At 46.4% G+C, this 241,124-nt stretch overlaps 9 protein-coding genes across 10 annotated transcripts in view; 4 read left to right on the top strand and 5 right to left on the bottom strand.

Annotated features, from left to right (window-relative positions):
• LOC115311852 (collagen alpha-1(I) chain) overlaps window positions 1-34,787 on the top strand; it is a 43,868-nt gene extending 9,081 nt beyond the window's left edge. Inside the window, 22 exon segments of the mRNA XM_042294139.1 lie at window positions 391-435; window positions 437-463; window positions 465-488; window positions 490-578; window positions 580-705; window positions 5,549-5,743; window positions 6,619-6,715; window positions 7,358-7,716; window positions 11,027-11,234; window positions 13,493-13,599; window positions 15,629-16,752; window positions 17,642-17,708; window positions 18,904-19,024; window positions 26,558-26,774; window positions 27,082-27,216; window positions 27,604-27,695; window positions 28,146-28,231; window positions 29,108-29,166; window positions 29,289-29,390; window positions 31,769-32,005; window positions 32,662-32,828; window positions 34,406-34,787. Of these exon segments, the coding sequence (XP_042150073.1) occupies window positions 391-435; window positions 437-463; window positions 465-488; window positions 490-578; window positions 580-705; window positions 5,549-5,743; window positions 6,619-6,715; window positions 7,358-7,716; window positions 11,027-11,234; window positions 13,493-13,599; window positions 15,629-16,752; window positions 17,642-17,708; window positions 18,904-19,024; window positions 26,558-26,774; window positions 27,082-27,216; window positions 27,604-27,695; window positions 28,146-28,231; window positions 29,108-29,166; window positions 29,289-29,390; window positions 31,769-32,005; window positions 32,662-32,828; window positions 34,406-34,537 (3,816 nt within the window). The 3' untranslated portion in view covers window positions 34,538-34,787.
• A 795-nt stretch (window positions 34,788-35,582) lies between these two features.
• Window positions 35,583-42,762, bottom strand: LOC8025286 (SPRY domain-containing protein 7). The gene is made up of 5 exons (XM_029981443.3): window positions 42,595-42,762; window positions 42,143-42,259; window positions 39,015-39,175; window positions 38,086-38,188; window positions 35,583-37,066 (listed from the first exon to the last, which is right to left on the bottom strand). The coding sequence occupies exons 1-5, from the start codon at window positions 42,704-42,706 to the stop codon at window positions 36,969-36,971; spliced, it is 591 nt and encodes a 196-aa protein (XP_029837303.1). The 5' UTR covers window positions 42,707-42,762; the 3' UTR covers window positions 35,583-36,968.
• Window positions 42,763-42,938: 176 nt separating this feature from the next.
• Window positions 42,939-44,700, top strand: LOC8025287 (RING-box protein 2). The gene is made up of 3 exons (XM_002408481.5): window positions 42,939-43,120; window positions 43,809-43,856; window positions 44,400-44,700. The coding sequence occupies exons 1-3, from the start codon at window positions 42,970-42,972 to the stop codon at window positions 44,516-44,518; spliced, it is 318 nt and encodes a 105-aa protein (XP_002408525.1). The 5' UTR covers window positions 42,939-42,969; the 3' UTR covers window positions 44,519-44,700.
• A 172-nt stretch (window positions 44,701-44,872) lies between these two features.
• LOC8025288 (sister chromatid cohesion protein DCC1) lies at window positions 44,873-58,990 on the bottom strand. The gene is made up of 12 exons (XM_029981444.3): window positions 58,888-58,990; window positions 58,545-58,706; window positions 57,411-57,582; window positions 56,282-56,410; window positions 55,305-55,395; window positions 53,961-54,099; window positions 52,049-52,095; window positions 51,899-51,975; window positions 49,978-50,055; window positions 49,766-49,851; window positions 48,567-48,629; window positions 44,873-46,596 (listed from the first exon to the last, which is right to left on the bottom strand). Exons 1-12 carry the CDS (start codon window positions 58,893-58,895, stop codon window positions 46,482-46,484), a joined length of 1,167 nt encoding a protein of 388 aa, XP_029837304.2. The 5' UTR covers window positions 58,896-58,990; the 3' UTR covers window positions 44,873-46,481.
• A 516-nt stretch (window positions 58,991-59,506) lies between these two features.
• On the bottom strand, window positions 59,507-60,753 carry LOC121045827. Its single transcript, XM_040499160.1, has 2 exons — window positions 60,527-60,753; window positions 59,507-59,635 (listed from the first exon to the last, which is right to left on the bottom strand). The coding sequence occupies exons 1-2, from the start codon at window positions 60,751-60,753 to the stop codon at window positions 59,521-59,523; spliced, it is 342 nt and encodes a 113-aa protein (XP_040355094.1). The 3' UTR covers window positions 59,507-59,520.
• A 5,847-nt stretch (window positions 60,754-66,600) lies between these two features.
• LOC8025290 (programmed cell death protein 10) lies at window positions 66,601-74,772 on the top strand. The gene is made up of 8 exons (XM_002408484.5): window positions 66,601-66,987; window positions 67,508-67,561; window positions 67,695-67,818; window positions 68,165-68,291; window positions 72,057-72,138; window positions 72,808-72,890; window positions 73,508-73,597; window positions 74,409-74,772. The coding sequence occupies exons 1-7, from the start codon at window positions 66,916-66,918 to the stop codon at window positions 73,590-73,592; spliced, it is 627 nt and encodes a 208-aa protein (XP_002408528.1). The 5' UTR covers window positions 66,601-66,915; the 3' UTR covers window positions 73,593-73,597; window positions 74,409-74,772.
• A 645-nt stretch (window positions 74,773-75,417) lies between these two features.
• LOC8025291 (dnaJ homolog subfamily C member 3) lies at window positions 75,418-87,559 on the bottom strand. Its single transcript, XM_029981908.3, has 9 exons — window positions 87,141-87,559; window positions 86,626-86,736; window positions 85,284-85,408; window positions 85,130-85,204; window positions 81,591-81,734; window positions 80,712-80,893; window positions 79,034-79,380; window positions 77,174-77,449; window positions 75,418-76,232 (listed from the first exon to the last, which is right to left on the bottom strand). The coding sequence occupies exons 1-9, from the start codon at window positions 87,214-87,216 to the stop codon at window positions 76,081-76,083; spliced, it is 1,488 nt and encodes a 495-aa protein (XP_029837768.2). The 5' UTR covers window positions 87,217-87,559; the 3' UTR covers window positions 75,418-76,080.
• LOC8025292 (ecto-NOX disulfide-thiol exchanger 2) lies at window positions 87,560-115,334 on the top strand. Of its 2 annotated transcripts, XM_029981909.3 has the most exons (12): window positions 87,560-87,762; window positions 87,911-88,037; window positions 89,897-90,087; window positions 90,740-90,875; window positions 92,517-92,723; window positions 94,906-95,139; window positions 96,759-96,971; window positions 98,812-98,918; window positions 101,904-102,024; window positions 104,766-104,968; window positions 106,479-106,614; window positions 109,485-115,334. In XM_029981909.3, exons 2-12 carry the CDS (start codon window positions 87,911-87,913, stop codon window positions 109,694-109,696), a joined length of 1,887 nt encoding a protein of 628 aa, XP_029837769.2. In that variant the 5' UTR covers window positions 87,560-87,762; the 3' UTR covers window positions 109,697-115,334. The 2 variants fall into 2 exon arrangements, with proteins under 2 accessions (XP_029837769.2, XP_029837770.2); XM_029981910.4 differs by lacking the exon at window positions 87,911-88,037 and having other exon boundaries at window positions 87,596-87,762.
• A 1,872-nt stretch (window positions 115,335-117,206) lies between these two features.
• On the bottom strand, window positions 117,207-235,521 carry LOC8025293. The gene is made up of 4 exons (XM_042293870.1): window positions 234,941-235,521; window positions 161,493-161,751; window positions 125,397-125,784; window positions 117,207-122,891 (listed from the first exon to the last, which is right to left on the bottom strand). The coding sequence occupies exons 1-3, from the start codon at window positions 235,292-235,294 to the stop codon at window positions 125,492-125,494; spliced, it is 906 nt and encodes a 301-aa protein (XP_042149804.1). The 5' UTR covers window positions 235,295-235,521; the 3' UTR covers window positions 117,207-122,891; window positions 125,397-125,491.
• Between the last annotated feature and the right edge of the window lie 5,603 nt (window positions 235,522-241,124).

Below are 241,124 nucleotides of genomic sequence, written 5' to 3'. Positions count from 1 at the left end.
AAAATGTCCGAAGAAGACCTGGAGGCCAAGCGTATCCCATGCCACGTCATACTCTACGGTAGGACGTAGTGGCAGACGCTTTCAAAACCCTGCTAAGCAACATCGGCGGTCGTCATTCCTCGGGCATGAAGGGCATGATTGAATCTGAGTCCTCGCCAAACGCTTGCAGGTCGCTCGTTCTTCTTACGAGCACCGCCGAGTTTGCGTCGATGCACGCTCCGAGCACGTGCCCAAACGACGGTATACTCAGATAATTAATGCGGAGGGCTAGTGGGGTGGTGCGCACTTTCGAAAAGGTTCTATTTGTGAAGGTGCCCACACCAGTTGTCGTAGCACTGCCCGTGCTGGGAATCTCTCCTCACTCGTCTCTCGTGGTTGCCACCGTCCCAGGCCCCCTTCAGCGGGAGCAGCGAGTCCTCGAGCGACTCAGACTCCCTCGTCCTCGGACTCCTCGAGCTCCAGTGTCGGACGACGACGACAGCGAGGAGCTCTTCGAGCTCGAGCTCGTCGGGGGCCAGGTCTCCCTCTTCGCACGCCACGCCCTCCACAGGCCACCCCGCGCAACCTGCGGAGACAACTGGCGGGTGGTGGGCGGCACCACCGCAGCCGGAGGGGCCCCGAGGAGCGGCCGGCGCAGGCCCCCAGGGCTAGGGAGCCCCCGCGGTCTGGGCCGCCCCCTCACGGGCACGGCAAGGACTCTTCCCGGTGAGGAGAGAAGACTGTGGCCGACAGATCGTTCCGGAAGCGCTTGGCGCCCCCGCCCCTCCTTTTTACGCGTTATTTTCGGCAATCCGATCTACTGTCTGGGAAGAGTTCGCAAGTACATTTCTGTTAAAGAAACAAGTTTATTTTATAGCCCAACCTCGGTGCATAGGTCGTACCTGGTGCCTAGTCCATAAGCAAAAAAAAAAAGCCTCGTACAGTATAGACCACTTACAACGTAACCGCTTATAGTGCAGGACCGGGTATAACGCGGCTTTTTTAAACCACCGGTGTGCCTCCCATAGAACTCCATGTAATTACATACCGCTTAAAATGCAGGCGCGCGAAGGGAAATACCGGTTATAGTGCGGTTTTCGGAACAGCCCGGCGACCGCGCCGACCGACCGACGCAGAGAGCACGCTTTCCTGTGCGACACTAGATAACGGAGCGTGCGGCACTCGCGGGGCAAGGAAGTTGCTCGATGAAGCGAAGAGAGAGGCTTCAGTTGCCATAGCGACGGAGGGACGCACACACGTGTCGTTCACGTGCGTGCGTCCCTCCGCTGCGTTAGAAAACAACCGCAACGACAGACCAATCGCAAGACGAGGAGAAGTGTTCGCGCGCGTCGCGGGGTCGGCTGCTTTTATCCGCGAACATGGCGTCGGTTGTGATCGTCGACGTAGACCTGCGTAGAAGCTCATCGTTCCGCGTAAAAGCGCTATCCTTGACTGTGAATTTTCGTTGTGTGTCGCTATGATAACCCAGCACGTTCTAGAAGGGAAGATTCACCTACTCGTGCGGCGATGTTGTGGCGCGGCACTCTCAAGACGGAAGAAACGCCCGTGTCGTCGTGTTTGTTTACTTCGACTACAGCGGTGCTTTCTAAGCATTTGTGTTTTCGAACATCGCCCGGATTTCTTATTTGGAGCATGGTTCATGCCTGTGCTCAAGTTATTGTATTACGGGCGCGTACCATATAAAGGATGCGAATTTTCACGCGTTTTCATTGCCGGAGAAAAGTGATTAGGGTTAACAATCCTGAACGCTCGCAACGTTCGTCCGCAACCCGCGACGCCGTCAAAAGGCTGCGCCAGGCAAAAGTCGCTCATTTCTTTCAAAATGCGTGACACACTTGAGAGAGAAGTGTACTAGCCTGGTGAAATAAAGACTTTCCTCAAACTAAAGCTTTATTTTTCATCTAACATAAAATAAATTCTTTTACAAAGTTAAGTTGTCTGATGGCATGCATTTTGGCTTGAAAAATTGATGTTTTGGTTATAGTGCGGTACCGCTTATAGTGCGGATTTTCGCGACTCCCGCGACATACGTTATATGCGGTCTGCACTGTACACGTCACACCTCGAAAAATGCTCGCTTTATTAGTGCACCAAACAGGGCTTGTATCATCGGGAATCTTCATTAACATATCAATCACAAAATCCGTCTTGTCTCATCATAATTAGCGACCTTTAAAAAAAAACAATCCTCGTATAGTGTGGGCAGTCGCGCCGCTTAAAATTTACACTTTTAATCGTGTAGTCCAGGAATTATGGGTACCCCATGAATGAATAGAAGGAGTTCCTGTTGGTCTAGCTTTTTGCAATTCCGAACCGCGAAGAAGACGCAACAGTAACGCAACAAGTATACATACCGGCTTTGTTACGCATTTCTTCTACTTTTCTTTGTGTTCTGAACTCGTGGTGATAAGAGAAGTGATTGTGTCGCTTCCGGTATGGATGAAGCGTACGTCCGAACGACCTCGCATTTCTCACGCAGTGTTGTGCAATATTGGGGTCGCTGAAACGCCTCGTGCGATCTTACCTGAAGGTCAATTGGTGCAGGACATTAGCAGGGCCTGACATATGAACGTGTGGCCCAAAAGAGCAAAACCCTCGTGTTGGTGCACATTTACTTGATGTAGCTCGTAGTGGGAGAACGGTCTAAACGTGAGCAGATAAGGAACTTGTTGAAGAAACAGGATTTTACGTGTAACTCGGGGCGAGACCTAAGACTTTTTAAAGAATATAATTGAAAAGGAAAACGTTTGATTTTAGTGACTCACAAGAAACAAGAATCTAACAATATTTTAATTTTTAGTGCTCAGGAAAAACGCCACTCTTTCATGAAGCATGAAACAGGAGTGAATCTGTTTTCTAAAAAAAGAATATTTTCTGTTTGTTTTTACGCAATAACAGGCTCTCTAAACGCTCATAATAACCAGAGTAAAACAAATATTGAGCCGCCATTTTGGCAATATTGATCCTGGGAGTTTCGGTACTTTGGGAACATTCAATGACTCTAGCCTGTCACTGAGTGTTCCCAGAGTACCGAATTCCATTCAGTCCGCTCACCGGAAGTCAATCCTGCAGAATCTAGTTTTGATTAGCTGTGGCGGGAAGTTATCAGTCTGCCATTTTGGGGATGGGCCCCAAAACAAGAAAAAACTTATATAAAATGTTTCTGCGTTACCAAGGTTACAGCGGGTGCGGGCGGGGTGGAAGCTCTGGGGCATAGGACAAGTTAAGACCGAACAGAAGGCGTGTTGATTTTCTGTAGATTTTTTTTTTATATAGAGTATCAGGTAATTTGGTTTGCCGAGGAAGAAATCCGGATCATTTGCTCCCTCCGGTCGTGCCGGTGCTGCATTTTTAAACTCTATGCTTCAGACTCTAAGCTTAACACTTGACTTCAATGTGTTTCGAGGCGAGACAGCGAGGAGAGAGTTGCACACCACTCGGAACAAAGAAAAGAACATAAAAACAAACCAGCATTGCAACAGACCAGTAAAGCGGATTGAAGAGCTTGCACGAGAACGAACGCTACACTCGCTTAGACCGCACTGGGCAGTGTGTATTGGGGTGGGTTGGAATGCGGCTGGCTCTGTCGCGACTCGGTTCTGGAACGAAGCTTGGGAGTTTCAGTACTCTTGGAACGTTCAGCGACTAGTTTGAACGAGAGACGAAACAAAGTTCTATCTTGCCCCCTCCCGCCATGCAGAACCCCCCAAAAAAAATGAATCGGAAAAATATTGATGTTTCTTGCGGTAGTCTGCGATTAATTGGTTACAGGGGTGGAACGGCTGCGCCATTTGCGCCATATTGCACCAGACGCATTTGTCTGCGCCATCCTGCGCCATGTTGCAGAAACTGCGCCAGAAGCAATACCTCGCGCCATTATGCGCTAAATCGCAAAGCGTGCGCCCCGAAAATTGTATTTTTTGTCCTGGTTTTGGTTTTTATCGACTCGATTGGCAACAATGAGCACGTTTAGCTTGGTCGGCCTTGTAATCCTCTGTTCTGTTTATTCTCCCTGTGTATCCCGAGTCGGAAGTTGCGCGAAAAAACTCGGATTCTAAGTGCTACACCACCTGCGACTGGATTGTTATTCTTCAACCATAAGCGGTTAAGCAAGTCGGCCGAGGTGAGGTCGAGTCGTTGAGCATCAGATTGCCTGAGGCTCTGCGGCTCGGGATCCGAACGTCAGCCAGTTGAAAACAAATGAGCAAAATATTCCTTTTAGTACTTCACCGTTGTTGGAACCGCATTCTCTCATAATAAATTGTGATTTGATAGAACTGAAACGCGGTCCGATCCGAAACCTTGCCGGCCAGCAGCCCTCACGCGAGCGGTAGATATGCCCGGCGTACTTTAACCTTGCTCCTGCTCATTGCTTCAATCAAATACGATAACACCGTTAATCGTAGTATGCTGCTTCGATACTGAGTTGCACAATAGGATAAACTCAAAATTTGTTTCCCTGTTCCTCCGTGCAACTGCACGTCCGTCGCTTAAGCGCGTCACGTGGTTCCCACATATAATTACTATGTCGAGCACGTGTCGGTTGTGCGATAAGCAGTGCTGGTTTGCATTTTGAGCAGCTGAAAGCCACGCAGAAAATATCAAGGAAGCTATCTTCAGAAACATATGGTACTTGCTTTTTGGTTCTCATTAAGGCTCACAAAGTTTCAAGTTTTCGCATTTGTTACACTGTTATCCCATCTACCTATAGGTCCCTAACCACGCATGTTCATCTGTGCTGTTAAGCACAATTGAAATTGCTCCCGTGCCTGTCTAAGGCACAAGCTGAAGCGGAATGAAACCTGAACTGAAGTGCTCCTAGTCTGCTCCAGAACGTAGTTTTAGCTGCTCCCAACCTGCTCCAAAACAGCTGTTTTAGCTGCTCCCGTGGCTGCTCCCAAGTACATTTCATGAGTTCCACCCCTGTGGTTAGGAAAAACTTGTGAGAGAACAACTTTGACGAAATTGGATTCTCTTCACTCACATTATGGGTGCATGCACTTGTATGTACAGATGGCTTACGCCTGCGAGGGTGTGCATTGTGCAGGTGCATATGTGTGCGTCCTTGGTGGGAAGAAGTGACTGTATAGCGATGAAAATGAACACTGCGTCACTGGTGCTCTGGAAGAGCAGTTTGTGCACTTGTTTAGCACCCTAAAATCGACCCATACACACACATGCTTTCAGCATTTGGGTTTCCCCCAGCCCCCTTAAAAAACTTCAAAAACACTTCCGCTAAAAGGAAAGAAAAAAAGTAGGCTTGGCTCGCATTTCACAAGAACACAGTTTATTCTTCTCACTGTTTCCTAGGAATTATTGTGAGAACTCGAGGTTTGGTGAAAACGACTAGTATTGAGCGATGTAATTGAATGTGTCGTGCTCGTACTTTGTGTCCTTCGGACGAGATGATTGCACGACGGCGAGAAGGGTCGTCGGGCTCCTTTTTGTAATCTTTGGTCTCGCGATCACTTTACGGTTTCGTTTGACGATGTTGCGTCTGCGTCTGCCCCGCCGCTCACTCTTCTTCCCACCTCTCCTCTCCGTCCAGGCACGGCCGGGACAGGCACGGGCGGGTGCGGGAGGCGGCGGAAGGGGGCCGCTCTCCCCCTCCCGCCTCGTCCGCTCCCCGCAGGGGGCAGGACGGGGACTACGGGGAGTACGGCGGTGGGGGCCGCTCCAGGGGACCGCGGACCCCGAGCCCCAGTGCTTTTGCCGAACCCAGGCGCAAGGCGGCGCCCGGAACGTGAGTTGTGGCGATCCTCGTGAGACTCGTTCCAAGAAAGGGAAGGAATGAAGTGCAATGCGGTCGTTGCGAACGAGCCGTTACAAATGTATCTCTTCACTTTTAAGTTGAATGGGCACTGAAAACTGGTTCTAGCGCTCGCATTCGGGTGTGACCGTGTGCGCTGCAACCGCGCGTTGAAACATTTTGTTTACGCGAAACTGAAACGAGCCGCTAGATCATTGGACTGCATCGTCTGAAATGGTGCCGTGGAGAGGGGGAGATAAGACAAAAAAGAAAGATCTTATAAAAAGGGACGGAGAGAGAGTTACGTGTGCAGGGGATGGCTTACCGCTCGTGCGAAGGCAAGCAGGGAGTCGAAAATGTGCTTCCGGTGGTTGGGCGACTTCGTGGGGTGTAGGGGTGTCCACTCTGCATAGCCTGTGGCTTACCTCGGCTTACGAGAGAATGCTCCAGCGCCATCTAAGGGGTAGCCCTCAAACTAGATACTTTTCCTAATTCTTTGAGCATCTTTTTCTTTTTCCTTTAATTCGAAATAAATTTGGCAATGTTATGAGCGATCATTCCTTGTGGACGGTGCATAGATTTGACCTCGCAAATGCTGCAAGACCTTCGGTCTAGTTATATGAGGATTGCAAGCATTCCGGGGCTACTCAATACATGGCGTCGTTTTGCAAGTGTGTTCTTTCCTAAGCAGCGACAAGCAGTCGCACTGCATTCGGTCAAGCTCACACACAAATGTGTGAACCCCTCATAACTTGGACGGTAAAGTTTTAAATTTATCCTTCCGTCTAAGTTTATAATCAATGCGTCCGACCCCCCCCCCCCCAACATGAAGAGACCCGCAGCACTCTTGTTTTCTTGTCCTTTTGCAGGGGCAAGATGGCAATGCCCTTCATGCCTCCTAAGGCGAGAAAGAAGAAGAAGTCGGGAAAGCGGCGTAGGGAGCGGGAGAAGCAGCTGAGGACAGAGGTGAGCCCTTCCGGGATGCAAGACACAGTCACACTCTGGCAGTCCCTAGGCTGGAAAGAGGGGCTGAACCCCCCCACAGGTCTTGTTGACAGATATTATTTATTTTTATGACCCAAACAAAGGTTCCTTGATGAGACAGCATGGCACACGCTACCCGAAGACATCCTGTCCATTTCTGTTTGATCCGCTGCCATCACAGCCTTCGTCTCTGCGGGCGCTGAATGAATTTTTAGTCGTACGGCATTGCTTTTATAAGCAGATGGCATGCTACCTGGAGGACTCTGGTAACTGATAAACCTTTGGTATGCAGAGGGAAGCTGGGGGGGGGGGGGGGGGGGGGGGGGGGGGGCTATGCGTCTTACGTAGCATGCACACCCTCACAGACTCCCCCTTCATATTGCAGTCTTGCCAGTTTCCAGGGGCCTTCACGTAGTACATGATGAATCAAACCCCCACACTGTTGTTCATGTTTTTTTCATTCTTGAAAGCTCAAATTGCCGCAGTGCACCTGAAAACAAAGGGTGTGGGGGGGTTGCTCCATATTTTTGGAGTGGTCTATTCATGGAATATGCAGACGTGAACATAGAAAGAGCATTAGCTTTCTGCGATATAGACCGATCATCTCTCTCCTTCTTTTTCCAGCACCGCGGCATGGGTGCTCGCGGCGCACCCGACCCTCCCCCTGGCTCGCTGGCCGACAGCCCGTCCCCCGAGCCGTCCCCCGTGCCGGGATCTTCCCGGGCGGGCCGCAGGGGCACCCGTGGCGGTGGGGACGGGGCCCCCCTGCCCCCCCGTGGTCCCCCAGTCCCGCCCCCTCCCGGTGGAAGGGTCCCTTCCGGCAGGTACGGGCGCTCGTCCCCTCCGCCGCCCCCCCACGAGGCATCGCGCCGGGGGTTGCCCCCGGCCCCCAAGAGGGCCCGCAGGGACTCCCCGCCAACCCCCATGGACCCCACACCCCCGCCACAGCCACCGCCCAGGGAATCTCGCAAGAAAGATACAGAGTGAGTTCTAATTGCTTCGCTATGCTCGATGGGCACCCTTTTTCTCAAAGGTCATTTATAGTTCATCTTATTTAATGGAAACTCAATCTATGCGTGGAAACTCAAAACTCCACCCAAAATTATTATCGTGTCACTTATTTCCTATTAAAAATGCAACCAAACATCCTCAAACGCCCCTTTTCTAAGATATATCTTGGGAGAGGGGCATGCCGCCATGTTTGGTCGTGTTTTATGAAGAAAAAGACCAGACACATTTGTATTTTTGGGGTACATAGATAGAGTTTACGCCATAAATAGACAAAAGATGGGTTGGCATCCTTTTCCCTAATTATCATTCCATGGTTGGCCCTCTTTTTCCTCATGAGGCTCAAAGGGTTAGCACCATTTTTCCTAATTATTATTCAAGGGTTGGCACCCTCTCTCCAGAGATGATTCAAGGGTTTACACCCTCTTTCTTTATTAGGTCTAAAGGGTTTACACCATTTTCACTTAGTATGATTCAAGAATTGGCACCCCCTTTCCTAACTAGGCCTCAAGGGTTCCTACCCTTTTTCCTCATTAGGTCCGAAGGGTTGGCATAATTTTTTTAATCATGATTCAAGGGTTGGCACCCTCTTTCCTAACTAGGATTCAAGGGTTCCCCACCTTTTTCCTCATTAGGTCCAAAAAGTAGGCACCCTCTTTCCTAGTTAGGTGTGAAGGGTTGGCATCTTTCTTTAAGCTCAATGTATTTGCCTACACCATCTGTGGTGACCTACACTCTGTGTACACTGTCTCATTCGGTTTACGAGCACAGCCTATCTTTGAAGACATAAATCGTCCTGCACTTTTCTGCACCAGGCAACAAGGGTAAATCCAACGAGCCTATTGTTTAACGCCACTGCAGGAGGCAAGCAAACTTTCCTGAACCTCCAGACGCTCTTGAGAGATTACGAGTTTTCCTGCAATTTTTATGGGTACCATCAAAATTACCTCGATTCTTCACATAAAGTTGGGAGACTCGGAATGTGTTGTGTGTGTCTCACCCTTGACTTATTTGGAGTTCTTAAAATTTGACGTGTGTAGTGCACTTTATTACTGCTTAGTGTTTTTGGGCCTCCTTGATGTGTATTTCTCTCCGACGTTTTGGGGCTTCTAGATTTGTTTCGGAGGCTAAGACACGCGCAACACATTCTGCCTCTCTTACCTTCGTGCAAACAATCAAGGTACTGTAAAGTTCCGTAAAAACGCTCATCCAAAATGAAGACATACTAAAGGTGAAAAACATCTTCAAGGATGTCACAGCAAACCTTGATCAAAAATTAATGATAAACACCCTGGCACCGGCTACAAAACCATATGACGCGGGAACTGATACTGCAGATCGCGGACACCGGAAATTCGCATTTCGAGATATGATAAACACGTGGGAATTGGCTGTGAACTCCTGTGTCATGGGAAAGGATACTGCAGGTTGCAGACGCAGCAGATTCGAGTTTCACGGTGCGAAGGACCCGCGGAAACCTGCCAAGAACTCGCATCTCACGAAAACGAATACCGCAAATCGTGGACGCAGCAGATTCAAGTTTTATGTTGCAATAAACATGCAGGAACCCGCTACAAACTTGCCTGTCACAAGAACCAATATCGTACCCGCAGATCACGGACAAAGACTCAGGAATTTGCTACAAACCCGTATTTTACGGGAACAAATACCGCAGATCACGAACGCAGCAGAATCGTATTTCACGATACAATATACACATGGGACCAACTCGCGTAAAATAGAAATCACGCGCGCAGATCGCAGACAAAAACGGGGAATCCGCTACAAACTTTATGTTATAGGAACGGATACCGCAGATTGCAGACGCAGTAGATTCACATTTCATGGTGCAACATACGCACGGTAACAACTCGCGTGTTACGGGAGCCGATATTGTGCGCGCAGATCGTGGACAAAAAGATCAGGAACCCGCTATGAACTCGGTTGTCAGACAGACGTGCTGGTACAGCAAATTGCTCAGTTGATGCGATTCCTGTTAGACATTGCATAACGTCTGACAGGAACCGGGCTGTGGACGATATTTTAGAATTTTTATGGTACAGATCTTTAGCCAGAAAAACGGGATGGGCGATCTGGAATACAGGCGTTCTCTCGGAACTTTACGGTAAGTCATCATCATCATCATTTATTTTCCTGAGGGCCCGTGGGGCATTATACAAGGGGGTGGCAATAGAACAAAAACAAATAGAACAGTAAACACAATTATAACACTGTAAGCTAGCCAGGTAGGTTAGATAAAGAGAGGGTAATGGCTTCAACAAATTTAGTAGTATCATTAATAGAAACAATGTTATGAGGTAGTGAATTCCAATCCTCGATGGCCAATGGTAGTGTGGAAGTCTGGTGAGAAACAGTTGATGATCGAATTGGACGTAATTTTAGGTAGGTTATCTAGACGGGGAAAATACGATTGGGAGGGGATATCAGTGATTCTTTGAGGTAGATATTGTGATAAAAAATTCTATGGAGGAGAGAAAGGCGTGATACTCGGCGGCGAAGAGAAAGTGAACGAAGGTTAGCTGATTGGCGTAATCCTGGTATGCTGGTATATGGTGAGTAGTTGTTATAAATAAAACGAAGGGCTCTGTTTTGGACGGATTCTAGATTATTTGCAAGGTAGGACTGCCATGGGGACCATATAGAGGAGGCGTATTCTAATTTCGATCTTATAAGAGTAGTATACGCTAGTCGTTTTACGGAGGGTGTAGCAAGTTTAAGGTTACGGCGCAAGTATCCGAGAGAATGGTTAGCACCAGAAATAACAGAAGTTATCTGAGTAGTAGGTAGGAAATATTTTCCATTAAATCACAATGTCACGCGAAGTCGTATGACATGATCACTTAACCTATCGTGACTATACATGATCACAAATTTGTTTTGCTCCAAGGGAGCTCAAAACACACCGCTCATTCTGCATCTCGCGGCTCATCCATAGAATTAAGATGGTACACATCAATTTTTGTACCGTTAAGTTTTCCAATTACAATCCAAACAAGTCGTAAGCTTAAAAAGTCCCAGTCCCAACGGTCGCCTCCGCGCACGTCCTGCCATCCAAACGCTCGCACCCCGCTCCCGTCCCGGTGCTTGCTTTACCCCCATTCCCCGTCTCCCTGGCCCCATTGTCCCTAGAATGTTTCCTAGTCTTCCATTATGCCCTCGCAGTACACTTTCTCTAAACCACTTTCCCGTGCATTCCTCCTGCAACAACATCTGGGGTTCGTTCGTCAGAAGATGCGTTTCTCCCGCACCCGTGCTCTTCCCCAGGGGTCGCCACGGCCGCCCGGAGGAGTATGGGTCCTTGGGTGCCAAGGCGGGCTATGAGGTGCGCTACGAAGGGGAGGGGCGCCACCCGGGCAGCCGCAAGAGGGAGGCCCCCCCCGGCTACCCGGACGGGCCCCCCCCACCCCCGCCACCCGTCCACCGCGGCGGCCGCCACGAGCCGCCCTCGGAAGGGGACTCCGACGTGCTTGAGGTGAGGGCACCCTCAGGCGGACCGGTACAAATGTATCGTGAATGGAACGCCGACGCTTCTGCGTCGGTTTTTAATGCATTAACGCAGGGTGTTATACGGCTGGCTCGTAGCAGTCTCTGAAAGTAGACCCTTTGCAAAGTTCAGTGCCATCCGGGGTCTCGAGGAGTAGTTTCGCTTTCGACAAACTAATGGCGGTCATGAAATTGCATCTCATCGGGCACTGTCACCTCCACACGTCGATGGCAGATGAGAATCAGTTCTTTGATCACTTCCTACAGTCAAACCCGCATATATCGAACTTGCAAAAAAAGGGGAATTGGTTCGATATATTGTATAATTCAATATTGCCGCGCGCAGGGTCACGGACTTGTAGAAAGTTCTCGTTCATTCTTGCTGCGGACATAACTATCGTTCATCCTTGTTTTTGTTGTTCTAGAAAGTGCTTGTTCATTCTCGCCCCGAGCGCGCTACGCTCGAACCTTCTCCGCCGAATCTTCGAGATAGTGACTCACTCTAGATAAGAGGCCGCCCGCGACCTTGTCGAGTCAGTTTCGCCCCAGCGCTCGACTCTGCTGTCTCGCCGACCTCGACGCTCGCGACGCTTTGTTATTATTTTCTATTCTCCTTTTGTTTTGGCGCAAGTTCGCCACATTAAACGTTTAGTTCTTCCTGTTTATTTATTGTTATTCTGGTCACCACCCATGACAATATAACAGTTTTAATGAATTTGACTCAAAAATCCACTTTCTGCTGATAGAGTACACAATGAAATAGTCTTATATCTTCTGCTGCTTTTTCTTTATCGCATTCGCAATAACAATATTTTTCTACGCTATCGACGGATTCCAAAATGCTGAGGCCGTTGCCTTCTATATTCGAGCATTACCGCCAAACTATGCCAAGAGCACGGAGCACGTCCGAGCAGGGGCGCCTTCTGCAGACCACCGTTTTTGCTTTGCAAGGTTGCTTTCCCCTAAGAAAGGCGGCTTCGTTGAGGGAAAGCCAGCCACTAGAGCAAGCTGGCTTTTTTTTCTTCCGGGCAGCCGTGTCAACGTCCCAGAAGAAAAAGTAATATTCTTTTTTACAAACGGAGTGGGGAGAAGGAGCACTGAGCACCCTCTCCCCACTCCCTCCGCAAACAAGTTTTTTTTTTCTCTTCCAAGCAATCAACGCAATTGCCCGAAAAAAAAAAAAAAAAAAGAAATTGCGGTGGTTTAGCTCGGCTATGCCAGGATATACGTAGCATGAGCTTACGTGCACAGAATGAGAGGCGCTATCAAGCGGCTCCGGTGCAGCGTCAGACTTGGCTACTGCGCAACGGAGGCGCACAGCTGGGCACGCAGCGGCGCCAGTGCGTCTGCCACGGCTGTGACGTCACTCTTCTGGAATGCGCAGACCGGCCAGGCGCGCGCGGCGGCGGCGGCTCCGGTGTGCCAGCTGTGCGCCGTGTGACGTCACTGCTTCTCGCGCTTGCACAGCACGGCTCTTTGGGAGCCACGCAAAACTGCTTAACCTCAGCCAGTGTAGCTCACGCTACAAAAAAAGCCAGCGTGTTTTGCAAGCTGGCTTTCCTCCAATGTGGCCTCTCGCGTTGGGGGAAAGCCAGCTTGCAGAGCAAAATGGCTCTCTTGGCAGTTCAATATGTCGGTAGCAGCTGGCAATTTTTGTTCGATGTAACCATAGTTTTTGCTATATATTATCACTGTAACATTACTGTGCACGAAAATTGTTCGATATAAGTTGTAATTCGATGTAAAAGGGATAATTCTATGTAAACGGGTTCAATAAAGTTAAGTTCTAGTGTATCATTCTTAATTTTTTTCAGCTTTGACAGTGTGAACGTAAGAACTGAATAATCCAAAAAGGCAACCCTTAAGCTCCTCAATCAAATTTCCGCCGTCAAATGGCCTTCAAGTAAACTTGTGCCAGGAGATTGATTGGACCACACTCCGGAATAAACGCTTGCGCAGCCGCTCTGTCCAATTTTTGCGTCTTGTCGTACCGACTTCTCGAATCTTCGGCCCTTCTCTGCTTGGTGGTATCTTCAGCTTCTTTCATCATCGGCCTCAAGAAGGCTGCCATTAGTTTGGCACAGATGCCATGCACTAATATAATGATAGTGATCAAAGTTGCCAGACTGAATTTTGAAAAGGGTTTACTATCCTTGGTCTGCGCCAGCTTCAACTTTGGCTTTGAATTGTACGTCTTCTCTGTTGGATGCTGCTCGCCCCGCAACGTCGGATGCGCCTCCATTGCAGCCCGGGGAAGTGATGCCAGAACACGGAGAGCGCTATGTGGGCGACCGGGGCCGCTACGACCAGGGCAGGGGACGGGACGGCCGCAGGGTGGACCACCACCGCTCCAGGTCAGACTCTCCGGCTGCGTCATTCTCAATTTCTTTGTACGGGGAACATTTATCACAAATGAGCGATCGCTGTTTTTTTTTTTTTTTTTTTTTTTTTTTTTTTTTTTTTTTCTCCTAGAATTGAATTGCTGTCGCAAAAACTTAGTGTAGGTGAATGTTTTTCTCTCGCGAGCGTGCTTGCCGAGCCGGCACACGATTTCCATAGCTGCAACAATCTCTACAGGAGTGTGTGAAAACATATTGGCAAAGCCACTGAGAATAACGCAAAGCAATGTCGGTAAGGCACCTTCGGAAACGCCGACGACTGCGGAGACACGTAACGTTGTACGGCTGCTTCGAAACAAAGTGGAGCGCAGCAGCGGAGACAGTGCTCTTGCGATGCTTGAAGTAGTTCGAGGAGATGATGCCCTTATAAAATTATTGGCAAACTCCACGTAATTATTTTTTTTACTTGGTAAATCTGAAGCAAGTCATTCATAACCGAGGTTTGTTTGATCAAATATACGGTCAGAGTGTTCCGCAGTGTTCTTGTCCACCTTCATGGCTGCTGGCACAGTTTTTTTTGTCTCCATCACTTTTATTGAATTACCGCTTATATCAAATTTGTTTGCCACCCCGTTGACTTAGTTCTAACGAGGGAACACTGTTATTGGCTCCAATAAGGTAATATTGGAGCACCGCAAGTGTGTTCATTCGGAACTGCAAAAATCGTGGGCTCGTCAGTGCCTTGTTTTCGTATAATGCGATAAAGCACCCATACCCAGTTGGTAGACGTAGTGATTAACAACTGCAAAAATCTTGATATATATTACAAATGGAAAATGGTAGACGAATGTGGAAATTAAAAGTCATTAAATGAGGCAAACTCGTCCCTACCGACCCTGCCAGCCCCCCAAATTTTTTTTTAATTTTTTGCCAGGCGATTTAACTCATTCACTACCAAAACCGGCGAATCGCCGGGTGTACCATCAGGGGCCATATTGCCAAAGCCGGCGATTCGCTGGTCTGCATGAATTTCTGTTTTAAAGAGCCATTCATAGATAGCGGGCTGTGTGGACTTGGGGCAGCGCAGTTAGATACATTGCCAACTGATGGCGAGGGTCGTTCTGTTCGCTGTGTTTGTTTGAGCTTGCTCTTTTGTGTGTCGTATATCCCGTTCGATCGCTGCCTGCTTTGAAAAGATGGCAGCGTCCAGTGTATGGTGTGGCCTTTCTGACGATGTAATCATAGATATCCTCTTCGACAGCGATGATGACACGACGTCTGGTGAGGATAGCGAGTTTTGGGAGCCTTCTGTCGATGACGGGAGCGATTCCAACAGCAGTTATGAGTCCGAATCACGACAAGAGCGCACTGGTTGTGCGACGATTAAGTGACCTAGGATTAAGGCCTTCGAGATCTTTCATACGAGGAAAATTCTGTGAGGGCCTGTTGATTTAAAAACTTGAACGAACCACTTAACTACGTAAATAAACATGTTTTCTTGTTTCCTGCATTAAGTTTTACTGTAAAAGCTTATTATACAAGCAAAACAGTCGGGCCTAGTGTGGCCGTTTCAGTGGAAAAACATGCAATACAGACGACACAGCAGCGCACGACGCACGTAATATACTAGATAGCTACAGAGTATCGACACACGTTACCATCATTGTACGATGCTGCAAATGCAGTTGTTTGTTCACATCGCAGGTCATTTGTTTATGTGCCAGTGACTTGTGGGCTCCTCCATTTTTGCGCTTAAAGCCGCATAGACGCCGTTTGCAACAGTTATCGTTGCGAAATGCGTTTTTTTGAGTAGTACATACAGTGTTGGGAGATCAGTTTGGTGCCTTTTTGCTCTGTCATTGAACTGTTCTAGCAAGCAGGATAACAAAAAGCACTTTTTGGACCTTTCATAAGACACATGGGCCCAAGCTGATCACAGATAGCAACACTGATTCTATATGACTGAAGTGTTGTTACTCTAAAGCGTAGCTTATTCAATGACTAGGCCCTACCTTAAGCATAAAAATCGACTCTGCGGCCGCAGGTCGACATCCCCCGCCATGGGCGCTCCCCAGCGCAGCCGCCTTGAGATGGAACTGCACCGCATGTCCGAGTACCCTCACTCGCCGCAGCCCGGCGGCCGGTCCCGCAATCCCGAGCCCAGGGGCAAGCCGGACCCCCGGAGCGCGGACGGAAGACGCGACCCCTATGCCCGCGGACCCGACCCTCGCGGACCAGACCCCCGTGGACCAGAACTCCGCGGACCGGACCCCCGTGGACCGGACCCCCGTGGACTGGACCCCCGCGGTCCCGACCCCCGTGGACCCGACCCCCGCGACAACCCCTACCGTCGCCCGGAACCCCGCTCCGACCCGCACAAGCTGGACATGCGGCCAGACATGCGCCCAGACATGCGGCCCGACATGAGACCAGACATGCGGCCGGACTACCACGGCGGGCGCGGCGGAGACTACCATGGCCGCGGAGACCCCAAGTCGGACTACCACGGGCGCGGAGATCCGTACGGCGGACGCGGAGACGGCAGGTCCGCGGACGCGTACCGGGGGCCAGACTATCGGGACGGGAGGGACCCCCACCCGCGGATGGACATGCGCAAGGAGCCGCGGATGGAGCGCGATCCGGGCTACGACCCCCGGCAGGACGAGTACGGACGTGGGGACGACTACTTCGGGCGCATGGACCGCAGGGGGGGAGACTACTACCCCGACGGATACGGCGGTGGAGGGCGCCCAATGGACCAGCGGGACCGTGGATCGCGGGACTCGCGACGGCCCCCTGAGCACATCAGCCGTCTGGAGGCGCGCGGAGACCCGCACCTGAAGCGCGGGATGGAAGGGGGCCGGGGTGGGGACCGTCGGAACGACTCGCGGGGACGCGGCGGGGACAGACCCCCTCGAGGGGACCCGGGGCCCTACGGGGGGTCGAAGGGGGACCGCTCGGACTCGAGGGGGCGGATGGACCCCCACCTGAGGGGGGAGGAGGGGGGCAAGGGAAGGGACTTCTACGACCGGGGCGAAGGCTACAGAGGGGGGGACAGGACGGAGCCCCACCGTGGCGGCGAGGGCCCCTCCGGCGGCCGCGGGTCGGACGCCAGGGGGGACTCCGGCAGGAGGGACTACAAGGGTCGCGGCGCCCCTCCCAAGATGGGTGAGTGACCCCTTTTTGCGCTGACACACATCCCATGCAACGGGAGTACAACGCGGTCGGTGTGGTTTCAACCTAATGCAGTTTTGCAGCCGTGCAAGCAGTATTCACATGCATGAGTTCTGCAGAGGGATGTACATGATGTCATCGGCGAGTGCGACTCCCTCTTCAGCTGCGTCGTTGACACGGGAAACATGTCAGTTAGAAATATATCAGCGGTAGAAACCGAATTAGTGGTTTCTACCCTTGACACCACCTAAGATGAATTTAGCAGTTTACATACTTGGCACCAAACCTTTTAACCACAAAATGCTGTTCAAAGCAAACTGATCTGCCACCACATAGAGATTGTTGGTACCACCTGAGCTTTCCCTCTGCCCTCTGCCACGAAGCTGAAGTTGCAGTGCCGCATCATAAAAGAATGTTTTCATTGCGTGGGGTAAATCCTTGGGATTTCTTCCTTGTGTGAATACCGTTTGACGTACAGAGCGATTAGATAGTTAACTAAAATGCATTCTGTTTGTCGTTTTTCTGCTGTACCATTGGCAGTTGTTGGTCAATAATGCCTGCAATATCATCAAACATTCCCTAAGTTTGATGTAAAAGAGCAGGATTCTAGTTCTTACAAGACTGCCTCCCTTAGGTGTACTTCTGGGAGCCTAAAAGAGTTTGATATCTGGTCACCTTGGTGAGTCAAGTCATTGCTGGACTAATGGATACCCTGGGGAGGTTTTATAAAGTTTTATTTCTTCAAAATCTTTACTAAGGCTGATTTGACTCGAAGGAGCTTTTACTGTGATCTGTACTAAGATCTGGAGAGCATGTCTTAAGAAAGGCAGCTTGTTGATAGGTCAGCGTGGTGTTCTCTCAGAAGTAATAAATTATTTTGCAGATGACACTGGATCAAGCCGCTACAGCCGACGAGAAATAGACAGCCTCCCTGATGTTCGAGACTCGAGGTATTTCTTTTTTTTTTTCTCATTCAATTTTCACTTTTTCTTGCGGGTTTTAAAAGAGAAACTGAAGTGGATGGTATTTGAAAAAAAAAAAAAACACTTAAATTGTGTTCATTTGGCCTTCAGGATCCTGAATATCAAAATTATATTTGAGATTGCCACAACGGCAGTTTAAAAATAGCCCTTAAACCCCTCCTTCTTGGCAATTTCGGCGGGAGGAGGGAATTGTGACGTGATATACAGAAACCTCACCATTTCTTCTTCCGCAAGCCTCGCCCGGGCAATCAAAGACGCCACATGCGTTCCCTCACAAACGGAAAGTCCTGCTAGTTGAAACCTTTTGGGTACGACGTCACATCTAGCGTTCAGGGTTTTCAGTTTTTTTTTGCGTCTATTTATTCAATCGGGTCAAATGCTTGTGAGATTCAAATTCACAGGACAAAAATATGCAAAAATTTACCTCTATCTCTTTTTTTTTTCAATAACCTCTTTAGCTTTTTTTTTAACGGCCTTAAGGGTATTTTGTTACAAATCTTGGGAGGATAATCTGAGAACATAGTTGTAAGACAATCTAGTTTTATTTCCTCATGTTTCCTTGCATATTGTACATAATGGACACATCTGTCATTCCTTTTTTGGCAGTCAAAGTAGAAAAATTTTTGCTTAAAATTAAGAAATTTCCAGCTTTTTGGTTCCTATATCTTTAATCATTGCTTACAAATCAGCAGCATTTGTTTTCATTCTGAAGCTTCGTCATTTTGCGTGAACTTTATGCAAGCAAGGAACAAACAACAAAGTAACAAAAGTGCAAGAGGACTGATTCAAACCAGTCTTGTCTTTTAGAATTGCAAATTAAGTTTGTGCATCAACTTTGGGGGGGGTGAATGTAAATTTCTTAAAGCGAATAAGAACTGTGCTAACATTTAAACACCAAAAAGACGGTCAGAGTGGCTCGTTTTGGAGTTGCGTGGAAAGCCCGAGATCTTCGACAAAGGATGGCTTCTCCCGTTTGGTCGATGGCACGATTGTAACAAAGGGCCTATTCAGTACGGTTCCTCCAACAAGCTCGGCGGTGTGAATTCTGAGCCGTCGATTGAGTGCTGTGGCTTGGATTTGCAGTAGGCTCGACGATCTCTGGCCATTCTCGGTGCTTACGCTTTGCATGTGCATTGAAGAGACTTTGTTTTCTGCCTCTCAGAATGAGCGGAGGCGGCGGCGGAGGAAGCAGGGACGGGCGTGGGGCCGGTCGTTCGCACTCTCCATCCCCGGATCGTGGCTACGACCGCAAGAGGCCTTCCGGGAGAGAGAGGGCGCCCAAGGTGGGGGAAGCTTTTTTCGAGCTCTTGTCGGCTTTCTTTTTCGGACAGCTCCGCAGCAAAAAGGAATACAAAATCTATCGCTAGCCAGCTCGTTTAGGGGATACTAAAGTGGTTTTTGAGATTTTGTTTTTTATGTCAGAAACTCTGTCTATGTATCGTGGAAAACCAAAAAATTACAATCGTGCATAGCGTTTTTCATTAATTATCGATGCAACTCTGCCTCACGACACGCCCCTTTTTCTGAGGTGTATCTCAGAAAAGGGGCGTTACGCCGTGGTGGACGTTGCTTTATTGGGAATAGAGGCCACGGAGGATTGTAAATCTGGATTTCTTTGGAAGCTTAGGGCACCTAGACTGAGTTATTGCCATAAATGTACGACGTCGAAATCTGATTTAGTGCCCCTTTAAAGTTTTTAAAGGGTCATTTCACTCCAAACGTCCCCAGACATTGCCCTCGACCATTTCCGATTTTAAAAAAAAAATTATGGCTTTTTACCCTATGGTTTTTAACCATTTCCTAAAATATTTTTGCCAAAAAATATTTGTTATGGCGTGAGCATGGTTTTAACTTTTAAAGTTGGTGTAAAACTAGACTCATTCAATAATTGAGCGAAAATTAAATTTTTTTCAAAACGCTTCACAGTTTATTTTATGAAGTTTGAACAGCTTTCAGCTTGCTATGTTGTGATGATTATGCAATTTTTATTGTTACAATATATTTTTTGTTAAATTCAACAAAATGCAAAAAATTAGCAGATTTCTCATTATTTTGTTTGATTATTGCTTTGCACCTGGCAATTATAATTTTTTTGATTGGAAGCACTGTAAATGTATTATAAATAAAAAAAAATGTTTGAAGCCATAAAGTAAAATACTTAACAAAAATTCTAAAGTTGTGAAAAAGTCAGTTTTACTGGCTAAACAGCCGTTCATTCTACCCTGAGGTGGTCTAAATAAAAATATAAAAATAAATAATTTAGAAGAAGAGTGTATTGCCTTTCATTTCTCGAAGTTTAATCAAAAACTTTTTTTTTCTTAAGCAAAAAAAAAAAGGTTGAGGTTGAGCTTCCGCATTGCAACCAGGCATTGTTTCTTAGCGCCTCTTCACCACACAACACGCCACCGACTCAAAAGCTCACACGAGAGCTGAGTGGCTTTGCACGCATGCAAGGCAATCGCTGGTCGGGATTGTGCTTTTCGCAGAGGGTTCTACGCATGTGCATTCTTGACTCGCAATTGCCTTGCGTATACAGTTGTCGTTCACAGCTAAAGACGCACCACAGTTTGCCATGGCCACTTCCATTCCTTATTCGTTTCGGCTGTAACACAAACAGCAGCATATTTGGTGTGATAATGGTAAGTGCCACCAGTGCATAGCAGGCTCGTTGCGCCCTTTGTTCCAATGTCAGCTTTCCTCACTTCGAAACATGATGCCTAACGGCGTCGGCATCACCTGACGGGGACTTCTGTTCAGGAAACGCGATAAGGATGGGGCGAGATTCCTACTTGCATTTTGAAAGAAGAGGACCGACGGTAAGAAAGGACAGAAGAACAAGAGGTATTGTTTTCGAAGGACCACTGACTAGTTGCAATTGGAAAGCTGCCCGAGAAAGTCTATCTTTTGTCAGAGTACGGTGCCATATCGATGGATGAAGCAGGTCAGTTGGCACAGGCAAGTCATTCTGTGGTTTGTGCAGATGCTGATTAGGGTAAGTAGGAAATTCTGATAGTTTTATTTTTCTAAATTGGGAGGATAGTCATGTTGTGTCACTCGTCGCTAATGTATCACCTGACTGACACAGATCGATGGCTCCTTTCACTTCGCTCATGGTCCCTGCGCGAAGAGAAAGGAGTCGTTGATCTGCGTCTGTCAGGTCTTGAGCCTCATTGAGGAACCACTTCTTGGCTTGTGTGATTTTGTGGCAATCACTTGTACCGAGAGACCATAGAGAAACTTCAGTTTCTGCAAACCAACCAGAAATTTTGATGGTTGGATGGCACATCAAAGAAAGGACTCCTACCTGCTCGCACGATGCGGGCACGTAAAAGTCCAGTCTTTCATGACAGAAGCCGGTATGGTATTCAAACCGGTATATTCAATTAAAAGGTTTTAGCACTGGTTTAGTGACAGGCAATAAGTGAACCAGGTCAATTTCAGGTAAATTTATGCACTATTATAACTTTCGCCCGGATAGGTCTTGCGTAAACATAACAGGACGAACGACATACAGCTTAAATCTTTTTACGGTCTATTTTGTTTGCAAAAGGCATGAATTGAACCGCTGCAAATAAACAGAGCCGGTGACACATTAGCGATGAGTGAACAGAACACAACTATTCTCCAGGTTAAGAAAATAAAACAATCAGAATTTCCTACTTACCCTCATTAGCATGCGCACAAACCGCAAAATGACCTGCCTGTGTCGAGTGACCTGCTTCATCCATCGATTTGTCCCCATACTCGGACAAAAAATAATCTTTCTTGGGCAGATTCTTCATTGCAACTAGCCAGTGATCATTTGAAACAATATTCCTCATTTTTCTGCCCTTTATTTTCTGTCCTTTGTTTTCAAAATGCTGGTAGGAATCTCGCTCGATCATTATGGCATATCCCGAATAGGAGAAGTTCCCCTCAGGTGATGCCAATGGCATTAGGCCTCAAGTTTTAGAGTGAGGAGACTTGACATCGGTACAAAGGGCGCAGCGAGCCTGCTATGCACTGGCGGCATATTTGATTATCAAACCATATACGCTGTTGTTTGCGTTACAGCCAAGGAGAAGGACGAGTACAAGCGGCCGCGGCAAACTGCAAGGCAATTGCGAGTAAAAAATGTGCATCTATAGAAACCTTTGTGAAAATCACATTACTGACCAGCAATTGCCTTGCGTGCGCGGAAAGCTTCTTAGCTCTCGTGTCAGGTGGCGTGTTGTGCAGTGAAGAGGGTGCTAAGAAACAATGTCGGGTTGCGACGCAGGTTCTCAGCTTCAATCTTTTTTTTCTCACTTTGAAAACAAATTATTTACTCTTTTAATGTGTTTCTTGTTCATTTTCTTACTTGGACTCTTTCATGGTAGAATAAATGGCTCTTTAGGCTGCAAAACAAACTTCTTCCCAGCTTTAGAATTTTTTTTTTCCACAAAGTATTTTGTTTTATTGTTTCAAACATTTTTTATTTGTAATACATCTTTAGGGCTTGCCATAGAAAAAGTTATTATTGCGAGGTGCAAAGTGATAATTAAACAAAAAATTCAGATAAATGCTGTTTCACTTTGCTAAATTAAAAAAAAGGACAATAAAAATTGCATAGTCATCGCAACATAGCAAACTAAAAGCCATTAGACTTGCACAAAATAAATTGTGAAGCCTTTTGAAAAACAATCTCAAACTATGGGGGACATAGCTTCATAAAAATCTCAATAACGCCTTCAATTAAAACATTCAAACTGGTGTGACAATGTGCCTGAGATATTCTTGAAGGTTCTCTAACTCTTGTTTTTTTTTTTGCGTTAATCCCGCAGTTATTAATATAAAAAAGATAAAAGTGCTGCTGGTCAGCCCATTCGTTTTCATGTGGTGGACACTTAATTTTTTTTAATATACTTGGACATAAAAATTTTTTAATTATTTATTTATTTATTCATACTGCTCGCTTTTTTCAAGGCTTTGGCAGAAGCTGTACCACATCAATTCAAAATACAATGCTCAGTTACATAAATTAGCTTTGTAAGAGGTTCTAGAAAAATTATTCTAGCATTTTTTGCTATTTTTTATTATGGGGTTAAATATCTTCACAATTGAGTCTCGTTAAAGTTTGGTGCATTGAATTTTAGTTCAGGATTCTCCACCGGATGGCGCAACGTGTCCAAGGTGGCTCAGAGCGACCTTCTTTTCCTCGTATGTTAAAGCGCAGAGCGCTTTTGGGTGGAGCCTCACTCTATAACGTTATAGCACGCTCGCTTTTTTATTTTTTTGTTTGGGGGCTCAGTGCCGGCGTGGCTGGCACTGCTGCTCTGCTGCATGCTCCGGACTCTGCGGTGGCTCAGCGGGTCCCTGGTGCTCAATTCCTGGTGTCGCCCTAGTGCGTGATATCTGACCCGCGGTTGTTGCAAAGCAAGTTCAGGAAGCGCGCTGATTGAGACTTGTGGCACAGCCCCCTCGTTCGCTATTTTAGCGTTTTGTGCCCTGCTTGCCTCGTTATTCCAACATATGACTCGGGCATCCGTTCTACATAACTTATCTCGTTTTAGCAGACATTTTTGCGTTACCGATGACGATACCCGATCCTCTGCCGGTACTTTTCTGCGTGCACCGCATCATTATTTGGTATTGTTATCGAATTATCGGATATGTGCGGGAAAATGTTTGCTGATCGAATTATCGGATATGTGCGGGAAAATGTTTGTGAAGTGGTCGCACTCGCGCGAGACTTTTTTTTTTGCGGCCTAGAACTTCCCTAATAGGCTGCCTCTTTTTTTTTATGTCTTGCAGCATGTAGCTTGACGTCTTGTAGTTGGGCAGCGTTCGTAAGATCCTGACTCCTCTTTCTGTGTCGCTGGCAGGTCTTATTCATTCTTCGTAGGTGCTAGGGGCGTCTTGGCCCAGCTGAGCCCAATTCTTGCACTCCCAAATTAGGCGGTAAAGTTTTGGGAGCATGTCGTCCCCTTTACATATTTGTCATCTGTGGTCCAGAGGTTCATAGTCTGGGTACAGCTTTATTTTCTTTATCGTTTCGAACTTCAGAGTCATCTATGGCATTGTTGTGCCACCCCTACGAATTCGTCGTAGGATCTCCATTTGCTCACATTTAGAGTGGCCCAACGGATTAGGATTTTGTTCGGGGTTCCACAAACTCTTGAGTCTGTGCTTCTCTTATTTTTTGTGCATCTGCAGGCTACCATCGAGTCATATATCAGTTCTGTTGTTAGACGATGAGGGTTCGGATTCTTGGACGGCATGCAAGCTGTGGGAACTGTTTAGTGCCCTCGCGGCCACGTCGTGCGCCGCCTCGTTGCCGTGGATGCCCGTGTGTCTCGGGATCCGTCGGATGCGAACCTTCGTCTCGTGTGCTCGCACTAGGTGCAGATCTGTGCGGAAAATGCGTTTCATGTATGGTATGTAACAAAACTTATTTGGTATATATACAAAAGGAGCTTGCTGCTCCTTTTTGCACATTTTGATGCAGGTGCGTAGCCAGGGGCATGGGGGGTAGGTGGATCTTCCTGACTATGGATCTGTGATATACAACTGGCATAATCGTGTAAAGGCAGAGGAGGACTATACGCATTCGTCCGCGTAGTGCCTAACGCGTTGAGCCTTAGATATATATTAAATCCGTGTTTGTAAACAAGCGCGCGTTTGCCCGCAGGAGCTGTGGGCGCTGCGCATGCACAAGAACCAGTTTTTCGAAGAGCGAAGTATCCGCGCATGCTCCGTTCAACTGCCAGTGCCACCGCCTCGGACAGACGTCATGACCTTGAGTTGGTGTACATAAAAAAGCAGATTATTGCGACTCTGGAGTTCAAGTGAAATGACCTGGATTAAATGTTAAAATTGAGAATCATGCCTTGGCAACAACACCGAGTTATTTCGCGAATTAAGAGTTCAAGGTTGACGACAGACCGAAATAAACTGACGGGACCGTTGGTCGAACGGTATGAATGTTCAGCAAGCTCTTGTAGCGCTTATTGTCCTGTCCACTTCTTCCTCTTGTCCGCGTCTGTTACGCTGTTTGTGTTTCTGTTGTTGGTACATTCAGCTCGGGAATGATGCAAGCTTTCGAAAGGGGCAGACAGGGTAGAAGACTCGGCCAAAGCGGGTTCGATTCTAAGTCTAACCAACTCTTCGTCTAAAGCTTGAGTCGCACTGCTTATACACCATTTGCAATCTGCAGACGTGTTTGTTCTCTCTTACCTGTATGATGGCCCTGTCATATCAGTCATACAAAATATGTATATGTCAAACGTGTCTGCCGACGGGCTGTCAGTTTGCTTTGGAGCTTCTGCTTCAAAAATGCGAGGGAACAGAGCAGACTCCGAGTGCTAAGGAAGAGTGAACAGCCAGCCTTCTTCTGTTCCCGTCTGACACGAAGAGCCTGCGCACGCTTCCCAAACTTGAGTTTTTTGCGTGTTCGCAAAAAGAAACTACGGCGACAAAAACTGCCTTCTCCTCCGCCACCACCAACCGCAACGCCACAACCTCCACCATGATGAGGGAGAGAGGACAAACAATGGCAGAGTTACGCCCAAGGCCACTGACTGGCTCCCTCAGAGAGAGTGGCAAGAGTCTCCGGAGAGAGGGAACACGTCGCGAAGGCTTTGATCTTGGCGCTGTTCCAGCGCCATCCAGGGGGAGAAGCGAACATGCAGGGTCGACCTGTCTCCTCCTGAGTGATGCCTAGTTTTAAGCCCATTTCAAAAGTTCAAACCATGCTCGCGCCATAAAAATATTTTTCGCCATACATTTTTAGGAAAAGTACTTGGGGGTAAAAGCCATGATTTTTCTTTTAACAATCGGAAGTGGCCGAGTGCAACGTTTGTGATGTTTCGCGTGGAATGACCCTAAAGGTTAAAGCAACTAAGTATGCTGCCGTCTGAAGGCACAAAACAGTCTGCATACACTTTGCCCCATAACTTAAGATCTGTAAAACATGAGTAGAATTGTCTATGCAAAACGAGACCTGCTAAAAGCTGCAATTGAATGTGTTATTCACAAATGTTGCTCGCAGGTTTCAATGGTAACTGAAATTTACCTCGGATTTGTGTGCCCTTGCGTGTGACAGCAGTGTCCGCGAAATATTGATACAGTTTGTCTCCGTGGATGACAGCTACTATGATTAATCGAAATATGTCGAAGAAATAATCTTCGAGAAGAAGTCTCCCGGGTTCAAACGCATCTGGAAATATCTCGACAACAGTAAGCAGTTCCTGGGAAAACTTTGTGATGGTTTCCGAGTGTACTACGTATATATACTATTTTTTCATGGTCAGTTTGAAGTAATACACACCCCATGTCTATGGTTGCTAACGTTACTGATATTGTTTCGTTTAAGGTTGCTCTCACTAGTATCTGCAGTTTGTAATTGTTTTTGTAAGCTCGCAGCCCTCGCAAATGTATGTTACCTTAAGGGTATTTTAAATAAATAAATAGACATGGGCTCAAATAATTTTAACCGATTTAACACATGCAACATGTTGCAGAATCGGTCTACCAAAGCACACATTTCCTCAAACACGTCTCTTACATCAATTATACTGAAAGCAAAGGACCCGTTGTAAACATTGTACAGCCCACTGGCTAAAGCCAAATCCCCTTCAACCTGCCTTTCCCCACAATGCAGCGGCTGCCGCTGTCAATCGCAGCGCACAATGTGTGGTCGTACACTTTTTTTTTAAATATTTTATTACGAGTAACTTTTTTAGCAGTGGCACTCTGTAGACTCTGGTTACGGTCATGCTGCCCTGTGGTGAATACCAAACTCTCCTCTCTTTTGCTAAGTCCGTGCGTAGTGGCTCTCATCCCTCACCGTTCCGCAGGACCCGTCCCTGAAGCGGGAGGAAGAGGTGGCAAGTCCGAAGGAGGGCGGCGGAGACTCCAGGGAAGGGCCATCCTCGGGGGGCAGCCGGGGCTCGTCCCCCCGGGGCCGTCCCAGGGGGGACAAGCCCCCGGGGGGCAGCAAGCGCAGCCGCAGCGGCAGCAGGGACCCCGCCCCGGAGAGGCACGACCAGTCCCCCGACACCAGCGTGCCCGAGGGTGCGTGCGTGCGTGGGAGGGCTGCACCTCGCTTGCGCGGGTCGCTGCAGTCCGGAGAGTTGACGCGTAATGCCAAATTGTGGCTATGGTAGAATACTACAGTCACTGACAGATTGAGAATGGCAGGGCATGTCTTCTGAACCCCCGGCCTCCATCCAGCCTATGATCGCGCGTGTGCACTTGAGGTGCATGACACACCTAAGCGTTCTCAATGCTACACATTTGGACAGAGTCGGGGGTAGACGGGTGGGTGCAAGTGTGATGAGACCTGCCAGGCCCTCTGAACAACTGTGCGTCTTCCACCCAGTGGTTGCGAGCAAGATGGAGGTGGCCTCCCCCCTGAGCGAGGACAGCGGGGAGGAGTCGCCCACCAAGGCGGAGGTGTCGGACAGCAAGCACATGGTGCTCGTCGAGGAGTGCAAGTCGGAGGACGATAACGAGGGTGGGCTCGTTTTCCTTTTTCCGGCTTGGTCTGGCTCTAGACGCGTCGGAGAAAGTGGCGGTGTGTATGTGCGACACTCGTGCGACACTTGTTTGACACTGACACACATGAGATGCTCGTGTGACACTCGTTTGACTCGTGGGACTGTGACATTTGTGCAACATTCATGTGCCACATGGTTGACAGATGTGTCACATTCATGGGATGCGTGTTTATGGACACACATGTGACAGTTGTTTGACACTGACGCCTGTGTGACACTTTAACACTTGCGTGACGCATGGCTCGGGATTCTTCGCTGCATGTTAACGGCCTCTCTATATGTTTACATTATTTTTAAACTGGCTTTAAAATTAATTTCTATTGCATTTGTGTTCTGTGTGACAGATGGGCAGGAGTTGAAGCCCGGTGCTGCCGAGACGTTCAGCGACTGGAGTGATGACGAGGATGACATCCTCACCCGAGATGACCCCACCCTGGTGAGTGGGACTAGATTTCCTTCTACTATTTGGCAGAACACACATTCTCCACCACTTGTGGTGCAACACGGCAGAGAGTTGGGCGAGTTGGTTAAGCATCTTAATAGGTGGGAACAGCGCAGGAAAAACCGACGAAGGACGAGTAGAAGAAGTGCACAGACACAGCGCTGTGTCTGTGCACTTCTTCTACTCGTCCTTCGTCGGTTTTTCCTGCGCTGTTCCCACCTATTAAGACACTTGTGGTGCCAACATAAATAATGTTCCAAATGCAAATTGCACTTTAACCTATTTTTTATTTATTTTTTTGGATTTAGAGGAAAAGATTGTGGAGTGCACCCTCGTGCCTTTCTGTAGCACGAGCAGGCTCTTCACAGACAAGTGGCGACTATACCTGTATTCTGATTTGCGGCTGAAATGGTATGAAAAGAACAAACAACAACTTCCTTGCAGGAGTTTGTCACCAAAGAACCATTGTCAGACCTCCGAAATGACACCACCAGCCAGGACAAGACGGAAGAGGCTGTAGAATCCACCCTGTAAGCTTTCTATTTTTGGCCTACGCATGCACACTGTCTGTAACATCATTTTTCGAGTGATCAACCCCAACACAGAATTCATACATTGTTCTACACAAATGCTTCACAGAAACATGATGGGCTTCTCTTAAAAGTAACGGGGCTTGGTGTCACTATATCGTTGCCTGTGCATACCTCATAGCATGGTTTTCAGCAGTAGCATGAGCCACCAGCAACAGTGGGTAGAGCTTCATAGTAAAGATCGATATTAGTAAATGTATGGGCGTAGTAAAGCAAAGCTAGTCAGGCATTTTATAAACATTAGGGAAGGTAGTGACATAGCAAGAAGTTGTTTTTTAAAAATAACTTTATTAAAAGGTACCAGGAGAGCAAGAACAATCTATAGCACATATCTAAAATTTCTCAAGTCGTACCTGAGAGATGCTCGCAAATCATGTGACGCGCACAAACATGAAGCTTTGGAAAGTGCATTCAGGAGGATGACTATGCACATGGGGCTCTCTTGAGCACAATGCTTGTACTCTGCACAACCTCGTTAGTGCAGACATGGCATTGACACTTTTTCGCATTTTATTTAGAAAGGATATTGACGGGCATGGAATTTCATCACCTAGGTTAGTACTCCGTATGAGCACTTTCTACACCTACAGCAGTTTTAATGACAATCATTGGATTCCCAAAGAAAAAGAGAAAAAACCGGCTATCGCCTGTTTTCTTTAACAGTGTCGCGCTGTGCACATCCCCACTTGCACACCGGGAACACAAGTGAATGTGCGCGTACCCTCGAACTTGACACACAAACTCTCCACTGCACTACACCGAGATCGCGAGAAATTATGGCTGCAAATGGTTATGAGCATCCTCTTCGCTTTCCAGGATCGAAGTGGATGCCGTGCCCATCAGTCCCGCAGACTCGCACCGATCGGCCGACGGAGGTTTGTGACGCTTGGATACAGCTGGCGTGACAGCCTTTGTCACGTCAGCAGCTCTCGTGACACGTAATGCGACATCCTTTTGGGGCACTAAACGACCGGCGGTTGCCCGTGGCTTCCTCCAGATGGTCTCGGAATGGCCGAGGACTTCGACCCCATAAGCGACGACGAACTCGAGGCACTGATCGACGAGTCCGAGGACAAGGAGGCTGCGCCCGAAACGACGGGTGAGTGCAGAAAGTTTACTAAAGGAAACGACGAGGCATCGAACAGTGGGCATCGATATGATGGAGCATTGAACGGAAGTTTGCTTCAATTTCAAATTTTGGCAAGGTGCCTGTCTCAAAGCGTTCTCGAAAACTCGACTCGAAGCAGAAGCAGGCATCCAAAGTCAATGGCTTCTTAGGTCTCTTCTCTGCAATTGGGAGACCTTTCTGCATTCTAGCTACGGTTTCATGTTTTTGGGGTTTCTTCTTCATTTCAACTCAATAGCGCTTTCTTTTTTGCATTAATTCTTTTCCCAGGTATTGGCGTCAATTTTTTTGTGTCGAATGAAACTGTTGGGGTCTATCGAGACTTAGGTCTGAAGAAAACGGGGCATGGCATTCCTCAACCTCCAGGGAACACGGATGTGACCAGAATGCCTGGGCCTTGGCCTGGCTATCGATTATGTAGAGGCGCGTTTAAAAGAAGATTGTAATTTGGAGAGTCGTACGTCCTTACTTGTGGAGGATATTATAATTTTGTTGCGGTTTTGCCTGAATCAAACGTACTTCAGTTTCGCCAACACGATTTACCATCAAATCGAAGGGTGCCCTATGGGAAGTCCTATTTCTGTTACCGTAGCAAACTTAATGATGGAGCACGTCGAAACACGGGTGCTAAGCTCAGTACCCTTTCCGGTGAAAATGTACTGTAGGTACGTAGATGACACTTTTGTAATTTTGAAAAGAATTAACCTAGATGCTTTCCACGTGGCGCTGAACAGCGTACACCACGCCATTCAGTTCACGTACGAAACAGAGACAGATAATGTGTTGCCTTTTTTGGATGTGTTGGTACGCCGGGCCAGTAATGGCAGTGTGGAAACGACGGTGTACCGCAAGCAGTGTGACACCGAAAAATTTTTTGTCCTTTGACTCGCATCACCCGACCGAACACAAACGGTCCGTTGTAAGAACCTTTTTATCACGTTGTGATGCAGTGTGCTCTAACAAGCAGCTACGGTTGCAAGAGGTAGAAAATGTGGTTGGTGCGTTAGAGCGGCGCCATTATCCGAGGACGTTTATTAACGATACGCAGAGGCGAATGCAGAGGGGAAGGGGGAGTGAGTCACGAGTGCGGGCAACGTCTATTGTATCTATTCCCTATGTCCAGGGCGTGTCAGATGCTGTTCGGAGAGCTTTGCGCCCGCTGGGCGTACAAACTGTTTTTAAACCACATTATACCTTAGCGAATGTGTTCCCGAAACCGAAGGACCGCACCTCTGCAGACGGTCAGAGGGGGGTCGTATACAAAGTGCAGTGCGGGGATTGTGACGCGACCTACATCGGCGAAACGGGCAGAAAGAGGGCAACGAGATTGAAAGAACACAAAAGGGACGTTGCCAAGGCCACCCATGCCACGCGGTCCAAGACGGAACTTGTCGAACACTGCTGGACGACAGGACACACTTCCGACCTGGACAATGCGACGACGCTGGCCCGAGAACAAAGGTGGGGGCAAAGAAAATTCGTCGAGTCCTGGTGCATTCGCCGCGACTCATCGGTGTGCAACACCAACCGTGGCCCCCTGCCGGACGTTTACGGAAACGTGTGTGATAAGTAGACTGGTCGACCTCACCTCATTTGTGTCAGTGTATACTGAAGATGCCACCTGCATAGGTGGCGAAACGTCTGTACCTTTTGTTATTAATTTGTTATGTTAAGTCGGAGTAAACCTTTTCAATCAAGAATGCTTTGGGAACGTTCCCCCATTGATAAGAGAAGACAACAAATTAGAGGTGTAGTTTCCAAAGAAACAAACTGCTCGATAGACAGTTCAGAGGGAGGTAGTGTTTTGAATCAACACAAGATAACGCCGTAGATCAGGGTTTCCTCAAACTTTTCGATCTCGAGGAACGCCCACCTCTCTTGATCGGCAACCGGGCAACCCCTCCCAAACTCCGAACTGATGCAATAAAACATTGCAGAAGCCTACAGACCTTGTAAGCAATAATGTACATGCAGTAGGGAGCATTTAGCTCATAATTATTCATCAGTGAGTGGCTTAGATCTACAAACACAGACTGAGGAAACACTTTAATTTGAGGAAGGGTAGTCGAGGAAATTTGGGAGCCCAAGGGGTGTGCTCTATGGGGAACCCAGATTGAGAGCTCGTGCTGGAGATGGAGAGGCTGTGTAGATCAAGACCAGTGAAGTGTAAGCTTCTTCAAGGTGTAATTTTTTTTCTTCTCAATTTTGATGAAACCGGAGGTACTTTTCAGGGTTTATCCGTATACCGATACCCAAACACCCAACCCTGCCCATGATCCGCTGGATCCCCACGTTGCGTATGAATTCAGTGGGCTGGGAAGTTGTCTTCAACTGGACATGGGTGTGTGCAGCGACGTCCATCTCTGACACCCTGGACATTGACTGGTCGAGCCTGGTGAAGGAGACGCGTCCCAAGGAGGAGGAGCAGGCGGCGTCCAGTGAGAAGCGCGTCTCGGCCCGGGCCCGTTACACGGGCGCCCGGGTGCTGGCCCGCATCGGCATCTCCAAGAACCTGGCCGGGGAAGAGCTCACCCAGCAGGTGGTGGAGTTCTGCCGCAAGCAGCTGGCCACGGAGGACGCGGGACAAGGTCGGGATTGAATTCTGTCGGCTTTCCACTTTGTGGTGGTTCATTGCTGAACTTGGGATTCTGGAAAAGGGGGGAAGGACCTTTTTTCAGGGTCCTTCCCTGGAAAAGGACCCACACATTTTGCTTCGAGAGGGTACCTTTTCCATCACCTCAGAGTTTGTGGTAACCACTGTGCAGCTCGTGGGTTTTCTTTTGCATTCTCTAACCACCCGTGCCATTTGCTGTATGGAATGGCATTGAGCCAGATTTTTGTAATCACTACTGTATGAAGCACTCCTCGTGGAGTTTTTGTGAACACTGAAAGACTTAAAACTTGTTGTCTCGAGACATATTTGCATCTCGACACAAGAGGCTTTGGGTCGTGACCACAGACCGGACTTGTATGTGAAGGCTCCAGGTTGGTGGTTGTAATTCACCGACCTAATTATCCCTCCACAGTGTGGACGAGAACCACCACGTTTGAAAGCAGCTTTTCACCTTATAAACGTGCACACAGTGAATCTTTGTTTGCTCTAGTACTAGTGAATGTTCGTAAAACAGGTGTCAACTGGAAAAAGATGCGGCTGCATACATGGTGGTGCACTCATTTGAATGTTGAATTGCGAGTTGGTAACAAACGGCTCGGCGGCCCTCACTCGCCCTGCCTGATTTCGCAGAGGGTGGCGGCGAGCCGGAGTTCAAGCTGGAGGACCTGACGGCAGGGTTCCACGTGGCGGCGGTGGCGGCTCGGCGCCAGCAGAGCCTGGTGCTCCAGTCGTGCGGCCGCTACTGCCGGGCCCTGTCGGCACGCAGGGACCTCATGCTGCGCAGGGCACTCTGCAAGGTAGGCCCCACTGCCACACCACCACATCGCATGATGCTTTTGCCACTTGAAACTTGTATGTCTCGATAAAACACATACAGGCAGCGCTCTGATCATGAAACGAGCACACACCACGCTTTTTCAAAACAACAAAAAAACGGAGAGGAGAAAAAAGAAAAAAAAAACGGATCCATTTGTTGCAACGGGTTGAGGTAGCTTTGGGTGTTTGGTTCTCTTTTGTCGCGAGCTAGTGCCAGTGCTCTCCTCGGTGCCGCCGCGTACCAGTTCTGTTTTCCGCACGGTCTGTCTACCACGTCTTACACTCCAACAGGCTACGAGAAAGTTGCACCTACGCTGCAGCCGCAGAAGATGGCAACCGCAAGTGAGACATCCACGGAGGTCTTGCACGCTTATCTCGCACAACACACCATGCAGTCTCCGCATGTGTACGCAGTTTCTCCACACTAAAGCATCACATTCTGTGTTACCACTGCATTTGCCACTTTAGTACGGCAAAGGGGAGACTTCTCTCTACTACGGTCCTTGAGGTGAACACGAGCATAGGAGAGGAGTGCGGCTCTTCGAGGCAGCATAGTGCGAGGCCATCAGGCCATCTTGCTGTGGCAGTGCTTTGTTTTGCACGGTATACAAGGTTCTCCCCAGGAATGTTTTAGGAGTGGACATAACCACGATGCAAGCAGAAGTGGGGGGGGGGGGGGGGGGGGGGGGAGTTTGCAATTCGGCCCAATCTGGCTTGTGAACAAGCCGGATTGGTCAGAGCGGTGGGCGGTCACTCGGAGTGGTGGGCTGATGGTATAGTGAAGAGTGCCCTAATGCGTATGTGCCTGTCCTAGAGTGATGACATTAAGCCACCCTATTGTGGTACAGTGCTTACTGCTATAAAGCACCAGAAAGACTACTGCCTGGCTCAAACTCTCAGGTTTGACTAGTGCTATGACACCACTCTAGTTTCCTCTATGCATTTCTTTGTATATTTCTGCAATTGTGTGCTGTCGGCGGCGAGTACTCAAAGTGTGACATCAACCCAAGAACAAGAACATTGGGGAACCTAGTATATACTAGTAGTATGGTAGAAACGTCTGCAAGTGTCGTGTTCCGCAACTCCAGAGCATCTTGTGTAGTGAATGCAAGGGTTAGTATTTTCTCTAACACAATTTTGTCGAGTTTTGACACTTTTAGATTTGTTACCTTGCATCAATTGAACTTCCTGGAGGCTTCAGAGTGGCAGCCCTCATTTCGCTAAGCGACGTAGCTTCTTTGTGCCTTGAAGGAACTCGGCAAAATGTTGACCGGCATACTGAATCTTTCTCGAGGATCTTTTTCGGGACCTTCCTATTATCTTCACTCCCTTTGTGTTTTTGTACCTCACATAAATGGGGAGTGGTACACTGTTTTACGCTCTGATAACTATATGAAAATGCATGTGCAAAGCCAATGCATCCGGTACCATTATCAGAATTCCATAGACAACATACTCAAAACTCCTCAATAAAGTATGTCGTTGAGTTAGTCTCTTGCAGAACTTGCAAGCTTCTGCACCCCGACGGTCGTAACATAGTGTGCTCCATCTGGCACAGGTGTACGAACCAAGCTCAACGGGACCGGCAGCCACCGTGGACCCCGAGCTGTACAAGCGCAGCCTGCAACTCTTCCAATCACGTGTCGCCTCCCAATCACGACCGGTCACGGAAGTGCCGCTCAAGTGCTAGAGACTGCCGCAGAAATCCAGTCACCCTCACGCTTTGTCCTTCGTTTACAACTTTTTTTTGTTTCTGGGTGGGGAGAGGGAATACCTCCAACTTGTTTTTGTTTTGCTACCTGGCATTTCCCATGGCTACCATTTTTGGTCGTACTTTCATTCCATCGGACAACAGGAAGACAAGTGTCACAACGTTCGAGGCAACACATTGTGGCGCGCGTTTGGCCAATTGGGGTTCCAAATAAACCTTCCCAAAAGATGTTCCAGTTGATTGTTGCATCCCGAATGAGCACCTTCATTTTTCTTTTCATGAGTGTCATTTGTGCAGCGTCGCATTTAATGAAAGCGTAGCTCCAAAGAGGATGAACGTGACTGGGGTCCAGCTGCAAACTTTTCTAGAGATGCATGTTTTCATCTTTAGTAACCTAAATAGAAAAATCATGTTAAATGATAAGTGTTGTCAGTGTAACTTTGTGAATGTGCAAATTTGAGTGGGCAAAAAATTGTCTTATTTTGGATACGCAAAAAAAGAAAAATGAAGTTGAGTTTCACTGGAAATTTCCTTTAGTGAAGAACTTGCTCGAGAGCTTATACTTGGCAGCTATTTTGTGCTACATTGTCAAGGCTAGCATAGACTGCCCAGTGCTGTAGGCCCAAACTGCTGCTAGAGCATGTGGCTTTGTCTTGAGTCGTTTGCATGCGCTTGCACAACTAGCGCTGACAGAGTTGGGGCACTACAGAAGGTGCACTAGCTTGACAACACAGCACAAAATAGTTGATATGAGTTATAGTAATCGACAGATGCACTGGAAGAAGTTTCTGCCAATCTCCCTTCCGCAGCTAACCGTGCTGGATGTAGGAGAGTGAACGTCGATGCTTATTTTAGCTTCCCTCACCCACTCCTGTGTCCCGTAAAATGTAGCAGACAGTGATATAGGTTCGTCGTCATCGGCAGCAGCTAGGAAGTCCTTGTTTGGTAGTGGAATACTGATCAAGTTCTTTAAAACTTCAACACAAAATGAAGTGGAACACCAAACAGTAAATAATGACAGTAGTTTTGAAATCATAACTTACTTTTAATGTACAGTGTTGCAATGCCAGACAAATCAATTCAGTGGACTTTGCTATCAACTGAGGCAAGTGCCCGGTAGTAGCGGCATGCACAAAATTATAACGGAGCTTTTCTCTCCCATTCGTGAGGCTACGAGCATGCTTCTCAGCAAGCTCAAAGCTTTACAAATTGTGCATATGCTACAAGCATATAGTTAAGGGGGAAAAAAAAAACAATAACATTGTTAGTTCAGCCTCTCTCTTAGTGGTTGAGTCCCCCCTTTTCAATCCCTATCCTAATAAATAATGTTTATACATATAAGTTAGTGAAAATGCAATTTTCCATAGTAATGGAAAATAATAGGTTCAGCTGAGAGCAGTGTAGGTTTAGCAATTGTTTCAATGCGTAGTTTTACTCCCATTTAACTGCCACCAAATCTGGACGGTTTATATAAAACTGTTCCAGAGTTTACCTTTGCCAAATAATACCTCACAAGCTCTGAGAGGAGTGCTCAAAGCAACTATTTAAAGTTGCTGTAGGTATAATAGATTCTCAATCTCTCTTCCCTGCCTTTCCATCTTGAACCCATTGCAAGGCTACAGATCAGGCAGTTCGATTGTTCCTTAAAAATAGTACATAATCCATTTTACATCATTCAGTTAAGAGTGTCGGCACATGTGCTGTATCATCTATGGAGCTGCCACATTTTCATTTTGCTTAGCTTGTTTAGCTGTCTTGGAAGCACCAACTTCCACATTGGCCTTCCAGATATTTCTGTGATAATGCCCGTTGAAGTTATTTGCACATTTTATGCTGCCTTTTTTTTTTTTCATTAGCTTTATCGACCCAAGAACATGTAACAATCCAGATTGGTGGGATACACCATCTAATTACTCCTCGCATTGAAACTCCGCTTCCTACTTGCCATGGGTAGAACGCTTCACCGCTACCACGATGCGAGCGAAACGCATGGCGCACTTCCACACAAAGAACACCGCACATTAGTACCCGCTCCACCATCAGTGACTTAACCCTGCTGCGAGCGCATTAACGTCGACAAAGTCTCTGAACATGAACAGCATTCTTTTGCACAAGGTGACACTAAGGAAAGGCGGCCCATAAAGAAAGCAGGGCATTTTGATAAGCCTCCTCACAAGCACAACCCGTTATCAGACGGTCGGGCTTCCGGAGAAGCTCGATTGATGCACACCGGTTTCGCAGCGCTGGCTCCAAAAACTGGATGTCTCCAACGCTGGGCTACATGCTTATAACTTAGGGGGCCACGAGAGCTTGCCGGGCACAGCCACAAGGAAGTGGTGCGACCGGCGGAGGCTTCCCGACAAGTACCACGTCGCGATTGCAGTGGGAATTTGGGGATGGGTTGCCGCGCTCAGAGGAGGGACTGCTCCACCATGATCTGCTCGAAGCCTGGAGGCGGGCTGTGGTAGAAGGACGTGAAGACTGCGTCCAGGATTGCTCCGTCGTCCACTGGAACGAACAGCGAGATATTGAGAAGGCTCTACCTGCCTGTATCTGTATACCATTCTAAAGTCCACTGTCGAGGCTAGTTCACACGTTTCCAACACTTACATTTACAACAATCGTAAGCGAGAGATATGACAAAACACCGGAACAATTGTGACTCGTCGTTGCTTCGCGAAGCTACCTTTTGCGTCGCTTGCCACACTTGTCCTGGTGTCTTTGTGCTATTGCAATCATTTCGGTTGCTGCAAAAGCAACCGACACAAATGTGTAAACCAGCCATTACACAGTACCGTCCAAACGTTTACAAATATGCAGTTCAGCACGCACACATTCATTGCTTTGGAAGGTTGGCAAAAGTGTGAGGCATAAGCTCTGAAAATGGCACCGGCCTATTTGAAGGATTAATGAACACCCACAAATAATGAGCAACTAGGTAATTTATGAAAATTTCTTGTTTCAGAACAAGGGAGTGTGGAGGAGGCGCTGGCAGAAAACGGCAATGAGTATCTGCGACAAACTAAGAAACCAATAATAACTGCCAGCCTAAAAACTAGAGCTTGTGACTGAAGGTAGAATGTATAAAACAAATCGCAAGGTGTTAGATTGTAGTAGTATTATTCATGGTGAAAACAGCACGATTATGAAGAAAGGGGGCAGGGCCCCTTTCATTCTCATTTCTATTTGCACCGTTTTTACCACGAAGTTGCCCAATATTTCACTCTCACAACAATGGTATATTTGATACTGTGATTTCCCTGCTCCCAAACAGTGACCAAAAATACCATAATCTTGACAAGCTTTCTTCAGCTGGCCCCTAAGAAAATGGCTGCTGGTTCAGACATTTATCTTTACAGTACGGCCAACTGTGCTGCGACCGCATGCGACGAAATGTTGCGATGCATCACCACGGCAGCAGCTGTCGTGACAAAGTCTGTCGCGCTCAAAACGCTGTGACATGCTTCGCGGGTTGAACTTGGTCTTAATATCCCGCAGCGATTGTGCCACAAGGACAGGCACCGTACCGTAAAGTACAGGGTAGACCTCGCCCTTGACACCAGTCACTGGAGCGTGGAGGTCAGCTCCGTTGAGGTAGAAGTTGAGTTCCAGGTGGTCGTACGAAACGCCCTGCCGGAGAAATGTGTACGGGCAGATATGTACGTATGCGGTGATGTGACTGTATATTTACTATGGTTTCTCTCGTGCTACGATAGAACTTCTAACGATACAACTGTTGTCCAAATAAACACGACAAAAGTGAAAGTTTCCTGAAACCTCCGAATTCACAACCATCGTGCATTAAATTTCACACCTTACCTTTATCACCTCTGCTACCGGCTGTGACACTCGTATGCATTTGAGCGACGTGAAAACCCAAGCAAGTTTTCCTCGGGAATGCCCAGTAGCCTGTACCCGTTTTCATCAACGGCGAGCTGACCCGCAAACCAAGCTGTCGCACAAATTTCAAGGCCCTCTCGAGACCCAAAAGGTTGAGCCTCGTACTGCGATAAGCCAAGGCCCTGGCTTTTGAATGTGCCACTCTTTCTGTTCGGCACGAGGCATGGCCTTTCCCTTCGCTTTTCTTTCTAATGTTTCCTCAACTATCGTCCAATAAAGAAAAGATTATCTTTGAAGGCTGGGTCTACCCGCCTTGTGCAAAGCCAAACCCGACGCTCTAATTAGTCGTTACACAGCTTCAAACTAGCGAAAGCCAACGTCTTGGAAAGCGGCAGAAATCACGAAATTCATTCTAACTAGGTGGTCCTCGTACGTCGCCCTTCGACTTACGAAGTAAATAGTGCTCGATTTAGCTGATCTTGTTCTCCTTTCGCCGCCATTAGTGCGGAAATATTGGAGATTCCGAGACTGCCACTAGATGACTCTTTTGAAAAGGGCCTATCGCAGGACTGCTTGCCACGATACATGGACAGTGAACGTTTTGGAGAGCACTCACTATGACGTCCCCCTCCTGGATGGTAGGTTGCAGCTTATGCAGCACCTCCCTGTTGCACAGCACGGTGGCGTCGCTCGTCAGCACGCAGCTGTCCAGGTCCTGGCCAAGGGGAACCCGGTTCAGGTCCGTCTTCTGGGTCGCCACCCCCAGGCCCCAGAGCCCTGGACCCGAGCGAGGAAAAGGAAATAATGCATCCTATGTATTCAGTTAAGACGGACAAAATGCACGGCATGTTTTGGGCTGCACCGGGTGTTTATAAGAAATTTTTCGAGCTTGTTCTACATACAATACGACCACGAGTGTTGTAGATATTGTGACCGCCATACGTACAAATGTTAGACGCTCGCATGGTCAATGCCACTAGGGATCTCCTGGTTGCATGACACTGTAACGTTGCGTGACGTAGCATGGTTGGTGTCACTGTCAGAAGGTAGGGGTCGTTCCGTTGGTGTCGCGTAACATCACCATGTCACGTGGCATCTATGACATCACGTGGTTGATGAGCGACCAATTCAATTCCCCCGCTAAAGTTGGTGAGAAAAATGCATGTTACATTTTTGGGACATATTTCTCTTGAACCTTGACCCTATACACATTTTGTATTAAAAAAAAAAAGGAAGGGCATAGCGAGGTAAAAAATTGCCGTAGGTGTGCAAACTGGATAGTGCTGCATCATTCGTAGCCCTCAAATTGCAAAGGAAAGTTGTGGTATATTGGTTTACTGGCTCTTGTCACAGTGTTCAAGCTAGGGACCACAATTTGAAGCAATAGAAGCAATATTTGCACAACCCCAAACAAAACCGATTGCATGGATGTGTAGTGGAAAGTCAGACTTGGAAAAGATCTGTCAATGGCAAGGATAGGTTAATGGTGTGGTTGACCCATCAAATATTTTGTAAGAATATTTATGCGGTAGAAAGGGGTTGGTTTAGAACACCACCCTGTACCCCCTTAGTGGGGTCTTTGTGGCCAGTCTGATACAACTGCTAACCTGGGGTTTCTAACACAAGGTCAGCTGATATTTGAGGTGCCTGTACACATTGAGGATATTTATTTTAAAAAAAAATCAAATAAAAACAACAAGTATAAAATAGTCTTATCAACCGGCTGATCTTTTCTAAACTAGAGCTTCTGCTGTCTAGAAATTTAAGAAAGATCCAGAAAGGTCTTGTCTCCTTTTTTAAATATGGCTTTTACACCAGATTCCAGATGCTAGAAAACAAATCAAGCACACCCTCAAAAGTTGGGAGAATGTGTGGTGTGTTTTGAGCCGCCGATTGTTGCCGAGAGTGAGGCATCTCACTCCTATTGGCCGGCACCATGGCTACATGACATCATCCTACTGGATGATGTCGCGTAACCGCGATCGCTCCGACGACCCTTACGTGACAGCACCTCAAAAGATTTGGCGGGGTTGTCTTGCCCACAAATTTAGCGGATCATTCTTTGCATGACAATGTTTCGTAACACTCTTTTGTAATGTTGCGCTTATCTAATGAAAAGCAGCCCCACATTTTGCGTCAAGAATTCTTGATGCAAGAAGGCACTTCTCAAGAATGGCTAGCATAGTTACAATGATAACGTAACTATGTTAGCCATATCTAAAAAGTTTTATAATTACTAACTATCATCGCACATCTAGTGTCTCAACTATGATAACTAATTTATCACTTCCTGCTCTTTCATTACGCCGGAAAATATCTCGTTTGTCTTTTTTATAAAATTTATCATTCCAATACTTCGCTAAATAACAAACTAATGTTAAATCCTGTTTTCATTTCGCCGCGCGTAGATCATCAATTTAAAGTCAAAATTCCTCATTGCATTAACTCAGCCTATTATAACTCTTTTATTCCAAGGACATCTTCAGAGTGGAATTGCCTTCCCGGGCAATTAGTAAACATACCGTCCTTCGACTTGTTTAAAAGTGTGTTGACTACTTACCTATGTTAATATTTTTCTTTGTTTGTTTGCCTTATTCTATACATTTCTTAATTTGTTTACACTTTTTTTTTAAACATTTTTAGTGCTTGGCTTTTAGTGTTTGTGTTCCAAATTTGTCTTGTACCACTCCCCTCTGTAATGCCCCAGGGCCTTGAGGGTACTTAAATAAATAAATAAATAAATCAAGTGCAAGTGAGCTGGACAAGAATGGCTATAAAAATCCCTGGAGAAAGGGGGACAAAGGACAAACACAAATCTCTAAACACAGCTAGGTGACTGGTGTGCGACCAAAAGCCATCCGCCTTGTCCTGGTATCGAACCAGGGACCTCTCCATTTCCAGTGGAGCACTGTACCAACTGAGCTAACCAGGAGTTAGACGTCAGTAGAGCAAACGGGTTTTATCAGCTGCCACCAGTCTAACACCAACAAGGGTAAACGGCCTGCATTTTTAAGGTTACGATGATAATGTAATTAATGCAAAGGTGCAAGAGAGTTGGACAAGAATGACGATAAAAATTCCTGGAGAAGGTAATTCTTATCATCCCCTTCTCCAGGGATGTTTATCGTCATTCTTCTCCAGCTCGCTTGCACCTTTGCATTAATTGCTTTATCATCCTAACCTTAAAATGCAGGCCGTTCACCCTTGTTGGTGTTAAACTGGTGGCAGCTGATAAAACCCGCTTGCTCTACTGACGTGTTACTCCTGGTTAGCTCAGTTGGTAGAGCGCTCAACTGAAGATGGAGAGGTCCCTGGTTCTATACCAGGACCAGGCGGATTTTTTTGGTCACGGACCAGTCACTTAGCTGTGTTTGGAGATTTGCGTTTGTCCTTTGTCCCCCTTGTTCCCCTTCTTGATTTGTTTCGTCAAGCATTCTTGTCTGTGCAAAGAACAGCTGTAAAAAATAATGTGATGGCCCACACACAAAATGTCCCTGGCCTTGGGCACCTGGTAGAAGTCAACAAAATTATAATAACTGATATAACAAAGAATAGAGGTGCACAGGATGTGCGCCGCATGGAGTGCTTCATAGGAGCGCGAATTGCACAAGCGCAACGCCTAACACAAACTTCTAGAGACTTGGGCACAGACCGCTGGCACGCACGTTCAAAGTTGCCGTGGTCACCAAAGGGGTCGTCAACAATGAACTCTGTCATGCCGAAGATTAGAAGTCCAATTCTCACCGTTCTGTTGCAGCTTCACCTCGAAGTAGGATTTATTCTGAACTAGAGGTGCATTGGCGAGCGCGGCACCGCTGCCACAAATCCTTTGCCCGTTCTTGACGATCACCACGTCTTGGCCTGAGGATGAAGCAGAGTGACTGAATATCACCCTCAACGCTCTATTTTGACAAACTCGTTTATTTATTTATTCGTTTCCTCTAGACCGTATGCCGCAAAATGTCGTTAGGTAAATAAGCAAGATTTTCTGTTTGCACAATCAGAGATTACGAACTTTGAATTTTAGTTGATTTAAAATGTATTATCAGTTATAATGCTCAAAAAGTGAAGTGTTGTTGAACATTTAAGGCGCATATTTGGACATGTTACCCGAATAACTGCAAACTCCTACACAGCTGTATCTGTTGACCCAACAGTAAAAAGTGAAGCCCGGGAGGGTGTTTACTGGTCCATACCCATGTGGAGCATGTCCAAGACGACCGTGGGTAGTCGGTTGACTTGGGCACCCGCATTATTAAATCCTCCGGCGTTGAAACATCGGCGAATACATCCAAAACAAGTTGCCATCTGATAGAGTACTCGCAGCACCGACTGCACCTCATCTGATGACGGCAGAGCGAAGTGGAGAGGAAGGGAATTGCGTATTTAAAACCGTTTAGAGTTTCAGCTTGTTCTTTGCTGTTTAATCTTAAAACATTCATATGTTTTATTAGGACAATATTATTATCATTTTTTTTTAATTTGTGATATTTGAATATTTGTGTTTTTTTTTCCTACGAAACTAGAAAGTTTATAGCCGCTTTGTCGGCTTTCTCCTTCAGACGCCAGAAATGGCAGACGAAGATGACTTTGAGAAAGATGGTGAGATCAACGGGCAGAAAGCGGATAAAATGTTTGTTCTCAAGAAGTGGAACGCTGTGGCGATGTGGAGCTGGGACGTTGAATGCGACACGTGCGCCATTTGCCGTGTTCAAGTGATGGGTAAGAGTGCACACCGCCCCGCTTGAGGGACGCTCCGAATGACAACAGCGCGTACTTCAAGTTGAACACCTCCACAACAAATCACCGACCTACGCGTGTGGTTTTTTTTTTTTTTTTTTTTAGGTTTAGGGGGGACAAAATACCGGCAACCGTAAACTGCACGAACCCTTTCTTATGCTCAGTGTAGTTTCTTTTCTAAGGTTCCACGGCGTCGCGCTTTCGAGGTGTCGAAACGTAGTACTCGGATCCTATCGCTGCGCGGTTCCATTACTTTTTTTTTTTTTTTTTCCTCAGAACTTCTTACTCAATTATTCATTTCGCGTCATGGCACTGCTTAGTAGGTGCGGTTGCAGCAAATAAATGTCTGGGGAAATGGCAATCGGAAGGCCAGCGCCAAAAGCAGACTACGCAGCCCCGACTGGCTTTGCGTGTCGTCTGCGCTATTTTGCATTAGCCAGAGGTAGTTTCATTTGAAAGTTTGTATATAATTAAAAAATTCGGTCGTGTGTTCAACAGACATATGCTGCTGCTGCTTTCCTGTATGTGACAGAGTGAAAATGTGATGAATTCCCAGTTTTCAAGAACAAATTTTGTGATAAGATTTTATGGACTTTAAGGTTTGAATTAAGACCACCTGACTGAAATCGTGCGCGTCCTGTGTCGCCGACTGATAACTCGTATATTTCAGATGCTTGCTTGAGGTGTCAAGCCGAGAACAAGCAAGACGACTGCGTTGGTATGTTCTGTGCGAAGTTGGGACGCATTCATTCATTCACCGCGGACCCGTATTCTTGTGTGCTCACTGTTCTATTGAAGGTGCATTGGGAACTGAACTGCTTAAAGTTGTTAAACTATTGCAGCGTCAACAGTTGCAAGGCAGTGTTCCATTCTATGGATCCTTTACAGGGGGGTTCACACTTGGACAAAGCAGTTACAGTTGGGCCAAGTATGATGGTGTTCAAACCTTATACCAAGCATTTGCTGAAATTAATCCATAAGATGACAGATAAAAAAGTGATGGGCCACAGAAAAAAGAGAAAAAAAGCTATCACTGGGGGCAGATTTAGAAACATATGCTTGCTTTGTTCGTACTAGTAAACAAAAATTTTCAGTACATAGTATGTGCTGTAAACGAAAGTTAACACATAAAAATTGTGAAATTGAGTTTGCTGGTAGTCTACAGAGGTGTTCGTTGCTGGTTTACTTAAAGAAACAGGCTGTGTATGATGCTGGGGGAGAGACAGAAAGAAAGTAACCGAGAGCACATTTGTTGTTCCAGTGGTGTGGGGAGAGTGCAACCACTCGTTCCACAACTGTTGCATGTCGCTGTGGGTGAAGCAGAACAACCGCTGCCCACTTTGCCAGCAGGACTGGATAGTGCAGCGCATTGGCAAGTGACGCCCCCAATCCAGCCACCGCCCAGGGCATTTCGAACCCCGTCACCACGGAAGTGCCACGGGACTGATTACACGAGCCTCGGCCATGTTCTGGAGACGTCCTTTCATCCGTGCGACCATCTAGCGCAGAGATTTGGAGGTCCCAATGTCGCCGTGAAGTTTAAAGATTGTGCCATCAATGCAGCCAGTTCGTGGTGCCTCTTGTATTTTTTTCCCTAATGTGTGGACAGATGTGTGCAACACATAAAACCGTCTCTCATCCATGTGACCATCTAGCACAGACACTGGGAGGTTGCAATGTCGCCATGTAGGGTTTAAAGATAGTGTGACCGATGCGGCCAATTCGTGGTGCTTCTTTCTTGCATACTTTGTCCCAGACGTGTAGCCGCATGCGCATGACGCGTGCCGTATGAGTATGGTTCTTCGTTTTTAGGTAGACCTGAATCCATTTTGCAGGAATTGGGTTAAACTGTTTCTTCACATAGACTCGGAGGTGACGGTCTTTTGCCCAAATCTCTCGGTACTACCCTAAAATACTGTGAAAGCACCCACTATTAACATTTTCCAAACCTTGGAATTCTGAAAATGATGCGCCCGATTTGAGAGGACTAGTGCCCATGCCTAGGTTAACCCAGTTTTCAGTGAAAGTGGGGTGAGCACTTCTTTGGTATCTTGCGGTAGTCTCTGTGGCGATAGAAAATGCGCTCCGTACAATCACTGTAGGTAATTGTGACAGGGACCACATAACACCAGTCAAAACTGCCGGCCATCTTTGTGAATTACCAGTGCCTAATTTTTATTGACCCACTTTCTTTGGTTGTGAAAAGAAGGACATTTTTGTTCCTTTGCGAAAAGGAGATGTCAACCAAAATCACACTCAAATTCCAAAATTGACAGTGAAGAACACGATTGTTTTCTGAATGCCAGTTTGATATTATTCTTGTTTATTACCACAGACAAAGGAAGCAATTAGGGGACTGCAAAAGTAGTCGACACAAATGAGTAGGTGTTTGATTACAGATAAGGAAAATATGATGGGCCCTCCTCTGGTGCAAGCTTCTCAGTGATGCTTTGGCTGTGTTTGTGCAACCAAAGCTCACTTGGCCTCAAAAGCCACCAAAGGAAACTAACTCGCACAAAAAAAACTTAAAAAAAAAATGCTGGAGTTGGGCACTTTCTTTTTTTTTTTTTCTCTCTCGATCTTGGGCTGTTTCCAGACAACAAACATTTTCACAAGCAGCAAGGCATACTAAACTTGGGCTAGTTGGTACATGTTAGGTACAACAAATGAAAAATATAAAAGTATAGGCACTTTGAAAGATTGAACATAACATTCAAATCTGGCACCTTGCAAGCGTGCAACACCATCGCCATTAACTAAATCGCAACACCACGCAGAAACCAGGTAGTCGTATCGTCGATACAACCACAACGGCATAAAAGAGACAAAGGCATGGGGACAGGTAAATTTTAAAAGCTGAATTCTGTAAAAGGAACATTCAACCAGTTCGGCTCACGCACTGTTTTGTTTGTTGGTGCATTTGTTGCTATACTTCACCTTACGTCAAGATGTAGCCAACGCTACGAGCTGATGGGACGAATCAAACAACGTCAAAAGCACAATTCACTCAGCCTTCCCTGTACATGATCGGTTCAGCAATGATAGAGCATGTATAGAAACAGGACGAACACCTCATTGGTGCACTTTTGACACTGTACGATTGGTTCCTTCAGTTTGTAGCGTTAGCTGCGTCTGGACTTGGAAGTGAAACAAAGTATAGTTCTTGACATGGAAGCATTGTGAGGTTGGCTCACATTTCTGTTAAAGCACACAATATTTGCGAACAAGGTGTGGAACGGTCCCTCGGCTTGACACCAGCTCAACACCGACCGAGAGCGATGCTTGTTCTTCAAACACGTCGATGATGGGAGGTGTAGCCGGGGCTTCTGTCGTAGCAGAACTTCTATCGGACAGGTCGCTTGGCAGTGTACGTCCGTGCCCCGCTCTGCATTGCGGCACGGACGTGCTTCATCAGCAGGGCATCCACGTCAGTTTTCTGGCCGCCAACACACAGGTCCCTTGGGAGTTGCAAAAACGAGGCCGATGTGATCTTGTCGAAGGAAACATTGCGACTGCCTACGTTCGTGCTTTGTCTGCATTCGCATAGGTCCATTCTTATAACACAACTGCAGTCGACTGGCTACCATGTATGGTGGATCTAGAAATGCCACACGCAACCGGAGCTTGTAGGTAGCGTACGGCGTCCTGTTGCCCAACTCTGTTGCAGGTTATGTCCGTGCTCGCACGGCCGTACTACCTCTGGAGGTCTCCCGAGTTGCGGAGGTTTTATTGTGCTTTTAATAGCGTCGAAAAATTTGACATTGGCATAGTATCGTGGCAGTATTGTGTCCTTGGCTGTAAGGTGAACACTGCATATAATATGATAATTCGAAGCCTAATAGTAGTAGTCTATGTAGTACTTGATAAGCGCCGAAAAGGTGTTCGTGCACTCTCTGTAAACCCAGAGGAACACGTTTTGCGATGCAACTGGAAGTATAAAGTAATGGAGCTCTGAGACTGAAGCAAATTTTCCGTTGTGTCCGTTTACTTACTCTTGTCATTCGTGGACTCCGCCATGAAAGTGCTATACTAATTTTGCGTTAAAACTGGGGATCGGCGGTAAGTGGTTAAGCGGAACGGGAGCAGGGCCAAAAGAAAAAGCAAGCTCTGCTGCAATTCAATTCAGTGTACAAATGGTCATTTTTTCCTTAGTTCTTTGTTTACTTGAGTACACAAGCACCTTTCTTCATTTTTACACAAAACAAAAGCATGCCAATATACCTTAATAGAAAGTTTTAGTAGATCGTTCCCATGGCTCCGATAACGATATCCCGATACTTCACCGCCGCCTCCCTTGTGCATGCATAGTATCGTTATCGGGGCTATCGGAGGTATCGGAACGATCTACTAAAACTCCCTAATATCTCGAGAGTTGGTCCACCTCCAAAAGATGACCCACCCGTGCATTTGGCACAATTTGCAATTTTTTCAAAATGCCGGAATATGGACCATTTCTAGTAATTGCAAGGCACTGGCCAATGGCAATCTCGGGAGAAATGGCATTACTTAGCCAAGATGGGAGATAAGCAACCATCGCTGCCTGTGAGGGACAGTCCTTTCTGGTTCAGCGCCCCTCCCCGCAATCGCAAGTTTTGCAGGTCACAGAATCTAAAACTAGTAGCTTTTTTTTTTCAACTTTCGATCACACACCGAAAGTTAGCCTACTTGTTTCGCCCTAGTTTACTCCTTATTTTAACCCGATTGGCATTTGATGATAGGTGGGCTATCTTGGGATATTACGGTAGTAATATAGAAAAGTAGCCCAAACAAACAACTGTGCCAACCAAACATATTGATATATGGAACCACAGAAAAAGCTCCAAGTTTTCTCTACGGGAGGAAACATTTTTATAGTATATGTTTATTTTTATAAAATGTATTATTTTAGATTTCTTTCATTCGCTTAGCACCAATTTCGCAACTATGCGCGCACATTCCCACGAAAATGGGACGCGGGGCTTCACTGGAGACCAAATGACGAGACAACAGAAATGCACCTCCAAAATGAGATGTCTTGTAGCCCTTGATTAGAACCCAACTGATATCTAGAGTCTCAAATGCTTGGGAGGGATTTGCTTGACGTATAAATCACCGTAACATTTGAGACAAGCGCACTTGCAAATGAAGATACACTGTTTTAAAATAATTTCTTATTGCCCTAGCTCCCAAACCCCACTGCGTTCAGGCAAGGAGGAGGAGCAGAGAAGAAGACGGGGAATCTCGGCCAAACTAAAAATTATTTTCTGTGTTGGATTTTGTACTTGCACGCAGTTTGCTACCAAAAGACCATGAAAACGTGCTAGCGGATGAATTCTTCATACCTTTTACTAGAGACGATCTATCATACTAGAAAATTGGGGGGAGAGCACGCGCAATCGAAAAAAATATGTCTCGCTACAACAGCAGCTCTCCTTAAATATCCACTCACGCTATGTATGGCCGTATTTCGTCGAACCCCCACGTCCTCTTGGCTCTAAACAGATGGTCGAACCTGCGTGAAAAGTACACATCGAAAAACCAGAATTTTTCAGCCCAACATCCGTAAATGTCGGTGATAATTGCAGAAGCATTTTGGCAGTCTTCGAGTATGATAATCAGCAATTCTTTGGGAAACAGCCATGGACTGTCACACTTCCTAGCCGTATATTTTCGTCCGAGTTGTCGAACGCCCAACTTTACGGACGAAGTTGGTGCCGCACTTGGGCAAGTCTGTGCCGATACTTTGATGGCAGCCCTTTGGTTTTAGAAGAGCGGATGTGACGTCGAAGATCGGGTGCTTGGGCTAGCCGAGTCGTGGTCTGCACATCACGGATGATAGTGCGGTGTTTGGAACCCGTTTCCGACCGGTGTTTTTAGTGTCCTATTCCTCCCATGCATCAAAAAGGTCCCGAAGGGGTAACAAATGATGTCAGAAAAGCCGGAGTGTTGCGTCGTCGGACGTCGCGATCCTACCAACTGTGCGTCAAAAGAAAAGCCGGAGTTGCGTTGTCGGGCGTCGCAATCCTAACAGCTGTGCGTCAAAAGAAAAGCCGGAGCGTTGCCTCGTCGGACGTCGCGATCCTAACAACTGTGCGTCAAAAGAAAAGCTGGAGTTTTGCATCGTCGGATGTCGCGATCCTAACTGTGCGTCAAAAGAAAAGCCGGAGTGTTGCGTCGTCAGATGTCGCGATCCTAACCAGTGTGCGTCAAAAGAAAAGCCGGAGTGTTGCATCGTCGGATGTCACGGTCCTTAGCAACTGCAATAAAAGAAAAGCCGGAGTGTTGCATCGTCGGACGTCGCGATCCTAACTGTGCGTCAAAGTTCTGAGACAAAAAAAAAAAGAAATACAGGAGAGAATGCGAGTGTTGCTGTCATCACGGCCTTCCGACTCCTGGCTGCCAAAGCTTCCGTGGGCTGTCAAGCTGGAGAGAGATCTACGGTGGAACGAACGTCAGACACATACACTTCAGCCGCTGCAACACCGCCAGGATCACGGCCGCCAACGATGCAACATTTCTACGATGACGTGGGGAGGAAGACTAGTTTTTAGTGGTCTTTCACCCGATCGAGAGACCACTTTTTAGGATGCGGTAAATGCGCCGGTCCAAGACACGTCCCAGGCACCGTAGCAATGGAGATGCGCGCACCTTTCCGTCGCGTCTTCCGGCAGGTCCCACTTGTCGAACAGGTAGATCGACTTGGGTATGGAACTGTTGTCCGTCAATGCAAGCCCCTGCGACACGTCGAGGTATTTACCGGTATCTTTCGAGCGAAACAAGAAAATGACAGGGTCGAAAGAGCTGGGGAGAGCGTCAGAGAGCAATGAAAACACCCGCGTCGTGATCAAAAGACGACTCACTTCCAACTGCCTCATGTCCGTGCGCAGTCCCTCGGGAACGCTGTTCTGCCAGACTTCGAGGAACTCGGACAGGTTGAACTGGAACAAGCGCGTCGCATGCACCGTTCAGTTTATTCCACATCTACTCGAGCGTAGTGAGAGTGAGAGTCGGTCATTGCAATCTTTGGAAGGAGGCCCAGGAACCTGCATCGGAATTCCAAGCACGACGTCGCACGCTCGGAATCCCGGCCACGATTGCGTCGCCGGGTCCGGGTGTGATCGGTGCGGCATCCTTGACTCGCAACGATTGGTTTTCCGCGAGCTATGTAGGAGCGGATTTTGTCTTCAAACATTTTGTACCTGCCTCGATTCACTGGCATTTACTACTGTAAACTTTTGGTAGCAACTTTTTGACTAACAGACACCAATCAGTTGTGATTGGCAAACGCCTCTCCTCCCCTCTCCCCATGATGTCAGGTGTCCCGCAGGGGTCTGTACTGAATCCTGTACTTTTGTTATGTACATCAATGATCTCCACTCTAACATCAACTCTTGCGCTCGTCTATTCGCGGACGATTGCGTCGTCTACCGTCCCGTTATGGACGCTCACGATTGTACAATTTTACAAGGTGGCTTAGACACAGTTTCAAACTGGTGTGACACGTGGCTTGATGAAAATAAATACACAGAAAAGAAAAGCTGTGACCTTCACCTCAAAACAACATCTCACCCTTCACACGTACTTCACTGATAGTGACGCCGTTGAAAATGTCTCATCCTTTAAATATCTTGGCATTCATCTCTCACCGAACTTAACAAGGATCCTTGACATTGAACACATTGCTAACAAGGCATCGCAAACTCTTGGCTTTCTCAAATGAACACTGTTCCAAGCAAACTCAGATACAAAACGTCTTGCCTACACTGCCCTTGTCAGATCTCAACTTGAGTATGCATCTATCATCTGACACCCTCATCAAACATATCTGGCAGATAAGATTGAATCTATTCAAAACAAAGCTGCTAGGTTTATAGCTTGCGACTACTCTCAATTCACAAGTGTAAGCACTTTAAAACTTTGACTTCACTTGTCCATTTATTCATAAACTTTCTTACAGTCCCTTGCCTTTTAGGGACTCTTTCCTACTACCGGCACACCGTATATTGTCCCGCTTAGATCACCCTTTCAAAATGAACCCCATATTTGCACGAACCAACATGTTTAAAAACTCTCCACTACTCCTCGCTATATCGGACTGGAACAGCCTCCCCAGAGAAATTGCCTCCATTAGTGACCATCAGTCCTTTGTCTTTGCACTAAACAGGTTAAACCTTGAATAGTCTCGTATCCCTGCAATATTTGTTGCTGTCAATGTCTTGTTTCTGATGTACATGTTTTTATTGTGCACCATCTTTTTTCTATCTTATGTTTCAAGGCCACAATCACGCCAAATTCTTTCTACCTTCAATTTATGCTTCATACCTTTATTTTTTCTCTTTTTCATTGCCACTTGGTTCAATTGCACGAATCTTTTTATCACATTCCCCTTATGTAATGCCCGAAAGGGCCTTCAGGGTTAAAATAAATAAATAAATATAAAAGAAACCAATCAAAATCCCGCCACCACCCCGGCTGGAGTACCATTGTTGTGCCTCCAGATGTGACCTAGTTTGCGGCAAGGAGCTGCGTACAACCCGAGGGTGACATCAATGGGCTGACACCGCATAAATTTCTCCTTAGTAGTTTCTTTCGTCATTCCAAATCGCGACTGACTGGGGCCTTGACTGCAATGCTAGACATTAGGACATTATCTGGGACAGCATTGAGAGGAAGCAGTGCCGAGGCAAGCGCACAAACGTGTGGAAGCTGCACTCTGCTTGTGTACGCTTCCTTTTAGTGCTCTGTAGGTCAAGTGTAAATACCAAATTGTTCGCAACTCACTTTGCCAACGGTGCGCAGGAGCGTCTCGGCCGTGGTCCTGCAGATGACGTCGTAGTTCAGGCTGTAGAACTCGTCACCTGCAATTGAAGCACGTGTGCTCGGTACGGCTGGAGGACTCAACCTTCGTAGCAATGTGTGCAGCTCAGTCACCTTCGTTTGGCGTCGTGCAGCGCCGAAATACTTCGGCCACAATTTCCCTGTAAACAAGATTGGTATTTAGTATGTCCCTCGAAATATAGCAGATAAAGGGACATGCAAGGCAGTTCCGCATTGTTTTGAAACATAATGACTGTCTATACTTTGTGGGGGCTGAACTGCTTTTTCCGAATATTTAGACTGTGGGTGCGTCACGCACATATTTGCCTCGTGTCCGAATAGATGCACGGCACCATCAGTAAAATCCTTCACCAACTGTTTAATCGACCGCGGACAATTACTTGTTTAGAATAGGAATATAACTTGGTTAGTAGGATCTGCTGTGTGCTACATTCACAAAATTAAAGTGTGAAACAAACAGCATGAGCATTGATTATAGGCTGCTTCTCAAGCTAAATTGGGATATGTAGGAACAAAATTGTTCTGATCATAATGATATTAAGTTGTATACCTAGTCTCGACGATTGGAAGAAAAGAAGTTGCCTCGAAAGCAGAAAGATATAAAAAGAATTGGAGCTCCCAGAATGTATCTCTTATACAGTAGGCTCGCGATAATTCGAACTCGGATATTTCAAACTTTTGGATAATTCAAACAAATTTCAATATTTGGGTTGTCCCGCTATGTTTTAAATGTATTCATAAGCCGATTAAATCGAGCAGTGTTTTCGTGTAATTTACACTTTTTGTTCTCGCGGCCCCATTGAGCACGCATCTTGCAGAGCACCGGTGCACTGCAGAGAAGCAACACTTGTGGAGGTTGCTTTCCTGCAGTGCACTGGTGCTAGGTAAGAATTGCGCTGAACGGGGCTAAAGCAGAGAAAAGCCGTATATGGAGAGAGTTTGGTCAATAGGAGGAGCGGGCAGAGCCAAGGCGCGCACCAGATGCAGGTAAAGGGAACATCTCTTGGCTAACCAGAAGCCGAAAGAAAGTAATCCCCTAGTGGTGGTAGCGAAAAACAGATTTAAAAAGCGCCTAAGAATAAAATGTAGTTACTCTTCATGGTTGAAAATATGGTGCACGTGATGTTTCAATTATGATCATGCAAAAAGATGTGAGAAACGAATGTGCCGCTCAAACTCTCTTTTGCTCGGACGGGTTCTGACCGCTCGGACGGCAGATTCCCGGCCCTCGGCGCCTGGCACACAGATTACGTCAATCGTTTTGCTAGTGCGCACACTTTTTATACCTTCTATATCTTTATAGATCTTCCACAATGATTTTGCATGACCGTGATCGAAACATCACGTGCACCATATTTTTAGTCACCGAGATTTACTCCCTTTCCCAATGAATGGCTAAACTCTCTCTATATACGACTCTGAAACAGAGGACACATGAGCAACAAAAATGGGCGCCGAGTGGCGGTTTTTCATAGCAACTTGCGCGGACACTGTGGCGTGGTGGCATGGCATAGGTCCACGTCACAGCGTCCGTGCAGGTTGCTATAGAAACTGCCGTGCGATGCCCGTTTCCATCGCTCATGTGTACTCTGCTTAATAGTTCACAATAGACAACTTTTTTGCAGGGTGAACAAACTTAATTTTGTTGTGAGGTGTCATGTCCTGTCTAAACAGTCCACGATAAACAATGTTTTTGAGGGATGAATAAACTCGTCATAAATTTAACTAATGTTTCATGAGTGGCACACGAGCTTATGATTAGTAGGTCTGTGTAGAAATAATCATCAAATATCTGTTTTGTATCTCTAGCCATCCATATAGCAATTCGTAAATTATCTCGTAACATATTTAGATGAACTTGTGATAATTCAAACTTTTAATAATTCAAACAGAATTCGTGGCTTCCTGGAGTTTGAATTAATGAGGGTACAATGTACTTGGAACACATCGCTAAGGTTCTTCCACTTGCACTGCAAGTGCAAGTGGAGGAAAACAAACAACTGACCTGGGTTCCAACTCCGAGACCTTGTCCACAACTTCCCCGGCCGGAATGCGGCTCATTGGAAGGGACTCCGCCTCGATGTAGTTGACGATGAAGTTCTGCACTCGGAAGTGGTACTCCAGCTCCAGGAGCCGGTAGAAGCCTGAGTGGCAGACGGCGGTGAAACCAGAAAGAGAAAAAGAAATGCTCAGGCAAAGCAGAATTTGTCAGGAACTGTACTTTGTTTCACAATATGATGGACCGCGGAAGATGCTATACGATCAATAAAGCTTGGACTAGTTGGTTGTACATAGCTAAATCTGCTGCACTGCAAAGTTCACGGGATTACGCACAAATTGAAAAAGATCGCCGCGAGGAATGAGATCCAAGTAGTATGCTCCGCGCCTAACAAAGCGTACTCCATGTGCAGACGAGTTAACAACAGAACAGGCAAAGAAAAAACGTGCGACATTGCCCACAGAACACAATATGTACCATGCATGACAGGAGTGGTTTAAAACATTCCCCTTTCATGCGGGAAGTGCTACATCGGCCAGACGGGCCGATGCATTAACGACAGAGCCCGCGAGCACGCAGCATCCCTTAAAGGAACGTCGGCAGGGCATCTTGCAGCTCATTGCAGGACTTGCCACTGCAGTGCAGCGTTCAAGGACATAACCATCCTAGCCAGTAATAACAATACTCATGCGCGCGAGATGCTCGAGGCGCTTGCTATCGAAGAACAAGCGAGTGGGTGCGTCAGCACCCCGTCCATCACTATTCACAAAAAGGAGAGACAATATCTACGGTGCGTCACGGTCCAGAAAATGGCAGTATGAGCTTGTGGCGGGTGAATTTAAAATATTAGTTTAGGTTTAGGTAATGTGAAAATTTTGTAAACATACACATGCATTATTATATTAGCATAATAGGTTTTAATATGTAATAATTTTTGTTGGTGTCTGTAAACACGCAAGGAAAAAGAAGTTCCCACTAAATAATCGTTGGTAGTCAGCTGTCTATTCTCTCCTGTCTCAATTTCTCTATATCTTCCCCTGGTTCAAGCTGTCAAATATATATACAAGTATGTACCAACAAGCTCCACTATCAACCGTTACTCAGGTTCTACAGAACTGTGCATTTGTTCTGTAGAACTTTGCAGCACATTTAGCTATGCTATACGAACCACTGAAGTCCATCCAATGCCACGTGAGTATCCCATAACCTTTGGGAGGGGCGCAACGACCCTTGAGGCACATAGTTGTGCGATACCTTCACGGCACTGGATTGGCTGGGACGACGCGCCGCTTCTGCTGCAGTCCATCTTACGGCGAAGAAAAATACAGAGATAATTCGGCGGTTTCTTACCGTCGATCTCCACGACGGGGAGTTCCTCGATGGCCTGTCTCAGCTCGGCCTCGCTCGCCTGTACTTCGTCCAGAATGTCGCCGAACGTGTACTGGAACGCAGGTTTGAGTTTTTACGAGCATGACAAAAGCGCCTCAAAATCCTGCTCGGATCGCAATTTTGAAAATCGACCCACACTGATGAAATCTTACTCCGAAGCTAGCTTGGGCCCAATTGACTGTCAAATCAGACTAGGATTGGATCAGATTGAATTGGATTGTGGCAGCTTAGTGCTTTGTATCGGGCGATCACAGTGTAAAAGACTGGATCTAGCCGTAGACGCAAGCACTACCTAAGTGTGGCCCAGCACAAAGTTCTATAAATCCGTCACGATGGAGCTAAACTTGACCTGAGAGGACCCTGGACGGTGTAGACCATTCTAAAGATCAGCTTTTGCAGAACACCGTCCTTGTCTACTGGGCTGGGGAGCGCATTCCAAGAAAGCTCAGGATCAGACATGCGTCTGTCCATAGCACAGCGACTACACATTTCGCACTCAGGCCGATAACGCTGGACAGGTGTATACCTAGAGGCCTAATATGCCGCGGGTTTGTCAATGCCCCGGTCTTTCAAAGAGTCGACCTTGTTGCGCGATCGAGGTACCCTGAAACTGTCCGTTCCCAAGGATGACGGGATTAAATCCCCCTATATATGTTTGATTTCGTCTTATAAGCAGCGAAAAATGCACCAATGCATGAAGTGCGTGAATCGGGCAGCCCTTGAAAGCAAATGAAGGCACAGCATTCGCTCGTTGCACATACCTTGCACGTTTCCACAGCAACGGGCGTCAGTACTTGTAAGTACCGTGAAATTTTATCGACGGGCTTTGAACTGGACGACTATGTTGTGGGTATGTCGAGGTATTGCGCAGAAGGGGTTCCAATTGCCAGACTTTGAATAAGTATAGATCTACAATTATGGGATGGGGAAAGGCGTACCTTCGAGCGGTTGTCGTTGTCTTCGTATTCCGAGCCCCTGTAAGGGCGTTCCCGCAAGAGCTGCACCAGCTTTCTCAGGCGTGGACAGCAGGGCCTCAGCTCCAGGTAATCGTGGAACGAACGAGAAACCTGCGGGTAAGAAAGATCCTTTAGTCCGGCGACTGAATGTAGCAGAGCTATCGCCACTGACAGAGTGGGAACGCCGAAAACACAAGCGGCACATCAAACCTTTTTGCCACCTTTTTTTAAGTACGGCAAAAAGATTCGATGTGCCGCTTGTGTTTTCGGCGCCACGCAAAGAAAAAAGAAACAATGCACACTTATGCACCTTCAATCATGACAAAAGATCCACGGTACGTAACGTGGCTGTGGTGTACATAATACCGCCGACATGCAGTCGGGTGTACGTCGGCCAGGCAGGACGGTGCGTAAATGAGAGGATGCACAAGCATGATCTTTCATTGCAGATATTTTTTGTGCCAAGCCAACTTTCAAGATACCACGATTGTGGGGAGGGCCCTTAAAAAAGTGAGGGAAGTGCTAGGAGTGCGTGCTAGAAAGAGGGTGCTGAAAGCTGCATCAGCTAGCCGTCAACTTTTCTGCATCAAAAAGAGGTTGATTTTATTGACACATGGTGGGTGACGTCATGAGGTGATTCCGTGTGTTTTTCATCGGTGGTTGTTTGCTTTAGCTATTTTTCAATAAATGTTCAGTTGAGAGCTCGTCCTGTTCGCCTTTTTTATTGTCCTTGTCTATCGTTGGCGCTTTTAATTTTACGAGTCATGAACCAACTTTTATGAATTATGAACCAACAGAAGCTTCGATATTAATAGCTTTTTCTTGTACGACTCTCTTTGTTTTTAAGTAACTAGAAAAAATGTAGCGCTTGCATGGGCAATAGCATTCTTCAACAAGCTTCCCTGGTATTTTGAAGAAAACAACTTGAAAATTTGGCTTTCCACACAAAGATCTCATGGTCACATACTGCAGTCGGACTATTCGAAAGACCTACTATAAGGGGTTCTGTGCAGGTGAGAGGCTGGGAGCACCGTACGGAAATATGAACAGTAAGCACCGGGGAGGACGTTTATAGGAGTGGCACAAACTTGCGAACAGTCTAAGCACCTACCTGACGAGAGCAAATTTGCCTGGTCCCATCATTGTTTGACGTGATGTCGGTCGGCAGGCCAAGGTCTGCTACCAGAAGCAGCGAGTTGGAGATGTCGGCTTCGCGTACCTCAAATGTATGTTCGCTCGTGCAAGCTACCACAGCGTCATCCTCTTGTCCTCTGAAAACAAGCCTGTTGGGCAGAGACAAAAAAAAAGAAAGCTTTTTGGAAAGATGCACGTCGCAGTAAAGTGGAAAAAACATACAACAACAGATAACATAAAAACAATTATGTGTGTTTGCAATGGACCTTTTCCACATACCGACGGCACCAGGCGGTGGCTGCACAAACTAAGGGTCGAGGAAGTGACCTACCTGCGCTACCAATCGATAATGGGAGCTACGCTACCAGTTTCTTCGCTCTCTGAGCAGTGGCGCCTGCCCCGCCTGCCCAACGCGACCTTAAAAAGGGGCATCCGTGGCGTCCACCCAAACGTCGTGTTTTCCTTTCCGTCGACGTTCTTTTTTTGTGTAACACAATTATATATATGCTGTAGTTACGTGTTCTACTCACTGATATCGACCAACACATTGTTTATAAACAAGCCCGCGATTGCCCACCAGGCGAGGACACTGCGCGCGCGCAGAAACCAGATTCGGCCTAGGCGAATAACCTGCGCATGCCTAGTGCCGACAGCAGCGCCACCGCAGCGGTGTAACGTCAGAGAGTTGAGTTGGTCTATACAGCCTCCTTCCGAATTTCCTCGATTTTTTTGTTCCGACAATTCCGCCGCTTGGCATCGGGCGCTCGCGCGTGCGCAGAACGCTTCTCGGAAAAGGTCCATTGTGTTCTGTGTATGTTTAGAGAGCAAGAGCTGGCCCCAATGGGCGTCTGCGGCATCTTACTGTAGAAAAATTTTGACAGCGCAGTACTTTTTACAAACAAATCCGCGTTTTCCCAAACAATGTATGGGCACTGCGCATGCGCAGAAACGAAGTTCCCGTGAAGTATCTGCTCATGCGCCGCCGTGTGACCAGGCATTTAATTATGAAGCATGACTGAGATCGAGGCGGTGTCAAAGCATATCCTTTGAGTTGAATCTTTGTGCGGCTCGTATACAACTTGATAAAGTTAAAAGTAAATCGAAAACTGACTTTTCACCATCCTTCAAGCTCCTCAGCATGTCGGTGCCGACTTCCATCAATATGAGGTCATCGCTGGAATCGTCCGAGAAGTAAAGTGATTGGGTAAGGGGCATCAAGTCATCTGCTTCCAGTTTTGCTCGCTCCAGGTACTTCTGGACGTCCTCTTCTGTTCTGCATTCAAAAAATAAAAACGATGGTACAAAATGTGAATTACACAAACAAAGCACGTCGGTCTCGAATGCGGGCTGCCGGCGGGGATCCTAGCAGACGACACTCGGCCTCGCCTGCGGTGGTGGACATTAAGGCTTTACCGAATTCCTACCGGCCTAAAAATATTTTTAAAATAGTAAACCTTGTCATTGTGAGAGAGATCTCGAAGGTCCAGCGAAGAAAGGTTGTTGTTTACACGGTTTGCACAAGCGCTGAAAGAAATCGCGCGGGAATATTTAAGTGCCAGACTGGGCTGTTTTGCCCGCTAAATTTAGCCAACAGCTTAATTTTTTTCATTCGTAAAAAAACTGCAAAATATAGACACATCACAAAACACAAGGCTGCTCGGCAGTTGTCTACACAAGACAAAACGTATTGTTTTATTTCAGTTCAAGCAGCATTTGTTTTGTAAACGTTCGCATGGACGAAATATTTTTGGGGGATTTTTGGTGTCGCGGTGGCCGCTTCAAATGCCACGTTGTCCGACACCGGCCGTATCAGGTTGATGGCGTGTACCCTCATTCACTTTTAATGCTTTTGGTCTCGGTTTATTGCAACGTTCGTCGATCCGACACGAATTAAATACAATAATAACTCATAAGAATTCTCTCATCATAGTCTACTCGACGAAATGAACAGTGTTCAGAGGAACTATTTCGCAGAAGGCGCCTTGATACAGCAAACAGACGTCAGAGCACTATATAAAGCGCCACTGCCACATACGTCATTCTTCCGCTGTTGATCTTGAGTGGCAAATTGTGGTTCGCCAACCCAATTAAACCACACAGGCTTTCACCATGGTCAACAGCCAAAGAATGCGGATGGCCAACGAGAAAGCCAGTAAAAACGTGGTACTACGAGGAAACGTTCCCAAGACCACCGTAAGTTCGCTCTCCATGTCCGTACCCTTCATGCCGAAGAGCTGGTGATACGGATGAGTACTACGTGAGCCATGTCCGATGTTTTCATGCCGTGTTGCGCACGTAGTTTTCTGCGCTATTTCCCGGTTCGTCGGGTCCTTTGCGGGAATCTAGGTCGATCTGTCACTAAGGTTTGTCGCGAACGTCGGCGTACTTGTCGCTGTTTCGAGCTTCGGCGACGTGCAGATGGTGCTTGCCCAACTTTTGGTATCTGTGCCCGATCCCAACTGATAACTTTCCTAAGCGTCGTTGCAGTGCTGTTTTTGTGGGGTTTTTTTTTTTTTTCTAGGCAGCCAATCAACGTTAAAACTAGCGTCTTGCATGTTGCATCGGAAGGTTCAAAAGGTGCCTAAATTTGTTAGACATGATCGTCGGTTGGTTGTTGAAGCGTAGTCCACAGTTTTTATTTTCAGTGTTTCTTTTTGTTTTTCTATAGTAGCCAGTTTTAATGACGCCGGTGTTGTAACGTTGGGCAAACTCGTGAGTCGCTTAAATTCGTCTCACTAAAGTGACGCGTGTCAGATCCTCGTAAGCGATAAACAAACAATAAGCTAGAAAAAGAAAAGAAAAAGTTATCAGTTATGTAAATTACAATTAAAGACCCCCGAACACGATCCGTCGTATTTCCAACAGGTGTACACGCATTCGCTGTTTCCGTTTCAGTCGTCGTGTCGCGCTCCCCCTCTCCCCGAGCGTTATTTCCGTGATGAGAACGAACAGCTGTCAGCTTCACGTCAAACTGCGGACTGTCGTGTTTTCCCCTCCAAGGTTCCCCGATTACCGCGTCGCGCGACGTTTTGTTCGCGAGCAAAGTGTGACTCCGCGACATTTTGTTCTGGCTTGTTGCAGAAACCTCAAGACGAAAAGTACCCCGTTGGACCATGGTTGCTCGCATTCTTCATCTTCGTTGTCTGTGGCTCTGGTAAGATTTCGTTGCACAGTGTTGCAGCGGATTCAATCTGGCAGCCCCATACTGTACGTCTGTGTGTTGCCGACTCTGACGTTTTAACGTTGACCTCTGCGGAGCTGGCGTTGAAAGTTCCGTAACAAATGCTGCTAAAGGGCGAACTGTCCTTTCCACGAGTCATCCTGCTCGTTATCCATAAGTCGCAACAAAGAAAAGGTGTTAGATGCGGACAGTGTACTCACACCTCTGCATATTTTTCGTTGTTGTTTTATGTGTGAAAGTGCACTGAATGTGATTTTAGTAGAATCGGCATGAGATAGATTGCTTATGTCAGGGATTAGTGTTTTCGGTTTCAGACAATAAAAAACGATAAATATAAGCCAAATTAACTTTCCAAAATAAGATTTTAATTGATAGTTTTTTTGTTTTTTTTATATACTGTAGACGACTTGATTTTTGTGGGCTCAAATTTTCGCGAATCAGGCCAAAGCTGAAAGTTTGAAATTATTTGCGGTTTACAGTTTTCGCGAATCGAGTGTAGCTTCCGTAGCGTTCGCATATTGCCCTAATTGTTCGGGGATGTATTTTTCGCGAATTGTAGGCGATTCGCGAAATCTGCGAAAATTAGGTTTTTGCGAAATTTTAGTTTACAGTATTTTTTTAGGCAAATGGCATAACTGAAGGACGTTTAGTTAGGGGGTGGAGGTTGTCATCGTCTGACCTTGCAACATATTTACTTATCGAGTTGTCAGCCATTTTTGGGATTGCCCTATGTTTTGCTGAGTGCTGACAGCTTAGGGAGTTCAACGCTCTTTAGAGAGATAAATTTTTGTTTTCCTTTGTAACTGGGTTTTGCATGCAAAGCTCACTGTCTTTTAAAGATGGGGATTTCATTAGTTGTCTGAAATATCCCACAACTTCTCAATGTATGAGGGCATTTCTTAAAGTTTTATCTGAGCCAGTGGCAATATTTCAGCTTTTCAACCAGAGTTTTGTGAGAACATGAAGCATGCAATGCTTTCAAACATTGTACCGGCTGTTGATTGGCATTTGCCTGAATGACCAGTTTTTGCAATAAGTACAAGGTAGCCCCCTAGAAATGACAAGTTTTTTCTTTTCACAACAAAAATTAAATATGAATTGCCGAATGCTCATTCTCCGCCCAGATGTTGCGCTTGCGGTCCCGAACCACATGCCAAAGTTCTAAAAGTTTCAATGGGAAAATGGTGACCGACGGTGCTTTCAAACACATGGAGTTGAATGGTGGCAGTTACCAAACACAGGCCCCATTTTCCCATTGAAATTTTCAGAAAATCGCTTATAACTTTTTTTGAGGTAGCGGTTCATTCTGAAACTTTGGCGTCTGGTTTGGGACTGCTAGCGCTATATTTGGGAGGACTATTGGATGTTCTGCGATGTATAGTTTATTTTTGTGGTGAAAAAAACCGTGTAAATATTTTGCGGGGACATTTTGTAGTTCTCCCCGGCAGGTCGCCAGTTTCATTTGTAAACTCACTGGTACGGATAAAAAGCATGGAACGGTCATGGTAAATAGTGAGAGGATGTTTCTGAAAGTGGCAGTTATAAACAGAAAAGAGCATTTTATATTATATGAAATAATTGCAATCCAAATTTTACACGCTACTGTAAAAAGTGCATTTCAGGCCCATTTGTATAGTTTCTGGGTTATCACCCTTTCATATTGGAGTTGCAAACTCCATATAACTGCAGTACAAACTGCTGCTCCTAAACGCAGCAGTTCGTTAATACTCGCCCAGTGCTTTTAAAGTGCAAGCCAAAGACCATATATAGTGTTGGGTTGAACGGAGATTCCCATATTACAGAAAGAAATGGAAATGGGGAACTTCAATATGTATAAATATTCACAAAAACGAAGACCAGAATTGACTTTTAGAGCGCAGCTCTTAGGCGCCCGTTTCCGGCTTGAGCGGCGTCGCCGTCGACGTAAACAAGTGTTGCATGCAACTCGGGTTGCATTTAGTCCAAGTTGCATGCAACCAACCGGAGTCGCCAGCTTGCATGCAACCCTGCGACACCCCCGAAATCATGTGACCCCCCCTCCCCGAGGTCACATGACCCCCCCTCAGTACCCTTTCCTCCTCCTCCTCAAGAGCTGCGCTCTAATTCGTCGTTACAGGGAGTTGTAAACGGTTTTCATTTTTTTTTAGATGAAAACTAAAAGAACTATGCCAAATTTCGAAAATATGAAAACCGAAAATGCCGGACTAATTTTACTTAGCTTACTTACAATGCAAGATCAAAGGCAACATATCTTCACATGCTGAATTTATTACACAACAAACTTTCTAAAGCAGTTTTCTTGCCATGATATATGGCTTGCATTGGTCATTGATGTCGCATCAATGACCATTACGGTGTCCTTGCTGCTGGGTCCAAACCATCTGCAGCATTCATTACGCACCACCAAATTTGTTTCTCTCAGCTGGAACAAGTTGGAATAGCCACCAGCATGTCATGTGCAAGCCATGACATATGAACCTTTTTTTTTTTAGGAACTGTGGTGTCTTCTGTTGAATTATAGATTCCGAAAATCAACTTTTGAATTTGATATCAGTTCTGATTGTTCAGGTTACGTTTTGTGGTCGCAGCCTTTGACAGCAATCGGACCCTTGAATGAGTGTTGGGGATGTTACAACACAAGTAAATAATACATTTTCAAGAATGCCACATACGCAGCTGTTACGTTGACCGTACTACATAAAACTTGGATACCAGTATTCTTTTCGATGTAGTAGTTATATGTTCAGGTTGCGAGCTTGACTTTTAAGTGGGCAATAAATTATTTCAGCAAGATTGATCTGCGATTTTCATTGTGCATTTAACGAGCGAAAGCAGCAAGAGGGGATCTCCAGATGTCATTTATATCTCGTTGGTCTCTCGTTGTTGAATTCATCGAGTGACTTTTCTTTTCACTTGAATGTTTTCCTTGGTCATTTGCCAATTTGTGTGTACACTTTTTGTGCAGGGTGTGTTTCAGCTCGCATTCTTGTTTCCTGTTTCAGCAATCTTCCAAATCATCCAGAGTATTCGGTTTGGCTGAAACCTTTTCAAGAATGACCACGAAGATGAGCCTGCTGCTTACCCGGAGCAGTAGGGACCCAAGGGATGTCCAATTTTGACATTAAAGGCTGGAAAATGTACACTTATATATATACACACCTCTGTTCACATGTTGCCACGTGTGCTGTATAAATTCTTGTGCTTTCTGGTGATACTTTTTTGAAAACTATTTTCCGAAATAAAAGCCTTTTTTTTTTTTTTCGTTTTCGAACAATGGTGACTATAGTTGTTGAGTGACTCGCATGTGGTGTGGGTTAAAGGGAAGCTAAGGAGGTTCTTGAAAAAAATGAGTTATAAATAGAAGTTAATTCTGATGCATTTTTAACCCGTGAACCCGAATACTCAAATCATTTGCTGCGCAAGTATTGTTAAACGCGAAAGACAGTCGCTGTATGTGACATCGACGGATTTTTTGGCTGCCCAAGGCTAGGGAGGCGGAGCTTCAGCCCTATTTTGAAGTTGCTCTGATGGCTCTCTGGCGCATCGCATTGAAACATAATTGTGATATCTGTTATTCTAAAGGCCGGATGAACACAATTCAAGTGTTTTTACTGGAATGCAGATGTGCCCCATCTTCCCTTTAAGAAGTAATGTGATGAACTGGCCATTAAATGTACAAGGAGTTTTCGAGAAAAGACATCAGTGTTTTGCGGCCCGGTTAAATAAACTGCATTGGAGAATGCTCAAGCTGAGAATATGATGCTTTTGGTTGGGATAGAAAGTTTGAGAACATGACATTGTCTGGATAAAAAGATAATTAGGAAAAAACTAACTTTTTGAGCTAATGTTTGTCAAATCAAAATATTACCTTATGACTATGACAATAACTTGGTGAACTGTGGAGGCTGCGGCCCCTGCAACCCAATTAAAGCGCCAAGGGAAGACACGTTGTAACACTCCATGTCTTTTTCTTTTAATGACAATTGAACTTGTGCGAGTCCATCTCTAACGAGAAGATAAAAATAATCACAAATTTATGAGTTTCAATTATATTTAAACCAAAAAACTGACACCACATCTGTATCTGCTGTCGCTTTTTTTCTCCTTGTAGCACTGTGGCCAGTGGTGATCGCAGCCATGTAATCGGCCGTTTCCACTCAAAACATTGCACTGTGCCCTGGCATTAGCAGCCGTCATAGATTCCTGGCTAAATTGAGTGTACGGTTGTTTCATGAACTGTTCCGTATTCTCGCTATTCTAGCAGACTGAAATGTTGCAGCGGTGGACGTTCATACGAGGTTGGTTGGTTTTGGAGCAGACGACTCTTGGCTAGCAGACGACAATCGGTTCCTCCGGGCATAGTGACAAGTGCTCCTGTGACGTCGGGTCATGTGCCTTCACTCCAACGCTCTTGTTGGGTAGCGGGGCCTTAGCCTCCACAGTTCGCCAAGTTATTGGGAAATGGAGTAAAGCATTTATTTTAGTGAAACAAACTGGTAAGCAAGAGAGAAAACAATATGCTCTTGCTGACAGGTGTTTTTCACTGCTATAAATCTGAGCGTCCACAATATTTCTTGTCTTAACAATGTTTGGCTGAAGTAAACGTCAACTCGTAAAAAAAAAATACATATATATATATATAATGGGAATAAATGAAGATTGACAAGTGCAGCCATAGTAATATTGTGAACGAAGAAGGGAGTAGGTGATTATTAAATTTATTGCATTAAAGTTAGGGAAAGGGAAAGAGAGCTGGCGAAAAATTGGGCCAGGAGCGGGGATTGCGGGTTCAATCCCCGCTCCTGGCCCCAATTTTTCGCCAGCTCTCTTTCCCTTTCCCTAACTTTAATGAAATAAATTTAATAATCACCTTCTCCCCTCTTCGTTCACTATATATATATATATATATATATATATATATATATATATATATATATATATATTTAATTTAGGCAATGTTGTCTCAAACTTTGTGTCCTACCTCAACCACTAGCTTTAGATTCTCACGAAGTTTGAGCTTTCTGCGATGCATAGTCTATTTATCTGGGCTGAAAAACATTTTTTTTTTTCTTGGGAACTCTCTAGATGTCCATATCAAATGAGCGAATGACGTTTTAGCGAATAGCGGTCCTTTGACCTAATTGATATTTTAGAGAATGGCGTATTCCTGGGGTGCGTGTTAACCCACCTGGCCCCCCTATGTTCACACCACAGATCAGTGGTTCACACCGCTTTGCAGCGACAGTCTGCGTCAGCTTTTTATAAAGATGTCACCTAGTCCAGTGACCTGGTTCACCCGTACGTGCCACTTTGCGGCGGCCGACCATAAGCTAAAGTGTCTTTCAATGAAAAGTCGGGGCGGGGAGGGACGGTTTGCAAAAAAGTCAACCGACCAACTGAGTGCCACTTATATTTAAGATAATGAAAACATTGGTTAGTAAGAGCTAGATAAATTAAATACGAATATATTTTTTTTCCCTTGAGTTTTTAGAAACTTCGCTTGCATATCAAAACGCTATAGTCGGTGACAGGTCAAGAACAAAGTAGAAGCTCCTCCCACCCCTTTCCACTTCAGCAGAGCGAACGGTGGAGAGGAGGTCGCCTCCTCTCCAGCGTTCGCTCTACTAAAGTGGAGAGGTGAGAGGAGCCTCCACTTAGTTCTTGACCTGTCACCCACTGTAGTATTCTTATTTTTTTATTAATTTTTTGCTTGTTCGTAAAATATTTTTATGGGAGTCACTTTTCCTTAATTAGTTTTCTTTTCAAACCTGCTGCAAAGTTGTCCGAAAAGAAGAGTTCAGAGTACTGATCTTCCGCGTTTCCCTGAAGACTGGGTGCAAGGAGTGCGATACACCCTGGAGGAAACCGCCCCTACGTGATCGCAAACCAAATGCATCGGCAGCCGTACGGGTCAAACAGGTCCTGCTGCCGTGGTATCCTCCCATCTACCCCTTATCGGCTGTGCGGACATCCTTGCAAAAGGGACAAGGAAGAGCTGTTTTCTTCGTAACCTAGCACGACAACTCTCTGCAACGATTTGTGTCTTCCGTAGAGAAGCCAAGGAGAAGCACTGAAGAACTCTGGCTTAAGCTGTATGCCAATAAAGTTTAAAGTCAGTAAAGAACAAAAAAGGGAAAAAAATGTAGTACCGACCGGTGCGACGTGCGGTGGCCGTCCGGGGAAAGTGCCAAGTGGCTGCCGATGTTCATCGCTGGGGCGGCAGTGGCGTAGCTCTTCAGCTGATTCTGATCGTCCTCGATTTCGCGTTGTCGGTCTCATATCCCCCCCAAACATTTGAAGCATGACAATGGGAGAAGAATCTCCCGTAACTTCGCTCGTGCTCCCAGTGTTAATTCGCCCCATATTGGATAAGGTGAGTGCATCGTTCTTGACATACGGTTGCGTAGGGCTCGAAGCTGTGGATGTGGGTAGAATTCCTGACCGATCGCGGTACTTTGTATTGCTGAGCAGTGTTTGATCACTGCTTTCGGTTTTGTTCGTACAATGCGAGAAATTTAACATTTTTCACGCGTTAGGTCGTTACGTGCTTCATTCATATCGTCGGCGCATAGCCTTCAGCGACAGCTAGTAAACACCACCTTAGTGACGTAGTTGTCACACCGAACAATCTTCAATTTGGTCTCCGAAAACCAGCATATGTGTCTTGTTTAGTGGTGTTTCACGCTCATTTCATATATGTGGGACGACGGGTTAAGTTTAGTTTCTCCGGTGGCAAAAAGCTACCGGAAATTTCCGTTTACCGTTCGATAAAACCGTTCCCCATGCAAGGATCTCTTATCGGGACTTCCCTCCTGTAAAGACGACTTGCTGAGAACCTGAGCACACATCCGACACGGGGCCAAGCGTTTGATTTCGACTCTCTTGTTTTGTAGATGGAGCGAAAAGATATGTGCGCTGCCCAGACACTAAAGGCGGCAGTGTCAAAGGTGAGGATGTGCGGACATTTTTTTTTTTCCGCCGCAGTTTCGCTGACCTAAATTCTGCGCGCTCCATCGGGGGCGACTTTTGCTGAGCCGCACCGCGATTCAGCGTTTTCCCCGTTACTTCTTTTCTCGGAAGATCGAGCTGTCCCACCCGGGTTTTCTGTACGACCTCGTCATGGGCCTCATCAAGGAAACAGATCTGTCGGTTAACGTCACCGAGAGCCTGCTCAAACTCCAGGGTTCCATCACTGATAATGAGGGTGAGTTGATCACCCCTTTTTTTCTACTCCTCACATATATTCTAAGAAATGAGAAGTTTTGGGGATTTACAGCATGTTTAACCCATTAGTTCTCAATCTAGCTGAAAGGCAACTTTTTTTCTTTTCTTTTTTGCATTGTTTTAAGCACAGCCGAGCTATGCATTGATCTACAACTATAAGCCAAATGCTTCCACCTATCTCCATCCTTTGTGCGTCATTGACAACCAAGTTTGCAAACTCCTTGGTTGTTTTAATTATGGGAAAAGTGTGAATTTACTTTGACAAATTAAAAATCAGTGTGGGTCATAACACTAAGAAATTTTAATTTTCTTGTGTTTTTGCTCAGACCTCAAGTGTGCCAGGACAGAGGATGCATTCCAGGAGTTCAACCGCAGGGCTTCATACCTAAAGAAAGTCCTTAGCCGCATTCCCGATGAGATCAATGATCGCAAGACGTTCCTGGACACAATCAAGTAAGGCTTGAATTATTTTTTCTTACCTGCAAATGCGATGTAGTAGTCTCGACATCCGTCTTGGGGTTGATGTGACTTTACTGAAGGCAAAACTAGAGCCGGTTCTTTATTTGAGGGAAAACTGGAGTCGTCTTCATTTGGTGTCCAGGATCAGGAATATCGAGATTGTTTTTAAATTTGGCGCACGGAGACTGCAGAAAATCATTGTAAAAATATCGCTGAAGCCTTTACTTCTCTGAGTGTGACGTCATATTAGGAGTTTTCGGGATCTCCGCTTTCGCCCATTTTCGGCGCATATCAAAGCTATGCACGCGCTCTTCATGGTACTTTCAAAAATGTTTAAAAAATAGACGTCACGATTGGTGTCATTGCAGAGGAATGTACCTGGCAAGTTTGCAATTGCACGCGCTGCCCACACAAGTGACATGCACCTGGCGGCCGAAAGATCCTAGTATGACGTAACGACTGGTCGGAGGTTCTTCGTGTTTTCTTGCATTTAGTTGCATCTCTGGGGAAAAGGAATGTGATATTCAGATTCACGTCATAAAACTACTTTACAATTCTCCTCTAACTCATTTTATTCAAGATGCTCTTCAGGTTCCCTTTGAAGGGAAGGTGAAGTGGCTTTAAATATGAGAAAAAACCACCCGAGCCTAGTTAATTAGACCTCAGCCATCACGAATGTCGTATTTATTTAATCGTTTTTCATGCGGATTAACCGGAAAGACGCCTTCAAAGTAGCGCTGAAACCACTCCCCTCCAAAGCAGAGAGAAAGGAGAGAGAGGAGGAAGCCCGTCCACTGACGTCGCAAAAAATCTGGTGCGGGACCCCGCACCAGATTTTTTGCGACGTCAGTGGACGGGCTTCCTCCTCTCTCCAAGCATGGCCAGTCGTGGACCCTGCCACGACTGGCCATGCTTTCATCGTAGGCTGCTCTACTGACTTTTCGGGCCGTCGTGCTTGGGATGGTGCTTGGTGATGATCTAATGCAGTCAACAAATCTTGAGAGAAGTATGTGAAGGCCCAGGAACCTTTCACGAATTTGACATCAAATTGAGGGCTGCCAGACACACATCTCCACTTTTTTTAAAGCTGTAATGGCATAATAAATAATGGCAAACAAACTAAACTCGGCAGAGGGATGGACGTTCTGCGCAGTTATTTGCGTAGTACGCGAGGACATGGCGGTGGCAGAACGGCGACCCTCTCTCATCACCCGCCTCATCTCGGGAGAAGCTCTCCTGTCGCCCGAAGCCAATTATACTATCCCTTCAAACCACTTCAGTCTTGGTGAACAATGCTGCCTGCATGCTCACGTGTCCAGCAGCTACCAAGCATGAAAGCCGATGTGTGCTGAATTCTTGTCCTCTGACGACCGTTTTGGGGTGGGTCACACTAATCTGGCCCGACGCATCTCGTCAATAGCACTCCATTTATTGTCAATGTTTTTTGTTACAATAAGTAGCAGTCAGTATGTTCCTGAATGTATGAAGCCAGTCATGTCGCATTGGCGCAAGCGGTTCTTCGTGTCTGCACTTATTACTGCGGGGGAGCGGGGGGGCGGGGGGCATTTTTCTGCTTTGCCAACGGCTGGAATGCATACTTTGTGACGTCAAGGATCCTCTGGACACATTTCTTTTTCGGATCCACCGAAAGATTTAGAAAAATGAGAAGCCTAACCCGACTTACAAGAGCAGAAGCCTCGGTGCCCGGCTACTTCCACAAGGGACTAAGCAAGCGAGAATCGAGATGGTCCTCTTGTGGACGTAGTGGCGCGTCACGCATGACTAGCCAATGGCGTGCTGCTGCAGAGATCGCTTGTGTTTTTCACGTTTAGTAATTATTTTGGGTCAGACGGTTGCGATATTTAGACTCCGCAGGCAGAAACACGTCAATATCAACCATTAACTCTTTTTCTTTTTTTCGAAAAGCTCTTTTGCTTTTTTTTAAAGTCCCCCTTTAAAAAAAAGCACCTTAAAATTGCAATGTTTTAGAGGAAAAAAAACGACTTCTCCTATTTTTATGTTAAGTGCTTTACAACTATATCTGACATATTTACGGAGAAAGAAAACATTTTTGGTAAGTCGACGATGCGAAATCATGTTTTTGAAATGTGAAACTTCTGTTTCCTATTGTCAAATTGCTGTAGCTTTGCACCAGTATGCCCTAGAATGATGATCATACTCCTGTTGGGAAGAGCATTTCTTCACAGTTTCAGTTCATTAAATATCTTTGTTTGAGAGTAAACTCTACTCGGGCAAGAACACCATAGAAGTCCAGCTTTCACGTAGTAGAGGCTATGCGTATGGCTAAAAATTGAAAAGCACGCCCTGACTGAACACAAAACTGACTAAAACCAGCATTCCTTTATAGAAAGTCGCGTGGGTTTGTCTGCTTTGTATTTCGACGATGCTTGCCCTGTCCCGATGTTGGTTCGTGTATTGCAAGCATACCGAATTCCTCACTCGTTTCACAATCAGTATCCACACGCCGACAACAAAATGACACTCGAAGAAAGCCCTTTAAGCTCGGACTCACTCAGCAAAGCCATGCGGAGGATTGGGTGTAAGCAGAAGGCACCACCAATGCTCTTGGTGCCTTTTGGTTGCCACCACCACCAGTAAAATCCAATGTAATAATGTGGAAACTTCAAACTGGTTTCTCAGTTTCACTTTTTTGCAGCAACTTTCGTTTTAGGAAATTTTGTCATTTCAATGAATCGCTGAATGTATTCTTCGCTGTGGGTGTTTCTGAGCAGAAATTTAATGAGGAATGTGGCTAGATATTGATTTTTCTATTTAAATAAAGTTCTTATTGCCAAAAAGTAGATTCCTGATGAGGAGAAAGTGCCCCATAAGTGGAATGCTTTTCAAATTGGATGTTTTGCATAGAACAAAAAACACGGATTTTAAGGTAAAACATAGATAGCCGCACCTGCCATACGTTCTAGTTGAGGCTGATGCTTAGAAATACTCAATATTCTGCAGGAATCTTATGCGATAGATTTCCTTGCCAGGTGAGACAACTCTCATCAATGGCTGTGTACCTCCCTTTGTAGCTTATCGGAAAATTGTCCTACGGAGATGAAATGTCATAGAGTGCATTTAGGCAACGAGATGAATAGACCCTCCAAATTTCATCATTACTGAGCGACTGGTTTACAAGTCAACATTTGAAGGTGGTGTCACCCCTTAATGGGTGGTTATTCCTCCTTAAAACTGTGTTTTGTATACTCAAAAATAGACAGTCGAATGTGCCATGACAGCAAGAAATTAACTATCCTAGCAGTTTCCAAAAGGCTAAGCAGATCATGTCAAATTAATGCAACATTCTCATGGCATTTGGAGCATGGCACTGCAGCTCTATAAAGTCTGCTTAGGCACTTATATAAAACAATACAATACAAAGTTGATTCTTCCAGCATGGGATGTACAATGGTGGTGAAGAGGAAGCCAAAGAAAAAGCTCTAGCTCGACAAATCTATGAAACAACATTACACCCTGATATCTCTTGTTTCTTGCAAATATACCGAGAGAAAAATAAAAAAAAAATTGATGGCTGTTTTTGGATTAGGCATGTATTAATAAGCTGTGGGAAGCATCACCTCTGTGCCACCTCGTTTGTATGCTGAGCATAAATTTGCGCACATGAGAATCTGTGTACTGCAGTCTACAACACACTTTTTGCCGTGCGTAACACATGCATGAAATCAGTGTTCTCTTTGCCATGCTTGTGACGATTGTATTGCAATCCACTTCCCACAGGGAGATCGCCAGTGCCATTAAGAAGCTGCTAGATGCCGTCAATGATGTGTCCACATACATTCCTTCGCCATACAGGAAACAGGTTGGTTTAATTTTTTTTATTCTTCCACACTTTTCTTTCTTGGCGTAGAAGGTTAACAGTATTTCTAGGGTACTGCTGAAATCCAAGAGCGAGAGTTCTTTTGAACCAAATTACCAGAAGCGATACTTTACGTGAAACTAAGACAGAGACAACTGCTGGCTGTATGTCCCGCAGTTGTGTTTGTCAGCAAAATCCATTTAATGATGTGCAGCACCTAAAATAGACTGCCAGTATCTCAGTCTATCAAATGTAATTTTCTATTCTATCTACATCCTCAGAAAGGACCTGTTAAAAAATCGATTTGCAGTGTGTAACCATTGCACATAATACATAGTGTGAATGACTTTATTTTATTTTTCTGAGCTCAATATTTTGAAACTTCTGCAAAGTGTTGGTTTGGGGAATATTTTGCAGGCACAGAATTTCACAATATAGAGTGGTATGATATGCTTTCTTTACCATGGGGCGATATATTTGTGTGATGTCACAACACTATTCGAGTCTCGAAATTTGCGAAAATTAGATCTTGGTGAAAATTATGTTCACAGTATTCGTAGCGCTTCAGAATGCATTGTTTGTTGTACTAGCTTTTTGGAAGTGGAGTTTTGCATACTGTATGTAGTCCGTGAATGGGCAGTGTTGAATGTGCATGTGTTTCTGTCTCCCCAGGCTTTGGAGCAGAGAAAGCGAGAGTTTGTCAAATACTCCAAGCGCTTCAGTAACACTCTGAAAGAGTTCTTCAAGGAAGGACAGTGAGTGGCTTGTTCCCTGTTGCTTGCTCACTCTTACACGTCTTGGACAGATTGCTCTGTGCGACAGCAAGCATCTCGCAGACAGTCCTCCTTGTTCCCCTTCTCCAGGGATTATTTTCGTTGTTCTTGTCCAGCTCGCTTGCATATTTGCATTGAATTGCATTATTAGTGTGGTTCGCATTTAGTTGTTCAAGAGGGATCAAAACGAACATGTGCTGCACGTCCTGGTACTATAATAAAACTTGGAGGTGATGGGGACAATAGTAAAATTTCAAGTACTAAGCAATATCAGGAAGCGGTAATGCTTGTGCAAAGAGCTATTTGTTCTGAATCTTCGCTTCGAAAAACGATTATGAGTGAGGCTAGAAAACAAAGTACTGCATATTTAACTATAATACAGGTATTTGCTTTGGGAGTTTCTTCTAAAGACACATGATGAACAGGTTGACTTTTGACATGTAACACTGTCTGAACATGCCTTGGACGTGCATTATATTTCTGCTTGGCTCACTCTCTCGCCCTCTGGTCTTTCAAGTAGGATTTGTGCACTTTGGCTTTGAACTGTTGCATTGAAAATGCTGCAAGTATGACATTTTTTTTTCTTTTCTGTTTGGCAGGGTTCAGGCAGTGTTTGTAAGTGCAGTCTACCTCATCTACCAGACGAATCACATCATGGTCACTGTCAAGAACGAGTGTGACTAAGAAAGGTGGGTGTAGTTTTTTCTTATACCACGTGATGAAGTGAGTACTAATGTTGCCATAATACCATCACATCACTAAAGGAATAGTCAAACAACTGGCACATTATTCGCATCCAGATGCGCAAATTCTTTGTTCAAAATGCGTCGGTTAGTTTCACCAGGTGTCACCAGTCTATACTTGCGTACGACTCTCTGTTGCTATGCAGTCCGAGCTATGGCCGCTCGTGCACTTCCACACCTTGAGCGCCCATCAAAGCAGTGCATGAGCACTTTTCACTTCTTGGGAGACGTCACAGAAAGTCGTCCGCGAGTATACAGCCTCACAAAAAAGAAATGTGCAACCCTGTGTTTGGGTTAGATGTGCCTGCAACTGCTCACTGTGTGAGACTGTTAGCATGAAAAAGCCATGTCCGGTTTTCTATTTTTCTCTGTATTGAAGGAATGTCATAGAAACTTTTATATTGGTGGAAAGTGCTCAGTTGGGGTACTGACCTAAGTGACATATTTTGATGCTCACCCTTTGGAAATAAAATGAGAGAAAGCGCCTAAGTTGCACCAAGTGTCGCACAGTGTGCACGGCGGCACCTCACTCAGATGGGAATGACATGCACAGCATTTCATGAACGAAGAAACGGCTGGATAGTGGTAGTTGGTGTAGTGCCTAATACGCAGTCCAGAACCTGGTTTTAGTAGGAAGGCAACAAACATGAGCACGCAGGGCTGTGGAGGTTGCACATTGGGTCGTGGATCTGTAAACATTGGAAGAGCGCATGACTAGGTTCCAATACATAAAAACCCTTCATTGTCCCATTTTCAGATGCGAAGACGTTGAGACGAACCAGATGCTGCCAACGACGAGGGACGCGCAACAGTGTAGCCGGGTGGAATCGGAACAACGGCAGCTCCTCCTGGTGGCAACCAAGATAAGCAGACGTGCCGGCTCTCCGTTTCGTCTGTTTAAAGTTGCTGCTTGTACCTCATGAGCTTTGTGGAGTACTAGGAAGCACAAGTCTCTCTTCTTTGTTTTCCAGGAGGGATGGGAACGGTGTGGTTGTGATTAGTCTGGTTGTGTACATAGCGCTGCCGCATACAATCTTTTCGGCTGTGACCTACGCGTAACCACAAGAACAGTTTTTTTTTTTTATAGTCGGGCATAACATTATTAAACAGAACAAAAATTAGATTTGCCTTGATGTGTTTTTTTCATCTTGTCGTTTAATTTGCTTTTTCACCTCAATATTTCTACAGCAAATGCAAAATGTGTGCCTATTACTTTACCAGTCAAACATTTTCAAACAACAAAATATATTGTCACAGTTTTTTATATATTTATTTTTGGGCTAGATCAAAGTTTGCAGACTGATCGCCCGATACGAAGGGCTTGCCACCATAATCCAATCCAATCCAAAACACAGAGCGCAGAGTTACTGGAGGCAACACGACACCACCAGAGGTGGAATTGGGGGAAACTTTTGGTTTGGAGAGACACGCTCCCAACGATGGCCCAAAACAAATGAAACCAAAAAAAACAACAAAAAACATTGGAATGGAAAGGACAGCCGATTTGGTCCCTGCCAACGGCTGTTTTGGTCATGCTTGGGTACCTTCGCACCAACTGCAACCTCTACTTTCGACTTTACTTGGGATTTTCTCTGAAAGGTCCGAACTTCCATTGCCTGAAAGATTTGACGAGCTAACCTAGTGACTGAAAGAAACACTAAATTTGCCCTCTGACGGGGTTATGACACGTGTTATGGATTGAGCTCCTGGTGGATGGCAGACAATTGATCGGAGGAGTCACCCAGAAAGAAAACGAGTCGAGCACCTTAAGACAAGGAAACAATGTTTATTTCCTAGTATGGCAACGAAAAAAAAACAGTTTTTGTCGAAAAAACGGCGCGTAACTGCACCACAGCTAGGTTTGTTTATACATTCTTAAAATCGTTTTCGCATGGCAGATGACGGACTAGACCCAAAAGAGTCGCTGGAACAACCCGTCGTTCTTACTTTGCGCAAAAAGGGCACCAAACTCTCTTTAAAAAAAAATAATAGAAACACTACCCTCCCCTTTTTCTCCAAGCCGGAGACGCGTCCTGCGCCATTTTGCACCGGCAGCGAAGACGAATGCGTCCAAAAATGCGTAAATTTGCTTTATTATAAAGCAAAGCTAACAAACGTTTTATGTACAAGTCACGCGGCCTCATTGCCGTGCAACCAACCATTCGGGAAAAAAAAAAAAAAGAATGTCGGAAAAGCTTTGTACAAGAGAAAGACGAGAGTCGAGCGTTTGTCGAAAAAAAGGGGCACCATGGCGCTGAGCGTCCCTGGCACCACCTGCGTGGACGACACCACACGCTTTCCTTTTCCTCGTTGGAGCCGTCTTTTTATGTGGCGAGGTCGGGGGGGGAGGCTCGTCGAAGGGACTGTGCGTGCCGTGCCGTTTTGGTATGGCAGTTTGTCCTTGCGGGGAGGGTGTTGCAAGGCGGAGATCAGTTGAAGACGAACTTGTAGGTGAAGCCGCCTCCAGACCCGCTGCCGAAGGGGTGGGAACCCTGGAACGGGTGGAACGGGTGGAAGCCCTGGCCCTGCTGAGATTCAGGGTCCAAGGGGTCCTCGCCGCTGTCGAAGCGCTTGCGTTTTTCTGCGAGAAAAGAAACGGGTTGTGGATTAGCGGTGTATAATTGTTCGGGTAACAAAAATGAAGCGAGCTTTCACGGCGCTACTGGGCAACCTTTTGTAAGTTCTAGCGCTTCCTAATTTACAAATGAAGCAATTTGGTATTCTGCCATAATCCAGTATGGTGAAATTTAACGTGGCAACTGCCACCACATGGCAATCTACAATAAGAGACTGAAAAAGTCGAGGTTGGGCACGATAAAGTTATGGCCAAATTTTTATGGTCAGAGAAGGTGTGGATGGCCGATGATTTTATTTGAAGAAGAATGAAGGCCAGGACATAAAAGACCAAGCACAATGAAAACTAAAAGTAGGTTGCAAAACAAACAACATGAGCAATTATTATGACCTCCGACATTTGCAAATTACCTTGTGTGGTGCGAGTGACGAACATAGGCTACATGAGTGCTCCGTGAGTTGGGCTACCTCAAGACCAAAGTTGCTTCACTGTTGTGTTATTTCTGAACTAGTTTTGGCGGGAGGCCTCACTTCAATATAGTAGTGGAATTATTGCATCACACTGCATACCTAAAGATTGTAACGAATTATGTTGCTCATTTTACACACATTATATTTACCCCAGCGATTTGCAAAAATCAAAAGCAACAAACTAGCCTCGATAGAAATAACAAAATGTGCAGGCGAGCTGGTGAACTTTCAACATAATAAAAACCCGCGACTTGGGAACAACAAAGTGTCACGTCATTCACTTTTTAAATCCTCAAGTTTTAGGTTTTCAAGATGTTGACACTGACCTCGCCTTCTAGGCTCAAGAGGGCAGACAATTAAGCGAGGTTCCGAGTGTGCCAAACCGCACAGCCTCGAAACAACAACGGCAACCATTCCGCCCCCAGAGGACACCCAAAAGAATCGGCATTTGGTGCCCGGCCATGTTGGTGCACCCACCGGGGTCTGTGAGCACCTCCTTGGCGGCGGCGATGTCAATAAACTTCTTCTCGGCGTCCTTCTTGGAGTCTCCCTGGTAGTTGTCCGGGTGCCACTTCTGGGCCAGCTTGCGGTACGCCTTCAGGATCTCCCGCTTGGCCGCCGTGCGCTTCACCCCAAGGATCTTGTAGTAGTCACGCTTCTTGCTCTGCCGCTCTAAGCGCTGGGCACGCTTCAGGCCCTCGGGCCCACACGAGTGCTCGTCAGCGTTGGCGGCCTGCTGGAAGTCGTGCATGGCTGCGGGGAAGCAAAGGGGTCATCCTATTTACTTCTACAAGCGTAGAAACCGTGTCAATTTCTACTACTACTGGCTTCCATTTCTGTCTAGCAGAAGTTGCTGCCACTTGCTAGCATTTTTTAATGTAATCAAGATCAGATTCAGCAATCTGCCGCGGCGGGTAAGAATCGACGTTGGTTGGATGCTCCCACAGCCAGACCACACATTTGCTAGGTTTTGACGATTGCCCCCTACTCGAGTGTCGTTCGTCAGAATCGGGGAAAGTGGGCATCGCGTGTTCTAATTTCCCGCAGAGCAGGGTCACTCAAACTTTTCAGCGCCGGCCAATTCGTCCTTGGACCCCAGGGTCTCATTCAAAGAAGACAAATTCACAGTGTCAAAATTATACGCTTTGTCAAGTCTAAAACCTGCACTCTTTCCGACGTACGTCTTGCACCCTTGGTGCCAGAGTTCTCCCATCAAAAATATAATGCGGTACTCGGCTCGACAAAACTATGACTTGAACGACACGGTCATTTCCCATAGACATTGCTTAAATTATATAAAGCAGGCCAGTCATAGTTTGGCACACACACCCTCCAACTGTGTCTTCACTGCTAAGCACTAAAAAGTGCATTCCACCAGCACTGCTTATGTCGGGGCGTGGCAATGAGGGCGGCAGGCCACCTGACTTCCAATTCAAACTCCTTCCTTTTCCCCCTCTCCTGGACGTTTCCTTTCCACTGTGCCACTCAGAATTCTGGGTCAGCAGAGGGGAGATTGTATCTTGGAATGCTCGACCACAAGGCGACACAAAATGCCCCACGAGCGTAACTCTGCTTCGCTTGTTCCACTTAACATTGAATCTTTAGTTTTTTTGCACTTCAGTGGGAGAAAACCTTTGAAAGACAAAAGTCTGGTCTATTTTGTTTCTTACGCCAAGTAAGTACAGTATGAAATCCTAGTCGTATAACTCGCTAAATGGCACCCCCACTATTGCTGCGAGTCGAGAAAGACTGATCTATTTTGCCAATTGCATTGTAGTGCCGAGCAAACACTGTACAAACCTGTTACACAGATTATGGCAGAGGATTTCGAAAAGGGCGCCTGCACTATTATACTACAAGTCAATGAGGCAGGCCCCTGCTCGACTACCTTCAATGGTCTTTTTCTGCCCGTTCACATTATTGCGTCGTGTAATCGCGGTACAAAACCTGTCGTACGGGTTGTGGCAGAGGGCTCCTGTACCGTTGCCATTCTGCCCGTCATTGAGATATGCCCCTGCACAGTTACCTTCAAAGGTGAAAGTCACATTCATTCTGCTAATCACATTCATTACTGTACTGCATAAACACTGTACAAAACCCATTGCACGGATTATGGCATAGGGCTCCAGCTGCGTGAACAAAACCCGTCGTGCAGATTGCGGCAAAGGGTTCCATAAAGGGGGGCACCGGTACTGCCGTTGTGAAGGCACACCCCTACCCGGTCATCCACGGAGCAGAAAGTCTTTTCTCTTCTGCTAACCATGTTACTGCACCGCAAGAGCACGGTGCAAACCCCACGGATCACGGCAGAGCGCCGCATAAAGGGGGTGCCCGTACCGTTGTCGTACTGCCCGTCGTTGAGGTACGCCTCTGCCCGGTCGCACAGGGCCCTCAGGTCGTTGGGGTCCAGCTTGAGGGCCTCGCTGCACGTCTCCAGGGCCTCCCGGACGTCCCCGGCCTTGCTGTGACAGTGGCACATGCGGCCCCGCACGTGCTGCACCAGCTGGGGCACGTCTGGTTCCGTACGCAGGGCCGCCCGGCACTTGTCTACGCACTCGGCGTACTGCGACTGGCCGATCAGGTCCTGGATGCTACGCAGCTGCCCTGCCAGCTTCTTGACCTTTTTGTAGTGGCTGAAGCAGTCCTTGTGGTCAGGGTCCAGCTTCAGGCACTCGCGGATCACGCTGCATTGTGGAAAGAGGGGCGCTATGTTCAGGAGGTGTTCTACAAACGGCCTTTACAGATGCGGTGATGCCTCTCTATGATGAAGCGAATCAGAGAAAGAGTTTTAGTGTATCTACACCTTCTCCCCTTTTCTATCGGGACAATAGGCCTGGAGCTCTTTCCAAGACTGAGGAAATACAAAAGTTGACACCGAGAGAAGAGAGAAAACTCATTCTTATCATTTAGGTAGGCCACTGAAAGCACAAGCTGCATATTTCCTTTTTTAATTTTTATTAAAATCTTTCAGACACACTGTTGCCATGCGTAGATGCTAACATGCTTGTAAACGACCCTGGCTTGTGTACGATCGAGTGCTGCAGTGTTGCTTTATGCAAGCATTACATGGTCATCTCTTACGGACGCACTTGCGTCCTCTGGCAAAACGAAACAGGTCTGTGGGCCCTCATTTCTGAAATATATTTTTTAATCTTTGCATCTACATATTGACCATATCAGCACTCAAGTACCAGTATCACAAGCTCGCACATTTACTGCTCAGGTGCCAAGCTCATGTTGCGTAGCGGTTGAGGCTAGCCTATTTGCAAAGCGCAGGTCACTATTTAAATTCGCAAGAGCCATTCAGACAGTCCGTAATATTGCAGCAGGCTGGCTTGAAAGCAAAACTGACCAATTTTTGCCGCATTATCTTATTCACTTCCAGTCCACAGTTGTCCACACTGGGCACTTTCGAGTTCCTCAAATCACAGAGGCCACAATTCAGTAATACAGTGCAATCCACTTATAACAATAATTCGAAAATTCAATCGTTATAACCGAGTACCGTTGTATCTGGACTAGAAACTGAGCGCTTCTAGTCTAAATTTTTAGAAACTGATTGTTATAGGTAGGACACTATTATATATTGCATCGTTATAAGTGGATTGTATAACTGCCTGCAATGCGCACACGGTCTTCAAGCAGAAATTCCGAGTAGACCGCTTTCAGCATTATTCAAGCACAAAGGAGGACCCTAGGACAGAGCTGAGTGTGCACTACATCATTCTTTCCAAATTAGAAGCTCAAAACAAAAAACTGATGTCAACATTGTATTGGGTTACGGTAGTGCGAGACTATCGGAAGAAGATGAAGCATTGCGGACACCGCTTACAATAACTGCAATGTGACGTTCCTGATACATGGTGTCAGAAGTGCAAAGAGCAAGTTGTTTTCGAAACCCTTTCTTTTCAGAACGTATTGTTAAAGAGGTCAGCATGAAGTAAGTCGATCCAGAGACCCAAGCCCGCTTCTCCGACGTGTGGGAAGGCCGGCAAGGCACGAAGCCCGTACTCACTTGAGGGACTCCTCGGCCTCTGCAAGCTTGTAGTAGAGCTTGCTGAGCTTGAGGTAGCCCACCGTGTTGTCCGGCACCATCTTGGTGGTGGGCCGGAGATCCATGATGGCGTTCATCACGTCCCCGAGGTTCTCGTAACACGAGGCACGCATCTCCCGCAGAGTCACGTCCCAGGGACACTCCTGCACAACGACCCACCTTCGGTTTTCGGCATGTCAGGACGCAAAAAATGTGACGCTCTTGCCCAAAATGGCAGGGCTTTCGACTATGTGAACCGTAGTGAAAGTTGGTTTCTCCGTTGCCGTCGCGAAAACTATCCAGGTGGCTGTTTTGCGTAATGTCGGCACGTAATTCGGTTTGACGCTCTTTACTTCCCATAAAATTTCTTTAGTTTGGCCGCATTTGCAAGGCTTGCGTTTGCTACGGTCACCGGCAGGACGAGAAGGGTAGGGAGGAGTTTTAGTTGTCCCGCCTCCATCGCAAGCTTTCTATCTTCAATAACGCTTAAACGTCTCCCGAGCCTCGGGCGTGCGTGCGTGCATAGCCAAAGCACGGCAAAAGGCAATGAGTGCGTTCCGGAGGCCGGGCATTCGAAAGAGACGTCGTTCTTAACCAGCCAGCAACTGTAGCCTTCAGAAGCCGTGTGTGCACCCCAGATTGAAAAGTAAGGAGAGCAGCGGGTGCTCCGATCCACGGATGCTTTGGAAAGACGATGTCCGAAGAAACAAAGAATCGTCCCAAAACGTCGGTGAAATAAAGCTTCTCCTGCTGCTCATTTTTCTGTTTCCGACTTCCTCGGTGAAAAACATCTGCATGTGAACACATTGTTCTCTGGAAAAGCTAGAAACAATAACGCAGGTGTGAGGGAGCAACACATACCGTAATGACTCTGGTGAGCACTTCGATGGCACCGACGTAGTTGCGGTCGGCGATCATGTCCTGAGCCATCTGAATGTCCCGCTTCAGGGGCTCGATGGACGTGTAGGCGCGGTGCGCGTCGGGGTTGTTGGGGTCCAGCCGCAACTGTAAGGCAAAATGCGAGCCATTGTCCTTTGGTGCTGCTACGACGGCGGCCCAACGCACGACCGAAATACTTCTCGGGCAAAATTTTCCAACCAAGCAGCTTAAAGTTGAGAACCCTAGTTCCTGCCCCTCGTCTTGTGAGCATCAACACCCCATATATCTTGGATATTGTGTTGACAGTAAAAGTGTTTCAGCACTAACCACTATGTTAATAGTGTCAGAAAATACATTTGCTGAATGCCCAACTAGATCTTACCATCAAAGTGAAAAACTATTCAATAGGCATTAATAGAGTTGTCGATGATACACATGATTGAGTGCTGAGCGAATATTCGAAATTTAGAATAGTAGTTTTGAGTAATGCATTCAATATTCGCTTTAAAAAACTGCAATATTCTAATTTTTCGAAGCGTCGATCGCGGAGGGCTAGCCCCGTTGAGTGCTCATTCTTACCGAGCACAGGTGCACTGGGGAGAAGCAACACCCGCGGAAGCATGCTTCGTGTTGCTTCTCTGCAGTGCACCGGGGCTCGGTATGAAGCGCACTCAACGGGGTAACCCGTCGCCATCAAAGCTTTGAAAAAAACTACTATGAATACCTCAATGGCGTGCTTGGGTGTAAAGCACACTTTCAAAATAGGATGGCATGTGTGCCCCCGGTATATTTGGAAAAAAACGGAACGTTTGTGAATGTTGATATTTTCGTTGCTGTAAAATTTTCAAAATTGAACTGTGGCGGTTTATGTTAGGCAGAGATGTCCTAAAAACCTGGTTCATCATTTGTGATATATATATATATATATATATATATATATATATATATATATATATATATATATATATATATATATATATATATATATATATATATATATATATATATATATATATATATATATATCTTTTCTTTTTTTGAATTTGATATTGAAGAAAGAATAGGTGCATATAGCAAGACTTGCAAGTTCGCTAGATTTTGTATAGCTGGGTATCCCTATAGGATTAATTTTATGTCAAATCCTTCGTTTACTTGCCATCCCAAGACGTCAGACTTCCTAAGCTAATAATTCATAAATATAGTTAGGTTAAGATTAGCTTATAAATGGACAAGTGGAAGCTTATGAACGACGTTCACGAGTTTAGCTGGGTTTTCGTTTAAGCGGGGTGCAACAGTAGTCAAAGACTTAGAAAAACAATCGGATATTCAATTTGAAAATATTAGGCCAAAACCACTATTCACTTTGAAATCACTACAAACTCAAAATTCACTCTTCGAACATCACCAATTTTGGTGACATCACTTTAGAGATGCTGTCGCTGAGACTAGTCTGTATGGACCTGACGACTTGACTTTGAGATATGCTATTATACCTACTTCCAATACAATATATGGATTTTGTGCACACACATAAAAGTTGCCTAACCAACAAAAACACATATTCAGATATATTTATCAATAGCCATCAACTAGCCAAATACATCACTTTTATTTTTAAGCTAATTAAGCATTGATATGAATGTTGCTACAAGATACGTGAATCAAACTCGCTTGAAAAATCCTGAATTAGCTTCCTGCCATTGAGTGTGCTGAAACCTTACTATTCTCATGGGTTCATTGCATTGTAGTCTATTACATTATTGCAGTTGCCATTATGCATTGATATTTGTACGCAGTACCCACACATCAGCTTGAGGTAGCTTACACAAACGGCCGCACCCGTTGGAATGAAGGAACAATTGCCATCATAATGCTGACGTTGCTTAAAGGGGTACTCCACAGGTTTTTTGAGCTACCACAACTAACTACATTTGCTGACTCCCCTGCCTTTACCCTTTCTGGTATGCTTTTTAGTATCACGAAATTCATAATAGTTATTGTGAAATTGGCAAATGAAAATGATGCAAAAACCAACATTTCAATATACCCACACTTTTCAGTGCCTTGATGTCAGTGGCAGGCAGGCTTGCCAGTCGAGCAAGCAGTCAAAAAATAGAATATGCCAATCATTTGTGCCATGCTGGAGCGCGGGTACTGGAGCGAGCTTCCAGAACATTCATTTGACACCATGAAACTGCTTCAAATCAGTTGGGAACAAATTCTATAATCCAAAGAGTAAACCCCTGCCTTCCACTGACGTCACTTTTTCATTGATGCCAGTAGAGACTTTCAGTTTTGAAAACACGGTGAGGACCAAAACTGTAAATTCAATAACTTTGCAAAAAAAAAAATCTTTTGACCTAATATTTGGAATTCTATTTTAGCTATGTTTTTTGGCGAGTTTAGCGAAATTTCAAGCAAATCGGAGACAATGAAAAAACCTGCGGAGTACCCCTTTAAGGGTTTCTCCATGCCTTATTATCGACACAAAGTATCTATTTTGTCCATCGCCGAATCTCCCCAACTGCTTTTCTATTAACCTTTCCTCTTCTGTGCCTTCACATACAAGTACTTCTGCACTAAGCTTCTACATGCTAACTGGGCCAGTTTTTCCGTCATTTATAAAATGACCCGCTACAGCTAGGCAAAAAGGATAACACAAAGAGCAATGCATTCCTTCCCGTTAGCTGTTAAAAGCTGAAGTAATGAATTCATGCACGATGCTGATTAGGCCCAACATGTTGTACAATCATCCGTTTCAAATCAAGATGCGTTGTCACCCACAACTAACAATTTCGATGGTGCGAAACAACAATGCAAAGGGAGCTTGCTGGCAATATGCGTCTGACAGCAATGGCCGTAACGATGGCAGCCAGCAACGTTACTAGAACCACTCAGTTGGGACTGCCATAGAGACTGATCCATACTCGAGAACCGAGCAAATGGCGATTACAACGCCGCCATTTCTCCCGCAGAGGCCACTCGGGGAACTGCACGTGACTTCTATTTTGGCTTTAATCGGCCATTTTGACGCCGAAACAGATACGGAGGGAAGGGTTTCAGGGGTGCCACCCCCGTCGCCCAAGCGGGAGCGCCGCGGTCTACTACCGAAGTTAGGATGTGCCTAGGTTGGGACGCGCTACCTGAAATCACCGCTGAGGCATGGTTGTATAAAAACAATATTAATTGTGCCACAAAAACCTTGCAAACTAAAGATTATAGAAAACATCACGCGCTCTTCATTTTGTACTAAACTCCAATAGAAGTTACAACAAAAAGAGTTTTTTTCCATTGGTTTTTACGGAAAAACATGTTTTCTAAAAGCTCGAGGTGACCACAGTAAAGACAAATGATGAAAAGTGGTGCTGTTGTCGTATTTAGCTCGGTCTCGGTGGACGCCAGCGGCCCAGGTTTCAACGGTGAGTTTCCCAACTGAGGGTTCTAGTAACGGCAGCCAGTGAACAGCCCTCCCCGCTGTGGTGGCGCTCAATATTAAAGAACCAATAGAGGGCATTACTTACCACCCATTCAAAGTCTATGTGAGCTTCGTCGAGGTTCCCCTGCTTAAGCAGCACTGTGCCTCGTTGATGCCTTGCCTGAAACGTTGCGAAACACAAATCAGTCGCATTGAATGATTCATCTAAAGGCAGAAAAGGGAGCATGAGCTGCACTTACGGCCAAGAAGTCTGGCTTGAGGGCTATGACCTCATGAAGGTCTTCCAGTGCAGGCTTGGACTTGCCCAGCGCCAGGAACACTGTGGCACGCTTGTAATAATTTAGGTAGTTCTCTGGGTCCCCCTCTGTGATGGCGAAGAAAACAGGATCAAGAGTTTAGCATTTGGACAGTCTACCAGACTGTGCATTTGAAAGACAACATTTAGCAAGCTGAACAGCATGGTTATAAGATGCAAGCATATGCATAATTTTAAAGATAGTTAGTACAACAAAATTACAATAGACTCGAGTGCTGCGACCTGTGACCTACTCAACTTCGCTCTGCTCAACAGACAAAGCTGTAGAGGAAGAAAAAAATAAATGCTCATGGCACACATATATTTTTATATATTTTTGACGTGACAATGTCTCTCCCAAAGGCGTGCACATACAAAAACTTGCGCAACGGAAAGAGACCCCACAATAGGTTGGTTCCATGCGACACACCTCCGGCTCGGAATTTCGAACCCCTTCTGAACGACTCACCCATAAATTGCGGTGATGTGCCATTGCACTGACTGTGTTTCTTGTTAATGTAAGCATGTTTAGCTATGTGCACTCAATCGACCACTCAAACGTCTATCTGCAACAATCTCCAAGATAATATAATTTTCAGTCCTTTTTCTTCCGTCGTCTTCTGTCCCAATTGTGAACCGTCTTGAACTGTGTAACCGCTCGCGCTGGCGCGAGATCACATCACCACTGATACGCTACGATACATTTTGTATTTTCCCTACCGTCGTTTTATAATCAACTCTGTGTGACCATCGATGAGTTTAGACTCCGATATCAAATGCAACTAGCGTTTCGATCTCCACTTGTTTCGATTGCCTGTGTGACTTCCAATTGAAGACGCTTATTGTGTTGTACCTTGAGATTTGTTTCGTTCAGTAGTATAAGTTTACCTAATGTTTAAATATGTTTTATATCAATTGATTCTATGATTAACAAATAAATGTTTCATTTCATACTTGTGTTATTTCATTCATTCCGTTACATCAAAATGAATCTGATGCAATCCATACATGCGTTTAATTTCACTTGACTCGGCACGTAGACGTTGCCACGCTTCCTGATTAAGTTTTGATTGCCATATGGTAATATTTTTATCAGTTTTTAGAGGCTAATTAGGTTCAGGGATGAACAGGATCCACATTCCAGGCAATCACTGCTCCGGAGACAAGTGCCGCGATTTTGGAACCGCTTCTCCGGCGGGCGCCCCTTATCAGTTGCGACGAAGACCTCTCCTCGGCGCTATAAGAAAGATAAAGAAGATGAAACGGACGAGAAGAGATCCACTCACCAACAGCTGCATGGTAATGCGAAAGCGCATCCGCATACTGTCCTTTGGACAGCAACTGCCGTCCCAATTCTAGGTGCCCCTCGACCTCGGCTTGGTTGACGCCGGCCACTCCTGCAGAGAAACAAAAGTTCCGACCCGTCAAAACTCTACGCCCGGAACCAAATTAACTGCTACCGCAATCCTACGTCGCTTCACGGTAGCCCAAACACAAGAATACATTAGCATTAAGTAACAACGTCCTACTTTTCATTGAGATCGCTCGCAAAGTGTGATGCAATCGTCCAAGTGCCTCGGCCCACGTCGTGCATTGTGCAGCCTTTTCCGATCGCGCGTTGCAATGCATGCTGCGTTTGTATTGTTATTCAGTTAAGGTATGACCCACGAGATGTCAAGAATCTGAGGTTGTTGAAGCACGGCGAGAAATTTCTTTCGGGAGTCTAAGAAAATGCGGCGATAAGAATGTCGGCAGAGACAGAGACGATATGCGATGAATATAGCGTGTATCGAAAACTCACCGATCAACTTTCTCGTAGCGCAGATGAGAATATACAGGGATGAAATTAGCTGGTACACCGAAGGAGAGCCAGTCATCTTGGCGATTAAGTTACACGGAGGAAGAGAGATTTAAAATAAATACTAGCGCATGATTCTCACTCAGCTGTCTGAGCTCGCAAGTACAGCTCATCCTAAAGTCGATGTCGACTGCTCTCACGCAAAAATATCGTGGGCTTAGCTGATTGGTCGTTTACCGTTTGACATCTCTCAACCTCTCATCCAAACTTTCGATCTTCGAACTTTAAAAATAAATTCACACCTTTTTGAATGTTAGTGTCGCTAATTTTTCGAAGAATTTGTTTTAAAACTTGACTAAAGTAGGTTTCTTTTCTCTTAATTTTTTTGTAAGCTACCGGAGCGCTAAAATTAGCATAAAAACAGAAACGTGTGGCTGCCCTAACGGCTATAAATCGCACCACGGTATCAAATGTTTCTTTTCTGCTACAGCATCGTCTGCTGGCAAAGCTATCGATTTGGTTGTTTGCTGTTGCTTTCCTTGCGTGTTGTGTCGTAAATTTAGCTAACCAGATGAATGCGGACACCTCACAGCGGCCGACAGCTGCGCCCCATTAACAACCCGAGGTGAGTGCGTTCGTTTCCGCGCTAACGGTTCCGAGCTGCGAGCGTAGGCCTACAATTTGGCAGCGAGCGTCGACTCGCATGTCCCGCGACCACGACTGCTGCGTTGGGGGGAATCTTCTTAATTTAGCGCCCTCGAATCCGTTTATAGATGATCCAGGCTGCGGTGTGCGGAGGATCGCCGGTTCTCCCGTCGAGTACGGTGGACCCGGCCAACAACGATGCGCCGCTGGAGTTCGCGAACCGCTTAAAAGCGGCCGTCGCTTCCGACGGAATCGGTGAGATCAAACCGCCCTAACGAACTGCTCTTGGACAGATGTAATTTAGATCCTCCTCCCGCTGTGTTTTACACGGAGGACGATAAAATATAGGGTCTTCAAAAAAAAGTCTGAGAGTAAGACGTCCTGAAAGGGGTCGCATGGAGACAGAGGTGTCGCCGCGACGATTGACAGCGACACGCGTGTTCTTTCGGTAACTTTGTTTATTCCGGTATGTTGCTGCTGTTTAGTTGCCCGTTGACAGCAATCAGAGCCGCTCAAGGTGTGTCTGCGTGTGCGTGTGCGTGTGCGTGCGTGCGTGCGTGCGTGCGTGCGTGCGATCTCGTAAGCCCATTATTTCACAGTAGTACACACTTGGAGCACAGCTTTTCATAGACTTTCGTCCTGAAGGTAGTATATTTATCATGACATGTTTCAGCCCTATATATCGAACTGGCATCGATATACATTTTTCTCAATTTTGGAACGATAAATATCCCTCCCTTTCTCTTCCCTTCCCTCGTGAGTGTACATGTGTGTGTATGTGTATGTTTCATGTGAAAATCCTCTTTTGTTTTGTTTTGTCTGTAGTAATGCGGCACTGCAGGCCTCAGGTATGGGCTAATGGCCTTTCTGTGGTGTCGCAGCCCTTTAGGCTGAATAAAAATTATTATTATATATACTTCTTAAAAAAAATTTTTTTCCATATTTCGAAGGCAGAAAAGCACGCTTGTTTTCTCTGGCAAATCTTATGAGAACTACTTTTTTATGAATCTCTGCAAAACTTTTCTTGTTCGTTAGGTGACGAATACTGTATGGTGAAAAAAATGTTCATTTGGAACTTGTTGCTACCCTGTCCGAGCAGAATGCAAAAAGCGCCAACATTATCACTGTGTCACACAGTGCACATTATTACAGTAACTCAAAGGTATGCCAGAGCATTCCTTGACCAACTTTTTATATGGCTCAAACATGATGTACCCGCCTCAGGAAGTTCAGAAATCCATAAATTATTTGCCTAAGAGAATAAATTTCTTTTCTCCAACTAGGAGCAGAAGAAAAAGAGTGCAACTTTGCTCCTCGATCGCACTCTTCCCTTTCTCGTTGTAAAGAAAAAAAAGTGTGACTTTGATCTCACATTTTATATGTGACTCGAGACGGGCATCATTAAAGTACATTTTTATTCTTCAAAGAAAAATCCTCGACTATCGTGGGGAGGAAAGCTCCAGAGGGACCCCGTTTGAGAGGGCTCCCAAAGAAGCGCTAACATCAACATCCGGTTTCTCTGTAGTGACTTTTTAGCTCTCGTGGAGACAGAACTGCCGGGGGAGCGGTTAAACGCAACCTACAGTAACTAAATGGAGGAGCCAGAGTCTCGCCTTGCATTTCTTTTCGCCGCCAACTCCTCATTTGCGGAGAAGGGCTCATGTGCGGCAAATTTGACTTTCGCGCTTGAAGGGAAACAGCCTTCAGGAGCGCCGGGTTTGGGGCGGGACATATGTTTCGCTTTGCGCTTGCGAAATGTAGATCTTTCACTGAAGTATGACGAGCAGAAAGCTTCTCAAACTATTGGACATTGTGTGTGCCATGCCAGGTAGGTACGTGTAATTGAATGATTTTTATAATGCAAGCGCAGTTTCATGGCGGCCGTGAGCAAGCAGACGACACGACAGCAAAGTCGCGCACATGCTTCCGAGGGATTCGAGAGATGCACGACGGCACACGCACAGTGAATCCGGCGCTCCTGTCGCATCTCCTGCAAAAGCAACACTTGCTTTTCCCGCGATACTTAAAGTAAAAGATTTGAGACCATCGCGACACACTGCTCTGCAAGTGGAGCATACGCAGTTACTCAACGAAGCCCGTGCCGCGCCCTCCAGGTCCCGGCGTGGGCGGTTCTTTCGGAGGCTTCCCGACGGGCATGGGAGCCGAGGGGGCGGGCCTGCCCTCCCTGGCCACGGGGATGCTGGCAAGCCCCGGCCCCTGGGCAGTGCCCCCCTTCATCAGCTTGCCGGGCGACCCTACCCTCATGGGTGTCATGGCCGCCGCCGCCGCTTCGGGTTACAGCCAGGTGGGGCTGGGCAACAATATAATTTAAATTATGACCTTTTTAATTATCACCGTGTTCTCAAAACAAAAAATATTATAGTGTTTTTTTTACAGCAAATGTAAAGCATGCATTGCCGAACGCTTATTCTCCGCCCAATTATACCACTGACTGTCCAGACCAGATGCTAAAGTTTCAAAGCCTGCCTCTACCTTATTCAAAAGTTACCAGCGATTTCCAAGCCCTGAAACCTTAGCATCTGGTCCTGCCCATTAGTGCCACCTTTGGGAGGAGAATTGAACATTCAACAAAACATAGTTTATTTTTGTGTAAAAAAAAAAAAAAAAAAAAAGGCGTACATTTTTTTGGGGGACGCACTGTTTAATGGGCAAAGGCAACCTCATTGTGTAGACATTACGTGTTATTAAAACACTGGCTTGGTGGTGCAAGCTGTCACCCTTTTCGATTCTAAAGGAATCCCTCTCTTTTTTCTTCCCTCGAAATGCCAATATTCGAGACATACGTGAAGTGGTTGTCAGACTCAACCTAGGGGAGTCGAGGAGTAGGGAGGTATTTGGGGGTGTATAAACCATTAACCCCGACCGCTTGCCAGTGCGGGTGTGCACGGGGGGACGCTGGCGCTTTCCTTCCATCGGAGCCTGGTGTCCCAACGCAGTGTCCCCAGTTTGGGTTTCTGGGTCCTCCTCCGGAGTTGGGACCAGGCATACTGCAGTCGTCTGTCCTGCAGACCAATGGGCCGGTGAAAGAGCTGCTTCATTTCCCAAACTCGGTGCTCTGCCCTCCGAACCCTGGTGAGTGCAGCCGTGCACATACCAAACAAGCCTGAACGCTGGTTTACACACTGACACTTTGGTGCCTTCTGTGAGGTGGCCCTGGAGCCGCATTTCTCTGGGCCGAAGGTTTTGCGGTACTTGCAAGACCAAATGTGCACACTCTCTATGTGAAATGGTCATTTAGAACATTGTTGAAAGGTTTTAACTCTTTCCTGACTGTGGAAAAAGTAGCAATATTGAAAATATCCGTGCTAACGCTTTTAGTTTCCTAACTAATTTGCATAGGGAGCAGTATGACACATAAAAATGTGGCCAATTAGTTGTCTTCGAAAAGAAACTGAGGTTATTATAATGTGTGAAAAAGATTTCATATTTTTATTTCTTGAAAATAAAATGTATGTGCAGAAGACATATAAACGCTGACACTTTTACAGCTATTCAAATTAAATGACAAAGAAAAGAAAAATTTAGAATATACAAAATGTGGCCCACACACACGGTGATTACTTCTGAAAGTTAGTTAGTGTACAAAAAAAAAAGATCTTTTTTCTTGGTTTGTTGAAAAGTTAGCCTCCGTAACACGTGCACTTTTCAACGAAGGAAAGCTTATATTGGCGGAACACAGGTAGTACACCTCGCATCCCCAGCAGAATGCTTTCTTTGTGTTCCACCTTGGTTTCATCATAGCCTTGATTGCAGTTCCTTCATATTTAGCATTTTTGACCGCCTTGTTGGAAACATTAATTGTGCACGCCAGCTCAGGACAGCATTGCAAATTATAGTGATGCTTACCGACAACCTTCTGTTAAGCGATGCCTATAACATCATTTAAAGTGTTCCTGGGGCTCTTTAGGTAAAAAAAACTATGCTACAATACAGTTGAATTATGTAAATAACGCCATCATTGTTATGAAGATTGATGTAAGCACTCAACCATGTTAGACGAGTGCAACCACCGTTCCCAAGGCTATTTTTGACATGCCACCAGCCTGTGAGCAGGCTCAAGCCTACGTTGAAACTGATACCACAGTTCTTTGGCTATTCAGGAGATTGTGGAACAGGTAATTCACAGCACTAAATTTAATTTCTTTATGGTGCTTGGAAGCCATCAATCACCAGTGACCGATGGCCTATGGGCACAGTCGGAAAAGAGTTAAGCCGACAAAGAATGATGCACGAAGCAACTTATGGCATTCCACGGCTACCCGACCAGTGGTGCCAGTGTTTTCTCTTGTCCTAAGATATTGCGAGAAATTCTAAGGCACTTGTACGTAAGTAGCCGTAAGCGTGTAAACCAGCCTCGATGTTGCCACTTTAGGCAGAGCTTAAGAACTTTCTTTCGCGCGAATGATTCTCGTCTCTTCCGACCTCGATGGGTCCGACAGTACTCCTCACGATCGGGCGCAGTCGCAAGGTCTCCATTGTTTGTGGATGCACCCAAATAATTGGTTAACCGATCGAGAGAATCGTTTCCTGCCCCGGTGCAGGCATGCTTGTGGATTGAACGGGCCAAACATATGTAGAGAAAGACGAGGAAATTGAGAAAAATGGGCAATCGCTGGACTAACGTACGTAATACTAGTAAAGACTCTACTATGTCCACAAGCGGTTCGTCCATGAGCGCGACCCAACTCGCTCGGCGTCGACCCGTCGTTGCAGGCATGCCCCTGCCTCCGACCCGGGAGCGTCCACCCGGCTGCCGCACCGTGTTTGTGGGGGGCCTCCCCGAGAACGCGACGGAGGAGCTGGTGCGGGAGGTGTTCCAGCACTGCGGCACCATCACGGCCCTGCGCATGAGCAAGAAGAACTACTGCCACATTCGTTTCGACACGGAAGAAGCCGTCGACAACGCCATCGCCTTTTCCGGTGAGGGCGCTGTCGAATCTCATTGGGTCGTAGCACCCTTTGTGTCGGGCAATCGCAGTTTGAAAAAAAAAAAGTCGCGCCCCTCAGCTTATTGGCGTGGCACAGGCAGTGGTGACGCAGAATGTGGCGTGTTAGTATGGAGAAACCGTGTACACGTGCGGAGACGCGATGGCATGAAGCGGCCCTGTGTCGTGCAAGGTGAGCGCAGTGTAGGTGCGACTTCCTCAGCGCCCGTTAGAGTGCAAAGTGACGCAGTAGGCGGAACGGGCAGAAAACGGAACGATTGGAACGTGGCAGCGCCGAGTAGGGCCATGGCGCCGGCTCGCAGCAGAAGAGAACCGAACACTGCTCAACCCGTTGAGGCAAAGTGAGCGTCTCCCTTCTTTTCTGCCGCACTCTCTCGCACTCTTCCTCTGGGGAAGCCGGCAGCGCGTTAGTTTTACGAAGAAGAGCACCGTTACGTCTGAACAGGTGATTTTTTCCTCCGCCGGGAGGAAAATAATAAAAGAAAAATGAAAGAAAACGGAAAAGCGAGAAGCATAAAAAAGCCTTCATCCATAGAAAAAAGTTAATCAAGCAACAAAAAAGAAAACTCACTAAATTCAGGCAGCAAAAAATGTGAGGCCCCCCCAAAAAAAAAGAACGGGCAAAGCTATACACACAGAAAAAAAGGTAAACAAAGTTAAGGCGTTCAAAGTGCTATTGCACAACCGTTGTCGTGGACACACTCGACTTGCCGGAGGCTTTTTTTGCTTGTTTTATTTTGGGGTTAGAAGGTCGCGCAGCACCAGCAGTGTTCGGGGAAGGGGCGCAGGCTACCGTTCCGACAGCAGGCTCTCCCTGCTCTCCCTATGCATTCGCATGTGCCTTTCCCCTTGCCTTTGCCATCCTCCACTTTTTTATTTACGGTTCATTGTCTCTCCTTTCCCACAACTGCTCTTTCGCTGCGTATCTCCTTGCGTGTATGCTGGCTTGGCAGTCTGCCAACCACGCAACGCAAGCGATGTGCTCGCCACCAGCGCAATCGGTTCGCGGGAAAAGCCATGGGCCGCCCGGCTTCGTTTGCTATATCGAGTGTCCCAGCCATGGGAGTTGGATATAAAAAGACAACGCTCCTATACTATGACATGTGATTTTCAAGGGGATGTTTGGACTGTTTGATATAAAAAATAATTCGAAATACCCGAGTGTGATATAACCTGGCTCGACCGTAACACATTCTGCATTAAAAACTGAATCTAGCCAAAAAAAACACGAAAGAATTCAAAAGCCTAAGTGCAATATTTTTGGCACCCCTCCCTTTTCAGTTACATGTAGTAAAAGGTTTTAGAACGCACCTCTGGGGCGCCCGTTTCTGGCTTGTGCGTGGTCGGCGTAACCGCGCGTCGCCATAATGGGACGTCTCCCATAATGACGTCACGTGTGTCGTCATTATGGCTTTATTAAAGATGGGCTAAAACCTGCTCCGGAACTGCCTGACTGTGACTGCGAGAAGGACACTGAGGAACTCTTTGTTGAATCTAAAATGATTCACCTTTTTTGGTCAGACAGTGAAGGCGGCGACTATGATGGATTTTGTGAATGTCAAGTCGGAAGGCACTTTGTAAATGACGGATCATAGGAGTCATAATTTCGTATCATGCAAGCATTTTTCTTCGTGCAAATAAAATACCTGAGATATTTTCAAGATTTGTTCTTTACCAAATGTATTTTTACGTACGACACCAAGAGCAGGGTACCTAAAAAAAAATGTCAGCCAAAACTGGCGCCTTTGGAGTATATACGCCGGGTGCGGACTATCTAAGACAACTCCTTTCTTTTCAGCTGAAATTAGCCCCTGCGGACTATACACCGGGCGCAGACTATAGTCCGGAAAATATGGTACAAACCATGCCTGGAAAAAGTGATTTTTCTTTATGAGAACCGGTGCACCGCAGAGAAACTGCACTCGCAAAATTGCCACTTCAGGAATCACTTCCCTGTATTGCATCGTGTCATGAGGGCACTTACTCGAGTTCTCTCGAGTACTTGATGTGACATTCAACAATGAAGTAGAATCCAGAGCACTTTAGCATTCGTCACCTCTGGATGTTGGCACTAGGTGAAACACTTGTCATCATTCTAAGCGGACATCCTCTCGAGGGTCAGTCTGGGAACGCGCCCCCCTGCCGTTTGCTCCCAGGGTACCGCATGAAGATCCGCGACCAGGAGGAGCCCAGCAACACTGGGCGCCTGCACGTGGACTTTGCCAAGGCACGGGATGACCAGTACGAGTGGGAGTGCCGCCAGCGTGCCCTGCAGCGGGAGATGCGCCACCGGGAACGCCTGGACCGGGAACGGCTTAGGCCGCCGTCCCCTCCTCCTGTCGTCCACTACTCGGATCACGAGGCGCAGCAGCTCACCGACCGACTCAAAGGTGGGGACCTCCGGTCATCTCGTCTGTTGTCCCCCGTCTGGGACTGCGCCGGAAGGTTGGCTGGCCTCCCTAAGGAACACATGGTATCTACCTTCGAGTAGTTTCATTCTGTTGAAGTGTGATGCGGTTATGGGGCACTCTTGCCTTCAGCAGGTGTGGTTAATGCACTATTTGCTTGTAGAGGTGAAAGATGACACTGTGCCGAGATGTGCCTCTTCTTGCAGCATCTCCAGCAGACAAGACCTTCGAGCTTGCCATCTGACTTAGGGTTGTGCTTGCAGAGGGGAATAGTTTTCCTTTTGTTCCTTTGTATGTATTCTCGTGGCCTCTATCCATTTGCAACAGGTCGAGGAGAAAGAGTGACGAGATCTTCGAATCTGGGATCTGTCGAGGACGTTTTAACAGAATGTGTTATAGGGCTGGGTTTCACGAGAAAAGGAACACACTTGACCCACAAATCATATAACCTTATGATGTCACCTGACTTGATGTTATGTGAAGTCATGGTGTCATATGACGTCATGTGACACCGTGACGTCACAGACGCCTGCGTCGTGACGGTGTCTCATGATGTCACACTTATACATGATGTGCCCAGCACATTCACAATGCGTGTCATTTATATCAGAGTTTATCAGATATGATTGAGTTCTCGAGTTTGGCCCAATGAGTGTTTGTAGAGGGTGTACTCATCTATTTGTGTTTGCTCCAGAATTCTTAAATATTTATATCGTGCATCCTAGCTCTGAATTCCGTCTCTGATTTAGCGCTTGGTCACAATGGCCACAACTTGGTGACAGTACGGCGTTTGGAACGCATCTCCAACTGATGTGTTTACCATAACATCCCCTGAGATGGCCCACCTAAAATCAAGAGCCCATCGGGTGAAAATAGAGTGGGCTAACCTTCGGTGTACGATCGAGAAAAGTTGAAAATATGCTATTTTTAGGTCATGTGTCCCTTTTAAGCTTGTGATCGGCGAGAGGGGCAACGAAGCAAAGATGACTCTACTTCCCAGTCAGCAACGTCCACTCATATCCCGCCGTAGCTAACTAGCCGTATCTATGCCGAGGCCGTCATTGATCCCAACACTACAATCACTAGGGGTACGCTATCTTTCGGTGTTTAAAGAAATGTCGGAAATCGAACCAAAAATAGGGGGCGGGCCATCTTTTGGGGTTGCAGTACCTCCCAGGGTATTATGGTAGTGCCTATTCCACCTAAACTGGTTCCAAAGTGGCAGCAATAGACGTCACAAAAAGCAGGAGTGTCACACTGTCAGACGTCGCGATCCTGGCAGTTGGGCATAGAAGCCCCCGTAAAAAGCAGGAGAGAATGGGAGCATCACCGTCGTCGCGGCATTCCAACTCTTGACGGCCGAAGCTTTTGTGGTCTGTCAAGCTAGACAGTGACCTGTAGCAGAACAGGCGTCTGCTACACCGCTGCTGGGACGCTACCAAGGTCACTGCTGACGACAACGTGACACTTCCGTGACGTCGTTGGGCTGAGATCGGGGGACCACTTTTTAAGGCGTGGTGAACAGACCAGTTGGAGAACCATTCCAGGTGCTGGCGGCCAATTCGGGTCTGAGGTGCACCGTCCCCTCGTGCGATGCGCAGGGGAGGAGTCGTTCCAGAAGGCGGTGCAGGTGCTGACGGTGTGGCTGGACCGGGGGGAGTGCAGCAAGCGCAATGCGGGCCACTTCTACTCGATGCTTCAGACGGCCAACGGCCACATACGCCGCCTGCTCCAGGAGAAGAAGGACCACCAGGCCGAGATGGACCGTGCCAGGGCGCTGTTCGCCCAGAGGCTGCAGGGCATTCTCGTGCAGCGTGAGCACTCCAGACTCTTTCTCGACCTTCTTTTTCTACTTTGGAATGCGTCGTTTGGGGCAGTATGTGCGTAGTCTCATGGTCGTTTCATTCCTGGTGGCCATGACGGGTTCGTTTGGGACTTAGGCTTGCTACTTTGGGGATGGCTTGGATAGTGGAAACTGCTAATAGTAGTACTTTCTGAAGCAATGCATTATAGTGGTTACAAGGTAGTTGGTACAAGGCGTTAGGTGATGTTTTGTAAGGTGAAATGTTGCAGAGATCTGTGCTGAATTATTCAAGAGTCTGCAAACAATGAATTTTAGGATGGCAAATTGGTGTTATCAACCTTGCAGGTATTGGTTCTTATTGAAGTTATACCTTATATAGGTTACAAGGTTGACGAATGAAGACATTAAGGGATGGTTCTGAGATAAGATGCAGTGTAGATAGTATGTGGAAAAAACCTTCGAGAGCCAGCAAATAATAAATTCTAGCATGGCCCATTGGTGTTATCAACCTGCTCTGTTCCGATATAGGAGCCTTTTTGCTTCGGCCATTATGACATTCTCTGAAGTCGCTACCCGGCCTGTACAGGCGGTACTACATGATTATGGGAGGAACTGATCAAGTGGTGGGACTTACAACCATGTCTGAATCTTATACATAGATATGTAGTATATACATATCAACCATCAAAAACTGGTTGCTTGGTGCACATTTTTGAGCTGCCTATAATAAAATGCCAACCAACTCGTATCAAGTGAGTACTTAAATTCCTTTATCCCCAGTTATCTCAAGTGCAGTGGGCAGTCGATTTCCTTGGCCCAATTTCTAATAGTACCAGAAAGAGGTGGCATCCTTTTGCATATACTTTATAATAGCTAGAGATGTTGTCAAGTGGTATGGGAGTTATTGTAGCTGTCTTATCTATAGAATGTGCTTGCCGTTTGAGTTGTTCCGTCCCACTCAAGCCGCTGTTGAGGTAAGTGCAGACTTTTATTATTTTCTGCGAGATCAAGAAACCTTTCGAACCAGCCTTTTGTTGTTTAAGTTTGGTAATTGGTTACGTGATTAGAAGGGTGAGTAATTCACGAGGTGTCCCCACTTTTAAGTTGTAACAGAACTTAGCTGGTGGAGGATCGAGTAATGCCTTCAACGTTACTATAATTTATTTATATAATTATACATCTATTCTTTTAACACCAAATAAAAATAATCTTGTAGAGAATGCATCGCCTCATGTAAATATGTAATCTCATACAGCAGGAGAGTGAATGTTATTCTAAAGCGAGTACAGAGGTATGCTGCTCAATGACATGTGGCGGAAAAGCTTGCACTCCAGACTAAAAGAAGACCAGCACAGTTTGAACTTCTGCCGATTTCAATGTAGCAGGTGCATGGACATTGTACTGGTGTCACACTCACTACTGTGTAGTGCGTGCTAATTAAAAACATTAAGGTTAGGAGCTAAACTGCACCAGTCTCTACCTTGGAGACATAAGATGCTATTTCAAGGCAGACTGACACGTTCCTGTATGAAAATTCATACTTGAGAGTTGATGCAGTTTAAAAGTGAGCGCTACTGTCTTAGGCACACACACAAAAGGAAAAGATTTTGTTCTGTTCTTCTCTGCAAGACTTCTGCACTCTCAGCCATTCTCATTGCACCCTGCACTGTTGCTCGAGGTGGACAAAAGTGAAGCCGCATATATAGCTCTCATATGGCAGTTTGTGGGTGGTAAGTGCAATGGCCCTTTTTTTTTCTTCTCTTGTTTCTTTCATGTCCCATCTGGGTCTTGTTCTCCCTTTCTCCTCCCCTCGCTCTCTGTCCTGGTGGCATCTCCTCTCCTTCCGGAAGTGGGCCAAATTGAGAAGGTATTTGCGGTGGCGAGCCACCAAAAGGTCTGGGACCATTTCACCAAGGCGCAGCGGAAAAACATCGACGCCTGGCGCAAGCAGTCCGAGGTGAGTGGTGCCGAGCTCTCTGCCGTTTTTCGGTCTGCTTGGGACGCTTGGATAGCTGACGTTTGGAAAGATGAACCTCCCAACACGGACAATTTTGTTTTCCGACAGAAGTGTTCCAAAAGGACGGTGCTTACACCAGGTGCCCTAGTGCTGCACAGTGAAATACCATTTGAACAAATTGAATAACAGAAAATTTGCTTAACTGAAGGCATCGAATACAATAAAATTTTGCTGCGGACTTTTCCGGAAGTTTATTTATCATAAAGTTTGTTCAACGGTAGTTTGTTCAAGTGGTACTTCATTGTAGCTACATCTGCTTGCTTGTCATGTGCCGGTAAAAGGTTAATGTGCTAGCATATTCAGTTGCTTCTACGGCGTACTTCATTTGAGGGCGAGAAACTCGGTTGAATCAGGATTTGGAGGCTCAGACGCAACTCAGCACGGCCAATGTGTGCTCAGCATAAAAATCTTGTGTTGGCCAAGAAAAATATGAAGGAAGAAAATCTAGTAGGGAGTGATGAGGTGAGGGTGAGTTGTCATACCGTAAAGTCCTGACCAAGCGTTCACCCGAAATTTGGAGTTCATCTCAAAACTCCGGAAGATGGGTGTCGGTTAGGTCAGAGAGCAGAAGTTCAGAAGGGGCGCGAAGTAGGTTGGCTTCACTGCTTTGTACCGATGTGCATGGGTTAAGCTTCGCGGCTTTGCACTGTTGCACGTGGGTTGGTTTAACTTCACCGCTTTTGCCGGCGCTCGCTGGTTAAGCTTGACCGCTTTGCACTGGCCTGCTCGGAGAAGCAACCGGCCTGCTCGGAGAAGCAACCGAAGTAGAGTTTAGCCAGGTTGGCTCAAAAGTCTGGGGTGGGCACTTGATACGTCCTTTGCTTTCTTTTTTTCTCAAACGCTTTATAAAGTGGCGGGTGGGTGCTTATTGAGACGTGCATTCTTGGTATTTTACGGTGAATGCTCAAACCTGCGTTTTGAGAACTGAGGCCTTAGCTACATATCTTCTTCTTGGGGGCACATGTGTTATGAAAGACATTTGAGTTCCTCAATGGAGAGTGGTAAGTCCCTTTGGTCGGTGCACCGACACCACGGGCGACTCGAAGGTGGTGTGGCATGCGAATGCATTTCCTCATCATTGTTTGGGGCTTGTATCAGGTAAGCTTGTCCTAATGCCCCATGCTTGGCTGCCTGCGAGAGATTTGTTCCTGTTTCCATACCGCGGCATGTTTACGGGCAAATTATGTTGGCCAATCTGCAGGCTTCAGTGTGGTTTGTGACTATGTACTCCGAGGGAAAAGGGGCAGCTGCTAGAAGTCTTTCGTTGCTTCTTCATCGTGGCTGATGTCTTCCATTGTAGCTTTCTCGACAGAACCTGAGGGCAGTTGAGGTCTGTTGATCAGCTCATGGGGACAATTGTGTTTGCATTTCTACTTTTAAATCCACATTTGTAATGTATTATTGAAAAGATTGCAGCTGTATCTTGGGCAGCATTGGTGCGGTACAAGAGTAGGTAGACTAGTTCTATGCGGTAACAACTTTGTCACGGACGAAGTGGCTTCATGATTGTAGCAATGCACGCAGTGAACTCTGCAGCTAGTTTCGGTTGAAAATGTGCTGCAGAGCTGGTATGCAATTTTTCTAACATGCATATTGCGTTGCAACTGCTCTCTAACGGGTAGGCAACCAAGACGTGTTAATTACGACTGGGCTCGCATTTCAACGGCACGGCGGAGGAGGAGGGGTTTAAAAGATCGGCCCTTTTTTTGGTACATCTCAAAAGGCACCCTAAGGGCGTACCATTTATAGGTCCTCCGCGACACGCTGTCACGTAGAAAGTGACGACCCCAGAGTTTCTTCTCTTAGGACTCATCTTTGTTCTGGTGCAACGGCCAGATGCCAATTGCAATGAACGCCGTGATGTCATCAACATGACATCACCATCGAGACACAACATCCCAGACAGGGACACAAAGACTTTAGAGGGGCACCGACACCCCAAGGGTCATATTTTTTTTTATTTTCTAAAACGATGCAGATTGTAATCATAACCACACAAAAAAACGCATCGCGAAAAAAAAATTTCTTTTGTGCGCGCTCTTTTTTATTTTTGTTGCTTTCCTCTCCTGCTCCTCACCTCTTCGCTTCTTTTGATTCGTGACGTCAAAAATCATGAAATTTAGAAATTTTGTAGGCGACATTTCTATAACATTTAATAACAGCAATCTTAAAACATGTTTTTTAATGCAATTGTGGACGCACTACGCCCCTTCTTTTTGAAATATCAAAAATCTGAGTCCGGTGTAATGTCGCCTTCTGGAATTGTATCCTCCCTCAGAAAACATGCCGCCTGGGCAGGCGGCACCGCTTGCACGGAATAAAACCGGTTTTTCTCGATCCGCCGGCGCCCTCATCTCTCGCTCCTTTCCTCCTCGCTTCGGGTCGCGGTGGCGACAGCACGGAGTCATGAAAGAAAGTCGACTCTCAGGACTCCGCAATATTTGACGTCAACACACCGGCGCGGATCACGCGGGAACTTCGAATTCGGCATTTGGAAATGTTTTTTTATTTCACAAATACTGAATTTCCAAATTATGAATTTTGAAGGTTATGTCCCGGTATCATTTTCAATCGTTTCGGATAATAAAAAAAATATGATTTTGATTTGTCAGAGCTCCTATAAACGCTATACATCTAAAAGGAACGAAACACGGACCATCCTTTTTTGGCAGATCAAGCTTTACGTTGCATTATTTTGTTGCGCTTTTTCTCCCACTCCGCAAAAAATATTTAGGGCGTACTATTGCATCCCCGTAGGTATTAAGTACCGTTCCTCTCAACGAGTGGTACGTAGTGAATGTCGTAATACACGTGCGTGAATTGCGGGTCCCCTTCAATTTCGTTTACGACCGTCGTCTGCTATCCTCTATTGTTCCCGCGCCGTTTCCAAGCGCCGGCAGTAGCGAGCTCGGTTGGTCCTTCCAGGAGATCAAGTCTGCCCACCTGGCGGACGTGCTGGACAAGCGGCAGGAGGATGAGATGGACCTTAGTGATGAGGACGACAGCCCTCCCCCCAAGACGTCCAAGCCATCAGAGAGCAGCTCAGGTGGAGAGCCCCCGCAAACTTCTTCCCACCTGTCTTGATATGAATGAGCATCTTATCATATATGATATATGATCATATATGTAGGGTTGTTCGCTTTCGGGTAAAACCCGATTTTACCCGATTTTTACACCCCGAACATGTTTCAGGACAATTGGGTTAAACCCGATTTCTCCCCGAATTCCAAAACCACGTAACCAACCTATTCATTTTTACGCCTTAGGGATTTGCACACACGCTAGCTACCCTACCTGGGGACAACGGTAACCTATAGTTTATTTGGCAAGCTGCATGCACCACTGTGGACGCCACACGACTCTCAACTACCCGCCCTACGAGCGCGCCTAACTCACCATGATATTCTACGGAGGCCGGCTGAGGAAAAGCGACAATAGGCATTGGGGCCTCGGAGGGTCATTTTTGTCCCCCCGCTGTGCAGGTGGAACCACCTCGGACTGCCACTAATCTTCGGCCCTGCTGCACGCGGCTTGTGAAATGCACTATCAATCCCTTTTCGACCGCTGAGGTGTCGACGCCCAGCCTGGTCTCTCGGGTAGCATGGCCATCTCGCTGGCGTCCAACGCTTCTCACGAACAACGTCCGAGTCAGTCAGTCGCGTAATTGGACCGGGAAACTTAACAGGTTTATTCCATGGCGAAATATCTGATCTGAAGACGACCGTCCCTCGAATGGTCGGGGTTTTTGTTGACACCTGAGGGAGAGGAGGATTCCGTGGGCGGTGTTTCCTTTGAAGCGACTACAATCGCAGCTGGAAAACCCTGTTGTTCTCCCGATTACCAGCTTGAAACAGACCCCTAAATTTAACGCGTTAGCATTAAAAACCTCGTAATACGCCCAGACTAAAAAAAAAAAAAGAAAAAGATTGTATTACTGAGTATTTTTGTAAATTAAACCTGAATTTCGGAATGTTTCCACAAAAAATTTTATTTCTCCCCGATTATCAGCTTGAAAAATAGCACCCGATTTTTACCCCCCGAATTTAAAAAAATATAAAACCCGAAATCGAACAACCCTACATATATGATATGAATAAGCATATAAACTGCTTCTCTAGAGTGTCGAATCAGTGTCGCTGCGTCTTATTTGCAGACCGGCCTCTCGCCGTATAAATGTTTGCAATGTCCGTTTTACTCTTTCTTTTTTGCTGCGATAGGTTTCATTGTCAAGGTTTCCTTGCAGTTCTCTGTGCGTGTTTCGTGCGAGTCGTCGCACGACGTCGCAGTGTCCCGTGACATTGCGTAAAATTGCTCCGCTGAATTTAGAGGGAAAATTTCTCCATTATGTTTAGCGGAGAGAGATAAAGACATATGAAGATGGGAATATTGTTAGGATAATCTTTATTTGCTCAAGCAGATTGGGAAAAAGGGGTAGTATGAAGCGCCACCTCAGAACGGTGGCTATCATGCCACAGAGGGCGGCCTGGAGGAAGAGCGGTCTGTGTGCCGTTTGCAGGGGGAGGGGGATACCTTTAGGATAAGCTGTATTTGATAAGGGGGGAGGGGTGGTATGAAGCGCCACCTGAGAACGGTGGCCGTTGTGTTGAAGAGGGTAACCTAGAGCAGTAGTTCTCAACTAATGATGTTTCGCGGATCCCTTGTGGATCGGCGGATATGATGGAGGACCCCGTTTGTGGTGAGGGGAAGGGAAAGGTATAGGTTATTTATGATAATGATATAACTAAGGTCTAGTTGGAAGTATACATTCCTCATTGACATACACGCGAGAAAACTCACCCAAACATTGGAGAATTTCTTCTCAATCTGAACAAAAGACGGCTTTTGTTGCTGGGTTGACTGATGAAGCGGGGCTTCACGGACCCCTTGATAGCCTTCGCAGACCCCAAAGGGTCCCTGGACCCCTATTTGAAAACCACTGACCTAAAAAAAAAAAAAATTGGGTTGTGTGTATGTTTATACAGCCTAGAACTTGGTCTGCCTCACAGGGGCGACGAGTCTCCCAGCTGTAGATCAGAAATTTAGCCAGTGCGGTACAACCGCTAGCCTGGGGTCTTTAACGTGCATCACGCAGTAGTGATACACGACCGCACGCCGGTATGATGCTCATCCAGATCGAAACGGGCAGGGTTGGGGCTCGAACCCAGGATCCCTGGGTTCTGCAGTGCGAGCTTTCACTCCACGTGCTCCGAGCTGGTGTGCGCTAGACCACTCAGCCACCGATCCCCCCAACCACTGACCTAGAGGAAGCGTGGTGCATGTGCCGTCTGCAGGAGGGGGATATCTTTAAGATAAGCTTTATTTGATGAGAGGGGGGGTGGGGGTGGTATGAAGCGCCACCTGAGAATGGTGGTCGTCGTGACGCAGAGGGTGACCTAGAGGAAGAGGAATGCGTGTGCCGTCTGCAGGAGGGAGATACCTTTAGGATAAGCTTTTTTGGTAAGAGGGTGGGGGTGGTATGAAGCGCCACCTGAGAACGGTGGTCGTTGTGTCGCAGAGGGTGACCTAGAGGAAGAGGAATGCGTGTGCCGTCTGCAGGAGGGAGATGCCTTTAGGATAAGCTTTTTTGGTAAGAGGGTGGAAGTGGTATGAGGTGCCACCTGAGAATGGTGGTCGTCGTGAAGCAGAGGGTGGCATAGAGGAAGAGGAATGCATGTGCTGTTTTCAGGAGGGAGATATCTTTAGGATAAGTTTTATTTGATAAGGGGGTGGGGGTGGTATGAAGCACCATTTGAGAGAATGGCGGCCGTCCTTTTCCCCGTGTCGCAGAGGGCGGCCTGGAGGAAGAGGAGTGCGTGCGTCGGCTGCAGGAGGAGGGGGACTCCCTGCGCTGCCAGCTGGAGGCGTACCGCAACGAGGCCCAGGTGCTCAAGGTGGAGCAGGAGCACCGTGAGCAGCAGCTGCACTTGCTCCAGCAGGCCCTGCAGGGGCTGCAGCAGCAGAGGGCCAGGGACTGCCAGGAGCTGGCCAGGGTGGGTCGAAAAGGGCTGAGGGGTCACCCGGAGTCACTCTGCCACGCAGCTCCGGGGAGGGAGGTCATAAATGAGACTCGAAACCTAAACTTTTCAACAACCGACGAATTTTGAAAGTTTAGATGGCCCTCTCGGAGATTGCAAACATTTTTAACGAGTAAACAACTTCATGTTCACGGGCTGAATGTTTCGCAAGTTTTGTCAAGTGTGGGTTTTTGGGAACATCTTGTAGGCACAAAAGTTTCCAATTGGGAATGGTACACAACATATTCGTTACCATAGGAACATATTTGTGTGATCTATTGTTCGCAATATTTTTTGTAAGTTGTTAGATCCCTGAAAACTAGGTCCTCGCAAAAATTAAATCATATACAGTGATCCCCGCTTTAATGTGGAAAGACCTCAATGTACGGAATTTCATTCCCGCACACACGAAGCCTTATGCTATGTTTGCAAGCTTAAACCGGTGGTTTGAAACAACTAACCTTTCTTTGATACAGGTTTTTTTTAGACTAGGCTAATAACATCCCAGTCACATTGCAAAGGTTCTCTATAGACCATTCCATTAGGGTCATAGCAGAGAAAGTAATAGAGAGAAAACAATGCTCCCCCCTCTCACCCTCATGTCGTCTGCTCCGCCGAGTGGGCAGTACCTAGTATCCGGCTAGCGTGCAAACTTTGTTTAAAATCGCTTCATTTTGGAAATTTCAAGCGCAGATGCGCAGATTTTGGTATGCCAGTAATTGTGTAATACTATGCTAGATAAAAATACTAACAGGGTCCAATTGCGCTGTTACCTGCGTGCAAATTTAAAAAAAATAGGGAAACTGTGCCATATTGGCCGGTCTCTCCAGCAAAAAGTAAATCTGGTTGCTGTACCTTTTTTTACTATACAAAGTTCGTACTGATATATTCCTTTAGCGACCATGAGTGGAAGTCTGAAATAATAAATAAAAACGTGCTCTCCTGCCGCAATACACGCAGTAGTTGAGGGTTGTAATGCCGGCTGACTCAACTGCTATTTAAGTAATGGAAAAAAGATATGCTAGTTGATCATTTACCGAAATAGAACAACAGAGAGCTCTAGGCTGATTTTGGAGTAGCCACAACTATTCCAAGAACGCAAACCACTTCGCAACGGCAGCCACGAGCGAGAGTTCAATGTTCCGTACAGCCCGCCACTACAGCCCTAAGATGGAGAATGGCAACCTCCCGCTTTGTCGTCTGCTAGCGGAGTCGTGCGCGTGCCCTCTCTCTCGTTTTACCCTGCCGTACCCGCTGAAGTTCCCGGATGTGTGGAGAGGGCGCTGCTGTTGAACAAAATGGTGCCGCCCAGAGAGCGCTAAATAAAATGGTCTATAGTCGGTGACAGGTTAAGAATTTGTCGCATGCTCCGCCTCCATCTCGAGCTTTCTGCCTTATGCCAGCTTGCGTGTACTGCACAAAAGTAGTGAAAGTTTTGTTGTTGGGTTTGGCTGTGGCAGAAGTTCTGATCTACTTTGCTCCACAGCTGAGGGCCGCCAAAAGCACGTCGGAGGCCTCTTCCGAAAGGGAGGCATCTTCGGCGTCTGGCTCCAGGAACGAAGTGTCGTCGTCCACTCAGGTGGCAGGCATCAGGATCACGGAGAAGGACGCCAAGCTTATTGGTGAGTCCTTACGACTGGAAGCCGACACTCGGTCGCGGGCCAGGAAGTTCTCGGGGGTTTTATGCTCGCAGAAGCGGTTACTTCTTGTGGGTGCTCTGGATGCGTAATTATGATGCGATTCTTTTAGATACTGGGTATTCCCAGGGCCTGAAAGGGGCCCTGGGTGTTTCAAATGAATAAAAATTTTTGTTTTACATGTGCCAAGCACCAAATTTGCACCATGATCTGCGAAAGGTATCGTGAATCGTAAGCGAGCATGTTACACGGCATGCACCCGTCTGCCCTGGTTGTGAAAATCGAAAGCGAAGTTTATTTTGGGGTAGTTTCAGTTCAAAGTATGATGCCCGAATGTTCTTTTTGGGGTTGTGCCACTCTGTGTATCTGTACACACCCGATGCCTGCAGCATGCAGTCGCAGAAACTAATGCAAACAAATAGCTCTAACCAAAATGGTTTCGTATGACCAGTCGAAGTTAAGAGCTCGAGCCAAGAAACACTCCTTGTGCTCCAAAGCAAGCAAGAGGAAGAGTACTCTAGTTTTGAGAATTCATGGGTGCTTCGAGGAATCCACGATTCGCAAAATAATGTGTACCACCTATCACGTGGTGTCCAGCCTCACACCTCAGGTGTGAGGCTGGAAAACTATGGGGCGGAGGTGGCTTCGTGGCGCACGGAAAACTCGTCTGAAGCTTACAAAATCGACATACCCGTGACAAAATGTGCATTGCAGATTTCGCGATGCTTGTTCGGCTGCCATTTTGAACCGTCTAGCTTCTTTCTGCTCATGGCTGCTACCCAACCTTCTCTGTTTGCAGGATACGGCTTGGCCAACAGAAATCTAAAAAGCCTCGCCGTTTTATGGATTGGAAAAGCAATTCATGCAACTGCATGCGACACAATGTGCTGACATTACGACGAGCAAAAATACCCACAATGCACTTCTCGCTTTCGCCGCAGCCTGGAAATGGCGGGCATGCTTATTTGCTTCCCTTTCAAACAGTGGACGATAGCAATGCTATCTTTTCCATAGAGGTAATAGGTATGGCAATCTAGAGCAGTGGTTCTCAAATGGGGTTCCGCAGACCCGCTGGGCTCTGAATAGCCCTCGACTCCTCTTTTCTTGAAATAAAAAGTGTTTTTTGTTGTACTGGCTAGGTGGCACAACCTACTGCCCGTTATAAAGGGCACAACCATTACCATCTATCCGTCCATTCATCGTTTTACTTGATGCTTCTCACTTCTGCCACTTCTCTCGCCTCACACGGGAGCAGAGGAGGGAAGATTTTTTTTACTTAATCCACACATCAAAATCTGTCACTCCTCCTGTAAGGGATGCCATTTTCACACTGCAATTAGACGTCTTATTTTATACCCTACCCCTCTTCCCATCACTGTGGCGGGTGCCCAAGGAGTTCCTGACACATCCATGCTTGAGAACCACTGATCTAGAGAAAAAGGTCCCATGCATTTCGACTACTTTGAAACGTTGCGGTAATGTCAGGGGGCGGTCCCAAAAAGTGCATATCGCTGGCGGCACCTCGATAAACACAAAGAACTGGCAAAACATCACGTGTGAGGTCTGTGCCTAGTTCTTTTCTAGCTTACTTTGCAGAAAAACACCGGCATTGCGCACTGCATACAGAATGTTAGCGCCACTTCCAGCCGCTATGACGGGGGAAAAAATGCTTCCGGTTCTCCTACGCTTACTTTGTGTTTAAGTGGGTGTGCAACGACTTTCGGTTCCCTGTCGAGAAAATTGCATGGGAGCTAAGCTCTGTAAATGCCCCAGTGTCATACTTTTAAGCTGCTGATAGGTACGAGCACGAACAAAATGTCGTAAGTGAAGTTATTTCGATTATCACGAGACGAGGAATGCCGCCGAGCTTGGGCGATTGCATGACGACAGCATTGGCAGAAGGTGTTAGCCTACTTCAGTGTGATGCCGACAGATGACGCAATGCTGCAAACACAAGGATGCGGCATCTTGACCGACCATCTCCGTACAACGATGGGCCATTACGGCACATACAAATGCAACGTGCACGGTGCTCTGGGAAAGAATCCTCGAGTACTGAAGCAAGTGAATCAAAACATGAGAAAATTGTGCATTGGAGAGATTCGCGTCGAGGGGAGCATAATTAAAACTTTCGGAAGATTGTCCGCTAAAACAAAGACCCGGCTCGGTGACCCCTGCAAAGAAGGTCTGTGCATATCTTCGGTGCTTGGGGAAGGTAGGTGCCTATCGCCGATGCCTGGCCATTCATGAAGTAATTGAACATTCTTAGGTATTTGTGGCTTTTAAGTTGTTCTCGGTTATATGGACCAGGCTAGTCTAACTTCTTTGAGGAACAAGTGCTCTTACTTTACGCTCGGGCAAAGAGGAATGGATGTTGGTCCCATATAAGTAAATTTAGGGAGGTGCCGCGGTTAGTCCTTGGCGGTGAGACTTTTAAAGTGTGCGCTACTCATTGAAGGTCCTCAAAAACAAGGAAAAACAACAGCCGACCAGAAGTAGCATAAGTACTCCCTCCGGAAGTTCGGTCATTATTTGTTTTTGTTTACCTCCACACGCCCCGTATAAGAGTATAAATAAATTTGATAAATACTCGAACAACTTCAACTCATTGCAGCAGAACGAACATGCCTAGCCTATTGCCCGCTTTCTTTTTCCGCTTTGTTGTCGCTCTCTTAATTCCTTTTCTCGGGACGACCGACCTCGGAACTTGGGACTTACCGCATTCTGCTTCCGTCTTTACGCCCCGTGGTCTTCAAGGAAATGGCGCGGCTTTTTTGCGAGTCGTGGATTCTCCACGCTTCCACGCGTGCTAGAAGTACGAAGCAGGTGTCCTAATGCCACCGTGGGATGTGCAGGCCTGATGTCAATGTTTCTTCACCTGCACCCGGCCGGGGCGAGCCTGGACTACCTGTGGTCGTACGTGCACACCCAGGAGCCCTCCCTGCAGCCTTGCGACGTGGAGGTGCTCCTCTCCAAGTTCCCCAGCCTCTTCCTGCTCGAGGTGAACGGCGTCGGCCCCACCCTCGAGAGGCGCTGGAAGTTCGGGGGCTTCGGTGCCCCCGCCTGAGGGCCGCCCGTCCCACCCACTGTGTTTTCTAGTCTCGATTCTCTTCGAAACACTCGTCGGTTAGAGCACACGTCGCAGTCTTGTTGACTGCGTGTAGAGCCACGGTGTATAACTTCAGCTGCTAGGCACCGGAAGCTGCCAGACACCAATGGCAGGATTCACGAAACTGACTTGCAGCCAAAAACGTGCGTAGGACGCAGCCTGAGAACACATCTGTATTCGTGGAACCAAATGATTGCGAGACTTGTACGCCTTACAATGTGCATAACTAGAAATGTTTTAGCTAAGTTGTCGTAGCCTAAGATTTTTGTGAATCTGGGTTTAGAAACTGCGCTGGTAATCTCGATTTCGGTCTCGAAAATTGCCGCTGCGACAGAACGGTTGTCGGCTGTTTTATTGCCGATTTGGTGCATTTGTTTGAGCTTCTCGATTTAGTTTTTGGGGACCCAGTTTTGTGATGCGAATGTAGGCGTACACTATTAAACTTCAACGCTCGTGGCAGACCTTGTGCGTCGGAAAAGCGTCGGTGCGGTATCATTGGGAAGGACAAGCAATGCTTGGTGCAGTCACTTGTCGTAGAAACTGAGCCAGCTTGAACTGTCTCCGTGTCAACGCACGTGATCCTTTCTGACCAATTGTGACGAGGCAACGCAGGGAAAAGAACTGCATTATGCTGGCAGCTAAAGCTGCCTCGTTCAGAAAGGGCCGTATCCCCGTGGTAGAAAAGTCACATTTTGTTCCGTTTATTTGTCCTTACTTCACGTGGAAGTGTGTGCGTCTCGAGAATCGCGGTCGGCCGTGCTTTGAAATCATCCTCACAGTTTTGTCGCCAGAAGCAGTCACTTTGTTCAGAATTCCATGAATGGAGTGTGACAACATTTTAGCAAATGTAGCATTGCTTTGCGTCAATGTGTTTCTCGTTGTACATGTGTCCATTTCATGACAAAATGATAGACACAATTTTTTTACACGTTGCTGTTTCATTAGAGCAAGGAGGATTGTTGTACCTTAGATATGACATAATACTGGTACTGCACCAGCGTATGGTAAGAGACGAACTGGCGGTCTCAAGAACTTTTAAAGAATTATTTTAAAATTTCCCTAATCTTTTTTTCAAGTTTTTCTGGACACGAGTGGAGAAAAACAGTGCTACATGCAGTCTAGAACACTCTGAAAGTGTAGACATGTCACAAGGCAGTCCTAACATTTTCTGAAGCTCTTGGCTTCAAGGGTTAGCCCCGGTGGCATCAAGGGTCAGTGGCACCCAGGACAGTGGCCTGCAACGACATCCCCCCCCTCCCCTCCGCTCTCGTGGGCTGCTGTGCTACACCCCCCCCCCCCCCCCCCCGGTGGCTCCTAGCCCGCTGCACCCGCCCGAGTGCTGCACGCAGAGTGGTCCACCCCCCTCCCTCCCTAATAACGCCACTGGTTAGTGCCATTGTTATTTACTGGTTTAACCAGCCAAGAAGAAGTCTCTGGGAAAATCCGAGAATGTAGAATGTAGGGAAAAGTGATAGTTGAACGTAGCCTGTGATACCAAGAATAGCTTGCTAGGAGAGTAATTAAAGCAAGCATCTCAATGTCAATGTCATGCTCATGGGAACCTGGTTTTATTGATCGAAAGTAGGTGATATTGGTGGCAGTGTAATGCAATCTTAATATTCACACGTATTCTTTTTCCTTTCCAAGATTTTGTTTTTAGTTTATTGTGGAGCTTTTGATATTGCATGCCCATAACATTTTTGGCTCAATGCATACTTTAATTTCACCTCACTCAAAAAATCTCTTGAGCATTGATTTGAATCACCTTCAAGTCTGGGAAACATTTAGTCTTCATCGTGCAGATACATGCCTAGTCCACACATCCGCGCTAGACTTCACTAGGTATGTACTACCAAGGAAGTTTACTCTGTCACTAACGGTTTCGTGGACACATTTTTGATTCTCCCCGTCTCATATTATTGGCAAATTTTGCTTAGATTTTGAAAAATGAATGTGTTTGTGCAGCTCGTAAGAGATACAAATGTCACAAAGCATTTAGAGTGAATCTACAAGGTTAATAGTGGAAGAACAATTAAAGCAAAAATTAATTTAGTACCAGTGGTTACAGTGGCTGGTTTAGATTTGTACAAAAAGTTTGACTTTTGAGTCGCAGGGAACTGAAGTGCTGACAGAACTAAGGGCCCACTGTTGCTGTGTTTCTAGAAGGGAGAGTTCAAGGTGGAACATGACCAATACATACTAGTATATGTGGCCTAGCCCAATAGGCGTCACAATGAGTGTTGCTATGTTTTACTTGTGTCTAACTGTTGCACACATCTTGATAGACGTGAGCATTAGAAATAAGTAGGGGAATCGTCGGAATCGCTGCGGGGGCATCTTTTTGAAAATGTGCCCTGAACTTTTACAAAAGTTACGTGCAGCGTTTTCCGAGACATCCCTTTCGATGCAGCTGTAATTGAAATTGTTTCAAAAGGAAGGCGAGTTCCATGGATAAATAAGGACACTACTAGAGTGGCTGTAGTATTAGAAATACATAATTTTATGCAGCTAATTCTAGGTTTTGTACTGTCCACCAAAGGATGACAGCAGAGAAAAGCGTTTTAAGAACATTTTACCCTCCTTTTTTGGTCTTATGCCGCAATGCTTATGTTCTTAGGCCTTTTTTCTATATATGTTATCGTGAGTGTCCAGCTGTTGCTCTACTTTTTTTTGTGTGCCTTTTGGATAAGTCGCTCACATTCAAGGTTTAGACTTTTCAGCTCCGAAAGAATTCGGTAGCGGGTACAATGTTATAGCAGCATAATTACTCAGAGATTTTGGACAAGTTTTGAGTCACGACAAATACTAAGTCATTTTTTATTTAATTTTACACGCTACGCTTTTTGTTGGGGCCGCATGTTGCCCTAAAGTGCTCCGGTCTGGTGCAATACTCGTGCGCTTCCTCACATTATCTCATTTTTATCCAGGTGCGTTTTCTAGATATGTTGGCAGTGTATGACTCTGTTATTTATTATCTGCATCAGTTATTGTTTGTTGCGTAGCTTGCGTGATTTTGTTAGCTTCTTTTAGGGTAGATTTTATAGCATTTCTGCACCATGCTTTTATGGAGCAGAAGCCACCACGAAGCTTGGGAATTTTCACTTCATCACTGGCGCATGGTCTGCAGGGGTGTGTTTGTTTAAACAACGTAATTCCTAAAACTAAATGTCATTGATAAGCCTACATATTTTTGGCACCAGTTATCTACACAAAATATAAATGTGCCCTCTTCCCGCTTTGCAAAAATTTAGTTGTTTTGTGGAACTTGTTGTCTAGTGTGACGTTTATTTTGTGTTAAATAGTAGTGTGCTGAAGCGTACTGACTGAAAATTGATGGTTGTGATCTTTGCTCGTTGTACGATGGGAACAACTGGCCTGGTGCAGGGGACCTGGATTTGCTTCACCCTCATGCATTTGTGGCATTTAGCGAACCTTGCATGCAAGCGTTCGGCTGATGTTTGCGAAGAATACTCACATTTAGCCCCTTCGATTTGACAATGCTCTTGGTGCTTTTTGTCGCGAGTGTTCACCCGATGTTCTGCGGTCTTTCCAAAAGCTTGCGTAGTCAATTACAACTAAAGAAACACAAGGCGGGGCAATTACTGTACTCGCGCTTTTTGCTTCAGGATTCGGCCTGTGTTCTTATCGGATAATGCAGCAACGTCATTGGCTGCAGGGGTTTAATTGGACGCTTGAAAGTCACCACGCTCTGCATTTCATAAACTGCCGGCGACTATAACATTCGTTACTCGTTATTTAATAAGTGACATATCAGGGGTTCCAAAGAGCTACCAAATTATGAGCCAGGGGTCGAAGAATGATGAAGGGCTGGAAGAACACTGTGCCACTGTGATTGCTGTCAGCCAGCATGCTAGACACAAAATGGTAGCGTCACATTAAGCGGGCTCGATCGTACGATTGTACAGTTGGCTTTGCTCTGTCACATGGCGCTGACCCGCAAACTGTTATCGTACGAAATGGCTCGTTCAAAAATCCGTATTACCATATAAATGCCAATATGAAGCCGTACTGACTGCTACGAATATACTAGTATAATAGTCCCTGCAGTTCTGTTATGTTGATATGGGGATTTCAAAACCTGCCTAAATTCTCAAAACGTAGATTCCCGACAGACCCGTCTCTCGTTCTGAATGAAAGCAACATTCCAAAGAAAGTTTCATATTTGTTTGTTCTCACGTTAGAGCATAAACATCAGTCCTAACTTTCGAGGTCACTGGACGCAGGCAATTATGCCTGGGTCGCTGGAAAGACGTGCCGTGCCTAGTTACTAAAATGGGCAAAATGGTAGCACCTTTCGTGGCAGATTCAGTCGGAGTAAGTTTTTGGCAGGAAAGATCGATCGGATCAAAAATATCATTTCGTTAATCACATTGCACCTCCATGCAACAACCGTACCTTGTACATGCGGTTGACCTCCGTCTATCTTGACACGACCACTCTGGTCTATGCAGCCATGTTTACATTTTTGCTGTATTTCGTTTTCACCTCAAGAACCATAGTAAAAAAAAAAAAAAAAGGTTTTGCTCGTCACAGAGGGTTACTAATTTCCCCCTTTATGCGGTGAATTAAGAGGCTGGTATGCTCGTTAAGGTTTGTTATTTTATCAGAACGCAGACATCCCAAACACAGAAAGCATTCTGTTTTCTTTTTTTTCTGACAACCAAATTTTGTAAGAACTACTTTGTGCAGCCTGTGAGTAGGGTTCTGTGCTTTCAATAAATACCGATAAACTTCTCGAATTAACCCCCGAGCCGGTTTTATTGACACCAGGGAAAACCATAAAACCCCAAATAAAAAATGCCCTCGAATGAGAAAAACAAAGAAAAAAACAAAACAAGGTTGACGTCAAGAAAATCTTTGCCTACAGCTTCATTTGGTGTTGACTGGGGACACAGCTCCCAACAAACTGTCCAGGGGGCGGCTTCTTTCTTCCAAACCACGCGTCTTATCTCCTTCTTGTTCTTTATCGTTACGGGGACGTTTTCTTAGTATTGTGGCCACGCGTATGTTCCCTGGAAGTTTGAGAATCCTACGCCTGTTTTTTTTCAACATAATCCCCGATAAACTCCTATTTTTTGTCCAAAAATTTACACCAAAAATCAGCGAATCTTTGGGGAAAAATAAACGCCTAAAACATGCCCCCGGGATTTGAAGAAAAATAAACCTTGAAGGACACCCTACCTATGAGCTATGCTCAAAACTTGCTTTTTCTTGAGGTGACTACGAATATAGTTCATATCACTTGAGATGGCTCAACGTTTGGAAGCGTGAATGGGGTCAAGCTCAGAAACACCCCTGCACAGAAAGTCTACGGATGGTGGAATATCTGTGAATTCCTCACCTCTTGCGGTCATTTGTCCGGCGAGGTACGATGATTCTACGCAGATCATGTGTTGGGAGAATTCTGGAGATGAGCACGTAACAGTGCCGCATGCACAAGTGTTTACAATGCACTTTTTGTGGGCTTTGCAAACTATGTGCAGCAAAGATATGCGTTACAGAATTTTTTTGTGTTTGTGTGAACACTCCTGTTTGTCAAAGATGTGCTTGTGATTAAACTGAAGCCAATTACTGCACTCGTGTTTATCATACTTGAGTCATCCGTTCCTGGAGTGTGTAAGATACCGGCAAAAGAGTTGCCTGAGGAAATTTCACGAAGCAGCTATTGTGGGATTGGACTGACCGTGGCACGCTCTCACAACTCTTAAGGGGCTTCGGTCGAAAACGAAACCAAAATAAATGACCAATATTGCTTTAGCGGCATGAACTATGATCACAGCCAAAATATTACGTCAAAGTGAAGCCGCATACTGCACTAAAGCCGACTTTAAAGATGCGACCAGGAAGATCTCTCTTTTCTCATTGCACTGTTTCACTGTTGTAAAGCTGCAAAGAAGGGATCTTGGAAACATGGGTCTGCAATGTTGCGAGGCAAAAGTTGAAACATGCCTTATGTTGCTTTGAAATTTGTGTACTGCTCAAATTCATACTTCCAGTTACTTTCACATTAATTTCACTTTGTATTGGATTGTGTTTTTTACATTTTTAAGAAACAGATTTACTATAACTTTCTTGAGAAGCATACCAATCAATGTTACAACAGTTACGCGTGCAGCAACGCAAGCTTCACAACATTGCAGGGGAGTGCAGCTAGGGCGCATCACATCTCGCGTCAAGACACACTGCATTACTGATATTCCTTCCATCACCTTAACAACAGCACTGGTCGACATCTGCGGCGTGCTTGACCGGTGTATCGCACGGCATTGCATGATGTCCACTTGTAAGGCCTCCTTACCTGAGTAACCACCCTGCACAAGGTAAGCTCTGGCGTCAATTTGAACGTTTTCAACTCCACATATTTTCTGAAAGAGCACAAGAAACTGAGCCTAGAGCAGAAAATAAATTTTCCCTAAATATTTGAAATAATCTTTAATCGTAGAAATACGATATAACCAAAACTAACCTGCAACTTTACTGATCTGCCATCTTGTTCTGACATCTGATGTTGCATAAACATCGGCACGTGGGCAGCTTAGGCCCATTTCGCCCGGCGTCGCAAGCAGTAAATAATGAACTACAATTCGTCGGGCTTGTCTTAGTCGAGCAATGACCAGCAAACGTTTTTTCAGCGCGAGGTCTCGGACGATTCGTTGTTTGCATACAGACCACCGGCATTGACCTCCTATGGCTGCATTTGCAATCTGCCGATACATGGACCCAGATGCCGCTTCAAGGGAGAAAGGCATGGAAGGTTTTATTTGCTAGCAAGGTGTAAACTGTTCCCGAGCACGACGCAAACGCTGGGAGCCAGTGTTCGCGTCAGACTGCTTGAACCCACTTTCGTTGCAGAGACTTCTCGGTCAGAAACCAACAAGATGTCACTCTGCTGCATTTCTTCGTGGTGTCATTGCACCCCATATCAAATCACCGATTCCCCCCATTCCTCATTGCATGCTGGGAACAGCCTAAACCAGATGCAGTTTGCAAAACCACAAACGCTCGCTGTCGCTACAATGCACATCGCCGTGGAGTAGGGAGAGTCGTCTGCTCTTGGATACAACATTTGACGTTGCGAGTGCCCGTGCTCCTTGTTGCCAGTTAAGCGGCAGCCAGTGATTCGGAGGTGTATGCGCAAACTTCAAAATTCATCCTCTTGAAAGAAAATTAATAGTATTCTGATTAACATTTCACAGATATACTGTGCAGCCTATCCACACTTGTTTGGTAGTAAAGGTTTAAAGCAAAAAGGCTTGCATGGTGTGCAGACAATTGTATGAGTTGCTAAAGAAAAGGCGAGCACATACTACCAACCCAGCTGCTCTGTGGTCTATCAAAGATGGGAATCGTCTCATCTAGAAATACGATGCTAACGGAGTTGCGGCAGATGGGAGTTGGGAAAGAGGGTGCTCAGAAAAAGAAGGGAGAGGGGCAGCCATAGTTGCCAACATTGGGGCAATTCTTTAATGTACCAACTGTATTACAGATCAACAATGGTTGTATCTATGTACAATTCTACACTTGGGGAGCCAGATTATAAAAGTTTATTATAAACCTTTTTATTTTTCTTCTCCTATATATATTGTCCGGGGTCCTGCGTTTGCCGAGTCCCCGATGGAGGAATTCCGTCGCACGCTTCGAGAGGGGGGGGGAAGGGGGGGGGGGGCACCGGGAAGAGGTGGGGGGGAAGAGACCCTCCTTTGTCCCCTCCCCTCCGTTATTACGAGAGGATGCGCATTAACGCCTCCATCATCAACAGGTTCGTAGAATTTTGTCAGACGCCCAAAGTGTGCCCATGCGCCCCTCCTTGGCATTTCATTTCTCTTTAAATGCATTTCTAAAAATGAAGCGACCCTTCCATGGCCATGCCCAGACCCGGGCAGGTTGGCCTGGACCCCTGTAAAGTGCCTGCAAGGTTGTCTTCCGTCCGACGCCTCCATTCCTTTTTCCCGCATACTATTCGACGGGCAGTAGAAAATGCTGTGTGTTTAGTATGCGGACAGAAAACGACTCTGTACAAAGTTGTTTTGTTGTGGCTCCACGTGGCTTTTTTTTCCTCGCGTCGTAATTGTATAGTGCTAGGTGTGCATTTCATACACTAGGGGCAGCAGGCTGATTTCCGCGAATATGTCCGCCCACTTTTTACGAAGTGCCCGCGTTTCTGTTTTCCTCCTCTTCCGCCAGGGCGCGCATTGTCCGCGAGAAAGGAAGGGTCTGGAGAAAATTGGCTAGTTTGTTCGCCTTTCTCAAAATGTTTATTTTTTGTAATTTGTTAAGAGCTTTCTACGCAACAATGAGAGGTGCTTCTCCCAATCGAGGACTACACGTGTCTGTCAACCCTGGCATCTCATGCCCTAGAAAACGAGTGTGTAGAAGGAAAGCGGCGGGGAATTGGTGCGCCAATAACCGTGCATGTTTGTTTGTACCTTGGCACTCTCGGTTGGTGCCACGACACTGGTGGCTTTACCTCGCTACGAGGGGAGGTCGTCGCTCCGCTGCGTACTCCGCGGCACCCTGCGCTGCTGCAAATATAGCCATTTTCGTGCGGCACTTTTCTTTTTTTGCTTCATTGCCTCGCCTTTTTAAAACCAACCTTCTACTTGGTTCTGAAACAAGGAAAGAAGGTCCAACAATTTATATATATATATATATGTATGTGTGAATGTGTGTACAACATACAAAATCTAAATTTGAAATGCAATCCTCATTTTCTCAATATGCTAGTAGTCTTAAAAAAACAAAAAGGTTCAGACTTTTTTTTTTTTTGTTCTCCTGGCCACTTGATGTCGAAAGCTTTCTGGACAGTGGATCACCGTAGGTCAGTTAGCATTGTCTCTGTTTTATTACCTTCCGTTCCAAAACATTATACATAACAGGCATCTTTTTTTTTTCTTTTTTTTTAACTTTCGTACGTTTGCATATGATTGCTGCAGACCTATGTCATATATGGGTGTTCACACACACGATGATGTGTATGCATTTGTGCGAGCCGGCACAACTAACTCTGAATGCAAACGCTAAGTGTGAAAGCAGTGAGGGAACTGCAACACAGGAGCTTGCGCTGTCTGGTTTTTGGTTTGCAGTCGTCACATTGAACCCAGTATATTACAAACATACTTACATACACAAGCATGTGTGTGTGTATACCACTATATATCTCCCTTTTTTTTGCAAACTCATTGGGCATCGCCGTTCTATTCATAAACATTGGTTCTAAAGCCCTGCATTTGTCAATAGATACTCTAGAACAGCGGAGCAGTCAACATTTAAACAGAACGCGGCGGCTGCACGCAGTGGCCCAAACTACAGCAAACGTATCCCCCGCGCAACTAACCACCAGGGGGCGGAATGTAACACCTGCAGAAACGTGTAAGCATAGACATTCCCTTCTCGTCGAGCCTCCTGAAATACCGTCTGCTAAAGTGTGGGCAATCACGTGCAGCGGCAGATTCAACAGCTGTCAGAACAGAAACTTGCGGAACAAGCCAAGTACAAAAACAAAAAAGGCAGTTTTTTTTTTCCCCCGACAGCCTAAAAACACAAAAACATGCCCACATATACTTTTTGTTATAGTTATTTCAGTCCTTGTATTTTTCTTTCTTTTTTTTTTGTTTTGTTTACCCTCCACTGGCTTCAGCCACCGAGGGGCAACTCATTTGCATTTCTGCACATGCTCGCGCGCACACACACACACACCAGAATTTGTTGCCACACACACCACCACAGGGAAATCAGGTACTCATAAATGGACGTATGGCTAACAAATCTCACAAGCAGATGATGAAACTTTTTTGCGTGTATCGAAGAATTCCGCTACCGGCACCGACGATGCAGACGACGCGCAGCCACGCCGCTTCATGCCGCTGTCTGAGCGCGTTGCAGCCGGTCACTGGCTGTCTTCGGCCGTGGCATTTGTCCCCGTTTCTTCGGCAACCTGGCGTCTTGTCCGGTGACACGTTTCACACATCTCGTTGCTGTGCTTCAATGTCGTGCGTAGTTATTGTCGTTAAAAGGTTTTACTATTCTGCGCAAGTTTGTCCACCTTTACGGTCCCTGGCCATCAACACAGAGCGACCCTCCAACAATGTAAGAAGAGTGGTGCAAACTCATTGGGGGACGTAAAACAAAGCGCTAATAGGACGCAACAAGCACCGTTCAACGTTAGGATGGGTCGCCCGTCCTAAGTTGATGCATCGCCCGTCCCAAGTTGACGGGTGACCCGTCAACTTGGGACTCGTAACTCGTCAACTTGAGACGAGCAACCCGTCAAATTGGGACTGGTGACCCGTCAACATGGGTCGGGTGACTCACCAACTTTGGTTTAACTTGGTCACCTGTTCTCTAGACCCATCCACTGGGTGACTTGGCTAAAGAAGCAACGAGTACATCCTCCATTGATCCAGACCACCTCGACTGCGCTCGCCTTGCCTATCCCATGGCGCGGTACAAGAGAGGTGACGGAATGGAAAATTCATTCTCAGCATTGGCTATTTCCCCACCTGTGGCTGCTGACATCAATGCTTTCACAAAGTTTTAGTTCCTCCTTTCGTTGCATTCAATGCATTATTAGTCTGCTGGCTGACTAAACATGTATGGGTGGTCCCTTTCGTCGCATTTAAGGGAGGCAATTGCTGTACAGCTTGTAATTCCCCTTGTTTTTACTCTTTGCACATTTTATACTGCCTCAACAACTCGGCGGCCTTGGGGAAGTTCAGAATACCGCTCCTATCATTCCCGACTGGAAATGTGTAGCGCTTACAATGTTGCTCAGTGAAAGCTAGTTGAGACACCGCTCCCGATAACTATTATTCCTCGTGCCATTTATCAGGTACAAAGAACTTAACTGGAAGAAAGAAATGTGCCTTCATAGAACGTACGGTTGCAATTTCGCTCGTTATAATGTCAAGTATGTGTACTAATTTGTGTGACTGGACAAGTGCCATAATTAGTCTTGTTCACTCCATGCTCTCCCTGTGCTGCTTTTTTTTAACTGGGTCACATTCCAAGCAAGTTATCAAAGCATACATACTATATGCTTTCTCTGCAGCTCATCTAGTGAGTCTACCTTTCATTTGCTTAAGTGTCATGTTCACTGCCAATTAGTTGTGAACAGCTGAAAGGTGAGCATGTTGGGATTTCACGTCATTCGAAGCGACATGATTCCTGGGTAGTGGAAGTTCTCTTGTTGATGCCGTGGTAGTCTGTCGACAGTCGTTTTGTCATAGCCAATGCTAAAGTGACTTCTCATTGACAGGCATTCCAAATGTGATTCGGATCTTCACGATACAAAACAGAACTTTTATCGGAGGAGACATGGGACGTATGTTAATCACTGATAGTTTATGCAATAATTCCCCTTTTGAGGAAGTGCCCACCAAGTTGTAACTAAACATTACCAGTATTGCCCCCAGGATATTCTTGAAAGAATGTCTGTAAAGTATGTACCGGGTGACAAAATACTTAAACTATTCGCTGGCACTGTTGTTACGACAAAAAGCAAAAGCTGCATGGTCACCTTTAATTTGTCAATCGTAAGCCTATAAATTGGAGATGCACCTCGTGTCAATGCAATGGTGCCTGCATTAGGTGTAGAAATCCAATTGCCCGATTTGGTAGACGGGAAGCAGCTTCTGGGATCGAGGACTCTACCGTAAAATAGCGCGGAAGCGCCCATTTCGTTCAAGCATCCTCTATGAACATTTCCCAAATTGTTTGCTAAGCGCTTGATTTGACCGGACATGCACTAATGTCAGTGAGAGTGGCGCGGGTGCTTCCCACGGTATTTTATGGTAAGCACACCTGCGGGCAGAGGCTTTCATAGTCGCCTGCTTGCTAACTGACACCGTTGGAACTTCCTGTGACCTGAACTAGCTATAGCTGAGAGTCCTCATTGATTGTTCTATTGGCATAGGATGCTATCTTGGGACAGCTAGCTTGCCAAATGTTGATGCAGTGCATAGGGACCAGCATATGGGCTATTCATCCTACATATGCAGCACAAACCCTTCTCTCGGAGGGACTCGCAGCGGATCACAGTGAGGTCACGGTGCAGGGCTTTGATTAGAGGATTGCTCCGGGTGGGCGCTGGCGGGCTGCCGTGCCGCATCAGATAAACAAAGGCGGTGTCGTCTGCTTGTTGCAGTGATGGCTGCCTTGCCTTTTCTGTGGCTGTCGGAAACGCACCACCGCTCTTTTTGAATGAAAACTTGGTCTTCGAGAAAAGGGAGTCGAAAGTCCTCTAGGGGTGTGTTGCTTTTGTTGACAAACAACTACCAGAGGTGCTATAGTAAATGAGTAATTGGCGGTCAAGATGTTGCTTGTTCACTAAGTAGAATGCCGTCTGCTGGGGAGCAGCTTGGTTGCACACAAACAACGTGTTTTGGTTGACTTGCTTGCCGTATTGCGTCCTCGAGACAAAATAAAAGGCAGAAAAATCTTAGCTCTGTTACACACTGCCTTCCTCGTGATGCTGATTCCCGCAGTAAAGAGGATATGGGGCAGCTTCGACAGAAACCTCCGCCGATGAAAACGGTTCCGAGAGCAATTTCTAGGGGACGTTTCTCCACCCAATGCAGGCTTCACTGCTTTTTTCCTCTGTGGACGTAAGCTAGACTTCCCCGCGAGTCGAATCGCATCCCTCCCTCGACGCAAAAGGACCGAGGGCAACCCACGAACTGGTCGCTGGTGCCGGCAAAGGGCCGGGGGCGGGGGTGGCACAAACCGAGCAGACGACGGCTGGCTGCACGCAGAGAGAGCGGTGAATGGCGAGAGTGACCTAGCTTGGAGTGGAAAGAGTGGTTCTGTCTCCCGTGGGGCACACACGCACGCCGGCGGCGGATGGTGGAGGCACGGGGCGACGAGGTTTGCGCCCGTCCCGGCCGGGCTTCCGGCCCAGGTGGCGGCATCGTGAAGGAAGCACTGGGATTGGCCCACCTCGGAAAACGCGAAGGGTGGTTCCTCCGTCGTTGTAGTAGAATCTTTCTCCCCTATACTTTAGCGGTGGCGGCCACTGCGTCGCCGGTGGCCGTCTCGTGGCGGGGCCGGAAGCCCAGGCGGGGGGCGCTGGACCCCGCCGCTGGTGGGGCCCCTTGGCGAGGGGCCCGTCCGGGCATGGGGCGCTCTGCTGCTGCTCCTGCAATGCCAAGCGAACGAGGGGTCGTGTCACATTTGCATGGCACCGGATTGGCTTCTACGGCTCGTAGCATCCTCTGTGATGTACGAGAATTTCCAGCACGATTTGCACGTCTGCAACATTGGGTATAGCATAATTGCTAAAATTGCATTCGTTACTATTGTGGCAATAATAAAACATGTTCAAGCACAAAGCTTTGTAGTAAATGTATTGCTTGTTTCACATTTGCAGACACTGTACACCTTCACAGAGACGGATCAGAAACCAAGTACCATGTACCCGTAATAGAGAGGTGGTAGAAATGACTTTTATCCCTGTGGCCCCTTCGGTAACTAACTCTCCACATAATTTATGGGCACATCTTATTCACAAGCAAGTGCGTTATTTGCACTTCTCTATGACAACAGCCTCAGTGGGATCATCTTTCAGAGCTATCTGATTGTGTTTAGAGCTTTTGGTGCGTTCACCACAACTCTTTGTTGGTTACGAACATTGGCAAAGGATGTCGTAGCAATGCCCTTTTTGGTGAAATCACTAGCCTATAAAACATGGTTCACTTTTTATACATTTAGGTCAGTGTTGGGAAGTATTTTAAGTACATGGTGCTTAGTGACTGCTTCAAGTAGATTTTTAAAACTTGTACTTTACTTGAAGTACATTCTCTTAGTACATACTTGTACTTTACTTTGAAGTATTTTTTTTTTTTGGGTACTTTCCGAGGAAGGTGCGACTCCCTACTTCAAAGCACATTCCCCAAATTTGGTTTTGTTAAATTTGTTTTACAAAATGATGCTTTGTCAACCCTGAAGAAATTCTACGAGGGATATTCTACTCTCACCAGAAACAGGAGGTGGCTTTCCCGTTGCATTTCAAACTCGCTACTTCTCATTCGGTCAGTGCAAAAGTAAGAGAGGACACTCCTCCACGAGAGGATTGCTTGCGGAAGTTACGGGGCTGGCATCATGATCTCCCTAGTCCGTTTAATCCCCTTGGGTGCGAGCCAGTGCAAGTGGCACCAAAGTCAGGAGTCGGAGGGGCGTCTGAATTTGGCACCATTTTGAAAAAACACAGATGGCACTCCCGATTACGCCTGGGGCAATGCGCACCAGTTTAAAGAGACACTGCTGTACAGAATGAAAGGGCTCCGTGAAAGATTCTGGAAAAAACATACTTCAAGAACATTGCACCCGCTGTACTTACTAATTAACTTGAAGTACATAACCTCTAATTTATTTTGTACTTTCAAGTACTTTTTAGATTAACCCTGCATGGGAATATTGCAAATCCATTGCTTTTGTATACATGCCTACTATGTACAGAATGTACATCTAGTAAATATTTTTCATGTATCATCCCTTATTCGATGGAGTTGTGATCATCATTTATTAAACCTTGATGGCGCATACGGGCATTACACAATTTATACAAGCTGTGTGACAGACATAAGAAATGTCCACAGCACTGCCATGGACTAACTCTTGAAATGACTTTAGCTCTTTCATTCTGGATTTCCAAACAGTGAATTGACCAACACCCTTTATAGTTAGGGTGACCAGACGTCCCCTTTTGGGCAGGAGAGTCCCGTTTTAAAACAATAAAACAGTGTGTAAAACTGACGAAGAAAGTCACTTGTCCGACTCCAAAACAATGTGCTCATATAGTAACACAATTTCACTTTTGTATCTCCCTCCCCCGTTTTCTACCCTGAGGTAGAAAACGGGTGACCATGGGGTTCTCTACCCTATGGTCACCCTACTTTTAGTTGCTATGAACTACCTAATCTATAATGGCACTCTTACTACCGATTCGAGCAAGGTAAGAAAGAGTAGCTGAATATTTTTAGTGCTGTTTGTTATCCTTTGATACTGTGTGGTTTTTATGGTCTGTAAGCGTGTGCAGTGGTTGGTGGTGTCATGTAGTACTGAGGAAGCTCTAAACAAAAAGGGGCTCAGAAGCAACCATGTACCCACGTTTTAGGCACTCTGTCTTCGAGCACTATCAGAGCCAAAGGGAAACTACAAATAAAATACTTTCGTGGCAAATTTCCGCGTTCCGCATGTTCCTAAAAGTGGGCAGGCTCAGCAAGCTTGCTGAGCCTGCCAACCGTTAGGAACATGCAGACCGCGGAACTTTGGCACGAAAGTATTTTATTTGTAGTTCATACTCATCCACAAAAAACGCAGCGAGTGGATTCATTTTTGGAGCTTGATTGATCTCTACATGACCTTGCGTACGCGTTTGCACGAGAGCGGTCTTTAATGTTTTTTTCATCTGATTAGCTGAAATGCATTCGTCATAACAAGGCGTAAGCGTGAACTCGTCTCTTGCGCTTACCTGCCTGACAAGTGGACTTCCCCAGTCACACATCCGTGTGCTGCGGCGAAGGTACTAGCTATGAAAAGGGAACACGACCACGCGCCTGTGCTCGGACATCCCATGTGGCCGCATGTGATAAAGCGAAGGCATGCTCCAGACGCGGGATGGGCGAATGGAGCGCACTCTTACCCTGGGAGCGCAGAGGCCCTTGTTTCGGCTAAACCCTTGAGGCTACGAGGCGCCAAGGGGGCGGAGGGAGGCGTCGCTGGAGCGTCCCGCCGCTGCTATGAAAGTCTGTGTCGGCCTCGGGTCCGTATGGCGAGCACGAGCCACCACACTGCTGTCACCACAAGCACTGGGCCCCCCGGGGGGGCCGACGTCCGACCCCCGGCGCGGCCCGCACTGTTCGCCGCGCCCATCGGCACTGGGCTGGGCCCCAGCAGGGCCGTGCTCAGGGTCGCCGCCGGACACTGGTCGCTGGGGCCCAGCGACGCGTTCACGTGGCACGGCCGGTAGCAGTTGCCCGGCGGCCCGTACGATGAGTTGCTGATTGACGGCAGGTCTGGGATGTTGGGGTCTGCGACGCCACGGGAAAAAAAGTAGAAAACGCGCGTTAGCTCTTCGGATATACTCGGTTCGTTGCGGGGAAGAGCCCACTGAATTCACAAAGACGTCCTGTGATCATCTTGGCAAGACGTGCGGGAGACATCTTGCCAAGATGTGCAAGGCGCCCTTAATTGGACATCTTGTCAAGATGTGCGAGGCATCGTTAGACATCTTGGCAAGATGTGCGAGGCATCGTTAGACATCTTGGCAAGATGAGCAAGGTATCCTGTAGACGTATCGCCAAGATGTGCAGAACATTCTGCACACATCTTGTCAAGAGTAACGTGCAAGGCAACTGTAGACATCTTGTCAAGCTATATCCGTAGATATATATTGTCAAGATATATCCGTAGATATCTCGGAAAGATAATGAAAGCGTCCTGACATCCTGGGAAAACATTATATACCGTTAAGGCCTCGACGTTTTAAAACGTCTTCTGAACACCGACATGTGCTTGGTCTACAATACGTCTTGAGAGATGTCTTGTATATAGATGTCTCGAAGAACGTTAGAACTGATACTGGATATTTGAAATCTCAACTAGAATCATACGCCTCACAGACGTCTACTCCTCAGCTAGTGCATCTGTACTCCTTGTGGTCTTTCAGATGTTTTAGAAGGGCTGTATCATCAGGCCAGTCAGGCTCTGTGTCATCGAGGTATTGCGCAGAAAGAAAACGTTCAACTTAAATACCTAAAAAAAAAAAAATCAAATTTGTTTTTTCGAACGTCTAAACAGCGAGAGATCGGGTCTGCGTTTTTCAGGTATGGCGACACTGGCGCATGATAGCGAGTGCTCTAGATAGGACATTTGTCTAGTGCAATTTTATTTTTGTCAAATTAGGATTAAAGCAACAAAATTGTGCCCCGTTTTCGTCCTCTTGGTTCCTTTTTGTTTACAGTTGTCGAATTTCATGTAGAGTATATCACAGTCTTGGGAAGTACTTTAAGTACGTTGTACTCAAAGTACTACTTCAAGTATGTTTAGAAAACTTGTACTTTACTTGAAGTACATTCTCTAAGTATGAACTTGTACTTAAAATTGTTTGTTTGTTTGTTTTCTGGCAATTTTCGAGGAAAGTAGAACTCTCGACTTCAAAGCACATTCCCCAAATTTGGTCTCGGTGAAATTCAGCTCTTTCAAGAACCACGCGCTCGCGTCCTTGACTTTCCCAGTACTGTACACGACTTCTGAGGTTGAATATAAAAATTCACCAAGCTTTAATAAAAAAAAAAAAAGCGTACACAGTGGGAAGTTATTCTGCCTTGCGATGGCGTTTGTCCTTCTGCATTTGCCCGTCTACAACGGAGACCCCTACGGTTTACCCTACGGCCAAAGCACAGATACTGGAAGGTAGTTGCCACAACAGAACAACAGTAAAGGTTGCATCACCAGACTGTTTCTTCACAAAATCGGCCAACAGATGTCGCCACAAGTCTCACGCGCGCTGCTGATGCCTTCACCCCACTGGAAAATGGCTGGTGTCGACGGGATCTCGGACGGAAATGAAGGAGGAAGGATCGGTCGGCACAAAAATGAACGGAATTTCAGGTATTGCGAGATCACGCCGTCGAACGTAGACAAAGGAAACAGCGGGGCCGCTTTAAGGAGCACGCTCGCCTCCCGCGCGCTCACGCCCCCAAAAAAAAAATACAAAGCAGAAGAAAAACAGTCTGCGGGGAATGGCGGCGCCGGCACATCGCGGCACATTCTTGAGATCTCCGGTCAACGGCGCTGCAAGAATTGCGGATGTTTTCTGTAAGCACGAGGGCGCCTATTTTAGCTCGAAACGTTCTTTCTTCCCGCTAGGAGGATACACCGAGGAATCCTGCAAGAAATAATGGCTGGTGAGACGCGCCGAGAAAGCCCTTCATAATTTCTCTTAAATGAGATTGCGTAGACTGCAAAACAATGGAAACATGCAATGAAAAAAAAAAATATATATATATATATTTAAAAAAAAATAACACGATTGTCACTGAAAGTTTGATTAAATCCAGTGACAAACGGTGTTAATAGGGAGTTTTAGTAGGTAGTTTTCAAAGGCACGCTACCGCTACGGGCGCGCGCGCTTCAGAGCATGCATCATTGAAGGGGCAGCGCGAGCTCCCGCTACAAAAAGCGTGGCTTGAAAACACGACCTACAGTAGTAGAGCTTTCTAATAAACACTTATGTTGGCGGCACTCCGACAAAACCAACTTCCATAATTATACTCACGCGTTTAAACAAGAAAAAAAAAAAAAAAAAACACGGTTGTATTGGGGTTTTAGAGCCACTTTACACTTGTAGACTTGTACACCCTTTCAGTATACCCAACCAAACTAGACGTTCGTGTTTAGACATCATAAGCTCGGTCTGCCTTTAAGGTGCGGCGACGCTGGTTTACGCTGTCCACCTGGGGTCTTTCACATGCATCCCGCAGGAGTGATACACGACCCCACGCCGGTATACGATGCTCATCCAAATCGAAACGGCCAGGATCCCTGGGTTCTGCAGCGCGAGCTTTCGCTCCACGTGCTCCCTGCTGTGGTGCGCTAACACACTTACTTGGCCACCGATCCCCCTATTTCGCGTAATACACCATTTGTAAACCCTTCATTCATTGAGCGGGTCTAAAAGGGTACGTTAATGGTGCACTGCGGGGAAGAGACAGCCTGCCCCCTTGGAAGCGGTTTAGCTGTTTCAGTTACTACGTAGAATAATATTTGCCGGTACCAATGCGTTTTAGGAGAAGAAACAGGACATGAACTTAGGCAAATTATACTTCGCGTGAAATAGCGCCAAGAAAAGAGCAACCTACGAAAGCAGTTTTTTTTTTTACTTTTTGTTTTAGAGCGCAACTTTTAGGCACCCGTTTCCGGCTTGAGCGGCGTCACCGTCGGCGTAACCGCGCGTTGCATTATGGGACGCTTCCCATAATGACGTCACACGTGACGTCACGATGGTCACGAGGGACGTCACGTAGGTCACGACCTTCACGAGGGAGGGGGGAGGGACGGCGAGGAGAAGGGCCAGAAGAGGGTATGGAAGAGGGGGAGGGTTATATCCTCCTCTCCGTACCCTCCCCTCACCCTCCTCAAGAGCTGCGCTCTAATTCGGTATAACAAGGAATTGTAAACGTCTTTCATTTTTTTATTTTATTGTTCAACCTCCGATAAATTGGGTAATGAAAACAAGATTGATGGAACATTTTTTTCAATATATCCACCAAATTTACGTACCTACTGCAGCTGCTCTTCGACGAAACCACCCAGCAGTTGTACGCAGTTGCCATGGAGTGGCACGAACTTTTGGGCGTCCTCCTCAATATGGGTTGCCGCCTGAGTTCTGGGCCATTCCATCACGCGTCAACGGAGGTGTCAGTCGCCACAGACGTGTAATGAGCATGGAGGAAACTGCATCGAGTTTTTGGAGAGAACGAACGGACGTCCATGATGATGGGGTTCAGGGACGATGGCCCGTGACGACTGATGGTCTTGCAGAACGCGTGATTCAATGACTGAAGACCCAGACGGTATAAGCTTCTTCGAGGAGGGCATCCAAAAGCTCCTGTCACGTCACGATAATTTCCTTAGTCTGTGCGGTGATTATGTGGAGAAGCAGCAATACTCCGTTTCACTCTGTCCGATCTCAGCCCACGAACCGAGAGAGGCGGTCAAACAACGCCAAAAATCATCGTCAAGGCGGTCGTCGTCTTTGTGCGCACGCAAGTATATTGTGTGTATGCAGAAAGCACAGATAGGAAAGTTACAAAAAATGTTTTATAGAACTTTATTCTTAGCAGCATTCTTATAGGAATAGCACCGGAAGGGTGCCGCTGGAACACCCTCGGGGGAGTTAGCCTCATTAGCTCCTTTACAGGTGTATCGATATAACACTGGAGCGATGGTACTGGAACACCCTTTGCACGTAGTTGCGAGCAAAAAACACAAGGACAAAGGGAGCAATGCACAAGACGAGCGCATTTCTCTCTTTTTCCTTGTGTTTTTTGCGCGCTGCTACCAGTTGTAATCATGAACCAACTCACCTGCATCGCCACATTGGACGTAGTCCTTGAGATATACTTATTAGCGCCTTTATGGGTGTATAGGGACAACACGGAAGGGTGCTGATGAAACACCTTTAGGGTGTTAGTCTTGACGCATACTTATGAGCACCTTTAGGTGTATACACATTATAGTTTTAACGTACAAGAGTTTTTTTTTTCTTTGTTTTCCCCGACGCTTTTACATTTTGTGTTACACTAGGGACTTTTAGCAGATTGTATGCTTGAGCTTCGATTTTCTAGCGGGAGCTCGCGCCGTCACTTCGAAGCATGAATTGAGCACGCACACTGTGGCAGAGTGTCGAACTGGAACCCAAAACCGAAACAGAACCGGTATTTTCAGCCGAACCGAAACCTTCGCCGCCATCTTGGAACTAAACTGGAAAAAAATATAACGGTAACCGATTCAATCAAAACGGTTCACCGTCAATTTTTGTTTTTGTTTTTGGTAACCCAAAATTAATATTTGAGAATAACAAAAAAATTGGCCGCTGTATTTTCATGTATGGATCAAATCGTAATATACAGAATTGCAGTGTATGAGGAATTGCGGGTTTTCGTGGAGCTTTGATATTGGCACTTTGTTTAATCGTGTGCCACGTGGTCACGTGACATCATGGTGTCAAGACATGCTGCCTAGTAATGTCGCGTCACGCGACCCCGTGACGTCACGTAGCTCACTGCGTCAAGTCTATTTAAATTGAGAAAGTCCCTAGATTTATTAGCGTCGTTGAAACCGTGATGACATATGTCACCTACTCGATTGTCATGAGCGCGAGTGCCCGTGTTCATGACAATCAGCATCGCCAAACACTCGGATGATGGCTCGTGTTCAATCAAATACGAGAATGTCTAAAACTCAGCCCATGTTCTATGCTTTGCCATCCCCAGCACATGGCTATGAGGAACACTGACGGTATAAACTTAGCATATGATCATGAGGCCGCTTGCTCGAATTGCGAGTTGAGGAGGGGAGGGCCTTTCCATTATTTTTTTCTGCGTCTGCGAGAGGAAAACTAATGGGCGTTTTTACAAGTTATAACGACAGGGATTAGTTCTTAGCGGTGCTATTTACGGAAAGTATAAAAATTGCTGCACGACCCCTTTTAATGTACACATAACTGATGTGCATATGTAAAATGTCTTAGAGAAGTGTCATTCTCAAGTTCTTCCCCATTCGAAGAAGACGACGTGTGCTGAATCGGAACGATTTCTGTTTGGCTCCTCTTGAAATACCTTTAGGCAAGACTTGGCGGCTATATCCAGACCACATCTGTGTTCATCGTGATACTCGCCGTCGACTGCTTGACCTGCACCCAACGGTGAGCTACCGGGGGCGGTGCCCATCCCTAGGATATGTACCATCGACTCTGCATGAAACAACTGGGTTCATAGTTGGTGGTCAGGAGACCCGAAACATGGCTCAACCTTCTCCAAGACACTCCGAGGACGGATCTCAAGGTCTGTCAAAGTCCACAGCTCCCATTAAAAGTACTACTGCAGCGGGAACCCAAGCGATTACTCCCGGCGCACAGACTCCATGCCCCGCTAAAAGACCGCGGACTGATCATGAAGATGAGTTATCTGACGACGATAAAACTACATGCTACTCAGTAGACGACGCCATTGAAGTGGATGAAGACAAAACTCCATTCACTCTGGTATCGTACAAGAAAGATCGCCCTGCTGGAATACCGGTGGTGTTCAAACCAATCACAAGTGAGCAGTCATTCTGGAGAGTGAATCCTAACACAATAGCCAACGAGATCCTTAACATCACAAAGGAAAAACTTCTCTCCCATCGAATCAACAAGGATGGCAGCATGACTGTTTCCGTCGCTTCACTTCAATCGGCAAACAGGCTCCTTGCTGTGACATCCCTTTCCGCCATTGAAGTGACAACGAGTGTGCCTAACTCGTACTCCAGGAACCTTGGCAAGATCAAGGGAGTACCTCTGGAGTATTCTGACGATGAATTACTGGAATATCTAAAAGATTTCGGAGTCATCTCCGTTCAACGCCAAGTGTCTTACCGAAGACAAGACGACGGTAACACTGTTTCACGGAAAACAGAGAGCGTCCTCCTGCACTTTCGTCCAGATCGTGCAATGCCCCAAAGAATTCTGCTGGGGTTCACAAGCCACCCGGTAGACGAGTACTTTGGACCTCCAGTGCAATGCTTTAAGTGTCAAAGGTACGGTCATATAGCAAATTTTTGTCGTGGCCCAACCCGTTGTAAGGTGTGTGCAGGTGCCCACAACCACAAGGAATGCACCTCCAAACAAGAGCCGAAATGTGCAAATTGTGGCGGAGGACACTCTGCCGCATTTGCTGGTTGTCCAATCAAGAAGGCTGCCTCAACCACACGTAAAAGAGAGCTTCTGAACGGTAGAGAAGTCCGCACTAAAGCGCCGATATTGAACCCAGAAGTTGTGCGTCCCCCGCCGTGCTTGAAAAGCTTGAACGACACGGCAGCCAAAAAGGTCACATACCGCGATGCTGTGAAGGACACATCGAAAACAAACAAGGAAAAAATTAGTGATGGCAAATCGCAACTTCACGGCTTGTGCAGCTGCGCCCACCGAACTGCTTTATCTAGCACAGCGGAAATGTCTACCAAAGAAAATGTCCCAGGAACGTCAATCACAAGAACAAACTGCAGTCAACCAGTATCCGCTTCATCTGCTCCGCGGAGAAATAGACAAGAACAACGTGTAGACATTGGCCAACTTGTGCTTCCAATGCTTTTTGCTGCAATCAAGGCAATCATTAACGCGCTGCCTAACGCCAATGATCTACCAGAAGTTCGAGCCTTGCTAACGATGGAACCGCTTATTAAGTCTACATGCCTAACGGTGAGTGGGCATTTTGATGACTGACGTATATAAACGCACATCAATATTTCAATGGAACGCGAACGGACTACGAACCAAAAGCGGGGACTTTAGACAATTCGTTGCTCAGTTTTGTTTCCCAATACTTGCAATATCTGAGGCCCGTGTGGATAGTTCTTTTCGACTGGCAAACTATGTATTATACAAATCTACGCGACCAGGAGGTCTTAGTCGCTGTTTACTCGGAATACGAAAAGATTTAGCCTCAACACTTCTTTTTTCCTCGACTTCGGATGTGCCAGAGTATGTTGCCTGTCAAGTACGCGTAGGACGGATGACACTTACTGTTGTGAGCATCTACATAGAGCCACAAATTTCGATGACAAGCGCTGAATTTAACTCGTTCTTCAAACGACTTACTGCTCCCTACGTTATGTGTGGAGATTTTAATGCCCACCACACACTACGGGGTAGCTCTCATTGTGACCAAAGAGGAAACCTCATTGAAAATATTATCGATCAATATGACATAAGTATATTGAATGATGGTTCACCAACATACATAAAAGGAGCCAAATACTCCAGCTGCCTTGATCTTACGCTGTGTACTCCAGTCATCTCGTACGACATGGATTGGCGCACAGATATAGACACCCGTGGCAGCGACCACTACCCGATACTCATTCACCACCCGCGGCTAACTTCAAAACAACCAAATCATTGCGTAGCTTTTACGAACTGGAAGATTTTTCGTTTTCTGAACACCAGACAACTCGAAGAAATTCAGACAGTCGAGGACTTTGAGCGAGTGATCAGTGCTAACTTAACAAAATCCACAAAAAAGATAGCAGTTCCAAGAGAGACTGCCGGAGTAAACGGCGACTATGAGAAGCTTCGAGCTATTCGCCGGAGATCAGAAAGACGATATAGGAGATCGGGACGAACAGAGGATTTTTATGAAGCCCAACGTATCCACACTAAAATGAAACGGCTTTTGCAAAAACTTTCTAAACGCCGATGGAGAAAGCTTTGTGGAAAATTTTCACCTTTCACCCAGATCAAAATGGTGTGGAATATAGTACGCTCCTTGAAATCACCAGTAACTCAGAAAAGACAGTTCAGAGCTTTGGCCCTGTCACAAGGTACTTCGGAATTGACAGTGGCAAATCAATTTTGCGCTCTACTTACAAAGCAGGGAGACGCGATGACCTCCCCTGAATACTACGCATCATACGAAGCCGCAATTAAAAGTATAGGTGAAGAAATTAACTCAAGTAACTCACACCTAGATCGTGATTTCAGTATTCGTGAACTGGAAGGTGCACTGGCGACGATTAGTAAACGCACAACTCCGGGTCATGACCAAATAACATATCAAGCACTTGCAAACCTTGGTCCGGGAACTAAAACAAATCTTCTTGAGATCTTTAATGATGTCTGGAAAAAAGAAACTCTCCCGGACTCATGGAAACTGGCAAAGGTTCTTCCTTTACTAAAGTGTGGGAAAAGCCCAGCAGCCCTAGAATCGTTTCGTCCAGTAAGTCTCACTAGCTGTGTTGCGAAACTTCTGGAAAAGATGATACATCTGCGCCTTCAATGGTGGTTAGAATCCAATCACGTATTACCTGAACAAATGACTGGATTTCGTCCTAGGAGGTGCACTATTGACTCTGTGCTTGACCTTGTTACCACAGTGGAACACGAGCGCGCATCTGGGAACATAACCATAGCAGTCTTCTTGGATATTCATCGCGCCTTTGATACCGTGAGCCACACACATGTTCTGCACGGACTCATTCAACTGAAAGTGCGAGGACGGGTTGTACGTTGGATAAAAAACTTCCTGCTCCATCGCAAAATATTTGTAGCCACAAACGAAGGCAACAGCGCGGAACATGAGTTAAAACATGGGGTTCCACAAGGTAGCGTACTTAGCCCTACTTTATTCAACGTTGTCATGGCTGAATTACCCCAGCGACTCCCTCCAACGCTCCAAATCTCGATGTATGCAGATGATATTTGCATATGGGCATCTGGTTCTTCTTCAGAAACTTTACAATTGCAGTTGCAGTCTGGCCTCGATGAGACATACAAATACCTTCGTGAGAGAGGCATGGACATCTCAGCTAAAAAATCGGCAGTTCTACCCTTCACTAGAAAACACCTCAAAGGGTTTAAGCTCCATCTACGAGGACAAAACATCGAGCGAGTCAAGTGGCACAGATTCCTTGGTGTCGTGCTAGACTGTTCTCTGACATGGTCGAGGCATATTGATATGCTCGAAAAAAAAGTGAATGCTATTGTTAACGTACTTCGGTGCATCGCGGGTGCGAGATGGGGAGGGTCAACGGACGGTCTTCTTCTTCTCCATACAGCTCTTGTACGACAAACAATCGCATATTCAATACCAGTTCTGCAAGGAATTTCACCAACATCAGAAAAGCGATTAAATTATATGATTGCACGAAGTCTGCGCATATGCTTAGGTGTTCCACGGGCTACTTCTACTGAACTCGTATTCGCGGAGGCCCGAGAACCTCCAGTGGTTGTCCTCCGTACTCAAGAAGTATGTCGACACTACTTTCGTCTAGCCACACACGACGGTGGCCGTCCCTTGTGTCAAGACATTCTTCGTCAACGAATTCAATGCCAGTTTCGCAAACTTCTTATTACATTGCCAATTTGCGTACCAAATCATGTGCATTGGCTTCCTAACTTACAACGCCCCCCATGGACGATACCGCCACTGAAGATACAAACAGACATATCTGAAATTGATTCTAAATCATCTGTAGACTCTACTGTGGCAAAAATTCTCTCCCTGGATCATATACAACTTCACTACGACACTGCTGTTCATGTTTATACAGACGGATCGACATCAAATCGAGGCTCAACCTCTGCTTTTACTATTCCCAAGTTTAATGTAAACAAATGCTTTCGGCTTTCGCACCATGTCTGTTCAACAACGGCCGAGCTCCATGCGATATTTTCAGCGTCGACATTTATTGACACTTTTAATAAGCCAGACAATTGGGTCATACTGACAGATTCTAAGAACGCACTAGAACTATTGAAGGGTATAAATATGCGGTCCTCTTTGGGACCTTTACTGTATCAAATTCAAATGACACTAGTCCATGCAGAGAGCCTTGGACACTCGATAAGTCTCCAATGGATCCCAGGGCATTGCGGAATTGCTGGAAACGTTGAAGCTGATCAATTGGCTACAGAGGCCTATATATATGACGCAATAGAACTAACCATCTTCACACCCACAGATGCCAAACTACTACTTCGGCATTACCGAGAGGAATATTCACGACGACACTGGTTCACTGAGAAATCTGTCGACTCTCTCCTTCCGCATATTGACCCGGACCTTAAATTTCCACCATACTCCGGAACAAAAAGGAAATACGACACTCTCCTGCACCGATTAAGACTCGAAGTGGCTTTTACTGGAAGTTTCTTGCATCGAATTAGACATCGTGGGACACCAGTATGCAAATGTGGTGATCCTTTTGAGGACGTTAGTCACATCCTCTTAGAATGTCAGTGCTACGCCAGTGAAAGGAATCGAATGAAAACTAGACTTCAACTATTGGACAGTCGTCCCTTATCTTTGGCAAAGATTTTGGGCCCTTGGGCGAACCGACAAACACTCAAAAGAGCACTAAACATTATTTGTGACTTTTTAAAAGATAGTGGACTTTTATACGAATATTAAGTACAGACATATGCCGTACGCCTATGGTGGTATATATCTGTAACTATGTGCACAAGTGAGTGAGCGTGACAGTATGTAGCGAGAGTGTAAGTGATATGCTCTATCCCAGCTGAAAATGAGACAAGCAACACTCTGACAAGAAATGCATCAACAGCATCAACTGTTTTGTGCTGTGTTTTGAAGCAAGTGTTCCGTAACGCTCCGTTTTTTTTTTTTTTTTTTTTTTTTTTCTGTGCGCGTGTTTGTGTGTGTGTGCTGGTGTGGTCGTGTCAGGCCTGTGCTCTTACTTCGTACTCATTTCTTTTCTTCTTTATTCATTACGTTTTTAGGTCTTAGTTCATATCACCTTCAAGTTTTGGAGTAGCCGGCGCCATTTCAAGGCTGCCAAATTCTCCATAGCACCATTTATTTTCTTCTTCTTCTTCCCCATTCTTCGATCCCCTCCATCTTTGTTTAAACTTCACAGTTTTTTTGGATGCAAAACAAAAGCAATGGAGGATTTAACGAGTGAGACAAATATAATTGTCGAATTAACATCCTCAAAAGGGGAAGAGAGTACTTCAGGAATAAAACGAAAGGGGGAGGGGGTAGTTTTAAAAGCATACTGCGTGTACAAAGGGTCCTCGGCCCCGCATCCCTACGGCACACGCTATAGAAAGCGTGGCCCCGGAAACTACTTTGTTTGCAAAAACATTCTTGCCAGAAAGCGAATTTTCTCGGTGACAGACGCGTGCGCCGTTTCTCACGTTGTTGCATCAAATGAGAATAATTTGTGTACCTCAATTATGCATAGCTTTCTGCGTGATTCTTTGCCTCCATCACGGTGCTGAGTGAAAAAAAGTGTTGGTTAGGAAAACAAGCGTTGTGACTGCCGTTCAGTGTCTCTATAAAAGGTAGACTGAAAGGGCCTATCCTAAAACTTTCGTGACAATTTCAAAATATTATTGCTTTCAGCTAACGAGGGTGCAGTGTTGGGCGAGTTGGTGATTCATAACCGCTCTGTCTGTGTCTTCCTTTCTGTCCGATGTCCTGTTGCGCTTTTAGCTCAGTTGCGTCGTCACCATATCTATTATAAAACGTATTTCGTAAAATATATTTCACGATATATATATGACGACAATATGTCCACTTCATGATTTGACGCACTGTAATTAATTCCTTAGTTCAAGAGCACAACTACGATTCAACTTTTAATACCGCGACGCAAAGTTGTATCAATCACGGGTACATATTAGGCGACCTACCACACTTCGTGACGACCTCTCGATTCAGGCAAAATATATCTGTCTGAGGTAAACAAATGCACGTTGAGTAGTACAAACACGACGTTTTGTATGTTAAAGTAGATTTTTTTTTTTTTTTACTGCTTTGTCGAAATTAGATAACGCAATTTCTTATTCTTGGCACCTGAAAACAAAAGTGGATTGTACGAACGATTCGAACCGGTTTGAACCGTTATTTTAGCTCACCGGAACTGAACCGAAAGCCGTGAACCCGAACCCGAACCGAACCGAAACTCTTCCCGCTGGGCCAGCTTTCCGCAGCGTACGATCTGCTACAACTCTCTCTCTCTCTCTCTCTCTTGTTCGCTGAATCACCTATCCACGTGAAAACCTCGCATCTCAAATCCAACTAGTAAATGTATTACATCAATTAAGAAATCGTAATATCAATCGTGTTTTATTACAGCGGAGCTGTTAAGGGCTAGATTCGCCAGAATCCTGTCCGTGTATGTCGACACAAACCTACCTGGGCAGCTACCGCCATCTATGAGCGACGGCGGCAAGCACACAACCAGTATGGTTTCCGCCGTCGCTCTTAGATGGCGGCAACCTTTCCAGCTATAATATAAGAATGGATAGTTGGGCGCGTTGGTGGGAATTCATCGAAGGAAACAGCGCGAAAAACAGACGACGACGAAGAAGAAGCACACAGTGTATCGAGTACATCTCCGCTGGTCTTCCTTCTTCACGAGAGTGGAAAGGCAGAACGATTTTTTTTTTATTAAATATTTGCTTAGTCAAGGTACTAAAGGTGAAAATACCACAAACATATATACTGCACATCCACCACATCATGGTCGGATGAAAACCCGCTCAAAAGCAATGAAGATTTTCATCACTTTTTAACCTGCTTTCGCGGCTTCGTATTTAGACAGCGAGGCGCCGTGAAAATCTGCTTCACTGAAGAACGCTTGCGAACGAACCTGCCGTGAACGCTTTATGTCCTAGCCGCTAGGTACCGTCGATTTCTCAGAACTTCGCCAATATATGCGCGTCAGAGCAGGATATGGCCTAACAAGAAACCACGACCCGTCTCTTCAGCAAACCATATAAATAGTCACTCCAAACTAGCAGTCGGTAGCTCGCAACCTTCCGGAAAGGACTCTTTTCACTCCGACAAAAAATGTAAAACCCTCAAAAAGGTTCTACATACGGACTCAAAAGCGAGAGTAGTACTCGATGGGTTCTTCCTGCACCAATCTGTTCGTCCGAAAAAAAAAAAAAAAAGAGTGGGAAAAAGTAAACAAAGAGAAAACAACTAGAGAAAGAGGGCTGATGAAATTCTCGCGGATGGATCCTCCTCCCTTCACATATGGTGACGATGAGAAAAGGGGCAATTCATCACCGTTTACGTGGTCCAATGTATATATTGTTTCATCTATAGGCTTCGAGGGTGAAAAAGAAAAGAGGGAGAGGGGGAGGAGAGGGTGCTATTGGGTCGGTCATTCATTCTGGTCTGGTCATGACATCCCGACTTTCCCATCGTCCTTCCCACTTTGCATGCCTGGGGAAAAGTACTCCCCCCGCCGCAGACCCGGGAGAAGCGTCATAAACCTTCTTTCCCCCAACCAAAATCGTCGAGAGCCCACCTTTTTTTTTATTATTTATATCTTACCGTTATTATTATTATTATTACCTTCTTTAACAACGTACCGAGATGTGTTCCTTGCATCAGCCACCGCAAAAGAGGGAGTCGGGAAAACAAAATCGAGAAAAGGAAGTAGGTGCGTGAAAAGAACGACCGAAAGGGGAAAAGGTGAAAAATAAGTGAGACTGAACCAGAGAAGGAAGGAAAGAGAAGGGTTCCGAGCCTTGTCGATCCCAATATTCTTCATTGCCTCGTGTTATTCTTTTTTTTTTCTTCCCTCTTCGCGCGAATCTTGCAGGCGCCTTCTACAGAGACCGCGACCACCGTCCTCGCACAAACGCACAATCACAGAGGGCCGACCGATGTTTGCGTTTGCGATGTGCATCGATTGCGTAGACCCGATGCACCGGGGTGGAAGTAAATAACTCGGAGAAGGAGGAAAGAGAAGGGAGAGAGACCGGGGAGGAGAGCGGAACGTGATTTTCTTTGATTTCCACGATATTCCCCAAAAGGGGAAAAGAACAAAAGGGGGCAATCATAACGGGACAAAATGAGGAAAAATAAAGAAAGAAAAAAGAAAAACGAGCCGCGAAATGACAAAGAAGAAAGAGGGGGAGGGAATGAAAAAAAAAAAAGAGGGCGCGCGGGAAGATATGGGGAAAGACGAAAGATTCCAAAATCTCCACTCCACTCCCAAACCACCGTTGTTGTCGCGTGAGAAAGATCAGTCGTTACGCAGGCAAATAGGAATACGAGGAGGAGGGAAAAGAAAAGATGTAGGGGAAAACGCTCTCCCCTTCCCCACCCACCCTTCCCCAATCTTCCTCAGTTCGCGTGCGACAACAGTCAGATCGGCCATAGAATTTCGGGTTGGGAATGCGGAGCAATTCTATTTCCCTCTTTTTGTTCGGGGGTTTTACCTTATTTCTTTTTATGAACGCATGATTTCCGAACTGGTTCGATTCGAATCAATGACGGCTGGGGAGTCGGGTGTTGCTCAGGCAGCCCTAACCTTGTATTCCTTCCCCACCCATTTTCTTTTCTTCCTCTCTCTCAACCTTTGTGTGCGTACGTGTTTCACGTATAGTGCGGCACAGTTAGCGAGCAGCTGCGAACACCATTTTCGATGGTAGTACAACAGCACGCACTCACGGACCGATGGCCAACCGGCAGATCGGGAGTTAACCCGCCGGCCGGAGTTTCCCCGAAATCCCGAGGTGCCCGCGGCGAATCGGGGGTCTGTAGGGAAGGGTGGGGAGAGTGGGGGCGGGTGTTTGGGGAAGAAGCTTTGTTTGTGGGACGCCGCGCTCCCGCTTTTAATGCTCTTCAAACTAATTGATGGGTCGCGGGGTCAACAGTAGCGCGTGTCGCTTGTCGCTGCCGCTTTCTGTAATACCCGCGTGCACTAAAAGCGCTCCCTCTCCCCTTTTAATGGCAAAGTGGGGATGGGGCGGGCTGGGGTGGCCACCCCCAGCGCCGGAACTCGCTAAATGAATGGGGCCTTTGGGTTGGCCGAGGCAATTTGCGCATTCGAGATAAGCTGTATACCCCCTCCCCTTTTTCCTTTTTTTCATTTTGTCTACCTTTTTCGTTTGTTTGTTAGACTTTTCCTTTGGCTTTCACGTGATTTTCCTGGTTCCTGGTTCTGTTTCTCGTCCACCAAAGATTCTGCGTTTGCTTCTTTCTTTTTTACGTTTGGGTGTTGTTTTTGCGTGTTTTAGGGCGAGTTAGATCTATTTCAAGTGTCATGTCATCGGAGATGTTAGGGCCAATTCATCGCAAATATTTATATATATAAATCCATCTTCCGGTTCATTCGATTTATTTAACGAGTGTTAGTGGCGCAAGAGTCACATTTGACCAAAGAATTCGTTTCACTCGTAAGTCTTCGACAAAAAATGTGGTAATTTTATCGTTGTTGGTCGAGTCAAAACTACCACTCCGTTGAACGCGGAAGAAACCAAACACATACGGAGGTTTCGTTCTGGAAAATTTTCGATGCAAAAACAATACAAGAATTGTAAAAAGGAATATGTTGGAAGTATATTTAGACATTTGGATGTTAGTCTGCCTCACGGGGCGTCTCGCGTCTTCGCTGTACTTGAACAATATGGCCAGTGCACTACGTCCGCTAGCCCGGGGTCTTCGACGTGCGTCACACAATGGGGATACACGAACGCACGCCGGTACGACACTAATCCAGGTCGAAAATGGGGCAGCAGGAGTGGGGTTGGAAGCCAAGTGTCCCTGCGTCCTGCAGCGCGAGCTCTTGCTCGTATACGCTATTGCCTTTATCGAACTATACAAGTTTCACGGCGCAAACTAGGAGCGTTTCGCGCATGCGCAAGCCGCTCAGAACTAGAGTCGGCGGCTTGTACTGGATTGTGGCTACGGCCCGTGACCACGTGTGAATGCCAACGGGTGGCTTATCACACCGCACACAATGCTCGCCTTCTGATCCGTGGTCGCCTCTTTAGGATGACGAGGAACCTTTAGCACTGCGGACGGACTTCTCGAGGGGGTATTGACCCCGCACGCGACTCACATGCACGCGCCTTATTTCGCTGCATTATTGTTTCATTAAATACAGGGTAAATGTACGAGGATCTTTTTTTTTCGCCACAAAAAGAAGCTACGCATCGCGGAACAAGCTCGTTCTCCGCCCAAATGTAGCACTAGGAGTTAGAACCAGACGCTAAAGTTTGAGAACTAACCGTTACCTTAATTAAAAGCTACAACTTATTTTTGAAAATTTCAATGGGAAAATGGCGGCCGACTACTGCTCTCAAATGCTTGGAAGTACATGGCGCCTGTTTAGAAAACGGACGAAAACGGGCCCCATTTTCTCATTGAGATTTCTTAGAAATTCACCTATAATTTCTTAAACTTTGGTTGGGGCCGCTAGTGCTGCATTTGGCCGGAGAATACGCGTTCGGTGATGCAGAGAAGGCTGCCACTCGCAATCGTCTTCTGCCGGGCAGAAAACCGGTTTCGAGTTTCCTTCTCTCCTTTCCCTCTTGCACTCTCCGGCTCTCCCCACCGGAGCGGGTCTCTGCGCTACTCCCCGCTGAGAGGAGGGAGGTCTCCCGCTTTCCCGAATGGAAAGGAGGAATCGGGTGAGAGTTTTCTTCTTTCTTTTTGCCCGTCGGCCTTTAAGGAGTATCCACGCGGGGGAGAAATCACTCCCTTTGCTCCCCCGGTTGCACATCACGTCGTAACAACTTCCCGCATCTGCGCGCGCTGACGTACACACCCTAGGGAAGTGGGGGGAGCTCTTGCTCGTGCTGCACAAACGCTCCCCGCCCCTCGGCGTGGCATCTCTTTGCAATTGGCGGTATTTTATTCGCGTGTCTGGCAACTTTTACATAGTTTACTCAGCGAGATGCCGGCGGTGGCATGGGGATCGCCTACTGATACTCCTCTTGGCTCCCGCCATTCGTGTGAATTTGGAGTGGGGAAGGGAGGCCCGCTGGCTCCGCCGATCGCTGACGTCACGCACATGCATCCCCGATAAGCATCCCTCGTGTGAACACCCCTTAAAGCTAAAACACGAAAATGTCTTCGATGTGAAAACCTGCGAGCAGATCCGAGCATCTGTGGCACGATCTCTGGGCAGCAGCCTCCCTGTGCAAGAACAAGGTTCGATTCGTCCGCGACGAGCACGTAGCTTCCACGTCACTGTCAGCCCCGGCGGAACAAAGTGCCGTCGCGGCCGGCCTCGCGGGCGAAAAAGAACCGGGCAACAGCCGCGTTTGAGAATCTGTCGCCCCTTGTTTCGGGCGTAAGTCCTCCGGGCCCAGCTTATTTTTAACAACTCCGAGAGGGGGAGCGAAAAGAGAGCGTTTTACGCGTCGCTCATCGACGGCTCGCTCAAGTCGACCGTCTGCCCGCCGCCCAGAAACAAAAGAAAAGCAGAAAAAAGGAAACAGAAGGACGACTCATCGGTCTATGCCGAGAAACAAATGTTTTCACTGCCGCTCCGCTCTCTTCCTTCCAGTGGAAATTGAAGAGGGGGAGAGGAACGTGGCGAATCGCGGTTTTTTTTTTTTCTTCCTCTCATACGCCGGTTTGTTTGCATAGGGAGGGAAGGAGGGGATGTTTTGGATTGGCTCGGCTCGGCTGACTGACTTTGGATCGGCTCTCCGTTCGGCTCGAGGAAGCAGACGACGTGAAACGTAGGTCATCTCTCCCCTTTCTCTTTCCCTCTTCTCGATCCTTGTTTTTGATGATCCACGGGGTGTGTGTGTGTGTGCGTTTGTTTGGCGGACTGCGAGCCGAGGATGAGTGACTTGACTGGATGGCAAACATGGCTCGGGTTCGATTTATCTCGCACTGTTTGCACCGGCGGACCGGTAATTGTGTAGCACTGGCGCGTCCGATTTCCAAGTCAGGCCGCGGGCGCTGATCCAAGCGCCGTCGTGCGCGCGGGGAAAGAGCCAAGGAGCAGGATCCGAATCGCAGCAAAGCCCCTTCTCGCGTAAATAAGCGCCGGCGGTATGAAAACCACGAAACAAAGATCACCTTAAACGCACGTTAAAGATGAACTCGAGACAAAAACTAAACGCTTTTTTCTTACTTTCCTTCTTGTTCCTCATCCTCAGCATTTTACTTTGTGTGAGTGCGTATGTGGTCATTTATTTTTATATAATTTACATTTATATTATCGGCGTGTATATATCATCATTTTTCAAAATCAATTTTAGAAATGTTAATTTTTTTAATCAAACTTCCAGGTTTTCTTGATACCAAATGACGAAATCATTCTTTATAACGTCTAATGATTCCTTGTTTTGTCAGCTAGGAACGTGCGAAGATATTCTCTTCATAAATTTGCGGCGTCCGTACAGAAAATGTCAAAAGATTTGTTAACCGACATCAGCAAACAAGCGATATAAAAACTCTTGGAGCATTCGCGATTTCAATAATACGAATCAGATATGTCTGTCGAGCATTCATGATTCAACCCTTGCCGAGGATTTGAACTGTTTTAATAATCACTATGCTTTCTAGTGCCTTCCCAAGTGTGCACCTGATAATCGACTGAGTGGGAAAAGATACCCTAGAATGTATTTGAAAATACAAATACTGGTATACACGACGAAGTCTGCTAAAATACTGATATTGAAATACATCTGAACAAAAGTATCGCGATACATATCAGAAATAATTTAAAACATAAAAACGTGTTTGGAAATACGAATATAGGAATACATTTTGCCGGAACACTAATACTCACTTACATTAAAAAAAAAAAGCCTGTTTTTGATGTGAACTTTTCTATAACTGGCAAGAAGTTACTATTTGTAAAAGAAAAATGAAGCAACTTTGTACTACATATTTTATCTTCTCGCATAGTAAGTTTCGTAGTTTTTTAAATAGCTCGTCGATCAGCCGATGCCGATTTGGGCAAAGAGTCATGTTAGCGAACGAGATTAATTAAGCGTACCACAAGTGTCAACAAACGCGGGATCATATTAAAACAAACGAAGTCTGGTTTCGCACTGGAAAAAGTTTTAATTCATGCAAATATTGTTTTGCTTTTTTTGGGTTTTTAATGTATATGAACACCACGCTTGGAGCTGGTAATAGGTAGGCTTCGTTGACAGGATTTGCACTTCTAAGGAGGAAAATGAGTCCTCCAGTGAAAACATAAGCTCACACTAACCGCAAGGTAAAGACTGAAGTTGAACATGGGCGTTCTCGAGCCTGAAATTGTATTCGTATAAAATTGTCATTTTTCTTTGAACATAAATGTGTGGGAACTGAGCGAGAGTTCAGTAGGTTGGAAATAGTTTCCATTTATAATGCAGTGCAGTTCTCTTTTAGAAATATTGCACGCCTTCGAAGCAATGTCGCAAGAACCCCTAAGTTTGTTTTATATCTGCCCACATGTCACCGTAAGGTCAGCATCCTCTAGTGTCATGTAGGCTCCTTTTTTGTGGTCACTTCAAGACGTCGCCTTGGAATGAAATTATGTTGTTTTATGTGATGATCCGAAGAAGAAAACTCTTTGCTCGCTCTGGTAAATGGGGCTGGAAGAGCAAGGAACAGTTGTGAAGCTCGTACCCACAGTACTTTTAACGTTTTGATTCTACAAAAATAGTCGCCCAACTGAAGCACTCGGGAAGCGCTCTGGGATTGTCTCTTGAACGGTCTCATCGCCCAATGGCGCCGCCCCATCGGCCGCCGACTGACAACAAGATGATCGGGCCCCACCACCCAAGGACTTATCCGCGCCATCGAGATACGCAAATTTTCATTCGCAGCTTTTACCCCCAAACTACGCTTTCGGAAAGATTGCTCCGTTAGCAACCCCGTGCATTCGCACGATTTTCGGAATTGAGTTTTGGTCACTTTAATCACGATGGTCACTCGGGCGTATACGGCACAGGTGCCACGCTAATGGCGGCCTTCTGGTGGCCCCTAAAGGTAGAACGGAAGATATGCCACACTCTCAGCTCTAAAATGCCTCGATGTATATGGGTAATCTTATCGAGGGCTCTACTCGGGTCAACGCTTCGAACAGAGCGGTTCTTTCTTTGTCGCCAACGAAGCTGGAACAGATTGTAAACGAACTGAATGAAGTAAAGATTCTCGTCTGCTGTTGGCGAATACGAGCGACGGTGCCCGATAAAGTACCGTGTAACCTTTTCTACGTACCTATTCATTGTTTCCATTAGTGGAGCAATGGTTAGTGTGTGTGTGTAATCTACGTGATTGAATCTCACCGTTCCGATCATATGTTTCCATATCCGTGCCTTTGCGCGTCAGGAGTCTCTTCCTGGCGAAGCTGCGAACATGCTCTTTTAAGAGAAGTTTGGAACTTGCCGATTCCAACTTCTAAAAGTAAAATTCAAATTCGGCTTTTAGTTTTTTTTTTTCTTTGTATCTTTTTGGCTCTAGTAGTTTGTTTGCATTTTGGTTTCTTCCTACTTTACCTTCCTCACTCCCCCGGTGAGGTAAAAAACGACCATTGACTGTTCGCTTTTAGCGTTAAATGCACAACAAGAAATCTCCAAGTTTTTCTGTTCTTGCATTCGACCGTCCCCTCTGCTGGGGGGCCGGTAAACAAATTTGTTGCAAAAAATTATCGAACCAAAATTACGACGGAAATAATAAAAAATAAAACCGAAGTATAAAAAAAAAAGCCGTTTACAACTCTCTGTAACGCCGGATTAGAGCGCAGCTCTTGAGGAGGAGGAGGATGGCAGGGTACTGAGGGATAGGATGGAAGGGCACTGAAAGATAGGTAACTCCCTGAGGTCACGTGACCACAGGGGGGTCACGTGACCTCAGGGGGATCGCGTGACTTCAGTAAGGTCCCGTGACCTCATGACCCTCGTGACCTTCGTGAGGGTAACCCTAGTAACCCTTGTGAGGGTGACTCTGTGACCCTCGTGAGCGTGACCCTCGTGAAGGTAACCCTTTTGAGCGTAACTAACCCTCTTAAACCTCGTGAGGGTTACCAGGGTTACTCTCACGAGGGTTACGACGGTAACCCTCGTGATCCTCGTGAGGGTAACCCTCGTAAGAGTGACCCTCGTAGCCCTCGTAAACCTCACGAGAATTACGAGGGTTACGCTCGGTTACGCCGACGGCGACGCCGACGCCGACGGTGACGGTGACGGCGCTCAAGCCGGAAACGGGCGCCTAAGAGCTGGGCTCTAAAAACAAATCTTCACAAATTAACGCTAAAAGCTAAATCCGAAAGAGCAAAAAAAGAAAAAAAAAAGGTCGGTAATTAAGTTGTTCCTTTTTATTGCATTAACGTATCGCGTTCTCGGTCTTCTATTTGCCACTTATATAGCACAGGCGTGCTAAATATACAAAAAAAAGTCGAGGTTTTTTTTTTTTTTATTACTCTCCTTGCCTACATACGTTTGTTACGAAAGTTGTTCGGCCAAAGACACTTAGTTGTTTCTTTTTTTCTTCTTCTTTTTACGCCTCGGACCTATAAATATGCGAGCAAGTGTCATTTTTTGCGTAAATATTTTACGTCGACATTTTATAATTTGTCTTCCAATCGCCTTTTCCTGATAAGCGGTGAATTGTCATTAGGGAGAAAACATTGGGATATTAACGCGGAATATTTTTAAGAGCTCTTTCGTGCGAAAAGCGTTACGTTCGAGCGTAACGAAAAGTCGTTACACGCTAAACAAGGCATTAGCGAATTTGAGGGGGAGGGGGGGGGGGCGACTTTCTCCACCCCCAAAGTTAAACTTTTTATGAAAAAGAAAAAACAAACAAAACGACATACGCAAGCTTGTTTTATGAAGAAACGTTTAGCTTTTGGTGACATCGCGAATATTATGTCAACAAAATAGATCTGGCCAACGCTTTACCCATACCGTCATCTCTCTGCAAGCCCAGCATCCGCCCGGCTTAACTCAACCCATAGATCCGGCCCTGGGCCATAACAGGCGATCCGAAAATCATACCAAGCGTATAGAAGCATACTCAGTGACAATAAATCGTACTTAATCCTACTTAGCGAGATTTCTCCACCTGCGCAGCGGGAATTGAATTCAGGATCCTCTGATCTGCAACCTGACGCATGCATATGCTTGGCGCGACGAGGAGCAGGCGAACGGGAGCTCGAGCGGTTGGACTAAGGACGGCTCGAAGGAGCCTGCGGTATACTCCGTTCACTCTTCAGTTGAAAATGCAGCCAATGCCACAAGCACGAGAGCTCAAGGTCGCTGCTTTGAAGCGTTCTTCAGCAGAACGAAAACTCGCGCTAGAAATGTACGTCTGAAAGCCAGGAGCGCGGGCGAGCTCGCGCTTGTAGATTTTTGGCTGCAATCTCAGCTTAAGGAGCGTTGGCGTCCACAGCTGGCTTTTGAATGAGTAGCGCCATAGCCTCCTCTATACTGACAAAGCCTGGCAGATTGCCACGAGAAGCGGCCGCCGAAATTGAAATGGTAGAGCGGCAGACAACGGATGAGAGGAGATCGGGCCACGTGAGGGGCGCCCCGCTGCGGCCAGCCGCCGAAACACACTTGTCCCGAGCGAAGGAATGATCGCTCGGGCTCCTCGCGTTCCTCTAGCTACCGCTTCTTTTCTCGTCTGGTTTGAAAACCGTGTTTCGGGTCTTCGCCACTGCAAAAGCTGTGCGCTGACGTCCAGGGTCTGCGAGAAATGCTCTGTACTACCAGATCCTCGCGCTCCAAATCTGCGACCGGGCACTCTATGACTCCGTCATCGAACTGCCAGGCTTTTTGAGCATAAAGGAGACTGTGGTAGCATTATACGTCATCTCACAACGCCACGGAAGGGTCGTGAAACTATGCAACCGAGGCATTTTGCAACCAAACATAACCAATCACACTCACGCATAATGCGTGCAAGAGGCATGCCGTGCTTCCCGGGCGGATCAAAATGATAAAGACAATAGTAAATTTTATACATGACACGGTGAAAGTTACACCCGTTTTCTGCAGTTCACAGTTTAATGAGCCTTTAAGGTACGAACGTTTACTTGTAAAAACTTGGGAAAGTATTAAACGTCGGACAAAACATAGGCATCATGTGCCTCAGTGTTTACAGTATACTAACGTGTTCAACTAAAAAGTTTCACTCAAAATTGGGCGTGCAAGCCCCCCCCCCCCCCTTTCCCTCCCCGTCTCCCCAATTATCAATATTATGCAGGTATAGTGATACAATTGCATGGTGTGCATTGACTCCAAAACAGGCCTTCATCGGGTGTGCAGCGCTTTTTTTTTTTATCATTTCACTAGCGAAAAAGTTTACGGGCAAACTGGTCCATAGATTTTCAGTCTCCTTGGATACACCAAATAGTGGTTTCAATTGCTGAAATAATCTTTTTTTTTTGTCTGTATAAATGCGAAAGTAATACGACCAGAGTTTTATGCTGTTTTCAAACAATAAAGGAACGGTTTACAAAAGACAGAATTCAAATTGAATACGCTGAATCTTCGGCGTCATCACTGAAATAAATATCTTGAATAGTGTTTCTTTTTATAATGCAATTATAACCCCCCTTTTTTCTGTTTTCTTTTTTTTTTTCGCTGTCGAGTTTACTTTTATTGTTAACTCGACCTCACCTGCAAACTAAAATTGGCGGTTTCTTGATGACCACATAAAATATAACGAATATATACCAGGAATTTTGTCGGTATTAGACACAATCTGGCAATTTTTCGAATATTAAAGCTCTATTCCCGCATTAATGACCCCAATTGTTTTCTTAAGCGATGGGGGGAAGAGGGGTGGGGGGAACCGGGGTCATTTTTCTGTCACGCTTTACGAACAACATCACGTAACAGAAGAATATTACCTAATACAATATCCACCACAAAACAGTCCGCTTGTTTGGCCCGTAAAATAAAGAAAAATTAAGACAAATAGGAACGATTACAACACGGAAGACACACTACGTAAAGCAAACAACCAAAAAGCGAAATAATAATTAAAAAAAAAAAAAAACGTTTTCAGAAGCGCACATAACTCACAAATAAAACAACTCAACATTCACACGTTGTACCAAAAAAATAAATAAAAATGCCAATAATACAATCTTACTAAATATATATTTTTTTCCCGCGCTTATATAGCTATATCCATTTAAATAGATAAACGTAACATTAAAAAAATCTAGAATTTTTTTCTTTCTTTGGTGGAGACAGATTGGTATTTAGGTCAGACCGGGTAGAGAGAGGGAGAGGAGGCAAATACTCGAAGGAATAAGAGGAGAGCAGAGGGGGCGGTTTTCGCTGGACTAGGTGCGCAAAAATATCGCGTACGTGGGGCGTGTAAAATTAATGGCCTAAATAAAATTAGAAAGGAAACATTAATACAGCAAAACGTAAAAACTAAATTACTAAGCATAAGGAAAGGGGGGGGGGGGGGGTGCGAGTATAATCTAGCGCTCTTTTCTGTGACGAACTGGAGGGGGGTAGGGGGAAAGGAAATTGTCCCTGCAATCGTGGAATTAATAACATTTTTTTTTCTCTCTCGGAATAACTTAAGTAGAAAGGCGATGGAGCGGCGTTGTTAACGAGCGAGAAATATTGCGAGACACTCGTAAAATTAAGCTCAGCAGTTTTGAAATGTGAAAAACAAAACAAAAAAAAGATAAAGAAAAAACTCCAAGGGTAAAAAGAAAAGGTAAATAATTGCTACGAGCAAAGCCCTCTCTTTGTCTTTATATCTTGAGCGAGTTTAAAAAACAAATATGTATAGAGCATTTGAAAATGTGTGGTAAATTAAACTAGTTCAATTTAACAACCAAAATATAGAAAATTAGCAAAAAAACAAAAAATGAGTTCAGCAGGAGAGGGGAGATACCATAAACCAACACGATAACCGGCGTTCATCAAACAACAACGGACTTTAAACAACCGCGATTGCAACAACCACGGCAAAACAACACGAGCAGGAAAAACAACAATGATTAGCGCGACAGCGAGTGTCTCTCGAGTTATAAATCTTGTTTGTCTTATCTCTACGGGCGCTGGTCGTTTCGCCTTTGTGCCCGCGCAGTGGCAGCCACAGATTTGAGGTAATGTCCCCGCACGGAGCCCCTACACAAGGTTCCACAAAGAATGGTGACAAGCCCCCCCCCCCCCCCCCCCCCCCCAACACATATACATACAAAAGAAAATTTCAGCCGATCGTGACTCCCAAAATCGTCCCCGAACACTGCACGACTTTGTTAATAAAAAAATATATAAATAAAAAAAAAAAACACCGTTTTTATTTTTTTTTCTTATAAATGTAAGGTTGTCAACAAATCGACTATGAAGGCGAGGAAGTGCTCGCTTAGTGCACTAAGCTAAGAGGTAAAATTTGGTGCCCGAAAGTATACCTTCTCGAGGTTACATTTAAAGCGTCGCCGATTTTGTGTTCGCGCCAAGAGTGTCGCCAAGTGCACATTTGCACCCTGCGAGGGAGACTTCTCTAACTGAGTTTGAAACACGACGGGCTAACGTTTTGGTTGAATGGTCTTTGAAAGTTTCCCAGAATACAACATCCCACACGAACACATCACACAACTAAATGTCCGGTAAAGTTGACCATAACGCCAACGCATTCACTGCTGTTTTCCGACTTTGGGTAAGTTACCGCATACAGAAATGAGGGGCTTATGAGTAACAACGAGAAAGAAATTTAGCTAGAAACTTTCACCGTCTAATTTTGCGGGGAAAACGCTTTCCGTTTAGCGGAGTAATGCTTCTAACTAAATTAAGGCCGAACATTTCCCCCTAAACTTAGCGGGAAGCGTTTTCCTGCTATATTTAGGCACTCGGCCACGACCGCGCGCGCACACACGCACACGCACGCGCACAAACACACAAACACACACACACACACACGCGCACACACACACACACACACACACACACACACACACACACACACACACACACACACACACACACACACACACACACACACACACGCACGTACGCACGCACACACACACGCAAAGTGCCCTTTTTTTCTTTTTTCAAAGAGACAGGCTTTGCCTCAAAACAGCAAAGCGAAAGGTGGTGCACCCTTTACAGGGCACGTTTTGAGGTGGCGCGTTGGGTGGGGTCCACAGTCCAAGAAGAGAAAGCACCGCGAACAAGTTCGGAAACAATCGTCCCGAGGTTTCAACCCAGAGTCCGCTTTGTTCCGCCACTATTTATTTACGCAGGGTGAAGTCGGTCTGCCTTTGTCTGCTGCCGGCTGTTCAAAGGAAACATTTGGCGGCCAGTCTAGTACGACAAAACAGTACCGGCTCGTGCTCGAATGAATGGGCCTTACCAACGAGGTAGAGGGCCTCAGAGCGATAAACTGGCAGCTGAAAGTGACCTCCAATTGGCCGCCGCCATGTTGAACATTTTGGACCACTAGACGCGCAACCTTATAGTTTTACGTCTATATTAACGCAGTACCGCACTCAAATAATTGCTTATTGATCATTACTAACAGTACCGACGAGATAAGTTATGTTTCGTTTAAGTCCAAAATGTGCTTTTACGATAATAACTCGTGCAGCTTGGCAATGGCTCCGCTAGATGCCGTCTGCCGCGGTGCTGTATTTTGAAATTTTATCGGAGCTAGACACTGATATCTGGGGCTAAGAGTATTGAGAAATAGTTTCTGTTGTTTTTTTACAGCGATCGCTATACAAATCTTGGCTCAGTTTTGCGTAAAAGCCTCAGGATTTGGTACGGTCACGTGTCTAGTGGTCAATATTGTACAACATGGCAGCAACCAAGAGGGGGGTCACTTTTGGCTGGTGAACGGGATACCAGTTTATCGCTCTAAGCCCGTCTACCTCGTTGGGCCTTACAACTTTCGCTTTGCGAGCTTTTTCCGCATCCACGAGCCTGGAATACAAAACCGTCATTCAGGCAATTTTTAATTCCTCCAGAATAATTTGAGTTCGGCAAATTCAGTCAGAACAACGTTTTCGGGTCTCACCATCTCACGCTCCTCTTATAAAATTGTCTGGTCTTAACCGTCATACATATATATATATATATATAAATCCTTTAGTTAGTGTGGGCAACGTGTCCCGATCGCCCACTTTTCCCAGTGGCCGACAGCGGTCGTATGTTTTATGTCTAGGCCGTAGACTCTCTGGTCTTAACTGAAAAACATAGATGAACAGACTTCGGTGCTAAAATAGAAAGACAGATACAAAAAACAGAAATAACATCCCTAAGTGTCAAAAAACAAAATCGGCTAGAAAAAAATTCTGTCGTGTTTGTTTTTGTAGAAACCCCCCCCCCCCCCCCCCTTTATTTTTTTTTGGACTCGAACTCTTAGTTTTTTGTGATATTATTTCACCGATAATCGCCGTTGTTAGCATCCATCTGAGAGAGATCACCGAAATACGCTCATACATTAGACATAAATAAACACCGAAAAACATCAGCCGATTTCCTCTTATGAATAAACACCGCAAAATGTACAGCCAATTTATGTCAGATGTGTCACCATCACCGTGGTACCATCGGTATGCTGGCAGCAGCGCCACAACTACAAAGAGCGGTTCATTCGTTGGAAATCTAAATTAAACGAAACAATCGTGCAATATTAAAAATATATGAGGTGCCGTGTTCCCGTTTACGGCTGAAAAATTTCTCTACAGATCGTAATACAATGCTGAATTGGCTCATTTTTGTTAGCATTGTTTTAGCCCTGGAGTGCAAGGTGGCTGCTTCCCACACACAGATTATGTTTTGCTCTGTTAACTTGAATTGCGCGACCGTTCTCGCCAGCGCGATCGTCGCTCATTGCTCATGTTTAAACAAGAGGTTCTTATATATACCCCAATCTCTGCCCACGTAATCACGCCGGTCACTAAAACAAAACGATAGGAATAAATAAAGAACATCAACGACAGAATAAACGGGACAAGTGTCACGTGTATGCCAACTTTTTTCATGGCGCGTGATGCTCACGTAATGAAGGTTCATGGTGATATGTTTCTTCAATTTGCGTTACGTACACTATACGGGAATCCATTGCGCATCTACGAAATCCGCAATAGACTCGCTACCGGTAATACATTTATTTTTTCTAGCGCGCCAATGGAAATATTAGACGGTACCATTCTCTTTCGGATGTTATAACATAATGGTTTTGATGCGGCGAAAACAGAAACAACAATCACTTTGGGGTATGTCGCGAGCGTGTTCGCAGTACTTTACTACCGCGATCCATGGTGACATTTGTCGGACAGTCGAAGAAAGAAGTGAGTGGTACAAAATGAACAGGCCACATCAAGCTGGTAAACTGTGAACATTGGGAAACTTGACTCGATAAATGTCTACGTTTCGTTCCCTTTACTTCGTCTCTACGGTTTCCGGTTTTACCGATGTAGGGAGCTGAACCTCGTTCGTATAAATGGCGAGAAGAAATTAGTTTAAAAAAAAGTGTGTTCCTGACACAAAAATTGTAATTTTGACGTGGAAAAAAAATTTTTTTTTTCAGCGAAGGGTGCATTCTTGCCGTGTTTCAGAATGCGACACGGGTGGCGCAAGTGCGACATAGCGCTTTTGTTTTATCTGTGCAGGTTTGTGCTAGACTTTGCATGAGCGCAGTACCTTACGTAAGTCGACTTGCGTAGTGTATGTGAATCGATGAAGACATCAGGTTGTGCAACTCAAAAAGAAAAATAGTCAACGTCTTTAAAACGAATGGCGTGTTGCTCACAGAACGGATACCTTGGGACGAATAATACAAACTACGTCGCGTCGAAGCTATCAATCATCGCCATGTCTGCCCCCGCAGACAAGCCCGTGCAAGTTCAAGCCGCCACGCTTGCATTTGTTCGTACATCGTCACACTTTAACCTACAACAGCCAGAGTTCTTCTATAAAACACACTATTTTATTCGCACCTGAATTACTCCCATTTAGTGTGGGAAAATACCACTCAAAAAGTTCTAAAAAATTTCACATATTACAAAAAAAAAAAAAAGCGCTGAGAAATATAAGAACGTTTTATATGACCATCCCTCTGCGCCACTGATTCAGAAACATTGTGTAATGTACATTCACAACATGTATGCCTATCTTTTGAAATTAGGCTATAAGCACGGAATATTAAATCATACGCTTTTTCTAGTTCGATTAGCATGTTTCTCTAGAAAAACGGTCATACATCCCACGCGTAGCGCCGATATTTCGAACATTTATTCGTGCGAAACAAACTACGGAGAATAAATCATGAAACGTAAACTTCCAAAATCGTTAAATATATTGAAATATTGCAATATACGACTTGAATTAACATCAAAAATAGATATTAAGTTATTGTATTTTGATGCGTATATGACTTACGAAAAATTGCAAATATTGACTTTTTTTAATTTACAGCCATTACTTGTGTTGTTTCATTATGTTCTATATATTTGCCACTGTTTAAACCTGTCGTATACTGATGTTTGTTTTGTTGTAGTTTTTTTTCTCAGTGTATGCGTAGTATACCCACGCCTTCGTAATCTTTAATTGTATAATTTTCCGATGAGGAGGAGAATCGTCAAGCTTATTTTTCAGATTTTTCTTTTTTCCCAACATCCCCCATCGCTTTGATGGGAAGTAGAGGTATTATTAATATATATAACGAGTTCTACACACACTTCTAAAGCTAAGCGCTTAGTCCCCAAAACTGTGCTGGATATACGAGCTAATAATTGAGTGGATCAACAAGTTACGCTGCCCACTCAATGATGGAATACGCCCGCAAAACGCCATTCGTTTTCTTTCCTGTTTTGCCGAGAACGAGGCAACGCAGTGTCGTACGAAGAGGCTTCCACCAAGTTCCGTGCGTCTAACGTTGTTGACACGGCGGGTTGGAGGTGGCTTTTAACTCAGCGACCCGGGTGTACCGTACCAAGCGCGGGCAAGGTGAGGGTAAGAAGGAAAGGGCACGGGGGGTCGGGGCTGACAGGGGGCAGGTTGTCGTCGGCGGTGCCTCCGCTCGCCGCCATGAAAGCGACTCTAGGTTAGTAGCCAGACAGTTTCGGAATACTAGTCAGATAGACACGCGTTTACGTTACGGACGCGGCCTTAGCGTATCGATTTGAGAGGGAACCAGTCACCGGTGTCGCCTCTTTCTTTCTCTTCTTCCCAATGCAGAACGCAAATTCGTCTGCTTGTTTGCAGGGGTTGCGATGAGGTCAGAATGTCGAGTTCTTATTGGTTGATTAAAAAATAGTGGGTAGAGCTCGAGGCGTCTAGCATTGAGCTCTATGCACAATCTTTTCAATCAAAGCCAATCAGAGCTGGCCGTCATTCTGACGTCACCAAGTCTCCTGCGCAAGGAGCGGCCGACTTGCTCTCCTCATAGCAGGGGGGGGGGGGGGGGGGGGGGGGGCACTGCTGGTAATGCGCGTGCCGTTCGAATCCGTACCAACGATTCCTCCTTCCGGAAATCGAGTCAAGGATCCATTAACCGAACGCGCCGGTGGTTCATCGCCTGCCAGCGGGGAGGAACTGGAGAAGGGCGCGTCCCGCTCCGCGGCTCTGACCGCAGGTAGGACGCTGCCAACATTGGTGCAGCGGGTCTGTATGTCGTTGAAATAGAGCGATAACATTTCGACTCTTTAGAGGAGCAGTTTGTCCAGTGGAGTATGTATTCCAGACCTTATGTTAGCAATCACTGAATTAATGAACGAACAAATAAATGAATGGATCAATCAATCAAACAATAGATCGATGTTTTTTTTTCGCAACAAAAGGTACTACATATCGGATACCAACGACATGCGAACCGCGGAGCTCATGACCTACGATACATGCAGCGCTACCTAGAGGAAACTAGAAACTGATCAAACTGCAGTATGGAAAGGAGACTGCAAGGCTGCGCGCCTATTCCGATGTACAAACCCTCGTAGCCCCTCAGTCCCCTCCGCTGTTTTATCAGCTCGTAGTTGCCTCAGGGCTGCGCACCATGCATTGAAGGCCACGCACTCCGCTGTTGGCATTTCATTCTTACCCGATAGTATAATTATAACGAGGGAATTGAAAAAAAAAAAACTTACACGTTTGTAGTTGTACGAGTTTTGACGGCCCTGAAACAGTGTCGTTGAAACTCGCTCTAAAGCACTCCTATACTGCACTGGCCGCATTGTAGTAAAAGTGTCGCACTGCTGGTATTAAAGGGGTCATGAAACGATTTTCCTACTTTTTCCTTCTTAGTTTTAATCCTCAACTCAAACGCGAATAGTGAAATCACGTCGTCGTGACATTCTTCGGCATCGGTGCGATGACTCCTAGCTTCCACCGTGCTTTTTATGCACACCATAGAACTTGTCATTCGCCAGTGACGATAAGCCACGAACGCGAATCCAAATATTCGTCGACGGATTGATTGTTGACGAGCGCATAAGTCCGAGTGACGCGGTTCTCGTGTCCAATCCGTCAGCTGGGCTCAGCTGACGTCAGTTTGGCGCCGGTGACGCGCTTTGGGAACCGCGGATGTATCATAGTGAAGAGGCGGAGAGCTTTTGAAGGCAAGAAGGTACAAAATAGTCCGCTATGTTTTCAAATGTTTGTACCGAAAAGCTGTCTTTTGACTTTCTGCCCTCTTCCTTTTGGCCAACTAAACGATATGCGATTAGTAAAGTGCCAATTTAAAATCCTTTATCCCAACCCAAAATTCGTTTCATGGCCCCTTTAAGCTAACGTACATTGCGCAGTAGCCAGTAGTTCTTGTTTTATAACTACTGCGTGATGAGCGTTAAAGGCTCGAGGTAATTGGTGGTGCTGCACCGCATTAATTGTAGCAAAACAACAGTCGCTTTGCATTATATTGTTCATCACGTATATCGGCGCACGTTCCACAGTGACGATCGTGTAATCACCACGACGTGACGCGCGTTGAACACCAAAGCAGAGCAGCAGTACAGCACCGGCCAAATTGGTCATCTACAGGGGAGTCCCCGGCGGGAGCCATTTTTAAGAGAGGCTAACCTCTTTTTTCCCTTTTTTTTCTTAACCTTTATACAACAAATACGGCTCTTGTTAAGTCACTTGATATGTATTACGTTATTGCTTCGAACAAAAACAATAAAAAAAAAAAATCGCCGGCAGACGTGTTCGTAGACGCGGTTAAATTTAAGCCTCTCGGAAGTGAGTACATTCCACAAATGTGATATTCAAATGAGATAACTCGACATAAAACGATCCCACGCTCGTTTGCACGCGTCGGTCATGGCGACGAAAAGAAGGGAAATAGTCAAAAAGAATCGAATTCAGTTCACGGACCCGTTTTCGACGCGCTGCTAGTCCGTTTCCCAATAAACGCGAAACAACGTTAAAAAAAAAGAAAAAAAAAACGAGAACAAGAAACGTGCTTTTGCTGCCGCCGCTGGCGACGCAACGACCAATCAATACATCAGAGCAGAGAAAGATGCAGTGTACACAACTATTCCCAACCCGCCATCCTTCCCCCCGCAAACTACAGCTCCGCGCTTCTTCCAGACCGTCCCGCGACCTAAACAAACGACAAACAAAAGCGCTAAACAGAAATTAGCGAAATAAAAATGAAAAAAAAGAGGAACGAAGAAATGACATTTAATTACAAAGGTATAGCAAAAAGAGTTTCTCGGCGCACGATTCCCCTGCAGCCCTTCCTTTCCGACCAATCCCCCAAATCTCGTTCGACGCGCGCCGCGACGGATGGACGGGTGGCAGTGGGAAGGAAATGGGGAAACGACGAGAAAGAGAAAAGAGCCTCTCGCCCTCTACTCTACCCCAGTTCCCCCAACATCCTCGGCCTCTCCGATCGGCCCGCTTCCATACGTTGCATCTTCCCTCGCCACTTTCCGCTCCCCTAGGTTTCCCCTACTCCCGTTTCATCCCTCACGCTTCCCTACCTTTCCGCTCCCCTAGGTCTTCCCTACGTTGTCTCGTCCTTCGCCCCTTCTTCCTTTTCATTCCTCTCTTTTCTATTTTTCCCGCTCCCCTAGTCTTCTCCAGTTGCCTCCTCCCCACCCCTCTCCGCTGTCCCTAGGTTTCCCTACCCTCATTTAATGCTTTACTCTTCCCTATTTCTTTTCCCTCTCCCGTATATCTTTTCCCCAGGTCTCTATTTTATTCCTCGCGTCCCTTTCTATCTGTCCTTACCTCCCCGGTCCCCGCTGGTAGTTTTTTATTATATATTTTTTCTTCAGTTTGCCCCCGATTTTCCCTCTTTCCCTATTCCTCCCGAACCGATCGGCCTTCTCCTTTTCCCAAGGTCGCTCTCGCGTAGGGATCGCCGTCAACTCTTGTGACGGGGTCCACCCGTTTTGCTTGCATGCCTCACCTCCGCGGTTGGACGTGCGTTGCACACCAATACGACGACTTTTCCCCCTTTTTCCCTATTTTTTTTTTTTTTTTGCGCCGAGCCAACGAGGAAGTTGGTAGGCTCTTGCCATGCAGGTGCTTCTTTTTTTTCTCTCTCTCTCCCTTCCATCCTCTCGAATCCAGAATAAAGGGACGGAGGCGAGCCTAAACGAGCTTGGCGCTTTCAATCACTCGCTCGACAACGGTGACAGTTGGGGAACGAAATAGGCGTGTGCCGTGCAACCTGCTCTCCTAGTTCTTCCACACGCCCATAGTTTCTGAGCTGCGTTTTTTTTTTTTTTTTTTAGTGTCATTCGGTTTACTATACCTTTATCTAAAGATTTATCTATTTATTCTAGGTTTTTTTTTAATGGATGTTGGTTTGCAGTGCAACTTTGTGCGCCGGCATTTTTGCCGACGGGATCTAGCTGCCACACTCAGTGACAGCTGAGCAAACAGAAGCCGTAGCCAGATGCGCAGTTGCCTCTGTGATTTTGAGGCTTGCGAAAGTATACATACTACTAGAGTTACTGCCGGGATGAGAGCGGCAGGGAGGGGTTTAAGTTGCCCCGCCTTCAGCGCGAGCTGAAGCCCCAAAGCCTCTAGCTACGCTAAAAGCCCCAAACGCGTGAGCGACGAAAACGGACGATGCGCGGCGGTTGCTATAGAAACCGCCGCGGACGCTGTCGCATGGTTTTATGCCTTGCCGTGTCTGTCACACAGCGTCCTCGGCGGTTGCTATGGAAACCGGCGAGCGGCGCCCGAGCACGATTTCAACTAGACCAGCGGTATCAACACCGCTGGTCTAGTTATCGACAGGGTGAAAAGGGTGTCTCTTTGAAATGCCCAGCGCCCAGCTAGACGAGCGGTGTTGATTAGGGCATTTTTCATCGGTGGAACTCAAAGGTGGTGGTGGTAGGGGGGGGGGGGGGGGGGGGGTGTTGTTTTGTGTGTTAGCGATAAGCGGAATAGACATTCTCCGTTCCTTTGATCGCATCGTATTATCTTTTACCTCTCCAGTCGCCGAACCCTATCCGCGACTCCAACCACTTGGTTCTAGGCCCCCACTAAACAGCTTCGTGTTTTCACCACCACGCGACCAGGAATCTTGTTGCATAAGAATGAATTAGCGCGAGACCCTCACAGGGCAGGTTAGGACATATAGGGTTTTCGACGCCTGTTCGTAGACATCTAAACTTTTCGTTAAAGGTGTATTTCACATGTCGGTTTTTTTTTGTAAAATTAGAAAGCGTAGCTCCCTTTCTGTAAAAAATAGGGCCAAGGAACTTGCCAGGGTCAATGGCGGGCGGCAACGCAGACGACCAAGTCGAGTTGCGGGGCGCGTTTGGCGCGCGTATTGATAGATGGCGTCGGGAGCAGCGCCGGAAAGTGCAGCCGACCAGCGAAAGAAAGCAGACGACACGCAGACAAAACCCGTAGGCAGCAAAAGCGCCGTCGTTATGTAGACGCCATTTTATTTACTTTAAGTTTTGATTTTGGGAGCCAGAGTTGGCGCCTCTGTTTTCCACGTGCCGCAGCGCCGCTATTCGCCAAGATGCGATCACGTGAGGAGCCGGATCAAATGCCGTGCAGGAAAGTAGACGTTGCTCGCGCCCCAGCGTACGTTCCTCTGCTTTTGAACGCGCCGCGCGCCTCGAACGCGCGGCACCGCTATTCGCCGAATTCAGTTAAAAGTGAGGAGCAGGATCAACATGGCCGTGCAGAAAAGACGGCGCTACGGGGACGAACGCGCAACTCTGGCTCCCGTAGGGAGTATAGTCTTGATGAGAAGGAAGCGCCATCTATCAATCCGCGCGCCAAACGGGCCCCGCAACTCGACTTGGTCGTTTGCGTCGCCGCCCACCGTTGACCCTGACAAGTTTTTCGGCCCTATTTTTTACAGAAAGGGAGCTAGGCTTTCTAATTTTATAAAGAAAAACCGATCTGTGAAATGCACCTTTGACGGAAATTTTAGATTGCTACGTGCAGGCGTCGATTTTTACGGTCCATTTTATATCGAGCCTGGTGACTTGGGCATCCTATAGAACGCTAGGTGCCGTTTGTTTAGCTGGAATCGCAAATAACTACGGGACCAAAAAAAAAAAAATATTGTTTTATTTAGACAAACGCTTGGGAGGATGGGGCAAACGGCGACCAATGTCGCCTGACGAGGATTTGGTTTCTGCGCAGTTTTCACGCCTGGTGGGGGCAAACGCAGGCTTGTTTTTGAACGATGTTTTCGGGGGAATCATGGCTTTAGCCTTTAGTCTACGGAGATGGGAGCGAAGAGAGGGTGGGATGGGGGAAGGGTTTCAACCTCCTCAGAGCTTACGCCACTGCTATAGGTGATATGGATGTGGCGCATAGGCCGCCATAAAGCAGACAGGTCGAGGGCCCACTCACCGATGCATATGAAGACGGGTTCCCCCGCGTACTGCTCCCTGGTCGTCGGATGGAAGTAGGGGCACTGCTCCTCCACGCGGTGGCAGAACTCCCTGCAGGGGCGCAGCGGCACGAGGTCGTCGGCAGGCTCCCCGTCGTCGTCCGGGGGCTGGCGGTGCTCCGGCGACCCCCCCTGGGTCGGGCGCTGCCTGGACGGCGTCGCCGACGGCACGGGGTACACCGGCACCAGCATGGCGCACGTCCACTCGCGATACACCACCTGACACGCCGCGCACAGCCGCCGGACACGTGGCACAGCCGACGCCGCCACGCAGACACCGGGAGGAAAGAAAGGGAGGCGTGTGTTAGTTTCGGGAGTTTCGAAACGATAGACCCACACCAACGTTACAAAACCACTCGGTTGGGAAACTGTCATAGAGACTGCTCTAAAAAAGTGTCCCCGATCTGTCGTCGAGCACCGAGCTAATGGCGAACACAACGCCGCCATTTCTCCTGCAGCGGCCACTCGAGGAACTGCACGTGACGTCTATTTTGGCTTTAATCGGCCATTTTGGCGCCGAAACAGATACAGTGGAAGAGATCTTAAAAACGTCACGCGCCCTTCATTTTGTACTAAACTCCAAAACATTTCATACAAAAAGAGTCTTTTCCATTTGTTTTTACACAAAAACATGCTTTCTAAAAGCTCAAGGTGACCACAGTACAGACAAATGATAAAGAGTGGCGCTGTTGTCGTGTTTAGCTCGGTCTCGGTGGACGCCAGCGGCCCAGGTTTCGACGGCGAGTTTCCCAACTGAGTGTTCTAGTAACGTTGAAACACACTTAGTTCGTCGTTGGAATTAGCAATTACTGGCGTGAATGGCTATTCCTGATATTATAAATGATCATTGAAATTAATATCCAACACTGACGGCATTAGCTCCTCTTATTGATATTGTTATCGGTCACTTACTTTATAAGCCCCCATGAACGCCAGGAGCCCACGTCGATATTATTAGCAATCATCGAGTTTAATAGCAGATATTGACATTATTAGTCTTTATTAATATTTTAGCAATCATCGCCACTTTGTTAGTTAACATTAACATCATTACGAAGCAATGACATCATTAATTATCATTAAGAATATTAGCAATCATTGACTTTACTAGCAAACATGGACGTTAAATATTGACATTATTGGCAAACATGGACGTATAACATTAACATTATTGGCAAACATGGACGTTTAACATTGATATTAACAGCCTCCATTAGTTCTAACTTCTGAGCCCTCATTGACGTTTGTAGCCGTCAATGGCATTATTGGCTATCATTGACATTACTGGATATTATTTACATTGTTAGCTATCATTTAAACTGTTATCCATCATTGACGTTATTCACAATCATTGACGTTATTATCCCTCATATATGATATCGTTTAAACAGCGAAAAAAACAACAACATGAACGTTTGGGAAGAAACAAACGCAAGAAAGGGCTGTATTATTCTTTACAAGCAACGCGAGACAGGTGTTACAACACTATAGCGAGTAGCAACTAGCCCAGATCTCGACCTTCTTATGATCTCGCATTGACATCATTTGCTTCCCAACTCAATTAACATGTTTCGTTCCACACGCTGCTCGAATGAAGTTTCCCGTTGAACGTATGTCCGCTGTCACTTTAGGCTTCTATCAGGTTCCTTCTATAAGTTCCTCGTACTTCCTTGGACTTCCTTGGAGTTGGACTGGAACTCAATATGAGTTCCAGTCCAACTCCAATTTTTACGGAGCGCGACGCGGTTAGTGGGAACAAGAGATTGACGATGTTTCCTGCGGATTTGCTGGTAGCTGAAACGCTATTATCCAAACGACTAACTTGGGTTTTAAAACTTTGTCTTCATCAATAGGATATTCCAGCAATGAGGGTGAGAAGCAGGGCGAGGTGGTTTATATGTAAATATATGAGGGTGGACTTAAAATAGGCATTTAAGCTGGTTTAGGGGGGTCTGTTTTGTTCAAGAAGAATTTTAGGAGTCAGAACTACTTGGTACAAGTGTCGTCAAAGCGACTAGTGAGCTTGTGTACACTTATCGTTGCCGCCAATTAAAGCGGCAACATTCGAAGTTTGTCGATTGCCTATCTGAACCAAATGTGCAAAAGCTGCGATGACGGGTTTGTTAACGCACCGGAGCTCGAAGCGCGTGGAGTGCCCCCCGCCCTCTCTCTCCCATCGTAAACCAGACGACCTGACGTCCACGAAAACGTGCCAGTCGAAGTGCCGAAATCGCCCTGTTGAGTCACACTCCTCAAGCTTCTGAGAATACGATGCCCGTGTCAGTCTGGATGACACGTTTGGTTTGCCAATAAGAAGGCCCGTTGACATGCCGCTTCTCAACCCGACACGAGTGAAACGACCCGTTTGAAATATAAGACAGAAATCCGTACAAAGCGAAGGAGCTTAAGCGGTGACACGGCACGGGTCTCTCCGATAGTCGTATCTCCTCGAAGACCGCCGCAACTTTCGGTTCGTTCCGCACGCACGACTGTTCTAAGCGTCTTTTCCCGCTACGACGCCCCTCGTCGTCCACGGAGCCCCCGCCCGCCGGTATCCCGACCTGACGTCATTGGTGACGTCACGGCGACCTCCCCGCGTGGCTCACCCGCGGCGCCAGACGCGTGCACGTCGCTACCCGTACCCGGTCCACGCAGAGAGCCGTCGTTCCACGGGGCGCACGAGACCCCCGGCACGACAAAGATGCCTCCGTGGGCGCTCGCCCACGTGCCGTCGCCGGATCCGCCGCTCCTCTGACCGCCTGAATGGAGCCCCCGTCGTGACGTCGCGCCATCGATTTCCCCGTTTCCATCCTTTTTGTTCCCCACTCTCTGCCACCTCCCTTCCCCCGAAGCGTAGCGTTTCACTGCCCTCTTCCCCAATTCCCCTTATGCTTCCCTACGATGTCCCGTTCGTTTCCTTTTAACGTCCTTCCCGCCTTTCCCTCGGACGATCCCTCTGTCTAACGCGCACCGCTCCCTTTTAATTTCCCCCTTTCTCTCGCGTTCCCCTTTTCTCTCTTTTTCCTACCCCTCCCTACGCCCCCTCTCCTAAAGCCCTCTCCCTTAACCCCGTTTCCCCCAATTCCCTCACCGCTCCCTTTTCCCCCTTCATCATTCCCATTCCTCCCTAACAAATGCATCTTTCCTCTTGATGTGCTCCGAGAGGGGTCGGGCTCTCCCCCTTTATTACCGACTCGACGTCGGGGTCTACCTTAGGTGGACTCCGGGCGTATGAAGCCGGAATCCAGCCGGCCGCCGTCGTTCACTTGCCCACTGTCGCTGGCAGCAGAAGCATCCTACGTGGACAGAAGGGAACTGATGTCCCGCTTTACCGCCGGTTGCCGAAGTCCTCTTTTCCTCCTTCCTTCTAGTGCCGAACTTTTTTATCGCTAAACTTACTTGGCCGTCGTTTTCATCGAACCGAACCACTCCGTTTATGAAGAAAAGCCCGTCGTATCCGTATTCCCTTTTCTTTTTTTGCCTCGTTCGTTTAATTTTTTTTTTTTGTCGTTTTATTTCTTCGAATTGTATAGAAGGGTTTCGATACTATGTAACTTAAGGAATCGCATTGCGAACTTAAGCCGCCGGGTTTTACGGGGTCATTCCTTTTCGAGCTTTTAAGGGCCGATGTCATTCCTCTCTGTAGAAGCCTTTGTGACGAAACTCGGTAGCTTGGGGGAACGAAAACTGCATGGCGCTGCATTCTGCGAGTTTAGTTGATTTGAGCGCACACTGGAGTTAACACTGCGAGTCCATTTTAGATGAAGAGGCGTCGCTTCACCGGCGTCCCATTCGTGAAATCACGGCGCGTTACACGGTGAAGACCTTAGCTCAGCAGCTACACAGGAGTACCAGCATCGCATGTATACTCGTATTCGCATCATAAGCCGCAGTAAAACAAATAGGGCGTTTACAATTCTCTGTGATGCCGAATTAGAGCGCAGCTCTTGAGGTGGAGGAGGGAAGGGTATGCCCCTCCTCCCCCTCCCCTCCTACTTTTTTGCTCCCCTCTTATTTAGCGGAAAATTTTCGCTAAATCTCCCACTAAATTTAGCGGGGAATTTTTTCCGCTAAATTTAGGAGCCGTGTGACGTCACGAGGGTGACCCTCGTAACGTCACTCGTGACCCTCGTGACGTCACGGGTGACGCCATTATGGAAACGACCCATGATGCAACGCGAGGTTACGGCGACGGCGACGCCGCTGACGCCGGAAACGAGCGCCTAAAAGTTAGTCCGGCTTTTTGCAGAACGTCATTAATTTCTCGCTTCATGCATCGAAGTAAGATATATGGGGATGCATCTTGGATTAGTTTTATGTTTATTTTATCGAAACGAACACGTGTCAAAGCGCTATAACCATCGTTTCTTCCTTCGACGACCGAATCTTATAAGAACTACTTCGCGCAGTGCATGAGTAAAGCTCCAGAGACGTGTTTCACGTACACTGTATTAGACACGAGTGCTACGTCTACGTTCGGCTAGGTCTCGCCTTCCGATTGGACGCGAGTGGCAGCCGAACGCTGACGTCACACTCGGGTTCAACCCGAGCCCCAGACCGAGCGGACATTCGTGCGCCAAGCGACAGAAGCTTCCTTCGAGCGAGGATGCGCTGTCAAGACGTTATCCTCCATTTCGCGTATTGTGTACACACCGCGATTACTCGAGGGTCTCTCATCCTGTTCTGATTCCGGAATAGAGCTTTGAAGCCGCGCTCACACTGCCAATGCATAGTATACGAAAGACAAACTGCGGACGATGTTGGAAGCGTGTTTCTTCTTCGTCTGACGGTCACATTGGTTGTACAGAAACTGCCTGCAAACATGTGCGAAGCAAACATTCTTCCAACATGCGTGAGGCGTCTCCGCAAAATGGTCCGTTATCACGCCTGCAGCGAACATTGTGTATTTGTGCGATGTATGAGCAATGTAATGTCTTTTAACCTGTTTCTTTATTTTTTTACATTGCGAAGAAGTATTTAACGCTACTCACTCAATCATTATTATTTCTCACGACCAGAGCAAATTATTTTCGTGACTATTTGGCTCTACTTCAAAAAAAAAAAAAAATCTTTGGTAGGTGCCGGAGCCCGCCGCCCGACTTACGGGGCTCAGTCGTATGCTTCTATTCATTCATCGTAGCCACCAGACATTAGCTGACATGTCCAAGAGCAAAATTTTTCCTATCATAAATTTGAAAAAAAGGAAAAATAATGTTCACGGTATTTTGTGTATACACGGCTCTGGGCCAGAGCCGTGTATACACAAAGTTTGGTCAATGGGAGGCGCGGGCAGAGCCAGGGCGTGTACCAGACGCAGAAAGTAAGCTTAACATGCTCTCTTGGCCAACCAGAAGCCGAAAAGAATCCCCTAGCGGTGGTAGAGAGAAACTGTTTTAATCAAAGATGTATTTTGGTATATGGTTTTAATAAGTGCGTAAGAGTGAAGTGTCGTAACCCTTCGTGGTTGAAAATAGGGTGCACGTGATGTTTCGATCATGATCATGCAGAAAGATATAAGAAACGAATGCGCCCCTCAACTGTTTGCTCTTACAGAGTCTGAGTCCCCGGACGGCAGATTCCCGGCCCTCGGCGCTTGGCTACGAATTATGTCGATCGCTCCGCTAGTCGCACTCTTCCACCGTGATTTTGGATGACCGTAATTGAAACATCACGTGCACCATATTTTCAGTCAGCGAGAGTTTCTCCGACGCTCTTATCGAGTTTGTTTCTCGCGACCACCGCCAGGGTATTATTTCCGGCTTCTGGTTGGCCACATTCGAATTTGGGAAGACGCCATGGAGCACGCCCAGCCCGCTTTCGCCCAATGACGCCTCCTCATTTGTCTCCTATACTTCCCAACGAATGGCAAACTCTCTACATATACGGCTCTGCCCTAGGCTGCTCGCGTCTGCTCGCGTCCAGCCGTTCCTACTACGCAAAAGCGGGTAGAATCTTTCGGAGGCGCAATGGCGGACAGCGGCGTTGTCCGTAACCGCGAAAAACGGCCGAGAAATTCTCTCCGTGCCGTAACCACCAAAAAACGGCAGAGAAATTCCCTCCGCGGCCCGCGCGACGGTTGGTTCCAAGGAACGCCGCCTCAGACTCCTGGCGCTGCTCCCACGCGCCGCCACAGCAGCGCACATAAGTAGTCTTTGTCCTCGCGCAGCAGCTCGGAGCACGTGGAGCGGAAGCTCGTTCTGGAGAACCCAGAATCCTGGGATCAATCCCCACCCCTGCCCGTTTCGATCTGGATGAGCATCGTACCGGTGTGCGGTCATGTATCACTATACTGCGTGATGCACGTTAAAGACCCCAGGCTTGCGGTTGTACTGCACTGGCTAAATTGCTCATCTACAGCGAGTGACTCGTCGCCCGTTGAGGCAGACCAAGTTCTAGGCTGTGTAAACATACACACAACCCAATTTTCTCTAAAGTCCTCGTGTAATTTTTTTTTCAACTTAATTCCTTCTTAGCTTTAGTCCTCAATTCAAAAGCGAAATGAGAAATCACGTGGTCTTGAAGTGCTTGGTCACCGGAGGCGACGATTCCAATCTTCCACCGTGGTTTTTGAGCGCACCGTGGAACTTGTCATATGCAAGTCATGATAAATGCCATCACGGCTTTGTGTCCAGTGCGTGAGCTGGGGTAGGCTGACGTGCTTCGCCACCGCGCATGCAACACAGCGAAAAGCGGAAGGCTTTCTAAGGAAAGAAGGTACGAAATAGTTCGCTATATTTTCAGATTTTCGTACCGAAACGCAGGCTTTAAGCTTTCTACACTCGTGCACTAGTTTATTTTTGTTTTTGATTTTGTTTTTTCGACGCACTAAGATATATTTGATTAGTGAAATTTCAAATCCCAACACAGAAACAGGCATTAAATCACCTGGTTTTGGTAGGCGTTAGCCAATGCTTGGCATTGGTTTCCCAGCGTTTGGCCGCATATTGGCCGCTAACAGTGAGTCCATTACATCAACTGATCTCTCGGATCGATGGATGGAAGACAGTAGATTCCTGACCTTTCCACAGAAGAGTGTGCCAGCACGTGCCTTGTAGTACAGGCCACGACCGCAGCGTTTCGTCACGCTAGCCTAAAATATTCCCCTGGCGGAGGCTATGAGCTTAACAAATACCCTACAGTAACAACTTCCTGGTAAGGATGTAGTCAAGTATCTAATTTCAGCTGGTTAGAGTTGAAATTTGCGAATCTTCGTAACTGAAAGTGCAGCGCACGTGACGTTGTCGTCACGGCGACATTCACAACGCACAAAAACTTTATTTTGACTGCATTCGCGACCGCGGCCACGACGGAGCGGGCAGCATTGTTACTAGATTACCTCAGTTGTGGAACTCCCGCGGAGAGGGGTACCCCCCTCACTCCCGTCCACCTCCCGTCGTTTGAAGCGCCATCTAGATTTTCGTTTCATAACTGCCTGTTCTATAGAGCAGACCTTGAACGCCATCTAGACGATCTGTTTCGAGATGCATGTATTCCATATAGAATACACTACAGTTACCATAGCAGCCGTCCGGCGCGTCGAGGGACGGGAGGCGAGTCGTGGTGAGTGAGTGGGGTACTGCTCGTGCAAGCAGCGTCTGTGATCAGTTCCGTAACTGAGCTAATCTAATAGCGTTGGCGGGCAGTAAAAAACTGCGGATTCGGGTCCGTGGGAGTTTTCACTCAAACCCCGAACGCTCACCCATCATTCGCAGTGTCTCCTCATTTTTCAGTCTGGTCAATGTCACCGTTCCTGGCTCACTAAAAGGCACTCAGGACCTTGAAACTCCCCTTTTCCACCAATCTGTTACAATTATACAGTCACGTACACTCGGTGTCAAACCTGTCTAGAGCGCGGGAGCGGTGCGCTCCGGACTGGGCATGCGACATCTGCCGCCGGACGCTGGGCCCGAGATGCGCGCCTCTTAGCATGCATCGCCATTGTACAGCACTGGGCAAATGCCAACGTTTGTGCTGCCTAGAGCACTACTCGGGCTTGTGCCAGCCCGAAGGCCCGAGCCCGGCCCGGCCTGCGGGCCGGGCTCGGGTCGGGTAGCACGCATTTTCTAGGGCCCGGGCCGGGCTCGGGCTTGACCAAAAAATATTTCGGGCCGTGCCGGCCAGGGCCATGGCTGGGCAGTCGTGTGCCGCAAATTCTAAATTGTCGATAACAAAAAGTGTGCTCATTGATATTTTAAGTTCAATGAAAAGGGGGATCTGTGGCCGAGTGGGATAGCGCACACCAGCTCGGAGCACGTGGAGAGAAAGCTCGCGCTGCAGAACCCAGGTAACCCAGGGATCCTGGGCTCAATCTCCACCCCTTCCCGTTTGATCTGGATGGGCACCGTACCGGCTTGCGGTCATGTATCACTACTGCGTAGTGCACGTTAAAGACCGCAGGCTAGCGGTTGTACTCCACTGGCTAAATTGGTTATCTACAGCGAGTGACTCGTCGTAACTTTGAAATGGCTGATCAACTACACGCTGTATAAATTTCCACACAACCCCAATTATTAAGTTTAATGAAAACAGACAAGCAAAATGCAAAATCACTACGGCGCCGTTAAAAAAAAAAGAAAGATGTTTTGCATTTGGAAAGCCTTCACGTGGGTAAAAAGAAACGTATACGCCTCGCAAGTGGGCTCATTTTCGTCTTCTGCGCATGAGAAAGGAAGTAGCGGTGACGTCAGAACGCCGAGCCCCGATTGGCTGATCGCAACCCCCTATCTCAGCGTCGTCTGCTCCTTTGCAACGTCACCTGCGTCTGTCTTACCTTTCCTGCGACCTTCGGAAGCGCAGGTCTTTACGAGCGAGCTCGACTTCGCCTTTCAGAGAGGGCAGACGAAATAACTCGAGCGGTACGTTGTTTTTGTCGTACAACTAGCAGACGCGCATCAAGGAGGGAAGTCAAAGGACTCACTGGCGAGGTGTCCTGAGGTGCCGAGGTTTGTTTGCTAAGAACCGAGAGCGAGCGTGTTGGTGTCCGCAAGTGCCCTCCCAAATACTTTTTCCTTCCTTTCGTGTGCGGCGAGACCCCTCACTCTTTAACGGCGTCGGCGGGTTGGCGCAGTTAACGTCATCTGCTTTACGTCTGCTAGTCAAAGCGATGGCTGCTTTACCTTTCCTGTGTCTGTCGGAGATTCACCGCTTTTTCACCGGCGAGAGTCACCGTTGCCTCGGCAAACAAGGAGATCACAAGAAGAAGAAAATGACCTCTTAATCTAAAATTGAGGTCAGCAATCAAAGTATAATACGGGAAGGGTTTACAAGGGTCGCGCGGGCATATTCCGTTCAGCACGCCAGCCGGTCGTGGGCAGACGGTCGCCGAGTCGCGGAGTGCCTGCTAGGCCTAACTGCCGATCTCGCTTGGTCGCGTTCGGTGGAATCGTGGTCGTTGGAGCTTTTCCCGGGTGTTTGTGGATCCAGCGTTCTTGTTCGTCGTGGTCTGTTTCAAGTACTTTTTAGTTTTTTCTTGGTGCTTGAAGTCGGGACGCGTGAGAAGCGCACGTAGAAAAATAAATGTCCGTGGGTCGTCGGGACCGCGACACTGTCGGCCATGCTGATTTGATCGTAAGAAGTGCGTAAGACAGCTTCGGAGCTGTCATAGGATTTCGTCGTAACCTGCGCTAAACTTACAAAAATTTCGTTTCATGAATACGAATTTGTTCTTAAGTTTTGTCTTACGCACATTTTTGGCGCAAGATCGTTTGTGAATCTGGCCTCTGCACTTCCGAAAGTCGCAGGAAATGTAAGACAGACGCAGACGACGTTGCGAGCAGACGACGTTAGAAAGGAGCAGACGACGCTCAGATAGGGGGTCGTGATCAGCCAATCAGGGCTCGGCGTTCTGACGTCACCGCCACCCCCTGCGCAAGAAGCAGATGAACTTGCCCTCCGCATAGATTCCACCAGCACAGTGGGAAAGTGCATGCGGTCAAGAAAACGAGGGCACTGCAGACTCAGGGTACAACATCAGTGTCTTTTTCCTCTGCTTTTCAAACTAAAAAAGAAGAAAAAACGTGAACTTGACTTTGCACTTTGTGCAGGGAGCCTTACTACGCCACCAAAAATAAGCTATCTACCATAGATAATTCTATGCTTATACAGCTTTTTGAAGAAGCAGTAGCGTAATTGTGATTGTTTCGTCACAAAAACATGTAGAGAGGAAAGTTCTCCGTGAAACGAACTGAACAACGAAAAGTCCAATATCTCGTTAAAAAATGCATAAATAAAATATTGGCGACTTTTGTTTTCTCAAAATCACTTACAAACTACGTAATTCGCCCATATTCTCGAAAATACGGCGTCTAAGCCAAAATATTTATCGTGTAAAAAAAACTCGGTTCAAGTTTACAATAACTTTAAATCAAATATGCTCGCTTTATGCACAGAAAGTTTTTAGATTAAAGACTGCAAACTTTTTCGGGCTCATGTATATAATCTGTCAGGCCCGGGCCCAGCTGACGCCTGCCCGGGTCGGGCCAGGGTAAGTCTCTCTTCCGGGCCGGGCCGGGTCGGGCCGGGCCTAAAAATTAAATATTCTGTCGAGCTCGGGCCGTGCCTCTACCGGGTCGGGTCGGGCCGGGCCAAGGAATTCCGGCCCGTGCAGTGCTCTAGTGCTGCCCCTTCTGCAGTCTCCGCCTTCCGCCAGAAGAGCGCTCGTTGCCTCCAGGCTGGGAAATCAAGGGGCTCAGTATGGCTATGGTGCCTGGAACGCGTCTCCGACTGGTGTGTTTATCGCGGCCAAAAAAGTGGTCCCTCGATTTCCGCCTGATGACGTCATAAAAGTGTCACGCTGTCGCCGGTCGCGACCCTGGCGGCGTCCCAGCAGTTGTGGTATAATGATAGCAGGCGCCTGTTCTGCTGCAGGTCGCTCTCCCCTGTGACAGTTCACGGAAGCTAGAGCAGCCGGAAGTTGCGACGCCTGGGACGCCGTGACGACAGGGACACTCGCGTTCGCTCGTGCTTTTCGCCAGCATTTCTACGGCCAACCGCCAGGATCGCGAGAGGCAACCGCATGACACTCCGGCTTCTGTGACGTCATTTGTGGCCACATTGGGGCCATTTTTGATGTATGGGCGGGATAGGACGCTAAACACACCAGTTGGAGATGCGATCCAGGCACCATAGTATCGCGGCCCACGCGCCGCCGGCTGCGGATTATACCGCCTTCTTCTGGGAGGAATTTAGCCGCTGAACTCGCGCGCTTCTTCCGTACTCGCGCGAAACCGCTCATGGCTTGCGCGGGAAGCATCGTATTTTCTTGTTTGCGTGTAATGCTTCCTCAGCGCTGCAATTTCAAGTGCTTTTTATCTCTGCCTTTTCGGTAGACTGCGTTCACATAAATTAAGGTGAAGAAGATAAATCAATTAAAAATATTATGCTTCTATCGGTACCGCTGGGAAGGCACAACCGATTTAAGGCCAATTGGAAATAAAAAATAGGGTAATAAGTATCCACATTTTTTTTTTTTAAAAGTAAAAACCAATTGAGGGGAAGAAGGAAACTAATCGTTAAAGCGATACCTTAGCTAAGGGAGCGGGCTTGATGAACAACTCGTAATATGTCTGTGCTCTTTTTTTTTTCTAAATATACACCAACTCATGTTTACAAACAAACCGGAGCGCCCCTAGCGGACGCCACCGGCGCCGCGCATGCGCGGTGGATGGTGGGCAAGACGCCCGCCGTCGCCCATAAACAAACCATTGAATTCCGTTGTTGTCGGCGTCGGTGGGAGTCCCCGTGCTCTTTTTCGCGTTGGAATTGTTGATTGTACGTCCTCCTAACAATGTCTGACTACTTGAGCGGCTTCAGCAAAACTAACGAGGCAAAACTTTGCGTGAATAATGTGACGCGGGGCGATTCATTTCACGTGGACGCCGCAGAATGGGCGCTAAAGCCTGACTCCCACGATGAGATTCTGCTCGCTGTTTTCAGACGCGACGTTGCTCGAACTGCAAAAGCGTGGACCGTATCTGAGATGGTGGACTTCGATACTGAAAACCGCAAGTAGAATCGGGCATTACAAATCGGTGATGGCCACTCGTAACAATAATGATCAACATCTTCTTGTATCTGTTTACACTTAGCACTTACCCCAACCAAACTTCAAAAGTGTTTTGAGGCCTGCACTTAGTTCGTATCGCAATTACCGGGTCAACGTTTGGTTTACGGGCCGCTGTCGTTTGAATGAGCTGACGACAAAAAGCAGCCAAGTTTGAAAGAGCAGACAACAGTTCGAACGCATGCGTAATGGAGTACGGGCAAGAAGCACCGCGGCCCGCGTCAACAAACCATTCGAATGTCACGTTGTCGGCGTCTGTGTGAGTCTGCATACTCTTTTTCGCGTTGTAATTATCGATTCTACGTCCTCATCGCAATGTCTTGCCACTTTAATTGCCTGAGCGAAATTATCAAGGCTCGTTACGCCGCTAAACATTCCGTAAATAATTTGACGTCCGGCGATTCATTCGCATGAACGCCGCAGAATGGACGCCAAAACCATGATGAGATTCTTCCGGCTATTTTAGGTAGCGACGTCGCTCGTGCTGCAAAAGTGTAGAAGGTAGGGCGACAATCGACGTCGATACTGAAAATCGGAAGCGGGAACAGACCAAGCGTAACAAGTCGGTGATGGCCACCGGTACCAATGATCAACATCTTGAATCGACTGTTTACACCGAGCCTACTTAAGTCTTTTGAGGCCTGCAATTACTTCTTATTGCAATCACCGGGTCAAAGTTTGTTCTACGGGCCGCTTTTGTTTGAACGAGCAGACGACAAAAAGCAGACAAGTTTGAAAGAGCAGACGAGAGTTCGAACGATCAGGCGGCCGTGTGAATTTGAAGACGCACTGAACCCGCGGGTGGTTCGGACAACTTGGCGGTTTTCTCTCGTTCATGTTGGAACAAAGCAAATACATCTGGCGACCACAAAGTGCTGCCCGCACACGAAATCGTAGTTCGACAGCGTCTGGTTTGCCCTTTTCACGGCTACTATCCACGTTCTCGGACGAACGGAGGGGACAAAAACACATGAAAACTGATCTTCAAACCTTTCCAGACTCTCTTGGTACAGCCCCCGTCGCAGTATTTTTATAAAAAGGCAGGTTTTTTGTCTCGTTTCTTCCAAAGGAACACAGGAATGCATGTCTGGCACGGCGACTTCTGCCCACCGCCCTAGACCGGAAGTGCGTCCGGCGCGCCACCACCGCGGCGTGACGTAGGAGAGTTGAGTTGGTGTATAGTAAAATTTGTTTTTGTTTTTGTGCTTGTTCTTGAGTTTTCTTTCTTGTCCTTCTTCTTGTTCTTTATTTTGTTTCTGTAAAAATGTAAGTTTAACGGTGTTAAAATGACGATCGTTTTTTACAGCTATTTTTTTCAAAAGTAAAAAAAGTAATAGAATTAGTATCTGAATACAAATTTTACCGTTTTTTTTCCTTCATCCTATTCTGTGTTTTTTTTCTTTGTTATTTTTAAGGTAACATAGAAATATAAGGCAAAATCTATCCCAAACAAAACGAAAACCGAAGAAAACCTTCTGCACCGGTATGTACATGTAATATTTTACACAAATTTACATTTCACGTTTATCAAAAGAGAAATAGTAGTTATTTTCAGGATGTCTTCGGTGCATCCTTTCATGTTTCCAATGTATTTACATTTATTTTCTGTATACACTGTTTGTTTTTCATTTTCTAGACAGATTAGAAGGGCAGGTTTTATTTATGTGTTTGGCCTTTTTTATTTTTTCCTAACAGTCTTTTGAGGCGACCGACCTTCCAGATGCGTTGGGACTGGGCACTTCCCAGGTCTTTACCCTACTCCCACGTGAAACATCCCCCCCCCCCCCCCCCCCCCGCACTCTAGACTCCTCCCTAATATATGATATTTTGTTGAACTGCAATTTTGTTGTTTTGATTTATTTTGTCTTGTTGCTGTTTTTGTGTGTGTGTGTGTGGGGGGGGGGGGGGGGTATTGATTATTTCATTGGAGCTCGTCTTTTACCACTTTTCCTTTTATGGGGGAGATTAGGGAATAACCTGGCCTCCTCCTCCTCCTCCTCCCCCCCCCCCCCCCCCCCCTGTGTTTCTCTTGAGACAAAGGACCTTCTTGGTGCGACGGGAGTAGGCACCTCTCAGGACTGTGTCCTGCTTGCAGGTGGGATACTAATATCCCCTTTCCGGAGTCTAGTCTCTTCCCCATTTGTATTGTAGTTATTTCTTTGACGCTGACTGCTTGTTGCCTTGTTTCCGTGTTGTTGGTGCTGTTGATTTTATTTTTGTTTGGAGGTTATTGGTCGCTTATTTGGAAATTTCATTTAACCTCCTTTCTCTTTTTTTTATTTATTTCCTTTTTTGGGGGAAAAAGGGGGGGGGGGGGTTAAGGAGTAGCCTGGCCTTCTTTCCCCTATCAGAGCGTTAGTAGGCTGGTAGTGAAGCGTAATTTCTGTAGATCTCGTTGTTCTGTCTTAATCTATTTTTTTCCCGTATTCATGTTGTTTTTCATGTGTTTTTCTTTCTTTTTTTTTAAATTGTATTTTGAGAAGTGAGTTTAAAATACGTTTGTAATATTCCCTTGTTCTTAACCTGGGGTATGATAGGAGTTACCGTCTCCACCATCCTGGTTAGAATTCTCAGAAACTTTTCATAACTACAATGTTTTTTTTTATTTTCAAAATTCAAGATTGTACTATTAAAGCTTCTAAGTTCTGGTCTACATATATCTGTATATGGACATTCTGCATTATAATATAAACATACTATAGCAATATTTTCACAGTGACTGTCTTAATGTTGTATTTTACAAAATTTGAAAAAAAAAATAATAAATAAAGAGTCCATGGTTAGTGAGTACTTGTGTTAGAAAATAATCTGGTATAGCATTTATGTTTGGAATCCATTGGAAAAGAGGTGTATATTTACCATATGTTTGCTATTGATTGTTCCACTCTGCATTTTCCAGTTTAGATAGTTTTTGTTTTTGTACATTTTTTTTAATACGTGCAAGACATGGACTCTCCACGTATTCGAGCTTCATTTACTAGTTTGTCGGCGATGTCATTGCCGTAATTTTCACTGTGGCTTTAGCATGATATAGATATATTATATGTTTTTCTGTTAAATGTTTCAGTGTATGCATAATTATTATTATTATTTATTGGGTTGTCCAGGGCTTATGAAGAGGAAAAAATCCCTGTTATTAAACTAACAATATATTTTTTTTTCTATGTTTTAATGTATAGAAGTGCCTTATATAACGAACAAAGAGTTAGGGCGCAAACGAGCTGGCGAAGGTTTAACATTTTGGACAAAACCCCTAGACTAGAGAGGGGGGGAGAGGACTATAGCAATATTTCCACAGTGACAGTCTAAATGTTGTATTTTACCAATTTCGAAAAAGAAAAAGAAAAAATAAGAAAAGCGTCCATGGTTAGTGAGTACTTGTGTTAGAAAATAACTGGAGCTGTGTTTTAGACTGTGTTGTGTCTCCCCCCCCCCCCCCCCCCCCCTTCCTCCAGTCTCGGGGTTTTGTCCAAAATGCTTTATATATCGCGGTTGATTCTAGATCTTATATTGTAGCCTTATCTGTTAATTTATATTTTCTAAAAGCGGTTTTTTCTGAGTTCGGTTTTAGTGCAACAAGTGCAGCACCAACAGCGTTGTTGCATACGGGTTCATCTGTATATATATATCTGTGGATCGGTGTTAATATTCCTGTCAGTGAAATTGGTACATGAATAATGTAGTAATTTTATAGATGAATAGCTTTTATATCTACCGGAATCTCTACTTCTTGATACGTTATTGCATCTTCAGCAATGGTCAGATGTTTTTGTAAGTTATCTTGTAACGAATGACAATTGATGAGGCGATGATAAATGAAGCAGATAAACGTTTAATGGGGCACATTTGTGCCCAAAACAAAATAGAAACAAAGATTTTTTTTTTTAAAGATTGTGTGGATAGGAGTGATATTTGCTAGTATGTTAAGTCTTATGTTACTTACTGTAAGGGAAAGCCTTTTTTTTTTAAGGCAAAGGAATCCTTTGGATGGAAATAAGCTTTCTTCCTTGAAGTTTTTTGCATGTTTTTTTTTTCAGTTTTATAATATACGGGACCCCTGCGCATCTAGTAATTTGTTCTATAGAACGAAGATATAATTGACGAAAGTTAGAGTAAAGCCCCAATCTTGACCCGAAAAGTTGCCTAATGCTCGTGTAGTTAACTTTGCGTTTTATATAACTAAGCTGTCGTAAGAAAGATAATTGACTATTAAAAATAACTCTCAAAATTTTTAATTATTTCGTAATTCTGATGGGTGTATAGCCTAATTTTATTATTCGTGGTCTTTTTTATATGCAATTTCAAGTAGTAAAAACTGAAATTTTAGAGGGTTAAATCTTACTTTATGCTTCATACTCCAAGTGTCTATTATACCCAGAATTTGTTTTCCCCTTGACTAAAATCGTCGTCGTCAGCAAATGTTTGGATATGCACCCCCTCAGGAAGTGTTTCTGTAAGCAGGGTTTATATTAAAACATTCCACGTTAAAGAGCCTAAAGGTGAGCCTTGAGGGCATCCCATGGTGATGATCTTAGTTATGTTTTCTTTAGTTAATGTGTGGACTAGAGGTCTATTGTAAAATGTTTCTTTTATGAGAAAATGAATGTTTTTAGGTAGATTGACATTTTTGGAGTAAAGAAGAAAAGGTAGCCAGATTCAGTTAAAAGTATTTGATATGTCTAAGGGTATCAAAATGTTTTTTTTTTCTCGTTTGCAGCGAAGTATTTTTTCTTTGCGATTATATAAAGCTGTGGTTGATGATTTTCCATGTGTGACACCATATTGTAGTGAATGATGTAAATTATTGTAGATCATAATTTTTATCAGTTTCTCGAGAATTTTACCAAATATAGATGATATAGAAATAGGCCTATAATTTTGAGGTTCGTTAGTTCCTTGATCTCTTTTTTTTTATTATTATTATGACTCTTGATGTTTTCAAAATATTTGGATAATAGCTAAATCTTAAACATGCATCGAATATGTTTAGGACAAGTATCTTATGAATATTAATTATTGATTCGACAACATTTGTAGTGAGTTTTTCTGTACCCTGTGAAATACGGGGATCGAGCTGTGTTACTATTAAATTAAGCTCTGTTTCAGTGAAAGGTACACCATATTCTGTGTTATTTCCTTCATTTAATAGAGACAAGGTAGTTTTTTGATGTTCTGAATATGTTTATATTTTATCCTCTGGGAAGTGATAGTCTAAGATGAGTTGGATGGATTCTTGTAGTTTTTGTGTTTCGATTCCCTTAGAGTCAGTGATAGGAGGAATTAATATGGGATGTTTTATTTTCTTAGTTGCTATATTGTATCGTATTAAACGTATTTATGTTTGAGACCTCTGTGCAGAAATAATGCCAAGATGTTGTTTTTGCTTCTTTTATTTTTTTTTTTATCATCATGTAATGCAGTTTTGCATCTTTTCTCTTGCATATGTCTTGTATTATTTTTACATCTTTGATTTATTTTACGTAGAGCGCCTACTTTTTCCGTTTATTTCTAAATCAGCATTTCACCATAATAATGTTTTGCAGTCTTGTTTCACTATTTTGGAGTGTTTAATTATGTATGTGTGAATCTTTACATATAATTGTTCTTATATATATGTATCAGTTTTTCGTTCTAACATCTATCTGTCGTTTTTGTGATGTTCTAGTAATTTTATTTCTCCCTTTTTTGTAAGTCATTTTGCTGACATCATGGGTTAAGTGAAACATGTTGTGAGGATGTACTTATGATCGCTTTCACTGTGGATGTTTAAAATCCCCCAGTCAGATATATCCGTGAAAGCAAATCATTAGCTAAGGTTAGACCGACATAACTTGTGCCAGTTGTTGAGGCATTAGTTGGTCCTTGATCACTGTTATTTAAAATAAACATTGAATGATCAGATTGCGTTCACAATGATAATACAACCGTGGCTTGAGATTGCGCGGAAATAAACGTGGGTTACCGTCTCCACCATCCTGGTTAGAATTCTCACGAACTTTTCATTACTACAATGTTTTGTTTTATTTTCTAAACTTAAGATTGGATTATTAATGTTTCTAAGTTCTTCTCTACATATATCTGTATACACCAACTTATGTTTACAAACAAACCGGAGCGCCCAGAGCGGACGCCACTGGCGCCGCGCATGCGCGATGGAGTGTGGGCAAGAAGCTCACCGTCGCCTATAAACAAACCATCGAAGTGCGATATTGTCGGCGTTAGTTTAAGTCCCCGTTCTCCTTTTCGCGTTAGAATGGTTGATTCTACGTTTGACTACTTGAACGGCCTCAGCGAAATTACCGAGGCTCGTTACACCGCAAAACTTCGCGCAAATAATGTGACATGCGGCGATTCATTCCGCGTGGACGCTGCAGAATGGACGCTAAAGCCTTATTGGCATGATGAGATTCTGCTCGATATTTTCAGTCATGACGTCGCTGGGGCTGCAAAAGCGTTAACTGTAGCTGAGATGTCGACGTCGGTATTGAAAATCGCAAGTAGAATCGGACCAAGTGAATCGGGCATAACAAGTCGGTGATGGCCAATAATAACAATTATAAACATATATTTGTATCTACTGTTTACACCGTGCCTATTTACCCCAACCAACCTTCAACCTTAGAAGTCTGATGCCCTCACTTACTTCTTATTGTAATGGCCGGACGTTTGGTCTACGGGCCGCTGTCGTTTGAACGAGCAGCCGACAACAAGGAGAAACGTTTGAGAGAGCAGACGACAGCTCGAAAGATAAGACGGCCGTTTGAACTCGAAGACGCACTGAACGTAGTCCGCAGCGGTCCGTGCAACTTGACGGCTTTCCCGCGTTCATGTTGGAACAAAACAAATAAATCTGACGACCACAAGTATCTGTGAATTCAACCTAACATGCTTCCCGCACAAGCAATCGCTGTCCGACGGCGTCTGGTTTTCCTTTTTTACGGTCCCTCTCCCCGTTCTCGGACGAACCGAGCAGGTAGAAAACACATGAAAAATGACCTTCAAACCTTTCCCGACTCTTCTGGCAGAGTACAATCGCGGCGTTTTGACGAGAAGGCAGGTTTTTGTCTGGTTTCTTTCAGAACACAGGAATGCCCATCCCGCATGGTGACATCCGCCCGCAGCCCTAGACCGGAAGTGCGCCCGACGCGCCACCAACGCGCCATGACTTAACAGATCTGGTCCTGACCTGCGGGCCTCGCGGGATCTCTTCAGTCAGTGACAGATTCGTCACTATATAGGCGCCGGCTGTCAGCAAAGTGGCTATTTATGGGTGATCCGTGAATGCGCCTTATTTGCAGGATGACAGAAGAACTGTACGGGCTAAAAAAGAAGAAAAAACGCCCTTGCGGTTCTTCCGTGCCTGAAAAATGCGCTCTTCCGATCAAAACAAACATGACAGCGGTGCCGGTGATGCGTCCTGCTGCATGTGCAGTGTGCTACTGCAGCCTGCTGGCGCCAGGCTACGGCACCTGTTCTTGACAAAAAACAGCAATCAGATATTACCAGACGCGCGCCGTGCGGAACAGGCAGGCTATGAACCAAGTTTGGGTCGCAGAAAAGTCTTTGCCGAGCGTCCCCGACGGCCAGGCGAGACACTTCGTCTGCAACGGCGTCACCCATAAAGAGCCATCTTGTGGACATGTCAGGTTTACAGTAGGTCGTGGTGGCAATACCACTTACAGTCGGTGACAGGTTAAGAATTCGGAGGTAGCTCCTCCCTGCTCTTTCCACCTTAGCAGAAAGAAACTCTGAAGAGGAGATCGCCTCCTCTCCAGCATTCGCTCTGCCAAAGTGGAGAGGAAGGGGAGGGACTTCCCCCGAACTCTTGACCTGTCATCGACTGTAGTATTGGGCGGCGGCTTGCGCCACCTATCGGCCCTGAGAGCTTAACAAAGGCGGGGCGCGGCGACTGCTAAGAATTTAATTATCGATCTTCGGCCAATGAGACGGCGGCATTAGCTAATAGAAATGCCGAGGAACCAATCCCGATGCTGGAGGTGTTTAAGACACGCCTTGCGTATCTTAAAGCAGCGGCTAAGGAGCGCGGAGGATGCAGACGCCTATCGCGTTTTATAAACAAGTTCCCCCAGGCATCTACATTGGCCATATCGTTCACGTTGGCGTACACTCGTTCATAAAACAGCTTGGTCAGCAAAAGCAAACACGTGGTCAAGCTGTAAAATACGTGTAACACGTATATAGTCAATGACAGGTTAAGAACGCAGTAGACGATCCGCCTCCAGCAGGAGCTTGCTGCCCTCAATAGCACTTCGTCGCACGGGTAGCCGAGACCCGGCGGAGGGCAGCGAAGGCGTACAGAAGGCGGAGCTACCCCTGAATTTTTAGCCTCTCACTGGCTGTGTACTTGTGCGCTATACGTAGGATACCGTGTTTTCGGAGTTTATGTTTTTCGCTAAATTCGGAAAGTGTTTTCCCGATTTTTTTTTTTTTTTGTCGAAAATTTTGGGTTTTTTATGGTTTATTTTTTTCTTGGTTCTCCGAAATTCGGAGCTTAATTTCTCGGTGTATTTATTAGGAAAAAAATACTTGGGTGTAAACGCGTGCTAGATTCAAAAGAACGCCCATGTGTCAATTAATATTTATTCCGTTGGATTTTGCGTTGGCGCCATTGCCATTGCGCAACACTAATTTGTCCCACGACAAAGGTTGCAAACAGGTGCCGGTGCGATAAACGTCGAAACCTTAAAATCAAGAAGCTCCCGATGGTAGTCCCTGGGAAGCTCGAATTCATCCCATCCTATCCATCAACCTACCCGGCGGCTGTGCGACGCGGTAAGGGGTGTAATATAGAAGCTTGAACTGCCCGCCCCCTTTTCCCCCCTCTATGAAATATCTATAATTCGCAGCTTTCACTGTTACAAAACCATACCCCCCCCTCCCCCCCCCCCCCCCACCTCCCCGCCTCTAAGAAGAACAAATAGTAGGCCAAAACGGAAAACCGGAACAGTGGCACTTGTCGCGACCCTAGACACATGTTGTCCTGATGAACGTTGACGAGATAAGCGGTAGTATTCCTTTTGTCAATGATCCGAGATTTTATAGAAAAATGGGGAAATATTTTCTCAGGACCATTGACCTTGTGCGCTGTCCAAACTGTAATGTACAATACCATTCTTTCTTTCTTTCTTTTTTTTTTTCATTGGTACATTGAAATTCGGAGTTTATGGGATAAATTCAAATTATCAAAAATTTTAACGGCGATTGTTTTTCGGCGTTTTTTCGGATTTATCCGAAAACACGAAGCCCTAACTATATGCTAAAAATACGCCAACCGCGTGTTTGTGCTAACAGTGTCACTTGTAATGTTTAGCTTTTGTTCGCGCGTTTCTGTCACTTGTTACCGGTAAAGTGACGAAACGAAATAATCAGGAACTACACTAGAGGAACAAGCGTCAACGAGCAGGTTTTGAAAAAAATAAATAAAATCAATGCTCTTACTTTTTGATTCATTCAAAAAACACAAACACACACAAACACACACACAAAAAAAAGAAAAGCAATGCCCTATTTTTATTTTCCCTCTCCCGTTTGATCGATGGAAGTAAATTAGCCTCGAACACGGGGCATCGCCCTCTCCAGTGGTGCTGCTTGCCATACTCGACAATTCTCCGGTATTCTGAGCGAACGGTCCCTGCTCGGTCAGGCGGGACATTTGGCACTCAGCGCCAGCCCCCACAAGCGCGCCGACTCGACAAGTAACGAACTTCCTCTCCCTTTTTTTTTTTTTTAATTAGGAACCCGATATAATCGATGCCCCAGCACATTTTGCCGAGTAGATCCACTATTTAAACCTTCAGTGAACGCCGATCTCTCTCGAAACGTGTTGTATTATGTGTAGCTTTAAAAGAAAACATATATATAGATATAAGCTTTTGTATAAAAACGACTTTGTCACAGAGTGACCCGGAAGCGACGGGAGAGGAGAAAAAATATAGGGAAGTCAGAAGTATATAAAGCACACAAAACCAAAAGGAGAGAAGGGTACCGCGGGGAGAATTGGGGAGGCTGGTATCCTCCTCGCCGCGTCCCCATTTCCCTCTTTCCCGTACGCTCGCCCTTTCCCAACCTTCCCGCGCTGTTTCAAAAAATGAGGAGGAGGAGGAGGCCTGTGGCTCGCGCACGCGCACTAAAGGCACGTCCCCGAAAACCCCGGGCCGCCGCTGCCGCCGCCGGTCGATAGGCGAGTGAAGAGCAGCCACGCTGCCGCTCCGCCTGCTGCTGCTTCTGCTCCACGGGCTTCTCCTTCTCTCCTCCGCTCTCCTCCTCTCCCCCGTGTCTGCTGTTTCCGCCGTTGTCTCCCTTTTTTTTATTCCTTCTGCTTCCCCCACGTCTTCCTGCTTTTCTCTCTCTCTCTCCTCTCGTCGTCTCCTTCCAGCGCCGACGACGGCGAGCCCAGTCAGTTTCCAACGGTCGCTGGATTGCTCGGTCGTCTGCTAACGTTCGGGAGCGCCGAATCGCTTGTCGGTTTTTCTCGTGGCCCGTCCAGTATTGTCTTTGGTCGTTCGCGGGACGTTCGCGTCGAGTTCGTCGTCGGCGAGCCGATGCCGTGACGACACAGTTCGTGCAACTCCTTCGCGCGCGCGTGTGCACCGCGTGAGTAGTGTTGTTGTGTTGTACCGCAATAAAAAGTCCCTCGTCTGCCCGATTCTAATGCCTGTCTTTATAATTATTATTCCGTATTTTGTTGCGTTATCTTGACATATCCATCGGACAATATGATACACCATATGAAAATTTCCTGTTGGCCAAGCTCGCTTGAAAGTGGCCACGTTTTAAAAGCTAGCGTGGCCACTGTAAGCAGTGTGTTTTTGGTTTTGAGTGTAGGTGGCGCAAGGTACCGCCCGTTATAAAGGGTACAGCCGTTAACAATAATCGAAGCATCCATGTGAAGGCGCCAGTCGGGCACACCAGAATAAAGATGGCAGCGCCCAGAGGCACCACCATCTTGCTTCCGGTGTGAAACTCCATTTACGTCTCCGCTGTTACCAGCTTTTTTTACATTTCGAATACCTTGAAGCTTGTGTTATAACGGAACCGTGGCCGTTTTGTTAATCTGGGATTTGCGTTCGAGGCTACAGGGCTGTTTCTTACGTTGGAGTGTACACGGGCACATCGACTGTTGAGGGGAGTGTTTAATTTGTTTTTGTTTCATTTATAGTTGCTGATGGCGCCCATTTAAAACGTTAGGGGCTTCTTGATGACTAAAAGAGAAACAAGAAAATGCTTCGGGTTACAAGGATACCGTTCGAGAACAGGCAAGGCGAAACGGAAATATCGAACCGCGCCGGGCAAGGCACGAAAACATTAAAACGCCATTAAACGAAACACCGCGGTTGGGCGAACCTTGTACTAGAGTATAATCCGACCTGTCCGCCGTCAAACAGTGGCCTTGAATGTTTACAAACAAGGTGCAGCTTATTTTAATGCGACCATTCTTACACCGGGAGCTCCCGGCGTATGCAAACAAAACAACGCTCGTTGAACCATCCACCGTAAAGCTTGGTTCTCTGCCTTTCACCCGAGTAGTGCGAGGAAGTGAGGCGTCTTTTTGACAGGAGAAATATTAAACGCGTCAGCATTACTCACTTTTAGCACCCTTAAAATTCCGGTCGTCCCATCGACACCCTTGCGCATGCGCGGGAGGGCGATGTACATGTACCGCAGTCTTCGCAATGCCTCGCAATCGGAAAGAGCGGACTCGAGGGAAGATATCTGAATACAGGCGGTGACGTACCGAGTGTGTGTCCTGCTTTTTGTACGCGTTACTCCACAACAAAGAACGAAAGCTCGTTTCTCGTTCCTTCTCAATATTGGAACGAGTTTCCGCTACGCTTTTCAGTTGTTTGAAAAAAAAAAACACATTCCCTTTTAGTAAATCATTTTTTTAAAGATTAGGATGTGTTGTTTCATGAACGTTACATTTACATGTTTGAGTTAAATATTGCGCCGGACAATCCGTAGATAAATAAAGCGATCGAGTGAAAGTGTCCACATCGAGCTCCAAGTCGGGTCGCCACGATCGCATTGGTTTCATTTCTTTGTTTTTGGATATCTCTCAGAGTCGGAGGTTGAAATATTTGATAATGATAAAATATTCACAAAAAAACCTACATGCCTATTAAATTTAAATAAATTACTAAAAAAAAATAATAAACTTTTTTTTTTAACGTAGAATTTTTGTTTCATCGATGCAAGATGGAACGTCGGCGATCTTCCCTTCCTTCTAAAAGTCCTGGAACGTCGTCCCTTGGAACGCCGTTCCGTGCAACACTGAGTGAGAGCGTGCTTGACGTGCCATAGAGAAGCCGGAGGAGAAAGAAAGAGAGAGCGAGAGAAAGAGAGAGACGTTTTTGCCAGGAATAGAGTTGCGAGACGGGCACGTCCTGATACCACGTTAGGTCGCACGACGGAACGATGAGCCGACAAAAGATCGTGCCCAGTTACCGGCCACAGGGCCCGCCGTCGCAATTTAATCGCCGGAATAAAGCCTTTATGGAAGAGAGGCGACGCTATCGCATTTCGACGCGGTCCGCGGCGAAGCACCGCAGAAACGCAACACCTCGTTCTTGTTTATTTCGCTTCGGTATTTTGAGACGAGAAATGGAGCGGAGTGGTCTATTGTGTTCGCGCTTCTTGCTTCCCGATTGGATCTCCGAAATCCTCGCCGGCCAACGCCGCGCTCTGATTGGCTGCCGAGCGATGACGAGATGCTCGAGTCTCGCTGCGCCCTGCCTTTCTGAAGTCGTCCGCGACTATGCGGGGAGCAAGTTCGACCGCTGCTTGCGAAGGGGTGGCAGTGACGTCAGAACGATGCTGAGTTTCGATTGGCTGAGATTGGAAGGATAGCGGGTAGACCTCGATGCTAGATGCCTCCAGGTCTACCCACTATATTTTTTTTTAGAGCGCAGCTATTAGGCATTTGTTTCCGTGTTTTGCGGTGTCGGCGTAACCACGCAAAATTTAACGGGGAAATTGAAGTCACGTGACCTCAACACCAATTAAATTCCCCGCTAAATTTAGCGGGGAAACTGAATTGGAAAAGGAGAAGAAGGGGAAGGTACGGAGGAGGACGAGGGGCATACCCTTTCCTCCTCCTCCTCAAGAGCTGCGCTCTAATTTCGAATTAGAGAGATTTGTAAACGTCTTCCATTTCTCAATCAGCCAATGAGAGCTCGGCGTTCTGACAGCATCACAACCCCTGTACAAGAAGCAGACGAACTCGCACTCCGCATATCGTACGGACATTGTATAATGATCGGGTAAAACGATAGGGCATTTTGTCAGCAGCGTTCCTAACGCGTGTGCCGTTCCTTTTTTGAGAGGGCAACGAGTCCTACAAGTTTTAAATAAAATTTGGCGGGAAAGGTTAACAACGAAAATTATTTAAGTAGATATGAAAAAAAAAAAAAGAAAAACGAGGCATGAAAGCCTTAGAAGCAGCTCGTTTTCTGTTCGGTGACTTTGCAGGCGGAGGTTTATGCACGACTTTTAATCTGGGGTTTCAAATTTCTGGCTAGGACTTTAATGTGTGCGTGTGTTCGTGCGTGTCTGTGTGGAGGGGTAAAAGTTTCTGCACTTTGCGTAGAGAATTCGGAGGATGGAGAATATTGGGGGGGGGGGGGGGGGGGGGGGGGGTTGTGTATAAATGAGCGTAAAATAATTCGAGACCGATTTGAAGCACTATTTATAGACCTTTACATCGCCTATCGCCCGGGCCAAAAATGCTGAGTCACCGAGCTGTGGACGCATGCGCAGCGTGGAATATAGAGCAACAGCGCATGCTCCGAAGGCGTTGCACAGCCCAGCAGACAAAGATGGCGGCGCTCAGAAGGCGATTTGTGCAAAAGTCGTTTTACTTCGAGGCCGTCATGCAGCCGACGCTACAAATCGATGCAGTCGCTAAAAGCAAAGCCACAAAGACAACGCTGGCACCGTTCGATTGAATCCATCAGGTCGAATAGCGCCTGCTGCGCTCAAACCAAAAGTTACACGGAATATATATAGCCGAGGCGAAAAATGCTCTTTCGAAGTCTTTCCAAAATAAAGCTCGAGTGTCTCTCTTTCTCTTTTTTTTTTTTTTCTGAGGGGGGGGGGGGGGGGCAACATTCAAGGTCGTTCGGAGCAGGGTGCGAGTGTCAGTGCTTCGGATACAGTGACGTGGAAGGGGGGGGGGGGGGGGGGGCGAGAGGCGCAGTGCGGCGCGCGAGAGCACTCTCAACTCGTGCTGCCCGCTGGCCTTATCTGCGACGACGGGGATAGGTGCTCTCCGGGCCCACTCGAAACACGCTAAGTGCCCGCGCTGGTTAGCGTCCGGAATAAATTGCCACGTCGGTCACACTTCCACCCCCGCCGATAAAGATGGCCAAGGAAAGCAGAATTCACCAACCAACGACTACCTTTTTTTTTTCTTTTTCTTTTGTCTTTTACGGCGACAGTTATTTTTCGCTGGCTCTTGCAGCGGATTCCGGCGTTAGTGTGTACGGTGTATGGGGTACAGGGTGACCCGCTAAGTTTAGCGGGGAATCACATGCTCACGTTACACTGCGACATCACGCGAAACGTTTTCTCTTTTAAATTTAGCAAAAAAAAAAAAAACAGTTCTTCCGCCGAATTTAGCTGGAAGAGTCTCTTTGCGTTAATTGACCTCTCGTAGCGCCAGCGGAGCGTTTTTCTCGCTAAACTTAGCGGAAAAGTTTGACGTCATACGACGCCACGAGACAATGGAACGTCACGTGAGGGGTTTCTCGCTACATTTACCTGGAAAATTATTACATACTTCGAAGTCACGCTACGGGACGTCACCCAAAGCCCGCTTTATTTAGCAAAAAAAAACAAAAAAAAAACAACTTTCTTCGCTAAATTAAACGGAGAAATTGCGACGTCAGATTACCTTACATGACCGTGTGACGTCAGAATTTACCCTCTAAATTTGCGGAGAAATCGTGACGTCGCATGAGAATGTAATCTTCGTATACATTTGCCATATTTTTGAAAACGTGGTGCAGATTGAATGTGTGTAGTCTGCGTGTAGCTGAGTGTCACCTGCATGCCTCGGCCGTCGCCTCAGCAGCCTCAGTTCATTTGCACGAGACGGCAAAAGACGGAAATTAAAAAGAAATGAAAATATTTAGTCTTCATAACGTAGAAAACCAACCAATGAGCGAAGAAGGTACAAAATGGAAGGCTCGTTTCTATTTTACAGGTCGGAGTTTAGCGGCCATTCGCGTGCACCTGTCAGTTTACCAGAGTGTAGCGGCTCGAACATCGAAAAGAATGCCCAAGTCGAACTCTTACATATACTTGAGACTAGGTGACAAATTGAGAGTTTATTGAGCTCATAGGGCCCGCAGGCGCAGAATAAGGCCGGGTTGGGTGTTTGAGCTCTTATTCTCCGCGGGAGTAGCTAGGCTAACGCTTAATTCGAACCGCCTTGGTTAGCAGAAATCGCTTTTTCAATGAATCGCGCTGTCACTTACTGCGAGGTGCGGCTAGGTGGTGGAAACTTGGAGTGAAAATATCAAACAAATAAATTTACTTCGTTAAAAAGAAAATGTGAACTGGCTGTGGATGGGGAATTTAGTTGTTTCAATACGACCACCAGCCTGGGAGCTTCAAGGTCTCTTCACATATACACCACAGCGCCACCTTAGCGCTGTTAGTCAGCGCCGAAAATAGAACGCTGATCTTGCTAATGCGGCTCTTGCTGTTTAAGCGCTGCATCGGTGCAAATGTATGTTCGAGTCAGCTCCGTGTCAGAGCTATTTCTATCGCTGATTTTGTACAGACTGTGAACCTGGCTTTAATGGGCTTCACAAAGAATCAGCATGACCTCGCGGCGGTACGAATCTTATTTAGTGCTCGTGCTTTTGTCAGCAGTGTCATAGCCTCCTCTATACTGACCAAGCCTGGCAGATCACCACGAGACGAGGCCTCCGAAAGTGAAAAGGTAGAGCGGCAGACAACGGATGAGAGGAGAGTCATTTAACGGGCGCCCCGCTGCGGCGAGACGCCGAAATACACTTCTCTCGAGCGATGGAATGTCCGCTCGTGCTCCTCGCGTTCCAGGCGCTATACCGCTTCTTTTCTCGTCAAGTTTGATAACCATGTTTCGGGTCATCGCCGCTGCAAAAGCTGTGCGCTGAATACCACAAATGCTCTCTGGTACCAGATCCTCGCGCACCAAATCTGGGACCGGGCACTCTATGGAACCGTCGTCGAACTGCCAGGCTTTGTGAGTATAGAGGAGGCTAAGGCAGTGTATGTGTTTGTGAGGTGTAATACAGATCGAAACGGGCGGAGGTAGAGATTTACCCCGGGAGCCTCGTGTGCAATGACCTGGGCCCTGTGATCCGAGAATTTAAAATCCACGTGTTCCAAGTTATACGGCCCGCTATAACGCACTCGGCCACCGATTTCTATTTTGTTAAAACGAGCGACTCTATTTGACGCGAATCCGCTTTCTGCGCACGCGCACCACGTGCGGGAACTGCGCGGCGTTCGCCCACACCTCGTTGGCGGTCTCGTTTGGGGAAGCAGCGCGTTTTGGCCCGTAAGATTCGGCCGCTGAAACGCATTTCGCGTTACAAAGAGAAACGTCCGTGGCCGAGAGTGTCCCCCGCACGTGATTACAACGTGTGCCACGAAGGGTAAGAAGGAGCGGAAAGAAAATAAAGTCGATCGCACGCGAGTCGAAGAAAATCGATGACATCCCCAATTGGGAGCCTGTTCTCGTCGATCAAATCCCGAGACGTCGGGTCAAAGGACATCGAGTTGGGTTCCTCCGAGATTGAAGGACGAGGGGAAAAAAAAAAGGGAAGTATACAACTTGCCGTCGACCGGAGTGTGCGGAGAAAATTGGACGTGGGAGTGGCGAGGCTGTATCGTCCTGTTTAACAGCAACATTCCGAGGATCCATCAGCAAAAACCGTTAAATTAATTTCGCTAACAAAAACAACAAACAGAACGCGGATGATATTACGTTTGGATAGAAAAACGGGTATCGCGCTTGCACTGCCACGATGCTTAAAAGCCCGAGGAAGTAACCTCATAATAGTAAGAAATTCCGTCATGTTTCTTGACTCCAACCTCATTTTACGGTACTACCGAAGTAATTCATTATCGAGTTCGATGTTCTAAATTATTAATTGCAATTTAAAAATGTTCCGCAATTAAGGCGAGTGAGTAGAGTTTGATATGTCCCAAAAGGCACGTCGGAGGTGATAGCTGTTTACGAGGGAAAAAAAACCGGTAAGGATGCGTGAATGGATAGAGCTGAAGCTTCTAAATAGGGCGGCGGCTTGCGCCACCTAGCCGATGCTTTTTATTTTTTTTTAATTATCACCAACTATATCGTTTGTCACATCGAGAAAAAATGACGTTTTGTGCGTTATTTATGCGCTGCGCAAAAAAGTTATCGCAAGGTTGGGTTCTCAAAGAAAAAAGCGATGATTTTGGCTTTTGAAACGTATATACGCCTAGGTAAAATTACATAAAGCTAATCTAAGGTGCACTCTAAGTGAAGTCAAGAACGCTCCTCGAGGAGACGGACTTTTTTCACTGCGGTTCTTGAGAACAATACGACCACATTCCTTATCTGATATATAAATCATTAAATTTGAGCCTTTTCATAGTACTACTGCTAAAAATTACCATTTGTACGACAGAAGCTCGCGGAGTGTTAGCGCACGACCGGAGTTCGGAGCGTGTGCGGTGAAAGCTTGTGGCTGCATTACCCAGAGGTCCTGGGTTCGATCCCCGCCCCCGCGCGTTTTCATCTGGATGATCGTAGCGCCGGTATGCCGTCGTGTAAACGCTACTGTATAATGCACCTTAGAAAGTCGTAACTAGCAGTCGTGCCGTTCTGGCTACAGATTTCTCTTCTATACAGCGTAAACCGGGATCGCCATACCTCAAAGGCAGACCGATCTCTCGTTGTCTAAGCACTCATCGTCTAATTCGGTGTAAAAAGCTTAGATCTTCCGTAGAAGTCGGTTCCACCGCACCGCGGGAGATGCGCAGCTGCGGATAGCGCCTGCCATAAATACTGGCAGCTTATGAGGCGGTCGTTCAAAGTCAAATTCGGGGGGTCTCCGTACGAAACGAACCATGGACATCTTACACGCCCCAACGAAGGACCCGGGATTCATTAGGACCACCCACGAGGAACTTCTAAAGCTCAACCGAAATCTCGGTTGCGCGACACCTCCGCAATAAGTCTCCGTCAGATTACGGACAGAAATGTATACACCTTACTTAAATACCGCCCATTCGTTGCTCGCTCAAAAAATAATTTTACTTCGTTTCAGCTTATGTACGGACGCTGATGACACTACGAGCTGATGTGATCAATCAAGCAGCATCAAAAGCGCAAGTCACTGGTCGTTTTCTGTTTTTGATTAGTTCAGCGATAACAAAACACGTACGGAAATAGGAGGATATCACCGTGATGGTGCGCATTTGATGCCGTCTGATTAATCATATTAGCCTGTAGCGTCGCCTGCGTTTGTACTTAAGGCGCAACGAAGTATGAGTGCGTTACTCGTTACAGGGGTTCGAAAGGAACGCGGTACATCAGCTAAAAAATGGCGCGATACTTTATCCTTACCCTGCATGCGTCGTTTTTCTGAAGCAGCAGTCGCGTTCCCTTATACAACCCGCTCTTTCTGTCCTTAAATAGTTCGTGTCTTTCATAATAGCATACTTTTTAACGATAATGCGCATCTTTTCTTTTTTTAATTGATTTTCCGCGCTTTTTTTTTTTTTGTCAAAGTTACAGATGCGAGCATGAGTAAAAACCAAATAGAGTAACGTGATTGTGTTGTACACGCACGTCTCCAACAGTAATCGAATGTCGTTACTCTATCAAAAAGTAGCGAATATACGTTCCTTCTCTGGAAAAGTAAAGAAGTCGTTACATCGTTACCGAAAAAAAAAAGTAATTAGACAGAAGTAAGAAAAGGTTACTCGTTACGTAAAAGTGTAATTTCGGGCACCAGGGCCGGGATTCGAACCCGACACCTGGGGATCCGTAGGCCGGCGCTTTGCCTCGGAGCCACCGATATCATTTTTTTTTTATTTATTGCGTGGGAATACAGAACGAGAGATACACATCATAGCCTATAGGTTAGCTCAGGCGAACATTACAGTCTAGAACACTTTGATATTCATTAAACTAGAGAGCAGGGGAGACCAGTCGGGCAGAATTTCGCGACACTCATATATACTTTGGGTTTGGGCTACACACTGAGTAAAATAAAAACGAACAGGTTTTGGTGGCTGAATAGCGTTTCTTACATCCATCCGAGATTTCCATACACCATATAAACCCGTGAGCAGAATGAGATCATACGGCACAGTGTCTTCTGAAGAAACCAGTAGGAAACGTATTGACTGCTTAAGGTCTTTTTTCAAAGTAAGCTGCAGGACGCCCCGCAAGAAAATTGCGTCCCGGCAATCAATAAAAACATGTTACATAGTCGGGTGTTTTGCACAGAGACAATTCACTGTCCATGGAACGAATACCCTTTTTCATTTAGCCACGCTTTGGTCGGTAGCACAGAACAGTGCAACTTAAAGAACAAGGTTTTGGGCCGCTAGAGGGATTCTCATCTTTTTCGCGCGACGTTATACATCTCGACCAGGGCCGTCTTCATAAATTGTGCGATAGATTGGTGTTGGGAAAAGAACATCCCCAAGGTTTCTTGTTCGATTTTTTTTTTCCTTGAAACAGTTCCGAGATGATCCCTAGAAATTCTGACGCTTAAGAAGTTGAAGGCGTCGACAACTTCAACCACTTCTCTAAGGTACCCCACTAACCGTGGGGTTCGGTCTTTTTCCGATGACACCAAAAATGTTGGGAGGTGGGATGCCAGTGTTGTTTTAATCTTTTCAAAAAAAAAAAAAAAAAGCGGTCTTTCGATCTCTGAGGAAAAGTATTCTTGATGCGAACGAGCCTGTCGCCGCCACGTGGGTGCTCTGCCCCCAAGAAAAGATCCATTCATTCGGTAAGAATCCGACGGAGCTTTAAACTCGATCGCAGGTTGTCTATTTAGAGACGGAGCAATAATAATACTAATAAAAAGAGGGGGAAGTACTCCCCGTGGACCTCTTTCCCTGACTGCGCAGTTGCCCGTCTGACCGACTCCGTTCACTACCCTGTCTCAACCGCCGCCGCCGCCGCCGACGTCGGTACTCAAAGCAGAAAAGAAGAAAAAGGAAAAGGTTTATTCGCCGGCTGCGTCGTGCAAACAAAGCTTGTCTCCCAACTACATGGGCGGCGGGAAGGCCCCGCATTGGCAACCCCCCGAAAACACCGTTACGAAAAATACAAGAAAAATACGCAGGGAGAAAAAAAAAAAAAAAAATAGACGCTGGTCCTTTTTTTCCTCCGCCGAGATTGCGGGTGTACGGCTCGGGCGAAATTTTCCGGAGGCCGCTCTACAGCGGAAGTGGCACGTATAAAGAAGAGTGCGAATTCCGTCTGGCCGCTGTTGGCGATTTTCACCGCGTGTTTTCGAACCTACTTTCGAGGGTTCGTCTTTAGACCGGCAGGAGCTGCGAGAATCGTCTGCTTCGCTCGAAAGAAGGCTGGCGAGCGAATTACCTGCCGCCGCAGCTTTCTGTGCTAGCCGCTAGGTGCGCAGTCGCACCCGTTCAGACATCGCGCAAGAGACGCGGGGTTCGCTGTAGTCACGTGAACAGAATGGACCGGTCTCACCGAGCGTTCGGCGCATGCGCGAAGCCGCCATAACTTTAGTTCGCAGGAGGCAGCAGCCAGTACACGAGACGGCTCGTGCCGAATTGTGCTCCACACGCGCAGGGCTCCAGGGTGTTTGCAGACAGCTTTTGTACGAACAATGCGACGGATTGTCGTCTAAGGAAGGATGAATGGATGGATGGATGTTAATCATACCCTTTGCAACGGGCGGTAGCTTGCGCCACCTAGCCTAGGTCTAAAAAGACCAACATATGATTCGCCGACAACGCGCCTCAGAGATTGTTGGCAGACGGTATTGTGTATGACGTATTAGCAGTTTGAATGCGGCTTAACATATGGGCTTATTAGGTTCGAACTTTAAGCAGCGTCTATCGACGACACTCGCGATCACGAGTGCCGCTGTGGTCGGCCTTCGACGATTGGTCAAACATTGGCATCGGAGCATTGCCAGACTGTCGACGTCGCGGCGCTATAATAGAAACCACCGCAGTATCACTTCCGACGACCACTTTTCGTCGTCTTTTCTAGCGCAGATGATGCCACGTTGAATGCACCGGTTTCCTTCGCGACTGGGAGCTGCGCATTCTTCAATGTGGGTAGCCCGGGAAAAGCGTGGGCGGTCACGACGCTTTCTAGGGTAGAGCTACGAACCAGTTCGAACCGGTTCGCGTTAGGTGGATCCGGTTACCAAACTTATAGAGATTTTTTTTTCTTTTTTTGTGGACTGTACTTTAGAGTAACGGTTTGCTAGCGGGAGCTCGTGCCGTCATTTTGAAGCGTGGATTGAGCACGCGTCCGCCGGGCCCGCTCTCCGCAGCGTATACGGCCTACTAAATCTCTCCCATATCTCGCATGCATGGCGGAACCGGAATCGACCCGGATCAAAATTCAAAGTTTCCCAGGGGCAGATTTATCGGTCGAGCCTAGGAATAGGAGGGGGGGTAAAAAGAATTGTAACGTCGCGGACGGGTTCAACGTCATTTCACGAAGAACGATGCATTTCTTCGTGAAAAAGCCGGCTTATGTCCTTTTTCTTTTTTTTTTTCACTATCCAAAATTGCCCTGACTTTAAATACCACGATGTCGTTAGCGTGAAGCTTAGCGGCTCTACTTCAGAGCACCGGGATCTGTTCTGCGAGGAAAGCTCTCAGCACAACAATAGCCCATAGACAGGCGCAATGCATTGCCTTTCTTTCAGCGATACGTGGAGGGAAGCTTGGGGGCGGCCTCCTTTTTCCGGTTAACGGTCTCGCGCGACGAACCGCTCGCTGACAGCGCGGGCGGCCCGAAATCACGTCGAGTGTCTACAGTAGGACTGGGGAATCGGCAGTCTCGGCTATCGATCGCCGCAGGGAGGGCATTGCGCGAGCTGGATGCGGCGGGCCTCGGCTGCTTTCGGCTGCCCTCCGGAGCAGAGGGCTTCCCGCGAAGCGACCACGCGGGCGCTGATATTCATGGCCGGCGCCTGCTCGATCCCGCCGGGCTTCAAAGATCCACTCGCTTCATTACCCCGTCAAAACGTGTCGAGCGTCGGGAAAAAAAAGACGCCCCGACTCCGCTCTTATGTCTCCCGCTTGGCTAAAAAAAAAAGAGTCCGACGCTGCTTGTTCTCTGTTATAAAGATGAGATGCGGTTTTCCAAATTCAGCCAGAAAACACGATTCATTATGCATCAACTGGTGTATGACGTTACTTATAACTATTTACCAATTGGTGTATAGTTATACACTAACTGCCTAGTTTAGCACCAATTTTATATATATATATATATATATAATAGGTCTATGATTATACACCAATAAAAAGTATACATGAATTGGTATATTTTTATAGACCAATTGTATAGCTATGCATCAACTATGCATGGATATATTATTAAAATTGGTCTGCAATTATACAAAAACAAAAACTATACACACATTGCAAAGGACGGTGAGTGTGCATGCGAGCTGGTGGTAGCTAATCATGTCGTATTACACCTGAGACTGCGGTGGAAGAAATCGGAAGAACTTTCAGTAGAAGGAACAGACACAGAGACGTTCTCTGTGTCTGTTCTTTCTACTGAAAGTTCTTCCGATTTCTTCCACCGCAGTCTCAGGTGTAATACGACATGATACACACATTGCAGTATAATTATGCGCCAATTAGAACTACGCGCAATTGGTGTACAGTTATACACTGATTGCATGGTTGTACATCAATTATATAATTACCTATAATTGGTCAACAATTACACACCATTTAAAACTATACGAATTGATGTATGGTTTTGCACCACCATACACCAATTGGTGTATATAGTTATACGCCAGTTCACTTCCTGGCTGAATTTAGCGGCGAAATCACATGTTGCTCTTTTCCGTTGACTATTTTTAGATATCGTTTGATAAAACTTCAGCCCTAAACGCAACATGTGTAAAGGAAAGGGACTTGCGTCTACTCTTCGTGAGGCCCTCGGAAAGTCGTTCTGAAATACACAGAAGGAGGTAGTTAAAGGGGCGGTGCAACAATATTCAGTTGGAGTGTTTTTCACTTTACACGAGTTTCCTGGCACTAGTGGGGCCCAAGTACACCCGAACGCAACGCCATTGACCAAGAAACCTCTTTGTTGCGGTGTAATTTCAACGATAAAAGCGAGCATTTCTCGCTGGCAAAACTTGATGATCTAGAGTGGCGGCCGCAGTACCGACGGTATTTGAATACGGCTCATGGATTGGACCCCAGCATTGCGTGAGCACTCGATTTCGGGCTCGTGATAATCGACAGCTCGACAAGCTTTCGCGAAGTGGCCCGTGTCCAGCCGCGGCAACGACGACAATAGCCGAACCCTAACAAGGTCTGAAACTCAGCACGTGTCCTGCGATTTGCCAACCTCAGTGAGTGGCTTCGATCAACTCTCACTGACGGATTATATAGTCGGCTACAGATCACGTGGCCGCTTGTTCTGGCTGCGAGTTTAAAAAATTGGCGTGTGGGTGTATGCTTACACATATTAGAACTTAGTCTGCCTCAACGGGCGACTTGTCAGCCAGCTGTAGATGAGAAATTTAGCCAGTGCAGTACAACCGCTAGCCTGGGGTCTTGAACGTGCATCACGCAGTAGCGATACAGGACCGCACGCCGGTACGATACTCATCCAGATCGAAGCGGGCAGAGAGAGGGGGGGGGGGGGGGGGGGGGGGGGTGCGCAAGCCCACTCAGCCACCGATCACCCCCCAACCTGGCTGCGAGTTGAGGGGGTGAAGGCTGCTCGTTTTTCTTTAATTTTTCTTTTTCTGCGACGTTTATTGCGTGGTGTGGAAAACAAAAGCATATTTCAATGGTCGTAAACGTCAGGAATTCGTCCTAAGCACCATTCGCGCAAAGTACAAAAGTTGTTGGACCTACAACTTTAAACGCGACAACGCTTAAAAAAAAAAAAAAACTCTTATATTTTACCGAAAAACGAGGCCTGCGCCGTGACACTGAGCAAGGAATATTCTTATGCATTTAGGATATGTATTTTTTTTTTTTTTTTAGGTAGAAATGCTCGCTTCGGCCTTATGGAGATTCACTTGACGAGTTTTCTAGGGGAAATGTGACGCATTGGGGCATTATAATAGTTAAGTTGGCGTACGAAAATTTGAGACGGTTAAGTGTTCGTCACATATGCTTTCAGAAGGACGAGCTTTTGTTGTTGTTGTTGTGGTGGCGGTTGATTTTCACATAAGTGTACGCGAGCAAGGTGAGACAGATACAAGTTTTGTAGCGACACTGAGCCTTGAGTGAACTCTTTTTTTTTTGTGTGTGAATAAGACGAAGAATATTGTCTAGATTGGTTGTGAAGTTGCAGTTAATGTCTCGGTCTCAGTGCGCTTAGAACATGCGTTAAGAGAAGTAGCCTGGTTTGTACATTGTAAAAAGCAACAAAAAAATGGCTATTAGAATAGCATGAAACGTGGCTTTGTACATTTACAAGTTCTTTAATTAACGTTACGGATCTACGCTTTGCCAGCGTTAGTGAAGGCGCCTGTGCATTCGCTAACGCCAGCATATTGTTCGTTGTAGCATAAAGCATATTTCTAGAAATCAAGAAGCCCAGACTTCGGATTCATTCTTATTCCCGATTCCTTTTTTCTTTCGCTTTCAACATCTGCCGTGGTGCTGCCTATAGTTGGGAATGGGAATGGGAAAAGGAAAGATTCTACTGGAACTCCCCCCCCCCCAATCACACGCCACTAGAGCTTATTATGAATCAATAAATTACTCAGTTATTTCTAAAAGGGCATTAAAAGAGAACAAAATATAGCCTTCTGCTAACTCTAACATGAATGTTGTCTTACTCTACCTACGGTGTGTTGCGATCGTGAAGTTGCAAGTTTTAGTCCACTATCTTCATCGGAGGTTTTGCAGTGTTATTACGCTTTCCTTGTGTAGCTTTGCCACGTCTGCTGCGTTGCTGCAATAAGCATGAATCGATGAGGCACAAAAAAAGTATTTGTACTTGTTTTCGGCAGAGCGTGGTAGTCAGAGGATAAAATGAAGACCACAGTCTCAGCTTAAGAGCGTTACGGTTATCTTGTACTGATCTCTTTTACTAACTTGGGCATAAACTAGAGTAATTGCTAGCAAATATTTGCTCCATTCTTATCCCAGTAATCGCAAAACGCGAAGTCACTGCACGGCAGTGAACATCCTGTAGTTCGCCAGCCACGCAACTTTTTTAGAGCGCAGTTCTTCGGCTCCCCGTTCCCGGCATGAGCGGCGACACCGTCGCCGTCGGCGTAACCGCGCGTTGCATTATGGGGCGTTTCCCATAATGACGTCACACGTGACATCACTCAACCCGAAAAACATTTTCCGCTAAATTTTGCCGGAAAATCTGACTCTCGTGACGTCACGTGTGACGTCACACGTCACCCTTCTTTCCGTACCCTGCCCTCCTCCTCAAGAGCTGCGCTCTAATTCGGTATTACAGAGAATAGTAAACGTCTTTCATGCTTTTCTTCTTCTTATACATTTATTGGACAAGTCTTCATGACCGTAAAACGTTTTCTTTCAAACCTCAATCCAACCCGAAGGTATAGAACAAAAACAAACAAAAAAAACTGGATAATTTACCGCAAAGCCGAATTCATATACTGCCTCCCGCCTCCACGCGTTCATTTAAAGCGAAAACACCCCATAAACCAACGCGAACAGCCCAGCACCGGCAAGGATGACGAAAGCCAGGACAGACGTCAATCACCGGAGTCGAAAACACGCGACGGATAAACAAAACAAGAAAAAAGAAAGAAAAAAGAATAAAGGTGCATACTGTGTAACTACAGAACCGCCACACGCGAGCAACAAACAAACAAAAAAAAATGAAAGGCGATCGTGCAAACGTCGCCCAACTGAGGAGGTAAGACAAAGCAGAAAGATGAAGTGGAGAGTGAGAGGAGTAGATGAAAAAGAGAGGAAGAAGAGAAGGCAAATAAAGGGAGGAAGAAAAAAGGAGCAGCAAAGCTTGGTCGATAATACTCCACACCTCTCGGTTCCGCGCGTTGTTCGTCGTTGCAACCCCCGACGCCGCTCGCGAGGCGGCAGTGCTCATAATCTCTCACTCCGTCTCGTTCTGCTGCTCGTATAGCCGAGGCGATGTACGCGAGATAATGAGTCGTTTTTAGCATTAATGATGCCATCAGCGCTCGAACCAAGCTTCGTCCTTCCGCTGTTGATGCTGCTTCACGGAAATGCTTTTGGTTGTTCAATAGCGAAGGTCCTTTGAGAGTCCAGACAACCCGGGGGAGGAGGGTGGGTTTTCCTCTCGCTACAATGTGACACTTGGCGCGGCTTTCTCGGCGACGCTTCCTTAGCGCGCCCGTAGAGTAAATGGTGCGTGTCAGCAACCAGTGCACATGAGCTCGGGCTTTCGGGTTAGGAAGGACGCTCTTCTTTTTTTGATGCGTAAGTATCGCAAAGTCCCTCGTAATGCTTGGTAAACATGCGCGTCAAAAAAACCAACAAAACATTTTTTTTTCCGACACGAGATCTATAACAGAAGCTTCGCCTACAGCTAAAGCAGGGGTGGCCATAATTACATGGGGTTAGAGCCGCAGACAAAACTAAAAAAAGTTCAAAGAGCCGCAAAGGGGGAAAAAAAGGGGGGGGGGGGGTACTTTTAACAAGAAACGATGTGGAGAGAACAGTCCTCTCCAGAGGGGACAAGTATAATTTTCGACTACAACAATATACACCAGGCAGCAGAACGTTTCCTCAGCCGCTAAGCAAAAATGAATGCACGGTTCGCTAGCCAGCCACTGCCCACGACACCCGTGATGCGTATAGAGTCACTGGACACATTTATGTGTCAAAAAGCAGTCCAGCTGTATGCCAAGACTGTGAGCTTTTCTTTTAAGGGCGCAGCTCTTAGGCGCCCGCTTCCGTGTTTCGCGGCGTCGGCGTAACCGCGCATTATTTAGCGGGAAAATTGACGTCACGTGAAATCCCAACACCAATTCAATCCCCCACTAAATTAGCGGGGAATTGGTGTGGAGGTCACGTGACGTCAATTTTCCCGCTAAATTTAGAGGAGAAACTGAGTTTGTTCATAGGTGACGTCACACCAAGTCATGTGACGTCATTTTCCCCGCTGAATTTTCCTGGGAACCTGAATTGGAGGAGCAACCAAGGAGGAGAGAGTACTGAGGAAGAAAACGGGCATACCCTCCTGTCCATACCTTCCCCTTTTCCTCCTCAAAAGCCTCTTACGCTCTACATTCTGAAACAAATATTTGTAAACGCCCTTCTTTTTTTTAATTTTTATTCTGTAGCTTTTTTTGTTTTTTTTTTTGTTCTGGTGACACAGGAGGGGAAAAAAAAGGGGGGGGGGGGGGAGCACGCTTACCAGGGATCCGCGAGCCACACTTGAACCCGCTGAGAGCCGCATGCGGCTCGCGAGCCGCGGTTTCGGCCACCCCCGAGCTAGAGCTTTCTACCTTCGGTACCACTTTGCCGCCCTGTTAGCAGGCGAACCCAAAGCACGGCGCAAGTCAGCGAGCGCTTGTTGCAGGCCAAGCCACTTCTGCAGGTTTGGCGTTGAAACAGAGCACACGGAGCAATGCAAACCCTGAAACACGGGAAACTAAAATAACGGACAAGTTGTCTCGTGCGCTATTTAGTTTCTTCGCGCCTCAGCATTTAGATTATGATGTTTCCTAGAAATCCACACACGAGCACCCGCGTGGTCGTCGCTTCGAAAAGTGAGCAAACCAGACACGAGAACACTGAAAACTGCACCAGAAAGATTCGTAGTAATTTTTTCTCCGTGAATGATATTTTTTTCCCTTCCCTGGATCGTATGAATGTCGTCTCTCGTAGGATAAACACGCCAACACTGACAACTGCACCGGAAAGGTTCGTAGTAATTTTCTCTAGATAAATGATATTTTTTTTCTCTCTTACTTAGTTCGTATGAATGTCGCCTCTCGGTGGAACTCGCTCTAGCATTAACGAGCTCCAGTGGATGGATGGATACGGCCGAACCCTATGAATAGGACGATGCCTTGCGCCACCTAGCCTGTGTTTAATTTTGCCAAGCTGCTTCCCCGTTTCTATTTGTTTTAAGAAACGCCGGATGTCTCGATCATCTTAAAATAAACCCGTTTTGACCATCAACGCCAAAGTAAGGATAGCTCTTTCGCTGTTGCAAGCAAAAATGACGCGTAAAAAACACCCTTGTACGCACTGTTAAAGAAAATAAAGAAAGAAACTGCGCACATCCGAACCATCAATACTGCCACCAGCCTCCTCTCTACTCCCAAAGCCCGGCAGTTCGACGACGGAGCCATAGAAACGCCGGCCGGCCGCAGATTTGGAGCGCGTGGATCTGGTAGCACAGAGCATCAAAAAGTCATTTCTCGGCGAACCTGGACGTCAGCGCACAGCTTTTCCCGCGGCGAGGACCCGAAACAGACTTGTTCGCTCGGGAGAAGTGTGTTTCGGCGTCTCGCCGCAGCGGGGCGCCACGTGGCTCTCCTCTCATCCGTTGTCTGCCACTCCACCTTTTCCATTTCGGCGGCAGCTTTCGCGGCGATCTGCCAGGCTTTGCCAGCAGGGCCGTAACCAGGGGGGGGGGGGGGGTTAGGGGGTTCTGACCCCCCCCCCCCCCCCGAAATTTTTTTCTGGGTACGGCCCTGGTCGGTGCACTGGCAGCCAGCGATTTTAATCTCCACCTCTGCGCACGCGCAGTGGCGCCGGTCGGCTACCGGGTACCAAACCGGGACCGGTTCTCCGGTTTGCTGTAACTCTCCATTATATGCCACCGATGCACGTGATTCATAGGCGAAAATAAGACAATAGACACTTTCAAAATGGCCGCCGTTGTCCCCGAAACCCCCCCCCCCCCCCCCCCCCGAAATTTTTTTCTGGGTACGGCCCTGTTTGCCAGTATATGATACTGCGCAAAACACGTTACAAAAAAAGGGGGAAAAGTGGGGACACAAGTGGCCGTGCTTCGTGGCAGACCATCTGGCCCCTTAAAGAGATTTAATTGATTCTACACATTTCCTTGGTTTCTCATGTTGGCCCCTTCAGCGTCTATGCTTTCCCATGAACTTGTCGTCTTGGAAACACGTAGGAGGCACCGAAAGAAAGATTGAGCGTTACTCAATGGGTGGTTTATTTGAATTCGAACACGCGAGTCGGGGTGGGCATTTCGATTTGCCTAGAGAAATTATAAATTATAGCCCCATTTCCACAATGAGCAGAACGACTTTTCAAAATTTGTTAGAAAACGTTTAGAAAACGTTTCTTTTCTCCACAACAATTTAAAAGAGAAGGGAGGTAAAATGCTACGGTTTAGGCTGCTTGATTTTTGTACCCGTTCTTTCGGTCCTTAAAAATAGGTAAAAACGAATGCACCCACATTACTTTTGTATATAAAGGTACAACGCATGGCCTATTTTTTATTTAAATTAAATTGCTTTAACATATTTTATGTTAGAAATAAAAAAATCCAAACAACGTATTTTTGACGTTTTGATGACATATCTAAAGCCTCATACCTTAAGATTAATGATATATTTTGTTTATTAAATACTGCACGCCAATAGGCCAATACATGTGCTATCAACAGGTTCCACAGTGGCTTAATTTAGTCTCACGAAGTAATTTATCTAAATTTTTAAATTTCGTAAGAAAATGATTTTAACCATAAACTCGCTTTTTGAAAAAGGTATTTTTTTTCCTTTCTTATTTTTTTCCGTTGTTCCCGATAATGTTAACTTTCTGTTGGCATAATCAAAGTTCCCCCATTTTGTTTTATTTATTCTAGGCGTGCTCAAACACAGATGCATGCACCCGCATCGGTCAAAAAGGGGAGTTTCAAAAGTTGGCTTTACTGCGAGGTTTTTTTTAACCATAAAATACTAAGGGCAGGGGTCCGGGCGGCAGAGAAAGGGAAGGGATATCCCTCCGCCGTTTTAACGCCACTGGCTACGTATGTTACTTAGTTAGGTTAGCTTAGTTAGTTAGTTTAGTTAGTTCGTTTCTGGTTAGGACACTTGAGGCGGGCTGCATATTTTTATTTACCTCAGTCAGTATACACTATAATATTTCGTCATCTATTATCTTATATATCTCATTTCATCATATACATATATATATATATATATATAGAAAGAGAGAGATAGAGAGAAAGAGAGATATATGTCGAAACGAAAGATTTCGATCTATGAAAAAGCACCTGGACGTGAATCTGCTGAGGTCAGCATTGCCATCTCACAGCGCTGTTGCAATGAGTTATGCTATCGTGCTTGGCCCAGAATTTCTTCGCACGCCTAGCTGAAAACTCTGCGTGAAGTGCCAGTAAGCTCAAGTTTGTGTCCAAGTGCAATTTTTAAACGTGATATGCCCTGAAATGGTAAATTCCTGGTGGCGAACTAAACACACTCCACGGAAATTCCTGTCACGGCATAACAAAATTTAAAAAAGAAAATCTAAGAGTCACGGCTCAAAAGAACGTAGGAGAAACTAGACGTCGGATTCAGCTTAAATGTTTCAACGAAATTAGCTATTGCCTATTAGACAAAATCAAACAGCTGAGCTTCCCCATGCTTATTGCTCCTGCTTCGCGTGTGGTGAGTTGTGGCTCAAAGTGCTTCGAAATTTTGTCAAGTCGTTGCTCAGACGGTAGAAATGCCCAGCTTCAGCTACTCACTTCTGCCAGCGTTACGGCGATTCCCGATTCATTCCATAAGCATCAAAATAGCTGCTGTGAAAACGGACACAACTGCAGACTCACTTTTGGTGCGTGAAAACTGTGACATCTTTACCGTTAGTTATCGTCTAGGTACTGGTCTTGCCGCACAAAAAAGATAACATAATTGGATACAATAAAAAAAAAACAAGTGACCGTTTTCAATAACACGGGATCAAATTATGGCTAAATTTATTTTACGGTGAAATTTAAAATTTCATTAAAATTATTTCGTCAAAATAAATTACACCCGTCAATAGCAGATGTGTAGGCTTAAGCGCCGGGAAAGTGAGGGAAAGGGGGAGGCGAGAGGGGTCGTCAGAACGTCGAGCTCCGATTGGAGGGAATAGAGGGTAGACCTAAAGCTAGCAGCCTTTGCCTCCGACGCACTCGTTGAACGCTTCAGAACGCGCAACGCCGGCGTCTGGTGTTTGGCTCTCGCATTCGAACGCGTTCGGTGAGATCAGTGGAGACCTTGCGGAAATGCGGCTTTAATATATAAAGTTTTGAAGCAAATCAAAATACCCACCCCGACACGCGTGTTCGATATCAGATGAAACCACCCTGGTAATCAATAAAAATTAATTCATATCCTTCGCGCACACAACTTGCTCGCGCCCGGATCCTCACACAGGAAACTCCGGACGTTGTGCCGCGATGTCCAACGTGTATGGGTTCGGATGATTCCGAAGGTTATTCTTACAAGCAAACAAACAAAGTAATTAAGAAAATAAATGAATCAGTGAATCAATCAATCAATGTAAGACAAAAACATATTTTTATAACGTTTAAAACAATGCGACCTGATCGGTTGCCATACGGCATCAAAGTGTACTTTGATCACACGACACTTTTTTTTTTTAATAATTTATTAAAGGGATCCAAAATTTAAATTTCTAAAAAAGTTCTAAGCTGATACAGTAAAACGTATAAAGCAAAAAACGTCGTCGAGACAATAAAAATATAACTTAAAGCTTAATTTTTTTTTTTTTATGTTAACAGTAGATGGGAAAGGTCTTGAAAAAAAGAAGGTTTGAAATTATTCGCATCAACGGTTCGGATTGAGTTACACCAGCAAATGTAACTTTTGATTTTTATTCAGAATGAAGTTTTGTAAGTAGCGAACGCTATTTTTTGGCAATTACAGAAGTATTTTCTGTTCTTTTCCGCGGAAACGTGCTCGATTACACGAGTTTTCGAGCACGTTTTGTGACCAAGTTGTAAATATTTTTCTCCATATTTTTTTCTTTAATTTTAGCAAGTTGTAGAAAAAAAAGTGTTTTGTTTCTATTACTTTTTTACATTTTATTAAGTGTTTTGTAATAAACGAAACGGAGCGTGTCACTTTGCTCCGTTGCCATGCATTTTTATTTTTACAAAATTTTTTGTTAAATGTATACTTCGATGACCCATTTCCGGGTATTACATGAGAGAGGGTATAAATACAACTTTAAATTCTGCACACACACACACACACACAAAAGCCTAACAAAATTGTAAGAACATGGCATGCAATTGAGACGATAACAAAATTACAACTCTCATTAAAATTTTAGGTCTTTTTAATATGACAAATACAAATAGTGAGCATTTCTTAAAATATAGCGGTGTTTGTTTTTGTAACGATCTAATTTCATTATGAAACTGACGTTTCCTCGCTGTGTCCCTAAAAATGCTCATATACCGAGTTGAAATTACTACGGCGGTTTCTATTTGTCGGACATAAAAACGAAACAGCGTAAACTTATTTCGCATAAAATAACCGATACGAGGGCCATCGAGATCCCGGTTTGTATTCGAGCGAAGTCCCTACCAAGTAGAGAATGAGTACGCCTTTTGACTCTGAGCGGCGCCACCTTTGACTACTGGGCTGTGCAGCGCGTTTTGAGCATGCGCAGTAGCTGTCTCACGTAGAACATCGGTAGCCGCACATGCACCCCCAGCCCGTCAACTCGGCAACTCTCTCCAGTTGCGTGATAGTGATCACCAGAAGCTTTATTCATATGCACGTTACAACAGGGAAGTAACCGATTACAATTGAAATTACTCCGGTTTAAATGTATTCAATTAGATTACTCGATTACAAAAGGTGGAAGTATTTGAACGTTACTTGAAAAAAGTAAATGTGACTCTTTTGAAAACTTTCGAAGCTTCGCGTCGTTATCACTCGCCACAACAAAAAAACTCTACCAGAATACGCAAAAAAAAAAAAAAAAATAAATAAATATAGCATTGATGTTGATTCGTAAAGTATTTCAACGCGCACAAGTTATAAAGCGTAGCTTTACGTGCTTTTGCAGGTTCGAGTTCGTCGAAGCGGAACACGGCAGGAGTTTTTCTTCACGAGGTAAACACGGGAATGTGAGGTTGCCATCACCTCGCTTTTCCCTGGACAAAAACAGGCTCGAACTCTGAGGCCAGAGTTTACGCAGAGTCACCACTCTCCGTAGCACCAGCCATCTCTGTGTGTCTCCGCATACAATGCAATCCACTTCTAACGATATTACATATAACGACATACCGCTTATAACGATCAGTTTATTGAGTTTCTAGACTAGAAATGATCAGTTTTTGTCGAGATACAACGATAATCGATTGCATTTTTGGGTTTTCTCATCATCGTTATACGGGATTGCACCAGGCACGTACCCGGGGGGGGGGGGGGGGGGGGGGGGGGGGAAATTATGGGGCCCCCGCCACCCCCCCCCCCCCCGAAATCTTCTATTTTGCTAGGACTTCCTTTCCCTCCTCCCCCTCATACTTTTGCCATGGGCGCCCCACCCCCCCCCGAAACAAAATCCTTGCTACGTGCCCGGATTGCACTGTATAGACCCTTTTCAAAAGTGCGCTCCATCTAGTAGCTGTTATGCCAATTATCCGAAACCGCCATCTTTTTGAGTATCTATTGGGCACGGGGGTTCCGCCGGCGTTCGGCGTGTTCTCGGCTCAGCTCGTATCTAAAACGAGTGTGACGTCACCGTTCGGCGAGGACTCGGATCCAATCACGCACTTCGCATCCAAGAAATGACGACAGCCAATGTTTCTGGATGGAGTTTTAAAAAAGTATATTGTATAAAAAAGTATAAAAAGTAAAAGTAGCCGCTCAACGTCTATACAGGAGAGGGCGCTGGGGTCAAATCCGTATATAATCGCGTTAAACTTTGCATGTATTGGCTCAACGTTTATAGACGAGAGGGCGCTGCGGTCAAATGCTCAAATGCGTATATAACCACGTTCCATACCACACATCCTCATTCTGACATGGATGAAAACGAACGAAAGGCTCGGCATGCTGCGGCTCAGCGTCTACGCAGACAAGCACCGCCAGAGCTTCGCCCCAATCAACATCATTCACCACGTGGAGATGCGGCCATTTTTTTTTAACGGCAGTTATGTTTGCGGGGGATGTCTCGGGTGCACGGGTTAATTGAAGTTCTTTTGACTGCCACCGGACGCCACTTAAATGCTGGAGAGAGAAAGAAGAGAACTACCCCTCTTCTAAATACACTAACGTATTATTAACAACTGTAGAACATTAAAAAAAAATGGTGAGTTTGATGTTGCGACTGCTGTGCCAACAGCTGCCTAAAAGTATCTATATAAAGGACGATGAATCTACAAGAAAAAGGGAGAACGAAATCCGATGCGTGAGTTGCATTGAAACTGAATGCAAATCCCGTATAACTTTTGAAGGCAGGTTAACAACCTCCTATAGCAATATTTTCTTGTATATTTTTTTTTAGGATGACACGAGTAAATGCTGTAACGTTAAGTTAGTGGACGAAGCGAGCTAAACTTAATGCCAAGAACTCGTTAATGCATATGCCATCGCAGCGTTCGCTCGTGCAGAGCCTTTATAGGCGCCATGTGAGGGTACTTAAAAGAATAAAAATAACTGGAGGTTTTTATTTATTTATTTTATTACGGTACTGCGAACCTTGCGGTCAACGCAAGGGAGAAGATAAAAAAAGTATGTACAAGCAAAACGCACACATTCCAGCACTCGGAAGGATCGTTACACTAGCACAGGCAAGGTAGTTAGTTGCCTCCTGTGCATCTTTTAAATACATAGTCAGCACGCGATACTATCGCATATACTGGTCAGGCAAAGACTCGCGTAATGCCAACTTGAATGAGTTAAGATCATGGCAGCTGACAGCTTTGTTGGGCAGAGCGTCCCATTCAATAACTGTTCTACAAAAAAAAGGATTGCTTGAAAACATCATTTTTATATTGGTAAGGAGCAATCGCCTTGATGTTAGTGGTCCTCTGGGAGCGTGATGTTGAAGGCCGCAGGTACAACTGAGGATCAATCTTCGTCATTCCGCAGCGAATTCGTGCAGCCTAAGAAAACGCAATGTCATATTTATACATATATATTAATTTTTTTTTTATGATAAAGCAAATTTTGTCTCCCCAGCTGCGACGCGTTTTGTAAACACGAAAGCGACTCCTGAGAGCAGTATAAGATGTTTCGATAGTTTTTCATGGCCACGATGCAGCCAGGTCCTGGGCTCCTGGCTGCAGCACAACGTATGTTATATAGGGTGTCCCAAGTCTCCAGGCTCGATCTAAAATGGACCGTAAAAATCGACGCCTGCACGTAGCAATTTAAACTTTTCGTCAAAGGTGGATATCACAGGTCGGTTTTTTCTCGTAAAATTACAAAGCCCACTTCTCTTTCTGCAAAAACAGGGCCAAGAAACTTGCCAGGGTCAATGGCGGGCGGCGACGCAGACGACCAAGTCGAGTTATGGGGCGCGTTTGGCACGCGTATTGATAGATAGCGTCTGGAGCAGCGTCGGAAAGTGCAGCCGACCAGCGAAAGAAAGCAGACGACACGCAGACGAAATTCGTTGGCAGCAAAAGCGCCGTCGTTTACAAACGCGTTTTTTTTTTTCTTTTTAGCTTTCAGTTTTGCTTTTATTGTCCGCATTTATTTTTTAACCAAAGGTACATTACAAAAAAAGAATATGTTCATCTTAATAAACCATGGCGGTCGCGAGCCATCCCGATAAGGAGGTAGCGCAATAAATCAATACAAACACCAAGCGCGCCCCGCCACTCGACTTGGTCGTCTGCGTCGCCGCCCGCCGTTGTCCCTGTCAAGTTTCTTGGCCGTACTTTTTACAGAAACAAAACAACGCTTTTTAATTTTACAAAAAAAAAAAAAAAAAAAAAAAAACGACCTGTGAAATACATTTTTCATGAAAAGTTTAGATCGCTGCGTGCAAGTGTCGATTTTGACGGTCTATTCTAGATGAAGCCTGGTGACTTGGAACAACACCCTATACTTCGGTTCTCCAGAGGTCCGAGCGCAGCGAGTCGATATCGCCTATCAAGCAGCGCTAAAAGTGCACCGTCATGGCGCTCGTCGTCTTTGAACGTAGGCTGTCAGCAGCTAAACCGATCACGCACGGCAAATGCGGCGTGATCCTGCCCTTTATTTATTTATTATTATTTTTTTTTTTTGGTGCGTGATTATTTTAAGTTTTTCATTACAAACGCACGAAGCGTCCCTTTAGCGCCGCGACAAAGCACTTTAGCGTATCGTCGCGTTGGCTGGGGTCGGAATTATTGTGAAACAAAGTATCATACATCGCGAAGCAGTTTTTGACGCCTTGAGTTTCGAGACACGACCAAGACGCTGCGAGCGTATTCGAAGAGTTCGGAGCTGGTATCGTTTCACTGTTCAAATAGGATAAAGCAAACGCCGTCACGGCAGAAGAAAAGCGTATACTTCCCTCTCTAAAAAAGAAAACGAAAAAAAAAAAAAAAAAAAAAAACGTGAAGGCTGTTGCGCGGGCGTTTGTTTTCAGTTTGGGTGGACATCAACCAGGCAAACAGCACGGCTTTCCTCCTCGATGTTGTCGCTTCCATCTTTTTGTTTTAGGGAGATTGGTGGACCGACGAGAACGGCGGAGGCTCCGACGACAGCCAGAGGGAGCGTGGGAGTGGCTGTCCAGACCCACAAAGTGAGCAAGCTGTAGGCCTCTGTCCAAGGACGCGAGAGGAGGGAAGCTTTCCACCCGCGGCAAAAAGAAAATTCGTGCGAACGCGGACCCGGAACCGGAGGAACACCTCCACTTCCGGTACAGGAAACGCGTCCTGGGGGGCCCTATGCTACTCGGTGGGGCCAAGCGAGACCGGGACAAAGCCGTCTGCTGCTATTGGTCAGCGGCAAGGCGCGGACCAATCGCCTTTGGTTCCGCTGCGTTCCGCCGTGTAGCATAGGGCCCCCTGTTTGGGCAGCGGCTTTGTCACATTGAGGAAACAGTTGGACAACCTTGATTGCCAACACGAGGGAAACATGTTTCCGGCGATCCTGTCACATAGAAACAACCTCAGCTATTGGCAAACACGTTTTGTCGCCCGTCGACCATGTTGGTCCAATAATATATAATTTTTTTCCGACAGTCGGAGAAAATTTTGTCACACCGAGCTGATGGAAACATCCCACCATCTTTTTGCTTACCTTCTTTCGTGTGCGGTGCGGCGTCGCTAGAAATGTGCCCTCTACAAACTCCCAACATGTTCGAAGGGTCAAAAAAAAAAAAAAAAACTACGAGAAGACTTCCATGGAAACGATCTTCATTCGTAGACAAGGCAGCTAGCTCTAACCGATGAAGACAAGATCACTTCTAGTGTCACGATTTACAGCAGCCCATGAAGCCGTTCTACGTTTCATGGAATTGACATTTCTATAGTGTAAGAGACGATATCGTCCACAGTACCTCGAAGCGTTTTGTGTGACCTGGCACTCAGTTCTAATCGTTTCAAAAGTGCAACTGACGGTTTGGCAGTAACATTAACTTTCAGCGGTTTGGGTACCGCGGTGTGAGGATGGTGCTTCCTAACTCCTAGATTATCACTTTCAAAATGAAGGCGCCCGCTTACAAGTTACACCTACCTGGCGTGAGAGTATGATATATTTTTCCACTAGGAAGAGCGAAGAGAGAAAAAAATGCCCTCTCCCTCTCACCCCACGGGTCGTCTGCTCCGCCGAGTGGGCTGTACCTAACATCCGGCTGGTGCTGAAACTTGGTTTAAAATCGCATCATTTTGGAAATTTCAAGATCAAATGCGCGAATTTTGATATGCAAGTTATCGTGTAATGCTATGCTCGATGAAAAGACTAACCGAGTACAATTGCGCTGTTACCTGCGTGCAAAAAAAAAAAAAAGAAATGGAAAAATTGTGTCCGAGTGGCCGGTCTCCGGCGAAAAGTAAATCCGGTTGCTGTAGCTTTTTTACTGTAGAAAGTTCGTACTGGTGTAGGCCTTTAGCGACAATGAGTGGAAGTCTGGAATAATAAATAAATACGTGTTCTCCTGACGTAAAAGACGCCGTGATTGAGGGCAGCGCTGCCGGCTGGCTCCCCTGCTATTGAATTAACGGAACAAAGTTACGCTAGTTGATCATTTACTGAAGAAATAAAACAGCAGGACGCTATAGGATGATTTTGGAGCAGCCAAAAATATTCTAAGAACGCGAACCACTTCACAACGGCAGCCACGTGCGAGAGTTTGATGTTCGGTACAGCCCGCCGGTACAGCCCAAAAATGGAGAACGGCAACCTCCCGGTTTGTCGTCTGCTAGCAGAGTCGTGTGCGTGCCCTCTCTCTCGTTTTACCCCGCCGAACCTGCTGAACTTCCCGGATGGCTAGAGAGGGTGCTGCGGTCGAACAAAATGGCGCCGCCCTGAGAAGTGTGCCGCCCTAAATGAAATGGTCTATACACCTTGCATTTTACTAAATTATAACTACGAACGCGTCGCGCGAACCCAATCTCGCATTGCTGTTCTACGATGAACAGCCAGATGACAGCCATTTTGATGGGAACTAGTGCACCGCCCATGGGCAGTGAAAGTTGCGAAGGCTGTCTGTTGGCCTTTTCTGTCTGCCTTGTGATCGCTTCATTCGCCCAGACTTCGAGGGTTTGAAAACTAGTTTATGCCTTTCTATTTGCCGTCTTTAAGCTCCGAATGTCAACGATCGCTTTCAGCGGTGGTCGTTTTCAAGCTCCGAATTTTGTATCGTTTGCTTTCGTGGATGATTATTAACGAATAAATTCGCGTGTTATTTTTAAAATTCCAGGGATATGTGGGCTGATCATCTCCGTCAATTCAAATATTAACTGTCTGTTGTATGAATGCTCGGGACAGTAGCTGGTTCATTTTAGACGACCGCTTTTCGTAATTACGTAGAATTCTTCAAGTTATCTCAGCTGCACTCCAGGCTTGCATATCCTTAATTAGCAATTGCCAGCACATTTCTCGGGTAAAACCTTTGAAACCAACAAGTTAGTGATGGTGTGCTCCACGCTGGAAGCAGTCTGTGTTGTCGTTCTTTCGGCACAAAATTTGCTTATCCACCGAATCGGTCAAGACGTGTTGTCCAACGCAAGTTGCGGCTGTTTTCTTGTTTGTTGCCGAAAGCTGCCACACCAATGCAATATTGCCGCTGCCTTTCACGTTGTGCTGATGTTTCCGCAATGTGACAGGTTTGTTGGGCAACAGAGCCAATAATCAACATGTTGCCCAACTGTTGATCGACATGTTGTGTTGATGTCGCCGACGTGTTTCCTCAATGTGACCGGGCCTTAACGCTCACGCTGTCGTTGATGGCGCTGCCAACCTGCTGCCAAGCCAAGGCGGAGCGGCGCGCCCCCTTCACGTGTCGCGCGCTCCTAATCTCCCAATCGACGTTTGCAGGCAGCCACGCTTCAAAAGCAAGTCTGGCCACCGTGGATGGGAAATACTTTGTTTGTGCGTCAGTCCAGTAACCGTGTGCAGCGAGGTTTGACAATGGTGCCTGGAAAGCGTCTCCGAATGCTGTAATAGACCTTTTGGCGAATATGTGCTGCCACTTAGACGCGCGACTGGGTTCGAGGCTAAGTGGATAGAAAACAACGCGCGCGCTCAAGGCCTCTTCCACCCGTTCCACACCCAAAACGTCAGGCACATATTGTTCATCCATTGGGCGCTATGAGTCTATGACCTAGATACGGCTCCCCTAACTCGCCTTTTTTCCTATCGTGGTCTATCTTCTGCCCCGAAGTCGACATAAAGAAACCATCTTCCCTCTCTGCTCGGCCAGAAGGAAGAGAGAGGGGATACTGGAACCATTTGCTCATGGAACCGATGTTTCTACGAAATGTCCATTACCGCGCCCAAAAAGGTGGTCCCTTCATCTCCGCCTGACGACGTCATGAAGTTTCATCTTCTCGCCGGTCGCGATCCTGGCGGCGACCCAGCCGTGGCGGTGAAAATGGCAGACGCCCGTCTTGCTGCAGGTCGCTCCCCAGTGTGGCAGTTCATGAAAGCTTATAGCGGCCAGAAGTTGGGACGCCTATCAGAGAGCAACTTGGTCTGCTTCTTTTGAAAGGGTTGGTGACGTCAGAACGGTGATCCCTGATTGGCTCTTATTGAAGGATAGTGGGTAAGCCTCGAGGCAGTTTGCTATGAGATCTACAACCTATCCTTCAATCACAGCCAATCTGACGTCACCACAACCCCCTGCAAAGGAAGCAGACGAACTTGCGTTTCGCATAGGGACGCCGCGACGACAGCAAAACTCGCGTTCGCTCGTGTTTTTCGGCAGCATTTCTACGACTAGCCTGCAGAACAGCGACATCCGACAGCAGAACATTCCGGCTTCTGTGGCTTCGTTTGTTGCCACTTCGGAACCACTTTTGATGTATAGGCCGGATAGGACGCTAAACACACCAGTCGCAAACGCGCTGCACTAATGGTGGCTAGAAGGGGGCGCAATGATAGAGAGGTGCGCGAGACACGATGAAAAGTTTGGGGACCACTGACTCACTCGCTGGCTGCAGCGCCCCTAGCGGTCCCCAAAATTTTCATCGTGGAATTTCCATCGCGCGATTCGAGCGCACGACCCATTTAACGGGTGAAACGTGCGAAACTCACGTAGTTGACAACGAAAATAGTCATGCACGTTTTGATTTCAAAGGAACATGCTGACAGTTGAACTTTTAATACTGCGGAAACCTGAGTGAAGATGATAAATAAGCTACGTGAGCTTTAAACACGCCCGCTGCGGGCAGCGCGTATGTTCTACTAAACGGTGTTCTCACGTCACCACAACCGCCGCAAAAGAAGCAGTCGAACTTGCGTTCCGCATATCAGACGATCTGCACGTCCCAGCAGCAAGATGGCGGCGCCCACGGGACGCGTCCTTGTAAAGCTATGCGTAGAAAGGGGAGACCCGGAGCAATGCCGCCTGGAAGACAAGGCTTCCGCATGACGTCATCGTTAGTGGATCCCCGAACTCGCTCCAAGCGGCAAACAAGCCGAAGTTTGACGAGACTACACGGCAAAGTGGCAGACGAATGCGCCATTGCGTCACCGTCTGCTAGCGTTGTTGCGGTCGTTATAAGACGCTGCCAGACGTGCTGGCGGCGACGCGGACGCGGGAGCGTCGTCGCATCAAAAAAAGAAAGCAAGCTTTGCGCAGTGTCCGTGCGCCGCGCAAAGTAGTTCTTACAGTATTTGCTTGTCGAAGGAAGATTTTATGCTTTTGGGCGTCGTCTACCTTCCAGTGCAGTGACACGGAGCTAATATAGGAGTCCCACCCACAGATGTTGTCATTCGTAACCGAAAAATTAGTATCTTTCCGCGAGGAGCGGGACTTTCTTTTACTATGGTTCTTCAGGCGACCACACGAGCATAAGCGCACTGCGCACTGCGTGGGTCCACTTGTGATGACGTTTGGGGAAAGGGGGAAAGGGGGGGGGGCTGCAGAGGCCTCTTTTTTTTTTTCGTCTACGTGGCAATGCCCGGAGGCCCTCTCCAGAACAAATGACATCCAAATTTCGCAGCACATATCCCCCCCCCCTTCCCCCTCCCTCGGAGCCAACGTAGAGACATCTCCCGGGAAGCGAGGGGGAGATACGTCGGCTTAGGGTTTAATCCAGGGGAGTCTGCGGACACCGACATCGCTCACCATCCCGCCGTCTCGCGCACGCCCCGTCCCCGCGGATGCGGGCTCGAAGGGAACGCCGTATCGGGCTCTCTCTCGCTCACTCTGCCTTCACGTCGTCTCTCTTCTGTGTGCTTAAGGGTCGTGGCGTCAGCCGCGGGTGCGTTAGTTGCACGCGGACGCGTCGGTGAAAGTGTAACAAAAAAAAAAGAAACTGCTCAGGAAACGCAGCACGGCGGAGGTGTAGCCTGCATCAGTCAAAGAGGAAACAATCACACACAGAGTGCCGGGTTCGATCGAGAAAATGAAACCCCGGTTTTTGTACCCGCATAGATGAACCACGCATTGAGGAAAGTGAAAAGTCTGTCAAGGTATGACGCTAGCGTTGGGGATAGAAGGCGAAGCTTTTAGAGCATGAGGCTATACGGCGCGATGGAGCCAATCAAGCGCTGCCAAAAGTGCAACGTCTTAGGGTTCGTCGCATGACCAATCTGAGCGTCAAGCGAGGAAAAAATACAGCTGAGACACAGTCTACAAACTATATTTTGTGCCATGTGCTAGAAGTGTGAATGAGGCTTCAAAATAACAATGAAGCGCCGTACAGGATGTACGGCTCACGCACGAACCCTAGGAGAAGAAGAAGAAGCAGGAGCCCCAAAGTCGGCGGTGGATGGAAAGAAGCGCCATCTATGAGCCCTCGCTATCAGCCTCGCAGGGAACCCCGTGGGCGATAGCAGCCCGTCCGAGCAGGTGCGGACAGAGATAGGTCCGGCCGACTCGGGAAAGCTGCTCCTCGTCCTCTTCGCCGGAAAAAGAGGAGACGACGCACGATGGCTGCCAACGGGGCGACGGCAAAAAAAAACAAAGACGACAAAAGAAAGAAACGGGACAGGAAGAACAAGAAAAGGAAGAAATCGAAGATGCCACGGTTGAACGACGCGCTCCGAGGAAAAATGAATGGAGTGCTCGCGCGATTAGGCCGAGGGCGGGGTCCTGTAGGGAGAAGTTGTGGCGAGGAGACCCCCTTTGCTCGAAAAGAAGGCCCGGGACGGGTAAGATGGTGGTGGTGGGAGGAGAAGAAGGAGGAGGCGAGGAATGCCCCGCTCCTATTCCTCCCCCGGCGAGTGCGGAAAGGGACGTTGCCGGCATCCATCTCTTGGAGCAACAGTCGCGGCCATTCGGGGAGCGCGTCTGGGGAAAGTGTTTTTCTGCCGCCCCGCGATCGATGGTGTTGCCAGAGCGGTTTTACATTGGCCGGGGACGGCTCTTGCGGCCTGGCGACGACGATCGTCCCCCTACTCTGCATTCCGACCTGCTGCATGCGCCAGGGAATCCCGAGCCCCGTGGCTTGCTTTCTTTAGCCTCAGTTGTTTCTTTGTACATCTCCGGGGATGGATGCGTATCTCCTTTGGTCACGTTGAGATTAGCTGCACTCTAAAGATGTCCTGCTGAGCACGTGCTGAATCAATCAATGCGGCTCACGGAGGGAGCCCATCAAACCACCAGCTCAAATTATAAAGTTCTTACCCCCCCCCCCCCCAAAAAAAAAAAAAAAGAAAACGTACAAAAGGGCTGGTGTGTGCAAATGCACCCAATCACGAGCTGCACTCTCTCATAATTACATCACACAACGTGGAATCTTAAAAAAAAAAAAAAAAAAAAAACCCAGCGCAACAGTGGTTCCACCGACAATCTGCGAACGGAAAACCTCAATCCTCCTCAACAGGAAAGCAGACGCCCTCTCCTTCTTTTTTTTTTTTTTTTACCAACAGCAGGGCTTGGGGTTTGCTTTTACTTTTTTTATTATTTGTTTTTCTGTTTCGCTTCCGTGCGATTGAAGCGCCGATAAGGTAGTCGGGCAGAGATTAAGTATCCAATCCGGTTCATGGGTCGAGGGACAGTTTTTATCCCGCCCCCAGACTTTATATATGCGAAAACACTCCACAAAGACGGAGTTTTGTTCGTATTTTTATTTTTGTCTACAGCGAACGTGTTTTTTGTCCTTTCCTCCTAACGGAGACTGCTTTAGGATATCAACATTGCGGGCACCTTCGACTTTCCTGAGAATAGTATTGTAACCAGAATAGAATGAAATTGAATAGAATAGAACACGTTGTCGACTCTCATTCATTTAAGCTCCAGAAAGCAACGAATCTTGTTTGAATTATTATAAATGCATCTAAATATGATGCGAAATAAAACCAGATTTCTTCCATGAATGGCTACACATACAAAGCAGCTATTTGATTATTTCCTCTACACAGTCCTTCTAATCATGAGCAAGAAAACGTTCAGCCTTTCTACTCTGGTGAAGAAGGAAAAGCAGCGGAGCTGTAGCTTCTGTTCTCGGCTGTGGCTTCGCAGGCGAGCGATCTGCTCTTCTTTCGCAAGGGAATCTGAAGGGCTCGACGCAGTGGAAGTTTAGGCGATAGCGGCATCGCGGCGGTTGCGGAACCATTCGCGCTGCTGCGCGCATCGCCGCTCGTTCCCTTCTCGCTCTTCTCCCTCCGAAGAAATGGTGCCGCCACCTATGAGCGACAGAGGCAAGCAGACAACCGGCAAACACAACATTCTGGACAGCTACCGCCATCTATGAGCGACGGCGGCAGCCAGAGTGTTGTATCGGCTACGGGTGTCGACATTTGTTTAGTACCGGACACGATCCTGGGGAAACTAGTTCTTAACAGCTCCGCTGTAAATACTACTCATTAAACATTCGTGACATTTTGGACTGTTTAGACGGCACATGACACTTCTAAACAAAGTTTGTTCATCCGACAAAAAGAGTTGTTTATTCTGGACTTCGAGCCCCGTTGAGGGCACTTCGTACCGAGCACCGGTGAACCTCGGAGAAGCAACGCCCGTAAAAGCAAGCTTTGCGGGTGTTGCTTCTCCGCTGTGCACCGGTGGTCGGAAACAAGCGCACTCAACGGGGCCATGCGAACAGACAGTATGAATTACGCGAAAGCGCCGTTCGATCTAAGCGGCTTAGAAATACATTGAAAAAAAAGAAAAAAAGAAAGCGGGACAATCAAAATTTTAAAATTTGTTCAAATTAACCGGGAGTACAAAATATCTGAGCAGGGCTGCCAACCCAAGAGAAAATTCCCAGATAAAGGTAATATTCAGTGTTATGTCGGAATAAGGGAATATGGCTAGTGTGAGGGAAAGTTCGGGAACAGTAAATATTTGGAATTTTAGATGTCAATTATCTGTCTTTGCTGTTTTTTTTTTTATTTATATACATCGAACTTTAGCGGCTTTGGCTACTTTCGGGTTATTTCCTCCAGCCGTCTGGCGGTTTGCGGTGCGACCATCTGGCAACACTGAGGTGTACTACGCTAAGTGGCGCAAGATGCCGCCCGTTACGAAGGTAGAATCGTTAGCATTCATCCATCCATCCAACATTTTTCGGCAAAATCGGTTTTCATCCCCCCCTGAAAACTATGGGGGAAGGTGCCAGCCACGCCGAAGATTCTGAGAGCGCCGCTGAACCTTCTTAAAGGGAAGCTACGGAGCTTCTTGGAAAAAATGAGTTAGAAGTGAATTCTAGAGTATTTTTACCCCGTGAACCCGAATACCCAAACCATTTGCTGCGTAAGTATTGTTAAACGCGAGAAAAACGCGAAAGACAGTCGCTGTCCGTGATGTCATCGACGTATCTTTTGGTTGCCCAAGGCTAGGGGGGCGGGGCTTCAGCCCTATTTTGAATTTGCTCTTGTGGCTCTCCGGCGCGTCGCATTGAAATATAATTTTGATATATGTTATTCTAAAGGCCAAATGAACGCAATTCAAGCGTTTTTTCTCAAATGTAGAAGTGCCCCATCTTCCCTTTAAAAGAAAAGAAGAAGAAAAAAAAGTTTGTGTACAAGAAGAAATACTGCAATGTCTAGAGATACACTGACTACTAATATTTCGTGAAGTTCCGTCGTTTTTTCCGTGCGTTCGAGTTTGAGAACTCTAGCTTGTGTTACAACTGTTGTTTTAGACTGACTAGTATAAAAAGCGTCAATGATGTTATTAAAGCAGTATCATGTTCTGATGACGTGCATAACATGTAAGACGAAGATAGCATTTCTTTCGTCAGTTTGAACCTTCCGGTAAGGCTTCCCCTCGCCAGATTTGTTTTCGCCACGGTTTTGGCCCGATAAACTAATTTATTGGGAAACGTAATCGAGGCGTAACTGCTATGCGTAGAGCAAGACGTCTGCTTTCTTGCGCAGGGGTTACGGTGACGTAAGGACGACGCCGAGCTGATTCGCTTTGGCTGAAAGGAAAGTGGGCGGGCCTTAATGCTATATGACTTTAGGTCTACCGCCTATCTTTTTTTAAAGCAGCCAATAAGAGCTCGGCGGTTTCTCATAGTAAAAGCGGAAGTGCTGCGGAAAACAAGGAATATTTAGCATTATATAATTATTTGGGCAAGCGAGAAAAAAAGTTTGACGGGTATAGAAAAATTTTTATGCGTCCGCTAGGGAAATTTTGACTTTCCATGTTGGCAGCCCTGTATCCGAGCTCGACTCATCGCGAGCCTACTGTAATTAAATTGATTATATTCTACTCCCTAGGATATCACCGCAAGTAGCGATCGCCACTGGGTATTCCAGAATAAAATAAACATATTTTTGATCAATCATTCAAACAGAAAAGAATAGCTGCACGCGCGTGTCCGCCGCGTTAGAATGTGCGCAAATCGGTTGCCGTACACAGGCGCGTTTGCCATGACGAGATGCTTTCCCGTCATCGGTGGCTCGTCTCCAGACGTATTTGTTCTATATTAAAAGACCATACTTTTAACTTGTCTCGGAACTAAGGCATTCACACCTCTCGTTTTTCCCCTCCCTCCCCTGAAACAGTTCGAAGCTCGTAAAGAACTCTAAACGCCTGTGCGCTCTACTTCCCCGCAGAGCACTCTGAGTGCCAATCACTGACTGTGATACAAACGGAGGGTACTCGGTTGCTCGCGAGACCGAATAAGCGCCGTGACGTTTCACACGCTTGAACATAGACGAACACAATGTTTACGAGCATGTGCGCGTTTCTCAACGCCATATGTGGACGATGTGCGTGGGCACAAACCAGATTCACGTTAAAGCGTCTGCGCATGCGCCGACAACAGCGCCACCGCAGCAATGTGACGTCAGAGCCGCTTGATGTTCTTTTCTTTATTTCTTTTTTTTATTTTTTTTGTTGTATAGTGAGCGGAAGAGGAGCCAATGCAAAAGTCCAAGAAGTCCGACGAGACACTAATACCTTACAGTTAACCAACAAAAAAATTAAAGACGTTTACAATTCTCTGTTATGCTGAGTTAAAGCGCAGCTCTAGAGGAGGGAGAGGGGAGGGTATGTCCCTTCTCCTTCTCCGTTCCCTCCCATCCTCCTCTCCTGCTCCCTCCCATTTAGCGGGAAATGTTCTGTAAATTTCCCGCTAAATTTAGCGAGAATTTCCCCGCTAAATATAGCGGAGTAATATTCCCGCTATATTTAGCGAAAAGTTTTCCGGTACCTTTAGTGGGGAAACGTCCCATAATGCAAAGCGCGGTTACGCCGACGCCGGCGGCGAGGCCGCCTCAAGCCGGAAACGGGCGCCTAAGAGCTGCCCTCTAAATATTAGAGAAAAAAATACTCGTTATTCAGCTGCACACGGCGTTTTTCGACGTCATCCGTACTATGAAGACATATGTTATTTGTTTTCTACGCACCAATCAATAAACTCGGGCTGCAGGATTGATCGCCAGGTTAACTTTTGTTACCTTTCGACTCCCCACCGAAGCAAGTATTATTTAAGTAACTTTTCTTGCTCGTGGTACGTTCCCTCTCTAAACGTCCCAACCAGCGACCACACGGGCCGGTGCCTACCATCAGCACAGCGCACCCTTACAAAACGCGCACCCGGCGCTAACCGGAAGCATGCACGCGACGGAAAAAGCACCAGGTAATCACATCTGCGGAAGCATATGCCCCGCCATAAGGTCCCGTAGCGTGAGGCGCATAAACCCCGCCAGCACGCGGTGACGAAAAGAGCGAAATAAAGTATAATAACAATTTTTTTTTTTATTACATAAGGACGACACCAAGCGGGGAAAGCTCGAAGTTCGGAAGGGGAGCTGCACTACCTTTCCTACTCCCTCCGCGATCTCGGCCAAGGGCCGATTTAGGGGGGGGGGGGGGGGGGGGGGGGGAGTGGGCCCCCCCCCCCTTATGCTCCCGAAGGTTAACTTTGTTGTAATAGAATCACTGATATACACCAGCCAAAAGTTTAGTATTTGGTGACATAACAAATATTCGGTCAACAAAACAGATCTGGCAACGTTTCGACCGTAACGTCACATCTCAGCAGACTTCCACCGCCCCTCTCCAGGCCTGACCCGTAAATCTGCCCCTCACTCATCCGAGTGATTGAGGAAGGGAAGGAAAGATAGAGCAACTTCCATTCCCGGACTCCAAGCGTAGTTCGAGTTTTCGCCGCTGCGTGTTGAACTCTTTTGAAAAAAAGAAACAAAGAAAGGTGAAATTTAGACGGAGTTTGCGGCGTCGCATCGGGCTCATCCCACGATTGAAATCGTTTCATTGGCTTCAACGAGGACTCGATACGCATCTTTTGTTTTCTCAGTTTCCCGTCAGAAGCCCGGATGATTGCGCAAAGTCAGTCGTGGCAGCACCCCGGTGTTCTCAGGTTTCGTGGCGAGGGTTAGAAAGCGATCCGCGAAGCCGCGCATCGCGATCGGCCGAAGCCCGTTCTTTAGCCAGAAATGTCGCTGCTCCTTACTTTTGGCACGGGACGCACGAAATGTCAACCGCAGTGATTGAATAGACAGCAAATAACAACCCCCCCCCCCCTAAAAAAAAAAAGATTAAAAGAAAAACAAGAAAAACTTACGTATAGCGACATGTTGATGTACTAAATACCTGCGCGGATTAAGTTTATATTTCTTAAACCATTTTTCTTCGACTTCGTCGCTCCCTAGTTTCTTATTTTTCTTCTTACTTTTTTAAAAGTTTGTTGTCACTTCAAACATCGTGATAAAGAAAAACAAATCGGCTGCACGATTCTTCAATTTCCCCAACGCGCTTACATTTGGTAGCTTTATAGGGAAGGTGGTGCTCCCAGTTCGGGAGGTGCCTAACAAATTACATTACACCACAGTCTCTTCGTGACGATCCGCGCACCTCCCCTTCCACACCAACCGGATACAAACGATTTTGCGCCGAATTTTTTGCGTCAGCAAGAAAGCGAAAAACGCGGCTTTCCCGCTTCTTCCATTCCTCCCCGTTCCGCGCGCTCTTTTTACACCATCTGTGTCTGCTTCTTTCTTTCTTGACCTTTCCACCCCCCTCCTTTCCGCGCGCTTTTTCGCACCACCTTTTCCTGATCCTCCTGTTCCTGCGTGCTGGATCCGTATACCTCAGTCGGCAGCGCACTCGGCTTCCACGCCTGTGATGGGGGTTCGCTCCCTGTCACCGGTTGCCTTTTTTTTTTAGCGATAATTGTGGGATTTCTTTAGAAATGGAAATGACGCACGTTGTTGATGATGTACTTGGCGTTGCAGGGTGTCTAAAACGTCGATGTTGCCCAATTCTCGGAAAAGATCGCCTGCCACCCGCAGGAATCGAACCCAGGTCCACTGCGTGCGAAGCGGAGGCGTTAACACAGAGTTACGCCACAGTGTTGACATCCCGCTTTATACTCGGGGTTTTTGAAGTAGCCGATGCCCACTGCACGCGCTTTCTGAAAAAAAAAAGAAGGAAAAAAAAAAAAGCCGATAACAAAATGTCGTACTTAGAGTGAACTATAGAAACGACTGAGTGGGGCAAGCTACAGGCTCCGCTCATGCTTTCAGATGCACCTCGAAATGTGGAAAGCGATCAGGTGGAACCAAGCCACTTTGATCGCAGCGCCACCTTCGCTTCGATCGAAGTGAGCGACGACACAGGTCAAGGTCATATGGGCAATAGAGCCCCTAAGGGATATTCACACGAGGGAGAAATCCCGAGGATTTCTCCCCGGCGCGCGGGCTTTACGAGACAAAAACGGGAGGCTTTTGCGCATCGTAAAGCCTGACGTTTTTGTAGCGGGATGCGCGTGCCGTGGAGAAATCCCCGGGATTTCTCCCTCGTGTGAATATCCCTTAAGGGGCTATACTGTATTTTTTTATGATCTTAACGTCAGAGGTCACGTCAAAACACCACGTCACGACGATGTGACGTTACGACGACGCCACAACGTCATCGTCGACTACGACGTGACGCGACGCCAAGATGCTCACTTTAGGCCGTCGTGACATCGCCGTCGCGTCGAGGTCGACGCCGTTTCGCGACATCGAGTCTCCGTTGTAAAGTACGGTCGTGACATCGCGCCGCGTCGAGGACGACGTGGACGTGGTCGTCAATGCCGACGTTGACGTCGACGCCCCACGCAACGTCAAACATCACTATGGCGTCACATTAACGTCGTCTCGACGTCTTCGTCAACGTCACAACGACGTGACGACGAAGCCTTGACGGCGTGTAACGTCGTCGCCTTCGCCAACATCAACGTCGACACGTCGTCACGACGTTTTGACGTTGTGCAACACCGTCGTCGTCGACGATGACGTCGACGTTGACGTCGTGAAGTTATCGGGACGTCGTCGTGACGTCGAGTTGTGTCATGTCGACGACGACGTTGACGACCTGACACCAAGCGTCCCGTGACGTCGTCGTCGTCAACGTCAACGTTGACGTTGACGTCGTTGTCAACGCCATATGACGTAAGAGCGCAGTCTTGATGTCGAGTAACGCGTGTTGTCAGTCGACGACGTTGATGTCAAGGCGTCGTCGTGATGTCGCATGGCGTTCTGACGACAAGTCAGGTCACAGTGAAGTTATGCATTGACGTGACGCCTGACGTCTAGGTCGTTTAAAAAATTTAGCCGGGCGTTTTATTGTTTCTATGACCTTGACCAGTGTGCCAGTCGAGTCTACCGTTGGAACGCAACACATTTTTCATAAAACACGGGTAATCCGAACCACTTCTCTCGAAGCGCCCGAGAGGGCGCTAGGAACAAAGTAGTTTAAATTAGCCGTTTTTTGTTGTTGTTTTTTTACATGCGCAGGTGCAAAAATAGCACTCCGGTGGCCCCAGTGCCCCGCTCGTCCTTTTCTAGTACACTCTACCGTAGTAGCACTACAGTGTACTGGAATACGGGGTAGTGTTGGGACCGGAGCGGCTCGCGTGAGACGTGTGATGAAGATCGCGATAGGTGTCGACGCCGGCGCATCGGCAGTAGTGTCAATATGGTGTTGGCTGTGCGCGTGTGCCGCGTGCACGTGCAGGCGCGGCTGCACGTGCGGGCTGCAGAAACGTTCTGGTGCCCTTGTCGACTGCAGCGCCGCGATTGTTGTCTACAGGCGCAGCCTCACGAATTCCCATTGCCGAGCCGCTCCGGTCCAAATACTACCCCGTATTCCAGTTACACTGTAGTAGCACTTTCAATGACAAGAGACCGTAACGGGAGACGCGTTTTCACGTGCTCCGAAATAGAAACTAGAAGAAAAAAAACACACAAAGGAAACAAAAGCGTTTGGAACAAAATGGCCAGATGTCTATTTGGTTCCGAACGCTTTTGCTCACGCATATACCCCACGGTGCGTGAACGGGACGCCGACGCCCCATGACTTCGCCGTCACGTGTCGCAGCTTCATCGCTGTGACTGTAGCGTAAATTAACGAAGGACCCTTCAATTTTTATCGAGGCAATTTAGCGGTTAGCGACTGGCCGACCTACGCACTTTGTGCTTACGTCGCACCCGAGGTTCCTGCAGACACTCGAAATCGACCGCTCGAAAAATATTTGTATTCTTGTGGAGCGTTGCCCACGTCCCCTTTAATGCAGCCTTATTCAGATTTTTCGCGCCATCTGTCGAACGTTGCGTTAACCTTGTTCCGTAGCCTCAAATATGGCGACCCATGTTTGAGGTGATGGGCAGACCCCTGCTATGGGAAAGCGATGCCGCACTGCTGCTGCGTTTCGCTGTGCAATCAACGAAGAAATAAGAAGCCAACGAAAGCAAATGTATGGATCACGTTTGTTGTTTTCTTATCAATCGGAAGTTTTTTTTTGTTTTTCTTTTTTCTTTTTTTTTGCGAATTTTGGAAGAATTGTAGCGTTTTACTCGGACTATCCGAGTGGCAAAATGGCAAGGCCCGCGTCGCCTGCTTCTACCGGCGGCTTTGTTAAATTATCTCGATGCATGAAGCTCGCCATTACTCTAGTAATGGCTATTAAAGCCTGCCTCCTAGATTTCTGTCAGTTGCGTCTACAGCGACCAAACGACTGTCAGAGTAAAAACACCGGGGCATCTCTTTTTTTTTTTTTTTACAAGGTTATTTTGTTTATCGCTTGTCACGTTCTGTGCGGCAAACAGTTTTCTCGGTGAATCGATTCTTGGTGTCGTTTCCATTTCCGTTCAGTCCGTTACGATTTTCGTACCACAGCTGTTTGAGCACGAGGTGAATAAACTTCAATATGTCAAACAAGGTGAATGTGTGCTTGTGACTGAAGTATTGCGCGTAACCACTGGTACATAACCTGTCGTTGACAACTTAAAAACAAGACTGCGTATTGAGTCACGCTAGTGTCAGTAATGAAAACAACTCGTAGCTTTTTTGTGTCACAAAAATAATGAAGCAAATTTAGGATTTACGGTTGGCGATAGAGTCGAAAGGCCTCTTTCCAGAGTAGGCTGATCAAGTTAGCCATTCGACATGGATCAGATAAATTCGTTCGCTAAATATGCTTTTCATGGCGAATTGCCCTAGCAACGAAAAATGGAGGGAAACAGCTATGGCGGCACTGTCGAATTATGAAGTCGAAGAAAAATATAGCTCAGGTGCCATGCTGGCGAACACGCAGGTGCGAACGCGCAGGTGCTTTGTAGGCATCATTTGCTCGCAGTCTCCATGCCTGGGAATGTTCCGCTTTTTTCAGACTGAAGTATCTCGTTACAGTCAAATTGTTATTGTAGAATCCCTGGAAGTGTGACAAAAAGAGCGGTGCAAACACTTTAGCTCTGATACGTGGGTCTTTGTGACAAACAACATTCGTCAAAAAAAAAATTTAAGGTGCTTTAACGGGAGGAGGCTGTCCGTTAAATGATTCGGGAAACTTGAATTTTTGCATAACTATAAAACTATGCAGCAATTCCGGTTTTAACGATAACTGTAGTACGAAGTTTAAGTTAGACTTTGGCGTTACACTTTCGACATATATATATATATAAAAGTTACGCCCTTTAAACATTATGTGTAAAAAAAAAACACCGCTTCTCAATTTGTGTACCCATCGTAATTTTTCTTTTCTTTTTTTCTAGACAGATAAATTTGTTGTACCGTTGTTCAGTAAATTGCGTACGTTTTTCGTATATACTGTATTTTACAAAGTCGTATTATTATTATTTTTTGTCGACCCGCTTTCGTTGCAATTTCGCCGAACACCGCAGCCTCGGGCCAAACGCCACACGCGGACCGCACGTTGGAACACCAGACAAGTCAGCGCAACAACCCCATACGCGAATAACCGCAATCCCTGCCCCCAATCACCGGTATACTCACAGGACGAGATCCCTAAAACCTCCCCCCTCCCCTTTCCCGGGTCGCTCATAGCGGTCCAATTTTAGCCACGTCAAATGCTGCGATTACCTGGCGTACACGGAGGGCGATTCGTCGGGGGTGGGGGGAGCAAAGGGTTCGGGAATTGTTTCCCTGATTGGGTTTGGGGAAGCGGCCGTTTGAAGGCGGCGCACGTCAGGCCGTTTCGGGAAGGGGCCGGCCACTTTACGGCCCGGAGCAAGGTCAGGTGGGGAAGGGCGCTGGGAATGCCGCGAGCGCGTCTGCCGGCTACTACGACCTGCCGAATCGGGCCGGTTGCTGTCGGGTCGAGCCGGGAAGAGACCGCACCGCGTGATTGGGGCCAACACAGCAACCAGAACAGAGACGACAGCGACGACAGCAGCAACAAAAACAGTAACAACAAAAATAGCAAGTACTACAACAACAGCAACCGAAATGAAGCAACGAAAAATTATCAGCGGCCCTTTGTGACCAAAGTTCTATGATGTACGGAAGGCTGTGTTTATCGAGCGATTCGCCTACATTGCTTTGGAAGGCGGCCTAAACTTAGATTGAGCGCGTTGGTAACAGATTCAAAAATACGAAAGAGATAGACAAAGAGGACGAGGTTTGTCCTGTCCCTTCTGTTTGTCTAACTCTTTCGTATTTTTCAATTTAAAGGCCTGTTCACATATACAGCCTATAGACGTTTTTTTGTGTGTTTTATTTTCAGTTTTTCTTGTTCTCAGTCACGTGGGTTCCTTATCTGGTATCCGGGACGAAAAAACGTAGACGCTTACTATCCTCTGTAATGCCAAATTGGAGCGCAGCTCGTGAAGAAGAGGGGAGGGCATGCCCCTCCTCCCCCTCCCATCCTCCTCTCCTGCTCTATTTCCATTTAGCGGAAATTTTTCGTTAAATTTCTCGCTAAATTTAGCGGGGAAATTTTACCGCAAAATTGACGTGTGACGCCACGTGTGACATCACAAGTGACGTCACCGCTAAATGGGAAACGTCCCGCTAAATTTAGCGGGAAATTTATACCCTCGTGATGTCACACCTGACGCCACGTGTGACGTCATTATGAGAAGCGTCGGATAATGCAACGCGCGGTTGCACCGACGCCGACGCCGCTCAACCTGGAAACGGGCGCCTAAGAGCTGCGGTCTAAAATATTCAAACATTTCAACCTGGAATACGCGAAAAAATAAAGGCGAGGCGAAACAAGAATTTGTGACAATCACATTTTTCGTGAAGAACTTTCAGCGGCGTTGAGAGACCAAAACGATGTTTTAACGCATACTAGAAGTGACGCGATTCAAGATCGCTGCGCCCTTGTAGAAAAGATGTTGCGTGCTGAGGGGAGCGTTTACCAGCTTTGTATCGCATCGTTGAAAGTGTTGCTCATGACAGACGATAAGTAGCTGATGACACGTGAAAAGTGCTGCATCATCACTTCGCTGCATGTGAAAACCGGCCTTAAAGGGGCGCTATAATGAAAATTGAGGTTCTGATCTATTTGTGTAATTACCTGATTAGTGGTTCTGGATACTCCGGGAACAAGTGGTAGTCGCGAAATATTAGAGCGTCATATTTTATTTCGATCGGGCAAAAACGTATCAACGTCCGGTGGCGACACAGTGTGTTGAAAACGCGCGACCGGTGTCATCACCGGCAAGCACTGTGTGGTTGGTAATCAGCAAAAACCTTCAAAGTTTTTTTGTTTTGTTTTTAATGCAGGGTAATTAACGTATACCGTCGTTATTCTTTCAAAAATGCGTTTTTTATTGAGCGAGAAAGATGGAATATAGAGACAAATATCTTTGAAATGTGCAGAAACAAGGAAGATAAAACACGACACAGCTCTTCTTGCTAAATTTAGCGGAAAAATGGACCGCCGGAAGCTTGAGTAGCCAGACTGACAAATTTTCAGGAGTAGGAAGTTCCGTTAGAAAGCATTGCAAGTTTTAAAACAGCAACAATAAAAAACAGAAACCCACGAAAAGTCTAGTTGTATGGACGTATGCAAGTACTTCCTCTGGGCGTCGCCATCTTGCTGCTGGTGTAAGTAGACCGGGCCTGTTTTCTCGAAGCCGGTTACCTTTACCCGCGGTAAAAGTTAACAGCATTTCCCTACTAGGTACGCACAAGTACCTAGTCGAGCTTGACGAGGGCTGGCTAAGCGATAGCGCCGTGGTTTATTATGGGGTGGTAGCTCGTGTCACCTAGTGTTTGTAGCGAGTATTTGTGGCTTTCTTGAAAAACTTTTGAAAAAGGAAGGACCCAAGCATGCGCCCTGTCGGGTTTACGTGACGCAGATTGACATGTAATTGAGCTGAAGAAAAACATTTTTGTTGCTCGTGGTACAAACAGTAAGTAATGTAAGATTCAATCAACCCGTGTTCGGCAAATTATTCATTGGCTGGCTGTCTGAAGTCAAGACAAGCGTCGTTGCAATTTCCTTTCCTGTACGAAAGAGGGCTACGAAGTTTAGTGGTAGAAACGATAATAAATACGTGAGCAGTGAAAGGTGGGCGGCACACTGACAGCATAGCTAGCTGGCATGTAAGAACAATACATAAAACCTTCTTCATAAAATAAAAATCGCGTACTTCGGCTGCAGTGGAAATTGGTACGCGACCTGCTTCTGCGTGATATCAATGCCCGGCCAATCGAGTCAAGACAATCCATTAGGATTCCAAAGACGCTGCCATGTCGACAATTACCACGTCCCTTTAGGCTTAGGAATGGCCAGAATCGAAATACGATCTAGAAAGGCGTTCGAAATAATTGCTCATACTTTGTGATTTAAGTGGGATAAGGGAAAGTAAAAGCCTCCGGCACCATTCATTGCTGAGAAGCGTGCCCAATACTCCAGCGAATACGACATATTAGTTCCAAAGCGAGCGATGATGCTCGCTGGGAGGGGCACCGCCATGTTTTCCCTCCTACTCTGCAGGTCACATAACCTGAAATTCCTTCTCATAGGGAAACGCGGTTAGCTCTCTGTCGTGGCTAAAGTTAAGCAGCTTCTAGCAAACGGGCCCCGATAGTACAGCACGGATGAATGGATGCTATGGGCTGCACCCTTTATAACGGGCGGCAGCTTGCGCCACCTAGCCTAGAAATTAAAAACCAAAAGTATGATTCCTCCCTTCACCCCTCTAAGCCAATTTGCTTCCCCTCTGCAGTTTTGTAGCATTGCTGAGGCGTGCCCACTGTTTCCAGACTGGCGCCCAAACAAAGCGTTGTTTGTCCACGCTGGTCTCTCTGGCTCTCAAAGGGCGGCTGCTTGCAAACGCCTATAGAGTGTTGAGCTGGTCTTGAAAGAAGATTACGCTCGCAAGTGAGCTGGCAAAGTTCCATTACATGTAAAACCTGAGGCACGAGAAACAACAAAGGAAACGCATAAGAAGAGGGGCGCACACCACGTAGGCAGCCTCGTTTTAATGATGTGTGTTCTTTTTTTTAATTCCCTCGTCTCATTTAAGACATTCCTCAGGCCTGTCGCATTTCAGCGACGCATCATGTCTCGATGTCACATATTGTCGAAAATAGAAATAGTAAACGTAAGCATCGACTTAAAAGACGTCTAATAAAACATTCTTAATAAACAGGCGCCTGATTAACAGCGCAAGCAAGTAAAATGGCGGTTCCTGACGAATAAGTAGCATTCCTTTTTCATCAGAGCCAACGTTAGCTAAGCTAACCTCATCTTTTATTCTTCTTCTTTTTTTTCTCTCTTTCTTTTTTTAGGTTTTCGCATTTCCTGTCACAACATGTTATGCCCGATCGGCGAAGGAAGAAACGAGTGACGGATTTCCAGCCATAAACACCGCGGTCTCAAAGTAAACAAAGGCCGCCCTGAAACGATAACAGGAATAATAAACGACAAGAAGGAACAGGCTAAAACACCAAACAAGATGGACGGGGATGGGTGTCCGTCTGCCTCCGGGCTCTCCGACGGGCGGGCGGCGTTCGCTAAGGCCATCAGCCAGCTCGAACCAATCACACGCTGGGAAGCCCTGGCGTCACTTCCTGTGGGCGTGTCCTAGAACCTGCGTTTGTAGATTCCCTCGTGTGTTGGTCTGCATGTACATGTGCATATTCCCGTGTGTGTTTTTGTGAATGTGCATGTGCATATTCCCGTGTGTGGTTTTGTGCATGTTCATATTCCCGTGTGTGTTTTTGTGCATGTGCATATTCCCGTGTGTGTCTTCCCCCGCGTCCGTGCGTCCCATAAAAAAAAAATTATCGCCTTAAAATAATCAAGTTGTAATCAAGATTTTGGTGTTTATGAAATATTTGTTTTGTACCCTTCACATACGCTCTTCAAAACTGACTGTAGAGTTTAAACAGTAGGCATAATCAACCTCGCCGTTTTCAAGACGTCCGAGACAGTATCAAGTAACCGAGCATGCATTCCATGTGATATACTGCCTCACTCATTCTTCTTTGCGTTCTCCCTATTGCGCCCTTCTCGTAATGCATGATTGTTTTAAACGATTTTATATCCCCGAGTCCTACTGGCAGAATGTATAGTCTTATCTAGCACCTATTTCTGCTTATCAAAGTGAAACAGCAGTTTCCTCTTCGTCCCCTCCCCCCCCCCCCCCCCCTTGTATACATATGTAACACTGATTTACTTCGCTGAATAACTTGAACAACGTAGACCAGAAAAACAAGAAACCCTTTACATATAGGTCGATATATGCACACACTGAGATGTAAGCTACAGCCACTAGATGTACAACGACAAAAGATGGGCTCCGAAATCGATCATTAAGTTGAGAGATTCGACTTTCGATTTCTCGCTTTCACTGATGCTGCTCAGCGCAGCGTCTGGGCGCTACAGGCTTGGCATGAGTCAAGATCACGCGTACATTTTCACGTAGTTTCAGACCTCTGAGGCACGCCCTGCAGCGAGTGATAGCATATCCCCTCATAACAGGGGGTAATGACTTTTGACAAAGGTCGCTCTGCAGAAAATAAATTTCGTCACTTCGTGCAATGAATTTGCGTTTGTTCGTTACTGTAGCTCGTTACTGTAGCAAGACGCAGAAGCGCAAAGTGTGGAGCGTACTCGAAATAACTCAGTGGCGTCCATGTTAGAAACGTGGACGCTTTCTTTTTTACGAAGGAAAAAAAAAAAGGAGACGGGGTGGATAGTTTTGGTGGCACACATGAGACGGTATCGGTCAAACAATAAACCAAGAGCCCATAACCTTTTTTTAAGATTCAGTCAAAGCTGCAATGAACTGTTTCAGACAACAGACGCCAAACTACTGTGAAAGACAACATAAGAAAAACAGCCTCGTGAAAACGAACGTATAAGTAAGTATAGGAGCCGAGAGGATTATTACATTCGATAGGTCTGCCGAATGTGTCAGTAAAATCTCGTACAGGCTTTGCTGTTTCCCACAATGCCAACATACGCGCCAGCCATCAGAGCGCTGAATGACCGACCGCAGCATTACGCGGACCTATAGACTCACCGACGGCTTATCGCGATTGGCTATTCTGCGTTTGTTATCGGCTAATGCCACAACTTTATTGGCTGAGGATCGATGATGAGATGCTCTAATCTTGCCATGCCCTGATAGGTGGGTGTATAGGCTGGTAAGTAGGTGGGTGTATAGGCTGGATTAGGTTTATAGGCGGGTATACGCTATTTTTCCGCTAAATTTAGCGGAGGACGGTCACGTGAGGTCATCAGCCTGACTTGACCGCATAGCATCAACTTTGTGAGCACATCACGTGACCTTACGTCACGTCCTTTGGTCAGGCTTGGTCAACATGGGTCACGTGACCTGACACTATGGCTCATGTTGACAGCAGCCACGTGATTGTCATGCGCCCGAGTTGTCGTGTTCTTGTAACAACTCTTCGGTCACGCTCGAGACGCGGGCATCGGCCTACAAAAGTGTTCTGCTGTATTAAAGCACCCATCGAATGCATGGTGTAAGTTATCGTAAAAGTGAAAAAGAGACGTTGCCACTTTAAATGTGACCGACAACACGCTGTCACATGCATACGCGAATCTCTTCAGGTACCACCCCTTTCCCTGGACATTAACGCACATACACTTCCGTTGTTTGTTTTTTTTAATTTTTAATAAACAGTAATTACAAAAAAAAAGATTATTTAAATACCTCAAGGAATTTTGAAAACTCGTTATCCAAGTGATTTCGTCCAGCGGATGATTGTACGATAAAACGATCTAGCAGCTTATCACACCTGAGGGATCTATTGAGAAATATTTAGCAGTTATTTGGTTTTACCGAAATTAAGGGAGCCTTATTTTAACATTAAAAAAATGAAATGTCCGTAAAGTTTAAAACGGGAACGACTTCCGTCATATTTACAAAATAGTTGTCGGTAAAATTGAGGAACTTTTTACAGAGTAGGCATGGACGAGTAACATTTCTCGGTTCCGTATCCACCTCTAAAATAAGTCCATATCCTCGCAAATCACCAGTGAGTTTTGGTTTCAATCGCTTACAAAGTGTGAAAACAAATGTCTTTCTTTCTTTTTTTTTTTTTTTTGGAAAGTTTTTACCATAGGCCTTCCGATGGCTAGCATCCGTCGTTGCCGGCGAATGCTTTTCTCTTGTCTGCGAGCCAAAGTGTTTCAAATAACGCCAGCAGCGCCGAAAAACCGTACAAAATCAAATTCTGCTCTTGAGACTAATATATTTGACGGCATTTCGGGAAAGTTTACAAAACGCGTCTTATTTGGCGGGCCACGGGAACGCTGCGGAGCTGCGGACACGGCGATGCATACCGCGATGGGTGCACGGGGGAGACGACGAGTTTCGAGTTTCAGTCGGCGCCCGCACGCCCACCTCCCGATCTTTTTTTTTTTTTTTTTTCGTTGCCTTTGGGCGTTTTTGCATCTTACTTGGACCGAACAGAATCTAAGATGAGTCGCTAAGTTTAATACCGAATCAACGGGGAAAGCTACGCCCCGTGTATCCTTTCGATATTAACGGTACTACGCGGTCGCAAGCAAATACAGTACACCGCAAGACCAACAGAGAGGGGAAGCGAACAAACAAACAAAAAATGAAAGGAGTGCCGAAATATGCGGTTTTTGTCCCCCGGCGTGGCGAAAAGATTGAGGCGCTCTCGACTTTCCGCTGCCGCGATATAGGTCGGTCAGTTATCGAGTGGGGCTGTGCAGCGGTAGAAGAGAGCAGAGGTCCGTCTCTCCCGAATTGATTATCGCCCGGAGTCTGAATGGGTGGCAAAAGGACGGTCGAGTTCGATTCACTAACCTCCCCCCAAAATCTCCGTACAAAAAATGTCGAAAAAAAAAAACGAGCCCGATTTTTTTGTTATTGAAAAGTCCGAGACGTGTCTTTATACAGCCGCGCCACGACCGATCGGCGGTTCGGACCCGTGTGTACGATTGTCGCGCTGGACGCCGTTTCGTCCAGCAGTTTAGGGTTGCGATATTTTGTAGGGCGGTCGCTGCCGAGAGACTCGGCGTTGATCGCGGGCCCCGTGGGGATTACGCGGGAACGAATCGAATGAATCTCAGTTTGGAGCGAACATCTTTGGGGGGAGCGGTCGGGAAAACGAGGACGCCCGCGCTCGGAGCTCTCTTCGGTTTCGCCGAGGAGGCATCCGAACCGTGCGGGACGAATGATACGAGGCGCGGCGGTCGGGTCGGTCAAGTGCCGATTCGAGGACGAGTCGAGGTCGGACTTCCGGCAGACCCACGAGTATTCTCCTGAACTGTTCAAAGAAAGATGACTGCGTCGCTGTTTCTTATTTTCCCTTTCTAGTGGATAACAGGACGATTGGGGAGAAAAAGGGGCAGCGGCCGTGGCGAGGCAGTAAGCGCTCGGTACTCACGGCACACGTGTGGCAGTCCCATTTGGCGGAATAGCCTCCGAGGCAGTCGAAGCGGCTCAGGAGCGCCGAGAACTCGCAGGCGAGCTGGCAGGCGAGCTGGTCCCTGTGCAGGGCGGTGTGTAGCCGGAGCCTCGTGCAGGGTCCGCCGAGCAGGCGTTGGACGGGCAGGTGGCTGCAGAAGGGCAGCGCTGCCGGCGACTCCGAGCAGGGCGGCGCGGGGGCCCCGGCTGCACGACGCGTTGCAGCGGGCCGACGGCCGGAACTGGAGCGGCACCTCGTCGTCAGCGCGGCACACACACAGAACGGCCCAGAGCACGAGCCGCCCGAAGAGCGCTTCCCAAGATGCCGTCCCATGCCTAGGCGCCAATGGCATAGTTCATTGGGTTAGGAACTGTTCCGCACTCTGTTGGGTCAACCGAAGGGCGCCCCAGCCGCGGGACCCAGGGATCCCGCATGACCGCGGCTCAGCGACGACCTCGCACGGATCCGCAGGCCGCCATCTTGGCAAGCCTCCCCGCCGCCGTTGCGCGCCGCCAGCACGCCTCTGCGCAGGCGCACGCTCAAGGGAGCCGCCGCACCTCGGGGCCCGGGTCGGCCGCCGGGTCGGCCGGAGTGGTGCTGGGGCGCCTGGACGCCCGCTAGGCGTTCCGCGGCGCTGCCGTAGGAACCGACGTCGGGCCCAGCTCCGTCTGCTAATCGACTTGTGTATGTCTTGCGACAGATTACGTGAATAGTACATCTGGACTTTCGTCTAAACGTGACGGCAGCTTGCATTGCAAGACTGGTCACAACTTCTAAAAGTCAAATGCACAAAGCGCGTAAGAGACGATTCACTATTATGACACTCGTAACGTTCTCACACTCTCTCTGATTTTTTATTGTCGCGCGAAGAGCCCTAATGCTATTGAGGCGCAAATATTTACTCTCTAGTCAACATCTCTAAGTTGCACGTCCTCTCAAACTTGTCGAATTTCAAATGCGCGTCCTCTAGCGAACACTCTTATAAAAAGGCGTTCGAAGTAAGCTGCATTAACTCACCAGACTTCCTTTTAGGCGTTGGCCAGCTGCCTTTCAAAGCGTACTGGCGCCATCTCGTTGAAAGGAATACAAAACCGGAGAGGATGGCGCATTTTTGCAGACGACGAGATTTGAATATCTTCGTTAATAGAGCTCCTCTAATTGTTTTAGTAAAATTACTTTGTTGGTGTTGTTTTTATTTTGTTCATTTCTTTACGTTATTGATCGCCTTCCAATCATGCTCAAGACCAGAATCGTCGAGGACGCTTCATGAAAAACAAACCGCACGATTTAAGACGCGGCTTACCCTGGAGGTTTGCTTTTTCCTCTTTACGATACATGTTGCGGCGAAGCACGCTCTACAGGGGAATGAGCTTTTAAGCTTTTTGTTGTCGGCTGCGTTTGTACCTAAGCTAAACCAAATTTAGTGTTAATTATTTTTCTAACTCGCACGAAAAGACTGCCAACGATAGAGTGAGTGGAAGGTTTAAGACGCAATACAAATTAACGAGCCTTCGCGTTTGGTGTTCCTGGTGCTTTTTATAAAGAATATATATATATATATATATGTTTTTTTTTTTTTAAGGGCTCGACTTTAACTGGTGTGAAGCATAAGAGGTAGCACTTAAATCTATGTCACATTAATACAAAAGGGTTCTTGTTTTTAATTCATTTGTACAGTCAGCCAGTGCAACTTCATGCGGCAGATTATTCCAGTCCCTGATAGTCCTAGAAAAAAGCGAGTATTTAGAAACGTCGTTGTTACATTTTGAAAGTTCAAATTGATGTTTATTAAGGCTCGGGGTTAGAATTTAGAACGTGCATCAATGTTCTAAAACTGATTAGAAACCAAAAACATGTATTTTAGTCGGGCTATTTTTCGACGGGTCGAGAGTAGTGGAAGACCTCGTGTTTTCAACATATCTCGAACAGAGTCGAAGAGCTGCTATTTGGATAAAATAAACCTCGCCGCCTTTCTTGACAACTTTGGCCAATTGATTAATATGTTCTTTATATATATATATATATATATATATATATATATATATATATATATATATATATCAGTGTGTCGAACCGAAAAAATACGGGTTCGGTTACGGTTCAGGTTCGGGTAAATTTATTTTGTTCCGGTTCAGTTCCGGTTCGATTAATTCGATCCGCGAACCAGTTCGCGAACCGGTTCGGAAATTATAAATGACAAATTGCAACGTCAAAATAAATTACAAATAAAACATCTGAAATCAGCACATACGAAACGGGATACATCGTAGTGTAAGGCTCAGGGATTTCTACCAGGAATGGTTTCTTTATGTGCACTCATAGGTTACCTCACCGACGTTTACGCATTCGGACTTCATCTAATTGGGTCCGACGCAGTAAAATCCGCGACCTCCTTACAAACCCACTTACAAGTAGAACTCGCTAACTATCCCGCCACCTCGGCGTGTAAGCAATTGAAGGAACAGTGGGGAGAAAATACAGCTTTCTTTATTTGAACTAGCCTTCGGTAACTCAAATTAGACCCTTAAAGAAGTTTTCATTAAACAAGATACGGAATATGAAAAACACTTCACCGAACGCAACGCCAGAAGGACGTAATAGGATAAATATTAAAATAGAAGACTTCGCTGTCTCACAAATATGTTAGCTTCTAAGTGCCTATACGAAACCGGATGCATTATTATCAAACTCCACAGCCTTTTCTTTTCTCATTCCGATGGAAGCAAGCTTCAAGAACTCGCGCGTTCTAGAAACGTGTTATGAAATGAGCACACAGCAGCATTTAGGATTTACGAGATTGTAGAAAAATGAAATCCCGTGACGCGATTTTTTTTTTTTTTTTTTTGCGCAGCCTTCCAATTCTCTTTCTTCCGTGCAAGCCGCGACCAGCGCAATACTGGTTCCTATGTCAAGATTCATGGATGCAGCGTTTGTCAAGATTCATGGATGCAGCGTTTATATTCCTAAGACTGAGTGGAGAAGAAAAATATGTAAGCGAGGTGTGTGTCAGTTGACGGCACTTAAAAAACAAATGGCATTGATAGCACATTCCTTGTCAACAGCGCGTGGCCGAACCGTTTTGACATGAGCCGGTAACCGTTATTTTTTTCCGGTTCAGTTCCGGTTCGGGTTCATCGCGATAACAATATAACGGTTCGGGTTCGGGTTCAGTTCCGGAAAAAATACCGGTTCGGTTCCGGTTTTCGGTTTGGTTCGGTTCCGGTTCGACACCCTGATATATATATATATATATATGGGTGATTTCAGATAAGATCGACCAAAGGGTGGCTGGTCGACATTTTTAAATCAACTGATGTTTTTATATGACATTTTCTAGTGTCTGGTATGAACGAATCCACACTTAGTTTTGACCAGAAAAAAAATTTGGAGACAAGAACAATCGTAAGGCAGGGAGAGGTGGACAGTTGCAATAACGCGCACTGATGGAGGGGGCAAGTTTGAAAGTGAATAATTAAAACAATAAAATTAGGAGAATTTTAAAACTTTTTACAAACAAACTATGGGTACAACTTGCTTGTAATCTAAAGTAATAATATTTATTAAAAATTTATTTAGTTTTCTGAAAATTGCCAAACATGCCTGCTCGAACGACAAATGGCAAACTTTGGAAATCTGTATCTCATGAAATAATTTAATCATTATTACATAACTTGCAGACATTATTTTACTAATATATGGCTATTATTGAAAAAATAACTAAGGTATCTGTGTGATACAATAGTTAGGATATATTTAGTCAAACATGGAAAAAAATCAAACAAAGATCCGATGCGAATAAAAAAAAAAAACACCACCCTCGATTTTTTTAAAATTTAGGTAACCTGTTATACTCTATTTCGGCATTCATTTCCATTAAAAACATGTTGCATCATTGCACTGTGAAAGAAGAAACAACTCCCCAAAGTAGGGTCCTTTTTCAAAGCCTACACTTTGCAGTGTCCTATACAAGAAGTGACTCTGAGTTCCAGTTTCATGAAACTTGCACAAATCTTTTATATACATTTATTCAGATGAGGTCATTGATAAAAAGAGCGATCGGTCACACAGTAAAAGGGAGGAGAAACTATATACAGCATTTTACATAAGCGTACAAAGTGGTATCATATTAGAGACTAATGATTTGAGAAAAGATGATGCAGTGTGAAGTTGTACCTTCCGGTATATTTTACATCTAGAGTAAAATAAATAACTTTACTTCCACACACAAAAACAAAGATATAATAGTAAGATATTTAGGTTGGCTGTGTATTTACGATTACAAACAGTTTCAGGTGACGGATGCCATAGTGCCTAACTGGAGCAGCTTCGATGCTCTCGGTGTATGAATGAATCGTGGCAAGCCGATATATTTTATCCTGCTCGAGGATAACATTTTGGGATTTTTTTTTATAGTGATCAGATAAAAATTATTAGTAACCACCAACAAAAACAGTAGGTTAAATACCCCGTGAAGAAAAATGTGATAAATAAGATGTCCCTGCATTCAAAATGAGCAGTCCTTGGGAAATCAAATTCGGCACTTTACGCTAAGGTTTTCCTCGCTGTACCCATTTAATAAAGTTGCTTCCAAGCAGATCCGACTGTCCGTGCTACATATACGTCACAGGTCCCTTCTGTTGATGACTTGCTGAGCCGCCACGCGTGCCAAGACTGAATGCCAGGGAAGGCGCGCACCGTCAGCCACTCTTCTTTTTTTTGTTCACGATACCGAACAACCACATTTTCGTCCAGATATACAAGATGCACGCCTTTCAGTTTCTTTGATAGAACGCTCACCATTGTCCTGGCCGTCTGAATTGCGCTTACTGAACGTTCTCTCAGGTTGTTCAGCGTGGCCTGGTGCTTCACGAGTCCGCCAACTCCGTCACATGCATTTTTCCCATGTCCAGATGCAGAAAATAACCACTGGGCTTGTGGGCAATCGTCCTTTGCAAATTGGTGAAGCTGGTAGCGATTCTTGAAATGACTGGCGGCGCCGTCACTTACGTACGTCACGTACGAGTATACCGCAACGTTGTCTTCAACCCACTCCTTCACTTTTTCTAGAGCCAAGCAAGCGTGAGCGGCGTCGTGACACAGGTCCTCACTGATGATGGCAAAGCTGTTTGTAGATTTTCTTGTCGTCACTACACATGTAAATACCGAAACTTGTTTTTTTTTTCAGTGATATGCTTGCACTTCGTCAGGAAGCACGATGGTCCAGTTTTCAGCAAAGTCAAAATGAAAGACAATGCTCCCGCGTTGCATGCACTGTTTTTCATCGTAGATCGCTTTACCTTGCGTTTGCCGGATATGGTTGTGAAGTACCCAACTTCCAACCGTCACTTGGATGACTTTTAGGAAAGTCTCAGGTTCCAAAGTTTTTTTCACAGGTCGCCGGACTCCCATGTTGCAAGCACAATCTCTTCATCCTCCGGGATATCAAGTTCCTGGAGTGTAAGAAACTGGCCTTTTGGGTAGTGATCACAGTCTCCTTGAAGGCACAGTTCTGTTGCTGGGTCGCACAGAAATGCCGAGTTCATTTCACCAGTGTTGAATGTTGAGCCTGTAACGTTCTCTAGAGCGGCAATACAAAGATAATTATTGGCGCAGCGCACACAAACGCACACTTCCTGGTGTGGAATACATTGGACCCATCTAGGGCGCAACGAATAAAATTTCGTTAGCCCAACGCCGGAATCGGGATGCTTGTCTTTGTATATACGGAAGGCCTCTCGTATTGAGCGTGTCATGAAGCGCTTTGGCACGAACGTTTTCTCTCCGTTGAGCATGACAGAGATGACGTCCTTCTGGTTGGGACTTTGGCGCGAACATTGTAACTCGTCTTTCGTGAAGTACTCTAGGGCAGCAGACAGGTTCTCAGGGCTCACCTTGCACCTCGTGTAAGGATCCGGCTCATACCACACGCCATGCTTTTCCTTGAGTTTTCGGGATTTACTGATGAGGTACATTGAGGCCTGTGGAATCATCTTTTGAACCTCATTCTTCGTCAGTGTTGACGGCAGGAGTGTAAGCAGTTGACAACGTTCCCGGAGAGAGGTGGCGGTTTCAAAGGCCTGCCGAAAGTTGTCCACCCACTCAGTGCATGTGGAGCATGTTGGTTCGGACGACCCCGATGGTGCGTCCCTGTCGTACGCAATAC

Source organism: Ixodes scapularis, unplaced genomic scaffold (assembly GCF_016920785.2).
Source record: "Ixodes scapularis isolate PalLabHiFi unplaced genomic scaffold, ASM1692078v2 PGA_scaffold5__190_contigs__length_132052651, whole genome shotgun sequence".
Lineage (NCBI taxonomy): Eukaryota > Metazoa > Arthropoda > Arachnida > Ixodida > Ixodidae > Ixodes > Ixodes scapularis.
Note: the sequence above shows the minus strand (reverse complement) of the source record. Positions and strands in the feature narration are given on the sequence as shown.

Bases quoted from the DNA above. Each gene is read 5' to 3' on its own strand.
- LOC8025292 (XM_029981909.3), top strand. From the start codon at position 87,911: ATGATCCAGGCTGCGGTGTGCGGAGGATCGCCGGTTCTCCCGTCGAGT. The intron at 95,140-96,758 runs GTGGGGACCTCC...TGCGATGCGCAG, and splicing joins GCTCACCGACCGACTCAAAG to GGGAGGAGTCGTTCCAGAAG. The intron at 98,919-101,903 runs GTGAGTGGTGCC...TGGTCCTTCCAG, and splicing joins CCTGGCGCAAGCAGTCCGAG to GAGATCAAGTCTGCCCACCT.
- LOC8025291 (XM_029981908.3), bottom strand. From the start codon at position 87,216: ATGACTGGCTCTCCTTCGGTGTACCAGCTAATTTCATCCCTGTATATT. The intron at 86,737-87,140 runs GTGAGTTTTCGA...GTTTCTCTGCAG, and splicing joins CGCTACGAGAAAGTTGATCG to GAGTGGCCGGCGTCAACCAA. The intron at 80,894-81,590 runs GTATGTGTTGCT...GTCGTTGTGCAG, and splicing joins TGCTCACCAGAGTCATTACG to GAGTGTCCCTGGGACGTGAC.
- LOC8025290 (XM_002408484.5), top strand. From the start codon at position 66,916: ATGACAATGGGAGAAGAATCTCCCGTAACTTCGCTCGTGCTCCCAGTG. The intron at 67,562-67,694 runs GTGAGGATGTGC...TTTTCTCGGAAG, and splicing joins TAAAGGCGGCAGTGTCAAAG to ATCGAGCTGTCCCACCCGGG. The intron at 72,891-73,507 runs GTGAGTGGCTTG...TCTGTTTGGCAG, and splicing joins GAGTTCTTCAAGGAAGGACA to GGTTCAGGCAGTGTTTGTAA.
- LOC8025287 (XM_002408481.5), top strand. From the start codon at position 42,970: ATGGCAGACGAAGATGACTTTGAGAAAGATGGTGAGATCAACGGGCAG. The intron at 43,121-43,808 runs GTAAGAGTGCAC...CGTATATTTCAG, and splicing joins TTGCCGTGTTCAAGTGATGG to ATGCTTGCTTGAGGTGTCAA. The intron at 43,857-44,399 runs GTATGTTCTGTG...TTGTTGTTCCAG, and splicing joins CAAGCAAGACGACTGCGTTG to TGGTGTGGGGAGAGTGCAAC.
- LOC8025288 (XM_029981444.3), bottom strand. The intron at 52,096-53,960 runs GTCAGTTGTTTG...TCTTGTTTACAG, and splicing joins GTCTCGGAGTTGGAACCCAG to GGAAATTGTGGCCGAAGTAT. The intron at 49,852-49,977 runs GTGAGTCGTCTT...GACGTGTCGCAG, and splicing joins CGGACATGAGGCAGTTGGAA to GGGCTTGCATTGACGGACAA.
- LOC8025286 (XM_029981443.3), bottom strand. From the start codon at position 42,706: ATGGCAACTTGTTTTGGATGTATTCGCCGATGTTTCAACGCCGGAGGA. The intron at 39,176-42,142 runs GTGAGAATTGGA...GCTCGGGTCCAG, and splicing joins GGTGAAGCTGCAACAGAACG to GGCTCTGGGGCCTGGGGGTG. The intron at 37,067-38,085 runs GTACGGTGCCTG...TGTTCGTTCCAG, and splicing joins GGTCTACCCTGTACTTTACG to TGGACGACGGAGCAATCCTG.
- LOC8025293 (XM_042293870.1), bottom strand. From the start codon at position 235,294: ATGGGACGGCATCTTGGGAAGCGCTCTTCGGGCGGCTCGTGCTCTGGG. The intron at 161,752-234,940 runs GTGAGTACCGAG...GCGGCGTGTCAG, and splicing joins GGGACTGCCACACGTGTGCC to GTGGTGTATCGCGAGTGGAC. The intron at 125,785-161,492 runs GTGAGTGGGCCC...GTGGCGTCGCAG, and splicing joins ACCCGTCTTCATATGCATCG to ACCCCAACATCCCAGACCTG.
- LOC121045827 (XM_040499160.1), bottom strand. From the start codon at position 60,753: ATGACTCGTGGAAAGGACAGTTCGCCCTTTAGCAGCATTTGTTACGGA. The intron at 59,636-60,526 runs GTCTTGAGGTTT...GGACATGGAGAG, and splicing joins GGTCCAACGGGGTACTTTTC to CGAACTTACGGTGGTCTTGG.